Below are 257,500 nucleotides of genomic sequence, written 5' to 3' on the forward strand. Positions count from 1 at the left end.
ATCTTCTGAGAGCGCAAACTGTCCAGAGTGTAATGACACACACTGACCAGCAGAGGACAGTGAGACTCACATGACTCTACAGCAGAAGAGCAGATCTCAGGTCAAACTAAACTCAGACGTTCAGAACCACAGCTTCTGGGTGATCACAGCAGATCTGACTCTCTGCCGTTTCGCTTCAGGACACGTGAGGAACACGAGGATGTTCAGGAGCAAACACACATTCATTTGGAGAGACCGTGTGTCAGAAGAATAGTTGATGTGTGTGAATAATTTAAAAGGTCAAACCACCTGCAGACTGAAATCCTCTTCAGACCTCCAGAGTCTCATTTCACACGCAGAAAATGAGGAAATGGAGGAAGAAAGATGTGACTTCACCGTCAAATACTCAACATCTGATGTTCAGACACAGTGTTTGCACATTTATATTATATTATATTATATTATATTATATTATATTATATTATATTATATTATATTATATATCTTGGTAAATGCTGTAAAAGACTGTAGAATTAAACACAGGCTGCAAAAACAGAATGATGAAGAAAACAAGGTGAAGAGCTGCTGTGAGGCAAGCGAATGTGTGTGTGTGTGTGTGTGTGTGTGTGTGTGTGTGTGTGTGTGTGTGTCCCACTGCATTACACGCAGAATAAAAGTGCTGATCTCCTACAAAAGAGAGAGAAACAGTCATTCATCACTGATCCTGAAACAGCAGCGCCGAGTTATTAACTGAGAAACACAGACCTTGATAACCTGATTAACTGTTCAGAATCACTGAGGAAGATCATCATCATCATCATCACTGGGGTTCAGATCATAAAGATGAAGCGTGTCAGATCAATGTTTTCAGAATCACACTGGAAACGAACTGTGCCGCTGATAATGCTGTTAATTCAGCGCATAATTCAGAAAAACATGATGAAAGGAGCATAATTTGATCACTTACATCTACACTCTTTCACATTAAATGATATTTACTTACAGAAAGTGCATGTTAATCACTACAGGCAAATACAGCTGAGATTTGTGAATGAGCTGCAATATATAATGAGCCTCATTTACATAAAAGGAGGCGTGTCTGTGCTGGAAAGAATGACAGTTCCTTCATTTGAATATTCTCAGTGCTGCACAACATGAAGCTATTGAAGCTTGTCTGTGCGGTCTTCACTCAGTCAACAAAATTTCATTTTATAACAATTTTTTTTTATTATTTATTTTACTCTGTTTATTAATGTTTTTACTTTTTAGTTTTTAGTTTTTTGAGGATTTATCATATCTTTTAAATTTATATAAATACATTAAAAAATATTTTTAAAATAGGTTTTTATACAAAAACATCTTTTTATGTAAAATTCACTTTATAAAAGACCCACATCTGTAACTTTCATTCATGGGGATCACATGGATAATTTGACATGGTTTAGTGTGAGATTTTTGCCCATCTTTTGAAAAATGCAGTTTTAAAAGTAAAAAATGATCACTTTATCCAGCAGATGCTGCAGAGCTCCACTATTTGCTGTTTGACTGACTGAAAGACATCTTTACACAAGTAATTTCAGCTGATTCAGATCTAAATATTATCAAATCACAATTATGACAATTAAAATTACTTTTTGTCAAAGTTTAGTATTTTTTTTGTAATGAAAAAAAAAGAAAAGTTTTTCAATATTGTTACATTATGATGAGACCCGCTTAGAAAATGGACAAAACTTATATTTTTTCATTACAAAAAAAAATGCTAAACTTTGACAAAAAGTAGCTTTTATTGTCATAATTGTGATTTGATAATATTTAGATCTGAATCAGCTGAAAATACTTGTGTAAAGAGTCTTTCAGTCAGTCAAACAGCAAATAGTGGAGCTCTGCAGCATCTGCTGGATAAAGTGATCATTTTTTACTTTTAAAACTGCATTTTCCAAAAGATGGGCAAAAATCTCAAACTAAACCATGTCAAATTATCCATGTGATCCCCATGAAGTTACAAATTTGGGTCTTTTATAAAGTGAATTTGACATAAAAAGCTGTTTTTATATAAAAGCCTATTTTAAAAATATTTATTTATTTATTTATTTATATAAATTTAAAAAATATGATAAATCCTCCAAAAGCTGCACAAATATGAAGTAAAAACATTAATAAACAGAGTAAAATTACATTTGTTTTAAAAAACAATTATTTTGTTACAAAATTTCATGTTGTCTGGAGTCATCTATAAGGTGATTTCACTGTTGTCGTTACTGAACACACACACACACACACACACACACATAAGCTCATAACGTGACGCGTCTTTTTGTGGTTTTCAACAGTGGCCTCCGATTCAACTCCCAGAGGTCATGGGGTCAACACGCCTCTCACACACTGAACTCCCGTCACGGAGCGGGGTTTATTCTCCGGACTGAGTCATGGCATTCCCAGGATGTGTGTGTGTGTGTGTCAGAAAGAAATATTTTATAGTCAAAATTGTGGTTATAATTACAATTGAACTTGTTTCCTGTTTGAAGAATATTGCAGCATCAAAGTGTTTTTCCTGTTTATTACTCTATTAAAATCTGTGCTGCATAAAGTGTCACATCAATAACGGTGATTTCACACACACAGATTCCTTCTTTCACTGCCAACCCTAACGAGCAGCATCTCCTTGAACTGGGTCGTGACCTCTGAGAGGTCAAGGGTCATCCTTTGTCCCATCAGACACAGTGACTCTTACACTCCATCCTGAGAGAACACGCTTTATTACGCTCGAGTGAAGCATGCGGGACGTTTTTATAGGGCCGTCGCAGCTGAAATATCTCCCCGCGCAGCTTCTTTTAGCCAAATTTACAAGCCGGGAGATTGAAAACCCGTGCAGAGAGGAGGAGGGACGGAGCGGAAAACGAACGATTCCGCACGGCACCGCAGACGTGAAATATATAGATCCGAGAGCTGAGCGAACTCCACACATCACACGCGGCTGAATAACGGCAGTCGGAGGAAAATCAAGTGTCCCAACATTTTTATCTTGTCCTATTAAAGCGAACCCCCTCCTTCCCTTCTGCGGCACATAAAGCCGTCGTCCCGCGAGCTGATTTATCCACCCCGCCCAACTATCGCAACGCCTCCAATTAATTTTTTTGTTACCCGCGGTCTCTCCGGCCTGTAAATGTAATGAGACTGCAGAGGGAAACTGCTGAGCTCAGTTAATGCACACACACACACACACACACACACTAATAATAGAGAAGAAACAGAGCAGAGCTTCCAATGCAGAGACCAGAGTCACAGATTCATGATTCAGTACTGAACACACACACACACACACACACACACAAGAGTTTAACACAGAAAACACAGTTCGAATGACCTGTTTTTATTCTGTAGATAAACACAAAATGTTTAATGTGCTTCATGGAGAGATTTTGAGCCAGTTACACACACACACACACAAATACTGTACATATACACACGCATACACATCACACACACAAATATACTGTACATATACACACACACACACATCACACACACAAATATACTGTACATATACACACACACACACATCACACACACAAATATACTGTACATATACACACACACACACATCACACACACAAATATACTGTACATATACACACACACACACATCACACACACAAATATACTGTACATATACACACACACACACATCACACACACAAATATACTGTAAATATACACACACACACACACACACATCACACACACAAATATACTGTACATATACACACACACACACACACACATCACACACACAAATATACTGTACATATACACACACACACACACACATCACACACACAAATATACTGTACATATACACACACACACACACATCACACACACAAATATACTGTACATATACACACACACACACATCACACACACATATATACACGCACAAATAGAGGCTCATGACTGTCATGAAGAAACACGACACTATCGGTTTCTTTCGTCTCTGTGTTCATTAACCCCAAACGAGTACTGAGACTCGTTCGAGCGCAGCTGGATTTACTCGTTCATTTCCATGTTATTCATCACTGAAATCACATGCGGCGTATCGAAGCTCTCAGAGAAGCATTCGTAATAAATCCATTAAAAATATATAAATTAAAAATAAATCAATGCATCTTAGACACACACTCACAATAAGACGACACCGGAAACATTCAACATCAACTAAGTTTTAAACAGCCTCCCGTTGCCGCGGCGACAGCCTCCTGGTTGCTATGGCACCTGTCTGTGTGTGTCCTCACATCCTCTGTGAGGGCGAAGATCAAAGCTCAGCGGCTCTTTGAACGGGACACACATCATCATCATCATCATCATCATCATCATCATCATCTCTGTAATCAAGTGTAGAAACACCTTCAAAGGCTGACGGACTGACCAGAACCACTTTCTCTAAGAAATCAACCCGCTGTGCATGTTTAACATCACTGCATTATACTGTTTCACAGACACCATGTGCCATCTTTAATGAGGGACTCCCATTATACACTTTAAAAGGCAGATATATATTTTCATGTATAAAGATCTAATTAATTAATTAATTAATTAATTAATTAATATTATAAATGTGTGTGAAATATTATTTGGAAATTACTTTTTTTACTCACTACAGTACTGTACTGTTGGATTATTTATTTATTTAGATCAATTTATTCAATTCACTTTATTTTTATATATTTTTTTATTTTAATAAAACATTTATTAATTATAATAATTGTATATATTATTAGATATTTTATAAACATTTATATATTAATAATAATAATTTCATTTTATTAAAATCTTTAAATGTTACATTTATTAAAATAGTTTATTTATTTAGTTTAAATCTATATATTTATGTATTTATTCAAATCAAATCTTATTTATTTATATATATTTTTTATTTTAATCAAACTTAGTTTATTAATTTTATTGTATTATAGGCCTATATTTTTATTTATATTTTTTGTTATTGATATATAATGATCTAAAGGGGAAAACTATAAATATATACAATTATACTTTTTTTTAAATCGCATTTTATGTATTTTTTTTAAATCAAATGTATATGTATTTATTATTTATTTAAACAGTTAAAACATTTTATTATTTTATTACATTACATTATTTTATATATGTATACATTTACAATTTTATATATGCATATATTTATTATTTATTTAAATCATTTTATTTGTATGATCTTTAATTTATTAAATTTAAGTCTAATCATCTTATTTTATTATAGGCCTATATTTATTTTATTTATATATTTTCTATATATTTACTTTAATTTTTTGTTAAAGTAAATTGTATGTTTTATTACTTTAAATAATTATATACATTTATTTATTTATTTATTTATTTATTTATTTAAATCACATTTTATTATTTTTAATCAAGTTTATTTATTTATTTTATATATGTATATATTTATTAATTATTTAAATCAAATTGTAGTTATTTTTATGATTTTTATGTTAATCCAATTTAGTTAGTTAATTTTTTTAATTAATATTTTTTTTTTTTTAACACTAGTTTTCCCATGATTTTTTCATGATGCTCTCGGTGTTTAACAGTGGAAACCACATTTGTTATTGCTATGATCCGATGATCTGAAGAGGAGATGCTGTATAATAAATGATGTTCAAAGCTCATAAGAACTGAGCAGCTGTGTCTATTTCAATTAGAAATTCAATTAGCAGAAAAAACACCCGCATCAGTCACTCTCAACACGCCGTCACTGTGAAATACTCCTTCAACTCCAGTGATCAAATTAACACCACGATCATGATGGACGTCCCGTCAGTGAGTCCCTCAATCACACACTCGAGAGTCTCGCGTTCATAAACGCTCTCAGCTGACCGAACCACGAGAGATGAAAAACGCCAAGATGACCTGAAATCATTCCAATGTTCAAGTGCCGTGTAAAGGGAAGATGTGGAACGTCTTAAAGCAATGACAAATGATGCATTGAACACTTCAGTCCATCGAGCGGTTCAGCGGGTCAACGGAGCGACTGACCAATCAATTTAAATGCATTATAATATTTGCAGATTCCTTGTTACATCTGATTACATTAATGCATTAAACTTTCTAAAGGTATGATAAATATTATAATGTATGATAACTGTAATTACAATTGTTCATGAGATCATACGATGCATTAAAAGGTGAATAATTAATGCATTAAAAATATTTTTATAATGCATTTTATATATATTTATTTTTTAAGGAATATTACAATATTTTTAAGGAATATTACAATATTTCTTCCATGTTTTAATTTTAACAGTAAAACTTTGCCAAAAAATTTGTATTAAATCTTAAGTCCAGAAAAATTATAACTGATAACACAGAATTTCTGAAAGGATAAAACAAAGGATTAAAACTAAAAACAAAGGATAAAAATAAAATATATATTTTTTTTATGTATTTTTATTTTAAATAAAAAATAACAATAAATATAATATTTGTATTATTATTAAAAATATTTTTTGTTAAACTTAATACATTGTTGTCAAATAATTTCATAATTTCAATTAATTAGACATGATTTTTGATGACCAAAATTTAATATAACAATTAAAATAGAATCCAGAAAAATTAAAAGGGGGAAAAAATGGAATTTGGCAAAAAAAAAAAAAAAAAAAAAAAATCAAACAGATTTATAGTGCTCTTCCATCTACTTCAACAGCTCAGCATCACAGGAAGTCACAGTCAATAGAGGCACTTCCTGTCAAATAAACCGACACATGACGGATGGACAAACCCTGTCAGCTTCACAGGTGAGAACGACAACACATCATGAAGCCGTCCTTCATCTGAGTGAGCTGGTTCTGTGGGTTCGTCAGCGCAGGTTAATGAGACTCTTGATCGGGTCAGAGCAGGTTAATTACAGAAAGCTACACTGACAGACGGCCAAGCTGATATGCAGAGCAGAGAAAGACACCGCGCTCGCAATTACTGCACACGCCGAACCCGAGCACAGAAACAACATTTCCAGACGTGGCCGTTTGTGTGAGGACGCTTCATTCGCTCTGACAGACGCACCACAGATGTCTCCAGACGCTCATTTATTTGTCTTTATGGTTACAGGAGGCTGACATTTATCCATTTTTCATAAGCCGACTTCATCGTGCAACAAACAAATCAATTTCCCGGCAGTAGATTACAGAGCAAAGACAATATCAGCACACGGGACGTGCTTCGGCAGACCACAATTAACTGTGAAGAAGCTCTGAGAGACTCTGAGTGCGTCTATTTATGGTGACGGGCAGAACCCTCCAATCACAGCCACTCCACACACAACTTCTGACACCTGATTGGCCGATCTGTCGCATGCAACTAGTGGCATCTGAGATTTATCACTGAAAAACATCAGAATGCAGTATATCTGCAATGGAGACATTACAACATGCATATTTTACAAACCATAAACATGCAAATGATCAAGTTGAGATAGAGCGATTTATATTATATATTTTAAATAAATGCTGTTCTTTTGAACTTTCTATTAATCAAAGAATCTTGAAAAAAAACAAATGTTTTCAACTGATAATAATCAGAAATGTTTCTTGAGCAGCAAATCAGCATATTAGAATGATTTCTGAAGGATCATGTGACACTGAAGACTTAGATCATAGATCTAAAAGACCATTTACAGGCAATTTAACATAGAAAATGTGTTTTATAAAGCTTTTTAACAGTTAGAGGTTGAGCCAAAAACCTGGGACTAGTTCAACAAAGTTGATTTTTGAAATAATCTCCAATATTTAACGAATGATTCGATGGACAGTGGCGGTCATAGAAACAAAGTTGCTCAGGATGAGGAGTTCTACCATGTGACATGAATGTTGTGGCCTTGTGCGAAAAACCGCACGATACATGACCCTTTATGCACGTGAAAAACGCGAAGGCGCCTTCCGGTGACCGATTTCTTTCGAATTTCCCACAGGCCTCTAGGGCTGTGAGTCAAACAGGCCCAAGCGAGTTTCATTCCGTCGGCCAATGTTAACCTTGTCTGGTAGCTGCTCAAAATTCATTGTTATGACAGATTCAAAATTCAAACAGACATGTTTTTTGAGATACATCAATGTCCTCATAGACAATCATAGCACCTTGGACGAAGACCCTGCATGCCAATTTTCAAGTCATTTGGACTAACAGTGAAGTAGTTATAGCCTTTTTCATGTTTTTTCCCTGTTATAGCGCCACCAAGTGGCCAGTCACTGCATCCTTTTTCACACGACCACAGAATGAGCTCTTACACAGGTGTACCAAATGTGGTGAAAATATCTCATTCCGTTCACGAGTTATAGGCATTTTAGCTCCGCCCACTTCAAACATTTTGGCGTCCCTTAGAGACCGTGAATCGAAATTTCAACTTTTTTTTGATAACTATTGACAATCAGATTCTAGAGAATCTTGCTGAACTGGATTGATTTCGATCAGGTCAAAATCCTAGGACTAGTTCGCCAAAGTATGTTTTTCAAAAAAATCTGACGATATAAGACACTTCAGTCTAAAGGTTTAGGAGTTATGAGCGATTTCATACTTTTGACCGCTGTAGCGCCCCCGTCAGGCTGATCGGGGCGAGCCTTGGTGACGTTGTAGACGGTGTGAGTACTACCATCCCTCAAAGTTTCAAGTCTTTACGACTTACACTTTGGTCTGATCACTTTTAGGGGAGAATGCTGATCCTTGGAAAATTTAACAATTACAATAGAGTTTCAGCGCTTGAACCCCTAAAAAAATAACTTTCTATTGCATTGATTGTGTTTTAGGTTCTTGAGCATCAGTGGACACATACATTCAGTGTTGTGGGAAGGACAGACGGCTGTAATCGTGCGGGTCAGACACACACAGGGCGTCTTTGTGGCTCAGCGGCGGTTTCTGCCAGTATCTGGGGTTGAACAGAGGTTGTGGAGAACAAAATACAGGCAGCGAGGTTCAGATGAGACACTTGATCAAAGAAACGAGACACCTGACGCTCCAGAAACACAACCCTTGGACTTTCACCCGTAAACATCAGTAACACAAACCTCATCGATTCAAACAACCTCTTCTTTTCTCAAACTGGCCGATAGTTTTCAGTAATTCTGCTCTGTGTCTTAAGATCCTGAAACTTGGAAGCAACGGTTTGGAACTCAATGGAAGGCCTGATGGAGGCCAGCGCTCATGTGCGGATGGCTTGTTCACAGAAAGGATCGACAGCGCTCAGTTTGCGAACGGCGGCTCGTAAAGAGACCAGTAAACTTTTACACGCTTATATAATGAGATCCGTTAGGAGAGACCTGGAGGAAATCCAGAGATTTTCCCAATAAACCAGAGTGAAGGTTTCCATGCAGATGAACACACATCTGTTCAGTAGGGCTGGGACAGCATATTCATGCATCGCAATTCATGGATCGTTTCTGATATTTTTCAAATGCATCGCAAATCTGGTTTAGTTTAACAGCAGATGGCGCTCTAGTCTATTTTTTAACCGCATGCTCAAATGCTCACGAAGAAGAGCGCTCGTGCATTCAGCCGAGTCTGAGAATTTATTTGCACTTCAGAATGCTTTTATGACACGACATTAATGTAAACAGCACACTGCACACACCTTTTTGAACTTTATGAATGATTACTCTATTATTTTATAGAAGGTTGAAGTGGTGTGTGGATGGAATTGGAAGGAGCACACAGTGCCACCTGCTGTTGAAAACTAAGCTCAGAATCGCTTCGAGAGAGAATCGCGATACATACGTAAAATATCAGAATCGATCCAGAATAATTTCTCAATTCGCGATGCATTGATGTACTGTCCCAGTACTATTGCAAAATATACACTGAATACTGCACTCTAGTGGTCATCTGATCTACATGTTTTTCTGTTTGGCCGATAAATGTTGGAAGTGGGACTTTTATTTTGACCTCGCTGGGCTATCTAAGCTATAAATTCATGTTCAAATTATATTTTCATTTTTTAATGTATGTAAATATTATTATAATGCACATTTCAGCAAATGTAGTAGATCATCAGTGTATTTCACACATGTAGTAGTGAGACGAGTAACACCACCAGATGATAAATCACCAAGTTGTGTTGATCAACAGGAGATGATGTTCATGAAAACCATGTAGAAGCAGGAGAGACTGGCACATTTACATCACACTACTTCATTAAATCAAGCAGCAACGCCACACGTTCTGCTGAGATCTCACATAGAGGCTCTGATCCATCACTAACTCGCTCTATAAACCTTCACAAACTCTCAGAGTTTTTCCATCTTCACTCATAGTTTCTGAAATGAGAAACAGTCCTCTGATAACACAGCCAGATCTTTGGTGTTTTCCTACACCATTTCATTAGAATATTTTCCATCTTGGAATAATCACAGAATACTGCAGAACCGGAGCTCTGGAAAATACAGGCTTTCACCCAAAACAATGTACACAAATTTGTGATTTAAAATGCAATACAAAACAAAGCTGTGCTTGTTCATCTGTGCTCATTTTTGGGGGATGTATATTAATATGAATATAAAATAATGATTAATATAGTATTATTATTATTATTATTATTACTAAATAAAAATATTAAACAAGAAATACTACTATTGCAATAGTTCATTATCACAGTAAAATTGTTACAAAAATGTTTTTTAAATATACTACTATAAATTCTGCTAATAATAATAATAACAAAAAAATAATAGTTTACAGTACAACTGATTATGATGTGACTTTTGTAACTTTAGTTAGTGTGTAATGTTGCCGTTTGATCATAAACAACATCTGCAGAGTTACGACGCTCAAAGTTCAATGCAAAGGAGAGATTTTCTTTTACAGAAATCACTTTAAGGACTACAATGAGCTTCTTCCTGGGTTTGTGACATCACTAACCCTAAAATTTGCATAAACTCTGCCACCGAGAACACTCAACAAAGGGGGCGGGGCCATGTTGGGCTGCTTTAGAGAAGAGGAAGAGTTGTAGTAGTATTTCATTCGTCATTTTACGCCGGACTGCTTCACAAACGAGGGTCAATTCAACACAAAAGATGAACATGACGGCACATGCTAGTGGATGAGTTGAATCAACTCCACAGCAACTACATCAATTTATCCACTAACCATTCAGAAACGTCTAAAAGTTGTAACTTCTTCCTGAGTCTCTCCATCAGTGTCGACTCCGGTTTGAACAATGTAAGGCTGAACACTTTCCTCATTTTGTCTGCGTGAGATTCTCCAGCTTTGTTGTTGTTGAGCTGTTCAAGCTCCGCCCTCTTCTGGAAAGGGGGCGGGAGCAGCAGCTCATTTGCATTTAAAGGGACACACACGAAAACGGCGTGTTTTTGCTCACACCCAAAGATTTATTTATTAAAACACAGCCTTTGCCATTTGATAACTTGAGCTATATCAGGATTTTGATTAATAGCGCTGCACAAACACAATTCTACTTCAGGGTCTAAACCCCATGATTGTCTTTGAGTTGAGGTTATTTTTACCAAAGCATCTTGTCATTTCTTTCCCTCTCAGCCGCCCCGAGGATCTTCAACACGTCCACTTGACAACACAATCACAGTCTGAGGAACAAACGCATCCAAAAATCATCTGAAACTAATCAAAGCTCCAGGGAAACAGACTCAGGGTTTGTGCACTATAAGCGGAGCAGACGTGATGATGGAGGCGGAGGGTTTACATGTACATTCATCACCTGATGCATCGGAAGAACACAGGAACAGATGGCCTGGGTCCAGGTGGAGAGGAGGACGCTGGGTAATTTAATATCCCATTACACATGTCTGACACAAACTACAATCACAGAAGGTCCTGAACTGCGCAGAAACAGACACAGAGAGTCTTGAGTCTCTGTGATATTTACAAAACGTGTCTCATCACATAAATCTGTCAGTGTTTTTGTCTCGTTTTCCAGTACAAATACTGGATCTCAACATTCTAAAATCAGGACACATTTACTAGAGATGCATAAAAAGTCTTGTTTTCAGAAAATCTGATCAAAATTTGAGTGAGAACAAGAAAAATCGGTATCACTTTACAATAAGGTTTCATAATAAACCACTTTGAACAATGAACAATGTTTCTGCAGCATCTTAGCAGTTGTGGACTAATCGAATCTCAATACCGGCAGCACAACAAATGCAATTTGTATTTGTTAACATTAGTTAATGCACTGTGAGTTACCATAAACTGTATTTTTATTAACTAACATTCACAAAGGTGAATAAATACGGTAACAAATGTATTATTTATTTCATGTTAGTTCATATATTAACTAATGCTAACAAATGAGACCTTATTGTAAAGTGTTACCAGTTAAGTTGTTGTTTCTGACTCCACTAGCAGATGATCTGTTCTTGTTTTTAGCACAAACTCACTATATTTTGAACAATTTCTCAGAAAACACGACTTTTTATCTTCTGTCATTTTGTATCTCTAACAAATGTGTCTTGATTTAAGAATGTTTCGATGTTTATACTGGAAAACGAGACGAAAACACTGAGGAAGAACGTCACGTTTTGCAGTGCATGTAAATTACACTCTGAAAAATGCTGGGTTAAAAACAGTGATTGAGTTGTTTTAACCCAGTGGTTGGGTTAAATGTTTGCCCAACCTGCTGGGTAGTTTTATTTAACTCAACTATTGTTTAGAAATAACTGTATTGCTTGATTAAAATGAACCCAAAGTATGTTGGAAATTAAACAATAGTTGAGTTAAAACTACCCAGCAGGTCGGGTCAAACATTTAACCCATCCGCTGGGTCAAAACAACCCAGTCACTGGGTTTCTCCATTTTTAACCCAAATTTTTAACCCAGCATTTTTTAGAGCGTATGTTTATTAAAATCATCCGATTTTACTTCTTTAAAAAGATGCATTTCCAAGTGATATTCAATGAAAAAAGGTACACTCCAAAAAATGCTGGGTTAAAAATCAACCCAAGTTGGGTTAAGTATAGACAAACACAGCAATTGGGTTGTTTTAACACAGCGTTGGGTTAAAAGCTTATTTAACTCAATTATTGTTTAAAAATTACTATATGTCTGGATCAAAATGAACCCAAAACATTTATTAAAAAGCAATTTATTAAATGTTTTTCCTTTAATTATTATTCAATACATTTATGTTTAATAAATTATCATTATTAATATTAATAAACGTTTATTTCCAACATATTTTGGGTTCATTTTAAGTGAGAAATACAGTAACTTTTAAATAATAGTTGAGTTAAATAAAACTACCCAGCAGGTTAGGGAAACATTTAACCCAATCACTGGGTCAAAACAAGTAGTTAAATTCGCTGAGTTAAAACAACCCATCTGCTGGGTTAAAACAACCCATCTGCTAATTAAAACAACCCATCTGCTTGGTTAAAACAACCCAATTGCTGGGTCAAAACAACCCATTCGCTGAGTTAAAACAACCCATTCGCTGAGTTAAAACAACCCATCTGCTGGGTCAAAACAACCTAATTGCTGGGTCTAAACAACCCATTCGCTGAGTTAAAACAACCCATCTGCTGGGTTAAAACAACCCAATTGCTTGGTCAAAACAACCCATTCGCTGGGTCAAAACAACCCAATTGCTAGGTCAAAACAACCCATTCGCTGAGTCAAAACAACCCAATTACTGGGTCAAAACAACCCATTCGCTGAGATAAAAACAACCTAACTGCTGGGTCAAAACAACCCATTCGCTCAGTTAAAAACAACCCATCTGCTGGGTCAAAACAACCCAATTGCTGGGTCAAAACAACCCATTCGCTGAGTTAAAAACAACCTAACTGCTGGGTCAAAACAACCCATTCGCTGAGTTAAAACAACCCATCTGCTGGGTCAAAACAACCCAATTGCTGGGTTAAAACAACCCATTTGCCGAGTTAAAAACAACCTAACTGCTGGGTCAAAACAACCCAATTGCTGGGTCAAAACAACCCATTCACTGAGTCAAAACAACCCAATTGCTGAGTTTGTCCATTTTCAACCCAACCTGGGTTGTTTTTAACCCAACATTTTTAGAGTGTAGGATGTTGAAAAGTCGTTTCAGATGTTTGATGAAACATTTTTAACAAAGACAAACATTTCTGTGTTTGAATAACAAGCATTTGAATCATTAAAGCAAACTGAGAAAGTAAAAAGGCTCATGTTGATGTGAATGTCCTGATGACAAGTCAAGTTATAGTTACACATTAAAGTTACAGATTAACCATCACCGAGAGTAAACCTGAACAAACACCTGACACCGAGTAAACACACTGTGAGTCAAACCATTACTGTATTAGTGACACAACCAAACACGGAGCCTAACCAGTTAATATTTACCCAGAGAGACTATAAATCATTATCCAGAACACGTCTGACACTATTACAGCATAAAGATTCAATCCAAACCACTGCAGGACAAACTCTGCCAACGATTCATTATTCATGAGCATCTCTATTCCTTCAGCGTTCGGATAGTTAAAGCACTTCCTCCAGAGAGACACGCAAAAATAATGTGCAATTTAGGCCGACATCATTTCACAGAGGTCAGCGTGAAGCTCAGCTCAGTTCTTAGAGAAATCACAGGCTTTATGGAAAATTATTACATAAAAGATTCACTCAAGACTACAATCACAGCTCTTTCCCCACGCACATAAATATACAGCGGTCAGTGCTATTTTAAGACTCTTTGTGAGTGTGTGAGTGTGTGTATCTGGCACTGTTGTATAATAAATACAGCATTCATGGCAGTTTCTGGAATAATCTACATGATCAGGAATGGTCATAAATTCTGGATGAATCGGGGAGCTGCTCGGATCGTCACACACTTAACAAAAGCAACAAAAGCAGCGTTTGTGCATTCAGACATCTTCAGACTTTCGGCCCAAAGACGACGAGGCTCCGGAAGAGGAAGAGAATGAGGCGCTTTTATGCGACAGGAGACGCATTCGCACAGGCAAAGTGACATTTACAGTTTTTTCCAATTGCTAACACACAATTTTTCAAACTAGTCTGGTTTTATCAAAACACTTAACACAATTCACAAAACCACACACCCAAACTGCAAAATACCTCATATATCCTGCAAAATGAAGCACTGCAACCGAAACTACACAGAGCATTATCAAAATCAAACTTTTGCATGAAATGGCACACACTTCATTCATATTACCAGATTTTTGCCTAACCACCTACACACTGTTGGGCATAATGAAAAGCACCCCCATCTTTAGTATGCTTTGCCATAATACTAAAATATGTATCAGATTGTTCACATGCACAGAAATATTTGCAGATACACACACATGCTGTTGCAACATTTTTATTTTTTTTCCTTCACTACAGTAAACAAGTCAGTACAACATAAGCACAGCAGATATATTTACATGGGACTGAACAAAAATATTCTTACAAAAAAAGTAAACTGAAAAAGAAAATTTCTGAAAAAAAAAATATATTACAGTAAAAAAAAACAAACAAAAAAAAAAGGCAAGAAAAATAATTAGGCAGCATCTTGCCGCACAGCCGGGTCTGGCCACAACGCCTCGTCAACATCACAGGCAATATCTTCCCTTGCCAGACATCGAGGGAAGAAGCGCCTTGAGTGCCTTATCCATCCCTGAATTGCACCCAATCTCATCACATGCCTCTTCCATGGCCTGCACAAGAGGCATGCGCACAAAGGGCTGCCGGTCGTATACCTTCCACCGCCATGCCGAAAAGAATTCTTCTATGGGGTTCAGAAATGGTGAGTATGGTGGGAGGTATTGCACGAGAAATGTTGGGTGGTCAGCAAACCAGTTTTGGACTGGGGCTGCACGATGAAAGCTCACGTTGTCCCATACTACAACGTACCGGTTTCTTTGATGGTCTGCATCATTCATACGCTCTGGTGGTATGAGAATGTTGTGAAGTCTGTCCAGAAATGTGAGAATATGGGCTGTGTTGTATGGTCCAAGTTTGGCATGACGGTGGAGGACACCATGCATATTGGAGATGGCAGCGCACATTGTGATGTTCCCACCACGCTGGCCAGGAACATCTATAATGGCTCTGTGGCCAATGAGGTTTCTCCCTCTTCTTCTGGTCTTTGCTAGGTTGAACCCAGCCTCATCTATAAAGATGAACTCATGTGGGATTGCATGAGCATCCATTTCCAGTACTCCCTGAAAACAAAGAACAAAAATCACTCAATATGGTGTTATCCAGTACACTGGGAAACAATGTTGTGTGTAGTGTACTGCAGTCAATATAGTACTTACATCCACATATGCTCGTCTGAACTCTTTGTTTCTTTGAGAGTTTCTCTCAAACGGCACCTTATAAAGTTGTTTCATTCTGATTTGGTTTCGCTTGAGAATGGGAGCCAATGTGGACAGACTAACTCGTTGAATGTTGTTGAATAAGGTGTTGTCTTGGATGATGTGGCTTTGAATTTCTCGTAATCTGATTTCATTATTTTCCAAAACCAAGTTTACAATGGCAGCTTCCTGTACCCCGGTGAACATTTGGCCCCTTCCTCCACCATGGTGTCGTCTCTCAGTCCTTTAGAAAAAATAAAATAAAAATATATATAGGGCTTGGACAATGCAGCCTAAATATTTTCCCCCACAGTAGAGTACATTGTACAGGAAACTTGTACAGTTCATGAATGGCTGATGTCATACACTAAGTAAACAGGTGTCACCCAACTGATACACTATGACATGGGGTATACTACATGTGTACTACATGAAATTTTGGTTACATACCTGTTCTCCAGTCTAAAGGTCCGGATGACAGAGGCGACAGTAAAACGGCTCAAGTTTGGCTGCACTCTCTGTCCAGCCTCACGCATTGTCAACCCATGGTTGATGACATGATCTACTAAGGTTGCTCTGATTTCATTTGAAAGTGTTTGTCTTCTTTGGCCATGAACTCCTCTACCTGCTCTACCCCTACCTCTCACTCTTCCTCCCCCTCTTATTCTCAACCTCCCTCTTCCTCTTCCTCTTCCTCTCTCTGCAATGTCTTCCATTGTTGTTGTAAAAAAAAAGGTTCTCACCTGTGGTCTTTTCATAGTGCTTACATCCTGATTGAAGTGTTAACAATTAACCACTGAGGTGTTTGGCCAGGTGGCACATGTAATTGGCCAATTAGCTCATGTAGTGTCATTTTGAATGGCAGTGTTTTGAAATGGCAAACATGTGACTTTATGTCAGATTGTTGTGTCTTATGCAGAGAACTGTATTTAGTGAATTTAAAAAGTGCTATTTTGAAATGCAAAATGTGTGTAAAACAGAAAAGGTGTTTAGACTTTTGGAGACTTGAGAAGAAGTTTTGCTCTCTGTGTGTCAGTTTAAATAATTGTGCTGTGCATGTCATTTTAGTGTGTTAGCAATTGGAAAAAACTGTAAACAGTCAGGAGTCATTTGCCACACTGCAATTTAAAGCCATCACAAACACATATTCCTGCAGACCTTTGTAAATGTCAGGTGCCGTGATGCCGGATGGATGATGCTTCCCTGAAAACTTTGCCGAGCAAAATGAAGGAGTCTTTGCATATTCATGAGCGCCGCTGCATCTTTTCCCTGAATGCCGGATTTACGCGTCACTATCATTCCCTTCAAAACCTCTCGAAAAGATCATGATCGCATGTCAATCCTACTTAAAGAAAACAGAGTTGTGCAAAATTCAGAAATTAAAAATTGGCTTCATAAGTGTGAATTTGAACTGAATTTGCCACGTTGTGAAGTTGTGAACCAATGCAAAGTAATTCAACACAAAAGAAATCGCTTCTGTGATCCTCCAGCCTGGGACACAAAAGTGTATTTGGGTCAATGACGTGACGGGTCATTTTTTTTTGTCCAAAGGCATTAATATTAATAAAAAGCAAAGATATGACATCCAAAGAAGTACAACTAGATCTCTTTCATTGAATCCAAAAGGTTTTAATTATATTTTTCAACATATAAAGGCATTTTAAAGATTTTGAAGTGTCAAAAGGTCATTCGGTTTAACTGGACTCCAATACAGCCATTTCATTTGTGATTAAAATATCATAAAATGTAATAAATGTGTATTTTTTTTTGATTCTGGCATGATTTTATAACATCATATATCAACATAGTGCAAAATGATATTAAAATTATGTGTAGAAGTCGTTGCTTTGATATGAGAAAGAATGTCCGGAAAAATGAATTTCATTGATGTCATTCGGAGTAACCGATATAAAGGGACCATTATGGATCAAGTCATGTGGTCAATATCATGTGACAGGATGTGACATCATTCAGACACCTGCACAGGACCACATGGTCATGAAGCAAAGTAACTAACTCTCTCTGAACTATTTGATAAATTCATGTTTTCTCTTGATCATACGCATGTCCCGAAACATCAACCGCTATAAAACATGGAAAATGTTGTAAACTTGTACTAAATATAAAATGTTTGATTGTCCTTTTGCTAGCTAGATATCAGCCTGTTAGCATTGATTGAAAATATCGTCATTTGGTAAAATTAAAAGTGTCATTCGGTAAAACCGAAATTTTGGTTAAACTGATCTTGTAAAAAAAATGACAAAAGCAGTGTTAATTGATTATAAAAACCACAATCTCATGGATAACAAAAAACTTCAAAATTATTAATTACATATCCATTATGTTTTTTTACACCATCAAAAACCTTATTCGTCAATGACCCATTTACAGTATTAAATATAATTAAACACCACCATTCAAAAGTTTAGGGTCAGTAATGTTTTTGAAAGTCTCTTCTGCTCACAAAAGCTGAATTTATTTGATCAAAAATACAGCAAAAATTGTGAAATACTATTCTAATGTAAATCAGCTGTTTTCTATGTGAATATATAGTAAAGTGTAATTTATTCCTGTGATTTTCAGCATCATTACTCCAGTCTTCAGTGTCACATGATCCTTCAGAAATCATTTGCTGCTCAAGAAACATTTATGATTATTATCAGTGTTGAAAACAGCTGTGGAAACTGATACATTTTGTTTTTCAGGATTTTCTGATGAAAAGTTCAAAAGAACAGCATTTATTTGAAATAGAATCAAATTAAAAAACTATAAATGTCACTTTTGAAAAATTGAATGAATCAAACTTGATGAATAAAAGTATTCATTTCTTTCAAAAAAGTTATCTAAACGCCTCCAAACCTTTGAACTGTAGTGTATCGAATGAATAAATAATAAGGAATATATAAAGTAGGATTAATCACGATTAATCGCATACAAAATAAAAGTTTGAGTTTGCATAATATAGATATTACCATCATACTATGTTCAACAAATGATAGTATTACTATAGTGCATTCACAAAAAACAATGGTATTATCAGAGTACAAGTCAAAAAATTGGCCGCCCCATCACAGCTGCAGATCATCTCAGTGTGTGTGTGTGTGTGTGTGTCCACCCCTCCACTCTCTCTGCGTCTAACAGGCGTTTAATAACAATGGCGGACTGACTCTCAGCAGTAATGCTCCGTCTCTCTTTGCTTCCCTGCCGTGTGCAGATGGTTCATTGTCTTCAGTTTCCAAAAACATTCCCGATCCAACAGGACACAAAGTCCAGCTGCCCTGCCGTCCTCTCACATGACTCGCTCCTCTCTTGCTGCTAAGCGTCTGATATTTCGAGAATCGCTGTGTTCAAAATCACAAACTGTATAGCAGGAGCTACATTTGGTTTGAAACGTACTTTGTTGACATGAAAAAAGTATGAATGAAATCAAACTACTTGACTCACGTACTGTTCTTCGCCTACTATATAGCACAGAAGTATGTGTATTTGGATGCATGGCAGATTTCAATCAGGTTTGTTTCTACACAATATTTTTGTCGGTTACGATGCCAGATTATGCTATTCTGACTCCTAAATTCTTCAAGAAGCATGTTTTCTGTTCCAGTTCCAGGTGCGTTTGATGACTTAAAAAGTAAAGCTCCAGCACACCTCTCCGCACAGCAGAATCAGGTGGAGCTGTTCTCTCTCAGGTCCTGTTCGTTAATTCTCAACACTCATTACAAACTCATCTACTCCTCAACAATCACTTTATCTGTCATTTGCGGTTTGATCTGACTATATGCCGGAGTTAACGGAGGCGTTTCAACAGATACGGTTCAGCGGCCACGTCCTCGTTGTCGCAGCGAGGCGCTCTTATGTTCCCGCACAGGGAGTGAAGGGTCGCCATCTGTCCGTGTGTGTGTGTGTGTGTGACTCTCAGCTGAGATCCGAGCCAATCAGATCTCCTGGAATCGACAAACAAACTATCATTAAGAGCTTATAAAGCTGGAGAGAATATGTGAGACGGAGCTCGTAAACACCTGATAATTCCCCGAGAGGATCATCGCAGACTGTGAACACATTCAGTGTTGTTCGGACACAAATCCTTCAGGCCTCCGACTTCAGCTGTTCTGTGAGTTTTTGCAGGGAGATCGAAACAGAGAAACATTCAGATGGAGGAATCCAAACACACACACACACACACACACACACACGAAGGCCAGAAACATGCTGTTCATAAGCTTCATACTTAAAGGAATAGTCCACCCAAAAATAAAAATTTGCTGTATGCAAAGATATTCTGAAGAATTTTGGTAACCGCATAGGTGTACTATGCCTTTAAGCTCAAAACGTACTGTACACAAGTACATGAACACAAAAATTGGTACATGAACTCACATTTTGGAATGCAATAATGCATGAAATTGTCTTCAGAATGCAACAAAAGCAAAGTACCTTCCAAGAAAACCCGGCTCACTCGATGGCCATATTTCACTCATGCAAAACAAACATCTACTCGAATGGGGAAATACTGAAATCTCAAAAACAAGCGACAAGATGACCACTTAGCAATTGGGAAGACGGGATTTATTCCGCCATATTGCACATTGTAGTTTCTCTAATGGTCTTGGTAAATTTACAGTCTTTAACAAATTCACTTTTGTAGACATTAGTCATGCTAATGGCAAAAAGTGTCCCAATCACCCTGAATTCACCCTACTTACACATTTAGGCCAGAAAAATACTTGCTGTTACTTCTCAGAAAGATTTTCTTTAAACTGTTGTTTTGTCATGACAGAAGTACACTGCAAAAAAAAAAAAAAGTCTGGTTTTCCAGCACAAATATTAGGTATGCGCTGATATGAAAATTTTGGCCGATACTTATAATTGATAATTCTTTATATTTAAAATTCGATAACAGATATATTGTCGGATTATTCTAAATAAAAGCAAAAACAAAAGTCTTACCATTGAAATCCATGTCCTAAGCACACAATGTTCTCATTATAATATTTTGTAGCTTATATGACAGATTTGCACTGTACTTAACTGTATTTTCCTTTTTGAAGTGATTTTTTAATCATATTTCAAGCAATTAAAAACATCATGGTGGACAGTGCGCATCTGAAGGAAATAATCCATTATTTTTCAGCTTTAATATATCGGCCATATTCTTTTATTGTGCCGATAACGATAGTATTAAAAATGAACATACAGTATATCGGCCGATACGATATGGTGGCCGATATATCGTGTATATCTAAACATTCTTAAATAAAATTCATTGGGAAAACAAGATTATTTTTTTGACCCCATTCACAGACACTTTTTCTAGTTTTAAAGCAAAAACTTGCATAATTTTGATTTTTTCAGAAAACAAGACTTTCACTTCTTCAGTAAATCCCTCATGATTTAAGAATGTCTGTACTGGAAAACCAGACAAAAATACTGAGGAAGAACATCATTTTTTGCAACGCAGGAAACTGAAACTCTAGCCAATGCATGCTTTAGTTCCCCTTTAAACAACGGTTGAAATGCAATCCTAAAATGCATTCCGAGACCTTTTAAAATGCATAAACACACACACGAGCTAGAAGTGTTCACATGCTCTGTAGAGTATGTTTTGTATGTTATATATAAAGTGTATATTCCCTCCTGCCATTTACAGTGACTGAATGAGCAGATTCTGGTCAGTTGTTCATGCACAACCAGTCATAAAGTCATTTCCAGACCCTTCGCTCTCTCTGTTCCTCTGTGGTGGAATGAGCTTCTACTCTCTGAGAACTGATGAGACCATCACAACTATCAAGAAGCAGCTGAAGATATGAGCACTTAAAGGGTTAGTTCACCCAAAAATAAAATTACTCATCTTCATGTCGTTCCAAACGCAGCATGTTCGAGTTTCCGGAAGAGGTTTGTTCTCATGCATCAAGCAGATTCGGTTGAGCTTCTGTTTATGTAAGCTGATCAATGTTTATATGTGAGTAAAAGCCTAAATTAAAGCTGTTCATCATAAAAATTAAAATTAAAATTTGGACTAAACTGCTTAATTCATATGGATTCGTTTTATGATCTTTGATTATGAACTTTTTGAAACGTCAAAGTTGCAATTGCATAGACTGGTTATGGAGGGACAAAAAGCTCTCAGATGTAATATAAAAAAATCTTAATCTTAATGAACACAACATAATTAAATCATTAATTGCAATTACCTGACAATTAATCGTGAGCACAACGACAGGCCTAAACAAACATAAAGATCGTTACTAGAACTCCTATTTATATACATTAAGTTCTTTCTTTTCTTCTCAGCATTAATCTAGTTTATGCTTCAATCTTGCCATTGAATATTGTGACAAACTGCTCATGATGTTTCTCACTCGTAACTCACTTTGGATAAAAGCGTCTGCTAACTGAATAAATGCACTGCAGTGCTGATCTCAGATCAGGCCTCTGTTTGCGCTGATCGTCCTCAATTACAACACACGCAGGAACCCGTCCTGCAAAAGCACAGCTTTAACCTTGAGACTGATCTAAAGTCCTGAATAAAAGAGCAGACGCACCGACAGCCACACAAAAGCCTGAAGGATGAAATCATCGAACACACTTCTTCTTCTCCAGCTGTAGATATGAAGCATTTCCATTTCACTTAACACTGCTTTCATACAGAGATTTCTCCTTTACATGCCAGAGAGACTCTCTTTCTTTACGCCGGTATAAAAGGCTTTTGTCGTTTGCCTTTGAGACACCCTTGGAAGATTATGTGAATGCAGATTCTTGAGTCCATCATTAATAGGAGTTAAATTAGAGATGGATTATGTTTGAAGCTGTAATTGCGGTTGTACAGCAGAGCTGTTTTTAAAGAGGACACGATTCTGATCAAACTAATACAGAATATCTACAGCACAATCTGGATGGCGTTCGATTCCTGAGCGATGATGTTTAAGTTAAAGTTTATAATGCAGAAGTTTTTACTAGTATTGACAGGAGATGTGCATTCATTTATTATGAATTTATGTGACTTTCATGACATTTCCTCGTTTGTGATTACTCAAATTCAAAATTATTGCAAACGAGTCCTTTCTTCACTAGAACTGATTCATTTAAAAGAATCACTCCGAATGATTCACTCACAAATCAGACCGTTCCATTCCAACCTCTTCAGCCAATAACAGCCTTTTTTAGACTTTCTTGAAGAAGTTCACTTGTGTGTGTTTTTTTGTACTAGAATTCACTAGAAAACTAAGCATTTGAGCAGAACCCTTGAGATCAAAAATGTTTTTACATTCGTTCATTTAGCAGATGCTTTGATCCAAAGCGACTTACAAGTTTTAGCTGAAACACAGAATGACCTCAAATCTAATTCAGTGTGAAATTCATTTACGCTCCTTTAATTGTTCATGTTGTTCACACCTGTTCAGCCTTAAATTCCTCAACAAAAAAGCACAAACATCTGAAAACTGACATCTGATAATCAAATATCATTATAATTTCTAAATATTCACAGTATATGGTTAACCACTATCATCATCATCATCATCACTGTTAATGTTCACAATGTGATTCAACAAGAAGCCAAATACTGAACATCTGAATAGAAGTTATAATTGATAATTACCAGCAATACCATGATAATCTGATACTGTGGTGCTGAATTATCACCATTTTTATACAGGCCTATATAGGAAAAACATGGCATTATCATTACGCATAGCCTATTCAAAAAGAAAACTATGGTATTACTTTTTGCCACTTTTTTTTGTTAGTGACAATTGCAAAAATGAATCAAACATCCTTTACAGTAATATAGTATGAAAAAGCTACATTTCAGATGTGAATTAACATTAAACTTCTCAAATCTCCTTTATTATCCTCTCTCTATGCATCTATCTGCATGTGCATGTGTGTGTAATATGTGTGTGTGTATATATATATATATATATATATATATATAAGCACGTAAATCCAGATCAGAGCAGTGTGACTCGATCAATCGCGTTCAGACCCGTCCAGTCTCAGTCTCTCACCGTTAATGGCTGATGTCAGTCAGCTGCGGGTTCATGAGCTCATCTTCCTCCAGGATCTGCGTCCAGCTCACAAACCTTCAAACAGCGCCGAGAAACTTCATCATCATCGGGAGAAAAATCCAAACCGAACCGAACCGGTTCCGGTAACCGGACCGACCGCCGCGGATTCCGCGTGTATGTGCGCGCGCCACAGGAGGAGGAAACGCGCGAGTGTTTGTGTTCCGCTCTTCTTCTCCTGCTCTTCCTCACTCTCGCTTTCACCTCACACACACACACACACACACACACACTGTTCTTCATCAAGGCGGGGTCTCGAGTCGCCCAAACCAATGACATAACACGCCACCCACCTCTCTCTCACACACACACACACAACACACACACACACACACACACTTGGTAAAGATGTCATCAATACAGTTTAAGAAAAGCTGAAAACCGTGTAAACAGAGTAAAATATCACTATAGGCAAACTTATAAGACTTTGAATAGTTGTAATAATGTCAGCTGTTGTTCCAACGTGGAAAAATTATTTCTAAATCAACATTAACATTTTTATATATTTTTGAAACTGTATGAAATTGAAACAATGTTGTGATATCATTGTTGATTTGATTTGCAAAAACTGACCTGAGGACACAATTATACACGCACACACACACACACACACACATATACACACATACACACATATACACAAACTCACACACTAACACACTTATATACACACTCACACACACACTCTCTCTCACACACATATACACACACACACACACTTTCTCTCACACACATATACACACACACACACACACACACTTGTTTTTGTGAAATGTGGGGACATTCCATAGGCGTAATGGTTTTTATACTGTACAAACCGTATTTTCTATCCCCCTACACTACCCCTATCCCTAAACCTAACCCTCACAGGAAACTGTGCACACTTTTACTTTCTCACAAAAACTCATTCTGTGTGATTTATAAGCCTTTTGAAAAGTGGGGACATGCTGAATGTCCTCATATTTCACCTCTTTTTGTAATACCCATGTCATACCCATGTCATTATACACATTTGTGTCCTGATATTTCACAAAAACAAGTACATATATACTCACATACTAACACACACACACACACACCTATTCACAAACTCACATACTAACACACACACACACACACACACAGACTCACACTCTCTCTCTCTCACACACACACACATACACAAACCCACACACATATACACACATACACACACACAAACACACCTATTCACAAACTCACATACTAACACACACACACACACAGACTCACACTCTCTCTCTCACACACACACACATACACAAACTCACACATATATACACACATACACACACACAAACACACCTATTCACAAACTCACATACTAACACACACACACACACAGACTCACACTCTCTCTCTCACACACACACACATACACAAACCCACACACATATACACACATACACACACACAAACACACCTATACACAAACTCACACACTAACACACACACACACACAGACTCACACTCTCTCTCTCTCACACACACATACACAAACCCACACACATATACACACATACACACACACAAACACACATATATACACACTCACTCACATACTAACACATATATATACACACTCACACACACAAACACTCATACACACATACACAAACTCACACACTAACACATATATATACACACTCACACACACAAACACTCATACACACATACACAAACTCACACACTAACACATATATATACACACTCACATACACAAACTCACACACATATACATACATACACACACACAAACACATCTATTCACAAACTCACATACTAACACACATATATACACACTCACACACATATACACACATACACACATACACACACACACACAAACACACCTATACACACACAAACACACCTATACACAAACTCACATACTAACACACACACACACACAGACTCACACTCTCTCTCTCTCACACACACATACACAAACCCACACACATATACACACATACACACACACAAACACACATATATACACACTCACTCACATACTAACACATATATATACACACTCACACACACAAACACTCATACACACATACACAAACTCACACACTAACACATATATATACACACTCACACACACAAACACTCATACACACATACACAAACTCACACACATATACATACATACACACACACAAACACATCTATTCACAAACTCACATACTAACACACATATATACACACTCACACACATATACACACATACACACACACAAACACACCTATACACAAACTCACATACTAACACACATATATACACACACACACACACACAGACTCACACTCTCTCTCACACACACACACATACACAAACTCACACACATATACACACATACACACATCTATTCACAAACTCACATACTAACACACACACACACACACACACACACACAGACTCACACTCTCTCTCACACACACACACATACACAAACTCACACACATATACATACATACACACACACAAACACATCTATTCACAAACTCACATACTAACACACACACACAGACTCACACTCTCTCTCTCTCACACACACATACACAAACCCACACACATATACACACATACACACACACAAACACACCTATTCACAAACTCACATACTAACACACATATATACACACTCACACACATATACACACATACACACACACAAACACACCTATACACAAACTCACATACTAACACACATATATACACACACACACACACACAGACTCACACTCTCTCTCACACACACACACATACACAAACTCACACACATATACACACATACACACACACAAACACATCTATTCACAAACTCACATACTAACACACACACACACACACAGACTCACACTCTCTCTCACACACACACACATACACAAACCCACACACATATACACACATACACACACACAAACACACCTATACACAAACTCACATACTAACACACATATATACACACTCACACACATATACACACATACACACACAAACACACCTATACACAAACTCACATACTAACACACACACACAGACTCACACTCTCTCTCACAAACACACATATACACAAACTCACACACATATACACACATACACACATCTATTCACAAACTCACATACTAACACACACACACACACACACACACAGACTCACACTCTCTCTCACACACACACACATACACAAACCCACACACATATACACACATACACACACACAAACACACCTATACACAAACTCACATACTAACACACATATATACACACTCACACACATATACACACACACACACACACACACACACAAACACACATATACACAAACTCACACACTAACACATATATACACACACACTCACACTCTCTCTCACACACATATACACAAACTCACACACATATATACACACACACTCACACTCTCTCTCACACACATATACACAAACTCACACACATATATACACACACACTCACACTCTCTCTCACACACACATACACACACACAAACACACCTATACACAAACTCACATACTAACACACACACACAGACTCACACTCTCTCTCTCACAAACACACAAACACACCTATTCACAAACTCACATACTAACAAACACACACACACACAAACACTCATACACACATATACACAAACTCACACATTAACACACATGTACACACACACACTCACACTCTCTCTCACACACATACACACACACACATCTCATAAATGCCTCACAAATCACAGTTTGCATTGTCTGTATATTGTGTGCACTGTAAATGCATTTGTGTAAAAGTAATTAAGAATATATAGATAGACAGATACTGCATATATATATATAAAGATATAAAGATAAAAGATATAAAGCCCTTTTAGAGACTATAAAATCCCAGTGTATCCAGAATGAGTCTCTGTCCAACGATCTGATCACTCTCAGTATTATTTGTATAAACCACATTTCATTGTGTAATGATCACTTTAAGTGTGTCAGTCGAGTGCAGCGGGAGTATATATAATAAGCTCAAGTACAGTTGACATGAATTATTCACAGACGTCTTCTGTCATGTAAATTTTTAATGACGACAGCCGTCAGATTAATCCATATCTGTATTCCTCCGGGCATCTTAAAAACGGATCTCGTCTTCTCCTCATCGCTGGATAACACTGAATAAATATTGTTAAAGGGTTAAAGTTTTAAAGGGTAGATCTTCATATTTTCATATTCACCATGACCACCTCAGAAACAGCATATCCTGATGTTTCTCCATCTGATTAAACATTATTCTCAGGTTTGTGATTTAATCTAGAACCAGACTTCAGAATGAAGTTTAGCTGTGAGGAAACTCCACAAACTGCCTTTCTTGCTCTTTACTTTTGACTTGTTTTCTAGTTCAAATATCTAATCATTCATAAACTTTGGATCAGCATTCAAAACTATCAAACATTATCCTCATGACAGCTCCGCCCACATGCATCCATTCACACTGATGACATGAAGGCACTGCTCATTTGCATATTAATGAGAAGGAAGGGGAGGGGTTTTGGCAGCTATTGACCAAGACTAACAAATAGTGTCAAATTACTCTGAATAAATTCAGACAGAGAATGCCGTCTTTGCTGAAGATCATCTCAAGGATCAACATGAAGGAAAACAATAGTAATAAGTGACTCTTCTTCTTCTTCTTCTTCAGTCGGTGAGATCATGTCTCTGACAGACTGACGCCCCTCAGGAGGCTCGGCGGGAATCAATTCTGCTAATTATGTTTGTAATTTAGAGGCTAATGACACGCTCGTGAGCTGGAAGACTGCGTCTGTGAGACTCTTCATGTGGAGAGATGAAGTCAAACTCACGCTTTCATCTCTGAGCAATTATGGATGAAATGTGACTTTTCTGATGCAGAAATGAAAGAGTGAACATGAGTAAACAGGGCTAGTGTCATTAACTGAAACTGAAATTTAAGCCATATATTTATTTATTTATTTTGCATTGCTTGAAATAAAATAAATAAAGGCAACATTTCTCATTTTCATCTAGTTTCTAAAGTAAGTAACTTAATAAAATGTATATAGACATTTTAAAAAAGCGACAACTAATAAAAATGGCAAAACGCAACAAAATGATTAACCTAAAATTAAAAGTATAAAAATAATATAATAGTATATCAGTGAAACAAAATAACAGTAGTGCTTCTTTAAGAATCTTTGAAAAAATGTATCTTTTTTTAAAAATTTTCAAATGTATCACTTTTTTTCAAGACACTGATGAATAAAAAGAACTACATTTATTACAAAAAAAAATTGTAACAATCAATTCAATGCATTCTTTCTCAATAAAAATATACATTTCTCTGGTTTAGAACAAATGAATTTGAATTATTCTTGTAAACATGATCATTATTATCAGTATAATGAACAACAACAACATGGTAAACGAGGTGAATGTGATGATGAGTGTTTTTGTTCTGCTGTGTTTCAGTCATCATGTGTTTTAATCAATCAGTCGAGTGTTTCTGCAGATGTTAACGGCCTCGTCTCATTAACGCACTCTTCAGACACTGATAATTGTGTGTTTATGCTTTAATGTGTGTCCTGCGGGACGTTGGGAATGATGTGTGTGTGTGTTATTAAGAGCCTGAAAACACACACACTGTGGGGATTTGGTTAAATCGTGTCCTGCTTCAGGTCATCGTGGGAGTATTCTCTTCCCTCTCATTAATATGCAGATGAGCAGCTCTGACAGCAGCGTATCATGTCCTCAGTGAACGCTTGTGAGCGTTTCTTATCTGTGTTTAACCCTCGAATGTAAACAGTGTTTCATTAACGTGTCAGGCAGAATTACAGTGATGATATTAATACATGACTGAATGATCTCAACTGGTGCTGGTTCAGTAGTTAATTAAAAGTGTGTGTGTGTGTGTGTGTGTGTGTGTGTGTGTGTGTGTGTGTGTGTGTGTGTGTGTGTGTGTGTGTGAGAGAGAGAGAAAGAGAGCACCGTGTTTAACCACATTTTCTTATTTGTTTCTAAATAATAATTTAGACTTAAAGTGTTTCCCATCATGCTCTCTGTTTCATCATCAGAATATCATATTTAATCTCTAAAGAATTTGATCATCACTGAAGAACATTAATCCAGTGTTATTTTAATATCAGTGATATTATAATATTTTTTGTTAATATTTTGAATTAGTTTTTATTTCCATTTTTTCTGTTTTCATTTTAATTTTATTGAAAGTTTAAGTCATTTTGTTGTGTGTTTTTGACATTTGTATTAGTTTGTTTTGAGTTGAAGGCCGTTTGACTTAGTCTTTGCACCTTCACTTTATAATCACTGGATCGGTACTTCCGTGACCTTTCCAACATGATTACGTCATGCGTGGAGCATCACAGAGCAGTGCAAGACGAGCATTTGTGGTTAAAAAGTATATAATGTTTGTTTTTTTAGTAAATGGCTGATGGTTTCTCTAGATTAGACTCTTATTCCTCGTCTGGGATCATGTAGAGCTCTTTGAAGCTGCACTGAAACTGACATTTGGACCCGTTGAACCCCAGTGAAGTCCACTATATGGAGAAAAATCCTGGAATGTTTTCCTTCATTTCTTTCCCACTGAAGAAATAAAGACATGAACATCTTGGATGACATGAGGGAGAGTAAATTATCAGGACATTTGGATTTAGAAGTGAACTAATCCTTTAAAAACTTGATTTACACCACTTTAAACCAATACAGTTTTGATGTTTTATAACTCTGAGCTGCTTCAGTCAAACACTACGACCCAAAATATCATCTTTAAAAATAAAATCTAGTCTACAAATGTGTCTGAGTTCTGCTTCAGTGCCAATGAAATCTGAAGATCTGGAGAGTATCTTGGATCTTCACTGGGAGAAACGCAGTGAATTGGAGCTGCAGGAGAGGGCGAGAGAAGTCAAGCTGAGTTAATGTCAGCGCGTCCCTCAGGAGAACAACGGGTCACGAGAGAAAAACACCACGAGTGATACTGTAAATCCTGCTGAACAAGAAAACAAGACTTTAGCGCGCTTAGAAATATCACTCCAAAACAAAACAATAAACTCACTCTGCGACTTACAGTTTATAGGATCTAAAGAACAATTGTTTTTTATCAAGATGTTCAGTCGTACTTCCATTCATCTCAATGGCACTTTGCTCGTCTGTACGTGCAGAAATACAGTCTATTACAGAGTTTTAGAGCCACTCTGAGAGTTTGCATAAACAAATAATAAAGAAACACTGACAATAAAACATCTTAGTTCAGTACATTTAGGTTTTTGCAGCGATGCCATAAAAGAACCATTATTGGTTCCCCGAAGAACCTGCAAAAAATGCTGTTCTTACTTAGAGTTTTTGTCTTGTTTCTAGTCAAAATATCTTAAAGTTCTTAAATCAAGAAGCATTTTATTGACAAGCAAAAATTCTTTTCTTGTTTTAATGACAAACTCACTTAATTTTGACTTATTTTTCCTAAAAACAAGAAAATAAGAAGCATTTTCTTGACGAGTAAAAATTATTTTATTGTTTTCAGGAAAAATAAGTCAAAATTAAGTAAGTTTTTCCTGAAAACAAGCAAAATAATCTTATTTCAAACAAACAATAAGCTATATAATCTTGTCTTCAGTTTGGATTAAGATTATTTTGCTTGTTTTAATGACAAACTCACTTAATTTTGACTTATTTTTCCTAAAAACGAGAAAATAAGAAGCATTTTCTTGACAATTAAAAATTATGTTCTTGTTTTAATGACAAACTCACTTAATTTTGACTTATTTTTCCTAAAAACTAGAAAATAAGAAACCTTTTCTTGACAATTAAAAATTATGTTCTTGTTTTAATGACAAACTCACTTAATTTTGACTTATTTTTCCTAAAAACTAGAAAATAAGAAGCATTTTCTTGACAAGTACAAATTATTTTCTTGTTTTCAGGAAAAATAAGTCAAAATTAAGACAGTTCATTTTTCCTTAAAACATGAAAAATAATCTTATTTCAAACAAACAATAAACTATATAATCTTGTCTTCAGTTTGGATTAAGATTATTTTGCTTGTTTTAATGACAAACTCACTTAATTTTGACTTATTTTTCCTAAAAACAAGAAAAAAAATTTTACTTGTCAAGAATTTTTGGACTGGAAACAAGACAAAAATTCTAAGTAAGAACATCTTTTTTTTTTTTTTTTTTGTGCAGTTTAAAAACCTCCATTGAGTTTCTTCACAATATTCCTCATTTAAATAATTCATACGCAGAATAAAGGGGCGGGGCCTGGTTGAGTTAGTCAGTAGTGTGTTGAAACTGGCGGTTATGGTAAGGGGCGGGACGTTTCCCAAACACCAATCCCAACACACTGCTCCAGCCGACCAATCAGAGCACATTGTGCTTTTCAGAAGGAGATCTCGGAAAAACACTGAACATCTGACCTGAACTTCACAAAATGTCATCAGTTCAGGAGATATGACCAAACACGAATGAGCAGTTAAGAGTCATCCACTTGCGAAGACGAACTGATCAAAGCGCAGCGGTTTGAGGGTCATCTGCGCGTCTCGACACATTCACGTCTCTGTTTATCTCAGTCAGCAGGGAAATGACCCGTAACGATTGTGTCGGTCCTTTAGTGTGCGGCTGGTCTGCATGGGACAGATAACAAGGTCATGTGAGCAGACTCTAAAAAATAATGAAGGACCATAACAGCCGGGTGTAATGACATCATTATCGCCAACGTGGAATTACACACATTTGGGGAAAGAGGAATCGGGCTCATAATCATTTTCTTTCTGAGACTTTCTCCGAGCGGGACGCTGTAGTTCATCTTTATGAGGCGAGAGGAAATAGAGACATTGACATCACGCTTCACGGAGCAGAAACAGACACTCTCAAACTGCTCAGAACTCAGATACCGCCTGCGTTCAGAATAACATCTGCAGTGCACGTATGCTTATTTTCTACATGCATGGAAACCCAGATGATCTACTACATTTGCGTTTAATCGGTGTTATGCAAAATTGTTGCAAAAAAGGTTTTTCACAACACACAGAAATGCAAATTTACTGTAACGCAATTCAAAGAAATATTTCTTTATCTCTGTGAGGACTGTAACCTTTTTAGGTTTTAAGTGATAACTAGATGTCACTAAATGATGCAATTCACATCTTATAAACGCCAAGCGCAGCTTCAATCTCTCTGAATGGGAGAAACATCAAATTCTCCAAAGCTTTCAATTAAATTTCATATGTGAAATCTGACAACAACTGTCTCATAAATTTTGTTTATAAACTCTCGAATCATGACAAAAAACTGCATTTTTCAGGCTGGATCGAGCTAATGTGAAGACCTTACGCGCCAGAGAAACAAGCGCGCCGCCATCTTGATAATATTGTCTCTGAACTTCCGTTTTCGCTATGACATCGCTGTGAAAGAATAATTAGCTGGTGAAGTGGATTTACTTGTTGTAGGGGAGAGTGGGGTAAGATGAGCCATTTTTTACATATGTGGTCCTCAAGATAAGCAAAAATGAGGCAGAAGTACAATGAAAGTATTTAAAGCAATTTCAGCATGTTTCCTGTCATTTTAAATTATCAGAATACATTTATGACGAAGGGTTCTAAAAATATGGCTTCTCATAAAAAAGTGTTCCTCTGGCTCAATTTACCCCAGGTTAGGGGTAAGTTGAGCCGAGTCAGTAGGTGGGTGTAAACTGAATCTGAATCAAACCCATGTGAAATTTTAAAGATAATGTTCATATTTTAAAAACTAATTTAATAATCAAATTTCCTTTTACAAATATTCTTTGTAAACATTTTTTTTTATAAATATTTCTTTTTTTAAAGCTAAATTAAACAACATAAAACCAACCAAATGAAGTTGAAATTTCAGTATGTTTAATTGTTTGCATTTGTGAAATCCGCTTTGAATGCTGGGAAACACGGGCCTGCCGCGGATGAGAGGAGAGACAGAACGAGTCAGAGACACAGAGGAGGAACGAGATGCTTTCTGCCCCATTTTATGTGCGTTTGCCTGAGGGGTCATTCGCCACCCAGAGTCCTTCAACCTACTTTTACATCCCAGAATCTCTGAGTCTCCGTCCGGCAGCAGACAAACACACTGTTACTGCAAAAACTCTGCTGCTGTGAACATCTGCTTTGACATTTACATTCAGTTCTGTTCAGGGCATCAAACCAGCTCTGGGAAAAGTCCAGGAAAAAACAGAAAAAATCATTGTGCGCTGAACTCAAAGAACCTGAGGAAAACACATTGCTTCTGGGCTGCTGGGGTCGAAAGTGATGAACAGAATATAGGAACAATTAGAGCTATAATGGATTAATTCAGTCAAACATCAAAACACATCTCATTTACTGTCCATGTGATGATGTTATTCTGATCATATTTCGCCTCAAATCAGATTTGATATACAGTCACGTGTCTCATCGAGGTGAAACGTTCTGGAATATCATCATCATCATCATCATCATCATCATCAGTTCATGAGGTTCGTGCTCCGATCCACTGCCTGAATGCTCATTAGTTCTGGTGTGTGTGTGTGTGTGTGTGTGTGTGTGAGAGAGCAACATGTTGACAAGAAATTACTTCTCTGACGAAAATATTCATCAGTTATCACTGGAGAACAAGCTAATGAAAGCTTTCACAAAACAGAATAATTTCCAGTGTGTAGCTGTAGTGCTGACGTGTGTGTGTGTGTGTGTGTGTGTGTGTGTGTCCCATCAGCCCAAGCAACGCTGTAAACAATGTAATTCTACATAATGCTCGACAGTTTTTACTCAAACGTTTCCATAGCAACAGCTATTTCACAGTCATTTCTTTAATGAAAAGGTAATGTGAGACGTATTCCTCACATCATTACTGCTGTAAACACACACACACACACACACACACACACACACACACACACACACACAAACACATACAAACACACACACAGGTAAATTCAGTGTTCCATTCATAAAATGTCTGTACTAAACACAGTTTAAGTGAGTAGTATGCTAGTATGCACACTGCACAGTGTGTCTTTTAATATTAGTGTGTGTGCGTCGCCCTCTGCTGGTGTGTTTGACATCTTCAGAAATTTGTTTCTAACATTGTGAAGTTTCCATTTCTATTTCAGCAGCAATAAAGATATATATATATATATATATATATATATATATATATATATATATATATATATATATATATATATATATATATATATAGTATATATACTGGTTATTTAATGGGAGACATTTGCACACTAATGTAATGTAATTTGTCATTCCAAGAATGGAAATCCACTCAATTTTACACAATTATTTTAAAATCAATATCCAAAAATTATAACCAAAGCAAAACTCACTGGACAAAAGGTGTAATTTATTTAGCCAAACAATAATTCTATCTAAACATTAATTTGTATTTGTCGCCATTTTTATATTGAGCATGTTTTTTTTTTGTAATTAAATGTCTCATATCACACACTTCTATAGTTTTTTTTATATGAACCTAATTATAATGACTAGTACTGCAACAAACACATTTTCATTTTTAGAATGAAAGAAAAAGATGCTTAATTTATGTTTTATTGTAATGGAATTACATAATAAAACAGTTATAAAATACACAATAGGTTACTAACATGAACCGAATGAATGCAAATCCTTCCCAGCGAACACACAAAGTGCCAGTTATGTCACGTGCTATTGGTACTTTACTTTTATTTCATGACTTGCTAATTGACAACGTAACTATAACGTTGCATGCACGTGCAATTGAAAAGCGCGCGCAACGAGCACACGTGACAGGACAGTCACAGGAAAGTTCGGTTTTCTGAGGCGGGAGAGTTTTTATTTCGTAACAAACTACAAAAATTACGTTAGCATAATGACAGATATATTAGCCTGATCACATCTCATCTGACCACAGTTACTGAATTGGGACAACACCGGTTTTACTCAGGCACTCTGCCGACCCACTCAGAACCATCTCCCACCAGTTGAGAAATTCGGGTATGTGCCTAAACTGACTACTAAACTGAGTACGAACCAAAGACTGATTTCACTTCCGGTCCTTTTGTTACCAGAAGAGATCCACAATCTGTGCGAGAACTCATTCATACTTTAATTGAATTATCAATGATTCAAACAAGCATGATATCAGCTTTGGGGGCGAGGAACTGCGAACGCGAAGGGCAAGGAAGAAGGTATGATTCAACTTTGTATGTTATGAAGGATGAGGATCTCACTGTACAGTCGTTTTTATGTTTATTATACTTGTGAAATAAGTTTAACAGACTGCTAATCTCAACAAATTTGCTAACACTTTACAATAAGGTTCATTATTTAATTACATTAACATGAACTAATAATGAACTGCATTTCTACGGCATTTATTAATCCTTATTAATGTTAATTTAAACATTTACTAATACATTATTAAAATCAAGGGATGTTTGTTAACATTAGTTAATACACTGTGAAGTAACATGAACAGACTATGAACAGCTGTATTTTTATTAACTAACATTAACAAAGATTAACAAATACAGTAACAAATGTATTCGTTCATTTTAGTTCATGTTAGCGTTTATATCTGAATAATAAACTTTTGTATACTTCTGTGATAATTGGAATATTTGTAACAGAAATAATGATACTGTGTGTTTGAAAAGATTTTTGTTGCGTAACAGTCGGGATCATTAATATGTACGCCCCCAATATTTGCATATGCCAGCCCATGTTCAAGCATTAGACAAGGGCAGCCAGTATTAACGTCTGGATCTGTGCACAGCTGAATCATCAGACTAGGTAAGCAAGCAAGAACAATAGCGAAAAATGGCAGATGGAGCAATAATAACTGACATGATCCATGATATCATGATATTTTTAGTGATATTTGTAAATTGTCTTTCTAAATGTTTCGTTAGCATGTTGCTAATGTACTGTTAAATGTGGTTAAAGTTACCATCGTTTATTACTATATTCACGGAGACAAGACTGTCGTTATTTTCATTTTTAAACACTTGCAGTCTGTATAATTCATAAACACAACTTCATTCTTTATAAATCTCTCCAATAGTGTGTAATGTTAGCTTTAGCCACAGATCACCATCAAACTCATTCAGAATCAAATGTAAACATCCAAATAAACACTGTACTTACATGATCTGATCCATGCATACAGCATGCATGACGAACACTTTCCAACAAGATCCATTTAGACTTAAATTACATCTTTTAAAAAGACGTTTGTAACGAAATGTAGCGGTTATTAATCAATTTATGGATGAAATATGAATATAATAATTCATAAGGTTATGAATAAATTATGATTCATATATCGACCCAATGGGGAATTAAACATATATTGTGAATCAATTACAACGAATTATAATCAATTACATATATGATTAGTTCTGGTTTAATAATTATTTAGAGAAACTGCTCGTTTGTCCAGCAAACTAAGTCCCTCACAGAATATTATAAACGGAGTTATTCTCTGGCCATGAAAATAACTAAAGCATAAAGCGATCGAAAAAACGTTAAAGTGACTTGGGTTTTCCGCTGAAAGAACAAACAGAACAATCGAGCATGAATAACGTTTTAATATATGCAAACTACGAATACAGAGGTTATACATCTAAATATATATACAAGAAAATACACACCTATGTACAAGAATAGAATTAGAGAAGGAAAGAGAGAGAAGGCAAGTAGCAAACTCACAACCAGTCCTAAGCCAGCACGGAAATCAGTTTCATCATCTAAGATTGAGAAACGGCAGTATACTTGCATTGGTTGCGTGTGTCGAATTTCAGGTTAGCGCTGGTGCAGTTCGTTGGCTTCCTCCGTTCAGCGGGAAGGTTTGAACTGAGGACGAGAGTGAGTTTCGCTGGAAGATGGCGATCCCGAAGCTGAGCGCGATGACAGCGCGTGGTCACCGGAGGGGTCCGGGAAAAACGTGCACGAGATGCTCGTGAGACAATCGGGAGAGAACACACAAGAAATTGTGCGTCTTTGCTTTTATGACAGATAAGCCGACACACCTCCTTGAGGTGGGGTAGCCAATAACATGGGTGCAAAGTTGGCGGGAAAGCTTTTCCTTTGTTTGGCCTCACGACTTAATCTGCATGATTTATGACTCTCAGATCAGATCTCCAAATGGAGTGCATTCTTCACAGTATCATTAAACACATAGAAAAATGCATTTATCAGCGGTGTGACATATCTCAGTGAATAGCTCGTGTCCGGAGCTTTACGGAGAGACCAAACTCGATAGGTCAGAAAGGCATAGGAGAGAAGTTATGGTTTACAGACAAAATTATATCGTTAAAATGCACACTAGCACAAATACACTCATTTAAACACTAGGAAACATGCATAGGCCCTAAAAATATATGAAATATATATTTCAGCATAGTGGTAGTTTACAAATACAGTTCAAAATGTATGATTGTGTGTTTCTGTGTCTGTCTGTGTGTGTGTTTTTGTGTGTCCCTGTGTGTGTGGGGTGTTGGAATGTGGATCTGGTCAGTCTCTGGGGGGGTTTTACAACCCAGTCCAGCATGCTAGAAGCGTTCTGAACATTCCAAAGTTTATTGATTATCCTGATACGTGTGCATACGCTACACGTTCTACTGCACCTTTAAAGATTAATCATGCAACTTTGTGCACCTCTCTCTCTTGATTGATATCTGACGTGGTATATAAGTACCGTGACTCTCCAAGGGCTTTTCAGTGCATTCATTGCTATAATATTCATGAGGCAAGATGGATACATTCCCCGCACTTCGTACACCAAGAACCATTTTCGGAATCTAAACTGTGCAAAAAACACAACCAGTTCTGGATAACAACTGGTTCTTAGTTCCCAACCCTACTGGTCACCAATGCAGAAACATCTCCAGAATACCAGTTACAACTCAAGCATCTGATGAGAGAATAGCCCACCTTTACTACCCAGCGTATCACCTGAAAAACAACAATTCATCAAGAAATCAAGGTAATGTTGGACAAAATGATCATTAGGCTTTCTCCATGCACTGCACCTGTGGTCCTGGGAAGAAGGAAGTTGGTCTGCGATTTTGTGTTGGTTTTAGAGGTTTGAATTCAAAGACTTACTAGGACTGTTACCTCATGCCACAAATACATTAAATCCTTGAGTCTCTGCACAGAGCTGCTGTTTTCAGTGCCCTCAACCTCAAAAGCGGGTATTGGCAAGTTGAGGAGGAGTCAGAGAGTATCCCAAAAACTGATCATCAGGATTATATGAATTACTTTGTTTACCTTTTGGCCTCAAAAAAGCCGCAACCACATTCCAGCAACTGAAGGAGTTTGTGCTGCAAGACATGAGGGGTAAGAGTGGTTTTGTATACATCGGCGATGTTGTAGTTTACTCCAAGTCTGAGGAAGAACATCTAGCCCACCTAAGAGAAGTCTTCCAGTGTCTGAATTGAGCAGGTCTCACCCTAAAACACCAAAAGTGCAACCTGATGCAGAAATCTTTGAAGTTTTTATGGTATGTAATCTGACCCTGCTAAAGTTGAAGCTGTAGCCACATTTCCTGTCCCCAAGTCTCTGAAAGAAGTACAACGTTTCTCAGGTCTAGCAGGATGCTACCACAGATTCATCCCTCAATTTTCAGAGAAAGCTGCCTTGAAGTGGAAAGGAGCTACCTGGACATGGACGGAGGAATATCAGAGTTCTTTTGAGTTGATCAAACACAAATTAACCATTGCCTCAGTTTTAATCACTCAAGATTTGTCAAAGCCTTTTAGAGTCCAGACTGATGCTAGTGACATTGATTTGGGAGCAGTCCTGACCCAAAATATAGACTGTGTGGAACATGTCATTGCCTACTCCTCACATCTATTACAGGGAGCTGAGAAATGTTTTTTCTCAGTTTCGAGAGAAAGAGTGCTGCGTGGTGATATAACCATTCGAGACCTTATTTGGAAGGATGACCTTTTAAGGTGCTCTAACCTGGATATTTAACCATTCAAAACCATCCTCACGTCTGATTCGCCTGCAAGAGTTCGAGTTTGTGTATGCTTTTGTGAAGTCTATTGTTTGGGAAAGGTTACTTGTTTCAGTGTTTTGTGTGCTATGTTTGGTTTGTAAAAGAAAGTTAATGAGTTGTTTTCTTTTGTAGAGAATTTTATGTTACACACAAACTTACACTGCCTTGTGAAGTGCCGAACTTTGGAGTTTGTTTGGGTGCAGTATTGCAACTGCCCAAGGACTTTATTCAAAGAACTCCAGGCCTACATCAACATGGACATCTATTAGATTTCATCATTTCATCGATCCTACCATCAACAGATAAGACTGCTCATTCAATTGACTGTTTTTTTGCATTTGTTTATTCATGCATTCACGATCCAACCCTAAACACAATATCCAGTAAGGTATGTTGCGAAACTGATTTCCTCTCATTTTCCTGTAGCAGGACTTCAAATACACCTTAATTAAGACTGGTCTTGGATGCCAGATTAAACATGACCTACATTTGCAGTTTACAGCTGTCTTATCAAAAGACAATTTCTGTTTGCGATTTGGTCCGAAGTCCTTCTCTGTTCCAAAAAGGCCAATCACGTTACAAGTTTTTAAAGCTGCAGAGTGCAGTCCAATGGGAGTGCTTCTTTACCTGGAAAACCTTGCAGCTCTTCTTCCAGACCAGACAACAATCATTCAGTGAGGTTACTGTACTCTATCTCCACAAGTATGGATTCCTGTTTTCTGATCGCCGTGTTTGTCTTCGCTTTTAGTCTTTCCAGTGGAGAGAGAATGCTCAAGTTTGTCACTGTGGTGAGTATTATACTGCCAGAGACTAGTGTGTGCTGAGTAAATGTAGGCTACAGCTGGTTTGACAAAACTGTTCGTTTTAACTCAACTCTACACAATACAACAGGGAAACGGCACTCTGGAAGGCAAGCTTCAGTTTGAATGTCACGCCAAGCTTCTTTTGAGCATGCAGCCTCTCCACAGTAACGAGCAGCAGGTGTGAGCGATCACCTCTCTCTCTTCCGCACCTATTAGAGTGGCAGAGAACATGCAGAGAGACAGAGAGAAGAAGAAAAACACCAGCACACATCTAACAGAATATACACTACAAAATAACATCTACAGTACTTGCAGCTTTAACAGGAGAGTGAAACAAGGAGCAGAAAGTACAGGAGCACTATTTAAAAGACCTTTGGCAGCGTTAAAAGCAGACTTGCATTGAGAGGACCAAAAAAAATTCTTGGCAATGTAAAGTTGGTCAGTCACAGGAGTGACCACTGTAGCGAAATTCTTGCAGAAGCTCCGATACTATCTTGGCATTCCAAGAAAACGCTGCAACTCTGTCTTATTACGAGGTGGAGGAAAGTCCAAGATAGATGCTACCTTTGCTTCCACAGGTTTTACTTGACCCTGACCTACCTTTTTACCTAAATAGGTAACAACTGCTTCGGCAAAGTCACATTTAAGCAGGTTGAGGGTTAGTGAAGCTTTGGCTAATGCATTGAAAGCTTTATCAAGGCCACTTAGATGCTCTTCCTAAGTGTGAGAGTAAAATACTGCATCATCAAAGTTGGGGATTCCTGACAACACTCTTTGCATCAGCCTTTGGAATGTTGCCGGAGCATTGCACTTCCCTAAGGCCATAACGGAGTATTGCAAAAGGTTATCAGGTGTCACAAAGACAGGCACAGGCAGTTAATGGCATTTGCCAGTAACCTTTCAGTAGGTTAAGCTTCGTCACAAACTGTGTACTACAGATTTGGTCTACTCAATCGTCTATTCTGGGCAGAGGAAAGGAATCTGGCTTTGTCACGCTATTTACTTTACGATAGTCTGTGCAGAAACTAAAGTCTGTCAAATCTTGTTTAGGCACTAATAAACAAGGAGAACTCCAAGGAGCTCCTATGGCTAGGTGTGGAAAGATCATGCTTTTTTAGGCTGTTTGATCAGGCTCACATGGCGTCATGTTTGATCATAGAGGTTCTGCTGGGAACATCAGCTAGACATTTGGTGAGAAACTCTTTAACTCTTTCAAAACCTGAGCAAACAGCTTTGAGCTGAAGTTGGAGCCCTGGTCAGTCCATAGTCCAAACATCGAACAGAACAGAACTTGATGATCTCTTTGACTATGACATTAGCTTTCAGAGAATGCAATGGAACAGCTTTCAAGAGAATCGTCTGGCAGCCCACATCAGAGTTAAAATATACTGATGCCCTGATTTTGACTTGGGCAAGGGTCCAACACAACTCAAAATCAAGCATTCAAATGACTCACTCATCACTGGTATGGGATGAAGAGGAGCAGAGGGAACAGTCTGGTTAGGCTTACCTTAAATTTGACATTCATTGCAAGCTCGACAGTAAAATGTTCCTCAGTCCAGGCCAGAATAAGTACTTTAAGATGCGCTTATACATCTTAGTGATGCCAAGGTGACCAGACAAGGGGTGCTCAAGCGCCAGCTTCAGGACCAGAGGGCGGTAAGCAGAAGGCAGAACAAGTTCATTGTGACGAGCAGGGCGGGCGAGAGCCGTGAGGGAACGGCGCGAGGCCGGTGACGCGAGTGATAATGAGCGTCAACTGCGAGGCGTGCCGGCCTCGAGTCTCTCACGGAGGAGCTCCGGAGGCATAAAAAGAGGAGCGACATCAGTGAAGGACTAGAGAGGACCAGGCCTGGACTTTATTTTATGGTTTATTATGTTTGTGTGGCCGGCGGACATCCGCGAGGGTCTGCCGGCATTACTTTCGTTTGGTCTTTGTTTATTTTGAATTAAAGTTACGTTGAATGTTCGCTGGTTCCCGCCTCCTTCTTCCCATTTACGAACTGTGTTACATTCACTTGCAGTCGCCAACGTCTCATGAGTACGCCATGCTCCCAATAATAAGTAACTGGAACACCAGGGTTTTATGTAATGATTCTTTAACACAGCCTAGTTCAGTCCCACAAACTAATACATCCACACCACATATCCTTTTGGCCATCCTAGTTTTGCTCAAATGCTATGAAGTAAGCATCTCGAAATGGAGGTAACAGTTTGACAATCTTCGCTACATCAACGTTGAAATTAACTGTGTTATTCTGCACCGGAACACTTGCGAAAACAGGTAAGGAAGGTCTAGAACGTGGATTTGGCACATGCTTATGGCGTGCAGACTCTGCTTCTAGCTGTAAGCTTTACAGTTTGATATCTCACTGACCCTTCACTTCAACAGCACTTCAAAGAGTACATGACACACTGGATTTTCTGATCTAACCGCAGTTGCACTGTGTAGTTTAATCCTCCTGAACACACACATACATAAATCTCCATTACTCAGTCAAGTATTTGACTTCCTCTCTGTCAGCTCTATCGTCATGGCGACAGATCTCCACTCTATCCAACCGATCCCTACGAGGAGAATGGCTGGCCCCAGGGTTTTGGACAGCTCTCCCAGGTATGCAGACATGCACACACATACATTATTCTCTTTGTTTTAATCAGTTTCATCATATTTACTATTTACATGGCAGAATTTGCAAGCGGAAAAACTGAACGGTTCTCTAGTGAGGAAACGGATCTGCTCGTGCGCAAGGTTAAAGACCATCTATGAGTCAATCCTAGGGGTGTAACGATATATCAAAGTACGATATTTTGCGATGCAAAAATGTTACGATATGTATCGTAGAGTGATGGCGATACTTCTACGATATGATGGCAGTCTAATCTTATTGGTTGAGCTGCCGACGTGATCTACTCTGCAACATGGAGGTGGCAGTGAGAGAAGACGGGTTGTCACCGCATATTAAGGGTGTGTCTCAATCAGCTCTCTAGTTCAGTAAGTGTTTCGCACACACATCGAATCTTGCAAGCAGGTTTAAATGTTTCTCGCGTCAGTCTCTTGCTTGATCATGCAAATAAAGTCGTGGCTTTCTTTCACCGTAGTGCCACAGCAACAGCTGTGCTCACAAAAAAGCAAAAGATGCTTGCCATGCTTTGCTTTAGTCAGTTATTTCAAATGTAGCCACGCGGCAGGTGTGTTCATAATGGAAGCAACGTGGTCACGACGCGCATGCGGTGTGTTTTCCATGTGCATCGAGATGAAAAACTTTTCAGAATGTCGCAAGCGCACCGCAGGTCATGTGACAGGAACCAACCGATCAGCTATGGCCTTTCCGTAACACCGAAATCTCAGCCGAACAGCTGATCATAGCTGTACAGGGTGCTTTTTATATCTTATCTCCATAAATATATCTAGTAGTAAAGGTAATGCAAGGGCTAGAAATCAATTCATCCTTTGCTGAAACGTCCTACTCCTCTTGGAGAGCGCAGTTCATGGTTGCATAGCAAAGGCCGACGCCACGGGAGCACAAGCATTTTGGAAAGAAGGAGAAGCGGTGCGGCCGCACGTTTTTAGACGTGATATGTGAACGGTCCCTTAGGATTCTTAATTCTAAGTTCATGTTAAATTTAACTTTTTTTTCCAGACAGACCTATTCAGCTGTTAATTTGAATACAGAAGGTTTTTATTAAACCTTGAAATGTGATCTTGTATGTACAACAAGGAAAATTATGTTTTTTAAATAAATCTTATTTTTATTTTGTTCAAAATATCGTGATACGTATCATATTGTGAACTCCGTATCGAGATACGTACTGTATCATGACCTGAGCGTATCGTTACACCCTTAAGCCGAGTTCAGACAGCACGATTTTAACCCCGATTTTGGCTCGCCGACAGGTTTTGAGAAATCGCTGACAAATGCCCGAAATCACAAGCAAATCGGAGCTCGTTCACGCGAGTGACAATCACGCAGTGTAAATGAGCAAAGACACGATCTGAAAGATTCGCAGATGAGTCGCCGACGCCCGTGAGATATTTGGCATGCTAAAGCTGAGTTCAGACTGCACGATTTTCAAAGCAGTCGGGTCACTGTTCTTTTCACACTGCATGACTATCTTGGCCAGCATTCAGTCGCTGCTGTGTTCAAACTGCACAATGGATCGGCGACAGAAGGTTTCAAACTGCATGACTTTACAATAGGAAGAATCGCCGACAACTCTGTCTGGCACGCAAACTACATTTCACAACCAAACACATGTGAGATGTGACAAGTAAACAACGCAATATTATTATTATTATTATTAAAAACGGTAGCCGGCAAGAAGCTTGCAATATGAATTGCCAGTGCACTGATTTGCAGCGAGAAAAAGAAAAAAAGAATATGGGGGAGGAAATGGTTGGGGAGACTGTGTGATTGTGTGTTCTGCAATGAGAGTTGGAGGTAAATGCATAACTTTTCAATTTTCCAGGAGGGAAAGAAGCAGCAGTATGAACTTGGTCAGTTTTTAAAGAAACGCTACAGAGGATTCCTGAGTGAGAACTATAACCGGAAAGAGGTCACTCTCTCTTTAAATTTGTTTAAACATATTCAATAAATGGATACACAAAGTTGTCAGACCTGCATTTTTAAATGGCATATGCCATCTTTGTGTTGCAGATATACATCAGAAGCGTAGATCTTGACCGGACATTGATGAGTGCAGAAGCTAACCTGGCTGGCATGTTCCCACCTAACAGTTCTGAGGAGTTTATTCCTGGTTTGAAATGGCAGCCGATACCTGTTCACACTGTCCCAGAGGATAAAGATTTGGTAAGACATCACACTGAAGCTCTGTTCCCACTTTTTCTCTCCACAATATTGCAGCACACTGAAACTTGGCCATGGCCTCTCTTTAGTGTCGAGTTCATATTTGCACAGCAGCATCAGTAAATATCTCTAGATATATGAAATCTGTTTCCATGACCATTTTCTTTCCAGCTGCTCCATTTCCCGCTAAGAAACTGTCCACGTTACATACAGCTCATGAACGAGACTAAAAATTCAGACACTTTTCATAAAATGACTGTCACTTACAAGGTGAGTTCACTTTGCTTGTATGTTCACTGTCTTGTAATGTAAATGTGCAATGAAAAACGATGGTTACTGCAATCATGGTTATGTAATTGTGTTTTTGTGCAGGCATTTATAGAAATGGTGAGAAAAAAAACAGGAAAGAAGACAGTCTCTGTTGATTCTGTTTGGACTATCTATGACACGTTGTTCTGTGAGGTGAGTTTCACCTCTTCATGTGCACATTATTCATAACTTCATCTAGCATTAAGAGACTCTGCCAGTCAATCTTGCCTGCTAAGTATTTGAATGATATATTAAAGACCGTGTGTGTGCGCAACTAATGTCGTTTATCAACCTCATTACAGAGGTCAACATTAGATTTCTGAAAGTAAAAATCTGAATTTTCTCCATAGGAAAATACAATAACTTTATAAAGCTTCAAAGACTATGGAAGCTTGTTTCCACCGCTGAATAAAAAAAATAATAATTATCTCGCAATTCTCGAACTTTTTCTCAGAATTGCGTAATATAAAATTGCAATTGAGACAGTCAGAATTGTGTGATATAAAGTCGGAATTGCGAGTTACAAGTCGGAATTGCGAGTTACAAAGTCGGAATTGCGAGATATAAAGTTGGAATTGCGAGTTACAAGGTTGAAATTGCGAGATACGAAGTCGGAATTGCGAGATATAAAGTAGGAATTGCGAAATACAAAGTCGGAAATTGCGAGATACAAAGTTTGGAATTGCGAAATACAAAGTTGGAATTGCGAGATACAAAGTCGGAATTGCGAGATATAAAGTAGGAATTGCGAAATACAAAGTTGGAATTGCGAGATACAAAGTCGGAAATTGCGAGATACAAAGTCGGAATTGCGAGATATAAAGTAGGAATTGCGAAATACAAAGTTGGAATTGCGAGATACAAAGTTGGAATTGCGAGATACAAAGTCGGAAATTGCGAGATACAAAGTCGGAAATTGCGAGATACAAAGTCGGAAATTGCGAGATACAAAGTCGGAAATTGCGAGATACAAAGTCGGAATTGCGAGATACAAAGTCGGAATTGCGAGATACAAAGTCGGAATTGCGAGATACAAAGTCGGAATTGCGAGATACAAAGTCGGAATTGCGAGATACAAAGTCGGAAATTGCGAGATACAAAGTCGGAAATTGCGAGATACAAAGTCGGAAATTGCGAGATACAAAGTCGGAATTGCGAGATACAAAGTCGGAATTGCGAGATACAAAGTCGGAATTGCGAGATACAAAGTCGGAATTGCGAGATACAAAGTCGGAATTGCGAGATATAAAGTAGGAATTGCGAGATATAAAGTTGGAATTGTGAGTTTTCTGACTTTATAACATGCAATTGCAAGGTTGTATAAAAAAGTCAGAATTGTAAGATAAAAAGTCGCATTTGCCTCTTTTTTTTTATTTTTTATTTAGTGGCAGAAACAACCACATTATTTAATTTTTTCTCTAATCACGTTTAACAATGGAATTCCTGGTGAAAATCTACATTAACCATGATTCTTCAAAGAAATCTCTACCAACCAGAGAATCGTGACAACGAAATCACACCAAAAGAACTCTTTAGTGCCCACCCATCCCCATGAAACACCTTCCCTGCATCCCAGTGTACATACTATCCACCCTATCCGCCCTAAATAGTATTGAATATTATTAATGTCTCATACTATTTAGGATGGATAGTATGCATATCTTGACTCATGTTTCGTGATGTTGAGTTCTCTTTACACTTTACACAATTTTATTGCAGACTGATCTATAGATGCTCAGACAAACACCATGAATTGTGTGAGATCAGTTCTGTTACTCTCCTTCCCCAGTCAAAGCATGGGAAGGTGCTACCAGACTGGGTGACTCCAGATGTGATGGAAACGCTGAAGGTGCTGAATGACTTTTCTTACCAGATTATGTTTGGAGTCTATGAGAGAAAGAAGAAGAGCAGACTTCAGGGAGGTGAGAGCTCATGCCTGGTCAGAGCATCATATTTTTAATCAATCAATGTTGAACAGAGGGAGAAGCGGTGTGTTATTATAATGAAGGGACACATCAATGTAAAGAAATGTGCAATACCTTTCTTACGCTCTCATTCGCAGGCCTGCTGTTAGATCAGATCATTAAGAATATCTCATCTGCAAGAGCTTCACATAAAAATCAAACGAAGATGATAGTATACTCAGCTGTAAGTCACGTGTCGTGCTAAAACAGAAATGTGCTCTGTTGAGAGAAAGAAGTTCATGTAATGTTTTCTCATGTTTCCTTACTAGCATGACACAACAATTGTAGCTCTGCAGGAAGCGCTGGATGTCTTTAGTGGCCTGCAGCCACCGTATGCCTCGTGTCATCTGATTGAGCTTCACCAGGAAGAGAACGGGTAACATGACGTCTGTGTTTTACTAAACTGATGTTTCTTTGGACAACCAAAATATTCCTTTGCTCGTCTCTTTCAGGACGTTTTCAGTGGAGATGTTTTATCGCAATGACAGCGCTGTTGAGCCGTATGCTGTGTCTTTACCTAACTGTTCCCAGCGCTGCCCCCTAAAGGACTTTGTGGCTCTCACACGTGACGTCATACCACAAGACTGGAATAAAGAGTGTGAGATAAAGAAAGAAGCCACAGACAGTAGTAAAGGTAAACACAATCATGTACATTAATATATGTGTTTTATGTACACAGAAACAGTAATTTGTAAATATTTTAACTGCAGTTTGTAGTTCCATGCAACAAAAATAAACATAAAATAGGCAACCACTATATTGCTAATACAGATATATTTTCGATATGTTTTATTTTTACATTTTTAAATATTTCTATAAAAATTAAAAGTGCATGCATTTACCCAAAAATGTATTTAAGATTGTAAATGCTTTTGTAGGTTTAAACAAAATATTTTAAAGTTGAAAAATATGTTTCCATAATGCCGTTTACAACATATTTTTAGTAGGGATGCACCGATACCACTTTTTCCAGTCTGATACTTTTACTTTTAGTACTACTGAGTACCGATATCTGTATTTTCATTGATTTTTTTAATTTTTAAAAATATTGGGCAGAGAAACCAAAAGAATGTGAATCAAATTAGTTGGCTTAGCAAATAGATATTTGTGATTTTTTTTTTTAAGTGAACATAAACAGAGAGGGATGCCGCTGTGAAAATATCCGCAGATGATTTAAAGGCATAGTTGTGTACTCTACAAAGTTAGACAGACTAAATGTCACACGCATGAACTACAAAACATGCTGCTGTCCAGATTTTGCATGATGTAAACAAGCTTTTCAGAAAACTTTTGCACTTTGGCAAGAGAAACTCTGGCACTTGAGATAATGGGGTGTTTATCTGCACTTTATTCAGAAATTACAACAGGTGACAGAACATTGAACAACTTGCTAATTATTTGTGTAACTGATAATCATTCTCTTCTAGATGCTGTGAAGTGCATCACGTCCATCCGGCACATCTTTATGTCAACACTTGATGACTGTCTGAAAGGGAAGGACATCCACTTTAGTGTTTCTGCACACCCACTTTATTAAGAGTATGGGAGTACAAAAAATTACCTTCTCTAAAGAAGTGTCATTGTAATTTAGTTTAAAATTTTCTCTGTGATATATTCCTATTTTTAGAAAGTATTGTTTATTTCCCATCACCCCAGAAATGTATTTACACAAAAAGGGAAGATTGCGACACTGTAAACAATGTAATTCTGCATAATGCTCAGTTTTTACTCAAACATACTTTCTCACACACACACACACACACACACACACACACACACACACACACACACACACACAATGATTTTTATACCGTACAAACAGTACGGTGTAAAACCTACCCATCACAGAAAACATTCTGCATTTTTACATTTTTAATAAAACATTTAGTATGTTTTAAAGCTATTTTAAATATGAGGACTCATGAAATGAGTCAATCATTATTTGTTCATTCTTCTGAGATTGTCCCCATTGTAAAACCGAATGTTTAAAAATATAGGAAATTCATCATTTGATAGAAAACACTTATTTAAAAATAAAAAAGACAATAATTAGCACTTTAACCAGCAGGTGGCGGCAAAGTAGCATTTATTTGACCATATATCAGCCATTTCCTCTAATCATTTTTCACTTCGTTTTTGACTAAATATTAAACATTATAAAATAACTAGGTTTAAAAATAAATTTTGTCAATGTGAAGTATGAAAAACTCAGAAAATCTGATAAAAAACAATAACTTTTCTTGTGAATGAAGGACACAGAAAGCGAGCGCCGCTCTCTCTTTATAATCACAGCAGCTGTCAGTCAATGATTTCAGCACACTTGAGAACACACATTTGTTCAATTAATCTAACTGAAGTGCACAATAAATATTTAATTTTTGAAGCTTTTTTTCACAAAAAAGTGTGAAAACTGATGGTGGAATTGAATTTAGTCGAGGAGGAACATTGAGGAACGTCTTTATTTATTTATTTTTTATGTCGTCTTATGTTTGAATAACTAAATTAATGCTGTGCCTGACTATTTAAGTGAATATATTCTGATTATAAACTAAGTATTACACTACTGATGCTCAACACACCAGCACATGACTCTCACCGGAAGTTTTCCAGCTGGCTTATATTACTGCAGAAGTTCTAAAGAACGCTCCGTGCATATAGTCCATTCCCATGTCATTATACACATTTGTGTCCTCATAAATAATGAAAATCCCCGGTCTCCACGGTTACAGATCACTGCTGGAATATGCAATTATTTCCTAATTAGTTTCATATCTGTATTTTCTCTCAAGGGTTTTATTTGTTTTGATAAACCGAGAATCACAGCTGCAGATATAAATCAATGAACTAATTTCTAGAAATCAGTTAAGTCAAGTATTATTCAATTTCTTGACAGAACATCTGCAGAGAACGACAGATTGTCACATGTGTGTATAAAGTGTCATGTGTGATAATGTGTGTGTGAACATCAGCTCTAACCGAGTTTGACAGTTTCATTATTAGTGAAGAAATTAAACTAAAAGCCTGCAGACATTAGATATTAATATGAAGACTCATGTTGATTCCTCTCAACACACACTATATTTCATATTTCTGAACTCTAAATGTCAAAGATACAGTCTGAAATGACACACAACATAAAACATCCACACGTTTATTCTGAAAGAACATGTTCATAATAAATAACTTAAATAGGGAGTCATATTGCAGCAAACGGTGTAAATAAATACATGTTTTTGTCATCACATGACACACGGGTTGATGGACATTAATAAGCATCTGATTATAGAGGAACACAAATATTTAAATTATTTCAGTATTTTGTGCTCAACTGTATCATAACACACAGACACTGACAATGTTCTTCTACACGATGCTCTCAAATCTGCATCGGTTCATATTCAGATACGCTGTGCAGGAAACATGCCGTTCTGTCATTAATGATGCAAAAAGTCATAAATAAATAAATAATTTCTAAAATGAAAATACAAATAAAGCACTTGTTAACCTGCATGTGAACATGTGAATGTGTTGTGAAATTATTGGAATACAAACTTAAAATCTCAAGGGGATTGAAAGAAATATTACAGAAAAGTTTGGGAATCTCTGAAAAAAAAAATTCAAAATGATGACATGAAATCCAAATGATGATATAAAAGGTCATCATTATGAGAGAAAAAATCAAATTTATGACTTAAAAAGACTATCTATGACAGTCAAAACTGATTAAAAATGACTTTTTAATCTCAATTTTGGATTTTTATTCTCAATGTTTTACTATATCATGATTTTTTAATGTTTTTTGGCTTTATCTCATAATTTGGACTTTTTATGTTTTATTTATATCTCATAATTATAAATAAGTATGTCTTATGTCATAATTTCGACTTTTTCTCAATTTCAACTTATCTTAATTATGACCTAATTATGACTTAACTAACTTGGTATGTCATTATGACCTAATTGCATAATTTCGGCTTAACTTTTTATGTCAGAATTTTGACTAACTCATAATTTTGACTTTTTAATGTCATAATTATGAATTATTATGACTTATGTCATAATTTCAACTTTATCTCAATTCCTTATATCTTAATTATGACTTTTTATGTCATAACACTTTTCTCCTTCATAATTATAACTTAGTATGTCATAATTATGGCTTAGTGTCATAATTTTGACTTTATCTCAAATTTGATCTTATCTTAATTATGACTTTTTTTCCTCATAATTTCAACTTTTTATGTCATAATTATGACTTAGTATGTCAATCTTGACTATCTCATAATATCGACTTGTATGTCATAACTATGAATTTTTATCTCATAATTGACAGTGTGTCTTAATTATGTCATAATTTCAAGTTTATCTCAATTTCAACTTGGAATGTCTTAATTATGACTTTTTTTCCTCATAATTTTAACTTTTTATGCCATAATTATGGCTGTGTGTCATAATCTTGACGATCTCATAATATCGACTTGTATGTCATAAGTATGACTTTTTATCTCATAATTGACAGTGTGTCTTAATTATGTCATAATTTCAAATTTATCTCAATTTCAACTTGGTATGTCTTAATTATGACTTTTTTTTTCTCTTAGTATGTTATTATTTCAACATCATATGCATTGAGAATGTTCTTCCACAGAGATCAGCTCGAGCATGTGATCTGAAGGTTTGCGCGCGTCACCTGCGAGCGGTTCTCAGAGAGCTGCCGTGCACGTCACAGATGTCGAACCACTGCTCGTCCACGTTCCTGCGGGGCAGCAGGCCGTTCAGCGGCAGCGACGCCCTCCGTCTGCGATCTCTGCCGCTCACCACGCGCCAGTACCACGCGCCCTTCAGCAGGAACACCGTGTTGTGCGTGTACGAGAAGTACGCCGCGTCCAGGTTACCGACGGGGTGGTTTCCGGGGACAACGGCGGGAAACACCTCAGAGATATTTTGTGGGGAAGAGGAAGCCACGCGGTTCACGCGCACATCAAACCTGAACACCTGGAAGACAATATTATGCAATTACTATTGCTGATATAGTAATAATGGTGCTGTACTGGACTGACCAATCATCTTGTGTTGTCAAAACATTACCAGCTGTTACCTGTGAGCCTTTAAAAAAGTAGATATGTGCGTCTCTCCTGTCGTAGTATGCAGTGTCCACTGGTCCAGAGACTCCGGGAAAGCCTTCAGAGATCAGACGAGGATACGAGCGGCCGTCTGCGTCCTCAGAGAACACCTGATCATTCTCACTGTCGTAACGCCAGTACTGCACACCTGCAACAACAAGAGATCCGTGCAGATATCTGTGTGTAACCCCTCCTGCCTGCTCTAAGCGGGACTCGAACCCGGGTCCCCTACATATGCAAACTGCAAATATTACAAAAGTACACAGTTTACTGCTCACACATGAGAGTTGGATTTTAGAAACATGAGATGCAAATGAGCTTGTGCTATGTACAATGCATCGTTTTTTTTTTCTAAGATTATGTTTTAACGAAGAAGTAAATAAATACCTTTAAAGAAGTACACAGCGTCTGTTTTGCGGTTCCACACGTGAACGTAAGCGTCCACACCGCTGGAGGGCAGCCCGTGCCACCCCACCTGCACCGCCACCGGATCCCCGTAACGTGTTCTGTTGTTGCGGTTCTCGTACAGCCAGTACCAGCCGTCCCGCATGAAGTAGGTGTTAAAACGCACCACGACCTCACCGTACGGCGTCTGCTCCTTCCTGATCCAATCAAACACCGTACTGAAGCGACCTTTGCACACACCTGAGAGAGAGAACCCACGGAAAACAATTAGATGATTTTCCATTTATGCTGGAAGAAAACTCGATTTCTCATGAGAGCCACCTCCTGATGAAATTTACAGTTATTGAACCAAACTGAAGTGACTGAATAATGACACTGTAGTTTTCTGTATATATTGTAAAAAGCGCTACAGAAATAAAGCTGACTTGACAAACTCGGGTCAAGTATGACCGCAGCAGACGCAGCTCTCACCGTACAGGCTCTGAATGGACTTTCTGTCCATCCAGTCGATCTCGAAGCCTCCATCCTGAGGAAGGTAACTGGGCTGCATGATGGATCCGGGCCGGTAGATGTGAGGAAGCCCTAAAACATGACCGATCTCATGAACCGCAACCTGAAGGAAACACACGACATATCACAGTCAGAGATTCAGAGCACAACTGTCTGCTTCAGGGAATACAAAAAGGTGTTATGACAAAAAAGCTACTTTTACATTGGACAAAACTAAAGGTTTTCAGCATTCGAAACATCCTAATCATCAAAAATGTCTCTTGCGGCACCTCTTCTCTTCTCTGATGATGAGGGCGGGGCAACCCACAACCATCCAATCAATTCCCCACAGACAAAATCAAACCCCGCCCTACATTTGTTCTTGTTTGAGAAGCAGTGGCCGGGAACATTTTTATGAATTCCAACAATGCAATATTGTGAGAGCATGAACGTGAACGATGCTCAGGACAGTTGACGGGCCAGTGCTGCATAGTCACAAAAGCTTAAGCCTTGCCAATTTAAATATTTAAGCACAAAAAGCGTTCTTTAGAACTTCCGCAATATTATAAGTCAGCTGGAAAACTTCCGGTGAGAGTCATGTGCTGGTGTGTCGAGCATCAGTAGTGTCATGCTTAGTTTATAATCAGAATATAGTCACTTAAATAGTCAGGCATAGAATTAATTTAGTTATTCAAACGTAAGACGGCATAAAAAATAAATCGATAAAGATGTTCCTCAGTGTTCCTCCTCGACTAAATTCAATTCAACCATCAGTTTTCACACTTTTATGTGAAAAAAGCTTAATATAATATAAATATAATATAATATAACAAAAATTAAATATTTATTGTGCACTTTAGATTAGTTGAATAAAATGTGTTTTCTCAAGTGTGCTGAAATCATTGACTGACAGCTGCTGTGATTATAAAGAGAGAGCGGCGCTCGCTTTCTGTCCTTCATTCACAAGAAAAGTTATTGTTTTTCATCAGATTTTCTGAGTATTTCATACTTCACATTGACAAAATGTATTTTTAAACCTAGTTATTTTATAATGTTTAATATTTAGTCAAAAACGAAGTGAGGAAATGGCTGATATATGCGCAAATAAATGCTACTTTGCCGCCACCTGCTGGTTAAAGTGGTAATTATCGTCTTTTTTATTTTTAAATAAGTGTTTTCTATCAAATGTTGAATTTCCTACATTTTTAAACGTTCGGTTTTACAATGAGGACAATCTCAGAAGAATGAACAAGTAATGTTTGTGGTCGTCACATTAAAAATAACATTTGAAGTGTTGGAAAATAATGTGTGTGTGTCTAATTACAGATAACAGCGTTTTTAAACGGTCCCAATAACTTCGTCTTTATTGCAATCAATAAAACTGGATTATTGACAAATTAGGTAAATGTAATAACTGCATTAAAATATGAAAACAACATTAAAAAGTCAACTATTGATGGTTTTGTGTTGATGTACAGCGACTACAGAATGAACATCTAACAGTTCACCGGAAACGCCCGAGCTGGCTTAACCACAACCAGGAAGTAACCGTGCGTATAGTCCATTCGGTTCCCAGAAATCCACATTTCACAGAGCATGCGATGCTGAATTGAGCTCTTTTTCATGTCTTCTTGCACTTGAACAGACATATTCAGTCAAAATGATGTCAAGAATGCCTGTCTTGCAAGTTTACTTACTCGTATACATAGTCAGTTATGTCCAGTTGAGAAAGAAAACGCATGTGTATCAGTATATTGGATCAGTGCATTAACTCTTAAAGTGACAGCAGCCTAATAAACCTGCTGATCTTTTTTTGTTTTTAATGTTAATCAAACTACAAAAGAAGAAAAATCAATCCCTGCTCTAGACTGAATAACTTTTGTAACTTTAATAAGAATTAATCCATGGTAAAAATTTTCTTAAATCAGTGGCCATTTGCATTTTAGGCTCTGCTTTTGTAGTTTAGCGCACAGTCTCGCATTACCTTCAGAAGACTGATCCCGTTGCCCATGTTTGGGACAGTGAAATGTTCATCATCATCGAAATGAATGTCTCCGAGGAACCACGCGTGAGCAAACTCTCGGCCCGCGCCGTCAAACCGCTGAGAGCAGCCCAGATGTCGGCCTGTAGGGGGCAGGAGAGGCTTCCGTTAACAAATGAGAATCAACATTTTTTTGTTACCTATAAATGAACCTGCAGAAGTTCTTGACAGTCTTCAGAACCGACCTGTCCCAAAGCCCAGTCTGATGTCAATGTCTTCCAGAGGAGAGTGAACGTCCTCCACAAACTGCAGCGGAGACACTTCACTCCACATGCGGAAGGCCAGTCTGAAGATATACTTCTGCTCATCGATGGACAGCTGACTGCTGTAACCTTCCCCCATCAGACGCCACTTCAGAAGGCTCTTCGAGAAGGCCATGTGTCCCGTCCACTCGCTGGCGTCTCTTTTCCTTCTGCTCTTCAGAAGCACCGCCAGGTGGCGCTTCTTCCGCTCGTGAGGTTGAGTATTATCGGATATCTGCGTTTCAGTGGCATTCACAGCATCAGTGTGATTGTGTGTCGAGGTGCTGTTGGACTGTTCAGTAGAATCCAGTTCCTCATCCTGGTCCGGGACGCCACATCTGGGTTTATTCATGGCTGCTTTGGTGGCGTCGTCAAACACACCCGTGACGGGAAGACCAGACACCCGCTGGAAGTCCTTCAGCGCCGTGATGAACTGGAGATCAGCGCTGCTGGACCTGGATGTGGATCCGCCCTCCTGCAGGTCCAGAATGAGACTGACGTCCATCTCACCCGAAGCTTCTGCTGAGATCTGAGGATCGTCGCCGTCTCCTGCTTTAATGAACCCGTACTTCGACAGAAACCGCTGAAATAATACAGAAAGAGATCAATATGTTTGTCAAATACATCACTTACTCAATCAACTACAGACAGATAGATAGAACAAACGAACAAACAAATAAATCAACTATATAATGAACGATAGATAGAATAAGCGAACAAGTGAACGAACAAACAAACAAACAATATATAGAAAGAATGAACAATAGAGAAGGAACAAATGACGGATAGATAGATAGATAGATAGATAGATAGATAGATAGATATGGATAGAGATAGATAGATAGATAGATAGATAGATAGATAGATAGATAGATAGATAGATAGATAGATAGATAGATAGATAGATAGATAGATAGATAGATAGATAGATAGATAGATAGATAGATAGATGAACCTCTGCAGTGTCAGTGTCAGTGATGAGTTCAGCCTGATGGATGTCGCTCATGACATCTGAATGATCTCTGCTGTGGAAGATTTTCTCTGCACTGATGAAGATGAAGGTCCGGAGGATGAAGATCAGCCGGATCTCGACCAGCATCGTTAAAGTTCCGCTGCGCGTGTGTCCGGCACTGAGACTAATGAGCGCGCTTGAACTGGACACGCTTTATACTGTCGCGCGCGGAGTGGGCGTGTCTCTAAACTACCTCACGCGCTCGCGCCTCAGTGTGAAACAGCAGCGGATTATTTCACAGACACGCGACTCACACCTGAGCGCTCGCGTCACTCACCTGCGCTCATTTATAACACTCGTGTGCGTTACTTAAATAGTAAAACACTTCATTATGTTACATTTAAAACATAAATAAACGCTTTAAAATATAATTATGTAATTTAAATAAAATAATTATACATGTAATGCAATAAGCTATTTATAATTCTGCCATCAACATTGAGGACAATATGCACTTTAATATAATTATATTATTTAAAGAAAATTTAAATAATTATACATGTAAATTTCTGCCCGTCAACAATAATATGTAAAATAAATAAATAATAATAATAAATGTAACCTTTTTAATTTATTTAAACATTATTTGAGAATATACACAATTGATTTTGATACTGCATCTTCCATCAAAGTAATGCACATAAAAAAGTACTTTATTTTTTAGAGCACAAAAAAAATCTCACGCTGAAACTTGCATTCAACATAAAACATCAAGATCAGGAGATTCAGTGTAAATCACAAAATAAATGATAATGATTATTTTGATGCATGAAACATACAGCCACAAACATGATCTTCCTACAGATACAGACGTCTGTATATAAGAGATATTAAAAGTTCATTTAAATCATTATTTATATCTAAAATCTAGATATAATGGCTCGGCTCTGGCTGCCCTGAAGGACGGAGGGTCAGGGGTCAGGGGTCAGGGGTCAGGGCCCGTGTGATGGCAGCGGCGAGGTGTTTGGCCGTGGGTTTCTCAGCACAGCATGTGACCGTCAGTCCATGAGACTGCAGCGCGTCTGTCGTCGTGGGTCCAATCGCTGCAAACTGAAGAACACAGTTCTGATATATTCTCTGAAATCCTGAGTGTGTGTGTGTGTGTGTGTGTCGCACCTTTATCTGCTCCAGCTGAGATCCTGAGAGTCTTTTCACCAAGTCCAAACAGAACGTCACTCCTGACGGGCTGAAGAACGCAACACTAGCAGGGACGCCCTGAACACACACACACACACACACACACACACACACACACACACACACACACACACACACACACACACAGGTGGGTAACAACACTGTCATGAGGAAAAGTCTGATGTACGATATCTGACTCTCATGACACCTGTGCCCATTTTTTTTAATGATCTGCATTTTTTACATCATAAAACACTTCATTATATTAAATTTTTAAATATATTACATAAATAAATAAGCTGAATATGATTATATTATAAAAAAAAGTGAAAATACATATACTTGTAATTAAATATGCATAATTATAAATGCAATTAAAATATAATATTTTAGTTGATTTAGGACACTGGAATAAAATTACATTATTTAAATTAAATTAAAATAATTATAAATGCAATTAAAAAATTAAATATTTTAATTGATTCAGGGCACTGGAATAAAATTACATTATTTAAATAAAATTAACAATTATAAATGCAATTAAAATATTTTAATTGATTCAGGACACTGGAATAAAATTACATTAAGTAAAATTAAAATAATTATAAATACAAGTAAAAATATAATATTTAAATTGATTCAGGACACTGGAATAAAATTACATTATTTAAATAAAATTAAAATAATTATAAATACAATTAAAAATATAATATTTTAATTGATTTAGGGCACTGGAATAAAATTACATTATTTAAATAATATTAAAATAATTATAAATTCAATTTAAAATATAATATTTTAATTGATTTAGGGCACTGGAATAAAATTACATTATTTAAATAATATTAAAATAATTATAAATTCAATTTAAAATAAAATATTTTAATTGATTTAGGGCACTGGAATAACATTACATTATTTAAATAAAATTAACAATTATAAATGTAATTAAAAATATAATATTTTATGTAATTAAATATTTCAAAGGTAAAATCTCTGCCCATCAACACTGAGAATACACTGGAATATAATATCTCACCTGCTGAGTGAAATAATCCGTGATGTTCTTCTGCAGATCAGGATGTTCAGATGTTTGATAGACGGTCAGAGTCTCCAGAGGAACGCCTGACAGAGAAACACAGAGAAGAATACACTCTTTTTCACACACATTCACCTAAAGCTGTTAAATGTGCAAAATACTCCATAATCATAACAAACACATCAAGAAACATCATAATGCAAACAGAAAGCTTCCGCTTCTTTATGTAAAATATAATTAAATTTTTCCTCTTTGGGGTGACCACGACAAAATGCATAAGAAAACCAAAGATATCTATGAAACATTTTGCATTTTGTCACGTCTGTAAATGTTTTTAACTGTTTGAATAAATCATCTCACGGTTCTTTCTCAGTGCGGTGGGCAGAACTTCACGTTTGATGGAGCCGCAGGGAAAGAAGAGCGGCAGAATCTCTCGATTCTCTCCTGCGTTTAACAAAACTCAACATTAACAGACACTCACATATACAGCAAACCCTGAGATATCAGTGAGAGGATGTGTGTGAAAGTGTCGTACTCTGAAGGATGAGCAGAGAGAGCGAGTCTGCGGTTCCCGTCTCTTCACCCAGCGGACGCAGGCCCAGATCCTCAACTAAACATTTCAACACAACACAACTCACTGTATGAAAGTGTAGATCTGATATTGCATTTATGATTCTCATTGCATTATAGCCTGTTTTTAGGTCAACAGGCAAACAGAGAGGAAGGTCGTTGACGTCTGTCCGTGATGAAGCACAGCTGGAGCTCAGCGTGTCACAGGTGTGAGCAGATTTACTCAGGTGAGAGAAACAAAAGACCTCCTGCAGGACGCAGGTGTCCGACAAACACACTTCCTTCATTAACAGCCGGGTTTATAAAACACTAATCAGGGACGTGTGAATCCCGGCGACGTGTGGCGGGACACCTGCGGATGTGCTGCTCTACAGTAATGTTTGATCATTCTGATGTGTGTTCAGCTGAAGCGTTCATACCTAAAGATGCTGTCGCTTTTCCAACCACGTAAACTGACTTTGCATTCCATTTGTCTCTCACTGCCTCCCATTCTGCAGGAGGAAAGCATAAGATTCGTTACATTAGTTAACAAGAACAATCCTTCTACTCTTAGTTAGTGTTAATGTACATTTCTAAGATGACTGACAAGACCATGGCAGAGGATTTGTTGCACAACAGAGCCTGAAGCCTGATTTACACATTTTTTATTAAACATGGACCTTTATTTTCATTAAAATGGATTATTTTTGGTATTGTTGGCACGTTTTGTAAACGTAAGCAGCTAATTTAGACGTGCAAACTGAGTGGCGGTGTGGTGAGACGTACACGCTCGGCCATCTTCGGATGCGCAGCCGCATGGAAAGTTACAAAATTTGTTATATATAAAAAAAAAAAAAAAAAAACGGGTAGATTTGGCAATATGGCGGGTGTATGATGTATTTAACAATGTTATGATGAATATATAAAACATGTATAATAATATAAAGTATAACATTAGCAACACATTATTAGCTGTTTGATAACATAATTATCAAACATTAAGGCTAATCATAATAATTATCGTCATGTGTCTGAAGTTGTAAAAAACAATAATTTGTGCAGCGTTTATCTCAGTAAGTTGACCGAGTGGATCTCTGAGCTTGTGCAAGTGAGTGGAGGAGGGGCTAATTAGCATATTCATAGCCTCATGTATATTAAATGAGGCAAGGGTGTAGAGTTACACTCAAGCTATTTTACACAGGGAAAACTTTTAATATGTAATTATGGTGATCAAAGATGAGTTTTAAGGGATAAAGTTGTTGAGTACAGTTAATGCATTAACTAATTATAAAGTGTTACCAAGATAAATTAAGCATAAATGCAACACAGATCTTAAAAAAATATATATATATTTTTTTTTTAATTAAATTTAAATTTAATTATTTTTTTTAACCCTTGTGCAGTCTTCGTTTGGGAAGTTCACTCAGGGTCTTTGTAATTTTGTAGCAAGTTTTTAAAAAATACAAATGTAATTTGATGTTTATTAATGTTTTTACTCCACATTTGTGCAGTTTTTGGAGGATTTATCATAAAATTTTATAAATTTATATAAATAAATAAATAAAAAAATTTAAAAATAGGTTTTTGTACAAAAAAAGCTTTTTATGTAAAATTCACTTTATAAAGACCCACATTTGTAACTTTCATTCATGGGGATCACATGGATAATTTGACATGGTTTAGTGTGAGATTTTTGTCCATCTTTTGGAAAATGCAGTTTTAAAAGTAAAAAATGATCACTTTATCCAGCAGATGCTGCAGAGCTCCACTATTTGCTGTTTGACTGACTGAAAGACTCTTTACACAAGTATTTTCAGCTGATTCAGATCTAAATATTATCAAATCACAATTATGACAATAAAAGCTACTTTTTGTCAAAGTTTAGCATTTTTTATAATAAATTTTTCAATATTGTTACATTATGATGAGACCCCGCTTAGAAAATGGACAAAATTCATCCTCAAAATCAACATTATTGAAAAAAATAATTTAGTATTTTAGTACTTTATTTTTTTCAGTACAAAAAAAAATGCTAAACTTTGACACAAAGTAATTTTTATTGTCATAATTGTGATTTCATGATATTAAAGGGTTAGTTCACTCAAAAATGAAAATAATGTCATTTATTATGATGAGAATATTTTTGGTTCGCCAAAAAAAACAAAATAACGACTTATATAGTGATGGCCGATTTCAAAACACTGCTTCAGGAAGCTTCGGAGCGTTATGAATCAGCGTGTCGAATCATGATTCGGATCATGTGTCAAACCGCCAAACTGCTGAAATCACGTGACTTTGGCACTCTGAACTGCTGATTCGACACACTGATTCATAACGCTCCGAAGCTTCCTGAAGCAGTGTTTTGAAATCAGCCATCACTATATAAGTCGTTATTTTGTGTTTTTGCCGCACCAAAAATATTCTCGTGGCTTTATAATATTAATATTGAACCACTGAACTCACATGAACTGATTTAAATATGTTTTTTAGTACATTAATGGATCTTGAGAGAGGAAATGTCATTGCTCAGGCCTCACTGAGCCATCGGATTTCATCAAAAATATCTTAATTTGTGTTCTGAAGATCAATGAAGGTCTTATGGGTGTGAAACTACATGAGGGTGAGTAATAAATGACATTATTTTCATTATTGGGTGAACTAACCCTTTAAGATCTGAATCAGCTGAAAATACTTGTGTAAAGATGTCTTTCAGTCAGTCAAACAGCAAATAGTGGAGCTCTGCTGCCATCTACTGGATAAAGTGATCATTTTTTACTTTTAAAACGGCATTTTCCAAAAGATGGGCAAAAATCTCACACTAAACCATGTCAAATTATCCATGTGATCCCCATGAATGAAAGTTACAAATGTGGGTCTTTATAGTGAATTTGACATAAAAAGATGTTTTTGTATAAAAACCTATTTAAAAAAATATATTTAATTATATAAATTTAAAAGATAAATCCAAAAACTGCAATTTAAAAGATGATAAATCAAAAAACTGCACAGTAAAAATGTGGACTAAAAACATGTGGAGTAAAAACATTAATAGAGTAAAATTACATTTGTTTTTTTTAAAAACTATTATTTTGATACAATCCGATTTTTTTTATTTGTAGATCTAGAAAGTGTAACAAACTATACAGAGTTTCATGTCATTTGGACAAAGAGAAATTTTTTTTTTTTTTTTTGCAAATGTCATTTGGGGTCAAAAAGACCCTATAAGAGTTAAGTAACTTTCATTTCTATCATTTTCTTTCTTTCAACCTGATAAACTGTGATAAAAAGTGATGAAACTGTGAACTCTAGTTGCCAAGTTCTCAGTGAGCACTTACTAAACTCTCATTTCACATACTTTTACATTCATGCATTTGGCAGATGCTTCATCTAAAGCGACTTACGCTGCCTTCAAGATATATGTTTTATTTTATAATTCATGCATTCTCTGTGAATTGAACCCATGACCAAAAATAATGCATCAGAAAAACCACCTTAATGCTTGAGAATTATATAACTGAAGCGATATACCACCCCTCTTTTATATTTCTACACTAATAACTTCATAACTTGTAGTTGTTTAGTATAATTCTTGCACAAAGTTAGAATTATTAACCCACACAGAAGAGCTGCTCTTTTATGAATATATATATAATTATAATACACTATAATGGTGTGATCCGGACTCACTGTGTGTGTGAGAGTCTAAGCAGATCTTCACCGCCTCCACGGCTCTGGGACTGGTGAAGATCAGACCTCCAAACCTCTCGGGCTGAAAGAGCTGGTGTTTCACAAACACAATCATTTAATAAAACTACAGCAGCATAATTCAACATTATTCAACAGATCTCCAGACTCACCCTCTCTGAAAGATCATCTAGAGACACAAATCTGAAAGACAGAACCGGGATCAGAGCAGCTGTGTGTCCACATGAGGCCAGTTCCTGAAATAAACGCCAACATTACTAATGTGATAATGATTATTATTAATAATTATTAGACATAATGTGCTGTTACCTTAATATAAGGGTCTGCTTCATTTTCGCGGTCTCTTGGCTCTTTCAGAAGAAGCACTTTCATTGTTGCAAAACCACTTAAACAATGTTTCCACTGTTAATAATGTCTGAAGGAGTTTCTGACCTTTCAGTCAGCATTTCATACAACAACGCCCATCTTCATGCACAAGCTGTCAGACACTGATAACAAACAACAGACAAACGTCAGTCTTGAGCTTGTGTTTTCAGTGCATCATGAAACACACACAGCGAACTAATGACGCTATAATGATCAATGATTAATGAATAATGAATGGACTGTAGATTAACATTAGGTGGGAAATACATCATAACATACTTGCAGCCAGTGAGTTTAAGCAGCTGTCCGCATGTTTACTGTCATGTTTAAACTACAGCAGTGAAGCAGGATGCAATAAAACAGAACAGCGCGAGTTTTTCAAAATAAAAGTCTTCCTTAGACCCGTTTCACATTTCCGGGTTTCTCAGAAGCGGAAGTCGTCATAGTTGGGTAAACTTCATTACATACATGTTTTTGTGTTTCTAAATGCACAACAACAATAACAACAACAACAAAAGTAATTTTAATATGTTTTAACTCCACATTTGTGCATTTTTTGGAGAATTAATCATATTTTTTAAAAACGTATAAATAAATTAAAAATATTTTCAAAATAGGTTTTTATTCAAAAACAGCTTTTTATGTAAAATTCACTTTATAAAAGACCCACATTTGTAACTTTCATTCATGGGGATCACATGGATAATTTGACATGGTTTAGTGTGAGATTTTTGCCCATCTTTTGGAAAATGCAGTTTTAAAAGTAAAAAATGATCACTTTATCCAGTAGATGGCAGCAGAGCTCCACTATTTGCTGTTTGACTGACTGAAAGACATCTTTACACAAGTATTTTCAGCTGATTCAGATCTAAATATTATCAAATCACAATTATGACAATAACAGTGTTTTCACAATAAAAGTCTTCCTGAGACCCTTTTCTCATTTCCGGGTTTCTCAGAAGCAGAAGTCGTCATCATAGTTGGGTAAACTTTTGAGATATTTCATTAAATATATGTTTTTGTGTTTCCATTTGCACAAATAGCAAAAGAAAACAGTAGTGTTTTTAAAACTTTAAAAAAATAGGGGAAAAAATAGAAAGCGATTGATAACGGCAGTCAGAAGAGAGAAAGATGTTAATTTTACCATCACTCCCATCAGCGCTAACTAGTTTTTTTTGTGATTTGATGCAACGCTAATACTAATTATACATTTATACATTTTTTTAAAATGAAAACATAAACATTTTTGCAGGGTTTACGATATTGATGATCATTAAAACGCGTCATCAGTCTGTGAAAAGGGGCTATGAATAATAATAATAATAATAATAATAATAATTTACAAGGGATGCATGGAGTGATAATTTATGTTTTATTTATGTTTTTAATCAATTTTTTGAAGACATTTTATAACGAATTGTTTACATGATGTTTCTGGCATAAATGTTTTTGTTAGATACCATGCATAAATAAGTGATAGATATATATAAAGTATATATATAAAAAATTATGAATTATTTTCATATTTTTTTTTCAAACTTGAATGCATTAGATTCCATGCATAAATAAGTGATAGATACATGTAATATATATTTAAATAAATTCCACTACTTTATTTTATTTTGCAAATATGTGCACACCTGAAAGTCAGTAAATATATATATATATATATATATATATATATATATATATATATATATATATATATATATATATATATATATATATATATATATATATATAGGCCTATAATGCTGGAGTTTGTTGGTGTTTGTTGGCTTTCTTTGGGTCAGTGTGAATTGTCCTTTTATAGTCCGCTGACAAGCCGGGATTGCTTCCATTTAGTTTCAGTTGTTTAGCCAAAGACTATAGAATAACAAAAAGGGACTTTAAAGTCTTAAAGGGACTTTGGTTTAGCAGTCTGACAGAAACTGGAAACTGGCCTGGGTGCTCTTTAACCCCTTTCATGGTGTTAGAGGTTTTCTACTTAGTACAAAACTTTGATTTGGGGATACATATACATTTATTATAAATCTAGTTAAAATGTTAGACAAAAATAACCCTTCAGAGTAAGTGATTTTATCATACTAGTTTAATTTAAACATGCATCTAGACTTCCATTAGCTATATATTTTAATTTTATTATTAATTACATTTTTTCTAGGTCTACAAATATGGTCCATTTCTTTTCTAAAGAATATAAAACTTGGAAATCGTTCGTCTTATTAATAAATGCACCCGTCTACAGATCCTGATTGTGATTGGACGGGATCGCTGCTCTGACTCCTCCCACTCCCGCATATAATTATGAAGTTCCTCATGAGTGTTCGTGTCACTCAGCGATCCTCTCAGGTTTCCTTTTGAAAACACCTTCATCACTTCATCTCCTGAAGATTTGCACACTTAAGGATGAAGATGAACGATTCACTGCGCGCGTTTGACTTTGAGCGTCAGTTTGATGATCGAGTCGCGCTGGAATGGTTTCAGCAGAACTGGTGAGTCAATTGAGCCGAAATGAATCACTGATTCTTCTCGAATTCTGTTAACCCAGATGTGCATTCATACAAATTAAGAATATTATCATGCTAAAGCAGGTTAGAATAGAATAGGCTGGACTGATATATATACATATATACATATAATGTGATGTACAATACATAATAGCCTGTACTACTCAATATTAAATAATCAAGATGCTTAAAATGTGTATTGTTCAATATAATTATGTCATATATCTAACATGTATTCTACTTCAACCGTAATATTTCATATTATGTATGTTAGCAAAGGCAGTATAGTATGCTGGTTTTGTTTTACGGCCTCACTTTAATGAGCAGGAAGTGTCTAAAGTCATCAGAATGACCTTTGACCTTTCATCACAAATGTTACATTAACAAACACTAAATGATTCTTGTTCATTAATGTGTGTTGAGTTCAGACTACAGGTGATTTATAACTCTATACAGCGTGATTGATTGGTGGATGTCGGTGATAAGACCGGGTTCACGTGAAAAGATACGCTCACCTTTGACCTTTCGGCTGATTGTGACATCATCTTTTATTTGCAGGTTCAGATTAGGACAGGGACGTTGCTATGTGTGACAATCGGTCAGTGAGAAAGTCTAGAGAAATGCTGCGAAAAATGTAAAAATAAAATAAGATTAAAATAAATGTTTAAAAAGTGAAAATATGATAAGTGTGCATGGAAAAGTGTAGAGAAATGCTTTAAAATGTAAAAAATATAAACAAATAAAATATGATTAAGATAAATAAATAAATAAATAAAGTTGAAATATAGTAAGTATCTTTGGAAACGTCTAGAGAAATGCTTTAAAAATGTAAAAATTAAATAAAATAAACAAGTAAAAAAACAGTGGAAATATAATAAGTATCTGTAGAAAAGTCTAGAGAAATGCTGTGAAAAATGTAAAAATAAAATAAGAATAAAATAATTATGTTTAAAAAGTGAAAATAATATAATAAGTGTGCATGGAAAAGTCTAGAGAAATGCTTTAAAAATGTAAAAGAATATATAAACAAATAAAATATGATGACGATAAATTAAAAAAGTTGAAATATAATAAGTATCTTTGGAAAAGTCTAGAAAAATGCTTTACGAAAATGTAAAAATAAAAGCACATAATAATAAAAACAGAATGTGATTAAAATAAAACAATTAGTTAGTTATTAATCTAATGAATAGTTTAATTTAGAATAAAATTACATAAATAATCAAATATAAATAAATAAAAAATATTGATGCCTAACATTTTCTCTATTGCTAATCAAAATATCCACCTGCAGTGCATAACTAACATCTATATGTGAATCATTGGGTCTAAAAGTGAGGTATTATTGGCCTGAATGTCCTCTGTGTTTTAGGGGAACAGCGTTCGTTCTGTCTGGGACGTATGCGGTGCTTATATATCTTGGACGCAACTTTATGAAGCGCCGGGAGAAGTTGGACCTGCGGACGCCGCTCATGCTCTGGTCACTAACTCTGGCCGTGTTCAGGTGAGACTCCTGCAGTCTGAGAAAACACACCCAACCCTCAGAACATGTCAGAATGCACCGGCTCAGATGTTATCTCAGTGTGATCGTATCTGTCTTCTGGAAGCTCAGTTGAGAGTCTTCTTGTTGCACTGTAAAGATCAGTGATGAATGAATCCGCTGTAATCACAGCATCAGTTTAATCTTCACAGTAGTTGATTCTTCCTCATTGCTCTTGTTCTCTCAGTATAATGGGCGCGCTGCGGACGGGCTGGTACATGTTCAGTGTGGTGACGACACACGGCTTCCGGCAGTCTGTGTGTGACACTGCCTTCTACAGCGCCCCCGTCAGCAAGTTCTGGGCGTTTGCGTTCGCTCTGAGTAAAGCGCCTGAGCTCGGTAAGACAGGCTGTTAATCACATGCTATTAATACTGATTGCTGTGCTTTAAAGTGTAACTCATAACTCATCTCTTCTTGTTCTTCATTGGCCAATCTTTTCTTTAAGCATTATGAATTGTAAATAATCTTTGTTTTATTTACAACTTATAACATTTAACCCCTAAAATATTGTTCAGATTCAAAACAATTATGCACAGAATTTTTGATAAACTGTTTATTACTGTTTATTTCAGCTCCGAATATATGAAATTATATTTAGCATTAGAAAAATAAAGCCTATTAATATTTTTTTAATTGTGACTTTTTACATTTAACAATTATATGGAAGCTTGTTTCCGCCACTAAATAAAAAAATTAAAAAGGTAATTGCGACTTTTTTCTTGCAATTCTGACTTTGTATCGTGCAATTCTGAGAAAAGAGTCAGAATTGTGAGATATAAAGAGTCAGAATTAAGATATATAAAAAGTCAGAATTAAGATATATAAAAAGTCAGAATTATGAGATATAAAAAGTCAGAATTGCGAGATATAAAGTCAGAATTATGAGATATAAAAAGTCAGAATTGCGAGGTATAAAGTCAGAATTACGAGATATCAAAAGTCAGAATTGCGAGATATAAAGTCAGAATTGCGAGATATAAAAAGTCAGAATTGCGAGATATAAAGTCAGAATTACAAGATATAAAAAGTCAAAATTGCGAGATATAAAAGTCAGAATTGCAAGATATAAAGTCAGAATTACGAGATATAAAAAGTCAGAATTGCGAGATATAAAGTCAGAATTGCGAGATATAAAAAGTCAGAATTGCGAGATATAAAGTCAGAATTACAAGATATAAAAAGTCAAAATTGCGAGATATAAAAGTCAGAATTGCGAGGTATAAAGTCAGAATTACGAGATATAAAAAGTCAGAATTGCGTGAAGTAAAGTCAGAATAACGAGATATAAAAAGTCAGAATTGCGAGAAGTAAAGTCAGAATTATGAGATATAAAAAGTCAGAATTACGAGATATAAAAAGTCAGAATTGTGAGTTGTAAAGTCAGAATTGCGAGATATAAAAAGTCAGAATTGGGAGATATAAAGTCAAAATTGCGAGATATAAAGTCAGAATTGCAAGATATAAAGTCAGAATTACGAGATATAAAGTCAGAATTGGGAGATATAAAGTCAGAATTGCGTGATATAAAGTCAGAATTATGAGATATAAAAAGTCAGAATTGGGAGATATAAAGTCAGAATTGCGAGATATAAAGTCAGAATTGCAAGATATAAAGTCAGAATTACGAGATATAAAAAGTCAGAATTGTGAGTTGTAAAGTCAGAATTGTGAGTTGTAAAGTCAGAATTGCGAGATATAAAAAGTCAGAATTGGGAGATATAAAGTCAGAATTGCGAGATATAAAGTCAGAATTGCGAGATATAAAGTCAGAATTGCGAGATATAAAGTCAGAATTGCGAGATATAAAGTCAGAATTACGAGATATAAAGTCAGAATTGCGAGATATAAAGTCAGAATTGCGAGATATAAAGTCAGAATTACGAGATATAAAGTCAGAATTGCGAGATATAAAGTCAGAATTACGAGATATAAAAAGTCAGAATTGCGAGATATAAAAAGTCAGAGTTGCGAGGTATAAAGTCAGAATTACGAGATATAAAAAGTCAGAATTGCGAGATATAAAGTCAGAATTGCGAGATATAAAGTCAGAATTACGAGATATAAAAAGTCAGAATTGTGAGATATAAAAAGTCAGAATTGCGAGATATAAAAAGTCAGAATTGCAAGATATAAAGTCAGAATTACGATATATAAATAGTCAGAATTGCGAGATATAAAGTCACAGTTGCGAGGTATAAAGTCAGAATTGCGAGATATAAAAAGTCAGAATTGGGAGATATAAAGTCAGAATTGCGTGATATAAAGTCAGAATTATGAGATATAAAAAGTCAGAATTGCGAGATATAAAAAGTCAGAATTACGAAATATAAAAAGTCAGAATTGCGAGATATAAAAAGTCAGAATTACGAGATATAAAAAGTCAGAATTGTGAGATATAAAGTCAGAATTACGAGATATAAAAAGTCAGAATTGTGAGATATAAAGTCAGAATTACGAGATATAAAAAGTCAGAATTGCGAGATATAAAGTCAGAATTACAAGATATAAAAAGTCAGAATTGCGAGATATAAAAAGTCAGAGTTGCGAGGTATAAAGTCAGAATTACGAGATATAAAAAGTCAGAGTTGCGAGATATAAAGTCAGAATTGCGAGATATAAAGTCAGAATTACGAGATATAAAAAGTCAGAATTGCGAGATATAAAAAGTCAGAATTGCGAGATATAAAGTCAGAGTTGCGAGATATAAAGTCAGAATTGCGAGATATAAAAAGTCAGAATTGTGAGATATAAAGTCAGAATTACGAGATATAAAAAGTCAGAGTTGCGAGAAGTGAAGTCAGAATTGTGAGATATAAAAAGTCAGAATTACGAGATATAAAAAGTCAGAATTGCAAGATATAAAAAGTCAGAATTACGAGATATAAAAAGTCAGAGTTGCGAGAAGTGAAGTCAGAATTACGAGATATAAAAAGTCAGAATTGCGAGATATAAAGTCAGAATTACGAGATATAAAAAGTCAGAATTGCGAGACATAAAGTGAGAATTGCGAGATATAAAGTCAGAATTGTGAGATATAAAGTCAGAATTGTGAGATATAAAGTCAGAATCATGAGATATAAAGTCAGAATTGTGAGATATAAAGTCAGAATTGCGAGATATAAAGTCAGAATTGCGAGATATAAAGTCAGAATTGTGAGATATAAAGTCAGAATTGTGAGATATAAAGTCAGAATTGCAAGATATAAAGTCAGAATTGCCTGATATAAAGTCAGAATTGCGAGATATAAAGTCAAAATTGCGAGTTGTAAAGTCAGAATCGCGAGATATAAAGTCAGAATTAAGATATAAAGTCAGAATTGTGAGATATAAAGTCAGAATTGAGATATAAAGTCAGAATTGAGATATAAAGTCAGAATTGAGATATAAAGTCAGAATTGTGAGATATAAAGTCAGAATTGAGATATAAAGTCAGAATTGAGATATAAAGTCAGAATTGAGAGATATAAAGTCAAAATTGCGAGATATAAAGTCAGAATTGAGATATAAAGTCAGAATTGTGAGATATAAAGTCAGAATTGAGATATAAAGTCAGAATTGAGATATAAAGTCAGAATTGAGATATAAAGTCAGAATTGAGTTATAAAGTCAGAATTGTGAGATATAAAGTCAGAATTGAGATATAAAGTCAGAATTGAGATATAAAGTCAGAATTGCGAGATATAAAGTCAAAATTGCGAGATATAAAGTCAGAATTGAGATATAAAGTCAGAATTGTGAGATATAAAGTCAGAATTGAGATATAAAGTCAGAATTGAGATATAAAGTCAGAATTGAGATATAAAGTCAGAATTGTGAGATATAAAGTCAGAATTGAGATATAAAGTCAGAATTGCCTGATATAAAGTCAGAATTGCCTGATATAAAGTCAGAATTGCCTGATATAAAGTCAAAATTGTGAGTTGTAAAGTCAGAATCGCGAGATATAAAGTCAGAATTAAGATATAAAGTCAGAATTAAGATATAAAGTCAGAATTGTGAGATATAAAGTCAGAATTGAGATATAAAGTCAGAATTGAGATATAAAGTCAGAATTGTGAGATATAAAGTCAGAATTGAGATATAAAGTCAGAATTGAGATATAAAGTCAGAATTGAGATATAAAGTCAGAATTGAGATATAAAGTCAGAATTGAGATATAAAGTCAGAATTGCCTGATATAAAGTCAGAATTGAGATATAAAGTCAGAATTGTGAGATATAAAGTCAGAATTGAGATATAAAGTCAGAATTGAGATATAAAGTCAGAATTGAGATATAAAGTCAGAATTGAGATATAAAGTCAGAATTGCCTGATATAAAGTCAGAATTGAGATATAAAGTCAGAATTGTGAGATATAAAGTCAGAATTGAGATATAAAGTCAGAATTGAGATATAAAGTCAGAATTGAGATATAAAGTCAGAATTGAGATATAAAGTCAGAATTGTGAGATATAAAGTCAGAATTGAGATATAAAGTCAGAATTGAGATATAAAGTCAGAATTGTGAGATATAAAGTCAGAATTGAGATATAAAGTCAGAATTGAGATATAAAGTCAGAATTGAGATATAAAGTCAGAATTGTGAGATATAAAGTCAGAATTGAGATATAAAGTCAGAATTGAGATATAAAGTCAGAATTGTGAGATATAAAGTCAGAATTGTGAGATATAAAGTCAGAATTGAGATATAAAGTCAGAATTGAGATATAAAGTCAGAATTGAGATATAAAGTCAGAATTGCGAGATATAAAGTCAAAATTGCGAGTTGTAAAGTCAGAATCGCGAGATATAAAGTCAGAATTAAGATATAAAGTCAGAATTGTGAGATATAAAGTCAGAATTGAGATATAAAGTCAGAATTGAGATATAAAGTCAGAATTGAGATATAAAGTCAGAATTGTGAGATATAAAGTCAGAATTGTGAGATATAAAGTCAGAATTGAGATATAAAGTCAGAATTGTGAGATATAAAGTCAGAATTGAGTTATAAAGTCAGAATTGTGAGATATAAAGTCAGAATTGAGATATAAAGTCAGAATTGCGAGATATAAAGTCAAAATTGCGAGTTGTAAAGTCAGAATCGCGAGATATAAAGTCAGAATTAAGATATAAAGTCAGAATTGTGAGATATAAAGTCAGAATTGAGATATAAAGTCAGAATTGAGATATAAAGTCAGAATTGTGAGATATAAAGTCAGAATTGAGATATAAAGTCAGAATTGAGATATAAAGTCAGAATTGTGAGATATAAAGTCAGAATTGAGTTATAAAGTCAGAATTGTGAGATATAAAGTCAGAATTGAGATATAAAGTCAGAAGTGTGAGATATAAAGTCAGAATTGCGAGATATAAAGTCAGAATTGTGAGATATAAAGTCAGAATTGCAAGATATAAAGTCAGAATTGCCTGATATAAAGTCAGAATTGCGAGATATAAAGTCAAAATTGCGAGTTGTAAAGTCCGAATTGTGAGATATAAAGTCAGAATTGCGAGTTATAAAGTCAGAAATTCTCGCAATTGCAGGTTTTTATCATGCAATTCTGATTTTAGATCACACAATTCTAAGAAAAAAAGTTGCAGTTACCTTTTTTATTTTTTATTTCATGGCAGAAACAAGCTTCCATACAGTTAAGCACATCCATTATAAGTGCATTTCCAGGTAACAAAAATATGTTCTAAGAACGTTTTGCTAATGTTCCCATTAAGTTATGAAAACGCTACTTTTGAATGTTCTCTGTTTTTCAAATGAACCAGAGAACTCTGAACGTCCCATTAGCGTTACTGAAAGAACGTTTGTTCATAACTTTGAGAGAACCTTGCCAGAACGTTCCCTGTTAGATGTAACAACTATTCTTGCTTGTTCTTTACTGAAAATGATTTTACGTGATACGCATGTCAGGAATGCTCCTCGACTCTAATGTGTTTGTGTCGTTCAGGTGACACGCTGTTCATTGTCCTGCGTAAGCAGCGTCTGATCTTCCTGCACTGGTATCATCACATCACTGTCCTGCTCTACAGCTGGTACTCGTATAAAGACCACGTGGCCGGCGGCGGCTGGTTCATGACCATCAACTACATCGTCCACGCGTTCATGTACAGTTACTACACCGTTAGAGCGGCGGGCGCGCGCGTGCCGAAACCGTTCGCCATGCTGATCACGGCGATGCAGATCGCGCAGATGCTCGCGGGTTTGAGCGTGCTGGGGCTCGTCTACAGCTGGAAACACGACGTCCACTGCGTGTCCACCATGCACAACATCATCTACGGATCAGTGATGTACCTCAGCTACCTGCTGCTCTTCTCTGTTTTCTTCTATCAGTCTTACCTCAAAAGCCCTATGGACGAGAAGAGAGTGAAACGAGAGTGAGAAGAACTTCCACCCGGAATGCTTGGGTTTTCAAAGCATTCATAAAGAACATTTAAAAGCACTTACATGTTCAGAGACTAAAATATTAGGCTGAATCATCATATTTCACCTCAGAATATAAGAAATTATATAATAAAGCCCATTTTTGCATTGTGAGCTTTATTAATGCAAATTTTTTTATTGTTCTTAGTGTTTGGGAACGTTACTTTTAAAAAATAATGCATTACATTATTGCATTACTCCATAAAAAATAAACTAATTGTGGTACTTAGTTACTTTTTATGGAAAGTAATTACTTTTGCTTTGCACAGTAACTATATTTTGTTGTAAATTTAAAAGTAATGTTACATTACTAGTTACTTGAAAAAAGTAATCTGATTACTTGCGTTTCTTGTAATGCACCAAACACTGAAATGGGCTTCATTTTATTCATGCAAAATATAATTTTTATGTTTTTCTAATGATTTTTAGGGTGAAATGTGTCTGTTGAAATGTTCATCAATGGAAGTTAATGAGTTAAGTGTGTTAATGTTTACCAAACATTGATTTTGTCACAGTGAAACAAAGACACATTCTCCTCTGATGTCTGTAAGTGATGAGATGCAAAATCACATTTACAATGTGAACATGTCAAAATGTTATATTTCAGCACTTCAGAGTCCTAGACGTACTGTAAAGGACATGTTTAACAATCTAAAAGCGCTTTTGTGTGTCAGAAATATCTCTTTAAACAGGTTTGAGTGGCAGAACACAGAGTGTTTAATGTGCAGAAGGTTGTTGAGGCCATCAGACTGACGGTAAACTCGTCTTTCTGGTTAGTCAACAGAAGCGGTTTGAGTTCATCTGGTTGATGTATGCGGTTATTATCATAAGCAGTCTGTGCCTGATAGATGCAGTAATGCTGTAAAACCTGATGGTCATTCAGAGGAAAGTGTTTTGGACTGTAAATCTGTGACCCGGGACGGAGATTAAGTGTCTTCTCAACTAATGAAAATATGTTCTCATTTTGCTAATGTTCCCATTAAGTTTTAAAAAAGTTATTTCTAAATGTTTTAAAACATCCAGTTTTTTAAATGTTTTAAAATGTTTTCTTGTTTATGCAAATATTAAAGGAACATTCCATTTTATCATCTTCAAAACGTTATTAAAGACCAGATAACACTGAACTCTGAATGTTTGTTCATAACTTTGAGTGAACCTTGCCAGAACGTTTGCTGGGTTCATTCATTCTGTTTGTTCTTCTAGATCTTCTCAAACATTAGAAATATCGAATTAAACATCATTTGAATGTCTTTCTCTCACCCTTTATTTTTATATGAACTATTAACTCAATGTATTATTCATTTTAAAACATTAATTAGTCTATTAGAAAGTCTTTATACACATTCTTCAGCTTTCACATATTTTTTAAAAATGTTGCACATTTTTGTTACATTATTTCCTCATTGTTTCCATTTCTACACTTTATTATTTGATTGTAAGTGCTGTAATTATAGAGCTAACTACATAATCTGTATAGCTGTTTGTTCTGCTCTCCACAGCTGCATTTATTTAATCAAAAATACAGTAAAAAATGTGAAATATTTTTACAATTTAAAATATCTGTTTTCTATGTGAATATATAGTAAAGTGTAATTTATTCCTGTGATCAAAGCTGAATTTCAGCATCATTACTCCAGTCTTCAGTGTCACAAATCATTTTTCATTCAATCAGTTCGAAATAACAGCATTTCTTTGAAATACATTTTTTTTTATTATTATTATAAATGTCTTTATTGACATTTTTAATCAATTTAAATTGTGTCCTTGCTAAATAAATGTATTGGTTCTTTCAAAAATAAACAAAAACCTTATGAATGTTTCTTCCGCCCCCTGCTGGACTGACACTGTGGAACACCTGAAGAGAGCAGGAGATCAGAAGTAGGTGATTTTGTCCAGCTGCAGCTGCTGGTGTTTCTTTCAGATGTGGAGCCCGAGGCTGTTTGTGACATGAGAAGAGCTGAAGCTGAAGTCTGACTGTGAGATGATGATGATGATGATGAAGAGGAAGAGGAGGAGCATCAGATCAGGCCTCACATGTGTTTCTCTCCTCATGAACCAGACCACAAACTGACAGAAAACACTTCAGAAGTTCAGCTCCTGCTGTCATGAGTCGATCTTTCAGCAGTTCTGGGATGTTTTGAGCTGAATGAAGATGAGTGCTGATCGGTGTGGAGTTTGATTTGAAGAAATGATTCAGAGAAACTCCTGCAGGAGAGTGAAAATGTCTCTGTGGTTCCTGCTGCCCATCAGTCTGCCTGTGTTCACACTGCCTGGAATCTGGATCATGTGAGTCTTCTTTATTAATATCCTCAAATTACATCAACATTAAGAGTTTATATTAATCTGGAGATGTCAATAACACTCTGAATGCATTTCAGCTACATTTGATCATTTTAATCTAAGATTTACTTTTATAGCTGATCTTTTGGACGAGAGTGTTAATAATTCTCATGCAATTCTGTTGGTTAGAATTTTATTCTGCCTGTTATTTTAATTGTAAAAGTTTTGGTCAACTTTCAGTCTGTTGAGTTTGAAAAATATCCTATTGAATCTGTTGCAGTGTTATTTTAGTGTCTTTGACACCATTATTATAGTTTTTGTTAATATTTTGAATTAGATTTTATTTTTTATATTTTCTGTTTTCATTTTAATTTTAGGTTAGTCATTTTGTTTGGTGTTTTTGTAATCATTTTTCTTCTTTTTAAATATATCTGCTTAGTTTTATTAAGTTTTAGTCTGTGGTTTTGGTTTTAAACTAAATGAAAATTAGATTTTTATTTCAGTTAATGTCTATTTTATTTCAAGTAATTCATTTTTATATGGTTTTAGTTTTAGTTAACGATAATAACCCTGGTATATTGATAAAAAAAGTACATTTTTTGGTTTTAAAAAGTGTATGTATTACATGTTATTGAATATATTATAACATTAGTCTTGGCGTTTGTCCATTTATTCATTTTGTTGTTTATATAAACTAATTAAACATTGATATTGTGTTTCAGTTTGAAGTAGCATATGATCTTTTATTAATTATATGTAATTATGTACTCATAAATATGTTATTATATATATTAATTATATATATTATGGATGAGTGGCATTAAATGTCTTTTGTAAACAGTTTCAAAGCAATATTTAATAGTTATTAGGAATCATTTTTCCCAGTTGATCCCAAAACATTTTGTAAAAAGATGTTGGATTTCTGTTTCTGTCTTTACTCTTTTAACCCGTCGCTCTCTTTCACATCCACAGATATGCGATGGCACTTTCCAATCAGCACGTGTGTCCTGTGAATAACTGGTGAATATTGAATCCTCTCTGTGGCAAACACAGAATGATGTGATTGATTTATTCAGATATCAATAGAAACTCCTCATCAATAAACGAACGAGATAATATTATCCTGTCGCGTTTGATTAGATCACATTGATTATTATGAGGTTAAAGAGGCTGAATCAATGAGGGTCTGTGACGGATGAATCTGCTCTGGTTCACATTGATCAGTGTGTTAAATGTTTTTACTATCTCATATTCATTAGTGAGTAGGAAGGATTTTGTAGTGTTCAAAAACAAAACCACTGAATCTTATGAAAACCCATTTTTATGTATATTTAGTCTGTTTTGTTCAATAATATTGTTGTATTTAAACTATATTATGTTTGAAGTGAAATTAGCATACATTGTCACGGTATGTTGTGTGTGTGTGTGTGTGTGTGTGTGTGTGTGTGTAGGGTGTATAATTCAACCTGTGAGACGTCTTTGGTTCTTCAGAGCGGATCTGATCTGTGCTGCACGCTGGATAATATCCCACTCATCAGGTACCACAACATCACGTTTAATTTGAAGATAAGCAAAAAGTATTGCCAGACGTGTTAAAATCCTCATCATGTGTGTGTTTAGTAAATGTGGCGGCGTTCCTCCAGAGAGCTGCTGGTTCAGTCTGCTGTGCAGTGCTGCTTCATTCTTGGGTGAGAGATTCATTGATTCAATTCTGAACTATAAAACATCTCTTTCTCCTTCATGATTGACAGCAGCCAGCGAAACATTTAAGATAGTTCATTTAAGATTGTTTTATATTTTGCAGTGACTGTGATTGTTGCTTTGTATTTTGCAGTGATTGTTCTTTTTATGTTTTGCAGTGACTGTGAATATGTTTTGTGTTGCAGTGACTGTGATTGTTGTTTTTTGTTTTGACAGTGACTGTGATTGTTATGTTTTCCTGTGACTGTGATTTTTGTTTTGCATTTACTGTGATTGTTCTGTTTTGTGCGTTCCAGTGACTGTTATTATGATTTGTGTTGCAGTGACTGTGATTGTTGTTTTTTGTTTTTCAGTGACTGTGATCGTTTTGTTTGCAGTGACTGTGATTGTTTTGTTTCGCAGTGACAGTGATTGTTTTGTGTTTTGCAATGACTGCGATTGTTGTTTTGCAGTGACTGTTATTGTTTGGTTTTGGAGTGACTGTGATTATGCTTTGTGTTGCAGTGACTGTTATTGTTCTGTTTTTTGTTTTGCAGTGACTGTGATTGTTTGGTTTTGCAGTGACTGTGATTATGTTTTGTGTTGCAGTGACTGTGATTGTTTTTTTGTTTGACAGTGACTGTGATTGTTTGGTTTTGCAGTGACTGTGATTATGTTTTGTGTTGCAGTGACTGTGATAGTTATGTTTTTTATTTTGCAGTGACTGTGATTATGTTTTACAGTGACTGATTGTTTTGTGTTGCAGTGACTGTGATTGTTGTTTTGTTTGACAGTGACTGTGATTTATTTGTTTTGCAGTGACTGTGATTGTTTTGTTTTGCAGTGACTGTGATTGTTTTTTGTTTGACGGTGACTGTGATTGTTGTTTTGTGTTTTGCAGTGATTGTGTTTATGTTTTACAGTGACTGTGATTGTTTTGTTTTACAGTGACTGTGATTGTTTTGTTTTACAGTGACTGTGATTGTTTTTTTGTTTGACAGTGACTGTGATTGTTTTGTTTTACAGTGACTGATTGTTTTGTGTTGCAGTGACTGTGATTGTTTTTTTGTTTGACAGTGACTGTGATTGTTGTTTTTTTTGTTTTACAGTGACTGTGATTGTTTTGTGTTGCAGTGACTGTGATTGTTTTTTGTTTGACAGTGACTGTGATTGTTTTTTTGTTTGACAGTGACTGTGATTGTTTTGTTTTACAGTGACTGTGATTGTTTTGTGTTGCAGTGACTGTGATTGTTTTGTTTTACAGTGACTGTGATTGTTTTGTTTTACAGTGACTGTGATTGTTTTTTTGTTTGACAGTGACTGTGATTGTTTTGTTTTACAGTGACTGATTGTTTTGTGTTGCAGTGACTGTGATTGTTGTTGTTTTTTTTTGCAGTGACTGTGATTGTTGTTTTTTTGTTTTACAGTGACTGTGATTGTTTTGTTTTGCAGTGATTGTGATTGTTTTGTGTTGCAGTGACTGTGATTGTTTTTTTTTTTGTTTGACAGTGACTGATTGTTTTACAGTGACTGTGATTGTTTTTTTGTTTGACAGTGACTGTGATTGTTTTGTGTTGCAGTGACTGTGATTGTTTTGTTTTGCAGTGATTGTGATTGTTTTGTGTTGCAGTGACTGTGATTGTTTTTTTGTTTGACAGTGACTGTGATTGTTTTGTTTTACAGTGACTGTGATTGTTTTGTGTTGCAGTGACTGTGATTGTTTTTTTTGTTTGACAGTGACTGTGATTGTTTTGTTTTACAGTGACTGTGATTGTTTTGTGTTGCAGTGACTGTGATTGTTTTGTTTTGCAGTGACTGTGATTGTTTTTTTGTTTGACAGTGATTGTGATTGTTTTGTTTTACAGTGACTGATTGTTTTGTGTTGCAGTGACTGTGATTGTTGTTGTTTTTTTGCAGTGACTGTGATTGTTGTTTTTTTGTTTGAGAGTGACTGTGATTGTTTTGTTTTGCAGTGACTGTGATTGTTTTGTTTTGCAGTAACTATGATTGTTTTTTTGTTTGACAGTGATGGTGATTGTTTTTTTGTTTGACAGTGACTGTGATTGTTTTGTTTTACAGTGACTGTGATTGTTTTGTGTTGCAGTGACTGTGATTGTTTTTTTGTTTGACAGTGACTGTGATTGTTTTGTGTTGCAGTGACTGTGATTGTTTTTTTTGTTTGACAGTGACTGTGATTGTTTTGTTTTACAGTGACTGTGATTGTTTTGTTTTGCAGTGACTGTGATTGTTTTTTTGTTTGACAGTGATTGTGATTGTTTTGTTTTACAGTGACTGATTGTTTTGTGTTGCAGTGACTGTGATTGTTGTTGTTTTTTTGCAGTGACTGTGATTGTTGTTTTTTTGTTTGAGAGTGACTGATTGTTTTGTTTTGCCATGACTGTGATTGTTTTGTGTTGCAGTGACTGTGATTGTTTTTTTGTTTGACAGTGACTGTGATTTATTTGTTTTGCAGTGACTGTGATTGTTTTTTTGTTTGACAGTGACTGTGATTGTTTTGTTTTGCAGTGACTGTGATTGTTTTTTTGTTTGACAGTGACTGTGATTGTTTTTTTGTTTGACAGTGACTGTGATTGTTTTGTTTTGCAGTGACTGTGATTGTTGTTTTGTGTTTTGCAGTGATTGTGTTTATGTTTTACAGTGACTGATATTGTTTTGTTTTACAGTGACTGTGATTGTTTTGTGTTGCAGTGACTGTGATTGTTTTTTTGTTTGACAGTGACTGTGATTTATTTGTTTTGCAGTGACTGTGATTGTTTTTTTGTTTGACAGTGACTGTGATTGTTTTGTTTTGCAGTGACTGTGATTGTTTTTTGTTTGACAGTGACTGTGATTGTTTTGTTTTGCAGTGACTGTGATTGTTTTTTGTTTGACAGTGACTGTGATTGGTCTGTTGTGTGTTGCAGTGACTGTGATTGTTGTGTGTTGCAGTGACTGTGATTGGTCTGTTGTGTGTTGCAGTGACTGTGATTGTTGTTTTTTTGTTTGAGAGTGACTGTGATTGTTTTGTTTTGCAGTGACTGTGATTGTTGTTTTGTGTTTTGCAGTGATTGTGTTTATGTTTGACAGTGATGGTGATTGTTTTTTTGTTTGACAGTGACTGTGATTGTTTTGTTTTACAGTGACTGTGATTGTTTTGTGTTGCAGTGACTGTGATTGTTTTTTTGTTTGACAGTGACTGTGATTGTTTTGTGTTGCAGTGACTGTGATTGTTTTTTTTGTTTGACAGTGACTGTGATTGTTTTGTTTTACAGTGACTGTGATTGTTTTGTTTTGCAGTGACTGTGATTGTTTTTTTGTTTGACAGTGATTGTGATTGTTTTGTTTTACAGTGACTGATTGTTTTGTGTTGCAGTGACTGTGATTGTTGTTTTTTTGCAGTGACTGTGATTGTTGTTTTTTTGTTTGAGAGTGACTGTGATTGTTTTGTTTTGCAGTGACTGATTGTTTTGTGTTGCAGTGACTGTGATTGTTTTTTTGTTTGACAGTGACTGTGATTTATTTGTTTTACAGTGACTGATATTGTTTTGTTTTACAGTGACTGTGATTGTTTTGTGTTGCAGTGACTGTGATTGTTTTTTTGTTTGACAGTGACTGTGATTTATTTGTTTTGCAGTGACTGTGATTGTTTTTTTGTTTGACAGTGACTGTGATTGTTTTGTTTTGCAGTGACTGTGATTGTTTTTTTGTTTGACAGTGACTGTGATTGTTTTGTTTTACAGTGACTGTGATTGTTTTGTTTTACAGTGACTGTGATTGTTTTTTTGTTTGACAGTGACTGTGATTGTTTTGTTTTACAGTGACTGATTGTTTTGTGTTGCAGTGACTGTGATTGTTTTTTTGTTTGACAGTGACTGTGATTGTTTTGTTTTACAGTGACTGATTGTTTTGTGTTGCAGTGACTGTGATTGTTTTTTGTTTGACAGTGACTGTGATTGTTTTTTTGTTTGACAGTGACTGTGATTGTTTTGTTTTACAGTGACTGTGATTGTTTTGTGTTGCAGTGACTGTGATTGTTTTGTTTTACAGTGACTGTGATTGTTTTGTTTTACAGTGACTGTGATTGTTTTTTTGTTTGACAGTGACTGTGATTGTTTTGTTTTACAGTGACTGATTGTTTTGTGTTGCAGTGACTGTGATTGTTTTGTTTTGCAGTGACTGTGATTGTTTTTTTGTTTGACAGTGATTGTGATTGTTTTGTTTTACAGTGACTGATTGTTTTGTGTTGCAGTGACTGTGATTGTTGTTGTTTTTTTTGCAGTGACTGTGATTGTTGTTTTTTTGTTTTACAGTGACTGTGATTGTTTTGTTTTGCAGTGATTGTGATTGTTTTGTGTTGCAGTGACTGTGATTGTTTTTTTTTTTGTTTGACAGTGACTGATTGTTTTGCAGTGACTGTGATTGTTTTTTTGTTTGACAGTGACTGTGATTGTTTTGTGTTGCAGTGACTGTGATTGTTTTGTTTTGCAGTGATTGTGATTGTTTTGTGTTGCAGTGACTGTGATTGTTTTTTTGTTTGACAGTGACTGTGATTGTTTTGTTTTACAGTGACTGTGATTTTTTTTTGTTTGACAGTGACTGTGATTGTTTTGTTTGACAGTGACTGTGATTGTTTTGTTTTACAGTGACTGTGATTGTTTTGTGTTGCAGTGACTGTGATTGTAGTTTTTCTTTTTCAGTGACTGTGATTGTTGTTTTTTTGTTTGACAGTGATTGTGATTGTTTTGTTTTACAGTGACTGATTGTTTTGTGTTGCAGTGACTGTGATTGTTGTTGTTTTTTTGCAGTGACTGTGATTGTTGTTTTTTTGTTTGAGAGTGACTGTGATTGTTTTGTTTTGCAGTGACTGTGATTGTTTTGTTTTGCAGTAACTATGATTGTTTTTTTGTTTGACAGTGATGGTGATTGTTTTTTTGTTTGACAGTGACTGTGATTGTTTTGTTTTACAGTGACTGTGATTGTTTTGTGTTGCAGTGACTGTGATTGTTTTGTTTGACAGTGACTGTGATTGTTTTGTGTTGCAGTGACTGTGATTGTTTTTTTTGTTTGACAGTGACTGTGATTGTTTTGTTTTACAGTGACTGATTGTTTTGTGTTGCAGTGACTGTGATTGTTGTTGTTTTTTTGCAGTGACTGTGATTGTTGTTTTTTTGTTTGAGAGTGACTGATTGTTTTGTTTTGCAGTGACTGTGATTGTTTTGTGTTGCAGTGACTGTGATTGTTTTTTTGTTTGACAGTGACTGTGATTTATTTGTTTTGCAGTGACTGTGATTGTTTTTTTGTTTGACAGTGACTGTGATTGTTTTGTTTTGCAGTGACTGTGATTGTTTTTTTGTTTGACAGTGACTGTGATTGTTTTGTTTTGCAGTGACTGTGATTGTTTTTTGTTTGACAGTGACTGTGATTGTTGTTTTGTGTTTTGCAGTGATTGTGTTTATGTTTTACAGTGACTGATATTGTTTTGTTTTACAGTGACTGTGATTGTTTTGTGTTGCAGTGACTGTGATTGTTTTTTTGTTTGACAGTGACTGTGATTTATTTGTTTTGCAGTGACTGTGATTGTTTTTTTGTTTGACAGTGACTGTGATTGTTTTGTTTTGCAGTGACTGTGATTGTTTTTTTGTTTGACAGTGACTGTGATTGTTTTGTTTTGCAGTGACTGTGATTGTTTTTTGTTTGACAGTGACTGTGATTGTTGTTTTGTGTTTTGCAGTGATTGTGTTTATGTTTTACAGTGACTGTGATTGTTTTGTTTTGCAGTGACTGTGATTGTTTTTTTGTTTGACAGTGACTGTGATTGTTTTGTTTTGCAGTGACTGTGATTGTTGTTTTGTGTTTTGCAGTGATTGTGTTTATGTTTTACAGTGACTGATATTGTTTTGTTTTACAGTGACTGTGATTGTTTTGTGTTGCAGTGACTGTGATTGTTTTTTTTGTTTGACAGTGACTGTGATTGTTTTGTTTTACAGTGACTGTGATTGTTTTGTTTTGCAGTGACTGATTGTTTTGTGTTGCAGTGACTGTGATTGTTGTTGTTTTTTTGCAGTGACTGTGATTGTTGTTTTTTTGTTTGAGAGTGACTGTGATTGTTTTGTTTTGCAGTGACTGTGATTGTTTTGTTTTGCAGTAACTATGATTGTTTTTTTGTTTGACAGTGATGGTGATTGTTTTTTTGTTTGACAGTGACTGTGATTGTTTTGTTTTACAGTGACTGTGATTGTTTTGTGTTGCAGTGACTGTGATTGTTTTTTTGTTTGACAGTGACTGTGATTGTTTTGTGTTGCAGTGACTGTGATTGTTTTTTTTGTTTGACAGTGACTGTGATTGTTTTGTTTTACAGTGACTGTGATTGTTTTGTTTTGCAGTGACTGTGATTGTTTTTTTGTTTGACAGTGATTGTGATTGTTTTGTTTTACAGTGACTGATTGTTTTGTGTTGCAGTGACTGTGATTGTTGTTTTTTTGCAGTGACTGTGATTGTTGTTTTTTTGTTTGAGAGTGACTGTGATTGTTTTGTTTTGCAGTGACTGATTGTTTTGTGTTGCAGTGACTGTGATTGTTTTTTTGTTTGACAGTGACTGTGATTTATTTGTTTTACAGTGACTGATATTGTTTTGTTTTACAGTGACTGTGATTGTTTTGTGTTGCAGTGACTGTGATTGTTTTTTTGTTTGACAGTGACTGTGATTTATTTGTTTTGCAGTGACTGTGATTGTTTTTTTGTTTGACAGTGACTGTGATTGTTTTGTTTTGCAGTGACTGTGATTGTTTTTTTGTTTGACAGTGACTGTGATTGTTTTGTTTTGCAGTGACTGTGATTGTTTTTTGTTTGACAGTGACTGTGATTGTTGTTTTGTGTTTTGCAGTGATTGTGTTTATGTTTTACAGTGACTGTGATTGTTTTTTTGTTTGACAGTGACTGTGATTGTTTTTTTGTTTGACAGTGACTGTGATTGTTTTGTTTTGCAGTGACTGTGATTGTTTTTTTGTTTGACAGTGACTGTGATTGTTTTGTTTTGCAGTGACTGTGATTGTTTTTTGTTTGACAGTGACTGTGATTGTTGTTTTGTGTTTTGCAGTGATTGTGTTTATGTTTTACAGTGACTGTGATTGTTTTGTTTTGCAGTGACTGTGATTGTTTTTTTGTTTGACAGTGACTGTGATTGTTTTGTTTTGCAGTGACTGTGATTGTTGTTTTGTGTTTTGCAGTGACTGATTTTTATGTTTTCCAGTGACTGTGATAGATGTGTTTTGTGTTTTGCAGTGATTGTGTTTATGTTTTACAGTGACTGTGATTGTTTTGTTTTGCAGTGACTGTGATTGGTTTGCTGCGTTACGCTCAACTGATCCATAAGGAGAGCAACAATGTGTTAAACATCGAGGGTCTGTTTGCCGGATGGCTCTGTGCCGCAGGACTCATGATTGTTGGAAACTTCCAAGTAAGAAAACAAGGACAAATTGACTCTTTTTTTCAATATGATTCATTAAAGAGTATTACAATTCACAGTGTTTTCATCTACTCCTTCATATCTGAATTTCTCCATAAGCACCATGTAGGTTATTTTGTTATTTTACTCCACTACATTGATATATTTACAAGAGTCCAATATTTTGAAGTATACTTTAATGGATTGTGATGGTTTCAACTCCTTTTTTAATAGACTGATTCATATGAAACGATTTTTGTTTATTTTACTCTTTTCATATTTTGCCACATTTTAACATGTTTCTTGCCATGCAAACAAACAACCATAGATGCATTTACAGTACCTAGCAATAAACTACAAACTAACATCATTTGATAGAATGTTCTGGAACATCTGAAGTGCTGCTCATCGTCTGGGCGTCTCCTCCATATCTCTGCCTGCGCCTTTCAACTTTTATCGAAGCAAGAACAAACACACTTTGTTTTTCCTCATTCATTGAAACTTTTCATTCCTGCTGCTATAGTTTACTTGAATTAGCCCATAAATGTGTGTTTGTCTTTTCTTCAGCAGATATTATATAACATTATTATGATCAGATAAACATGGCTGACTGTGCAGGGTCTCTCATGTCTGCATCCGCCGATTGTGTGTTATTGCGAAATCAAAGGCTTTCCTCCTGCAACGATGGAGGTGTGTGCAAATGTGCTTCAATAAAGCAATGTTTTTCTCTGTGTTTTCTGCAGGTGGACCATGCTAAAGTCCTTCATTATGTGGGCGCGGGTCTGGCCTTCCCCGCCAGTCTGCTGTTTGTGTGTGTGCAGACGCTGCTGTCGTACCGCGCGGCCGAGACACGGAGAGACTTCCAGACGGCTCATCTGCGGCTCACGCTCACCTCACTGGCCTTCGCCACCCTCATACTCAGTATCCTTTACTGCAACAGAAAGAAAACTGTTCATAGCTTTTTCCTGTAGTCAAAGTGCTCATAAATCTAGCCATAAATGCTGTGCGGTTAATCCTTAACGTTCTGTCCTGCAGGCGGTGTGTTTTTCATTCAGGAGAGTTTCGTTCTTCAGCACGCCGCTGCCATACTGGAGTGGACGTTTGCGATCATCGTGCTGGTGTTTTACAGCTCGTTCTCGCACGAGTTCAGCTCCATCTCTTCAGAAACACTCGTGGCTCTGATGACGAGACGAGCCGGTTCTTCTTCTGAGGGACGGAAACTAGAGAAAGTCTAGACAAACGTCTGACGTGTGAACATTTGAGCAGTGATTATAGAGAGAAGATGAGACTTAATGTGCAACCTGGTGGAAAAATCTTTACATTACATTCTTAAAAATAAAGGCTCTTTAAAGTGGCATCGATGGTTCCATGAAGAATCTTTCCATTGCACAAAAGGTTCTTAATAGTGGAAACATTTTCTTTAGATTATTAAAATGTTCACTAAAAAGGTTCTTTTAAGAACTGATGATCACTGAAAGTGTTTTATGGTGAACTCAAGTTCAAGTGCCTAATAGCAAATTGTCTGAATGTTCAACAATAATGTTCTTGAATCATGTTTGTGGATCATATTCAGTTTCTCATGTTCTGCATTATGATGAACTTTATCTAAAGTATGTGTGCAGAAATGTTTGTTTGCATTGTATTGTCAACATATTTTCCACTTTTCTTTGGTAAGAATGTTCTGTAATATTTCACTAGTTTATCTTCATGTCCTCACAGAAAATATATCAGAATAATGACCTGCTATATCTTGACTGTGTTTTTATTATGGATCTGTATTTTATCAAAGACATTTATTTGCATAATTACTGTTCAATAAGTTTAGTAGAAACACTTTGTGAAAGCTTTCATAATGACGTATGGAAGCTTGTTTCTCACATTTATCTGACTTTTTTCCTCAGAATTGTGAATTTATTCCCAGTTTTTATGAATTGTGAGATATAAACTTGCAATTCTGAGGGGGAAAAAGATGTAATTACCTTTTTATTTTTTTCAACTTTCCATAATGCAGGATCATTGTTTGTTGCAAGCCTGAGGCGTTTCAGCCATAGATATATTTATGTAGATTTATCATTAGCAGTAAGCTGTCCACCATATTGGAAAGGTCAGAGCCGTTCAACTCATGTCAAAAAGATCGTATTTATGAGCTGAACGCAACCACAAAGTCGTAAATACCAGTGAGATGCTCAGGATTTTCTTTAAACCCCGATCTTTATGATTTGGGGGCGTGTCAGTAAGAAACAATATTTAGCAGTGACATTGTCAGGCTTTTTTATTTACAACAAAATAAGCTAATTCTCTGCACAAAACATATAGCATTGTAGTATAACAATATAATATGTAACGATAAAGTTTACAATGACTTCATAAATTAATTAAAAAAATCTGATGCACATACAGAAAAAATTTAACTGGCACCGCGTTCGTTCCGTAAGTAGAATAGGGAAGGCGTAGGACATACAGCATAAGCTTTTTGAAGAATGGTGGAAGCACGTGCAAGCGATCATTTGTGTTTATAGAGCATATACAGTTTAATTTTTTTTTGAAAATGACCAATTGTTTCTCTAGATAAGACTCTTATTCTTCATCTGGTATCGTTTAAAGCTCTTTGAAGCTGCACTGAAACTGTAACTTTGACCTTCAATCGTTTGGAGGCCAGTGAAGTCCACTATATGGAGAAAAATCCTGGAATGTTTTAATCAAAAACCTTCATTTCTTTTCCACTGAAGAAAGAAAGACATGGATATATTGGATGACATGGAGGTGAGTAAATTATCAGGAAAATTTTATTTAAAAGTTAACTAATCCTTTAAGAAGCATGTATGAATATCTATATCTGCAAAAGACTTAAGCAGATGATTTTGCTAAACTAATACAATACAACAAAAACATCAGCTAACATGACATAAAAAGCAAACATAGTAAAAACCTGTAAAATTGAGTTAATTCATATAAAAACTCAAACCAACACGTTCTGAAACACATGTGAGAGGTTATCATCACCTTTCTTCAGAAATTTAATTTCACAATCAGAAGCTGCTCAATGTTGTGGCATCATTGATTTTACTGTGAGTGACGTCACGCTGACCGTTCCAAGATGGCGGGCGCGCCGACGCGTCTGGAGCGGTTGAATGAGGAATCTACGTTTACACATATCTAGGGTTTCAATGCTGCGCCGTTACCATGGAGATTGTAAACAGAACCTAACACAAACCAACATGTCTACTCTTTAATATTATCGCTAAAACGCCATTTGACGACAGTTTGGATAGATAAATATAGCTGTTATCTCTCTCGCAGGTGGATCAGATGGACTCGCAGTATGTGAGCAGGACTCTGGGCCGCTGTCTCTCCGAAGGTCTCGCCGAGCTGATCGAACTCAGACCGCTGGATCCCATCGAGTTCCTGTCGCTCTGGATCCTCAAATACAAACACAACCAGGAGCTCAAACTGGAGGTCAAATACACTGTCTCTGTCTGCTGTAGTCTTCTGAAGACTGAATTCATTGACATGACATGAACATGAACTAATTATTAATGTAAATATACTTACTTAATGTAAGTTTAGGTAAAGTAGTTGAATGTCCATGAGCTACTGCATGGGGTCCATGGGTTTAATGATACCTAATGAACATCTTTGTAAGAACAGGTGGATGTTGTTGTTAGTTGGAGTTTTTGAGTGTAAATATCCCCACTAACAGAATCATAATCCATCACTGTATATTTTGTCAGAAAGCCGCTCATCAGAGACAGTTAGAGGAGGAGCAGCGGCGGCTCCATGAGGAGACACTCCATCAGAAGATCCTGCAGGAGGAGCAGAACCGGATCAGAGCCGCACATGAGCAGATCCAGGTGACACTGCAGGAGCAGAGAGAGATTGTGTCATTCACCCTTATAGGTTCTTCTTAGACCCCAAACGACGTTTGCTAAAATAAAAAAAAAATGTTCACTTTGTCCAAATGACATGAAACTTTGTACAGTTGTTACACTTTCTAGATCTACAAATAAAAAATAACTGGAGTGATATCTTGTTTTTATGTTAGTGTAGAAAAAAAGTCACACTCAGGGTCTTTGGGGTCTCCAGACAATAACATGAAATTCTGTAACAAAATAATTGTTTTTTAAAACAAATGTAATTTTACTCTGTTTATTAATGTTTTTACTCCATATTTGTGCAGTTTTTGGAGGATTTGTCATATATTTTAAATTTATATAAATAAATAAATATTTTTTTAACCAGGTTTTTATACAAAAACAGCTTTTTATGTCAAATTCACTTTATAAAAGACCCACATTTCTAACTTTCATTCATGGGGATCACATGGATAATTTGACATGGTTTAGTTTGAGATTTTTGCCCATCTTTTGGAAAATGCAGTTTTAAAAGTAAAAAATGATCACTTTATCCAGCAACATTAAAATGACTTTTTGTCAAAGTTTAGCATTTTTTGTACTGAAAACAAAAAAAGTTTATCAAAAATGTTGATTTTGAGGATTAATTTTGTCTATTTTTTAAGCGGGGTCTCATCATAATGTAACAATATTGAAAATTTTATTATAAAAAATGCTAAACTTTGACAAAAAGTAGCTTTTATTGTCATAATTGTGATTTGATAATATTTAGATCTGAATCAGCTGAAAATACTTGTGTAAAGATGTCTTTCAGTCAGTCAAACAGCAAATAGTGGAGCTCTGCAGCATCTGCTGGATAAAGTGATCATTTTTTACTTTTAAAACTGCATTTTCCAAAAGATGGGCAAAAATCTCAAACTAAACCATGTCAAATTATCCATGTGATCCCCATGAAGTTACAAATTTGGGTCTTTTATAAAGTGAATTTTACATAAAAAGCTGTTTTTGTATAAAAACCTACTCAACAAAATATTTATTTATTTATATAAATTTAAAAATATGATAAATTCTCCAAAAACTGCACAAATGTGGATTAAAACATTGAAACATTAATAAACAGAGTCAAATTACATTTGTTTAAAAAAAACAAAACAATTATTTTGTTGTCTGTGGTCTCTGGAGACTCTGAGTGTACTTCCCAAATGAAGACCGCACAAGTGTTCAGAGCAAATATTCTCTATAATCATTTGTTCTGTTGTTTTGACAGAGAGTTCCTGAATCAGCAGACGAGAGTAAACCTGCAGATCTGAACCAGAGAGAAGATGAGGTTTGTGTTTCTGCTTCACACTTTCACCTCTCTTTCTTCTGTCTAACATTTACACACACATTAACGCACACGTCATTAACTACTCTCCACCCGTAAGACCTTCGTTCATCTTTAGAACACAAAATAAGATATTTTTGATGAAATCCGAGAGGTTTATGACTCATCCATCTACGGCCACTTTCAATGTCCAGAAAGGTACTAAAGACATTGTTAAAACAGTCATGTGACTGCAGTGGATCAACCTTCATTTATACTTTTTGTGCACAAAAACAAAACAAAAATAATGACTTTATTCAACAATCTCTGTCATTATCTTACGCAGGTGACGCAGTGAAGCTTCAGTGTTTATGTCCGAATGCCGGTTCAGTATTGGCCAAAGCTGATCACGTGATCAGCATGACGCATGAGTGTGATGCTGACGCAGGAGCTGGCCAATAATGAGTCAATGTTCTGACGATGAACCTGGAAGCGCTGGACGTAAACAACATATGAGAATGACACAGAAGAGAAGAGATTGTTGAATAAAGTCATTATTTTTGTTTTGTTTTTGTGCACAAAAAGTATAAATTAAGGTTGATCCACTGCAGTCACATGACTGTTTTAACAATGTCTTTAGTACCTTTCTGGACCTTAAAAGTGTCATTAAATGGACTAGTCTTAGATTTCATCAAAAATATCTTAATTTGTGTTCTGAAGATGAATGAAGGTCTTACGGGTGTGGAACGACATGAGGGAGAATAATTAATGACAGAATTATCACTTTTGGCCGAATTAATCATTTAAGTTGTGTTTTTCTCTGCAGAGAGAGACTGCTGATCACACAGAGTCAGAAACAGTGCTGAATGATCAGGTGATTAATCACATGATGACACCCTCAATCAGGGAGGTTTACAAAACGAAAGCCGCTGCTCATCCGCTCTGTGTTTTTCCCCATCAGGAGGAGGAAACTAATGAAGATCAAACCTCTGAGATCCTGAACCCAGAGGAGCCGGAGGATCACAGCGACACACAGGTGCGCACGTGACAAATCATTCATTTACTCTTCACTGCAGTCCTCTAAATGAGCTGTGTTCATCTCTCAGAACGAGAGTAACGAAGCAGACGCTCCTTCTGAAGAGAACCAACCCGGAGCAGAGAAAACTGAAGATTCTGATCAGAGACCGATAAAGGTGAGATCAACCCACATTTATTTAGACATTCAGAACAAAAACATGAACAGCAAAACAGATAGATGGATGGATGGATGGATGGATGGATGGATAGATAGATAGATAGATAGAGGATGGATGGATAGATAGATAGATAGATAGATAGATGGATAGATAGAGAATGGATGGATGGATGGATAGATAGATAGATAGATAGATAGATAGATAGATAGATAGATAGATAGATAGATAGATAGATAGATAGATAGATAGATAGATAGAGGATGGATGGATAGAGGATGGATGGATGGATAGATAGATAGATAGATAGATAGATAGATAGATAGATAGATAGATAGATAGATAGATAGATAGATAGATAGAGGATGGATGGATAGAGGATGGATGGATGGATAGATAGATAGATAGATAGATAGATAGATAGATAGATAGATAGATAGATAGATAGATAGATAGATAGATAGATAGATAGATAGATAGATAGATAGATAGATAGATAGATAGATAGAGGATGGATAGATAGATAGATAGATAGATAGATAGATAGATAGATAGATAGATAGATAGATAGATAGATAGATAGATAGATAGATAGATAGATAGATAGATAGATAGAGGATGGATGGATAGAGGATGGATAGATAGATAGATAGATAGATAGATAGATAGATAGATAGAGGATGGATGGATGGATAGATAGATAGATAGATAGATAGATAGATAGATAGAGGATAGATAGATAGATAGATAGATAGATAGATAGATAGATAGATAGATAGATAGATAGATAGATAGAGGATGGATGGATAGGTAGATAGATAGATAGAGGATAGATAGATAGATAGATAGATAGATAGATAGATAGATAGATAGATAGATAGATAGATAGATAGATAGATAGATAGATAGATAGATAGATAGATAGATAGATAGATAGTGTTAGCGATTGCACTCGCGATCAGAGGCATAATAAGACCATGGCGACAGGAAATCCCAGTTGAGGTGTATTTATTGTGCAGACAGTGCAAATCCCACAGCGAGAGAAAAAAAAAACAAACAACAAAAAAAAAAATAAATAAATGTTGAGAAAAAAAATATTTACAAGTTCTTTGTGGGAATGTAGTCACAACAGCAGTTAGTAGTTTGAATAACAAACTTTCGTGAACAGAAGCTCCTATTGCTTTGATTCACTTCAACTGCACACAACCAACCTGACCCTCTAGATTCAGTTTCACTCTACTCAACATGTGCTACCTCTGGCAGCCATTTTGTAGTCTAGGCCACACCCTGGAGTGTACCATTCTACAGGTAAGTTGTACTTTCTTACATATGCACTTCTTATCCACTTATGCATATAAAACAACATCTATCTGTATTTAAATGACACTATAACACAATATAACAATTTAACAAATGATTTAACAAAGATAAACCTTGTTTTACAGGAATATTATAAACCCCCCTATGACATCATCCCAACATGGTTTCTCCCATTCAGAAGGCACATCCACCATGTTTAAATACTCTACTTTTAAAACAATACAGGTTTGATCACTGGTGTTTTACAAGCAGGTAAGTTATATTTGTTATACTGTGTAAGCCCATCTTAAATAAAAAATTAAAAATCAGACACGTGTATTGTGGTTATTCATGCTAACAATGATTGAGCAATGCTAATGCTAACACATTGTACATCCACTACACCTAACAAACAAATGCACATTGTACCCCCTCATATCTTAAACACATAAAACACTATACATTCAAAAACATTGCACAAGTCTGCATATGCATGATATCAGTGTCAATAAACAGACAATGTTAATGCTGCAACAATGTACGTGTGTGTTAGATATGGTGTATGTGCATAGTCCAAACATGATCACAGGGTTGCCCCGTGACAGATAGATAGATAGATAGATAGAGGATGGATAGATAGATAGATAGATAGATAGATAGATAGATAGATAGATAGATAGATAGATAGATAGATAGATAGATAGAGGATGGATGGATAGATAGATAGATAGAGGATGGATAGATAGATAGATAGATAGATAGATAGATAGATAGATAGATAGATAGATAGATAGATAGATAGATAGAGGATGGATGGATAGATAGATAGATAGATAGATAGATAGATAGATAGATAGATAGATAGATAGATAGATAGATAGATAGATAGATAGATAGATAGATAGATAGATAGATAGATAGATAGATAGATAGATAGATAGAGGATGGATGGATAGAGGATGGATGGATGGATAGATAGATAGATAGATAGATAGATAGAGGATAGATAGATAGATAGATAGATAGATAGATAGAGGATGGATGGATAGGTAGATAGATAGATAGAGGATGGATAGATAGATAGATAGATAGATAGATAGATAGAGGATGGATGGATAGATAGATAGATAGATAGATAGATAGATAGATAGATAGATAGATAGAGGATGGATAGATAGATAGATAGATAGATAGAGGATGGATGGATAGATAGATAGATAGATAGATAGATAGAGGATGGATAGATAGATAGATAGATAGATAGATAGATAGATAGAGGATGGATGGATAGGTAGATAGATAGATAGAGGATGGATAGATAGATAGATAGATAGATAGATAGATAGATAGAGGATGGATGGATAGATAGATAGATAGATAGATAGAGGATGGATAGATAGATAGATAGATAGATAGATAGATAGATAGATAGATAGATAGATAGATAGAGGATGGATGGATAGGTAGATAGATAGATAGAGGATGGATAGATAGATAGATAGATAGATAGATAGATAGATAGAGGATGGATGGATAGATAGATAGATAGATAGATAGAGGATTGATAGATAGATAGATAGATAGATAGATAGATAGAGGATGGATGGATAGATAGATAGATAGATAGATAGATAGATAGAGGATGGATAGATAGATAGATAGATAGATAGATAGATAGATAGATAGATAGATAGATAGATAGATAGAGGATGGATAGATAGATAGATAGATAGATAGATAGATAGATAGATAGATAGAGGATGGATGGATAGATAGATAGATAGATAGATAGATAGATAGATAGATAGATAGATAGATAGATAGATAGAGGATGGATAGATAGATAGATAGATAGATAGATAGATAGATAGATAGAGGATGGATGGATAGGTAGATAGATAGATAGAGGATGGATAGATAGATAGATAGATAGATAGATAGATAGATAGATAGATAGATAGATAGATAGAGGATGGATGGATAGATAGATAGATAGATAGATAGATAGAGGATGGATAGATAGATAGATAGATAGATAGATAGATAGATAGATAGATAGATAGATAGATAGATAGATAGATAGATAGATAGATAGTCTGTACAGTATGTACTCGTTTATTCATTTCTAGGACACGTTCTGCGTGTTTTTATGAACAATTCACTATACTCTTCTGTTTTTCACATGCGCTCTGAAGTTTCCCAAAGCTTCTCACATCAGTGTTTCGAAGCACATCAAAATAGGCTTCATTTTCTCTATGCACAGTATAATTTATGCATTTCTTTTGATTTGAGGTGAAATATTGAACACTTTTTAGTGAGATTCATGTTAATAGTTCATCTCATACACAACAAAGCTAACTCAAAGTGCCTTACTTAAAAGAGATTTAAAAAAAATAATCATAAAAGATTCTTTAGATATAAAAGTAACATGAAGAAAAGAGGACATAAATAAGATGTGTGTGTGTTTTGTGTGCAGGAGGAAGACGAGGAAGATGACGGAGCCGAAACCACAACATGACGTGTGTTTCATTATTAATCTCTGCTTTTGCTCGATTTAATCTCATGCATATTGATATTAAATTATATTTATGATAACTGAACTTTTCTGTCGTGTTTTACTTTCTAGAATGAGTGTGTTTGGTGCATCAGTCACAATACTGATTTAAAATCCATTTTTTAATAGATTTAATAACTCAAGTATGGTTTTCAGCCAAAGAAGACATGCCTCGGCAACACTCTCTTTTACAATCAACATGATAAGCTTTAATTTGCGTGAGAAATCAGAGCATGAAGAGTGAATGTTTTCGGGAACAGAGGTCAATCTCCTCCCAGATTACACAATGGCTGGATCCAGATCGGCATTCACAGCCGTTAAGCTCCGTCCAGACCTCGTGAGTCTCACACTGAGCTCAAACACACACCAGAGAAGCGTCTGGATTCAGTGTGAGTGATGGAGCTGCTGACCCGCACCGTGAGCTCTGTGGCTTCCAGCTTCATCGAGGCGTTGCGATCTTTCACTGAACTGTTTCTCACACAGCCTCTGTGTGCCACACTCTCTCATCTGGGTGAGACCGACCTCAAAACACTGGACGGAGGTGAGTGAGCGCTGAGAGTTCACACGTGAGCGATCAACATGATTCACATCTTTATGCACAATAATGATGCTTCTTTCAATATTTTATATCTAATGAATGACATTGAGTGACTGATTTGTGTGCATGAGAACAATTTAAAAGAAAAGAGTGAATGTTCAAAGATGAATAAATTGTCATTTGTTTTATTCCTTTTTCATTAGTTTTCAGCACAGATCTCACTATATTTAGATGCTCTGTCGTAACGGTCTCATGACTGATGTCCTGCTGAAACACTTTCTCTTGCTAAAGTCGTGTATGTGAGAGTTGAAATGTGAAATTTGTCCCGTGATCTGCAGATGATCGAGTGTTTAAGGCCAGAGAACTGTGGGAGAGTTCAGGAGCGATTGTCATGGCCGTGAGAAGACCTGGATGATTCCTGTGCAGAGAGGTTCACACACACACACACACACACACAGGATAGGGAGGGTTACTTTAAAAATGTATTCCGTTACAGTTACAAAAAAGTATTCAGTAACGTAATCCAAGTACCACAATATGAAAGTAATGTAATCTGATTACTTTTGGATTACTTTACGGTCACACGTATAAAAGAAAGGAAGAAAGAAATTACATTTTTAAATGTAATTTTAATGATTTCTTCTCAATTTCTGCATGTTTTTAAATTTTACACGTTCCATACTTTTGAATGGGTCTCAACAATAAAAATATTTGAAAAATCTGATAAATTATCTATTGCAATATTATTATCGTTGTTTAGAGTTTAAAAATAGAAAAGTGACATCAGATCATAACCATGTTGGGGAAAGTTACTTTTAAAAGCAATGCATTACAATATTGCATTACTCCCTAAAAAAGCAACTATTTGCGTTACTTCGTTACATTTTATGAAAAGTAATGCGTTACTACTTTTGCGTTACTTTTTTTCACCGAGGCTGGGCACCAAAAAGCGAAACGAATAAGCCTCAGGCTGAAGGAAATGCATATTTACTCCTGTACAGTAGAGACAAATCTTTCAGCTGTGTTGCCATTCTGAATTAAAGAAGAATAGGATACAGAAGAAGGAAGTTCTAAATCTAAAGTATTTTTTGCTTATTAGTATGGTTGAATTAGGTATATTGAAGGTCAGCAGCAAAGACATTGGTTAATAATTGAGTTTAAATACATAAAGTATATTTGTGTAATTTAATATAGTTAATTATTACAGGTTTGCAAAAAATTCTGAGATTGCATCTCACTGTTTTTATTCGTTTTGAGGAATACTGAATGTTTTCGTGCAAGAGAGATGAGTAAATGCATGTTCACAATAACCATCATGCTTACACGGCGCACACAACACCTCTCAACATGGGGACAACATGTCAGTTAATAAATGTGAAAAAGTAACTTTTGTTGTAAATTGAAAATACTTTACTAGTTACTTGAAAAAGTAATCTGATTACGTAACTCAAGTTACTTGTAATGCATTGCTTTTGGATTACTTCAAGGTCACATGTATAAAAGAAAGGAAGAAAGAAATTACATTTTTAAATGTAATTTTAATTATTTCTTCTCAATTTCTGCAAATTTTTACATTTAAAACGTTCCATACTTTTGAATGGGTCTCAAAAATAAAAATATTTTAAAAGTCTGATCAATTATCTATTGCAATATTATTATCGTTGTTGTTGTTGTTTAGAGTTTAAAAATATAAAAGTGACATCAGATCATAACCAAACTGACAAGCTGAGATCAAACATTTCTGTTTATTTTTGTTCTGCTTTAGTTTTAATCTTTAGCATTTTGGTTATTTTTTAAAACTATTAAAACTAAGCAATCATGTCTCATTTCCACAACTTGGGAATACACAGCCCTGAATATATATATATATACACACAATCTCTCACACATACACAATCACTTTTCATCTTGTAGACAAGGTGTATTCAAGTCTCTCGTGTGTGTGTGTGTGTGTGTGTGTGTGTGTGTGTGTGTGTGTGTGTGTGTGTGTGTGTGTGTGTGTGTGTGTGTGTGTGTGTGTGTGTGTGTGTGTGTGTGTGTGTGTGTGTGTGTGTGTGTGTGTGTGTGTGTGTGTGTGTGTGTGTGTGTGTGTGTGTGTTTGTGTGCGTGTGTTTGTGTGTGTGTGTCAGGAGGCGTCTGAGCTCTCCTCTCTGAAGCCTCAGTTGGATGACGGTGGAGTCGCTCTATACGCTGTGGTCAAAGAGAACATCGGCACAGAGATTCAGGACTTCAGACCCTACTTCAGCGGAGAGATATTCCTCGATGAGAAGGTGATTCAGATCCTCACATATGAACTGTCAAACAGATGCAGGAGTCGCTCGCACTGAATCCGTGTGTCTCGTGTGTTCAGAGAGGATTCTACGGGCCTCAGGAGCGCTGGATGGGCGTCTCGGGGATTCTGCGGGCCGGCGTCTGGACCAACGGCTGGAGGGCGTATCAGAACGGATACTGGGGTAACGTGCGGGGCGAGGGCTTCGTCTTGGGTGCGGTTTATGTCATCGGACCTCGTCAGCAGGTGCATGAACACAGCAAGATTTGGTTACACTTTATTTTAAGGTGTCTTTGTTAAGTACTGGGTAATATTAGGGATTAGGATTAGGATTAAGGTTAGGCTTGATTTTGGGTTATTTGCATGTAATTATGCATAATTTATAGTTATTACTATAGTAACTGCATGTAACATATCTAAGAGTGACACTGTAAAATAAAGTGTTACCCAAGTTTTTAATCCAGATTCACACCACAATCACATGCATTGGACAGTGAACATGGTGATAGAATGAACACACTGTAATATGCTTTGGATTAAAGTTTCTGCCTGATGCATGAATGCAAATATTGATTAATAATGCTTTTCTATATGGTTTTCCCACAGGGAATCCTGCTGGAGCACCGGGAGATGGAGTTCGGAGACAAAGTCAAGAAATCTGATGTGATTCAAGCTGTTAAACAGATAAAAACTGAATTAAAATAGTCACAAACTCAAGCTAACATGTAAACACTGTGTGTGTGTGTGTGTGTGTGTGTGTGTGTGTGTGTGTGGTTGATGACAGACTGACTCTAAACTCAGATGAAGGGTTTGTCTCGATGTTTCAAGCTCTACAAACACACACCTGTATCACCAACAATAAACACACACTGTAGTCTATCAAATGTGTGTCATTTTTACTTTTGAATGCATTACTGTATTTTGAGTTTATTTTCTCACTTTAGGGTCTTTAAAAGTAGTTTTTTTTATAAATAATACTTTATTAAATAAATAAATGCTAAATTAAAATAAATAATAAAAATATCTATAAATATAAATTATAAATAATGCGCTTTCACAAGATGCAATATGTCAAATTTGCCCCTATTTGGGTGTGAGCAAAAACACGCCGTTTTCGTGTGTGTCCCTTTAAATGCAAATGAGCTGCTGCTCCCCGCCCCATTTCCAGAAGAGGGCGGAGCTTTAACAGCTCAACAACAACAAAGCAGGAGAATCTCACGCAGCCAAAATCAGCCTTACATTGTTCAAACCGGAGTCGAAACTAATGGAGAAATTACTGTTACAACTTTTAGACGTTTCTGAATGTTTAGTGGATAAACTGATGTAGTCGCTGTGGAGTTGATTCATGCAATTTAGAGATTTTTAAAACTGTAAATGTGTTTAAACTATGTGAACTCTCTAAAACAACTTCTGTTTAAAACATCTCATCCATCATTTCTACATCTCAGGAGGATTTAATTTGGCAGGAGAACAGTTTGACAGGAATGTCAGATAAAGCTGAGGTCACGGTGTCATTCTGTTCTTTCCCCTGATTGGTTAATGCGTCTTTTATGCAGATTGTTCTGTTATATATAGTGTGAGAGTGAGACGAGCGCTGATGACCAGAACAACATCACACAGTAATCATCTGCAGACAGTAAGTAGAAATAAGTAGAATATATTTTTTCCAACTCTGTAGAATTGTGCGTGACTGAGAAATGATTCCTAATTCTCATAATAATCCAGCATTTTCAGTGTTGCTGTGTATAAAGAAGCATCAAAAAATGGCATTACAGGATTAAATGAATGTTTCTCCCTCTTTCTTCAGTGTTCCTGCCGGATCTGGAGGGTTTGTATGTGGTGGGATTGTGTGTTGTTGCAGCGTACGTTCTGTTGGCCAACACGGATCTCTTTCTGAACCACCCGGACCAGACGGATGTGGACGCGCTGGCCAGAGCAGATCTCAGATCCACCACCGGAGGTGAGACTCCACTACATGGATTGAATTATCATTGATATATAATTTCTTGTTTTTTTCCATTTGGATTTAGGGTAAGACATTTCTCAGTGAGCTTCACGCACACTTCCTCAGTGTTTCTGTCTTGTTTTCCAGCACAAATATCTAAACATTCTTAAATCAAGATACATTTAACTGGAGAAGACAAATGACTGAAGATATCAAGTGTTCTTTTCTGAAAAATGTATTGAAATTAAGGGACTTTGTTTAAAACAAGAAAAAATATTATTTTTCTGACCCCATTGACAGATGTTTGTTCTTGTTTTAAGCACAAACTTGTTGCATTTTGACACATTTTTCAGAAAACAAGAATTAATATCTTCAGTCATTTTGCTTTTTCATTATCTTGATTTAACCCTTTAACTTTCACCCCTAGGAGCCAATGAAAAATTATTATTGGACATATAAAAAATGACCTCAAAATGTATGTTTTTATCTAAAAGATATAAAACTCTACCGTATGGTTGAGAAGTCAGTTTATGGTAAATCTTATTTTACATTTGCAGTATTTTATGGGCTTTTCTGAATAATAAACATACCTGTAACATACATACAAAGACATAGGTTGTTTGTAGCTGTCAGCCAAACCAAAAAATTAGAAAAACTCGTAGTAAAAGTAAAGTAAAATGACTAAAAAAATAATTCATGGATGATAAATGGACTTCGATATTTTACAAAGCTTGAGGTATTCCTGTTGTGAAAACTGTTCTTGTTGTGTAAAATGCTTTAAATTGCCCTATTACCTAAATTTACTGAAATTGGCTGAATATTTTGAAACTGTTATGAATTAAAATTACTGCACTGCAAAAAATGCTGTTCTTACTTAATTTTTGTCTTATTTCTAGTCAAAATATCTTAAAGTTCTTAAATCAAGAAGCATTTTCTTGACAAGTAAAAAATATTTTCTTGTTTTCAGAAAAAATAAGTCAAAATTAAGTGAGTTTTTCCTTAAAACAAGCAAAATAATCTTATATCAAACCAAAAAGAAACTATATAATCTTGTTTTCAGTTTGAAATAAGATTGTTTTGCTTACCCCATTGGCAGATTATTTTGCTTGTTTTAAGGAAAAACTGACTTATTTTTCCTAAAAACAAGAAAATAATTTTTACTTGTCAAGAAAATGCTTCTTGATTTAAGAACTTTAAGATATTTTGACTAGAAAGACAAAAATTAAGTAAGAACAGCATTTTTTGCAGTGCAGTAATTTTAATTCATAACAGTTTCAAAATATTCAGCCAATTTCAGTAAATTTAGGTAATAGGGCAATTTAAAGCATTTTACACAACAAGAACAGTTTTCACAACAGGAATACCTCAAGCTTTGTAAAATATCGAAGTCCATTTATCATCCATGAATTATTTTTTTAGTCATTTTACTTTACTTTTACTACGAGTTTTTCTAATTTTTTGGTTTGGCTGACAGCTACAAACAACCTATGTCTTTGTATGTATGTAATACTCACTTTTCATTACCCGATCAGTTCCTTTCCACTATAAAATACTGCATAAATGTATGTGTGAGTAACATTATTGAAATTGTATTTTAAATTCCATTAATTGTTTTACTATGTCTGCTTGAGGGGGGAAAAAATCTGTTTTTAGTTGTTCATGCATCTGTAATTTGCTGTTCAGTTCAACAAATAGGCATTCACTGAGTTAGTGTGTGTGTGTGTGTGTGTGTGTGTGTGTGTGTGTGTGTGTGTGTGTGTGTGTGTGTGTGTGTGTGTTTTTCTCAGAAGACGAGGTGAACTTTAAGGCCGTCTCTCTATGGGAGCGGACGGGAGCCGTTATTATGGCTGTCAGACGGCCAGGATGATCTTTGTGCAGAGAGGTGCGTGTCTCATGTTATCATGTGAATAATGACACAGGACTTACAGTGTGTGTGTGTGTGTGTGTGTGTGTGTGTGTGTGTCAGGAGGCGTCTGAGCTCTCCTCTCTGAAGCCTCAGTTGGATGACGGTGGAGTCGCTCTATACGCTGTGGTCAAAGAGAACATCGGCACAGAGATTCAGGACTTCAGACCCTACTTCAGCGGAGAGATATTCCTCGATGAGAAGGTGATTCAGGCATAACTGAGCAATAGACATTTAGGAGTTTGTTGTCAGAATATATATATATATAGAGACGTTTACAGTTTCCTTCGACGTTCCAGATGTGTTTCTACGGTCCGAAGCGGAGGACGATGAGGGGTTTGGGAATCGCTCGGTTTGGAGTTTGGCGGAACATCCTGCGGGTGTGGAGGAAAGGTTACTATGGCAACAGGAAGGGGGAGGGCTTTGTATTAGGAGGCCTTTATGTGATTGGACCAGAGAATCAGGTGATTCACTCCATGCTTGATATTAAAATGCCACCTGATGACTAGTGAATGAGTATTAGTGTGTGTTCTCATGTGTTTGTGTTTTCAGGGAATTCTGCTGGAGCACCATGAGAAAGAGTTTGGAGATGAAGCCGATCTCTCTGCGGTCCGGAAGGCTGTCAGCAGGATTCAGAAAACAGAAGAGACACGAGAGAATTAGATTCATATCAAATGATCCACTTTATCATCTGTGAACGTTCAGAAATAACTAGAAATCAACTCCTGAAAGTGTGTGTGTGTGTGTGTGTGTGTGTGTGTTATCTGAAAGTGTCTATGTGACAGACTGATCCTAAACTCTAATGAGGGGACAGACTTGATGATTCACACTTCAGACCATCAACACACACACACACACACACACACACACACACAGCAGCACAATATATACACTACCAGTAAAAAGTTTGGAAACATTATTATTTTTAATGTTTTTGAACAAAGTCTCTTATAGTCATTAAGGCTGCATTTATTTCATAAATACAGAAAAAAAAAATATTATTGTGAAATATTATTACAATTTAAAATTATGGTTTTCTATTTTAATATACTTTAAAATATAATTTTAAAGTATATGTGTATAAAGTATATGTGTCACATGATCCTTCAGAAATCATTCTGATATGATGATTTATTATCAATGTTGGAAACAGTTGTGCTGCTTAATATTATTTTATAACCTGTGATACTTTTTCAGGATTCTTTGATGAATAAAAAGTAAAACAAATATCGGCATTTATTTTCATGAGTTCTGAAGGATCATGTGACACTGAAGACTGGCGTATTGATGCTGAAAATTCAGCTTTGATCACAGGAATAAATTATATTTTAAAGTATATTAAAGTAGAAAACCATTATTTTAAATTTTAATAATATTTCACAATATTAATGTTTTTTCTGTATTTATTATTAAATAAATGCAGCCTTAATGAGCAGAAGAGACTTCATTCAAAAACATTAAAAATAATAATAATAATATATATATATAATTCCTCTTTGTTAATGTAAAACAAATCAAATTACTGTTACTGTAAACAAACATTTGTAATGGTTTAAATAAAGAAATATGATTTTCTTTTTCCTCTTTATTTTCATTAAATCCTTTGTAGATCAAAAGTGTAGATCAAAGTCTGCATGCTTATGACATAAATCAAATAAAATACCGTGACAAATTATTTAGTAAAAGTAGAAGTATTTTTAAAGTAATCTCTTTAATGTAATGCCTAAAACAAAACAAAAAGAACTACACAAAATGACACGCTTCCATGTATATATAGAGGATCCGCCTCCGAGTGAAGATTGACAGGTGCGGAATCCAATAGAAATCTTACAACCTTTTCAATGCAGCCAATCACAGAGCGGGTCATGGCAGAGAACGCTTAACAGCCGCAGGCGTCAGAAATTGCGATGCTCGCGTCAGAATGGAAACAGGTACAACTTAAACAGGTAATTCATCTGTCGGTTAAAGTGTTAGTAAGTGTTGACTAGAGAGTTCGTGTTGTTTTATAACGGTATTTCATTCACCTGTGGCGTCTTTCACGCGCGATCTTTAATGATTAAAGCAACACGGCGCGTTTCTGCCGTTATTTAGAATAGAAATTAACGGAACAGCTTCTAATCGACTTTAACACATTAAACACTCTCTATATATCGACAAGTACTGACATATAAGTTGGTTAAAGTGGTTGTTTGTGCTAGTGTGCTGTCTGAGGCGCGGAATGACACCTGAGTGCGCGCGCGCGTGAGCGCGGGATTACGACAGGAGCTGCGTCGGAGAAGCGCGTTCATGGATCATACAAAAAGTGCCCAAATATAATTTACAACATCATCACAACATGATAAATTATCACTTCATAAAATTAATAAAGTAAAGAATTTATCTTGTTATAATCCACTTAAAACTACCATAAATACTATGATAATACTATAGTACAATACAATACTATTATAAATATGAATATAGTAAAGTAAACCTGTAAAAGGTATTTTATTGGGTATCATATTTGATACACCAAGCTTTTATGGCTCAAATAGTATGATATAGTGTGAATATGGAAGGAAAAAAAAACAACTAAGGCCCAAACTAAGTAAAAATGTATGCATTTTTGTGCAGATTCTGATATTTATATGGATAAAAAAAATCAATTCTCATTTGAAACACTTATGACTTTAATTATGCATAAGCATCAAATACTGTAGAAGCTGTAAACACAATCACTAATCAATATTTTTTTCATCTGGTACCAGCAGCGGTGAGAGTTTTGTTCATCACTGATGCGATTCAACATTTTGATGTTCTGACTTTATATCTCGCAATTCTGACTTTATATCTCTCAATTCTGACTTTATATCTCTCAAATCTGACTTTATATCTCTCAATTCTGACTTTATATCTCTCAATTCTGACTTTATATCTCACGATTCTGACTTTATATCTCACGATTCTGACTTTATATCAAGCAATTCTGACTTTATATCAAGCAATTCTGACTTTATATCAAGCAATTCTGACTTTATATCAAGCAATTCTGACTTTATATCTCTCAATTCTGACTTTATATCATGCAATTCTGACTTTATATCAAGCAATTCTGACTTTATATCTCGCAATTCTGACATTATATCTCGCAATTCTGACTTTATATCTCGCAATTATATGACTCGCAATTCTGACTTTATATCTCGCAATTCTGACTTTATATCTCGCAATTCTGACTTTATATCATGCAATTCTGACTTTATATCAAGCAATTCTGACTTTACATCAAGCAATTCTGACTTTATATCAAGCAATTCTGACTTTATATCTCGCAATTCTGACTTTATATCTCACAATTCTGACTTTATATCTCACGATTCTGACTTTATATCATGCAATTCTGACTTTATATCAAGCAATTCTGACTTTATATCAAGCAATTCTGACTTTATATCAAGCAATTCTGACTTTATATCAAGCAATTCTGACTTTATATCAAGCAATTCTGACTTTATATCTCACGATTCTGACTTTATATCTCACGATTCTGACTTTATATCATGCAATTCTGACTTTATATCTCGCAATTCTGACTTTATATCTCGCAATTCTGACATTATATCTCGCAATTCTGACTTTATATCTCGCAATTCTGACTTTATATCTCGCAATTATATGACTCGCAATTCTGACTTTATATCTCGCAATTCTGACTTTATATCTCGCAATTCTGACTTTATATCATGCAATTCTGACTTTATATCAAGCAATTCTGACTTTATATCAAGCAATTCTGACTTTACATCAAGCAATTCTGAATTTATATCTCGCAATTCTGACTTTATATCTCACGATTCTGACTTTATATCTCACGATTCTGACTTTATATCATGCAATTCTGACTTTATATCTCGCAATTCTGACTTTATATCATGCAATTCTGACTTTATATCAAGCAATTCTGACTTTATATCAAGCAATTCTGACTTTATATCAAGCAATTCTGACTTTACATCAAGCAATTCTGACTTTATATCTCGCAATTCTGACTTTATATCATGCAATTCTGACTTTATATCAAGCGATTCTGACTTTATATCTCGCAATTCTGACTTTATATCTCGCAATTATGACTCGCAATTATATGACTCGCAATTCTGACTTTATATCTCGCAATTCTGACTTTATATCATGCAATTCTGACTTTATATCAAGCGATTCTGACTTTATATCAAGCGATTCTGACTTTATATCAAGCAATTCTGATTTTATATCATGCAATTCTGACTTTATATCAAGCAATTCTGACTTTATATCAAGCAATTCTGACTTTATATCTCGCGATTCTGACTTTATATCAAGCGATTCTGACTTTATATCTCTCAATTCTGATTTTATATCATGCAATTCTGACTTTATATCAAGCAATTCTGACTTTATATCATGCAATTCTGACTTTATATCTCACAATTCTGACTTTATATCTCTCAATTCTGACTTTATATCTCTCAATTCTGACTTTATATCTCGCAATTCTGACATTATATCTCGCAATTCTGACTTTATATCGCAATTATATGACTCGCAATTCTGACTCGCAATTCTGACTTTATATCTCGCAATTCTGACTTTATATCTCGCAATTCTGACTTTATATCTCTCAATTCTGACTTTATATCTCACGATTCTGACTTTATATCTCGCAATTCTGACATTATATCTCGCAATTCTGACTTTATATCTCGCAATTCTGACTTTATATCGCAATTATATGACTCGCAATTATATGACTCGCAATTCTGACTCGCAATTCTGACTTTATATCTCGCAATTCTGACTTTATATCAAGCAATTCTGACTTTATATCTCGCAATTCTGACTTTATATCTCACGATTCTGACTTTATATCTCACGATTCTGACTTTATATCAAGCAATTCTGACTTCATATCAAGCAATTCTGACTTTATCTCGCAATTCTGACTTTATATCTCACGATTCTGACTTTATATCTCTCAATTCTGACTTTATATCTCTCAATTCTTACTTTATATCTCACGATTCTGACTTTATATCTCGCAATTCTGACTTTATATCTCGCAATTCTGACTTTATATCGCAATTATATGACTCGCAATTCTGACTCGCAATTCTGACTTTATATCTCACGATTCTGACTTTATATCTCACGATTCTGACTTTATATCATGCAATTCTGACTTTATATCAAGCAATTCTGACTTTATATCTCGCAATTCTGACATTATATCTCGCAATTCTGACTTTATATCGCAATTATATGACTCGCAATTCTGACTCGCAATTCTGACTTTATATCTCGCAATTCTGACTTTATATCTCGCAATTCTGACTTTATATCTCTCAATTCTGACTTTATATCTCACGATTCTGACTTTATATCTCGCAATTCTGACATTATATCTCGCAATTCTGACTTTATATCTCGCAATTCTGACTTTATATCGCAATTATATGACTCGCAATTCTGACTCGCAATTCTGACTTTATATCTCGCAATTCTGACTTTATATCTCGCAATTCTGACTTTATATCTCGCAATTCTGACTTTATATCGCAATTATATGACTCGCAATTCTGACTCGCAATTCTGACTTTATATCTCGCAATTCTGACTTTATATCTCGCAATTCTGACTTTATATCTCGCAATTCTGACTTTATATCAAGCAATTCTGACTTTATATCTCGCAATTCTGACTTTATATCTCACGATTCTGACTTTATATCAAGCAATTCTGACTTTATATCAAGCAATTCTGACTTTATATCAAGCAATTCTGACTTTATATCAAGCAATTCTGACTTTATCTCGCAATTCTGACTTTATATCTCTCAATTCTGACTTTATATCTCTCAATTCTTACTTTATATCTCGCAATTCTGACTTTATATCGCAATTATATGACTCGCAATTCTGACTCGCAATTCTGACTTTATATCTCGCAATTCTGACTTTATATCTCGCAATTCTGACTTTATATCTCACGATTCTGACTTTATATCATGCAATTCTGACTTTATATCAAGCAATTCTGACTTTATATCTCGCAATTCTGACATTATATCTCGCAATTCTGACTTTATATCTCGCAATTATATGACTCGCAATTCTGACTTTATATCTCGCAATTCTGACTTTATATCTTGCAATTCTGACTTTATATCATGCAATTCTGACTTTATATCAAGCAATTCTGACTTTATATCAAGCAATTCTGACTTTACATCAAGCAATTCTGACTTTATATCAAGCAATTCTGACTTTATATCTCGCGATTCTGACTTTATATCTCACGATTCTGACTTTATATCATGCAATTCTGACTTTATATCTCGCAATTCTGACTTTATATCATGCAATTCTGACTTTATATCAAGCAATTCTGACTTTACATCAAGCAATTCTGACTTTATATCTCGCAATTCTGACTTTATATCTCACGATTCTGACTTTATATCTCACGATTCTGACTTTATATCTCGCAATTCTGACTTTATATCTCACGATTCTGACTTTATATCTCGCAATTCTGACTTTATATCTCGCAATTATGACTCGCAATTATATGACTCGCAATTCTGACTTTATATCTCGCAATTCTGACTTTATATCATGCAATTCTGACTTTATATCAAGCAATTCTGACTTTATATCAAGCGATTCTGACTTTATATCAAGCAATTCTGACTTTATATCTCTCAATTCTGATTTTATATCTCACAATTCTGACTTTATATCACACAATTCTGACTTTATATCTTGCAATTCTGACTTTATATCAAGCAATTCTGACTTTATATCTCTCAATTCTGATTTTATATCATGCAATTCTGACTTTATATCTCACAATTCTGACTTTATATCTCAATTCTGACTTTATATCTCACGATTCTGATTTTATATCATGCAATTCTGACTTTATATCAAGCAATTCTGACTTTATATCTCGCAATTCTGACTTTATATCTCGCAATTCTGACTTTATATCTCGCAATTCTGACTTTATATCTCACGATTCTGACTTTATATCTCACGATTCTGACTTTATATCATGCAATTCTGACTTTATATCAAGCAATTCTGACTTTATATCAAGCAATTCTGACTTTATATCAAGCAATTCTGACTTTATATCTCGCAATTCTGACTTTATATCATGCAATTCTGACTTTATATCAAGCAATTCTGACTTTATATCTCGCAATTCTGACTTTATATCGAGCAATTCTGACTTTATATCGAGCAATTCTGACTTTATATCTCGCAATTATATGACTCGCAATTCTGACTTTATATCTCGCAATTCTGACTTTATATCTCGCAATTCTGACTTTATATCATGCAATTCTGACTTTATATCAAGCAATTCTGACTTTATATCAAGCAATTCTGACTTTATATCAAGCAATTCTGACTTTACATCAAGCAATTCTGACTTTATATCAAGCAATTCTGACTTTACATCAAGCAATTCTGACTTTATATCTCGCAATTCTGACTTTATATCTCGCAATTCTGACTTTATATCTCACGATTCTGACTTTATATCTCGCGATTCTGACTTTATATCTCACGATTCTGACTTTATATCTCGCAATTCTGACTTTATATCTCGCAATTCTGACTTTATATCTCGCAATTCTGACTTTATATCTCGCAATTCTGACTTTATATCTCACGATTCTGACTTTATATCTCGCGATTCTGACTTTATATCTCACGATTCTGACTTTATATCTCGCAATTCTGACTTTATATCTCGCAATTCTGACTTTATATCATGCAATTCTGACTTTATATCAAGCAATTCTGACTTTATATCAAGCGATTCTGACTTTATATCAAGCAATTCTGACTTTATATCTCTCAATTCTGATTTTATATCTCACAATTCTGACTTTATATCACACAATTCTGACTTTATATCTCGCAATTCTGACTTTATATCAAGCAATTCTGACTTTATATCTCTCAATTCTGATTTTATATCATGCAATTCTGACTTTATATCAAGCAATTCTGACTTTATATCAAGCAATTTTGACTTTATATCAAGCAATTCTGACTTTATATCTCGCGATTCTGACTTTATATCTCTCAATTCTGATTTTATATCATGCAATTCTGACTTTATATCATGCAATTCTGACTTTATATCATGCAATTCTGACTTTATATCAAGCAATTCTGACTTTATATCAAGCAATTCTGACTTTACATCAAGCAATTCTGACTTTATATCATGCAATTCTGACTTTATATCATGCAATTCTGACTTTATATCATGCAATTCTGACTTTATATCATGCAATTCTGACTTTATATCAAGCAATTCTGACTTTATATCAAGCAATTCTGACTTTATATCAAGCAATTCTGACTTTATATCATGCAATTCTGACTTTATATCAAGCAATTCTGACTTTATCATGCAATTCTGACTGTATATCTCGCAATTCTGACTTTATATCATGCAATTCTGACTTTATATCAAGCAATTCTGACTTTATATCAAGCAATTCTGACTTTATATCAAGCAATTCTTACTTTATATCATGCAATTCTGACTTTATATCAAGCAATTCTGACTTTATATCTCGCAATTCTGACTATATATCAAGCAGTTCTGACTTTATATCAAGCGATTCTGACTTTATATCTCGCAATTCTGACTTTATATCACAATTCTGTCTTTATAATGCAATTCTGTTTTATAAAGACCGTTGGATGTGTCTGTTTTGTGACGCAGTGATCTGAGAGATCTCGGGCATTCTGGGACGAGTTTACGGCCTCCGACAGGACTGAGACTCACAGATGGAGGGTGAGACGGGTGAAGCAGATGAAGTGAATGAAGCCAGAGCGTGTGAGCAGCGAGAGCTGAACGCTGGTGTGTCTGTCTGCAGGTGAGATGGTGAGGTTGACGGTCATCAGGGGGGATGATGGTCAGCTGGGCTTCAGCGTGCGAGGAGGATCTGAACACGGACTCAGTGTCTTCATCAGCAAAGTGCAGAAAAACAGTGCTGCAGGTGAGAGGCTCTGTGTATTCATGTGTTTCCATGATGAAAGAGTTACTTAACACTCTGGTCCTCTTCGTTTAGGGGTCACACTTGTCTCCTTCTCGGTCAAAAGTGACCGAAGCCTTGAAATTCTGACTATATATCTCATAATCCTGACTTTATATCTCACTATATAAAGAGCTGGCGGGTCTGTGTGTTGGTGATAAGTTAGTTGAGGTGAACGGCGTGAGTCTGGAGAACGTCAGCATGAGCAGCGCTGTGAAGGTGTTGTCGGGTCACGCTCGCCTCCGATTGGTCGTCCAGCGTGTGGGCCGCGTGCCTGGTGTTCGCTACACTAATGAGAAAACCACATGGTGAGTGTCACCAACCCAATCAAGCGGTTTGGGGTTTATATCTGTGATGCTCAGCGTGTGTGTTTGCGTGTTTAGGGTGGATCTGATCCATCGGCGGATGGTGGTTGAGGAATCGGACGCTCCAGTCTCGGTGTACAGCTCAGACGGAGCATTGTGTCGAACGGTTCACCTGCATCTCTCGCACAACCAGCCCTGCCTGGGACTCAACATCCGTGGAGGACGAGAATACAGCCTGGGCATCTATGTATCAAAGTCAGTACACACACAAACTATAGTGAGAGAGTAACATAAAGAATGCTGCATGCTGGGACTTTATATGCGCTGCTGCATGTAGTGGAACGTTACTGTTTGTAATTTTCATGGAAAAACTAATCAAGCTCTGATACAATGTGAAATGTGCTGGGGGGTTTTCTTCTGTGTTTTAATGTCAAAGTGTCTGATTGGCTGTTTACAGGCTGGATCCTGGCGGTCTGGCAGAACAGGGCGGAGTTAAGATGGGGGATCAGATCCTGTCAGCCAATGGCGTGAGCTTTGAGAACATCAACCATTACAGAGCAGTAGAAGTGCTGAAGAGCCAACCTCATGTCATACTGACTATTAAAGTGAGTGAAACACACACACACACACAGAGCAGATGGCTGATGTGGCTCTCTGGTTTCTGTGTGTCAGGCTGTGCATTATTCACTCTGTTCCTGGATCAGGTATTCCTGCAAACTCATACACACTTAATGTCCATATAAACATGACAACATTCATGACCAGGAACCAGATAAATGGTTTGGGAGAAAATAAGTCATACTGTTCTCTGTTAACAGTTATGTTTAAGCCAGTAACTAGAAACCCCAGAAACTGGGGTTTGTGAAGCTAATAATTAATTAAATCATAAAATGTAAATTAACCACAAAAACAGTCAAAATATAACGCTTACTAAAAGCAAATGTTTTATATATGATGCATATTTTGATATATATTGATATATTTTATTTGTTTTACCTGAATGTGAAGTCATGTAACTGACTTTTTTCTCAGAATTTAGAGTTTATATCTCACAATTCTTACTTTATAATAATTCTGACTTGCGAGTTCTAAAGTTCTAAAGAAATGCGAGTTCTAAAGTCAGAATTAAAAGTCAGAAATGCGAGTTCTAAATTTCTAAAGAAATGCGAGTTCTAAATTTCTAAAGAAATGCGAGTTCTAAAGAATTGCTAGTTCTAATGTCAGAAATGTGAGTTCTAAAGTTCTGAAGAAATGCGAGTTCTAAAGTTTTGAAGAAATGCGAGTTCTAAAGTCAGAATTAAAAGTCAGAAATGCGAGTTCTAAAGTTCTAAAGAAATGCAAGTTCTAATGTCAGAAATGCGAATTCTAAAGTTCTGAAGAAATGCGAGTTCTAAAGTTTTGAAGAAATGCGAGTTCTAAAGTCAGAATTAAAAGTCAGAAATGCGAGTTCTAAAGTTCTAAAGAAATGCAAGTTCTAATGTCAGAAATGTGAGTTCTAAAGTTCTGAAGAAATGCGAGTTCTAAAGTTTTGAAGAAATGCGAGTTCTAAAGGCAGAATTAAAAGTCAGAAATGCGAGTTCTAAAGTTCTAAAGAAATGCAAGTTCTAATGTCAGAAATGTGAGTTCCAAAGTTCTGAAGAAATGCGAGTTCTAAAGTTCTGAAGAAATGCGAGTTCTAAAGTTCTGAAGAAATGTGAGTTCTAAAGTTGAAGAAATGCGAGTTCTAAAGTCAGAATTGTGAGTTTTGAAGAAATGCGAGTTCTAAAGTTTTGAAGAAATGCGAGTTCTAAAGTTCTGAAGAAATGCGAGTTCTAAATTCAGAATTGTGAGTTCTAAAGAAATGCGAGTTCTAAAGTCAGAATTGTGAGTTTTGAAGAAATGCGAGTTCTAAAGTTCTGAAGAAATGCGAGTTCTAAAGTTCTGAAGAAATGCGAGTTCTAAAGTCAGAATTGTGAGTTCTAAAGAAATGCGAGTTCTAAAGTTTTGAAGAAATGCGAGTTCTAAAGTCAGAATTGTGAGTTTTGAAGAAATGCGAGTTCTAAAGTTCTGAAGAAATGCGAGTTCTAAAGTTCTGAAGAAATGCGAGTTCTAAAGTTTTGAAGAAATGCGAGTTCTAAAGTTTTGAAGAAATGCGAGTTCTAAAGTCAGAATTGTGAGTTCTGAAGAAATGCGAGTTCTAAAGTCAGAATTGTGAGTTTTGAAGAAATGCGAGTTCTAAAGTTCTGAAGAAATGCGAGTTCTAAAGTTCTGAAGAAATGCGAGTTCTAAAGTTCTGAAGAAATGCGAGTTCTAAAGTCAGAATTAAAAGTCAGAAATGCGAGTTCTTAAGTTCTAAAGAAATGCAAGTTCTAATGTCAGAAATGTGAGTTCTAAAGTTTTGAAGAAATGCGAGTTCTAAAGTCCTGAAGAAATGCGAGTTCTAAAGTTTTGAAGAAATGCGAGTTCTAAAGTCAGAATTAAAAGTCAGAAATGCGAGTTCTTAAGTTCTAAAGAAATGCAAGTTCTAATGCCAGAAATGTGAGTTCTAAAGTTTTGAAGAAATGCGAGTTCTAAAGTCCTGAAGAAATGCGAGTTCTAAAGTTTTGAAGAAATGCGAGTTCTAAAGTCAGAATTAAAAGTCAGAAATGCGAGTTCTAAAGTTCTAAAGAAATGCAAGTTCTAATGTCAGAAATGTGAGTTCTAAAGTTCTGAAGAAATGCGAGTTCTAAAGTTTTGAAGAAATGCGAGTTCTAAAGTTCTGAAGAAATGCGAGTTCTAAAGTTCTGAAGAAATGCGAGTTCTAAAGAATTGCGAGTTCTAAAATTCTGAAGAAATGCGAGTTCTAAAATTTTAAAGAAATGCGAGTTCTAAAGTTCTAAAGAAATGCGAGTTCTAAAGTCAGAAATTTGAGTTCCAAAGTCAAAATTGCGAGTTATAAATTCAGAAATGCATGATATAAACAATATAAATTGCGATTCTGATTTTTTTTTTCTCAGAATCTGGAGTTTATATCTCACAATTGTTACTTTATAACTCACAATTGCGAGATATAAAGTCAGTTTTTTTTCCTCAGAGTTGGACTTTATAATTTGCAATTTCGAGTTTATACCTCTCAATTGTGAGAAGAAAAGTCGCAATTACCTTTTTTTTTTTTTTTTTTTATTTAGTGGCGGAAACGAGCTTCCATAATTTCCAGTGGTAATTACCAGCTTTGATATAAATGTGGTTTCTTTGTTCACATACAGGAAGCCGGCAGATATCCCGCCTACAAAGAAATGGTGACAGAGTTCAGCTGGATGAATAAATGTAAGTTTCTTTTTTTAGTGTTCACTCAACAATAATGTGCTAATCTCTTAGCACACTAACCTTTGACCTCTGTTAGCGGGCAACGGAACCGTCTGTTCATCCTCACGGGGGTCTGAGTCTCACTCATCCACCTCCTCGCTGTCCTCCGGTACGCCCCTCGGCTCATTGAGCGGCCTCTCCCAAGCTACTCTGCCTGTTAGCTTGCCCTTAGGAGCCGAAATGTGCGACGTCTGCGGCTCCACTGAGGCCCAGTTTCATCCAGATTCCACTGATAATGAGGGTCATTCAGAGCAGCTGCGGACGGTGAGCCGAGGACCCACAGAACTGCTGCAGGACTCCGTGATCCGGAGCGATGGAGAGGATGACGGGAGAGAGTCAGGAGGGAACAGAAGAGAAGGCCGGAAAACATCTCTGCTCATGGCTCTCAGCCGACCGAGTCCTCCGATACGCCGAACACAAAGTCACGTGACTGTGTCAGGTAGGGTTGAGTGGTTTAAAGAGATCATACACGGTCATATTTTGCTCTACCATGGCAAATACATTTCTGAGGTTATCATATTCTGTATTTTGATAATGTTCATATTAAGGTTTATTTCTGTTTTTGTCACAGAAGAAGAAAAGAAACAGAAGAGAAAACAGACGGAAAGAGAAGAAGAGGGAAGCAGTCGGCTACAGCGCTCCAAAACTTTCTTCGGCCTTTTCCGAAAGAGAGATTCCTCAAGATCACGCTCCAGATCTCCCTCCCACTCAGAGTGCCATCTGGGTAATATTGTTATACTTTTTAGAGTATCACATCGTTAAGCTCAGAGCGTACTTGATTTCGAACGCATATGCTTTCCATGTATACTTAAACTTAAGGATTTAAACTGGCTTTACTCTCAAGAAAAGACAAGCATTTCACACATAGGCCGTCCGTACTTCTCGCCATCAAAAGGCAGCAGGTGCATAAATACACTTGGTGCATATTTTGATTTTCTCAGATACATCACGGTAAGTTGGCGTAAGGTCTCTCTCTAACACACACACACACTATAATATGCTGTTATACTCCATATAACTCCATATAAAAGCCAGAAACTAAGCTATTTTTTGCACAGGCATATCTAAAGGGTTAATGGTGCCACCTGGTGATCAATAGTAAAAATTACAAATTTTACCTCTTCCCAACAGGGAAAACCATCAACAGTCAGAATGCATGATTATATGGTGACAAGGCTTTGCAATCAAAAAATGTCATTATAATGGAAGTCAATGGGGCAAAAACAGCCACGAACAGTAAATGAGGGAGAATAAATTAAAATCTGATGCTGCACAAAAACTAACAATGCATCAAAGCCAATGTTGTTACTAATCTTTGACATGCCCAAGACTGTGATAAAAGGTAAAAAAAATATCCAGTCCGCAATCACTCTTTAGTTTTTTCCCCCCAATTCAGTGACATCATTTATGAACTTAGCAATTTAAGAGTAAAAATCCTGGATTTTTTAAAAGCATTTAGTAGTTTTGATCAGGACTGAGGTTGAATATTTTTTTTTTTTGCATAACTCTATTATCTATTCGATTTTTACAGCAGTTTAATTTAGTGGATGTTTTTATCCCAAACATAACGAAAGGGTAATAAATTTGCCCACAGTGTATTTTTGAGGTTTTGCATTTTCCCAAAATATGTATCAAAATAAGATTTGTCACCAAAAATTATTCCATTTGCTGAAACACAGAAAGTTGTGGCCAAATTAAGACTCAAAAACATTAAAAAAATATCTTTGTTTAAGCTAGAGTTGCATCTCCTAATCACCTCACAAGCGCTCAATGTTTCCACAGGCAGGTCTAATGGTGATTTATCTGAGTGGGACGCTCTGAATCAGGTGCGAGAAATGGCTGTCAGATTGCTAGAGGATGAAGATGTGGTCATACTCATGGGAATCTGTCAGAAGGTAAGAGAGATTCAGATGATCTCACATAATTAAAAGGTTTCTTTGTCCGGAGACCAAACTCATTTGCTGTTCTGACAGTATTTGCAAGAACGAGGGCTTCAGACGCTCATCCAGCCGCTTCTGGCCATCCTGAACACGCCAGAGAAGCTGCTGCTGCTCCGAGAGATCAGGTGAGAGCGTGTGCAAACCAGACGCCCGTAAGAAGATGGATAAACAAACAAAAGCAGCCAAATAGCAGAGCGTTACTGATGTTGTGTAATCAATTTTTGATCTGATGATCTTGCTATACAGAAGTTCCTATAGTTTTGTGTCTGTCTTCTCTCAGAACACTCGTGTCCTCCAGTGATCTTCCGCTCTTCAACAGCACGGTGTCTCCGTTTGAAGAGGAAGCTTATGATATTCTGAAAAGTCGCTCACGTAAATCTTCACGTATTAATGCACATAGTTCATAGTTGCTTGCAGACCCCTTCAGTACATTCTTCTCGTGTGTTTAATTTAGGCAGAAGTTCTCCTCAGGCAGGACACGCCCCCAGACGCCACCTCATCACACCTGCACCAGGTCAGCATCATTTTTTCTTGTATATCCATCTATAATTTCATCTACTGTACCGGCACTTGACCAAACTTCAAGTTAAATTTATTTTAACAATACGCATAATTTTAAAGCAGCTTTACAGGAAGTCACACTGATAGGGCGATATGATGATATCACTGAGACAAGATCAGCCTATATTGTGTTGTCATTCCTAGACTTGTTGTGCAGTATTCATCAACACACATTATTCCCAATAATAATTTGAAAGTGTATCTTTCTCTGCCTCAGATGTGCATGGTGGATTTCAGCTGCACGTTTCAAAAGACAAGGAGAGACACAATCAGCTTCTAGAAGGTCTCGAGCAGCTCCGTTTGTCCTCCTATCAAGACCAGAACGAGTCACTGCACATGTCCAGAGCCTTCAGCCCATTACTGGATGTTCCTGTGGACACTTACACTCATTCAGACTCATTATCGTCCTCCAGGGCGCTCCTTCCCAACTGGCTGCTGGCGGAGAATGTGCGTTCAGACTCTTCCCAGACATCAGACAACGGTTTCGCCCGTTCAGATGACACATGTGTTCATTCACAAAGAGGAAGAGCTCCTGTCAAGAATGGGCTTTCGAAGAGTAAATCAGACGGAGCGGATGTGCTGTTTACTGTAGTGGACGTTCCTCGCCACAAGAGGCCGCTGCTCTCACAGGTCTTTGGTTCCCTTAAGAAGTGCCATAGTTCAACAGTGACGCCCACAGGACAGTCTGTGCAACCGCAGCTGCATGAGACGCCTACAAATGAGCCAGAGTTTGAGCTCACTACAGTCCACATCAGCAAAACCAAGCAGTCTCTGGGTATTCAGTTTTCTTTTCATATCTTTTCAAAGCGAAGCAAGTTTTTTTGTTGTTGTTTTTGTGCACATCATTATTTTTGTCTCAATCTCTTTTTTTTTTTTTTTTTTCAAAGAATTTAATAAAGTAAGTTTTTGTTTGTTTTTATTTTATTACATAATTTGTACATAAACACCACTGGTTGAGAACCACTGTCTTAAATTCACAGCAGGAAATAAATAAATAAATAAAAATTAAATAAATTACAATAAATGAAATTGACTAAATTTTGAAACTAAAACTTTAGTGGACTTTCCAGGAAAACAAACAAACAAAAACAGGTATGGCAGAGGATTAGGGTTAAGTAATAATAAAATAAAACCATCTCGAGATTAAAGTAATTATAATTGCAAGATTAAACTAGTTCAATTTTGAGAAAAAAAGTCTAAATGTCGAGAATAAACTCATTCAATTTTGAGAACAAAGTCATTGTGTTTTGAGAAAAACACGTTAAATTTCAAGAAAAAAGTCTAAATAAAATGTTGACAATAAATATTAAATTTTGAGAATAAAATAATTGTTTCGAGAGAAAAATTTGTTAAATTTTGATTAAAATAATCAAAATGTCGAGAATAAATACGCATTCGATCGGTGTTTATTCAACATTTTATTTTAACTTTTTAATCAAAGTTTAACAAGTTTTTTCTCAAAAAACAATGACTTTATTCTCAACTTATTTAGCTTATTTTCGACATTTTGACTTTTTTCATGAAATTTAAGTTTTTTTTTTAACGACTTTATTCTCAAAATTTAATGAGCTTATTCTCGACATTTTGACTTGTTTTTCTCAAAATTTAACGAGTTTTTCCTTAACACAATGACTTTCTCAAAATTTCATTTTATTCTCAACATTTTATTTTGACTTTTTTTTTCTCAATTTAAAGAAATTTTTCTCAAAACAACTTTATTCTCAAGATGTAATGTTTATATTCTCAACATTTTATTTAGACTTTTTAATCGAAGTTTAACAAGTTTTCTCATAAAAAAATGACTTTATTCTCAACTTAATTAGCTTATTGTCCTCGAAATTTTACGTTTTTTACTTAACACAATGACTTTATTCTCAAAATTTCATGATTTTATTCGCAACATTGTATTTTGACTTTTCTCAATTTAACGAATTTTTTCTCAAAACAACAACTTTATTCTCAAAATGTAATGTTTATCTCAACATTTTATTTTGACTTTTTTCTCGAAATTTAACGAGTTTAATCTCACGTTGTAGTGACTTTAATCTCGATAGTTTATTTTTTTTAATTGCTTGGCCCCAATCCTCTTCCATAATTCGGTCACCCCATTAAAGCTGGCATGACATTTCTATTTGTTTTCTAAATGCATGTTGTTGATTTTCTTGTGAACGATTGAAACATGCAATGCTTAAGGTGTTTTTTTTTATTTGACCTAGTAATTTTTAATTAAAATGTCACGACTGGATCTTTCAATTACAACTATAAATCTAATTAACAACCAATGGCTAGGACGACGCAAGCAAGCAGCTTCACTCAGATGTACATCAGAAAATATGGAAACGCTGCTTTCATTTTGTGTGTAGTCTAATCTTTCATTCCTCAGTGGGTAATTTATGATGTAAATGAAGTGCAGGTAATTATGTCCAGTGATATGTGTGTGTGTTGTGATCAGGGATCAGTATATCCGGAGGATCAGAGTCCAGGGTTCAGCCCATGGTGAAGATCGAGAGGATTTTCCCAGGAGGAGCTGCATCTACTAATGATGCTCTGCGGGTAACAGACGACGAAGCCCTGTTGGTCAATGGCAGCACGTGTGATTAGCTCATGCTGAGTCTGTGTGTCTGTTCTCTGTGTCTCAGGCTGGTTTTGAGCTTGTGTCGGTGGATGGCGTCTCTCTGCAGGCTGTGACCCATCAGGATGCTGTGGAGATCATACGGCAGGCCTTCAGTAACAAGAACATCAACCCAATGGAGCTTGTGGTCAAAGTTCCCAGAGAGCCCAGAGTCTCATGACCAAACACGACGCCTTACCGTATGTATTTCATGACATTTGACCAAATCATCATTCAAGAATGAAGAACAAACACTAACTGTGAATCTCATAAGCGTGGCGACGTGTGAGATTCACCCTCTTTGATTAGAAGACTGTTAAAGTTGCGATTTCATTATTTGTTTCTTTTAAAATCAAACTTGCCCTGAAAATAGCCATAGATGCAGTTAAAGTGGCTAAAGATTAACTCAGGATAAACTACCATTCACATTAACTTGAACTTAAAGAGTTTGAGGAAATTATCCTTAAAACATACTTCATGAACGGCCACAATCCAGTGACATTCTGCAGAATCATGTCGGGAAAATAAAGTGACATCATCCGAGTCTGTCTCTATGATCACAGACAAACGCTCAAAAAATATATATTCAGAAATCAATCCAACATAATGTAAAGACATTCTAATAAATCCTGGTTTATTTGCTCTGGTAACACAAAGATCAGTATTTTCAAGAACATAAATATTGAATCAAATACCAGTATTACAGTTGATTCATTGCAGGTGTTTAATTACAAACAACATTAAATATACAGCACGAAAAATATACAATGTATTGGCTTCATACAAATACTGTTAATTAAAAAAATTATAATACCACCACAATCACCCACAAGATAGAGCAGTTTAACGCACGCCAGCAATGCTTTGGTCTATTCACAGTGGCTACGCATCTATAAATGTGTGCACAATGAGGTTATTCAATATTATGTGACTGTATGTGAATCTAAAGTGTGCAGTAATGCTTTTATTTTGGTACAAATATAACAGTCTGTTGCTTTTATCAAAGAAGAGATCTTATTCCTCACTTTAGTATTGAATAGTGCCACGTTCACCTCATGTCAGAATTACCGTAAGAGATGCTTGTGACTCTGAAATTAGTTATAAATCAATGTTTATGGATGTATGTGTAGCTGTGTTGTTGTTAAATGCTAAATACTTTATAAATACATTAAACTATTGAAGAAAGAAAGCCATTTTGTGAGGCGGCTTGAGCTTCAACTCTTGAGTTCCCAGCTTTATAATTATGAGTTTCAGAGCACGAGTAGTTTTTACTAATCAGACACTCAATAACGATAATTCTGACACGACCTGATCGCAGTATAACTGTGCTTTAGGAATCGAGACACTGAGCAGAAGTGGATTTTCTCATGTTAATGAAGGGGAAAGCCACGAGTAGTTTGGTATATTGCATAAATGCTGAATGGAAACGGCAAGATAGGAAAACATGCGCTTAAACTACAATGGAAATGCATTTACTGGATAAACTCCTGGATGCGCAATGAAAAAAGTCATGTGACTTTTCCTCAACAGAGGATGTGATTGGATAACTGGACTAACAAACCAATCGCATCACAGCAAATGTTAAAGTTTTGGTTTTCTTTATGGAAATGGTGCTTTATTTCCAATTTTTTCGCACAAGTTTAATTTCGACTTTGCATTGAAACATAGATAATGACACAAGTGCACTTCTGTGAGTTTACAAACATACTGTACGGAAGCTTGTTTCTGCCAGTAAATACAAAATAAAAAAGGTAATAGCGACTTTCTATCTCACAGTTCTGACTTTTTTTCTCGCAACTGCGAATTATAAAGTCAGAATTGCATGTTATAAAGTCAAAATAGCAAGATATAGTCGCAATTCTCACTTTTTTTACTCGCAATTCTGACTTTTTTTTCGCGCAATTCTGACTTTCTTGCAATTGCGAAATATTAAGCGAGAATTGTGTGATAAAGTCAGAATTGCATGTTATAAAGTCAAAATAGCAAGATATAGTCGCAATTCTGGCTTTTTTTTCTCGCAAATGCAAAATATAAACTTGCAATTCTGACTTTAAAACTTGCAATTCTGACTTTCTCACAACTGCGAATTATAAAGTGAGAATTGTGATAAAATCAGAATTGCGTTATAAAGTCAAAATAGCAAGATAGTCACAATTCTGACTTTCTCGCAATTGCGAGATATAAACTCGCAAATCTGACTTTTTTTCTCACAACTGCGAATTATAAAGTGAGAATTGTGTGATACAGTCAGAATTGCGTGTTATAGTCAAAATAGCAAGATAGTCGCAATTCAAACTTTTTCTTGCAATTGCGAAATATAAACTAGCAATTCTGACAAAAAATTTGCAATTCTGACTTTATATCTTGTTGTTCTGAGAAAAAAATTCAGAATTGTGGGATATAAACTCGCAATTGCGTCTTATAAAGTCAGAATTGTGAGATATAAACTCAATTCTGACTCACAATTCTGAATTGTGAGAGAAATAAAAAAAAATAAAAAAATCGCAATTACCTTTTATATTATTTCATGGCAGAAACAAGCTTCCATACATACTGTGTGCCACATGTGCCTAAAAATAATTGACACAGAGTCAATTAAATGTAGTTGCACCAATTATTAGGCCACATAAATTATGTAACAAACTGTAACAAACAAGCTATGCTGTGCACAGTTTTTTGCATTTTATGCAGAGCACATTTGTGAAATGAGTGCGGCAGTAGACGAATACCTAGTTTTAGAGTGACAATGTTCCTCAAACCATGTGTTGAAGATGATTTCAGATCTCGGTTGCAGCGATGTCGTCGAAGGTGACTTCATTTCCGCTGCTCTCGTCGTCCTGATCTCTGGACTCCAGCTCGAGGCTGAGTTCGCGGAGCGATCGCTCCAGATCGCGGTTTCTTTTGTACATCTGCACGTAGTTCTGCTGTAACTGTTTCTGGTATCGAATCACTTTCTCTTTCTCCTCTTCCCAGCTCTTTCTCTCGCTCTCGAACGCAGCGGCCCGATCGGACGAATGCTGGCGTTCGTAAGCGAGCTCCGCCTTCAGCCTGTCCATCTGCTGCTTGGAGCCTTTCAGCTCCTCGCTTTCGTTGGCCAGCCGCTGATCCTCTGCGGAGGCCTCGCTCAGAGCCTCCCGCAGGCGAGACGACTCCTCTTCCAGGCGGCTCATTTTCTCTCTGAGCAGCTCGCTTTCGCTCTTGCGCCTCTGCAGTTCGTTCTCGCAGACCTCGAGCTCCAGGGTTCGTGTGCGCGAGGCCGTGTGCGCCTCCTGCAGCTGACTCTGGCACGTCTGCAGCTCGGCACGAACCTCCCTCAGCTGCCCGCGCAGCGTCACCAACTCACCAACACGCTGCGCCAGATCGGCCTGAAGGTCCTTCAGCTGCTGCTTCAGCAAGGAAATCTCACCAGACTTCTGGCACACCTGAAGGGTACAGCAGCATGAGACAAAATTCAGGTCAATAAATCTCATAAAACATCTTAAATAGTATAACAAACTATCATTTTAAAGAGGACCTATAATGCCCCTTTTCACAAGATAAAGTCTCTGGCGTCTCCAGAATGTGTCTGTGAAGTTTCAGCTCAAAATCCCCCACAGATCATTTATTATAGCTTGTCAAATTTGCCTCTATTTTGGTGTGAGCAAAAACACGCCATTTTTGTGTGTCCCTTTATATGCAAATGAGCTGCTGCTCCCGCCTCCTTTCCAGAAGAGGGCGGAGCTTTAACAGCTCAACAACAACAAAGCTGGAGAATCTCACGCAGACAAAATGAGGAAAGTGTTCAGCCTTACATTGTTCAAACCGGAGTCGACACTGATGGAGAGACTCAGGAAGAAGTTACAACTTTTAGACGTTTCTGAATGGTTAGTGGATAAATTGATGTAGTTGCTGTGGAGTTGATTCAACTCATCCACTAGCATGTGCCGTCATGTTCATCTTTTGTGTTGAATTAACCCTCGTTTGTGAAGCAGTCGGGCGTAAAATGACGGCATGACAACAACATTCGACGACTCACCTCCCATTTGGTCTCCTCCAGTCTGGGGCCCAGCTGGGTGTGCTCTCGTTCGAAGGAGGCGCAGCGCTCCTCGAGCCTCTGTCGCTCCTGCAGGAGCTGCGTCATGTCCTCCTGCAGCTTCTTCTTCTCCTGCTGCAGCTGAAACACCTGGAGCTGCAGCAACTGCTGCTCTCGCTGCGCTTTTTGAGACGCCTTCTGCATTTTAGCTGCACAGGTCTGTCTGAACTCCTCCATCTCCAGCTCTGTGCGCTTCTGTCTCTCCTCGTACACCTGCATGAACACACACACAAGCATATAATCTGTTAAGAAATTAGTGTTCAATTTGAGTGTGTATGTTTAAGGCCCATTAACACCAAAAATTATAACAATGCTATCATCCGTTTGTGTGGATGCTAATATAAAGTGCAGACTGCAGTTTTGTCATGTGTCGCTTTAAATGCTGGAGCGCTTTAAATCAGGGTGGATTCTGATTGGCTGTAAATGTTTTTATTGTTCATCAACTGAAAAAAATCACTCTGAAAGTGATTCCAATTATATGATTCCTCTGTGTTGTTATCGTTATAGTTGTGTTGTGTACTCTGTATTCTCTTAAAGTTGGAACCACAATTTTCATTCCCTCAATTTACTAAATAGTGCGCATGATTTACTGATTCATTCCCTCAATTTATAAATTGTGCGCATGATTTACTGATTAATTCCCTCAATCTACTAAATAGTGTGCATGATTTACTGATTCGTTCCCTCAATTTACTAAATAGTGTGCATGATTTACTGATTCGTTCCCTCAATTTACTAAATAGTGCGCATGATTTACTGATTCATTCCCTCAATTTATAAATTGTGCGCATGATTTACTGATTCATTCCCTCAATTTATAAATTGTGCGCATGATTTACTGATTCATTCCCTCAATTTATAAATTGTGCGCATGATTTACTGATTAATTCCCTCAATCTACTAAATAGTGTGCATGATTTACTGATTCATTCCCTCAATTTACTAAATTGTGCGCATGATTTACTGATTCATTCCCTCAATTTATAAATTGTGCGCATGATTTACTGATTAATTCCCTCAATCTACTAAATAGTGTGCATGATTTACTGATTCGTTCCCTCAATTTACTAAATAGTGCGCATGATTTACTGATTCATTCCCTCAATTTATAAATTGTGCGCATGATTTACTGATTAATTCCCTCGATCTACTAAATAGTGTGCATGATTTACTGATTCGTTCCCTCAATTTACTAAATAGTGTGCATGATTTACTGATTCGTTCCCTCAATTTACTAAATAGTGCGCATGATTTACTGATTCATTCCCTCAATTTATAAATTGTGCGCATGATTTACTGATTAATTCCCTCAATTTACTAAATAGTGTGCATGATTTACTGATTCGTTCCCTCCATTTACTAAATAGTGTGCATGATTTACTGATTCGTTCCTTCGATTTACTAAATAGTGTGCATGATTTACTGATTCATTCCCTCGATTTACTAAATAGTGCGCACGATTTACTGATTCGTTCCCTCAATTTACTAAATAGTGCACGATTTACTGATTCGTTCTCTCAATTTATAAATCGTGTGCATGATTTACTGATTCATTCCCTCGATTTACTAAATAGTGCGCATGATTTACTGATTCGTTCTCTCAATTTATAAATCGTGTGCATGATTTACTGATTCATTCCCTCGATTTACTAAATAGTGCGCACGATTTACTGATTCGTTCTCTCAATTTATAAATCGTGTGCATGATTTACTGATTCATTCCCTCGATTTACTAAATAGTGCGCATGATTTACTGATTCGTTCTCTCAATTTATAAATCGTGTGCATGATTTACTGATTCATTCCCTCGATTTACTAAATAGTGCACATGATTTACTGATTCGTTCTCTCAATTTATAAATCGTGTGCACGATTTACTGATTCATTTCCTCGATTTACTAAATAGTGAGCACCATTTACTAATCTGTTCCCTCGATTTCTAAATTGTGCGCATGATTTTTCAAATTGAGGGAATTAATTAGCCTACTTTTTTTTTTTTTTCCTGAATGTCATAGGAGGGGCTAAGTAATGTATACATTGCCTTCATGGTAAACTAATTAATTTCCTGACGGCTGAGATTCAATTTCATGAAATGGTCCTAAAAGAGATAATCTCCTGGTTTCCTACCATCATCACTCTCAGTAGAGATGAAATCGCACACACCTGACAGATCGCCGCTTCGTTCTCATCCAGGTTTTCCCTGAGCTGCTGAAGCTCCTGGTCTCTCTCCCTCAGTTTCTCCTCCAGGTCTCTCACGATGGCCTCGTAGGCCTCGATGGGTGGAGGCGACGGTCTGCCGGAGCCCATGTCTGACAACAGCTGACAGCGGCCGCCCAGAGAACCCGTGCTCTTACTGGAAGAGGAGCGTCCGCTGTCTGAGTTCGAGTGTCCGTGATGTTTAGTCACCTCGCTTTGGTTATACACGGGGCCGTTGTACGCCGGGAGGTTTGTTAAGGAGTTGCGTGCCGTGTCCGTCATGGTAAAAGACTGGCTGAACAAACCGTTGCGAGCGCCGCTGTAAGAACTGCGTCGCTCCATCGTTACGGGCGTGATGTCTTCATCTTCTGGAGAAAATAAGCTTAGGTTTCCTTGGCTTCCTGAGAGACCGGCGCCGAGCCGCGGAGACAAGTACTGCACGGCGTTCCGGTTCTTGGGAATGACAGGTTTGAAGGCTGTGGGTCTGATTATGGCCTGCTGAATGTTCTGGGAGAAAACAGAATGAGAAATCATGAGAAACCTCAGCGTATAACTTGTAATAAGTGATAAAAATACGTGTGTCTCAGCTTTTAGTGACGTGATGGATCTACTGGATGATTCTCAATTTTTGACAAGTATCATGTGCCTAGATCAACTTTGTCCTGGAACAATATTACTAGCAGCCAGTCAGATTTTTGGTATAACAGCAGGCCTTGATAAGGTTAGGCCTCAGGCCTTGAGTGCCAATCTTAAACTTCATGGCTTGGATTTTAGGATACACCAATATTTAAAATTTGTCCAATATCAATAGGCTAACAATTTTCATTTGACTGATTACTAGTAAATGGGTGACATTGAATTTCTTTACTATTTTGTCTTAATTTAAAAATAAAGCACTAAAAATGTTAATTAAAAGGTATATAGGAAATAAAAAAAATAAAGTAAGCAATAAAAAGTAATTTAAAAATGTAGCCAGCACAATACAGTACAAATAACACTGATATTCATTTTGAGATTCACTAAAGATTACATTTAACACTGTTATTAAATTAAAATGTTGTCATTTAAATATAATAATTTTATAATATTGCCCAAAGTACAGATTTATTTAAAATTAAAAATATATATTTTGGGATTTATTATGATAGGACAGTTAAAGATTACATTTTAAGTGTTATTAAATTATTTAGGGCAGCTGAGGACAGACAGGTAGTGACAGGAGAGTATAGAGGGGAACAGGATCATTTTATTAATCCCTAATCCTGTACTCACCCTTTCTAACTGTCCAGACACAGGAACCAGTTTCGGAGGCCCATCCACACCAGCCATTCCCACATCCAAATGATTATCATTCCAGTCCCTTATCAAGTCCTCATGGGAATATGAACGTGTCCCGAAGCCTTTCGCTCTGCCAACGATGCCCCTTCTCTTGCTGGACGGAGTTCGACTTCCAGCCTGAATGTCCTGCGAGGTGTCGGACAGCAGTCGTCCGGAGCCCAGCGTGCCCTTGCGGAAGTTAGTACTGACCTCTATGTTGGCTCGGTCGGGATAAGTTATGTGGGTCGGCTTCATGCTGCTGACGGCACCCATCGCTCCCATTAGAGGAGGTGAGTTCGGATGGAGGCGAGGGTCCAGGCCTGGTCCTGGATGGTCAATGGACACGGGGAGAGACTGGACCAGCGCCATCGCTGATGACACGGGAGCTCAGAAAACCTGCACATAGATGAGACACAAGTTATTGGGTGGAGGTGGAGCGTATCGGCTGGTTTACTTCCCTATGTGATCTTGACTGGTCAGTGTGGTCAATATAACAGTCCTGCTGGTCTTCAGGGTTCATCATGAGCACTAACTCACTTGCGCTCAGCATATGGGATTAATCTAGATTAGATTAAAGAATCCCAGTTTGATCTGCCTCAACAGTTTAAAACAATACGAGCGCTAAAGCTGATTAAATCTGTCCTAACCGTTAATAACATCTGTCAAGAAGAAACAGCGGGTTGTACTTCTGTATTTCAGAATGGCAGAATGACTTTTCAAACTGGTTAAACAAGTTTCAAACACTTCATACAAAGCTAGATGGGAAGATCCATCCCAAACTCATTAGTTGAGTCTGACCAGGTTGGGCCGATTATGATTCCTTTGGTGGAGCACAAATTACACATTTAACCTTTAACCAATAAGACGTTGGCAGAGGTGGAGCAAGTTGAAAAGATCATGAAGACAAACATTTGTTATCATAATATGAATTATTATGAATCATTCACAAACATGACTCATTAAATGGGTCAATCTAAGTCTGGAATTACTGCCGTCTCCTCCCACATTTAAAAATGTGTCTTACTTCGTCACTTACAGCCGCTTCCACATGAACTTCAAGCATCAAATTCAAGGCTTTGATCTTCAGAACATTCTTACAGCCGTTTGTTCTTTCACAACGAGGCACAAAGTCACTTTCCAGACCCTTCACCGCCTCTGATCCTCTGTGGTGGAATGAGATTCAAACCTCCACATGATCAGCTGAGACCATTACAATTAACCATAACCATAAACAAAAACACAAAAAGGTTAATTTCCCTTCTGTTTGTGTACTAATCTAGTTTATACAACAGTTTGATTGGCTGAGAGCCGTGCGATATCCCCCAGTATCAGCACTGGAACCGTTTCTCCGTTTATATCACTGCTCGCGGTGACTGTCATGGCTACTGTTGTTATTTCACAATGTAGTTTTAAGAGGTTTTTGGGCAAGAACCTAGTTATTTAGACCTCAAATATGTGACTCATATATAAACATAGCGACTATTTTACAATTTGTTTTTACGCTTTCGCAGATGCGATCTCCAGGTCGTTCAGCGCTCATGTACCCACAGAGAATAGCTTCATCTCAGCCAGTCCTTCATTTGCCACTGGCTCTTATGTAGATACTGATTAAATGAGATATAATTAATTTGGGGTATATCAAACGGTCAATCATTGGTCTTATTAATCTATTACTTGTTCCAGAGCAAATCGATTTGGGTTAAGAGGAAAAGTAAGTTTCATACTCCTATATTTAGGCTATATTTAACTTCAATCCTGTATTAGAGTGCTACTTTTGTACATTTGACTGAATTGTTTGCTTGTGTTTCTTATTAATTTGATTGTATTCAACATTTGCTTGCATTTGTCTTTTATAATGGCTATTGTTGTTAATTTAAATATTGTTGTTCAATAAATATTATTTCATATAAATAATATGCCGTATTTGGTATTGAGAAAGGGTCTGTCAATAGTATCAGTCAAAGTTACATTATTATACCATTAGATGGCGTAATAATGTAACTTTAAAAGTGAGTCAGAACAAGGAAGTTGTTTTAGCACTGTAGGAAATCCCCTTAACTTTTAAAAGGACAAAGATATCGCTAAACTGATTTTTTCTAATGGATATAATATGGACATTGATCTGAAGAATGAATGCTATATCAGATGCAGGTAATACACTAGTACCATGATACTCTACAAAATACAATAAGCTTCAGTGAAGCGACTCGTTCCTTCGTTACTATTTTTAAAATGACGTTTTAGAATTAGTAAAGGAGGCTTGGGCTCGACTGTGAAACTTGAGATTTGAAGTAGTTCTGCACAAAAGAGGGTTTTCAAAGACACTCCATTGTTGTTCTTATTTATTTACACAGTCATGCCGTCGAACTGTTGTACTATATCAGCACGCTGTGAATGATTACCTACGGCCAAATCACAGCCGTGCTGATATACAACCTCGTGTGATATTGCTAATTTATTCTTCAGTCTTGCCATTGTGCACTATGAATAATTGCTTGTGTTGTACAACATTTGTAAGTGACTTTGCATAAATGAATAAATGTAAATATAATGAACAACTGACTGCCTGAAGTGGTTCATGTTTCATGAGCTGAACTGAAGTCAGTGTTTGAGTCATCATGCATGACCAAATGCACCATAGGATCACTGATACCGATCTCTTCCTGAATGACATTAAATACACGTCTCGGTCTCACAGAGCTACGCTGATCATCTTCAGCATACAGCACACGGCTTACAAGTAAACATTACGGTGTCATGTTCAGAGTTCTGTGACACTAAACCTCTGTGTGGAGCAGGAAACGCAACAAAACAGCGTGACTTGAGTGAAAAAGCCTTTCAGCATTTATTTCATAGCTCTATACTCTCCGGTTCAGACGGAACTGGATATTGCAGTTAATAATTTGAGACGCAAGTCAGTTGAGTGAAGAAAAAAATAAAGGTCTTGAAACGAAAGTTGAACGTATTTTAACCTGAGCGCCACATTTTGAGAACGCTGCGTCATGCAACGGTCAAACGCGTCCATCTAGTGCGTGTTTACATTGAAAAACAATGGAAAAATAGTGCAGTGGAATGGAAAAATCACCCCTTACTCTTCTACTATGACTCATTTGAACCCGATTCATTTCTCCTGAGGAATATTAGGAGAAGAAAAGTCAATACTTTGTTTAGTCTCCGAGCCATGAGAGTCTCTTTAGGGAGAAAATGGTTTTAAGATTGAAGTCAAACATTGTTTCAACACACACACGGTTCTCTGTTGGTCACATACCTGATGTTAAATCCTGCATGTCGTCCAATTCTGTGACACTGATACTGATGAAGCCGTGTGTCCGTCAGTCCGCTTCACTTTCTCTAGCTGAAGTACTTCAGTCTCCCTCTGTCTCTCTGTGTGTGTGTGTGTCCCTGAGGGAAACTCATTTCTCCGCTGCACGTGTGAAATGTTCTCAAACCCCTTCAAGCGCTCACGCTCTTTCTCTCTGTCTCTCCCTCCCTCTCCGTCCTTCAGTTTCTTAGTTCTTGTCTTCGTTACATCAGTACTCATGGTGGGTTATGGGAATATTCCACGATTAAGCAATACTGACAACGCTACAGAGCGATTAAACACAACAACGTGACTCACGCTCATAGTTTCATCTCTTTTAGGCCACATACACACTACAAAGTTTCAATGGTTCTCACCTATGACATAAAACAAAGAAAATAAGCTTGCAAAAAAAAAAAAAGAAATTAAGGTGTTTCTTATTTTAAGACCTGGAATGTCAGGGAAATTAATCAAATCCTAAAACACCATTGGTATTTTTATAATGAATATATATTTTTCTATGTATGCCAAGATCTAAAATATTTTATGGGGTAGTAAAAATATATTTTAAAAGAGGTTTAAGTGTGAAAATGTTCACTATCCTGTTTAAAAAGAAACTTAACAATCAGTAATATTATTGATTTGATTGCACTGACACAAAATAAACTGAATTGAGCTGAAAAATGACACTATCCAACAGTTATTGAACTGAACCGAATCAACACTGAACTGAATTTATCTGAATAACGAACTATTGTCTTCTGTAGAGCTTCTTTACAGATTCATTTTGCAACATTGACACTGTTATTTTCCTGTTTTATTACTGTGAAGCTGATTTGAAACAGTCTGTAAAATAAAGTAAAATGATGTGACTAAATTAGGGATGCACCGATATGAAAATTTTGGCCGATAACCGATAATTGTTTATATTTGAAAGCTGATAACCGATATATTGGCTGATTAACCTAAACACAAATTTTAATATCATTTTTGAGAGCCTGATTACAAAAACATGTCCCAAACATGCAATTATAATGTTATCATTATGCAAAAGTGAAATGAAGGTTGCATTAGCATTAAAACTACAAACACCTCCAGATGTGGATCGGATCACAATGTTTTGGGCCTCGTCTGCACCCGTATTTAATGCTGAGACGGATGTTAATAGCAGGCGTAAACTGGAAGTTGCCTGATTCAGTTTTTAGAAGAGCTAATTTTGCATCCTTGTAAAGTATTCTGGGCCGGCCCCGATCCACAGATCTGTGCGATTAAACCTCAGGCGCATCACAAATAGATCTCAGCGTGGAAAATCTTTATACTCTGATTCACACACAGATCATTTGAGTTCATCACAGTCTAGACGTGAATGCATCGTATTTTGAAACACATCAGGCGAACCCAAAACCAGCTAATCACGACCAATTAGTTGATTTTGCGTTCAGATCAGTATGAGCGATGCTAACTGTAAACACACAGAGAGCGACAGTGACAAATGAAGCCGTAAATGCAAACACACATTAAATACATTATTACACTTCCAGAGGAAAGTTTTGAATGAGTGTGCTGTGCTGGTGTATATATAGGCTAGTGTAAGTAGGCTACAGCGTGCCGTGTGTGTCTCTCTCAGGTCCTGTAAATGGGTCACGCTGGACAGAGTTAAACTGGTTCTACAGGCAGAGCGAAGCGACCAGAACAGAACGAGACAAGAAAATATATTCAGGATCAGCGCCAAAACACACACACCTTTAGTCAACGTTCATCCACACACATCTCCGTCTGTTTTTTCATCATTCATGTGATGCTCAAGAAAAAGACACCATAATGGCTCAAACTCAAGAGTTTTAATAATCGTTCTAATTCTATGAGAATAGTAAATCCATACAACAACTGCACTGATAATGACACGGAGGAATGATATCACTGGGATCACTTTCAGAGCGATAAAGGTCGAGCAGATTCTGACTTTAAAGCTCGAGCATTTAAAGCAACAGATGACAAAACTGTAGCACGCACTTATGATAAATGAAATGTTATCATGCGCTGGTGTGGACGCTAAAATCGTTATCTTTCTTGGTCTGAACGGGCCTATTTTCATTTTTAAAAAGACAGCATTTTACTACAAAATTCAAAATCTGATGAGGCCACTTTTATGATTTTTGGATGAACCGTTTAGAAGTTATATGCAAAAATAGCCATTTTTCGTTTCTCCGGACCAGTAGGTGGCGCTGCCGAAGCGCAGCATGTAACCTCAGGTCATTCTTGTGATGACATAGACCAGGTCTGGTCTGAATACGATAAAGCGTTGAGAAGATACAGCCGTACATCTATTTTCGCAAGTGCTACGTAAAATTCGCTTGTGCGTTTTCCAAAAACTGCTTGACAAATCAACTTAAATTCCATTACTTTTTGTCGACATGGTCTGAAGATGATCTGGTTAAATTTTCATGAAAATCGGAGTAACGGCCTAGGAGGAATTAGAAAATGTTTTTTTTGTTGTTTTTTTTTCCGGAAAATTCAAAATGGCAGAAAAATTTTCATAATGGAAATTGACGTCATAGGGTGCAATCGAATTGTCTTGAGCCAAGAAATTTAGAGGGAAAAAAAAGCTCTTACAGTTCAAAAGTTATTAGCATAAATGTGAGTGCAGCTGGTGGCGCTAGACGGATTGAGTTTGGTGTGGTAAATAATTATGTTTCTACTCCAATTCATTGCTGAAATCGAAACATTTAAATGCAATTGTTTTTATTGATGAAGACAACAATAAAAAATAAAATGATAATCAAGTTTATGGTCATTGAATGGCTTTTCTGAGGTAAATGTGAAGTTACATTCTCAAGCTGTCTTTCCACGTTTGAATCACAGATTACAGGAGACGTGATTTGTTCTGAATGTTGAATTCCTTCTGATGTTCATGCATGTTTATTTGGTGCTGTAAGTAGTAGTAAAGAGGAAGAGATGATCAGTTCAGTCCTCCAAAACTGTTACGGCCGAAATCGAAACCGCAAATTTTGGTACACCACTAATGAAAGAATGCATGGGTTTAATTGCATGAAGGGAAAAATTGCATGAACTAAAAACAATGTATAATTGAATGCAATGCAAGTTGATTTGGATAAAAGCATTTGCAAAATGGGAAAAAGAAAAATTTTAATTACATTTTCTGTTTTAAATCCAGAACAGGTGAATCCGAATTGATATCTGCAGCCCTGCTCTGAATCTTCAACCTGCGATCATGATTCACGGCCCAGTTTGTGTGGATGTGTTTCTGTGCCGGGACACAGAGATCCGGACAGCTGCGGGTCGCTCCCGGTGCCCGGCTGTGCCAAGCTTTTCACTGGGAACATCGGCAACAACAGACCTACTTTAGATGACCAAAAAAAACAGAAATCACTGACATTTAACCCACGAAAGCAGCAGAAGAGAATCCTGAAAAGATCATATATTTGCTGAACCTCTCCTTAAGTGTACGACTGATAAAATAACGGCAAACAGATTTAAAAAGAAACAAGTAAATAATCACAGAAACATCATGTTCATCTCTAATTCGATGTAAAGGATGACTGTAGAAAGCACATCAGTCACAGCCAGGACTTTTGTTTTTAAAACTCAATCTCCAACAATCTCAATCATAACAGAGACCTTTAACTCACACAGAAGCTCTAATGACGGCTCTATAAATAGAGAGAGTATTAATAGCGTTTACAGAGAACTATGGGTTATGGGAAGCCACACCTGATTTGTGTGCAGTTCAGATATAATCCATTTATATTAATAGATTACAGAACAAACTCGATGAAAGAGTCTCGCAGCAACCTTTCACGAACATGACTGAAAATGAAGCCTATTTTAGGACCATTAAGATCTTTATTTATTTATTTATCTGATGTTTTTTAGATTTGGTGGTAAAATGAAAATGCCACTGGACCCCAAATTTTCTCACACAAAATATTTTTATTATGCTTTTTGTCTCAAACACACGCGCTCGCATTCTTCCCTGAGAAACCTTGAGACCCTCCCAGAGGGCTGATGACAAAAACATCAACAAGTGGCTGCACAGGAAATGAGGTCATCAAACTTCACTTTGAGCATGTGTGTGTGTGAGAGAGAGTTTGTTTACAGACTGGAGGAACAGCGGATGTGGGTTTGACCATCATGAGCTTCACTGTAAACAAGAGCTCAAACACTGCGGCTGAGTTCAGTGATGAAAATAAAGCCTATGGTGTTCATTGGCTGAACCGCATCTGCTTTGCCCCGCCCTCAAACACTGCAGTTGTATTCGAGACTGGAAGAGTTTGGTTCGTGGTTCGAGAAGACGCTGTTTTCTGCTGAGATTTATACGGTAAAACTGATGCCTGTTTGTATCACAAGTGCTGAGATTCAGATATGATAATGAGCATTTGGTTTCCAACCAATCACAATAGGCTGAAACCAATCAGAGCAGAGCAGCTCTCAGAGAGGCGGGGTTTAGAGAGGCAGAATCTTTGAATTAAGCTTTTCAGACACTGCGAGAAAAGAGCTGATTCTGCAGTGGATATTATGAGAGAATTAAACTGTTTTTGACCTTGGATGAATGTAAATCAATTGTAGGAGACTTTAAAATAGCATAATAGGGGCACTTTAACTAAAATCTCTAAGCCTAAACAAGCATCGCACTTAACGACTCATGAGTAAGTGTGCTAGAATTTCCTGAGCAATAAGGAAATGGTCTCAAATTTGCTCAGGGATGTTGATCTGTTAAGTCAGGACTTTAAGCGCTTACACACAAACACAAGAGCGACAGGTAAAGCCAGAATTCCTCAGGTGCGTCAGCGCAGAGATTTCACATCACAAAGACTCTTACAAACACCGTTTAGAGCCTGAATTCCCCTCACACGGCCAAATTTAAATAAATAATTGAACATGTTCACATATAAATGTTTGTATTACTGATGGCTCAGTGTTTGGAAATGATAACAGGATTTACTGACTCTCAAACTGTTCTGTTCATACAAAACCTCACAGCAGCAGACCAAATAAAGTCAAGTATCTTTTCTATTTCCGTGACAGCCATGAGTATCGCCCTGTAACCCTTCCCTAAACGAATCCAACTGAGGTGCAAATTCATTAGTCAGATCTTTATAGTCACCGGACTAGTTCCATTCAAACAGCATGCAAAAAACACAGTTCAGTTATAAAATGCAGAACGTAAGAACCGTTGTGCGAATGTGGCCTACGGTCCAAACACTCTTCGTTTAAGGGTCTTAAATGAGACAGAAGGTCACACCCAGATCGCTCGGATTAGGAGAGAGAGCGATTATGGCAGAGCGGTTTTCCGTATTCAACTCCTCACCCGGCAATCGGATAAATACAGAAGCGCTACAATAAACAACCAGTAATTAACACAGAGACCTTTATCCAGCAATGCCACTATCAGACATCTGTTGCTCACGAATGAAGCCGCCGATGCAAATTGAATGTATCAATGAATATGAAACGTCTGCAATCAAAGGACTTTGTCTAATCAAACAGACTTCATTAAAGAATGATTCGCCCCAGTGAAACGCAGCTGATTTGAGGTCACTGGGTCACTAGAGGGATCCAGATACATGCAGTAAATGTTTGACTGAACCATATTTTGGCACGTCGACCTTTTAAACTCGCGTGTATGTGCAGATGTATTTGTGCAATATCGCTGATGTTTGGTCAAAAGAATAATTCCCGCTGGTTCATCTACTATTTTTATTTATATATAGTAGGCAGCACAATATTCATTCATGTGTAATGTAGGTTTTCATTCAGAATTCTACTGTTACACAATTGTTTTTAATGCAGGATAATGGCTTGAACTAAAGCACATTAACACAGTAGTTCAGTCTTTACAAGATTTAAAATGCATCATTAAAGGGTTAGTTCACCCAAAAAATTCTGTCATTTATTACTCACCCTCATGTTGTTCCACACCTGTAAGACTTTCAATCATCTTCAGAACACAATTGAAGGTATTTTTAATGAAATCAGAGAGATTTCCCTTCCTCCATTGACAGCTACACAACTACCACTTTGACACTTCAAAAAGTTCATAAAGAGATCGTAAAACTAATCCATATGGATTGAGCGGTTAAGTCCAAATTTTCTGAAGAGACTCGATTGCTTTAAATGATGAACAGATTGAATTTAGGCTTTTATTTACATATAAACATTGATCAGCGAACATAAACAAAAGCTCAACCAAACCTGCTTGACGTGTGAGAACAAACCTCTTGCTGAAGCTCAAACGTGCTGCGTAACACGAGAACGAACCTCATTGGTTCTTGCAGAAACTCAAACGTGCTGCGTAACACGAGAACGAACCTCATTGGTTCTTGCAGAAACTCAAACGTGCTGCGTAACACGAGAACGAACCTCATTGGTTCTTGCAGAAACTCAAACGTGCTGCGTAACACGAGAACGAACCTCATTGGTTCTTGCAGAAACTCAAACGTGCTGCGTAACACGAGAACGAACCTCATTGGTTCTTGCAGAAACTCAAACGTGCTGCGTAACACGAGAACGAAACTCATTGGTTCTTGCTGAAGCTCAAACGTGCTGCGTAACACCAGAATGAACCTCATTGGTTCTTGAAGAAACTCAAACGTGCTGCGTATCACGAGAACGAACCTCATTGGTTCTTGAAGAAACTCAAACGTGCTGCGTAACACGAGAACGAACCTCATTGGTTCTTGCAGAAACTCAAACGTGCTGCGTATCACGAGAACGAACCTCATTGGTTCTTGCAGAAACTCAAACGTGCTGCGTAACACGAGAACGAACCTCATTGGTTCTTGCAGAAGCTCAAACGTGCTGCGTAACACGAGAACGAACCTCATTGGTTCTTGCAGAAACTCAAACGTGCTGCGTAACACGAGAACGAACCTCATTGGTTCTTGCAGAAGCTCAAACGTGCTGCGTAACACGAGAACGAACCTCATTGGTTCTTGCAGAAACTCAAACGTGCTGCGTAACACGAGAATGAACCTCATTGGTTCTTGCAGAAACTCAAACGTGCTGCGTATCACGAGAACGAACCTCATTGGTTCTTGCAGAAACTCAAACGTGCTGCGTAACACGAGAACGAACCTCATTGGTTCTTGCAGAAGCTCAAACGTGCTGCGTAACACGAGAACGAACCTCATTGGTTCTTGCAGAAACTCAAACGTGCTGCGTAACACGAGAACGAACCTCATTGGTTCTTGCAGAAACTCAAACGTGCTGCGTAACACGAGAACGAAACTCATTGGTTCTTGCTGAAGCTCAAACGTGCTGCGTAACACGAGAACGAACCTCATTGGTTCTTGCAGAAACTCAAACGTGCTGCGTAACACGAGAACGAAACTCATTGGTTCTTGCTGAAGCTCAAACGTGCTGCGTAACACCAGAATGAACCTCATTGGTTCTTGCAGAAACTCAAACGTGCTGCGTAACACGAGAACGAACTTCATTGGTTCTTGCTGAAGCTCAAACGTGCTGCGTAACACGAGAACGAACCTCATTGGTTCTTGCAGAAACTCAAACGTGCTGCGTAACACGAGAATGAACCTCATTGGTTCTTGCAGAAACTCAAACGTGCTGCGTAACACGAGAACGAACCTCATTGGTTCTTGCAGAAACTCAAACGTGCTGCGTAACACGAGAATGAACCTTATTGGTTCTTGCAGAAGCTCAAACGTGCTGCGTAACACGAGAACGAACCTCATTGGTTCTTGCAGAAACTCAAACGTGCTGCGTAACACGAGAACGAAACTCATTGGTTCTTGCTGAAGCTCAAACGTGCTGCGTAACACCAGAATGAACCTCATTGGTTCTTGAAGAAACTCAAACGTGCTGCGTATCACGAGAATGAACTTCATTGGTTCTTGCTGAAGCTCAAACGTGCTGCGTATCACGAGAACGAACCTCATTGGTTCTTGAAGAAACTCAAACGTGCTGCGTAACACGAGAACGAACCTCATTGGTTCTTGCAGAAACTCAAACGTGCTGCGTAACACGAGAACGAACCTCATTGGTTCTTGCTGAAGCTCAAACGTGCTGCGTAACACCAGAATGAACCTCATTGGTTCTTGCAGAAACTCAAACGTGCTGCGTAACACGAGAACGAACCTCATTGGTTCTTGCAGAAACTCAAACGTGCTGCGTAACACGAGAACGAACCTCATTGGTTCTTGCAGAAACTCAAACGTGCTGCGTAACACGAGAACGAAACTCATTGGTTCTTGCTGAAGCTCAAACGTGCTGCGTAACACCAGAATGAACCTCATTGGTTCTTCAAGAAACTCAAACGTGCTGCGTATCACGAGAATGAACTTCATTGGTTCTTGCTGAAGCTCAAACGTGCTGCGTATCACGAGAATGAACCTCATTGGTTCTTGCTGAAGCTCAAATGTGCTGCGTATCACGAGAATGAACCTCATTGGCTCTTGCTTTTTATTAAATACTACAGTATTGATTTATCAGTGCACATTGTTTTAAATTCATGTTCCTCATAATCTTAAAATAACTTACCCTCCCTCTTGCAGCGACATCTCTTCTCTGGTGACGCATTTACTGGCGCGAGGGCGGGGCAACCTGTCACTCACATGAGATCCACCAATAGCAAACCACAACCATCCAATCAATTGGTGTGTCAAGGTTTAAAATCCCCTGATCTATCGATTTGATCGATTGACCAAAAGAACATCAGGGGTTAAACGAAACCCTTCATCTTACAGCTGATGTCATCAGTGACTAGTTAAATGCTAAACTAATGAAGAAGGAAGTTTGTGCTGTTTATTGTAAACAGTCACAGAAATGACATGAAAAGACCTTTAAACCTCTCTTGATAATGACTGAACTGATAAACAATGAAACAAATGATAACATTTAAAGTTATTTCCTCGCCAAATATCCTCTCTGCATCATAAACCAAAGAAGCCTAAAGTCAAACATTCACGCTTTCAAAACAACCTGAGGAGGAAAAACCTGCTTCAATGTCAACAAGAGACGCTGTCACAGTTCATAACTTATCTCATCTGTATAAAACATGATAATTAAATATATCGTTCTGTATCTAGAATCGCTGTACTCACCATACTGTAGCGCACACAGGGTTTGTTACTGTCCAGGTTTAATATCCTTCACTTTCTGCGCTTGTTCAGCTGGGGCTGAAGTTCCCGATGCGCGTCCCCGAGCGCGTCCTCATCACGCCCCTCCCCCATCATTCACTAACTCTCTACTGTCCGAGCGTTACAGTAATACTATGACGAAGTGTTTAATATTAATTACACAGTGTGCCGCGCGGCTTCACTGATTGGCTAAAAACCTGACGCTGGTGGGCGGGCGCTACTCAGATCGCGAATAAGGAATCTCTGTAGAAGGGGGTTTGGCACAATGAATATTAATGACTGGACGTTCCATGACGTTTATCAAAACGTCAGCGCGAACTAATTAATATTCATAAGCTGTTTCTTCGCTATAGTAGTGTGTGCAAAGAGGAATTTACTCTTTTTTTGTCATTTACACACGCAAGTTTGCAACCAAGTTCCTGATATTTCTATTCATGTTCCTGTAAAATGCTATGAGTGTATACAATATCAATATATAATGCTAATATCATGTGCATATATATTACATTGTTAATACCTAAAACAAAATAAAGCCTGCACCACTTGCTACATTTTATTTATTTATTTGTTTGTTGCTTTTTTAAGGATTTTAATAGTTGGAATGAGGATTCAGAATTTCAAGATTTTCCCAGGCCTTTTCCCTTGAATGTAAATCTTTTTTCAAGGTTTCCCACGGTCATAGAAAACCTGGGAAAAGATTTACATTTAAGCCATTTAGCAGGCGCTCTGATCAAGAGGGACGTACAGAAAGTTTTGCTTTCTTCCATTGATAATTGCTGTTGAATCATACAATCTAAAAATGCTGGGTTAAAAACAACCCAAGTTGGGTTGAAAATGGACAAACCCAGTGACTGGCTTGTTTTGACCCACTGGTTGGGTTAAATGTTTGCCCAACTTGCTGGGTAGTTTTATTGAACTCAACTATTGTTTAAAAATGACTATATGTCTGGATTAAAATGAACCCAAAATAGGTTGTAAATTAAAAATCAGACACATAACTACTAGAGGCAACAATAATAATCAAAAGGTGAACATTTATTAATAAGCTATTTAATAAATGTCTATTGTTTAATTATTATTCATTAAACATATTAATAAATGTTCATTTCCAACATTTTTGGGTTCATTTTAAGCAAGAAATACAGTATTTTTTAAACACTAGTTGAGTTAAATAAAATCATTTAACCCAATCACTGCATACTCAACCCATCTTGGGTTGTTTTTAACCCAGCCTTTTTAGAGTGTATAAAAAGCAATGAGAAAAGTACATCATTCAACCCTACATGAACGTCTCTTACATCTGATCTATCACAGGAAATGAGTGTCTGGGATATTTATGACCTGAGCGTTTCAGACACTCAAAAAACTGGTCTAACAGGAACTTGATGAGAATCTGATGAGCAGGAGATTCCAGGCATGCCTGGTCTTCTATAAGCCTCCATCACGCATGCCAGGGTTTTCTGGTTCTTGGAGCAGACCTCTGTGAGAAACTGGGCCAGGAAGGTCTTGCACATTTACAAACCATCTGCTTTTCCCCTGTGCATCAGCATGTTCGAGAGCTGATGACCTGAAAGGCTCTAATTCTGCTGTACACAAGTTCAGCTCTGTCTTGAGTTTCAGTCCTGTGGTTGGTAAACAGTGCGGGTCGACAGACTGAGAGATCAGACAATGGAATGCTCAGGAATGCCCTGACGTGGGCAACCAGAGCTATTGTTCATTGTTGTTCCCACCACAATTAGTCTCCCACAGTTCCAACGGACATCAGATATGTGTGTGCATTGGGAATAGAGGTATATATGGATACATATGAGACCCTGGACCACAAAAACACCAGTCATAAGGGTATGAGATTTATACATCATCTGAAATAATGAATAAATTGATGTATGGTTTGTTTGGAAAATCTGGAATCTGAGGGTGCAAAAAAAAATTTAAATATTGAGAAAATCGCCTTTAAAGTTGTCCAAACGAAGTCCTTAGCAATGCATTTCTACTCACAAAAATACATTTTTGATATATTTAGGGTATTAATGCCACTTGATATTTAATTAATATCCTATTGATTTTTGGCATAAAAGAAAAATTGATAATTTTGACCCATGCAATGTATTGTTGGTTATTGCTACAAATATACCCATGACTTATGACTGGTTTTGTAGTCCAGGGTCACATATATGACATTGTTGTATGTTGTCTTTGATGCTTGTTTATGTGTTTCTTGGTAAGTCGAGTGTTAGTCCAAGGGGAATTTTTGAAAAAAATAAAAACAAAAAAAATCCTCATGCATCCAAAGGCATCTGAATGTGACCCAGTTTTAAATGTGAAAAGGCTCAATGAGCACATTTTTCTTTCCTTTCTTGTAAAGTGTACTCCAACAGTCTTTAAAAAACTTAAGTTTTGTTAGTATTTGTAGTAGCAGATTTGTTAGACTCACCTTGATTTGCATTTAAGAAATGTTAAAAAATTATTTTCATGATTTATCACATTTTTTCTTCTGTCAAATCAACTCAAATAATTAATGTAGCTCAGAACAGATAACATAATATTTTGAGTTTCTGTTGATTAAACCAGTCTCCTTCATTAATTTCAATGAACTCTAAATTTGAAGGCAACCAGGTAACTTACTTTTTTAAGTTAAACCAACATTTTTTTTTTTTTTACAGTGCATGAAATATTAACGTGAATTAATTTGTCTTGCCATTTAAACAGCAATGCAAGTCTAACATCTGTGAAACTGCACTGTAGACCACGTCTGCCTTCTTCACATTCCGTCTACATCAGGTTTCAGCTGATTGCACTGAAGTTTTGCTCAGAATTGCCTCCAGATTTGACCACAGATGTCTATGTAGTGAACTGCAGCTCTGCTTGGGAAACAATGAGAACAATGTCAGATGGTAGAAAAAGATTCTGTTTTTATTCTTGAGTGCTTGAGGCCCAGTCTGGGGAGATGATGATCATGATGATGATGAACCTCCATCTGTACAGGTTTAATCAGGTTAATTAAGGTAAGTGACTTTCTTTGAGTTTTCCAACATTGCTGACCTTTAAAGAAACCCATCAGAGGAAAACTGTCACTCGTCTATCTGATGTGGAACATTGTGTCCCACTGGCCTCTGGAAGAACACTCACTCAGCAGCATCTGTCCTAGAACATGTCATGATCAAATATGAACACACTGCCAAAAGTGTCTGTCAAATGCATAAAAGTGAATAAAAACATGATTATTCTCTGATATTTACAAGGTTTTCACCTGCTAACAATAAACATGTTCTAAGAACGTTTTGTTAACGTTCCCATTGAGTTATAAAAACGTTATTTCTGAATCTACTCTCAACATTTACAATGATACATTTTAAAAACTTTATGCGGATGTTAAGGAAACATTCCATTGTAGCATTCTTCAAACAATGTTACAATGTTCTCTGAACGTTCTGGAACAAGTTGTAACATTTAAAAATGTTACACAAACTGAAACCTTTCTTCATCATTTCTTATTTCGTCATGGGTTTGGAGGGATTGATTGAGTAAATGTTACATTTTGAGTGAACTTTTACAGTCCTTTTGAAAATTAGCTGTTCAGTAACACGGTGGATATTATTTTTAATCTGTACTGTCATCTAGTGGTCACCATTAAAACTCATCTGTGCATTTGTGTTTTTAATCATATATACTATATATATTTTAATTTGTTAACATGTAGTGTAGCCAGTCAGTGTCACAGTTATTGTTAATAATAATAATAATAATAATAATAATCTTTGTGTTTTCTTTTATATGTTTTTTTCTATTATTATTGAACGCCACAAGAACAATGTTTAACATATGGTAGAATTATTATTATTATTGAATAGTTTTTCAGTGTTTGTTCGTTAGCTTGTTATAATGAGTTTATTGGTGTGGAAATGACGTGGATTTTCTGTTGTTGCGTCATCGGCGGAGACGCGCAGCGCGCCCCGTGAGAGCGAGCGCTCAGTGATGGATCAGATCAGCGCAGCGGGCGTCGCTTATAATCAGGATTTAACGCACAAGGTAATAATTATTCATCAATCAATAAACCGACAAACCGCTGAATGTTTGGTTCTTGATATTGACATTTCTGACAGATGTTTGACAAAATGAGAGTATGTGTTGATGTGGTGTTCATTCATGCGCATTCTGTTTGTGATATTCATTTCACGTACTGTATGTGATGCTGAGATTTGTCTAGATGTTTGTTCATTTATTAATAATTTCAGGTATAATGCAACACACTGTGGATAAATTATTTTCCACTGTCAGTCGCACAGAGATTCTTACAATCTTGAAAGAGTCAGATCTCATTTGATAATAACTGTAATAATAGTGTCTTCTCTGTGGTGATCATGTGATTATAGTGTGTTATTATATATCTAATGGTGGTGATTACAGTGTTATTATAGTGTGTTATGTGTTGATCATTACAGTGTGTTATGTGATGATGGTTATGATGATTGCAGAAGCCTATTTCATTGTACATGATGATCTGAATATAGTTTGTTATGATTTGTGATTGTGGTAATTTATAGTGTGTTATGTATGTGATGATATTTCAATGTTTTATGATATGTGATGATAGTGATTATTGTGTTATGATGTATTATGATTTAGGTGTTTTATGGTATGTGATTATGGTGATTATAGTGTTATGATATATGAAGATAATTATTATTGCAGTATATTATGGTATGTGATGAATGATGATGTGATTATAGTGTTATGTTATGATGGTAATTATACTGTATTTTGAAATGTGATGATGGTGATTATGGTATATGATGATTTCAGTGTTTTGATATGTGATTATGATGATTATTGTGTTATGTAATGATGGTGATTATAGTTTATATGATAATGGTGATTATAGAGTTTTATGATATGTGATGATGGTGATTGAAGTGTATAATATTTAGTGTATTTAGTGCTACAGTAGTTTATGTAGAACACACACACACACACACACACACACACAGAGGCTGTGTGTGTTTTAGCCTTGGGTCTCTGGATGGGTTTTTTATTCTCTGTTATTCTTCAGTGACTGTTACATAACAGAATAAAACTGACACAAGTCTTCTCACTAAATGAAGACACACAGTCACCGTGGACTCACATGTTTTGTTCATCCTTCCTTTTGAATCCCAACAATCAGTCTTCCACAAGAGAAGGTTTTGATCCGACACTCGCAGTAAAACATATCTTAAAATATGTGAATAAAATTTAATTCAGCCGTGTTCCTGATGAGTTCCAAAGCATCTGTGTTTCTTCTGCCTGATTACTTCCTGTTGGGGTTGAGCATTATGTCAGACTCTGTTGTTATGGCAACAGCACACCTCCATCAGCACCAGCACTTATCTGTGACTTCACATAGCGATGGACGTTTCAACGGGGGCAGCAGACTGATTCATAAAACAGTCAAGACAGTTCTTTAAAAACATTCTAAATGTTCTAGTAATGTCGTATTCTGAGTGTCTCTTCATCTGAGACAGTGATGATTGTATGATTTCTGTGTGTTTTCATTTAAATCTGCAATATCATGAAACTACACTGTTCAATAATGTTTTGTTCATCTGTCAGTGATTATGATGATTATTGTGTTATATGATGATGGTAATTATACTGTTTTATGATACGTGATGATGGTGATTATAATGTTATGATATATGATGATTTCAGTGTTTTATGATATGTGATGATGGTGATTATAATGTTATGATATATGATGATTTCAGTGTTTTATGATATGTGATGATGGTGATTATAATGTTATGATATATGATGATTTCAGTGTTTTATGACGTGATGATGGTGATTATAATGTTATGATATATGATGATTTCAGTGTTTTATGATTTGTGATGATGGTAATTATAATGTTATGATATATGATGATTTCAGTGTTTTATGAAATGTGATGATGGTGATTATGATGTGATGATACATGATGATTTCAGTGTTTTATGAGATGTGATTATGGTGATTATAATGTTATGATATATGATGATTTCAGTGTTTAATGAAATGTGATGATGGTGATTATGATGTTATGATATATGATGATTTCAGTGTTTTATGATTTGTGATTATGATGGTGATTATAGTGTGATGATATATGATGATTTCAGTGTTTTATGATTTGTGATGATGGTGATTATAATGTTATGATATATGACTTTAGTGTTTTATGACGTGATGATGGTGATTATAATGTTATGATATATGATGATTTCAGTGTTTTATGATATGTGATTATGGTAATTATAATGTTATGATATATGATGATTTTTGTGTTTTATGATTTGTGATGATGGTGATTACAATGTTATGATATATGATGATTTCAGTGTTTTATGATATGTGATGATGGTGATTATGATGTTATGATATATGATGATTTCTGTGTTTTATGAAATGTTTGTGATGATGGTGATTATAATGTTATGATATATGATGATTTCTGTGTTTTATGAAATGTGATTATGGTGATTATAATGTTATGATATATGATGATTTTTGTGTTTTATGATTTGTGATGATGGTGATTATGATGTTATGATATATGATGATTTCTGTGTTTTATGAAATGTTTGTGATTATGGTGATTATAATGTTATGATATATGATGATTTCAGTGTTTTATGAGATGTGATTATGATGGTGATTATAGTGTGATGATATATGATGATTTCAGTGTTTAATGAAATGTGATGATGGTGATTATAATGTTATGATATATGATGATTTCAGTGTTTTATGATTTGTGATTATGATGGTGATTATAGTGTGATGATATATGATGATTTCAGTGTTTAATGAAATGTGATGATGGTGATTATGATGTTATGATATATGATGATTTCAGTGTTTTATGATTTGTGATTATGATGGTGATTATAGTGTGATGATATATGATGATTTCAGTGTTTTATGATTTGTGATGATGGTGATTATAATGTTATGATATATGATTTTAGTGTTTTATGACGTGATGATGGTGATTATAATGTTATGATATATGATTTTAGTGTTTTATGACGTGATGATGGTGATTATAATGTTATGATATATGATGATTTCTGTGTTTTATGAAATGTGATTATGGTGATTATAATGTTATGATATATGATGATTTTTGTGTTTTATGATTTGTGATGATGGTGATTACAATGTTATGATATATGATGATTTCAGTGTTTTATGATATGTGATGATGGTGATTATGATGTTATGATATATGATGATTTCTGTATTTTATGAAATGTTTGTGATGATGGTGATTATAATGTTATGATATATGATGATTTCTGTGTTTTATGAAATGTGATTATGGTGATTATAATGTTATGATATATGATGATTTTTGTGTTTTATGATTTGTGATGATGGTGATTATGATGTTATGATATATGATGATTTCTGTGTTTTATGAAATGTTTGTGATTATGGTGATTATAATGTTATAATATATGATGATTTCAGTGTTTTATGACGTGATGATGGTGATTATGATGTTATGATATATGATGATTTCTGTGTTTTATGAAATGTTTGTGATTATGGTGATTATAATGTTATGATATATGATGATTTCAGTGTTTTATGAGATGTGATTATGGTGATTATAATGTTATGATATATGATGATTTCAGTGTTTTATGATATGTGACGATGGTGATTATGATGTTATGATATATGATGATTTCTGTGTTTTATGAAATGTTTGTGATTATGGTGATTATAATGTTATGATATATGATGATTTCAGTGTTTTATGACGTGATGATGGTGATTATAATGTTATGATATATGATGATTTCAGTGTTTTATGAGATGTGATGATGGTGATTATAATGTTATGATATATGATGATTTCAGTGTTTTATGATATGTGACGATGGTGATTATGATGTTATGATATATGATGATTTCTGTGTTTTATGAAATGTTTGTGATTATGGTGATTATAATGTTATGATATATGATGATTTCAGTGTTTTATGAGATGTGATTATGGTGATTATGATGTTATGATATATGATGATTTCTGTGTTTTATGAAATGTTTGTGATTATGGTGATTATAATGTTATGATATATGATGATTTCAGTGTTTTATGATATGTGACGATGGTGATTATGATGTTATGATATATGATGATTTCTGTGTTTTATGAAATGTTTGTGATTATGGTGATTATAATGTTATGATATATGATGATTTCAGTGTTTTATGAGATGTGATTATGGTGATTATGATGTTATGATATATGATGATTTCTGTGTTTTATGAAATGTTTGTGATTATGGTGATTATAATGTTATGATATATGATGATTTCAGTGTTTTATGATATGTGACGATGGTGATTATGATGTTATGATATATGATGATTTCTGTGTTTTATGAAATGTTTGTGATTATGGTGATTATAATGTTATGATATATGATGATTTCAGTGTTTTATGACGTGATGATGGTGATTATAATGTTATGATATATGATGATTTCAGTGTTTTATGAGATGTGATTATGGTGATTATAATGTTATGATATATGATGATTTCAGTGTTTTATGACGTGATGATGGTGATTATAATGTTATGATATATGATGATTTCAGTGTTTTATGATATGTGATTATGGTAATTATAATGTTATGATATATGATGATTTTTGTGTTTTATGATTTGTGATGATGGTGATTATAATGTTATGATATATGATGATTTCAGTGTTTTATGATATGTGATTATGGTAATTATAATGTTATGATATATGATGATTTTTGTGTTTTATGATTTGTGATGATGGTGATTACAATGTTATGATATATGATGATTTCAGTGTTTTATGGTAGGTGGGTTAGGTTTTGTGCATGATTTCTATATATTTCTTTTCACCTTCTGTGGGTCTAAAAGTTTGAGACAGCATTGAAAAGTTGGGATTTTTTCCATTTAAATATAGAAATAAACTTTTATGATTTTGAAAAACAACACGCATGTAAAATCGCACTCTCTTCTCCTCTCGTAGACCATCCTGGTGGGAGACAGTGGAGTGGGAAAGACTTCTCTACTGGTTCAGTTTGATCAAGGGAAATTCATCCCTGGATCTTTTTCTGCCACAGTGGGAATCGGATTTACGGTAATTGACCACATTAATCAATCGTATCATATCAATAATGAACTTTAAACAGGATTGTAGATGTTATGATCCACAATCACTGCTTTTCTCTGGTCAGAACAAAGTTCTTACAGTGGACGAGCTGAAGGTGAAATTACAGGTGAGTGACGCTGACACACCTTCATGAGAATCATAAAGCAAACTGATCGTTATAGCAGTTGGTGTTTCTGTCTCAGATCTGGGACACGGCAGGACAGGAGAGATTTCGCAGCGTCACACATGCATATTACAGAGACGCTCAGGGTGAGAAATCACGACTCTCTCATGTATTGTAGGATACTGTATTCATACTGTATTCAATGATCATTGTATTATTGATCTCTCAGCGCTTCTCCTGCTCTATGACATCACCAGCAAATCATCCTTTGACAACACAAGGGTACGAACTCTTCAGCAGGCAACACACTTCATTTCAAGCATGATTTGTACATATTCTATGCACAAATAAATTATAATAATATTGAGGTTTACAGTCAGCTGAATGTTAAGCACATTTTTGTTGAAATAAAATCTAACAGAGAAATACTTCTTCTGATTGGTTGGATATTTTGTTGTAGGCGTGGCTTACTGAGATTCATGAATATGCTCAGGACGATGTGGTCATCATGTTGCTTGGAAACAAGGTAAGAGGACTTTGAGATTGGAGCACACATTGTATAAATCATAACTGTAACTGTACGTGTGTCTCCTCAGTCGGACATGTCCAGCTCCAGAGTGATCCGACGTGAGGACGGAGAGAAGCTCGCCAGAGTGAGTCGAATCATTCATCCTGCTCCATCTGTTCCAGTGTTTCATCTCTGATCATGCTCACACGGTCATGGAAAACATGGAGAAAAAAATGTTTATTTATTACGTTTTTTTCTTTCGTAATTATGCTCTACTGGTAAATATTCAATATATATTTACAAATTTTAGCGCTTCATTCACATTTAAACCCTTTAAACATGGTTTTGGCAGGAGTATGGAGTCATTTTCCTGGAGACCAGCGCCAAGACCGGACTCAACGTCGACGAGGCCTTTATGACTGTGGCAAAGTGAGTTTATTCCGGCATTCTTGCAGAATCTGAATACTGAAAGAAAATGTATTACATTCATTAAAGTTAAACAAATATGAAACGCTGCAGGATGTGTGTAATTCTTCATCCGTCCTCTACAGGGAGCTGGTGAGACACTCGGTCCAGCTGCCCGTCGAGCCCAGATTTCACCTTCATGACGTGATGGAGCCGGAGAGAGAGACGACAGGCTGCTGCGGGTTCAACTAGAACACAGAGAAAACAGAGCCAAGATCTTCACCGTACTGAAGTGGGCAGAAAGACCACCAGATGGTGCTGAAGAGCACGGTGAACTTTCAAAGATTGTGTCTGAAAAACGAACTGTACTGGAGCTTGATTTATTTTTTTCATATATCCATGATGTTGTACAAAGACCCATTAAAGACACAGTCTGTGTCCGAAAGTAGTTTGTCATATTATGCTCTTTTTCAAAGTACAAGAACAGGTTTTCCTGCTTGAATGTTGATTATTCTCCTCATATTCTCCATTGTTGCAGCTCCTCTCTTCCCAGTCTGTCAGTAACGCTCTGTTTACTTCCTGTCTCTATGAAGCCCCTCCTTCTGAAAAGCACAATGTGCTCTGATTGGTCGGCTGGAGCAGTGTGTTGTGATTGGTGTTTGGGAAATGTCCCGCCCCTTACCATAACCGCCAGTTTCAACACACTACTGACTAACTCAACCAGGCCCCGCCCCTTTATTCTGCGCATTAATGATTTAAATGAGGAATATTAAATGAGGAATAGATCAATCTAGTGTTTAATATCCATATATCGTCAGTGAGCGTTTCTCTGTGCCTGTTTACATGATGCTGAAGAACAGCAGGTGTTTGTTTCTTCTTTAACACCTTCCTGGATTTTCTTATGCTGCATTTGAATATCAGGATATTATGCACAAATTAAATATTGCCAATCTCTGAGCATCCATGAGAGAAAATATGCATTTTTCCTGCTTTGCTGTACAATGATTGAATTAAGCAGAATTTTTGTTTGCATTGAATTGATATTATTAATTAATAACAAAGTTCTACATATTTAAGAGAATATGCATTTGTGCCTGTTTGTGATGATGTGTTATATCAAAAACAGATTTTATTATGAAATGATGAAACACTATTTTGTATTGCATCTGTTTTGCTGAAATCGAAACACTTTGCACAATTTTGTGTCAAATGTCCTCAGGTCTTTTCCTGTGTTTTGACAATGTGAGATGCTTTATAAAAGACCGGTTGTGTAAATCTGTTCCTCACGGATGTGTTTTGTTATAAAAGAATGTTTTATAAATTCTGTTTGATTGTGTTTCATTCAAGCCATCATGTGACAGACTGTTCTATGCAAAGAATACTGGCATACTGAAGCAAAATTCAAGTAACAAATACAAACTTTTACGGAAAAAAATGAAAAATAAAAAGCAGATTATTTTAACATCTATATTGATCTTTGGAGATTAAAAAAATCAACACATTGATTTCTAAGACTTAAAAGCAGAAGGACATGATTTTCTGAAGAACTGAAGACAAGATTATCGTTATCTTTGGCTGTAAAATCCTTTTTAAATCTAATTCCATCCAGAAAATTAATTAATATTTTCCATTTTCCCTGACACACGTCCTATACATTTGAATGGAAAATAAATAATTAAAAAATGTTATTAATTTAATATACTTTTGGATGTGCAGCGCTTGCTTTCACCACTTGGTGTCGCCAAAGTCATATTTCAAAGGTCATTCACAATAATGTTTCTAATTCAGTTGAGTTATCTGTGATAAATAACTGCCTTCAGTTCAGGTGTAAAAATAAATAAATAAATAATTAAATTGCATGAATAATTTTCTAGCTAATTCTCTAAATGGTTATTAGATTATCCAGGTGTGTGTGTGTGTGTGTGTGTGTGTGTGTGTGGTAGCGCAGGTGTGTGGTCTCATTCCTCGATCCCTCAGTCTGTTTCTGCGCATGCGGCGTCTGGCCGCTAGATGGCGCTGCTCGTTTACACATCCGCACTGCACATAAAAGAAGGAATATGGTCCATTTATTTTGTACAGATAAAATATTACAAATAACATAAATGAGTCTTATATTTATCAAATAGGGATATAGTTGCCTCAGTATCAGTTGTTTTTGTTTTGTTTTGTTTCAAACATCTGCGTAAAAACCTTTTAAAAGGTTAGTTCACCCCAAAATAAAAATAATGTAATTTATTACTCACCCTTATGTCGTTCCACACCCATAAGACCTTCGTTCATCTTCTGAACACAAATTAAGATCTTTTTGATGAAATCCGAGAAGTAGGCTATATGACTCGTCCAATGAAAGCAACGAAATCACCACTTTCAAGATCCAGAAAGGTACTAAAGACATCATTAAAACAGTCATGAAGAAAGGTACTAAAGACATCGTTAAAAGTCATGTCACTGCAGTGGTTCAATCTTAATGTTATGAAGAGACGAGAATACTTTTTTGTGCAAAAACAAAAAAAACAAAAAAACCACTTCATTCAACAACCTCTTCTCTTCTGTGTCATTCTCATATGTTGTTTATGTCCAGCGCTTCCAGGTTCTACGTCAGAACGCCGACTCATTATTGGCCGGCTCCTGTGTCAGCGTCACACTCATGCGTCGTGCTGATCACGTGATCAGCTTTGCCCAATACTGGGCAGGCATTCGGACATAAACATGGAAGCTTCACTGTGTTACTGCGTCACCTGCGTAAGATAATGACACAGAAGAGATTGTTGAATAAAGTCGTTATTTTTGTTTTGTTTTTGCGCACAAAAACTATTCTCGTCTTTAGTACCTTTCTGGACCTTTAAAGTAATAAACCTCTCCGATTTCATCAAAAATATCTTAATTTGTGTTCTGAAGATGAACGAAGGTCTTACGGGTGAGTAATTAATGTCAGAAATTTCATTTTTGGGTGAACTAACCCTTTAAATTAGAATAAATCTGATGAGTTTTGCTCTCACAAAAAACACAGAGGTAACTGTTGAACTATTATATTTAATCAATATTATAACTATTAACTATTATATTTAATCAAAATAATCAATTTCATCGATATTTTAATGCAAGTCAGTTAGTGCAAGTGTCGTGTTTTTATTATTTATAGCCTACAATATACGTTAATCAAAATAAAGGTTGTATACACTTTACATTCTTCGCTTTTTTAATTTTACTTTTGATTTGATTATTATTAAGTCATATTTTTGTGAGGAACTGACTTTTCATCCCTCCCCAATCTAACAGCCTTATAAAATGTTAGCAGGAAATGTAGATGAGTTGAAAACGCGCGCGCGCACCTCTCTCTCTCTCTCTCTCTCTCTGTCTTTACCTTTTGATTTCCATCATTTACTTCCAGTCAGCGCTTGATTCGGCGTCATTTCTCCGCATGTGGATCAGAGCTGCGGTGATTCTCCGTTCGGACTGGAGTAACTTTCTTCATCTTCATCATCATCATCATCATCATAAGTGACATTTAGTTTCACCGATGGAGGAAAAAACACAAGTCGTCAAAGATTCTCCGTTTTCTATCAAGAACCTGCTGAACAAACCCGACAAACCCAGAGCTCACACGAGTCTCTCCCTCTCCAGAGTTCCGGATCTCAGTTTCCTGCGGTTCGGATCCTGGTGCTGCCCGACCGGAGTCACCGGACACCCGAACACACCCGCGGGTGAGAGTGAGATTAGTTGTGATTAAAAGGAGTTTTACTGCTCAAACTAATTTAATTATTTATTTATTTTTCTTTGGCATCGAACATTTAACATCCATAGAAACTTTCCAAAGTTCTGTATAGTGGAAACATGCTCTTTAGATAATAAAATCTTCTTCAAAACCAGTAATAAGAAGACAAAATGCGAACCAAAAATGCGAAAAACGCCTTAATTTTTTAAGAGTGTATTATTGGTTATTAAAAAATGCTGGGTTAAAAACAACCCAAGTTGGGTTGAAAATGTACAAACCCAGCGACTGGGTTGGTGTTAACCCAGTGGTTGGGTTAAATGTTTGACCCAACCTGCTGGGTAGTTTTATTTAACTCAAATATTGTTTAAAAATGACTGTATTGCTTGTTTAAAATGAACCCAAAATATGTTGGAAATTAAAAATCAGACTCATAATTACTAGAGGCAATTATAATAATCAAAACATTTTGATAAATGTTTAACTATTAATTAAACTTATTAATAGCCTAAATGGTCGTTTATTAAACATATTAATAGGCTAAATGTTAATTCCCAACATTTGGGTTTATTTCAAACAAGCAATACAGTAATTTTTAAACACTAGTTGAGCTAAATAAAACTACCCGGCAGGTTGGTCAAACATTTAACCCAACAGCTGGGTTGTTTTTAACCCAGCATTTTTAAAGTGTAGATTCACGTTGAACTGTATTTTAATGTTTAATATTTGTATGTTTGTTTCAGATCGAATCCGAGGCTCGACAGAAGCGCTGAAATCAGAAGCGGAGGATCCGGATCCCAAAGACGAGGATGATGATGTTCTTCTGGAGGAAAGTGACTCGGACGAGCAGAAGACGGAGGAAAGCTCTCAGAAGAAACTTTGCCGCAAGAAAAAGACCCGCACCGTGTTTTCCCGCGCACAGGTGTTCCAGCTCGAGTCCACCTTCGACATGAAGCGCTACCTGAGCAGCTCGGAACGCGCGGGACTCGCCGCGTCGCTCCGCCTGACCGAGACGCAGGTGAAGATCTGGTTCCAGAACCGGCGGAATAAGTGGAAGCGGCAGATCGCCGCCGAACTGGAGGCCGCGAACCTCAGTCACGCGCAGAGGATCGTGCGCGTGCCTATCCTGTACCACGAGCACGCGGAGAGCGCGCGCGCCGCGGGGCTGACCTTCACGCACGCACTTTACTACCCGCATTCCCTGATCAGACCCGTGTGAGGACCAGAGAGACTCAACCTCAAACTAACTCACCTGTCGGAAGAGTGACACACCTGCGCAAACACCTGGAGGGGAGTTCTCGAGCAGGACTGGAAAGATGAAGTTAATACGTATTTTTTGTATATAAGGCTGTTATTATTTTTCCATAAACAGTGTGTTGTCAGCCGCAGAGGAAAAAAATTGTTTCATCATTTCAAGGGGAAAACAACGTTTTTGTTTTCCAGTGTATTTTTAATCACGTTGTAACATTTAAAAGAGGACTTGCAGATTTAATTTCAGGATTTCCAGACTGATATCAATTGTTATTGACTGTATTTGTCATGCACTAGTAAATATTTTATTGTCTGAAAACGTCAGAAATGAATTATGAATCGTTGTGTTTAATTGCTCAATGAGCTTGTCTGGGGATTTTAGAGGATTTCCCACAGTTTTTATATGATCATAAATAAATGTTCATCAATGAATGTGTTTAGATGAAGTCAGGCTTAATAAAGCGCTTCTGTTGTCATTATAAACTCAGTTATTTTTGTCGTGAAGCAGCATCATTATTGTTCTTTATTTACCTTTAGATGAAAACAACAATCATCAGTCTGTGTTTTTATGACATATAGCTTAGGCTATTTTACACGGAAATTAACCTTTAAAAATGCAAAAAATTGAATTTCAGTCATTAGCTCAGATCACGTTTATTAAAATATATATTGCTGGCGCCAAAACAATATGTTTTAAACAGAATTTATGCATTATAAAAACAACCGCAAATTATTCACTCTTAAAAATAAAGATTTCAACGCTTGGTTTTTCGTAGATGCGCCCTTTCTGGTTCCTTTAAATAGCCTAACGTTCAGTAATTCTTAAAAGAACCATTTTTTCTTCTCAGAATCTTTTGTGTAACGGAAAGATTCAATGGATGTTAAAGGTTCTTCACTGAACCATCGATGCCAATAAATAACCTTTATTTTTGTGTCTAGCAAATTATATGATCAACGTTTTCCAACATTATGGCGCGTAAATTATTATATAATGTTATAGGCTAATATATCTTCAGTGCACAATGTTACATTTGTTTATATTTTCGTGGAAATTCGTGAATAGGAAATATTCTCAAGCTAAAATATACAATTAAGCACACAATAAGAGTCTAATTATTCCCTTGATAGCCTAATATGCAATAATATCACGAAGCAGCTGCAAAAACGCGTGTTTTACATCTTTAAAAGATAGGCTAGGCCTATATTAATGAAAACTATTTTAGTTGTGTTTGGACAAAAGCGAGCGCAGAGGAGATGAAGATAAAATTGAAGAGGCGGAAAGATCCACTGAAAAACGCGGATGAGGAAGAGAATTTTCCCGCGCTTCCTGAATTTCGCTCTAAATTTCGATTTTTGAGGTAAATTTCTGTGTTATGATAGTCTAATATATTTTAATGTTTGTTTACATTTTTTTCAAAGCACATATTTGTGATTGCAGACACAATTTAAACATTTAATCTTTAAGAAAATAAATGTTTCTCTGTTATGCTGACATCAGATTTCCACTCACCCGAACAACAAAATCTGGAACTTATTATTGTTAAATAAAGTCAATCATCAAGAAACTACAGCAGTTGATAGGCCTAATACTATAATCAGGTACATGAAGCACATGAAAAAATAAATATTTCTTAATAAAAAGAATAGAGCATACGCCTTTATTTGATTTATTTGAATAGGCCTATAATCCTCAGTAATGTTGAAGCTGCAAATTATGTCATCATTTTAATACATGATATATATAACGTTAAAATGCTAAGAATCCTCATTTTGTACTTTAAATTTAACACATTTTTTTAATTAACATGGTTTACATGATACTGGCCTTGATCATATTTGTAAAGAAATTAAAAGAAAAGAAAAAGTGTGAAATAACATACAAGCCTCGATTCAACAAGCGGAAATACGCAACATCTCGCGGTATTTTGCTCTTTCGTGTTTCCGGAAGTTCATCCTTGCAACCAATCATTACTAGAGAACATTAGAGGGAGTTTTGAAACGAACCAATGAATGCAGAGCTCTGTTGTGAACTCATCCAATCAGAGCAGAGCGCCGATGAGCGGCAGAACAGGAGCAGATCAGAGCAGCGCGGTGAGAATTAACGGACATTCTGCTTATTTTACCACACATATCCGATAATATAAACAACTAACTGTATTTCAGAGAGTTTTAATCACATTTCACTGCGGGAGTTTAAGTTCTGAATAAACACTGACGGTTACAGTCAGTCTTTATCGACTGCGCAGTGCTTCATTCACGCGAAATCTGACGGAGTTTAAATATAAACAGTCTTTAGAATGTGTAATGAAAACTTACTTGAGTTTCGTTATTATTACTTTCAGTCTTAGTTTGAGTTTTTAAAACAAAGTCACTGACATTTTAAGACATTTTAATGCGAGTCGCTTTCATTTACAAACACGCGTTTTAGTCTTAAAGGGACAGTTCACCCAAAAAATTAAAATTCTGTCATCATTTACTCTCCCTCACGTTATTCTAAACCTGTATAACGTTACATTTCTTTGTTCCGCTGAATACATTTGTAAGAATGTTTGTAACCAAGCAGATCTCGGCCCCCATTGACTAACACAGTTAGTGTTAGTGTTAGACTAACACTGTGGCAGTCAATGGGGGCCGAGATCTGCTTGGTTACAAACATGCTTCCAAATATCTTCAGCAAAACAAAACAAATGTAGTAGCGATGATAAGCGTCTTAAAACAGTCAGTAATGTGTTCAGATGACCGGAGCCAACGAGTTCAAGCTGACCCAGGGGCCGGACGACAGCGTCTCCGCCGTCAAGTTCAGCCCGGCCTCGGCTCAGTTCCTGCTGGTGTCGTCGTGGGACTGTACGGTCCGTCTGTACGATGTCAGCGCAAACAGCATGAGGATGAAGTATCAGCATCTGGCGCCGGTGCTGGACTGCGCTTTCTACGTGAGTGCGACGGAAATGCTGGAGAATCACGTCTGCGCTTGTCTTCGTGCTTTAACTCTTTGTTTGCTGCTGTTTCCACAGGATCCGACTCACGCGTGGAGCGGCGGTCTGGACAACCAGCTGAAGACTCATGATCTCAACACGGATCAGGGTGAGTTTAAAGGGTTAATTCAGCCTAAAGTTTAATTTCTGTCATTAATTACTCACCCTCATGACGTTCCACACCCGTAAGACCTTCGTCCAGTTTCAGCACACAAATTAAGATATTTTTGATGAAATCCAAGAGGTTTATGACTCGTCCATTTGACACTTTCAAGTCCAGAAAGGTACTAAAGACATCGTCATGTGACTGCAGTGGTTCAACCTTAATGTTATGAAGAGACGTCAATACTTTTTGTGTGCAAAAACATAACAAAAATAACGACTTTATTCAACTTCTGTGTCATTCTCATACGTTGTTTACGTCCAGCGCTTCCAGGTTCATCGTCAGAACGCCGACTCATTATTGGCCGGCTCCTGCGTCAGCATCACACGCATGCTTCATGCTGATCAGGTGATCAGCTTTGGCCAATACCGAGCCGGCATTTGGACATAAACACGGAAGCCTTTACTGCGTCACCTGCGTAACGTCATGACCGTGATAAAAGGTGTCTTTTCCATGTAATCTGAGTTTTTGTTCTAACTAGCCGCGAGTCCGCGACATGCAACGATTCTATTTTAGAAACGGTTTCTATTTCTTTGTGACGAATGCAACACAAAGTATGGCAATGATAATCTCAGGTACTGTTTATGTGCTTTATTTAATGTTAAAAGCATCTAATGTGAGTTTGAATATCATTTTGTGTCTTATAGCCGAACTGAAAGCAACAATGAACAATTCACCTCAGATCTTCAAAATAAATAAAAGGAAACAAGAACATTGTGAACAGACAAGTGTATTCTATGACAAAGATAAATGTTAAAATGGTATAATATTCATGAATTTGATTACGTACTTATCAATTTCGTTGTGAGTGCCGGGAGCTTTCGGAGAGATGCACTCTTCTGATTGGCTGTGATTTTTGATTAACTTTATCGCGTCGTGTCTGGTGTGAACAGACAAATGAAGAGTTTGGTTCCAAAACGCTATAAATCCATTTTGATTAATTTGAGTAAAAATGTGTTTTCTTTACCAAGAAAAAACACTATTTTCGGTTTCAAACTTTCACATAGCATCTTTTGGTTATAAAAACATCTAGATTTTGATTGTCAAAGCTTTATTATAAAAACTGATTATTTTCCCCCCAAAATGCAATAAATCCATGACACGTTTTTTTTTTTTCAAAATGCAATTAATCCATCAATATAAAAATTATTTTTCATATTGAAAATACACAACAAAGTAAGTTGATTCACATATATGACAGAGTCTAAACTTTGTCAATACGAATCTTATATTCAGACATTTTACTAAAAATATATTCAGTTGTCGCTCCCAAAATTACTTTCTATTTGTGATTACCGATTAAAAAGTATCTGGCGCCCCCGCACGGTTAAATAAACACATTTGCCGAGTACATTGGTATTAAAAACAGCTTTTAAAAACTGTCCATGTTTATGTAGATGTTTATGTTTCTATGTTTGAGAAAACATGACATTGCATGATATTGCATTTTGCGTAAAATTAATAAATGACTTCAATACCGACCAGATACAATACTAATTTTGGCAGAAACTTTTTTTTTTAAATGGCATTTATCATGTTTTGGAACCAAACTCTTCATATCGTTTGTCATTGGAATCTTATCGCATCGCATCTATATAGGAAGAGAAGAGATTGTTGAACAAAGTTATTTTTGTTTTGTTTTTGCACACAAAAAGTATTCTCGTTGATTCATAAAATAAAGTACATGACTGTTTTAACATCTTAAGTACCATAAAGTTATAAATGCGTATATTTTTCTTACAAAAACCAAACGGTTTGCTTCAGAAGGTCTTTATTAACCCTCTGGAGTCGTATGAATTACTTATGATGGATTGATGCACTTTTGGGCTTCAAAATCTCACCCCCCATTATAAAGCTTGGAAGAGCCAGGATATTTTTTAGTATAACTCCGATTGTGTTAGTCCGAATGAAGATAGTCATATGCACTTAGGATGGCTTGAGGGCGAGTAAATCATGGGATAGTTTTCATTTTTGAGTGAACTAATCAAAGGATCATGGTTGTTGTGTGTAACTGCTCTTCCTCAGACACAATCGTCGGGACTCACGACGCTCCTATTCGATGTGTGGAATACTGTCCGGAGGTGAACGTCATGGTCACGGGCAGCTGGGATATGTCCGTGCGGCTGTGGGATCCCAGAACGCCCTGCAACGCCGGGACCTTCACGCAGCCGGAGAAGGTAGTGAGGAGTCGTGAGGGAGTCATGTGGTTCTGTCGGGTGAGCGGCGTCTGACACGGTGACTGGCTGTGTTTCAGGTCTACACGCTGTCGGTGGCCGGAGACCGGCTAATCGTGGGGACGGCGGGGCGGCGCGTGCTCGTGTGGGATTTGAGGAACATGGGATACGTGCAGCAGAGACGAGAATCCAGCCTGAAATACCAGACGCGCTGCATACGAGCGTTCCCCAACAAACAGGTGAAACGAAGACCGGCGGCTGTGAAATAATGTGTGTGTCGCTCATGATCTAACGATCTGTTTTATATAATTGAGTCTAAATTAGTGATCGACCGATATTGATTTTTTATAACCGATACCGATTATTTGCATGTTTATGTACCCGATAACCGATATGCAGAACCGATATTTATTTACTGTTATACTTCTGTTTTTGACAATTATTACAACACAAATGAGCTGAACAAACCATTTTATTTATAACAATCACTCCCTCCTTGCATACAAAAAAAAAAAAAAAAACTTTACTGAATAATATTAGCTGGAATATATAACATTGTCAGGAAAGTAACAAACAAAACAGCATACATCATTGCATTTTCCAACTAGTGTTATTAATTATTATGTTTTGTCGGTCTAGATCATGAAATGCTTTCTGACAAAGTGCTGTAACTTATCTATGCATTTACACAAAACTATAAATTGGGCTACTCAACCGCGATCGCGTGTGGAGATAATAAATAATTTCCACAGAGCTGCATTTATTTAGATTTGTATTAACTAAATAATGGTTATGTAGTAAATCAAATGATTATATAATCTAATAAAGTTAAACAGCACTTGCCAGTTGGCATTTTATGATCTAAATTTAATCTAACGTTAAATCATGAAATGCCAACTGACAAAGTGCTGTTTGACTATAACTTAATCAACCGCGATCGCGCATAGAGATAATAAATAATTAATTTCCACAAAGCGGTAGGCTATATTTATGTGTATTAGCGAAATAATTATGTAGTAAATGATAATATAATCAGTCTCAAAACGGCCACAAGATGGTGCCGTAAATCGGCGAATCCGATATTACAAAACCGATACCCAATTATGGAAAAATGCTTAAATATCGGGAAAAATATCGGTAAACCGATACATTGGTCGATCACTAGTCTAAATGTGACAGATTGATTCATGACGGTCAATTCTCATAAAATTTTATACTTCATGGCTGTTATTCCAAGGAAATGCACTGTAAAAAAAAAATTTCTAAGTTGTAAATTTAACAAGGAATAATAATCCTTTTACATTTTACGCAATACGTTTTACAAGAAAATACTATTTCAGTTTTTGAAATTTCACATTTGATTCAGTGTTACTATTTGTGAAATTTACTATCAATTAATGAGTGAAAATCTTTTCTACACGAAATCTGTTTAACGCGAGCGCTCTGTTAAACTGGCGTCTGTTTGTGTTTCAGGGTTACGTGTTGAGCTCCATCGAGGGCCGAGTCGCGGTCGAGTATCTGGACCCCAGTCTGGAGGTGCAGAAGAAGAAATACGCCTTCAAGTGCCACAGACTGAAGGAGAACGGCATCGAGCAGGTGTATCCGGTCAACGCCATCTCCTTCCATAGCGTCCACAACACGTTTGCCACCGGTACCGACCGCACACTCACACTCCTGCACTTTATCATTACATGAAGAATGGCTTTCTTATTGAGAAACACTTAATTTGAAGCTTTTATCAAATTAGATAATATTTGTATTCAATTCTGGAGGTTCATCTGACCTATGAATGATGGGAAACCTGTTTGAAAACAATCATTATATTGTGTTGCAGAGGCAAAACCATATTCACACACAGACCACATGGAAATTAAAGGGTTAGTTCACCCAAAATTAAAAATATGCCATTAATTACTCACCCTCATGTCGTTCCACACCCGTAAGACCTTCGTTAATCTTCAGAACACAAATTAAGATATTTTTGATGAAATCCGATGGCTCAGTGAGGCCTGAGCAATGACATTTCCTCTCTCAAGATCCATTAATGTACTAAAAACATATTTAAATCAGTTCATGTGAGTACAGTGGTTCAATATTAATATTATAAAGCCACCAGAATATTTTTGGTGCGCCAAAAAAACAAAATAATGACTTATTTAGTGATGGTCGATTTCAAAACACTGCTTCAGGAAGCTTCGGAGCGTTATGAATCAGCTGTTCGGAGCGCCAAAGTCACGTGATTTCAGCAGTTTGACACGCAATCTGAATCATGATTCGAGTCAAAAGATTCATAACGCTCCGAAGCTTCCTGAAGCAGTGTTTTGAAATCGACCATCACTAAATAAGTCATTATTTTGTTTTTTTGGCGCACCAAAAATATTCTGGTGGCTTTATAATATTAATATTGAACCACTGTACTCACATGAACTGATTTTAAATATGTTTTTAGTACATTAATGGATCTTGAGAGAGGAAATGTCATTGCTCAGGCTTCACTGAGCCATCAGATTTCATCAAAAATATCTTAATTTGTGTTCTGAAGATGAATGAAGGTCTTACGGGTGTGGAATGACATGAGGGCGAGTAATTAATGACATTATTTTCATTTTTGGGTGAACTAACCCTTTAATACTTTGATCAGTTTATTTATTTCATCACTGGAGCGTTCAAAATGCATTGGTGAACACAAAAACAGAAATGAGTTAGATATTCTAGAAGTCACAATATTGTAATATTCTTATGTTGTAATTAGTGTTGTCACGATACCAAAATTTTGACTTCGATACGATACCCAACTTCAGTATCACGATACCGATACTTAAACGATACTATGGCAAAAACTTAAAACAGTAGGAAAAGTAAATAAATAACATATGACAGAACTTCTTTCTTCACCAGTGTGCAGCTGAAAATTCTGGATTTGAGCTTCATTGCCATGAAGTTACAGAGTTAGATTTAATATAATTTTTAAAGTTTATTATTTTCATGCTCAAGAAAATTGTAAATTATGTGCTATTATGCTTTTTTCCTGTTTTTTTTTTTTTTTTTTTTATACATGTAAGCAGGGCTTGATATTAACTTTTTTCACTCACCAGCCACTGTGGCTAGTGGTTTTCCAAAGTTACTAGCCACTCAGCATTTTCACTGGCCACAATTTTGATGTTGGTAAATTACATTTTATATGATATGATTTATATGATTATATTAAATTTCTTTGAGTCATTTTACTTGATTTAGAAGATTTAAAACCCTTTCAAACTTTTAAATGCAGACTGACCACTCAAATCAAGATTACATTGTATATCAGCTGGTATAGGTGGGAAAGAGGTGGACAATATCAGCATGAGCTAGTATGAGAACAAGTTATTTGTGTTAGGCTATATAAAAGAACAAAGAAGCAAATTACAAAAACAATAGTAAATTAAAAATAATCTTTTTTCAGATACACTAGGTTTATTTAACATATAGCCTGCATTTATTTATCATCTTTTGTTGTTTGATTAACATTAATGACAGACAGGTAGGCCTATTTAATTGAGCTGCTGAATGCATGGACATAACTGACAACTATCCAGTTATCACCCACCTGTTTACGTCCACTTAAGCCATAACCGACTGTATTCACGCGAGATACTCCACACGATGGACATTTAGACATCTGTGTGCACATGTATTTGACTATTCAGGCGCGAGGAGAACTGATCGCGCGAGCGACAGAGAGAGAGAGCGCACGCTAGAGAGCGCTTCTGTTGTGTGTCATTTAGCGCAATTCCGCCTATCCCTCCTTCACTAACTGCATGTAAATAACGAATTGTGTGATTGGAATTAGAGCTATAATGTAATTAGAGCAATGTTATTAAAGCATAAATTGGTTTAATATAACTGTATATTCCCTTCACATATTTGTTTTTTGTTTTTTTTCAATTAATTTTATTTTAGCAACCAGATATCACTTATTAGAATCAATAATACACCTCTTTGCGGATGTCTGCTTGCATGAGTAATATAAATAACACTTATTTAATTTTTGAGAGCATAAACATAATGCTGGCATCACATTCACTAACCTGTCGCTCTTTAAATTCTTTGTACAAATCGGGATGTTTGTCGGCAAGATGCTTTTGAGTCCCTTCGCTTGCGTTATTTTGTAACATATTTTGCAGACGGGCTTCGTGGTGTCCGTGGGCTTGCCCTGGCTGTCGCAATGTAAGCAAAATAATGCCATATTTTGCTTTGTGCATCTGCTTTCTCAAGAATTTGTGGACGGTCTGCAAGAGCACCTGTATTTGCAGCCATACCTCTCGTTTGGTCACCATAAAAGCCGTTGCGCAGTTGGGAGGAATAAACACGCACTCAATGTGCCTTAGAAGCAGCGCGCTGCACGCACACTGCCCCCTGCTGTCGCACATTGGGAAATACAGCTGGTACTCAAAGTACCGGTACTAATAAAATGAAGAACCGTACCGTTTCTAAAAGCAGGGTATCGCGATACCTTTCTAGTACCGGTATATCGTGCAACACTAGTTGTAATCATTATGAGCAAGAGTTGCAATTGCAAAACATTTATTGTGTCTGCGTAACTGAGTACATGATGTTATATCTGTGTATGGATAGTGAACAGAATGTAAAATAAACACTTTCCCAATTTTCATTGGGGGGGGGGGGGGAAGGTCAAACAAAGACGAATTCTGAGTTTGTGTTTGTGCACAGGCGGTTCCGATGGCTTCGTGAACATTTGGGATCCGTTCAACAAGAAGCGTTTGTGTCAATTCCACCGTTACCCGACCAGCATCGCGTCTCTGGCGTTCAGTATCGACGGATCTCTGCTGGCCATCGCCTCCTCGTACATGCAGGAGCAGGGAGACATCTCTCACCCCGCCGACGCCGTCTACATCCGCCAGGTCACAGACGCAGAGACCAAACCCAAGTGAGTCTGACCTTTGATCCTTTCAAATATATCTTATAAACCAGTTGAAGTCTGGGGCACTCTTTCCACCTGTGAATATTGTTTGGAAACTACAGAGTAGATGAGGTAGATGTCAATGGACACAAACATTCAGCAGTGCCTGTTTCTCTAGTAATGTCATCAGAAAGAGGTTTAGCAGAAGCTCCGATTGAATTTCCTGCCGTGATCGATACGAGCGTCTGACTCCAGCCGTGTGTGTGACAGATGCGCTGTACATGTGCAGCTCTTTCAGATTACAGATATATATTGATCAAGCGGTTATTTCTTTTAAAAACTCTTTGTTCATCAGTGTTTGATTGACAGGTGAGCTGGTATTTCTGTCCAACACTGAATGTTTCGGTGCGCTTGTGATGGGACGAGAGACTGATGTGATGTTTGTGCTCTTGTGTTCACAGATCCACGTGAGTCCTGCAGAGACTCAAACTCGTTACTCTTACTGCTGCCACCCGTTTGAACACAACACCTTCCATCATATCTGTCTGTCTTTTTATTCTGTCTTTGTGTTTAATTAAATAAATGTTTATATTTCTAATTGTATGTGTTCTGCCCTTCCGTGTCTGTATTTTTATGTTTTAAGAAACAGTAAAACTTTCTTTTATTCACTCTGTGTCAGGGTCATTTTTCATGATAGAAGTTTGGAGTCCGTGTCATGTTTTTGGTGCTAAACGTGCATTAAACCAGCCGTGTTCTTATTCAGATTACAGCTGTGAGTGCTATGTTGTCGGAAAGAATAGGAATCATGGAGGACAGCTGGTTTATTCTTGCCTATTTCTTGAGGAAATATTAAAGCTAAAATGTACTAAAGATGTTACATGTTATTCAAAATTAAATGTTTCTTGTGTTGACGACAATATAAACATTCACCACACTACCTAGATACGATTCTGGAGTTTTGGTCAAATACATGCTATTATCGCTGTTTATAAAACAGTTAATAAGCTTTTAAATGGTTATTCATATAGGAAACTGAATTTCCAACTAGGAAACTTGTGTTTATGATAATTCCAATAGTAGAGTAGAATACTAATCACAGCAGCAACTGCTCTCCTCTCTGCCATTTTTAAAGTTTACAGCACTCACAAGTCAGAAACTCTGGTATCAAAGTACGACTTTGAGAGGCCATTCATTTCCAGTTTCTCCATCTACAGTCGGAAACTCCAACTAGGACAAATTTGGAAACTCAGTCTAGGAGACTTGTATTTACAATAATTCCGATAGTATGTGAAAGCAGCATCAATGTGTACAAAACATACAATATGCAATACTTTATTGACAAGATAAGGCGATGTGTCTGTTGTAAATCTAACAAAGAATAACAATCACAGCAGCAATCATTCTCCCCACCGCCATGTTTAAAATTTATGGCATGCCCAACTTAGAGATAATTTTGATGTCAGAGTTTTCTGAGTTTCCCAGTAGAAAATATGACAATTTTCAACTAGTAATTTCTGACTGGGATACTCCCAACTAGGAATCTTTGACTAGGAAACTCGTATTTACAATCATTCTGATAGCACATGAGGCAGCATCACTGTGTATAAAACATACAATATGCTTCAAATGATTATTCATTTATGTAAACATGCAGTACTTTAATGACAAGACACGGTGATGAAGCTGTTGTGGAAAAACTAATAAAGAATACCAGTCACAGCAGCAGTCATTCTCCCCACTGCCTTGTTTAAAGTTTATTGTATGCCCATCTCTGAACCTCTGGCATCAAAATGATCTCATGAGATTCCAAGTATTAAATATGACTTGAGAGGGCATGTCCAATTTCCGACTAGGAATTTCTGACTAGGACACTCCAACTAGGAAATTCAGACTTGGAATTTCCAACTAGCAATTTCCGACTAGGAATTTCCAACCAGAACACTCCAACTAAGAAACTTAGACCATGAAACTCAGACTGGTAAAGAATACCAGTCACAGCAGCAATCATTCTCCCCACCGCCATGTTTAAAGTTTATGGCATGCCCAACTCAGCCAACTATCTCTGATTTTCCAGTAGCAAATACTGGGAGAGGGCTTTCATGTCCAATTTCAAACTAGGAAACTCCGACTAGGAATTTCTGACTATTAATTTCCGACTAGGACACTCCAAGTAGGAAACTCAGACTAGAAATTTCCAACTAGAAAAATTGGAAACTTGTATTTATAATAATTCTGATAGCATATGAAGGCAGCATCACTGTATAAATCATACAACATGTTCCAAATGATTATTCATATATGTAAATATGCAGTACTTTAATGACAAGGTGATGTAGTTGTTGTGAAAAACTAATGAAGAATTCCAATCACAGCAGCAATCATTCTCCCTATCGCTATGTTTAAAATTATCTCATGAGATTCCCAGTATTAAATACAACTTGAGATGGCATGTCCAATTTCATGTCCAATTTCCAACAAGGAAATTCCGACTAGGAATTTCCAACTAGGAAACTCCGACTAGTAATTTCCAACTAGGATTTACTGACTAGGAATTTCTGATTAGGACACTCCAACTAGGAATTTTCAACTAGGAAACTCAGACTTGGAATTTTCAACTAGGAATTTCTGACTAGGAATTTCCGAGCAGAACACTCCAACTAGGATACTTAAACCAGGAAAATCAGACTGGTAAAGAATTCCAGTCACAGCAGCAATCATTCTCCCCACCACCATGTTTAAAGTTTATGGCATGCCCAACTCAGCCAACTATCTCTGATTTTTCCAGTAGTAAATACTGGGAGAGGGCGTTCATGTCAATTTCCAACTAGGAAACTCCGACTAGGAATTTCCAACTAGGATTTACTGACTAGGAATTTCTGACTAGGACACTCCAACTAGGAATCTCAGACTAGGAATTTTCAACTAGGAAACTCAAACTAGGAATTTCCAACTAGGAATTTCCGACCAGAACACTCCAACTAGGATACTTAGACCAGGAAACTCAGACTGGTAAAGAATTCCAGTCACAGCAGCAATCATTCTCCCCACCGCTATGTTTAAAGTTTATGGCATGCCCAACTCAGCCAACTATCTCTGATTTTTCCAGTAGTAAATACTGGGAGAGGGCTTTCATGTCCAATTTCAAACTAGGAAACTCCGACTAGGAATTTCTGACTATTAATTTCCGACTAGGACACTCCAAGTAGGAAACTCAGACTAGAAATTTCCAACTAGAAAAATTGGAAACTTGTATTTATAATAATTCTGATAGCATATGAAGGCAGCATCACTGTGTATAAAACATACAACATGTTTCAAATGATTATTCATATATGTAAATATGCAGTACTTTAATGACAAGGTGATGTAGTTGTTGTGAAAAACTAAAGAATTCCAATCACAGCAGCAATCATTCTCCCTATCGCTATGTTTAAAATTATCTCATGAGATTCCCAGTATTAAATACAACTTGAGAGGGCATGTCCAATTTCATGTCCAATTTCCAACTAGGAAACTCCGACTAGTAATTTCCAACTAGGATTTACTGACTAGGAATTTCTGATTAGGACACTCCAACTAGGAATTTTCAACTAGGAAACTCAGACTTGGAATTTCCAACTAGGAATTTTTGACTAGGAATTTCAGAGCAGAACACTCCAACTAGGATACTTACACCAGGAAAATCAGACTGGTAAAGAATTCCAGTCACAGCAGCAATCATTCTCCCTATCGCTATGTTTAAAATTATCTCATGAGATTCCCAGTATTAAATACAACTTGAGAGGGCATGTCCAATTTCATGTCCAATTTCCAACTAGGAAACTCCGACTAGTAATTTCCAACTAGGATTTACTGACTAGGAATTTCTGATTAGGACACTCCAACTAGGAATTTTCAACTAGGAAACTCAGACTTGGAATTTCCAACTAGGAATTTTTGACTAGGAATTTCAGAGCAGAACACTCCAACTAGGATACTTACACCAGGAAAATCAGACTGGTAAAGAATTCCAGTCACAGCAGCAATCATTCTCCCTATCGCTATGTTTAAAATTATCTCATGAGATTCCCAGTATTAAATACAACTTGAGAGGGCATGTCCAATTTCATGTCCAATTTCCAACTAGGACATTCCGACTAGGAATTTCCAACTAGGAAACTCCGACTAGTAATTTCCAACTAGGATTTACTGACTAGGAATTTCTGATTAGGACACTCCAACTAGGAATTTTCAACTAGGAAACTCAGACTTGGAATTTCCAACTAGGAATTTTTGACTAGGAATTTCCGAGCAGAACACTGCAACTAGGATACTTAGACCAGGACAATCAGACTTGTAAAGAATTCCAGTCACAGCAGCAATCATTCTCCCCACCGCTATGTTTAAAGTTTATGGCATGCCCAACTCAGCCAACTATCTCTGATTTTTTCAGTAGTAAATACTGGGAGAGGGCGTTCATGTCCAATTTCCAACTAGGAAACGTGTATTCACAATAATTCTGATAGCATGTGAGGACAGCTTTAATTCTTTAAATTGTGACAGTTTAATGAATTCGTAAATATTAGAAGCATGAAAACCAATCAAATCCACAGACAGAAACGCTTTTGTTTGTTAACTGAGTGGACGGGCAGATTGTTCTTGTGTACAGGTGCTTGACACACACACACACACACACACACACACACACACCCATTCCAGAGATTGTGTAGAACATGCAATTATTGCATTAAAAAGCTTTGCTTCTGTCTAATGGCTTTGGCTGCTGCTTCAATATCCTAAACATTATTTGTGCGTTTGTTAAATGATGTTACTAATTCCTCTAATTAACAGTAATGACTCCATCGCTCTCATTATTATGACTTGAGCTTCATATAAAATGGCGTTGATTTTAGAGATAATTACCCTCATCTGCACTGACGGCACTAAATTGCGCCATTTCCTGTCATCTTTGAGTTTGCTAAATTGGAAAATTGACTTCCTTGTCCGGCTGCTGCAGTGCCGAGGCGAATCTCCTAATGAATGTCTCGATCCTGCTCCAATACCGGCTCACAGTGAAGCGGGTCAGAGATCGAGTCACATCAGCGCCAACATCGTGCACTAAACATGGCGTCTCCAAGGGGGAGGTTCAGAGAAAGGCAGTGTACGAAATATGTAAAATACTAATTAAACAAATACATTTAAAATAATAAATTGAGTAGAATAAATGTAATAAGCGCTCATGGATAGTTTAGCTGAACTAATGTGCCACTTCGTTTGAGTGTCGAGTTCCTCCGTTCCTGCAGGCGAAACTGAAACCAGGCCACAAATATCAGTTACAGACAATCAGACTTTTAATTCCTCGATAATTTGACAAACAGCTCCTCACACAGATCAGATATTACTGTGCCATATTTAACTGATGTAAGTGTTTGTTGCCCTTTCATGAGTCTGTCCTCACACTCAGTCCTGAATCCTCTCATGTGCCGCACCTTTAAAACACAGGAAACCGTAATCGGTGTCTGTTTATTATATCCTGGTGTGAAGCACTTCAGGTCAAGATCTCACAGAAGCTTTCGGGACATCAGGAACAAACGTTTCACTTGCTTTGTATGATCAGAAAGAGTCTGCTATGATCTCATGCTTCTAAAGTAACATGTGAACCCTCGGAGCGTTTCTCACGACACACGAGCACGCCATCGACACGCACGACCCACATACACGCCTCGACCTCGAGACCAGAAGCCGCTGAGATATTGTTGGTTTTAGGCTCAGATTGAACACTCAACAGCAATGGTACGCTTTATTGCTTCGTTTGAAGACGATCCCAGGGCAAAAACAGTGGATGTGAAAGTGAGAAAAGCATTCAAACGTTCCTGAATTATTACCTCCAGTCAAAACACAAACGGGCTGCTGGTTGGTCGTTGTGTTTTGAGACGGATTTCACCTACGAGATTAAATCTAATGATCTTTTCATGCAATAAAGATGTTCGCAGCTCAAAACTCAAAGCACATCAACATCAGTCATCATGTGACCCACATTAACTGGATTCATCTGTGGGGTCAAATTTGAAGGTGATGAAATGATTGACAGTATGATTTGGTCACGTGACATGAGCTTTTAGCAGCATCCGGATCAATAGCGACGCCCAATCAGACCTGAATGAAAACTCATGGGTCATTATTGTCATTTATGAACTCGATGGAGCTTCAGATGTTGCTGGTGATTCTGTGAAAGAGCCGTGTGAAGCGTATGATTGGTCGAGCGCTTATGTGTCGTTTTGTCTTATTGATCCAAATACTTATTTATTTGACTAATGTGTTTCAGCCTGTTAACTCAGTGGTTGATTCTCGTCCCTGTGGCTGCACATCCTGATGTTTAGATTCCGGAACTGTGTTTAGACCTGCTGATGTTCATTTATTGATCATTATACAATATTCCCACAGGCACATTTTGATGACATCATATGAAACGGGACAGTGAGTGATGAACCTGCTACTGTTTCTTTTCTGTTCAAGTCAAGTCAAATTTATTTATATAGCGCTTTTATTAATTGTTTCAAAGCAGCTTTACATATTAGAAGCACAGAAAAAAGGGAAATGGTTAAAAATAAGCTGTACAACCAAGCGTGGTAATATGTAACATATACATTAAGCCAATGTCGGCTGACTCCCAGGGGTGGAAAAAAACCCCTAGGAGAAAAACCCAGCGTGCTAGCACTGGGAAAAAAGTCCTAGGAGGGAAAAAAACCCTTGGAAAATATATATAATATATGTAAATGGATATGGAGATCAAAATCTGAATTATACATTTTTATTATAGAGATTAAAAATAGATTATATATAAATATATGTAAGCGGATACGGGGATTAAAAATCTGAATTATAGATGCAGCCAGAATTGGATCTTTAGGCCCATTGTCTCCTGGGCTACGTTGTAGTCAGGTCCAGACACAGGTTCTCCATCTGACCTGGATACGGCCTGGATCCAGCACCCGGCAAACCTCAGGATAAGCAGAGAGACTGATATTAGCGTAGATGCCATTCTTATTCTGATGTACAGGTATATCTAGTGTTATAGGAAATGTTCTCGGTTCCGGCCGACCTAATTATTGCAGCGTAACAATCCTTTAACGGATTTGAAAAATGTTAATGTATTGATAATGTGTTATGTGTATGCAAGAGCAAAGAGATGTGTTTTAGTCTAGATTTAAACTGACAGAGTGTGTCTGCTTCCCGAACAATGCTAGGAAGATTGTTCCAGAGTTTAGGTGCTAAATAGGAAAAGGATCTGCCGCCTTCAGTTGATTTTGATATTCGGGGTATTATCAACTGGCCTAAATTCTGAGATCGCAATAAACGTGAAGGACTATAATGCATTAAGAGCTCACTTAGGTACTGGGGAGCTAAACCATTTAGAGCTTTATAAGTAAGTAGCAAGATTTTAAAATCTATACGATGTTTAATAGGGAGCCAATGTAATGTTGACAGAACTGGGCTAATATGGTCATACTTTCTGGTTCTAGTAAGAACTCTAGCTGCCGCATTTTGGACCAACTGTAGTTTGTTTAAAAGCCGAGCAGAACAACCACCCAGTAGAGCGTTACAATAATCTAGTCTTGAGGTCATGAATGCATGAACCAACTGTTCCGCATTTGTCATTGAGAGCATATGTCGTAATTTAGATATATTTTTTAGATGGAAGAAGGCGGTTTTACAGATACTAGAAACATGACTTTCAAATGAAAGATTGGTATCGAGTGATTTATAGTAATTCCCTGTGATCCTAAAAAGACAATACATGCTCTGAATCCTGGACTAATTTACACACCAACTGACGATTGTCAAAGCAATACATAAAAACAGTGACAAAACAATGATTGTCTTGAGCTGAATGACAAAAAGTAGATGAACACATGCCTGTATGAGCAAGTAAATCTCAAATTAGACTCTTTTATCAACAGCTACAAAATGACCCACAACTGCGGGTGCAGTGATCATGCAGCGATTGTCGTTGTGGTTGTTCCAGTGATCGTTGCAGTTATCATAACAGGGATCGTGCTGTGATCATGCAGTGATTAAAATTGTCACAGTGATCATACAATGATTATCTCAATGAACATGCAATGAAAATCAAAGTGATCTGTGCAGCGATGGGAAATGCATCTAAAACCACCCATTTTCTTTTTTTAGTCTAATGAAACATCAGAGTGAAGAAAAGACTAAATGGATGAAATTCTGCAGATCTAGAAATCCTCACAACAGCTCTTATATTAGCAAGCCGCTTCTATGAGACCATATTAAAATCATTTACATCTGTCTGCTCCTTATGTTGAGAGTCTCGTCACACAGGATCAGGCATTGAACTCTGACCCCTGACCCCAGTGACCAGCTGAAAGTGACCGAGAGCAGGTGAGGGTCAGACACCTGGGGTCAGCACAGGGGTCACTCATAATGGAAGAACTCGGACATCAGACAGACAAATGAACCATACGAGTTTAGTCCATAATGAATGAAGAATGACAAGACGATAGAAATATCTGACCTGTTCATATGAACAGAAACCGATCCAGTTGGTTTACCTGGATGTGTTCAGTCTCAGGTGAAACGTCCCGCTCTGAGTCTCCTTCACCCTGACAGGTCACTGAGTGTCCATGAATTCAATGTCCATCTGCCATCAGCTCACACACACACACACACTTACACTTCAGTTCTGAAAAACAGCATCAGCGGATCAAGTGTACCTCAAGAAATGTAACATTTTGTTTCGTTACACAGAAACATCTTTGTCTTTCCCAAAAAAAGATACATTTATTTGAGACAGAAATTTGTATTTTATTGCATTATAGCCATTAAAATAGCATGAAATATCAATTATTCTAAATTAAGTGACAAAACAGAGATTAGAAAAATATTTATGAAGCTTCAACAGATCAAAATATCCTCACCACCTGAATATTCTCACAAACGAGGCCAGAAGGGGTTCATAGAAAAGAGTTTGATAGAAAAGTTCAACATTTCTGAGCAATGGGCAAAACTAAAATCTATAACTAAAACTATAGCTTTATACCTTAAACATCAGATACACCATATGCATATATATATATATATCACTGCTGATTCTTGAGATGGGACAAAACATGTCTTACACACAAAAGCTCTCTTTATGTTAAAAATTAATAAATTCATCGAAATAAAAATACTTAAAAAGTTACATCTAAAGGAAATCTGGATACTCAGGACTGGATACTACATGATTCATTGCTTTTATTTTTAAATAATTTTGTTAGTATTATTTAAATACATGCTCTATATTTGGAAAATACATGTAATTTAGCCTATCCTCAGCATGAGGTCACAATGTAAAATTGCCAAACAGTGTGTTTAAAAATGCAACAAATTCAAAAATATACATTTAAATTGAAAGGCAGAGATCTTTAATATATCAAACAATACAAAAAGTAAGACTTGAATTATATTTTCCATAAAAAATGGCTATCAAAGTTGTGTTCTCACTTTCCGTCAACTCCTTCAGGATTTTCTTTCTTATTAATTCTGAATAAATCAGTATGGTCATCTTTAACGCTGAGGAGCACTTACTATTTCCTGCTCATTGTGTAATCCCAGTGTAATAGTTTCTGTAAATAGTTGTGGGATAAATCGTGGCATTTTTGATATGTTTATTAAGGCAACTATAACTGAAGAAAGAAAACAAAATTGCTCGACAGTACAATGTGGTTAAGATGGAAAAAAATTAAATTTTGTCAACTCCGTCAGACGTCAACTCCATCAGGTTTTATGTCTGATGGTTGACAAGTGCTGTCAAAAAGTCTATATAATGTGATTTTATGGTTGTTTTGTTTTTGTTTTGTTTCATGATTCTATTTACTTGTATTGTATATTTGGCCCCAGCTGGACCTTTGTCAACACCGTCAGTTTTTGTCAACACCATCAGTATGTCAACATCGTCAGTATATGTCAAGTCTGTCATTATGTGTCATCTCCATCAGTATTTGTCAACACCGCCAGTTTTTGTCAACACCATCAGTATTTGTCAACTCCATCATTGTATCATCTCCATCAGTATTTGTCAACATCATCAGTGTGTCAACACCATCAATATTTGTCAACTCCGCCAGTTTTTGTCAACACCGTGAGTATTTGTCAACACCATCAGTGTCAACTCCATCATTGTATCATCTCGATCAGTATTTGTCAACACCGTCAGTATTTGTCAACACCGTCACTGTGTCAACTCCATCAGTATGTGTCATCTCCATCAGTACGTGTCAACACCGTCAGTTTTTGTCAACACCATCAGTGTGTCAACACCATCAATATTTGTCAACTCCGCCAGTTTTTGTCAACACCATCAGTATTTGTCAACACCATCAGTGTCAACTCCATCATTGTATCATCTCCATCAGTATTTGTCAACATCAGTATATGTCAAGTCCGTCATTATGTCAACACCGTCAGTATTTGTCAACTCCGTCACTGTCAACTCCATCAGTACGTGTCAACACCGCCAGTTTTTGTCAACTCCATCAGTATTTGTCAACACCATCAGTGTCAACTCCATCATTGTATCATCTCCATCAGTATTTGTCAACACCGTCAGTATTTGTCAACTCCGTCACTGTCAACTCCATCAGTATGTGTCATCTCCATCAGTACGTGTCAACACCGTCAGTATTTGTCAACACCATCAGTGTGTCAACACCATCAGTGTGTCAACACCGTCAGTATTTGTCAACACCGTCAATATTTTTCAACACCATCAGTGTCAGCTCTGTCATTATGTGTCAACACCATCAGTGTGTCAACTCCGTCAGTATTTGTCAACACCATCAGTGTATCAACTCCATCAGTGTCAACACCGTCAATATTTTTCAACACCATCAGTGTCAGCTCTGTCATTATGTGTCAACACCATCAGTATTTGTTAAAACCGTCAGTATTTGTCAACACCATCAGTGTATCAACTCCATCAGTGTCAACACCGTCAATATTTGTCAACACCATCAGTGTCAGCTCCGTCATTATGTGTCAACACCATCAGTGTGTCAACTCCATCAGTGTCAACACCGTCAATATTTGTCAACACCATCAGTGTCAGCTCCGTCATTATGTGTCAACACCATCAGTATTTGTTAAAACCGTCAATATTTGTCAACACCATCAGTGTCAGCTCCGTCATTATGTGTCAACACCATCAGTATTTGTTAAAACCGTCAATATTTGTCAACACCATCAGTGTCAGCTCCGTCAGTATTTGTCAACACCGTCAGTATTTGTCAACACCGTCAGTATTTGTCAACACCGTCAGTATGTCAACACCATCAGTGTCATCTCCGTCAGTATTTGTCAACTCCGTCATTATGTGTCAACACCATCAGTGTGTCAACTCCGTCAGTATGTCAACACCGTCAATATTTGTCAACACCATCAGTGTCAGCTCCGTCATTATGTGTCAACACCATCAGTATTTGTCAACACCGTCAGTATTTATCAACACCATCAGTGTGTCATCTCCGTCAGTATTTGTCAACTCCGTCATTGTGTCAACTCCGTCAGTATGTCATCTCCATCAGTACGTGTCAACACCGCCATTTTTTGTCAACTCCGTCAGCTTTTAACAATGTCATGTGAAGGTTTTTGTTAATTTTGAAAGAAATGTCTTCTTTTATTCAATTCATTTTGCTAAAATATTAAAACATCAACTGAACTACATGATATCATGTCTGATTTAGCTAAGAACATTGGTTATATATGTTTAATATTAAAAAAGAGGAATTAAGGACTTTAGGAACTGGATTGTTCATAATAACCCTAATCCAAGAAAATTTTTTAGAGAATTATTATTTTTTTTCACTTTGCTCCTTTACTGAACACCATTATTACATAATTGAAGACTTTATACTGTTGTTCAGATCAAATTAAAATATCATGCTTTTTAATGCGTCTGACGGAGTTGACAAGTTTAAGTTCCGAAGTGAATAAATGTACATTCCTGTTCCCTTACATGGTTCAATAGCTGAGATCTTTATCTACAAATATCAGATTAAAAATAATATATTATTAAATAATAAAAACTAATTTCTAAAACATGTTTTGTCCCTCATCTCAAGAATCAGTGATATATATGAATATATATGTAACACTGATGTACTGAACACACCAAAAGATCCTTCCCTCATTAAAAACAAATACAGCTCCTCTGAAATGTTTATAATTTTGTTCATTAGTCGTGCCAGCAGGGAAGACGATCAGCGGCTGGAGTTGCAGAAGCGGAGCAGATTTCAGAACAAGTTTCTGCGGATCAGAAAAGAGCTTCAGATGCTCAGTGTGATGGAGCGGATGCTGCCGGCCGGGATCTTGGCGTCTGTAGTTTCTCCTCGGATGCGGAAGATCACGCGTGTGCTGGAGGGGATTGTTGCCGTGGCGATCAGCGGTTTCCCCAGCCATCCCTGAGCTCCTCGCTTGTACATGGAGACGGTCACCTGCACAGAAACAAACCTTCAAACAGGCTTTCATAACGTCACACTGATCATTGACCCTTGAGGGTCGCTCAGGTCACGACCCTGACTGTGACCTCTGTGGACACGAGTGACCTTCGCCTGGTTCAATCTGTCGCGTGTCGGCTGACCGTGTGCACTAAACAAACGCACCAAATTGAAATGATTCTCATGAAAACTGTGAAGAAAATGAATTCAACAGAAAACTGGATCTTCCTTCACGCGGAGCGTCACATAATGTAGCGAAAACACTTGAGCAAAGACGTGGACGGGTTTGAAAAGCAGATCTGTGGGATTACGCTCGCATGTGTCCCGCCGTCATGAACGCGCTCGTCTCCGTGTGTCCACACAATGGCCGTTTAATGAGATTCACACATTGACAGATAATAGACGCGTCGGATTCAAAGGAGTATTTCCAGCCTCACAGTCGCTGCGCCGGATTAAAATCATTCTCTTTTCATGGCTTGATTTTCTTTCATTCTGGCTGCACACAATTTTTCAATTATGTTTTTTCTAGCCGTCTATTCTTTCATCTGAGGGGAAGTAAATTGGCGAGGGGTTCGTTAATGGAGGCAGAGATCAGCGTTCACATCCACCTTCACACGACACACGATTGTTAAAGCTCTTAACATGACTACATCAAAAACACACACGGAGAAGAGAGACAGAGACAGGAGATCCACAAGTTTGTGTGAATCTGAAATACAGCGTGTCATTCTATCAGACTTGTATTTTTACATGAAGGCTTCACAAATCCCTCTCTCATAATCAGACATAACAAACCAATAATATGACCTGACAATGACCTCTGACCCCCGGAGGGACGCTCCTTCACTGTCAGCGACGTGTCGAGACTCATCAGAGAATCAAGAGTCGTCTTCATCAATCAAACTCAGTCTGAACCTTCATGCCAGAATTCTGCAACACGAGCGTCTCTGATTTCACCTGAGCTGAAGAACACGCAAGCGCTTCGATCATGAGGGGATTTCCAGCGTTACACCTGACAACAACAATCTGAACCTGAATGTGCCTCATATTTGATGAAGTTTGCATCATTGATTCTGTTATTTTACTATTGAAACGCTACAGAAATAAAGCTGACTTAACTTCGATGGTTCCATGAAGAACCTTCAACATCCATGGAAACTTTCCATTGCATAAAAGAAAAAATGTTTCTTTTAAGAACTGATCACTTTGAGGAACCAGAACCTGTTCTACATGAAGCTCCATCAGACACAGAGAAACAGACCGTCCGCTCGTTCATGCAGTCGCGAGCGCTTCGACTCTACATCTGAATGAGTCTCTTCATGCCTGATTGAATTTGACCCTCACAAACATTCCTAATGGCATTAGACGAGCCGCACACACACGACTGCTGCAGTATAACTCCATTTAGCAGCCAAATCGGGTTTAAAGACCTTATTGATGCCCGGTATTATTAAGTGTGATTATCAAAACAACAGACAATGGGCCAAAGTGTCCACTAACTGGTTTATCTGCAAACACAACAGATGGAGAAGCTCCGATTTTATAGTCCAGAATGAGGAACTGCAGATAAAGACCATTTCAGATAAATATCGAAGTTCTGATAAAAACCTGGCTAATCGCATTTTACAATAAATGAAGGATTAAAGGATAGTGACAGATTTTATTGGCAATTAGGAAGTTCATTAAAGTGCCTCATTTCAAGCAGAAACACATTTGCTTAACTCGTCTGCCATTGGTCAAACCCACCGGTAGCCCCGCCCCCTAACCAAGAGCTGTTTAAAAAGCATCTTTTTCTGGTTCTGACAAAACAACATTCAGTCAAGCAGCACATCAGTGGCAAATATGTAATTATAGTGCATTTGATGATTTAACCCTTTAGTGCTGATTGATTTTAGACTGAAAAAACTGTAAAGTTTTGAAATTTAAAAAATTAATTGGAATGGTATGAAACTCAATGACTTTTATGGCAAAAAAAATAAATAATAAAAATCATGAACTTGTTTCGAAAAAGCGAGTCACACTTGTGTTGTTTGCGGACCGCCATTGGAAATGACTAGGAAACAGGAGAAAATATGAATATACAGAGATTTTTTTTGTCTACAAATCAGCCACAATGTATGAACTGGTGGTACAAAACACAAACAAACACTCACTTACACACACAACTGAACTGGTAACAATATGGCAAAATTGAGCCAGAAGACTGAAATCAGGTTGATATATCTCTGAAAAAGCATTCCTGTTCATTTTTGTTACATTTTTGTTGAAATTTGATGTTATGTGTTACAAAATGTCCTCGTCTGTGTTCAGATTTGACTGAATTAATGCAAAAAACGACACTTCAAATCAACATTTCAAACAAAAAAGATCTAAACCTTTACAAAACGTAGTCTTTAAGAACGTCTAAATATATATCCAAATCCACAACTTAATAAAAAATAAGTATTTGTGACTAAAAATCACTAGGTATACGTATAAAAATCACACGAGCTATACAGGCATCTAGTGGTTACACCATGACATTACAGATGTTATTCTTTTTTCACTCCCACCAGATGGCGCTAATCTGCCTTCAAAAATTGGATTTATATATATATATATATAGGCATTGTCTCTATTTTAATTTTAATATTTCAAAATACAAAATAAAGAAGAAAAAATATTATTGAACAAAAATATATTACATTTATTTTACTGAAAATAAAAAAATTGACATTTTAGGTGTGACTGCGAACAACACAAGTGTGACCCCCAAATGAACAATACCAGAGGGTTAAAAATCTCAAAAATGGCCTTAAATTAAACAGGACTCACAAGTGGTTAAAACTGGTGTCCTCAGATAAACATAAGAGATCATAAACCTGTCGACATCGAATCGGGACTCAAACGTTTCCCCACCACCACCACCATCATCATCATCCTCCACCTGCGGCGCATTAAATCAGAACGCTCCTCCATCTACATAATGAAGTGAACTCAAGCTCAACTCGAGCAAAACACCTTTCAGTTCCTTCAGCGAATGCAAACCGATCAGACGAGGCTAATGAAACCAAATGAAAAGCGTAAATAGCAATTAACTGAACACACAGATCATCCGAGCGTCCGGTTCTGAACGACCGCCGCCATTACAATCAAGTGCAGCCGCTTCAATTTGCAAGTTAACCAACAAAACTTACACAATTGGTCAGTTGGCGGATGATACAGCGTGTGTGACGAAAGAGTGAAAAGACATAATCATCCTCCTTCAGACAATATATTCAAAATATGCATAACATAACCTGACCTTGATTATACAAGAATGGATAGTGATTATCTTCACATTCACACTAGTGTGGAATCTGTTATGTAAATCCTCATCTTGATTTTATGAAGTGTGTCTGAAGGGCTGTTGAAGCAGGAACATTCACAGCTTTATTGGCTGAAGGGTTTGTGAGGAGCCGCATGTTTCACTCCGCTTCAAACGACTCGTTAGGCTGAAGAGATAATTATACGAGCTCTGAAACACGGCGATCAGAGTTTGAGTTTAGAACACGCCCGCTTCATATAAACCAGATTCATTTCATTTCACATACGACAAAAACATCAACGCTTTTTATGGCCAAAATAGATTTCAGCGCAGCTTATTTTTCAAGCTAAAAATTTATTTCATTTTATTTATTATTTTATTTTATATCCAATCCTTAAAATACATTTCAGATAAAGGCAAAACGTGTGCATTTATATATATATATATATATATATATATATATATATATATATATATATATATATATATATATATATATATATATATATATATATATATATTGAACAATATCAATATATTAAGAAAGAAAATATATTTTTACAAAATAAAAGAAAAAAAATGTAAATAAAAATAGGAAATCTATCAAAAAAGATTTATGCAACATATTTTATACTTCCACGTTAACAATATATTTATTTTAAAATATATTTCAGAAAAATGCAGTAGTGGCCAAAAGTGACATCCTGACATCTTCACTCTTTATTCAAATATTAATATAAATGTGTTAAAGATTTTGTAGTCACAGTTGTGTTTGGAGTCGATTGTTTTATTTGTGATAATAATGCAATGAAACATGAAATAATTTTTCCCAGACAATCATAAAAATAAATTTTGAACGCATGCAAAAACAAGAGAGAACCAATGAAAGATTAATAACTGATTATGTTGTAGTCAATGCTCTTTTTCCTGTCAGCTATGCATTTTTTGCATAGTAAACTCAAACCTGAATGTGTAAATATGTAAAATTTTAATTATTTTCTCATGTTTTGAAGTTTTAGGGTCATTAAAAACAAACATCCCTTCCGGACGTCACTTTTAGACACGACTCTGTCTAAAAATGTATATATTTTGCTGTATGGGTTTGTGAAGAAGAGTTTGTTTGAAGAAAAGCAAAATTGCAAAAAGCATTCAAATCAGACTCTTTGAGTCACTCACATGTCAAAACGTTTGAAAAGCAAGTAAGTAGTTGAATAAAGCGGTGTGAGTGTTATTGGTTGAGGGTTGATGATTTGTTTCCCTCTGGTATCTGCGGTCACAGCGCTTCCATTAACTCCACAAACGCCAATTACACTCTCAGCTCCGTCTCCGGCCGAGCCGCTCATTAACCCCGCGCAGTTAATTGAATAAAGAGATAACTGCATGTAAATGCTGCGGCTAGAAGAGGCTTTCAGTCGCGCTCAGGACTCGAGATGAATTCAGAAGTAAAATCAGACTGAAACACCACGAACAGAGACAGCAGCGCAGGAACGATATCAGTCGAGACACGAGAGGAAAAATAATCAACAGATGAGACTCGCAGGGGTCAAAGGTCACACGGGGTCAAGAACAGCATCACGGTGAATTACAAAAGCTTTTCTGACAGTTACTTGACTAAAGCACTCCCGATATAATCTATGAAGTATAATCGTTCTCAGGATGTTCTCTCAACGTTATAAAACAAATGTTCTTCTGGTAACATTAATTGAACGTTCATTCAAAGTTATCTGATTCAGTTTAGACTAACATTTTTTTGAATGTTACAACTTGTTTCAGAAAACATTCAAAAGTAACATTCTCATGATGTTTAAAGAATGAGAAATTGGAATGTTCTGCAACAATGAGCAATTAAAGGCATATTAAAATGATTTTAGGGGAAATGACTGAAATCATAAACAGTCACTAGTAAAGATTTAATGGTTTATCACTTTCAAACAATAGGTGGCGCTGTGACTACATTGATGTGGCGTGGTCAGACGTGAGGTGACAATGACACATGCAAAGTTTGGTGTCAATATGCCAAAGCATTGCAGAAATAAAACCTTAAAAGTTGTTTTGGCACCATGCCTCAAATTTGTTGCTGTGGTATAAGAAAACAATCAACACGAAATCCATACATTTTTGTTGGCACAGTCTGAAAATGATCCGATTTGGTTTTTGCTGAAAATCAGACTAATGGTCTAGGAGGAGTTCGACAGAAAATCAAAATGCCGGACAGGAAGTTGACGCCCAAAATGGCCGAAATAGGAAAATTGGATGTAATTCAACTCTGCATGATGCCCCGAATCTAACAATCTAACTGGTCTTCGAACCATTAGGTGGCCCTGTGCCAAAACCCAGCATGTAACCTCAGGTCATGCTTGTGATGACATCTACCAATTTTGGTCTGAATACGAAAAAGCGTTGAGGAGATACAGCCTTATGTCTATTTTCGCAAACGCCATGCAGAGTTTGTTTGCAAGTTTTTTGAAAATTGTTTGACCAATGGACTATACGCACGGTTACTTCCTGGTTGTGGTTAAGCCAGCTCGGGCGTTTCCGGTGAACTGTTAGATGTTCATTCTGTAGTCGCTGTACATCGACACAAAACCATCAATGATTGACTTTTTAATATTGTATTCATATTTTAATGCAGTTATCACATTTACCTAATTTGTCAATAATCCAGTTTTATTGATTGCAATAAAGACGAAGCTAAAACACAGTGTCTGTAATTACACACACGCACATTTTTTTTCAGCATTTCAAATGTTATTTTTAATGTGACGACCACAAACATTATTTGTTGATTCTTCTGAGATTGTCCTCATTGTAAAACCGAACGTTTCAAAATGTAGGAAATTCAACATTTGATAGAAAACACTTATTTAAAAATAAAAAAGACAATAATTAGCACTTTAACCAGCAGGTGGCGGCAAAGTAGCATTTATTTGCGCATGTATCAGCCATTTCCTCTAATCGTTTTTCACTTCATTTTTGACTAAATATTAAACATTATAAAATAACTAGGTTTAAAAATACATTTTATCAATGTGAAGTATGAAATACTCAGAAAATCTGATGAAAAACAATAACTTTTCTTGTGAATGAATGACAGAAAGCGAGCGCCGCTCTCTCTTTATAATCACAGCAGCTGTCAGTCAATGATTTCAGCACACTTGAGAACACACATTTTATTCAATTAATCTAAAGTGCACAATAAATATTTAATTTTTGAAGCTTTTTTTCACATAAAAGTGTGAAAACTGATGGTCGAATTTAATTTAGTCGAGGAGGAACACTGAGGAACATCTTTATTTATTTATTTTGTTTGCTGTCTTACATTTGAATAACTAAATTAATGCTGTGCCTGACTATTTAAGTGAATATATTCTGATTATAAACTAAGTATTACACTACTGATGCTCGACACACCAGCACATGACTCTCACCGGAAGTTTTCCAGCTGACTTATAATATTATGGAAGTTCTAAAGAACGCTCTGTGCATATAGTCCATTGACTTGAATTCTTTTGTCAGCATGGTCTGAAGATGATATAATTAAATTTTTGTGAAAATCAGGCCTAGGAGAAGTTCAAAAAAGTAGGTTTCTAACCCTTATGGTTCAAACGTTATTAGCATAAACAAGAGTGCAACTTTGGACAGGTGGTGGCGCTAGAGGCATTGATTTAGAGACTTCAAATTCGGTGTGGATAATGTTGGGACTGATGTCTATCAGTGTGCCAAATTTCATAAGTTTGCTGCAAGCGGTTCTATGGGCTCCCATAGACTTCCAGAGCGGAAATGGAAGAATAATAAGAAGAACGGCAACTATTACAATATAACTTAAAGATTTTATAACTTAAATGTGGAACATTAACAAATCGTTATTAGAACATAATTTTGTTCGCTGGGCTGTTGAGATCAGATGAGAACAGAACTGAAACTGAACTGATCTGAATACTGACACTGGCATGGCATCGACTCCATCAGTGAATATTAGATATTCCCGCTCTTGGTCGCCGGTAACTGACGGCGTCTGATGAAATGACTCTTGTACAGTAAGGTCACGACCTCTGAGACTCCAGCGGTCAGCTGTCAGGGTGTTTAACAGCTCTGTCTTTTCAAGACTATTTGAAAATCATTTCCTCACTTATTAGTAATGTAACACCAGACGAACAGCAGCCCTCCGGCGCTTAAACCGAGTTCACAGCAAACCTGAGACCAGCAGCGATGAAGATGCTTTTGTTCAGCGGCGGCTTTTAATGCAGAAACACCACGAGAGGCCTGAAGACAATCTCACACACTTCTACATTAACCCTCACCAACACTCGAACTGCTTCACAATAAATGTAGGTCTGCTTGTGTGGTTTCCAGGTCTCTGTGGGATTTTCTTTTAATGCCGTTTCATGTTCCAGCAGGAGAAAACAGACTTAATATCTTCAGTCATTTTCATTTATCTTGATTTAAGAATGTTTGGATAACAAGATGGAAACATTGAGGAAGAACATCATGTTTTGTGTCTGATCGCTCAGTAAAGCTCGAGGTGTTTGTTCAGTGACAAACACATATAATCATGTGAGATGTTGGAGATCTGCAGCGGTTATTGTGGATTATTGTGGATCCGGTGGAGCAGAGCTGCGTCTCATCCACTGACTCTTATCTGATGCTTTAAACCGATAAGAGAAACATGTCATATTAGCAGCGAGTCTCTGCTGAATCAACACAAGCCTCACATCATTTACTGCAGCGCCACCTACTGCTGACACACGAGAACACAGTCTGAAAACATCTGAGAGACAAACCATACACAAACCATAGCTTCAAGTCTCCATGAAATCAAAACTGACAATTCTGTGAGTGTGTGTGTGTGTGTGTGTGTGAGAGAGAGAGTGTGTGTGTGTGTGTGGACAGGGCTGGGTAGGTTACTTTTAAAATGTATTTCACTACAGATTACAAAATATATGCTTTAAAAGTCATTTTTAATGTATTTCGTTAGATTAAGTTTTGTATCTAAATACTTTGGAATACTAATAAGTTGTAACACACAAAAAAAGTTTTTCTCAGAATTGCATGATATGAAGTTGCAATTGCAAGTTATAAAGTCATAATTCTGAGATTTAAACTCGCAACTTCCCAGAAAAAAAGTCTGAATTGCAAGTTTTTAATCATGCCATTCTGACTTTATAACTTGCATTTACGAGTTTCTATCTGAGAAAAAAGTTCTGAAATGTAAGATGCAAACTTGCAATTGCAAGGAAAAAAGTTGCAATACCATTTTTTACATTTACAAGAGACTCACAAACAACGATCGCAAAACATGAAAACAGTCGTGGATCATCAGGTAATGACAGGACAGTTCAGATTCAAGGGTATGGACATTTGTGAATGGGGAAATTTTTAGAAATTTCATCTGGAATATGGAATATATGTAAGCATATGTATTTTATGTGAAATAGCTCATTCAGGACAGTACTAAATAAAAATAACATGCCATTTTTATGATCGCTCTTATTTGGTTAAAATGATTCAAATGTTGCATATTCTGCAAGAGGAATGAAACTCATGAGCAGAAATGGAGCTGATGCTTCTGCAGACTGTCAGAGTCGGAGAATCTCCAATTGATTTTTACATTAATTACCGTCACACTTTACATTAATGTTTAAATTCAATTCAAAGTATCACTTTGGTAATCTCAAATACTTTTCAAATGTTACTGTAATTTGATTACCAACCATTTAAAATGCAACTGTAAATTTTGTATTTTAAATACGTAACTAAGTTACATGTATTTCGAGAGTGTGTGTCACCTGTGGTGTGTGTCCCAGCAGACTCCACAGTGTGTCAGTGATCAGACTTCCTGCTCTGTTGAATTCCAGCAGGTCAGTTTCCTGTCGGTTGATGGCCAGATGTTGGCAGCTCTGGAAATCACCGCTGAGCTCCTGACCGCCGGACATCTGCAGCAGATCCCACGTGCCCATCAGCTCCAGCTGCTCACGCAGCGCACGCATCTGCCCGTACGACAGGTGACCTGCACCGACACAACAACAAAATAATAATGAATTCAGAAAAACAATGACACTTCCTTTTGCTTCCTAATCTAGTTGTCTAATAAACCCTGCAGTGTATAATACAATTATTCTTTGGGCTTGCCTGACCTGAGATCCAGGACGGGGTGAAGGCGTCCGACAGCCATGACGTGTATCCCTCCCGGAGCGAGCGCAGGAACGTCTGGACGTCGGCGCCGGACACCAGCTGCTCCGTCTGCAGCAGCTCGTCACTGAGCACACAGTCCGGAGAGAGCAGGAGGATTCTGGGAATGAAGAGAGACGGACGGACGTTCATCCCGCAGCGCTTCATGTGACTGCAGAGGTTGCTGGTTTTCACCTGCACACAAACAAACATCTGCACTGAAGCTCTGAAGAACCTCTCGCGAACTCTGAGAGGAAACGAATGCTGAATCTGACCGTGATGGCCTGAAGCGCGTCGGGCAGCTGATCGACGGAGACGCTGCTGAAGGTCTGCTGCTGCGCTCTGACGCGAGTCTCGATCTGGGCCGAAACAGAACCGCTCCACGTCTTCAGATCGATACAAAACACGCCGTGACCTGGAGCGACACACACTGATCTGTGATGGTGTCTTACAGGTGTTTCTGACAGTACTGAAGCTCCTCTGACGCACCTGTGAGCAGCAGCAGGTTGATCTCGTCTCGGTCGGTCTGAAACTGGTTTGGGACACGCAGGTTATAAAACATGTCCTGCTGTCTCAGACCGCTGACCGTCCTGTGTGAAGATATCAGCATAATAACACACAATATTAACACACCGGACAGACCAGGAGACTCCCTCTGCACTCATCTAAAGTTAACCTGGCAAAACACGGAGGCTAATGTGACATTCTTAGAAAGCATTGCTTAACATTCTGCAGGGAAAAGGGCGGAGCCTGACTGCTGTGATTGACATGACACTTTAAACGCCTTCATCTGAAGTACAGAGAGACACTTTGCTAGCACACATTTCTAGTGATTCTACAGTTAATTCTCATGTTGTATTTTCAGAAAGTTTTGGAATATTTTTCCTCTCCCCATATTTGTCACTATTGAAACATAATAATAAACAATTTAATAAGAAGGGTTACACTGACCTATTAAGATTTTGTGATCTACCTTGTAAATATATTTTTTTGCCATTTTTTAAAAAGGTAAATCAATTAGAATTACAATTTTAACAATATTTCAAGTGTAATTTATGAGATTTGTTATGTTTTGAATCCAATCTTTCTTTATGTAAAAGGAATAAAGTTTATCAAACTGATTTCAAAGTGAAGGATTCATTAGTTTGAACCAAACACTATAATAACATCTTAGTTGATCATTCAATATACTTTATTTTTGACAAAACACCCCATGTTTTGGTCGTGACTGCACATTTTTGGTAGTGACAGTAATGTGTTGGTAGTGACCACACATTTCGGTAATGACAATTATATACTTTTGAGCCGCTCAAAGATGCTAATCAGCACATGGCTAGCTAGCACAGTTCTGAACAGCTGTACACACACAAATACTAAATTTTATTGAATACCCCCAAAAACAATGATGTTGTTTCGGTTGTGACTGTTTCGGTAATGACAATTTATATACTTTTGAGCCGCTCAAAGATGCTAATCAGCACATGGCTAGCTAGCACAGTTCTGAACAGCTGTACACACACAAATACTAAATTTTATTGAATACCCCCACAAAACAATGATGTTGTTTCGGTCGTGACTGTTTCGGTAATGACAATTATATACTTTTGAGCCGCTCAAAGATGCTAATCAGCACATGGCTAGCTAGCACAGTTCTGAACAGCTGTACACACACAAATACAAAATTTTATCGAATACCCCCACAAAACAATGATGTTGTTTCGGTTGTGACTGTTTCGGTAATGACAATTTATATACTTTTGAGCCGCTCAAAGATGCTAATCAGCACATGGCTAGCTATCACAGTTCTGAACAGCTGTACACACACAAATACTAAATTTTATTGAATACCCCCAAAAACAATGATGTTGTTTCGGTTGTGACTGTTTCGGTAATGACAATTTATATACTTTTGAGCCGCTCAAAGATGCTAATCAGCACATGGCTAGCTAGCACAGTTCTGAACAGCTGTACACACACAAATACTAAATTTTATTGAATACCCCCACAAAACAATGATGTTGTTTCGGTCGTGACTGTTTCGGTAATGACAATTATATACTTTTGAGCCGCTCAAAGGTGCTAATCAAAGACATGGCTAGCTAAAGACAGTTCTGAACAGCTGTACACACACAAAGACTAAATTTTAGGGAATACCCCCCAAAACAATGAGGGTGTTTCGGTCGTGACTGTTTCGGTAATGACAATTATATACTGGACGCTCAAAGATGCTAATCAGCCTGGCTGAGCTAGCACAGTTCTGAACAGCTGTACACACACAAATACTAAATTATATTGAATACCCACAAAAACAATGATTTTTTTTCGTTATTGACTGTTATGGTAGTGACAATTTATATACTTTTGAGCCGCTCAAAGATGCTAATCAGCACATGGCTAGCTATCACAGTTCTGAACAGCTGTACACACACAAATACAAAATTTTATCGAATACCCCCAAAAAACGATGATGTTGTTTCGGTTGTGACTGTTTCGGTAATGACAATTTATATACTTTTGAGCCGCTCAAAGATGCTAATCAGCACATGGCTAGCTATCACAGTTCTGAACAGCTGTACACACACAAATACAAAATTTTATCGAATACCCCCAAAAAACGATGATGTTGTTTCGGTTGTGACTGTTTCGGTAATGACAATTTATATACTTTTGAGCCGCTCAAAGATGCTAATCAGCACATGGCTAGCTAGCACAGTTCTGAACAGCTGTACACGCATAAATACTACATTTTATCGAATAACCCCCAAAAAACAATGACGTTATTTCGGTCGTGACTGTTTCGGTAATGACAATTTATATACTTTTGAGCCACTCAAAGATGCTAATCAACAAATGGCTAGCTAGCACAGTTCTGAACAGCTGTACACACACAAATACTAAATTTTATGGGATAACAACCAAAAAAGTTTGCTTAATTGCAGAAAAAAAAAGGTGTTTGGTAGTGATGTTCCTTGAAGTTCCACACAGATTTTCAGACTTCTGAACACATTTAACTCAGAATGATGGACTCTATCTACTGTGAAAGAGAGGCTATGAGAGGGAGGGACACAGGAATATTTCCCGATCAAAAATGTAGAAGTGTGTTAAAATCAGTCTCCGACAATAGACTAAAACAGTTTGGGTAGTGACATGAAAATGCAGGATACATTTTTTTACATAAAGTTTCATGATTTAAAAATAAAATAAGTTCACTTTAAAAAAATAGAAGGATCTTAGTAAACATCTAAAATTTGAATACTTAAATGCTTTTTAAATGTGCTTTTTTGGTTGGGGGACAGCAGGCTCAAAAGTATGTAAAATTGTCACTACTGAAACAGTCACAACCGAAACGTGGTGAAGTTCCGTTTGTGACATTATTGTTTTTTAGGTGCTATTTGATCAAATTTAGTGTTTGTGTACTGTTCAAAACTGTGCTAGATAACCATGTGCTGATTCGCATCTTTGAGCGGCTCAAAAGTATTTAAAATTGTCAAAACCGAAACAGTCACAACCGAAACATGTCATCATTGTCTTGGTAGTAACAAAAGGGAACATAATCATTTATTTGGGGGGGGGGGATAAAATTTTAGTACAATTATGCAAATCATTAGTATTTTAATATGTTTTAGTATGTGAGTTAAAATCCTGTCATGTGATGTGGTCACTACCAACACATTACTGTCATTACCGAAAATGTGCAGTCACAATCGAAACATGGGGTGTTTTGTCAAAAATTAAATATATTGAATTATCAGTGTTTGGTTCAATGTATATATGAATCCTTCACTTTGAAATCAGTATGATGAACTTTATGACTTTTACAAAGAAAGATTGGATTCAAAATACAACAAATCTCATAAATTACACTTGAAATATTGTTAAAATTGTAATTGTTATTGATTTACCTGTGAAATATTTTTTTAAAAATAGCAAAAAATATATATTTACAAGGTAGATGTAAACAAAATCTTAATATCTCAATGTAACCCTTCTTATGAAATTATTTATTACTGTGTTTCGGTAGTGACAAATTTTTGGGAGAGGAACAATATTCCAAAACTTTCTGAAAATACAATATCAAAATTAACGTACTCGGTTACTAACGTAACCTCGGTTCCCTGAGATACGGAACGAGTACTGCGTATGGGGAAAGGTCTCCCTTTTTCCCCGCTGCTGAAGCCTTTTTCAATAACGCAGTGTAACTGCACCGTCATTGGTTCACTCATAGACAAGTTGTTGAACCAATGGCGGCGCGGCATAGCTGCGCGGCCTATGGCGACAAAGCGCGCGAATATTCCCGCCGAAATGGGCGGGGTATAGGGCTATATAAGCAGGCGTTTCGCCATAGGATTTCAGTGTCAATCGGCAAGTGACGCAGTACTCGTTCCGTATCTCAGGGAACCGAGGTTACGTTAGTAACCGAGTACGTTCCCTTTCGATACTTCACTCGTACTGCGTATGGGGAACGAATTCAACCACGCCGTGCCACGGCTGGGAACGATATAGCTTGCATTTGGCCACCCAGAGGGGGGCAAAAAGGACAAGCGGAGGCAAAGCCCAACCGAACCCATGGTTACACTGAAGGAAGATACTTCCCTATGGTGGCGTGAAGCGGGACCTGTTGGAAGCCGCTAATCACACCGACAGGACCCGAGCTTGTAAGGTCGGGACATCGAGGTGATAGAACCTGACAAAGGTGGACGGCGAAGACCAGCCGGCCGCCTCACAGATGTCTTGGATGGAAACTCCGTTGGACCAAGCCCACGAGGAAGCCATTCCTCTAGTGGAGTGGGCCCTGACTCCTATGGGGCAATTAGTGCCCAGTGAGGAGTAGCACAGGTTAATAGCATCCACTATCCAACGGGAAATGCGTTGTTTCGAGACCGGAGACCCTTTGGTGCGGCCGCCAAAACAAACAAAGAGCTGATCCGACAGTCTGAAAGACAGTGATCGGTCTATGTAGGTCCTCAATGCCCTGACTGGGCAGAGTAGCTGCAGCTCTGGTTCGTCCGCCGAGGAGGAAGAGCAGAGAGCGAGATGACCTGAGCTCTAAACGGAGTTGAGAGCACTTTAGGGACGTAGCCATGCCTAGGTTTCAGAACGACCTTAGAGTCACCAGGCCCGAATTCGAGGCATGCAGGGTTCACAGAGAGGGCCTGCAAATCGCCAACACGCTTTACCGATGCTAGTGCTAGTAGCAGAGCGGTTTTTAGTGTTAGGGGCCTGAGGTCGGCTGAACCCATTGGTTCAAATGGGGCTCCTTTCAAGGCCCTGAGGACCAACGAGAGGTCCCAGGAGGGAATAGTGAGAGGGCGAGGAGGATTCAAACGCCTAGCACCTCTCAAAAACGGATCACGAGCCCGTTTCGTCCCACCGATTGGCCAGCAATAGGAGCGTGGAACGCTGCAATGGCTGCTACGTAAACCTTAAGCGTGGAAGGGGAGCGCCCCATTTCCAAGCGTTCTTGGAGGAAAGACAGTATGGAAGATACGTCACTCTCCACAGGGTCTATGTTGCGTGTTGAACACCAATCAACAAAGACTGACCACTTCTGGTCGTAGAGGCGCCTCGTAGATGGGGCTCTAGCCTGAGAAATGGTATTTAGGACGTCCTCGGGGAGGCCTAGTCGGCTCCCATCGAGGGACCAGAGGTGCAGAGCCCAGAGCTGCGGCTGTGGGTGCCAGATTGTTCTGTTTGCCTGAGAGAGGAGGTCCCGTCTCAGGGGAATCGGCCACGGGGCTCTTAGAGAGAGCCTGAATAGCTCTGAGGACCAAACCTGGTTCCTCCAGAGCGGGGCCACCAGAAGGACTCTGTGCTGGTCTTCTCTGATACGCCTGATGACCTGGGGGATCAGTGCGATCGGAGGGAAAGCATAAAGGAGCGTGCTGGGCCATGTGTGGGCCAGAGCATCTACTTCCTTCGAGAAAAATGTTGGGCAATGAGAGTTGTCTTCTGAGGCGAAGAGGTCTACCTCTGCCTTCCCGAAGAACTCCCAGATCGTGAGGACCACTTGGGGGTGGAGCATCCACTCGTCGGAGGGGATGTTGCTCCGTGACAACATGTCCGCACCCAGATTGTTCCTGCCAGGAACATGAGTCGCTCTGAGCGACTGAAGCCTCGGAAGAGCCCTATTCCAGCAGTCGTTTCGCCAGAGCGCATAAGCGGCTGGACGAAAGACCGCCTTGGTGGTTCAGGTATGACACCACCGTCATACTGTCTGACCGAACTAGAACATGACGTCCCGTCAAGTAAGCCTGAAAGAACTGAAGGGCTTTCATCACTGCTAGCATCTCTAGACAGTTGATGTGTAGATGGCTTTCCTCGTGGCTCCACGAGCCGAAGGCCGGTCTGCCCTCGCACACAGCGCCCCAGCCCAAGTTGGAGGCGTCTGTTGAGAGCACCGTCCTCCGTGAGACCGCCTGTAAGGGGACTCCGCGTTGGAACCATACTGGATCCATCCAAGGTTTCAGGGCTAGAAGACAGGCCCGATTGACCTTGAGACATAGGCGGCCGTGCCGCCATGCGCTGGGAGGAACCCGGAACTTCAACCAGTACTGAAGAGGCCGCATCCGAAGAAGGCCTAGCTGCAGCACCGGGGAGGCGGAAGCCATCAGCCCTAGCAGCCTCTGGAAAAACTTCAGAGGGAGATAGGCTTTGTTCGTGACAGATGCCGTGAGCTGCTGAATTGCCAGGGCGCGCTCTGGCGAGACTACTGCCGTCATACGGACCGAGTCGAAAACTGCTCCCAGAAACGAAATTCGTTGAGTGGGGCATAGCGAGCTCTTGGCTAAGTTGACCCTGAGACCCAGGCATTGTAGATGGCTGAGGAGCACGGATCTGTGGCGTTCCAGCTCGTCTCGCGAACGGGCTAAGATGAGCCAGTCGTCGAGGTAATTCAGAACCCGGATTCCCATCTGTCTCAGAGGGGAAAGCGCCGCGTCCATGCACTTGGTGAAAGTGCGGGGAGCCAGAGACAGCCCGAAGGGCAGGACCGTATATTGGTATGCCACCCCTTCGTATGCGAATCTCAAGAATCGTCTGTGACGGGGGGCTATCTGGATGTGAAAATACGCATCCTTCAGGTCCAGCGAGCAGAACCAGTCCTCGGGGCAAATGTGCGCGAGGATCTGCTTCAGCGTCAGCATTTTGAACTTCCGTCTCATGAGGGAGTGATTCAAAAGCCTGAGGTCTAGGATGGGTCTGAGACCGCCATCCTTTTTGGGGACCAGAAAGTAGCGGCTGTAAAAGCCTGTCTCGCTCTCTGACGGAGGAACCATTTCCACAGCTCCTTTTTCCAGCAACGACATGACTTCGGCCCGGAGGACATGAGCGTCGTCCGGATTGACCGATGTTTGAAGCACCCCGGCGAAGCGGGGGGCCGTCGTGCAAACTGGAGCGAGTAGCCCTGGTTTACGATCCCCATGACCCATTCTGACACATCGGGGATGGCCTGCCAGGCCTCGGCCCGAGTGGCTAGGGGTTGAATAATGTTGGGTGACAGACCGCCGTTGAGAGGGTCGTACACCGCGAGGGGTGGAAGAGGAAATTTGCTCTTTTTGTGATGAGGTAAAATTTGTCCGCCGTGAAAACGGCGTTTGGAGTGGGCGCAACAGGTGTGGGCCCAGCTGTCACTTGGAGTATGTTTCCCACGCCCGGAAATAAACGAGGCGGGAGGGGAAATTACCCGTGGGAGCTTTTGGGGTGGTCCGGTCGTAACGGGACGGTCCCCCATCCTCTTCCTGTCCGACGAATCAGGACGACTTCGGAGGCACCGGGTCCAGCACAATCCTGGGCCGGGGTCCCTGGCGCTCGGGAAGGGGAGGGGCGCTTCGCAGGGCGCGAGCGCTGGCGATGCTCCTGGGGCGGCGCTGCCTGTGTTGCAGGTGGGGCTGGTTTGTTCTGCTGAGCCGGCGCAGTCCTGGGGCGGCTAGACGCAGAAGCGGAGCTGGAGCGCTTAGGCAAGAAATGCCTCATAGCCTGAGACGATTTCTGCGCGGCAGTAAAGCGCTCAGTGAAGCCATCCACTGCAGGCCCGAAGAGACCAGAAGGCGAGACCGGGGCGTCTAAGAAGGCCGTCTTGTCTAGGTCTTTGATCTCCGTTAGGTTGAGCCACAGGTGGCGCTCCAACACGACCAGGCTGGCCATGGAACGACCGATGGCCTGGGCCGTAGCCTTCGTAGCTCGCAGGGCAAGATCCGTGGCGCTGCGGAGATCTTTGAAGGCTGGCGCGTCGATTCCAGACTCATCCAGAGAGCGGAGGAGTTTGGCCTGGAATGCTTGAAATATGGCCATGGTGTGGAGCGCAGAGGCAGCTTGGCCCGCCGAGGTGTAAGCCCGTCCAGCCAGAGTAGAGGTGGTCCGACAGGGCTTGGAAGGAAGGGCCCTCTTCGTCTTCCAACCCACAGCCGCGGGAGGACAGAGGTGAGCAGCCACCGCTTCATCTAGGGGTGGCAAGCGCTCGTATCCCTTCTCCTCGGCGCCGTCGACGGCGGTGAGGGCGGAGCGGTGCGTAGTGTGGAGGCGGGCAGAGTAAGGAGCGCGCCACGACTTCGTCAGCTCTTCGTGGACCTCAGGAAAGAAGGGCGCTGAACGCTGGCGAGGTGCTTGGCGGCGGCCTGGCAGAAACCATTCGTCCAGGCGGCTGCGAGACGGCTCCTCTGGAGGGGCCCACTCGAGGTCCAGCTCTTCAACGGCTCTAGACAGGATGCGGAAGAGCTCGGCATCCATGCCCTGGCCATGCTCGATGGGTTCCAAGGGAGGCGGTGGAGCGGGGTCTTCCGGCTCGCCAGCCCATCCTTCCGCTTCGGAAGCCGCAAGAGACATGGAGTCGTCTTGTTCGTCGTCTGTTCCCCCGAATGAGACGAGGTCACTCGCTTCTGCGGAGGGACGCTGCTCAGGGCGAGAGAACAGAACTGGAGAGAGTTCCCTGGGAGGAGAGGGCGAGGCACGCGGGGCTGGGCCGGCGTGAGCTCGCTCAACTCCTGGCGCTGAGTCGCTCTACCCCGCTGTCTTTTCCTCGCCGGACCGCGGGAGGAAGGAGACGGGAGGGCGCGAGCGGCGAGATCGCCCTCAGTGAAGAAGGCGACCCGCGAGCGCAGGGAAGCGAGACTCATACACTCGCAGTGCGGGCATGAGTCTCCAGCGAGCGCGCCGTCTGCGTGGGGCTTGCCCAGGCAAGCGACACACTCGCTGTGTCCATCGTCGTCGTGCAGGGGGGCCCTGCAAGTACCACATGAGTGGCGGGGCATCGTGAGACGCCGCTGCCGTGAAAACGGCAATTGGGTGGCTCTTTTGAGCGGCGAGGGCCGCGGAAGCTCTTAAAGCGGTGAAAACCGCTGGAAATCGCTCTTTTAGAGCGGCGTTTAAGCCGCGGATGAAGCTCTCAGGCGGCGCGCCGGATGGCGGCAGGGGACGCACAGGAAGCGGGAAGCGGGAGGCGGCGGCTCGGCGACGGCGCTAGAAGCTGCAGTCCGCGAGGGCGCCGGCGCTTTCTTCCACCGGCGAGTCCAGGCGAGTCCGCTGCGGGAGCCTCTTCAGACGGCGGCGAGAGCAGAAGGCGGCGAGCTTCTTCGGCTTCAGGCGGAGATCAGCGAAGAGAAGTAGATGTCGTCGCTGAAGGAGAAAACACTGAAATCCTATGGCGAAACGCCTGCTTATATAGCCCTATACCCCGCCCATTTCGGCGGGAATATTCGCGCGCTTTGTCGCCATAGGCCGCGCAGCTATGCCGCGCCGCCATTGGTTCAACAACTTGTCTATGAGTGAACCAATGACGGTGCAGTTACACTGCGTTATTGAAAAAGGCTTCAGCAGCGGGGAAAAAGGGAGACCTTTCCCCATACGCAGTACGAGTGAAGTATCGAAAGGGAACTGCACAATCACTAGAAATGTGTACCTTGGATATTACACAATTTGCATACATACAAAATTCGAGGATATATAAAAGATAATTTATATATCCTCACCGTACATGCTGTAGAAACTCATATGAAGCGGTTTGAGTCCGCTTCTGTCCGGTCGGCTGAGAAACGCTGATGTTACCAGGTCTCTTGGGCCCCGAGGGAACTAAGAACTGAACCATCTGGAACATCTCTCAGTCTAATATCTGAAAGTGACAATATATTAATCAGAAAATACTAATCAAACACTCCAAGACACTTAAATGAGCTATAATAAACACGTCATGAGACAAACATCTGGAGAAACACGACAGCTGACCTTCAGCACAGATCAGCCTGAAGCAACACTCAAGATGGTCAGCCAGGAGTTTACTTGTTAGTTAGTGGGTTAGTTAGTTAGTTAGTTAGTTAGTTAAGGTTAGTAACATGCAGAGCTGCTGTCTTACTGACCGTGTGCTGGTTACTGTCACTGATTCTGATGAAGAACTCAATATGAAGAACATGTGATCAGCGCTGAAACTCAATCCACGAACAGTTTCACAATCAGTCCCACTGCTTCAGTCTGTCCGTCTGTAAACAAGAAGCACGTGGAGCGCCTGATGACGTCACGCCGTCAGTCACACAACCAGATTTTTGCTTTTTAAAACTATATAATGGCATTGATAATAGTGTCTCAAATCAGCTCAAACACAAACAGCCTTTCATAATGTGATGTTTCCGAATTTTCGTTCATCACATAAAATGAATGTTTCTCCAGACTTTTGTTCGTTCAGGCATAAAAAGGAGGATATTAGTTTGGAGATGAAGAATGTTTAATTTCGGCGTAAATACACACAAAGCGGTCCGCGCCGGCGATAAGCATCAGAAGCGACACAAACGGGCTCAAACAGACTCGCACCGACAGCTGATGCTCAAAACGGAGCGAATGAACTCAATAAAGAGCAATAAAGCGTTTCAGTGACCTGCACTTCAGCGGCAGATCTCGCGATAACAGCCGCCACCGCAATAAAGCCGCAACAAAGGGCTGAAAGAAAATACAGATGAAAGTGAAGCCAAAGCAATATCAGCAGAATTCCCACACAAAGCCTCCCTACAGGATTTAATATTGCTGCAATCAGTGAACAGAGTCAATTATTATGATTCCTTTATGTTCCGCTATCAGAGAGAAACGAAACTGAGAGACGGAGAATATGATGATTCTGATGATGATAAACGAACTTTACACACAATAAACAGCGAATCGTGTCAGAACAACACTGACAAATGATTTAGATATTCTCTCTTTCTAATTATTACATGCATTGTCCTGAATTATCACTAATTAAGGGTAATTTTAGAACAATTTTAATGATGTCTGTATTGTTCTTCTTCGGATGAGGACGATATTCTGCCATAATCATATAGTTCAAGACAGAAATAATATTTTACACAATCCATAATGTTTATTGTTGCATTACTGTTCATAAGATACTTTTTTTTCCATCAAGGATTAAATTGATAAAAAGTGACATTAAAGATATTTATATTTCAAATAAATGCTGTTCTTTCTATTCACTTTCTGAAAAAATAAAATGTATCATGGTTTGCAAAAAAAAAAATAATAATAAGCTTAATAATCATACATGTTTCTTGAGCATCAAATCATCATATTAGAATGATTTCTGAAGGATCATGTGACACTGAAGACTGGAGTAAAGATGCTGAAAATTCAGCATTGATCACAGGAATAAATTACATTTTACTATATATTCACATAGAAAACAGCTGATTTACATTGTAATAATATTTTGTGATTTTTACTGTGTTTTTTATCAAATAAATTCAGCTTTGATCAAAGGAATAAATTAAATTTTACTATATATTCACACAGAAAACAGCTTATTTACATTGGAATAATATTTCACAATTTTTACTGTATTTTTGATCAAATAAATCCAGCTTTGATCACAGGAATAAATTACATTTTTACTATATATTTTAAATTGTAAAAAATATTTTGTGATTTTTACTGTATTTTTAATCAAATAAATTCAGCTTTGATCAATGGAATAAATTAAATTTTACTATATATTCACACAGAAAACAGCTTATTTACATTGGAATAATATTTCACAATTTTTACTGTATTTTTGATCAAATAAATCCAGCTTTGATCACAGGAATAAATTACATTTTTACTATATATTTTAAATTGTAAAAAAATATTTTGTGATTTTTACTGTATTTTTAATCAAATAAATTCAGCTTTGATCAAAGGAATAAATTAAATTTTACTATATATTCACACAGAAAACAGCTGATTTACATTGGAATAATATTTCACAATTTTTACAGTATTTTTGATCAAATAAATCCAGCTTTGATCACAGGAATAAATTACACTTTACTATATATTCAATTGAAATATTTCACAGTTTTTACAGTATTTTTGATCAAATAAATCCAGCTTTGATCACAGGAATAAATTACACTTTACTATATATTCAATTGAAAACAGCCTTTTTAAATTGTAAAAATATTTTGTGATTTTTACTGTATTTCTAATCAAATAAATTCAGCTTTGATCAAAGGAATAAATTACGTTTTACTATATATTAAATTGAAAAGAGCTGTTTTAAATTGTAAAAATATTTTGTGATTTTTACTGTATTTTTAATCAAATAAATTCAGATTTGATCAAAGGAATAAATTACATTTTACTATATATTCACAAAGAAAACAGCTGATTTACATTGGAATAATATTTCACATTTTTTAAAGTATTTTTGATCAAATAAATTCAGCTTTGATCACAGTAATAAGTTACAATTTACTATATATTCACATAGAAAACAGCTGTTTTACATTATGATAATATTTCACTATTTTGACTGTATTTTTTATCAAAATTGGTGAGCAGAAGAGACTAAAAATCTTACTGAATCTGAAAACATTATTCAATAATAAACAGTCATTTGCTAAGTTTGAACTAATTGTTATATACTTGTACTAGCATATTGTATATGACAATTTAGTTCAAACTTTACCTGTGGAGGGCAGTGATACACTAAGAAGTGTCTACACTGAGAAGAAGAGAGCTAGTTCAAGATGAGCATTTATGGTTAAAATGTATTTTTTTTTTTTTTTTTTTAGTAAATGGCCGATGGTTTCGCTAGATAAGACTCTTGTTTCTCGTCTGGTATCATTTAAAGCTCTTTGAAGCTGCACAGAAACTGTAATTTTGACCTTGAACCGTCTGGAGGCCATTGAAGTCCACTATATGGAGAAAAATCCTGGAATGTTTTCATCAAAAACCTTCATTGCTTTTCGACTGAAGAAAGAAAGACATGAACATCTTGGATGACATGGGGGTGAGTAAATTATCAGGAAAATTTAATTTGAAAGTGAACTAATCATTTAAATATGCTAGTGTAAGTATATAACAATTAGTTCAAGCTTAGCAAATGACTGTTTATTATTGAATAATGTGTTCAGATTCAGTAAGATTTTTTTACCATGTTCCTGGTAACCTTGAATCAGCATCTCTTCTCCTCCTTCTTGCAGCATCTCTTCTCTGATGACGAGGGCGGGGCAACCTGTCACTCACATGAGATCCACCAATAGCAAACCACAACCATCCAATCAATTTCACACAGTCAAAATCAAGCCCCGCCCTACATTTGTTCTTGTTTGCGAAGCAGTTTCACTCAAATATACGCAACTTCCCTTTCATGACAACTTCAAGGCTTCACCAGTGTTCACTTCTCTGGGTCAAGGGGCAAAGGAGAACAATCTAGAAACATTCTGTGAGTGTGTGTTTGTACAGCAAAATCATGAATGATCTCAGGTGTGTTTCAGAGAGAGAGACGCACAGACCGGACACAGACAAAGCCGCAATTGTGCTCGTCACCAAACAATGACATATTTCTGTTTCCCTCTAAATTCCTCCACATCATTTGTCTGTCATGTGTCCGAGTCGCTCCCTCCATTACTCTGACAGCGCTCTTATTAGAAGAAAGCCGAGCCAGAGCTCCATGAATTTAGCCACTGTTCCGAGACGTCTCTCAGTAATTAATTTGATAAATGTATTAATTATGAATCGGGTCCGCAGCGCAATCAGATGGTCAGGCGTCCAGCTCGGCCGGCGTTCTGATAAGTCGCTCTTTGTTGCGGCCGCTCGGGTTTCATCGGCTCTTATCGCTGCTGCTCCGATCAGCCGCTCGTTTCCTGTGTTGTAATTAAACGGAGGGTTTCTGATCGCGAGCGTCTCGTTTAGTGTTTAAGAGCCTGATCTGCAGGAACCTGCAACATCTGTTGATCGACAGTAGCCTCAGAACGCTTCGTCACTTTCTCGACTAAATAGAAAATCAGACAGCCACCATTTCACCTGAGTGTGATTTTATGGTTTTATTTTTTATATTTTTGTTTTATATTGTACACTCTAAAAATACTGGGTTAAAACAACACAAGTTGGGTTAAAAATGGACAAACTCAGCAGTTGGGTTAAATGTTTTATGCTGGGTAGTTTTATTTCTTTAAAAAAAAAATACTATATGGCTGGCATAAAATTAAAAATCAGGCACATAATTACTAGACGCAACAATAATAATCAAGAGGTGAACATGATAAGCAATTTAGTAAATTTAATTATTATTTGTTAAACTTATTACACAGTAAAAAAAAAAAAAAAAAAAAAAAAAACGTTGGGTTATTTTTTTAATCCAACCATTGGATTATTTTCCAAAAATGTTGGGTAATAATTTCTAGTAATAACCCGGCTGTTGGGTTAAAAACGGTTCCCGCTGCAAAGATTCAAATTTCAAATTTTAACGGTCCAGTGACAGTCAACAGGAAGGAGCTGCTGTAGCCTGATTATGAAAGGTAAGTCATATCATTTTTTATTTATTTGTATATTTTTTATATAGTTTCCTTTAGTCAGTTAATGCTCACAGTAAAGTGAGATCAGATGGAAATGAATCCTAGCTATCCCAGTTAGCTCGCTAGCAGTAATAGAGTAATTCATTAAAACATTATACTTGCGAAACCGTTTAGAGATGTAGCTACTACCTGACTATGGTGATAGGCCTAGTCTGAAATCACTCTATCATTATGCCCGTTTTAATGAATGTTAATTTCCAACCTATTTTGGGTTCATTTTAAGCGAGAATAGTCATTTTTAAACAATAGTTGAGTTAAATAAAACCACAAGTCCCTTTAAGACAAGTCATTTCACTCAGCGGCCATCTTTGAAACGCCTCTCGGGCATTCAAGTTCAGCTCCTATCTTTGAATGGGGAAACATCAAATTCTTCAAAGCTGTTCACCAAGCTTTAGATTAAATTTCATATTTGAAGTCAAGTCAAATTTATTTATATAGCGCTTTTACAATTGGTAATTGTTTCAAAGCAGCTTTACATATTAGAAGCACAGAAAAAAAGGGAAGTGGTTAAAACTGTACAAACAAGCGTGGTAATATGTAACATATACAAGATGGTGCTACATTAAGCCAATGTCGGCTGACTTCCAGGGGTGGAAAAAACCCCCTAGGAGAAAAACCCAGCGTGCTAGCACTGGGAAAAAAGTCCTAGGAGGGAAAAACCCCTTGGAAGATATATATATGTAAATGTATATGGAGATCAACATCTGAATTGTACATTTTTATTATAGAGATTAAAAATCGATAAATATATGTAAGCGGATACGGGGATTCAAGTAACCAATGAAATCTGACAACAACTGTCTCATAAATTTTGTTTCCAAACGCTCGAATCATGACAAAAAAACGTTATTATTCAGGCTGGATCATGCTAATGCGCAGTCCTAAATGCACGTCTCTTCAGCTTAATTTCGGAGGCGCGCGTCTGACTGAAACCGGAGCTTCTAACGGCCGCTGCAGTGACGCAATTACTTTACCAGTCGGCGATTGGCTCTTATTTAGAAGGCGGGACTTTCTCACATTAAAAACAATACGCGCGAGTGACGCGTCTTGTGTTATTCTATAGTTTTTGATAAAACTACCCATCTGGTTGGGCAAACATTTAACCCAATCGCTGGGTTTGTCCATTTTCAACCCAGCCTTATTTTTAAGAGTATATTACAATTTTAATATCTTTTTTATTTATAAATTATTGCATAGCTCTCTCTATAAAGTTGTATCTATCTATCTATCTATCTATCTATCTATCTATCTATCTATCTATCTATCTATATATATATAGGCTTATATCTTTTTTATAGAGCTGTGTAATAATTTTCAGTTTTCAGTAATACAGTGCGATAACCCAGATAACAAAACGTTCTGGCAAGGTTCTCTCAAAGTTATGATCAAACATTCTTCCAGTAAGTATGTTAATAGAACGTTTGTTCAAAGTTATCTGGTCTTTAATAATATTTTCAAAACTTTAGAACAAAAATGTTATTTATACATCATTCATGGAATGTTTTTCTGCAACTTTTAATTTTGATGTTTGTCAAACATTTTTTAAATGTTACCGCTTGTTCAGAGGACATTCCAAAATAACGTTTTCATAACTTTTACATGACAACGATGTACTAAAAATGGAAAAGTTTTTCCTTTGCATTTTTCACGTACAGAGGACACCATTGTCAAAACGATCCCTGTTCACGTCTCTGCAAAAATGACTAAAACGGCTGTATTCTGCTGTCAGGCCAGTAGTTGGCGACATCACTTTATAAAGAAACACTACGCATGATGTCACGGTTGGCGTTTTCACAAGCTTGCATTTTTGTAATTTACATGGAGACGATAACAGTATCATTTTCAAAAACGTGCACTTTAAAACCCATTTTCAAAAGTTTGCGTTTTCATGCCCCCAAAATGCCGATGTTGTAAAAGAACGGCCCAAACGCATAACATTTTTATGTGATTTAATTGAAAACAATATTGTGTAAACGGCCCCTTAAATTGGAACATTAGCAAAACACTCTTAGAAATGATTTTGTTGGTTGGGAATACAGAGATGAACGCTATGAGCTAAACTAGCAACAGAAGCAGAACTTCTCTCGCCCGTGATGATGATGATGATGATGAAGATCAGAGGAAACATTTACTGATTACTTTCAGCTTCAAACCGCTGCTGCTGCTCAGCGGAAACTCAAGCTTTTGTGCGTCTCAATCATTTAATGCAAACGAAAATATTCCGACAGTTCTGATGAAATCTAATCACATGATCCCAAAACAAACCTTCACATATGATGGTGTGTGACCCTTACAGACGCTCTGTGTGGTGATGAGGTCTGCCTCACCTGTGAACAGGTGGAATCCGCACCGGACCGGAGTGACGACAGCTCAGATCCGGACTGAAGCTCCAGCAGATCATCAATCCACAGCTCATCATTAGCAGACGAGCACACCGAGACTCTTTCATGTCAGAGCTCTAGATCTCAAACTACACACAGACCGCTTTACATCATCATCATCATCATCAGGTGGGTTCAAATCTTTGTTTTCTCCTGTTTTGGTGAGAAATCATGAAGTCATGATCAAGGCCTCCACCTGCTGGACTGATGGATATTAGTCAGAAACACTCCTCAACTTGCTTGGAATGCATTGAAATTTAGGCTAAATAAAACTAATTCAATTATTTATTAGATTATGCTTTCTAATGAACGGGTAATGAATCTGAACTAACATAATAGATGACTTTTTTTTTTAAAAAAGAACAAAACCTCAATCATTTCAACATCAAAAAGTCACAATTGTGAAAAATCAACCAAGAATTACCTTTAGTAGGAGAAACCAAGCTGCAAAAATGCTGCAGATCATCAAGAGCTCATTCTGGAGGATGATGAGCAAACAATACATAAAAAACAAAAAGTACAGGCCAAACTGAAACAATGATTTAGTCAGCATGACCTCCATGTTTCCACATCAAAGACTGTGAAAAAAAGTACAAATTGAGCAGCAGGTGGCGCTAAAGGACCCAAGATGAAGACACTGCATAGACTTGTATTATTTTTATACACAGTTATAATTGAGTCATTCCACGAAACCGGTTCGATTTGGATTTACACATTTTTAGATTTTTTTACCAAATTGTATTACTTTTCTGAACACCCCACAACATTAATGACATATTTAACTTCCAGAAAAACATATTTTCCCATCTCAGGCATCAAATCCCTCATTATTTTAAGTTATGGACACTATGGGAGCTCTCTGAATATTATTCTAAAATGTTTTTGTGATAAATCAACATTTGCCTATTAATCAGATGACCCTCACACTAATTCAGTAATTGCAAATATAAAAGTTACATAAAATCTCACACTTTTGCTACTAAAGCCTGAAATGGACACTTTTTGTGACAGAAACCTCATCATTTTTTATCAAAGGCTTCAGAATTTGAACTAAAATCAGTTTTCTTATGATTGCTCTGAACATTTCAGACAGAGTTCAACTTAATTCAAATTACTTTTTTTTATAAACTTAAAATAATAATAATAATAATAATAATAGAAATGTAGGTGTGACGGGGTTGAGATTTTTTGCCCAAATTGGCCACTGCTCTAAATCTAGTGAATAAACGGAGAGCGCATGACATGCATGATATTAAGAAATCATGAATAATGTTGAAATTACAAAGATAATTTTCACAAGTAATAGTTTTCTATCTTTAATTGATGTAACGAGTCGTTAAGCTCGACAAACACAATTTCACAACATAATTTAGTTATAATTATTAAAGAAGGTGGTAACTCGCTCACAGTGTTGTTCAGAAGACTTCTATGACGTCACTTCCTGTTAATGATGTCACATAAGTATCAGTTCATCATGGTTTGTGTAACGGGGTTGAGGGGTTACTGAGGTACGGAACTAAATCATGTGATTTTAATGAATAATCATGAATTTACTTAGAAAAAAAACATTAACAGCAAAAAAGCACACATGGATATTTATGGGAATGGCAAATGCACTTTTTTCTCATTTTATTATTCATATCCCAAGTACACTTTCATAGAAGTAAAGTGTACTTGGGATATGAATAATTGGAATATGTTAGGATTTCACAATATTGATTATTGTGTTTGGATATTAATGTTTTGAGTTGTTTCTTGATGAATGCAGAAAGAACAAAGTTTTTGTTGTTCTGAGTGTGTGAACGCAGTCATGGGTGAAAATTGGGATTTTGGGAGATTTTTTCAGGTTTAGCTCACTTCAAATTTGTCTCCAAAATATGGTTAAGTAGATACAAACACACACTCACACATGCACACTCATGCACACTCATGCACACACACACACACACACACACACACACATACACACTCACTGATTGAAGCACAGATATATTAGGATCAGTTCTCTGAAGCTTTATTGCTGTTGTATGTATGAATATTCTCAATACATTCTCAGAAATGACACGGAAATTCTCAACAAAACATTTGAAATATGATAATACTGATGATGTTGTGAAGATGTTACAGCATGTAAACAGACGCTGATATGAGGCAGAAGAGCTTTGCTTACAGTTAAGGAGATGGACTGACATTTAAATCAGTTCATCCAGTCGAACCTGTGACCTGCTTTACATTCACTCTGTTCAACAGATGATCTCGTGTGGGGAAGATCATGAAATTCAAATTAATTGATTATTGTGAGTCTATAAGCTTGTAATGAACGTCACTGTCTGAACAGATGCTCTATAATGACATTAGACTCAATAAAAATAAAGCAGAGAAGAGCTGGAGTCACTTGTTATTGAATGAAGAAACTATTAGAGAAGCTGGAGGAATGAATCTGCTTCAGCAGAAATATATTAAAGCCATAAACATCAATAAAAAGAAGATGATCCATTATATAAAATACTCTCTTGATAAACAGCTCCTGTACACAATACAGGTGATTATTAGTGACGCCGCAGTCGCTTCCGTCCACACACAGTCTCTCACACACACACACACTCGTACACACACACTCACACTCCTCTATGTGTCCAGTAGGCGGCGCTGTCTCAGTCGCTCCCGCATGCTGATTGGCTGCTTGTTGAATTTCTGCATGATTTCTTTGATGCGCGACAGGTTGGAGCGTCCGAGCACAAAGTCGCACCTGCTGGCGCCGATGTCGTATCCCACCGCACACACCTTGCTGCTGACGCTGAAGCCCTCGGCGCGGACCGTCACGCGGTATTCACCGGGATTCAGCAGACGCCAGTAATCGCCGTCAGACGCTGGGAGAAACATGTTCACTGATTACAGAATGTAAATGTGACTCAGATTCACTGAACTTCAGCCACTGCAAAAAAATGCTGTTCTTACTTAGACTTTTTGTCTTGTTTCTAGTCAAAATATCTTAAAGTTCTAAAATCAAGAAGCATTTTCTTGACAAGTAAAAATTATTTTCTTGTTTTCAGGAAAAATAAGTCAAAATTAAACTATATAATCTTGTTTTTTTTTTTTTTTTGAAATAAGATTATTTTCACTTAATTTTTACTTATTTTTCCTAAAAACAATAAAATAAGAAGAAATTTCTTGACAAGTAAAAATTATTTTCTTGTTTTCAGCAAGTCAAAATTAAGTGAGTTTTTCCTTAAAACAAGCAAAATAATCTGCCAATGGGGTAAGCAAAATAATCTTATTTCAAACCAAAAATAAGGTATATAATCTTGTTTTCAGTTTGAAATAAGATTATTTTGCTGTTTTAAGGAAAAACTCACTTAATTTTGACCTATTTTTCCTAAAAACAAGAAAATAAGAAGCATTTTCTTGACAAGTAAAAATTATTTTCTTGTTTTCAAGAAAAACTCACTAAATTTTGACTTATTTTTCCTAAAAACAAGAAAACAAGAAGCATTTTCTTGACAAATAAAATTATTTTCTTGTTTTCAGCAAAATAAGTCAAAATTAAGTGAGTTTTTCCTGAAAACAAGAAAATAATTCTTACTTGTCAAGAAAATGCTTCTAATTTTCTTGTTTTCACCAAGCTTGTTTTAAGGAAAAACTCACTTAATTTTGACTTATTTTTCCTGAAAACAAGAAAATAATTTTTACTTGTCAAGAAAATGCTTATTTTATTCTTTTTAGGAAAAATCAGTCAAAATTAAGTGAGTTTTTCCTTAAAACAAGAAAATAATTTTTACTTGTCAAGAAAATGTTTCTTATTTTCTTGTTTTTAGGAAAAATAAGTCAAAATTAAGTGAATATATAATATAATAATATATATAATCTTGTTTTCAGTTTGAAATAAGATTATTTTTTCTGGTTTTAAGGAAAAACTCAATTCATTTTGACTTATTTTTCCTGAAAACAAGAAAATAATTTCTACTTGTCTAGAAAATGCTTTTTGATCTAAGAATTTTTAGATATTTGGACTGGAAACAAGATAAAAATTCTAAGTAAGAACAGCATTTTTTGCAGCGAGTCGACTGGAATCATTAACGTGGGCGGTGTGTGTCACGTGTTTTACCTGTGCGAATGTCGTGATTGATTCCGTCCACAGAGACGATGGCATTAGCGATTCCTTTCCCCTGAACGTCTCTGATCACACCTTTGATCCCACGATGCACCTGTTCAAACCCATCAACACAATATTGAGTGTGTGTTTGTGTGTGTAAGTGTGTGTGAGTGTGTATGATCACCTGTTCCATGAAGACAAGCAGAGACTCTCGGTTATTCTCCCACTCCTCCGGTAGTTCGCTCTCATGCGGGTATTTATCGCAGCCCACGTACATGGACAGCTCGAAACAGTTGGTGTGCAGGTAACTGAAGTCATTCATACCTGTTAACGTACAACAACCCGGTTAACAACTAACCGATCCTCACAATCAGAAATCAGGCGTCCTGATGATCTCACTTCCTGCAGCCGTGTGCCACGACGCCCCGTTGATGGTTCCGTCCTCCTTGGCAAAGTCGTCAGTGTGGCAGACCCTGCGGCTGACGTCGGTCATGAGGCGGTGCGTGGAAGCGTACGAGAACGCCAGCCAGCGGAACACGTGATCGTCGGCGGTGGGCGTCAGCTGCCGGAGCGCCGTCACTGAGCGCGTGCGGTCGAACGGAAAGGTCACCACCAGCTCGCCGCCCTGCAGGTTCCCTCCCAACACGAACGGGATCTTCTCCATCCACGACACCAGAGCGCGTGTCTCCACGGCCACCTGGGGTCAGAGGTCAGAGTGATTTAGAGAAACTCAGTATCAGTTTTTATGATGTACAAAATTATCCACACCTGATTTTGATTGCATTTTTTTGCCACTTACTATCAAAATTTTGACATTTGACCATTATCATTTAGTCAACAACCTGTTTCTGATTTTCCTACGGTGTTTTCGTCTCAATCAGACTAACCGTTTCTAAGATATTTGCGAATGCTGTTTAAATGCTAAATCACAACGTTGTACAAACCATAAGGCAAAACCTAGCATGTTTGGTATCGTTGGACTTGGCAAGGATTCAGGAATCCAAGGAGATGACTCCCGTGAAAATAAGTCAACTATGTCCAAAGTTATAAGCCTGTAAATGATGTTTTTTCACCACTAGGTGGCGCTGGTCCTAATCTTCTCAGACTCCTTCTGGGGATCGTGCTGATGATCCATACTGAGTTTCGTAATAATACATTAATGCGTTAAAAAATGCAGCTTTTTACTACAAAATTAAAAACGGCCGATATAGGAAAATTGCATATCATTCAACTTGGCAAATTCTCAAATCTATCGAGACCACTTTTTTGATTTTTGAACAAAATGTTCAAAAGTTAAAAGCAAAAATATAAATTTTTCGTATCTCCGGACCAGTAGGTGGCACTGTGCCCAAACGCAGCATGTAAACTCAGGTCGTGCTTGTGATGACATGCACCAAGTTTGGCCAGAATACGATAAAGCGTTGAGGAGATACAGCCGTACGTCTAATTTTGCAAGCGCTACGTAAAATTCGTTCGCACGTTTTTCAAAAACGGTTTGACAAATCAACTTGACTTCCATAAAATTTTGTTGCCATGGTCTGAAGATGATCTGGTTCGAAACTTCTCAGACTGCTTCAGGGCATCGTGCCGATGACCCATACCGAGTTTCGTAATGATATGTTCATGGGTTAATAAAATACCGCATTTTACTATGAAATTCAAAATGGCTGATATTATATCAAATTGGATATCATTTGACTTGGCATGGCGCCCCAAATCAAACGAGACCACTTTTATGAGTTTTGGTAAAACCATTCAGAAGTTATAAGCAAAAATAGCCATTTTTCATATCTCAGGACCAGTAGGTGGCGCTGCGCCGAAACGCAGCATGTAAAAATGAAAGGAAGAAGAATTTTGTTTCTAGCCCTTACGGTTCAAAAGTTATTAGCATAAACATTAGTGCAACTTTTGAACAGTTGGTGGCGCTAGAGGGATTGAGTTAGAGACACTGTGTGTGAGGGACGTACGGTGGCGTTCTCGGAGCGGTACCAGTCCGGAATAGGCACGTGATGGTTGTGGAATTTGCGCGGTACCCAATTCCGAGCCTCTGCTTCCCAGAGAACAGCATTGAGATCAGGGAAGTTGTGATGGATGTCGAGGCCGTCGTGACTCCAGCGGCCCAGAGACCATCCGCTGAGCTCCGAGCCCTGAAACATGACAGAGAGACACACTTTCATTCAGCAGGGTGTCTTATAATCATGAGCAGGAGTGGCCGCAGACGTACCGCTGTGAAGGCCTTCTCGTAGCCGTCGGGGTTGATGGAGGGCAGCAGGTGGATGCGCGTCTCGTCCACCAGGTGGCGTATGCGCGGGTTTCCGCTCAGATACTCCTGACACATGAACTGCATGAGCAGCAGAAGCAGCTCGCGGCCCAGAACCTCGTTACCGTGGGAACCGGCCGTGTAGCGGAACTCGGGCTCACCTGCGAACACACACACACACATCCAGCGTCACACACACCTGCGCCAGCGCGCTCAAGAGTCCAGTCTTACCGAGCTCGTGCTCTCCGGGGTTGTCCGAGATCTCGATGGCGTACAGCTTCTGTCCGTTGTAGCTTTTGCCGATGTTGTAGATGCGTGTGATGTTCGGACACATGTCATTCACCACCTTCATCAGCTGAACACAAACACAACGGAAGATAATGAAGAATGTTTAATTAAATGATAATGTGAACTGCTCTCAGCATTAAATTTAAGTGTCATAATCCTCACACGGTACCTGTCTCATCTCTTTATAACTGTGGTGTCTGAAGTCCAGGTTGTCTGTTGTCGTCACTTCATTTCTTCTCCGGTAATAATTGTTTGGATCTGTAATGAGCATTAAAAATAAATGAGAAAGCTTAAACTCTTTGATCTGCAGGTCTGTTGTGATGATCGTCTGGATTCACAAACGTTTTTTTGTGAGCTAAACTATCTTCTTAAAGTCCTCCTGAGATTTTAAGTTAATATTTTAGTAATTTTTTAATGCATTTGAAAGTTTGTGTTTCTCTGATGTCAGTTAATGGTCACGCAGGTAAACAAATAAAATACTTCACCTTTATTTGGATTGTTTTTATATTAAAATTATTTATTTGACATTTTTACAATTTAATTTTTATTAGGTGCTATATACTTTTTATGATTTAATGATTTTTTAAATAAATTTTTTTATTAAAATAAATTTTTACATTACTTATTTTAATTTTACATTTTATGATTAAATTCATTTTTTATAAAGTAATACATTTTGGTTTCTTTTTATTTTTAAGTGATTTTAATTTTACATTTTATAATTTAATAAAGTTTTATTGATTTATATATTGTTTTTTTAATAAATTCCTTCAATTTTACATTTTCACGATTTAATACATTTATATTAAGTGTTATATTTTGATTTGTTTTATTTGAAAATTGTTAATTTATTTTAAATTAGAATTTATTGTAATTTGGCATTTAATTTAATTTAATGAATTTATATTAAGTGTTGTATTATGAATTGTTATATTTTTAAATTATTCATTTATTGTAATTTTACATTTTTACGATTTAATACATTTTTGTAAGTGTTTAATTTTGACTTTTTTTAATGATTTAATTATTGTTTTGCATCATCCCCGTAGGCTGAAAGCACTGCAGGTGTGTGTGTGTGTTCTTCAATTGGTGTGTGTGGGTGTGTCCGTCACCTGGCATCGGGCAGCCCAGGATCTCTACACGCATACAGATGCCGCCACTGGGGAACCAGGATCGAGGGTTAATGCGGATGTAACGAGCCACTATGGGTTTCGGGAAAGTGTTGAGGACGGGAATCTCCTTCTCTCGATTCCCAATGAAAATCTACTGATGCGAGCAGAAACACTGGGTTACAGCTGTGTGTGAACGAACTGATGGCTTGTGAAGGACATGTTTGGTGTCTCACCAGATCTCTGGAGCCATTCTTCAGCGTCACCCAGCTGTGAGAATCATTACTGAGCAGAACTTTATATGAGCTCACCCAATCACTCCTGCAACACACACACACACACACACACACACACACAAGCATCAGCCTCCATCCTGACATTTCTGTATGTGCATGTGGCAGACTTTTCATTGCATTCAAGGCATACACTGGATCAGTTCATGCATTCCCTGCGAATCGAACCCATGACCTTGGTGTTGCAAGCACGACATTTACTGTTTGACCAATTTACATTTATGCATTTTGTAGATGCTTCAAACCCTTGCTTTATATTCAAGATGTTCAGTTCATGCAGTTTAGTTCATGCATTCCCTGGGAATCGAACCTATGACCTTGGCGTTGTGTACTCACGACCAGAGTGAGCTCCGTCCCTGAGTGACGACCCCAGTGAATTTCATGAGTCTGCGCGCGTCCACCTCAAACCACTGCAGCGGGTCGTTTCGTCCTGCACACCAGCCACCGTCATACAGGTCGTCCTCTAACAGACCACCCTACACACACATGAAACTACATCAACACAATTAACTCATGCTGCTGCTCTTACTGTCAGTGATTCATCAGTGACCCTGTTCTCAACAAACTTCATCTTTGATCAGAATGTAAAAACATCTGGACATTTATTCATTCAGTAGATGCTTTTATTCAAAGTGACACAAACACACAGTGATTCATCCTCAGAAACACAAGATCGAGAGCTGCTCAGATGAGAACAAATGCCTGAGAGACAATGAGACAGCAGAGAGCGAGCAGTAAGATAACAGAGAGACAGCAGTGAGACAGAATCGAGCCAGCAGTGAGATAATAATAGAGACAATGGTAAGACAGCAGCGAAACAGCAGTGAGTGCAGTGGTAAGATAGCAATGAAACAGCAGTAAGTGCAGTAAGAGCAGAGAAACAGCAGTGAGGCAGCAGAGAGACCGCTTTGAGTCAGTAAGACAGCAGTGAGAGTAGTGAGACAATGTTGAGACCAGGTAGAAAGTAGAGAGATAGTAGTGAGTGTAGTGAGAGCAGAGAAACAGCATTTAGACAGCAGTGAGTGCAGTGAGAGCAGAGAAATGGCAGTGAGACAGCAAAGAGACAGCAGTGAGAGCAGAGAAACAGCAGTGAGAGCACTGGGACAGCAGAGAGACCGCAATGAGAACAGAGAAACGGCAGTGTGTCCAGTGAGAAAGCAGAGAAACAGCAGTGAGTGCACTGGGACAGCATTGAGACGGAAGTGAGACAGCAGTGAGAGCATTGGGACAGCATTGGAATGGAAGTGAGACAGCAGTGAGAGCAGAGAAACGGCAGTGAGTCCAGTGAGAGAGCAGTGAGACAGCAGTGAGAAAGCAGTGAGAGCAGAGAAACAGTAGTGAGAGCATTGGGACAGCATTGAGACGGAAGTGAAACAGCAGTGAGAGCATTGGGACAGCATTGAGACAGAAGTAAGACAGCAGTGAGAGCATTGGGACAGCATTGAGACGGAAGTGAGACAGCAGTGAGAGCATTGGGACAGCATTGAGATGGAAGTGAGACAGCAGTGAGAGCAGAGAAACGGCAGTGAGAGCATTGGGACAGCATTGAGACAGAAGTGAAACAGTAGTGAGAGCATTGGGACAGCAGTGAGAGCAGAGAAACAGCAGTGAGAGCATTGGGACAGCATTGAGACAGAAGTGAAACAGTAGTGAGAGCATTGGGACAGCATCGAGACAGAAGTGAAACAGTAGTGAGAGCATTGGGACAGCATTGAGACAGAAGTGAAACAGTAGTGAGAGCATTGGGACAGCATTGAGACAGAAGTGAGACAGCAGTGAGAGCATTGGAACAGCATTGAGACAGAAGTGAAACAGTAGTGAGAGCATTGGGACAGCATTGAGACAGAAGTGAAACAGCAGTGAGAGCATTGGGACAGCATTGAGACAGAAGTGAGACAGCAGTGAGAGCAGAGAAACGGCAGTGAGTCCAGTGAGAGAGCAGTGAGACAGCAGTGAGAAAGCAGTGAGAGAAGAGAAACAGTAGTGAGAGCATTGGGAGAGCATTAAGACAGAAGTGAAACAGCAGTGAGACAGCAGTGAGAGCATTGGGACAGCATTGAGATGGAAGTGAGACAGCAGTGAGAGCATTGGGACAGCATTGAGACGGAAGTGAGACAGCAGTGAGAGCATTGGGACAGCATTGAGATGGAAGTGAGACAGCAGTGAGAGCAGAGAAACGGCAGTGAGTCCAGTGAGAGAGCAGTGAGACAGCAGTGAGAAAGCAGTGAGAGCAGAGAAACAGTAGTGAGAGCATTGGGACAGCATTAAGACGGAAGTGAAACAGCAGTGAGAGCATTGGGACAGCATTGAGACAGAAGTGAGACAGCAGTGAGAGCATTGGGACAGCATTGAGACAGAAGTGAAACAGCAGTGAGAGCATTGGGACAGCATTGAGACAGAAGTGAAACAGCAGTGAGAGCATTGGGACAGCATTGAGACAGAAGTGAGACAGCAGTGAGAGCATTGGGACAGCATTGAGACGGAAGTGAGACAGCAGTGAGAGCATTGGGACAGCATTGAGACAGAAGTGAGACAGCAGTGAGACAGCAGTGAGAGCATTGGGACAGCATTGAGACAGAAGTGAGACAGTAGTGAGAGCATTGGGACAGCATTGAGACAGAAGTGAGACAGCAGTGAGAGCATTGGGACAGCATTGAGACAGAAGTGAAACAGTAGTGAGAGCATTGGGACAGCATTGAGACAGAAGTGAGAGCATTGGGACAGCATTGAGACAGAAGTGAAACAGCAGTGAGAGCATTGGGACAGCATTGAGACAGAAGTGAAACAGTAGTGAGAGCATTGGGACAGCATTGAGACAGAAGTGAGAGCATTGGGACAGCATTGAGATGGAAGTGAGAGCAGAGAAACAGTAGTGAGAGCATTGGGACAGCATTGAGACAGAAGTGAAACAGCAGTGAGAGCATTGGGACAGCATTGAGATGGAAGTGAGACAGCAGTGAGAGCAGAGAAAAAGTAGTGAGAGCACTGGGACAGCATTGAGATGGAAGTGAGACAGCAGTGAGAGCATTGGGACAGCATTGAGACAGAAGTGAAACAGCATTGAGACAGAAGTGAGACAGCAGTGAGAGCATTGGGACAGCATTAAGACGGAAGTGAAACAGCAGTGAGAGCATTGGGACAGCATTGAGACAGAAGTGAAACAGCAGTGAGAGCATTGGGACAGCATTGAGACAGAAGTGAGACAGCAGTGAGAGCATTGGGACAGCATTGAGACAGAAGTGAGACAGCAGTGAGAGCATTGGGACAGCATTGAGACAGAAGTGAGACAGCAGTGAGAGCATTGGGACAGCATTGAGACAGAAGTGAGACAGCAGTGAGAGCGTTGGGACAGCATTGAGACAGAAGTGAAACAGTAGTGAGAGCATTGGGACAGCATTGAGACAGAAGTGAGAGCATTGGGACAGCATTGAGACAGAAGTGAAACAGCAGTGAGAGCATTGGGACAGCATTGAGACAGAAGTGAAACAGCAGTGAGAGCATTGGGACAGCATTGAGACAGAAGTGAGACAGCAGTGAGAGCATTGGGACAGCATTGAGACGGAAGTGAGGCAGCAGTGAGAGCATTGGGACAGCATTGAGATGGAAGTGAGACAGCAGTGAGAGCAGAGAAACGGCAGTGAGTCCAGTGAGAGAGCAGTGAGACAGCAGTGAGAAAGCAGTGAGAGCAGAGAAACAGTAGTGAGAGCATTGGGACAGCATTGAGACAGAAGTGAAACAGCAGTGAGAGCATTGGGACAGCATTGAGACGGAAGTGAGACAGCAGTGAGAGCATTGGGACAGCATTGAGACAGAAGTGAGAGCATTGGGACAGCATTGAGACAGAAGTGAAACAGCAGTGAGAGCATTGGGACAGCATTGAGACAGAAGTGAGACAGCAGTGAGAGCATTGGGACAGCATTGAGACGGAAGTGAGACAGCAGTGAGAGCATTGGGACAGCATTGAGACAGAAGTGAGAGCATTGGGACAGCATTGAGACAGAAGTGAGAGCATTGGGACAGCATTGAGACAGAAGTGAGACAGCAGTGAGAGCATTGGGACAGCATTGAGACAGAAGTGAGAGCATTGGGACAGCATTGAGACAGAAGTGAGACAGCAGTGAGAGCATTGGGACAGCATTGAGACGGAAGTGAGACAGCAGTGAGAGCATTGGGACAGCATTGAGACAGAAGTGAGACAGCAGTGAGAGCAGAGAAACGGCAGTGAGTCCAGTGAGAGAGCAGTGAGACAGCAGTGAGAAAGCAGTGAGAGCAGAGAAACAGTAGTGAGAGCATTGGGACAGCATTGAGACAGAAGTGAAACAGCAGTGAGACAGCAGTGAGAGCATTGGGACAGCATTGAGATGGAAGTGAGACAGCAGTGAGAGCATTGGGACAGCATTGAGACGGAAGTGAGACAGCAGTGAGAGCATTGGGACAGCATTGAGATGGAAGTGAGACAGCAGTGAGAGCAGAGAAACGGCAGTGAGTCCAGTGAGAGAGCAGTGAGACAGCAGTGAGAAAGCAGTGAGAGCAGAGAAACAGTAGTGAGAGCATTGGGACAGCATTGAGACAGAAGTGAAACAGCAGTGAGAGCATTGGGACAGCATTGAGACAGAAGTGAAACAGCATTGAGAGCATTGGGACAGCATTAAGACGGAAGTGAAACAGCAGTGAGAGCATTGGGACAGCATTGAGACGGAAGTGAGACAGCAGTGAGAGCATTGGGACAGCATTGAGACGGAAGTGAGACAGCAGTGAGAGCATTGGGACAGCATTGAGACGGAAGTGAGACAGCAGTGAGAGCATTGGGACAGCATTGAGACAGAAGTGAGACAGCAGTGAGAGCATTGGGACAGCATTGAGACGGAAGTGAGACAGCAGTGAGAGCATTGGGACAGCATTGAGACGGAAGTGAGACAGCAGTGAGAGCATTGGGACAGCATTGAGACGGAAGTGAGACAGCAGTGAGAGCATTGAGACGGAAGTGAGACAGCAGTGAGAGCATTGGGACAGCATTGAGACGGAAGTGAGACAGCAGTGAGAGCAGAGAAACGGCAGTGAGTCCAGTGAGAGAGCAGTGAGACAGCAGTGAGAAAGCAGTGAGAGCAAATAAACAGTAGTGAGAGCATTGGGACAGCATTGAGACGAAAGTGAGACAGCAGTGAGAGCAGAGAAACGGCAGAGAGACAGCAGTGAGTTCAGTGAGAGAACAGTGAGAGCACTGAGACAGCAATGAGAACAGAGAAACGGTAGTGAGTCCAGTGAGACAGCAGTGAGACAGCAAAGACACAGTAGTGAGACAGCAGAGAAACAGCAATGAGACAGCAGTGAGAGCAGAGAAACAGTAGTGAGAGCATTGGGACAGCCGTGAGACAGCAGCAGGAGGAAATGTGAGATGCATTAATAGAAGATTCTGACGCACAGACAGAAACATGAGACTCAACCCGCTCACAGCACAACTAGACACATATGAGGATTTACTCATTCTGTATGGCTTTATTCCTTCAGTGGAACATGCTGCTCTTTTCAACACAATGAATGTGAATGAAGGGAAGAGGGAAGTTATTCTGATTTTATGTCAAATTTAAAATCATGTGAGAGTGTGAAACAGATCAGAAACTCATTCGCTTCACGTTCGTTTTTATTGGTTAGAGTTGTGAATGAAGGCACTTTGTAAAGTGTTTAAGGATCCTTCAAGGTCGTGCGGGTCAGAATGAATCTTGGTAATGATCTTCTGGACTCGAGCGCAGCTGCGTAATGCTTTCTGTGACTCACAGCGGATTTCAGCAGAAACTGGGTCAATTTCATACGGCTGTCGCTCTGAAGTCTGTTTCCAGCTGATCATTCCTGCTTTCGTTTGTCGTTCTGTTTTCATCGAGCGCAGCGGAAAACAAAGAGCAAATTCTGTGCAAAGTGGATCCAGATGAGGCAAAGATTGAGCAGAACGGATCTGAGATCTGAGTAACAACAGATGAAGAGCAGAAACACTGGCAACATTTCATAGAGACACACACACACCTGGATGTTCAGTCGGCCCCTGTGCGGCCCCAGACCGTAGTGTCTCATGGTGGACGCGTGGAGCTGAAAGTCATCGATCTTCAGTGTCTCCAGACCCAGCGGAGGACAATCTGTGGGGAATGAGAAGAGCAGACTGAAAGTCATGAGAGGGATCTGAGCTCTACCCTACTTTAAACAGTCAATAATGCTGAAGCGTGTCATCATTTGCATGTTCAGCTAGTTAGTGCGCTGCAAAAAATGATTTTCTCACTTAGTATTTTTCTTTTACTTTCCAGTAAAAAAAAAAAATCAAAACTTTCTTAAATCAATACACATTGGTCTGACGATACTATCAGACTGACTGTCCAATGACACAAATTTGAGGCGGGACTATCTGACTGACTGACTGATTACATGGATTTGGGGCGGGACTATCAGATCGACTGACCAATGACATGGATTTGAGGCGGGAATATCTGACTGACCAATTACATGAATTTGGGGTGGGACTATCAGACTGACTGACCAATGACATGAATTTGGGGTGGGTCTATCTGACTGACCAATTACATGAATTTGGGGCGGGACTATCTGACTGACTGACCAATGAAATTAATTTGGGGCGGGAATATCTGACTGACCAATTACATGGATTTGGGGCGGGACTATCAGACCGACTGACCAATGACATGAATTTGGGGCGGGACTATCTGACTGACTGACCAATGAAATTAATTTGGGGCGGGAATATCTGACTGACCAATTACATGGATTTGGGGCGGGACTATCAGACCGACTGACCAATGACATGAATTTGGGGCGGGACTATCAGACCGACTGACCAATGACATGAATTTGGGGCGGGGCTATCTGACTGACTGACCAATGAAATTAATTTGGGGCGGGAATATCTGACTGACCAATTACATGGATTTGGGGCGGGACTATCAGACCGACTGACCAATGATATGGATTTGGGGCGGGACTATCAGACCGACTGACCAATGAAATTAATTTGGGGCGGAAATATCAGATTGACCAATGACATGGATTTGGGGCAGGAATATCAGACTGACCAATGACATGGATTTGGGGCGGGAATACCAGACTGACTGACCAATGAAATGAATTTGAGGCGGGACTATCAGACCGACTGACCAATGATATGAATTTGGGGCAGGAATATCAGACTGACCAATTACATGAATTTGGGGCGGGACTGTCAGACTGACTGACCCCACTGATTCAATATCTAATTTAGCAATCTTTCTAATATTTACATACACCTGTAACTGTAATAAAACGATTTGCACAGATGAAGCTCTGCGGATGCACAGCTGAGCTCCTCTCATTATGACATCTATCACATCTGCAGCTCTAAAGACTCTCAGGAGATCGATGTGAATCAGCTCTAATTCTGCTTTTGGCCTGAAACAAACACAGCCGTTACTGTTCCGCAACCGCAATCATGAGGGAAACGTGCAGGTCACTCATTTATATGTCCAAAGAGCCTTTCCAACAGGACACACACATACGGACAATAGCATTAGTGTCTCTTCAGATTTTCAGTTTAGATCTTCTATTATTGTTCTAATAATATATTGAGAGAGTGCCTGTCATATTATGAAGATGTGATGTCTCTAATTAAACTCTGACCCTCCTCTACATTAGGTGAACCGATCTGCTTATCTTATCTTACTTTACCGTCCCAATGTCAAATCATATTTGACACCCAGATGACCTCACACAAACCATGTTCGTTTGCTGTTCAACTCACCGTCTTTGTCAGCGGTGAACGAACCGTCACTGACGCCGCCGGCTGCTTTCACTGCTTTCTTGTTCTTCTCACTCTTTTTGTTTCCACTTTTCACGGCTGATGAGACACAAACAGCAGAAGGTTGAACTGCATCTGTGGTTCATACATCAGGCCCATGAGATGAAGAGAAGAAGTGCTGAATGATGAAAGCTGGTGTGTTTGGTGGCCTATAAACTTTAGCTGCGGCGCCAAGCTTCAGAGCCAATGTGTTGAGCAGAAGAGCAGCTGAAGGCTTTCATCGTGTGCCTGAGAGGTCATGTCAGGATAAACCTACATCCCACATGGAAACACTCGGATTTTTCAAGCGCTGCCAGCGTTCAGATGTGCCACGGAATCATCGACACGGAGAGACTAACATGATCACAGCATGATCAGAAACCTCATGACACACGTCTAGAGTTCCTCAAACTGATCAATCATTACTTGCATTGTCTACATTTTCATGGGGGGCAATTTCATATAATGCCCCTTTTACAAGATGCAATATAAGTCCCTAGAATGCGTCTGTGAAGTTTCAGCTCAAAATCCCCCACAGATCATTTATTATAGCTTGTCAAATTTGCCCCTATTTGGGTGTGAGCAAAAACACGCCGTTTTTGTGTGTGTCCCTTTAAATGCAAATTAGCTGCTGCTCCCGCCCCTTTTCCAGAAGAGGGCGGAGCTTTAACAGCTCAACAACAACAAAGCTGGAGAATCTCACGCAGACAAAATGAGGAAAGTGTTCAGCCTTACATTGTTCAAACCGGAGTCGACACTGATGGAGAGACTCAGGAAGAAGTTACAACTTTTAGACGTTTCTGAATGGTTAGTGGATAAATTGATGTAGTTGCTGTGGAGTTGATTCAACTCATCCACTAGCATGTGCCGTCATGTTCATCTTTTGTGTTGAATTGACCCTCGTTTGTGAAGCAGTCTAGCGTAAAATGACGAATGAAATACTACAACAACTCTTCCTCTTCTCTAAAGCAGCCCAACATGGCCACACCCCCTTTGTTGTGTGTTCTTGGGGGCGGGGTTTATGTAAATGTTGGGGTTTGTGATGTCACTAACCCCTGAAGAAGCTTGTTGTAGTCCTTAAAAAGCAATTTCTGTAAAAGATAATATCTCCTTTGCATTGAACTTTGAGCGTCGTAACTTTGCAGATGTTGTTTATGATCAAACAGCAACATTACACACTAACTAAAGTTAAAAACCATTTAAAATCATAATCAAGGACCCCTTTTTTAAGACTTGCAGAAATCCTTTTTTTTTCCCCCCAGAGTTTTGCACTGACAGCAGGAAAAAATGATGTCAAATGCATGTAATAAAGTTAAATTTAATGGTGTGTGGTTACGAGAGCAAAATAAATAGACTAATTTAAAGCTTTAAAACCAAGGAGAAAACACTTTGCATGTTTTCTGCTGTTGATGAGGACGATCAGATGTGTCTGGTTGAAGATTAATCAGCATCTGGTGTCAGGAACAAGCATCATTCCCTGCCTCTGCAAAACTTTATGAATGTTTCACACAGTCAAAGCTCCAGCAAAGCACTCCATTCATGATTCACTGAAAGCCAATAATGTTTGACGGTTGAACCAGTGCCTGACAGATCCTGAAACACAAGCTCGTCCAGCCACACAGCTTCAGTTCGGTGTGTTAATGTGCTGTGAACCGCCAGATCAACGGCTGTAATGAGGGAGAAACGTTCTGAAGAGTGTTTAATATCCTGAATAAACACATCAGGCTTAATGAAGGAACTCTATGACATCTAACATGTTTACATGCAGTGAATCAGCCTGATCCAGTTACGTGTGTTTACATTACCTGATGCCGAATCGGATCCGCCGGCTGCTTTGGAAGCAGCTGATGTTGATCTGCTCTCCTTCCCGATTCCTCGTCCGGGTGTCTGAAGGCCGTCGGTCGCTCGGTCCTCCGAGACGCGCTGGTAATGTTCCCGACTCAGAAGCTCTTGCATGTAATAATCCTCATCAGATGAATATCCATAACACACATCCAGCATGAGACCCACAAGGCCGAGCAGCAGGAGAGTCTGAAGCCACATTATTTGATCCAATCGGCTCCCGGACCGATGAACTGGCAGGTAAAACTTCTGCTGTCTGGAATCACTCAAGAGAGAGAGACAGCAGAAGAACAGACAGACAGACGGTGATGTTTTGGCTCTGGTTCCAGGTGTTTTGTTCTAGAGCATAAAGCAGGAGCTGCAGTGTGAGAGACAGATCATCTGATCCAGAGCTGATTGATGTCTCACTCTTCTGTCTCACTGTGACTCCTCCCACTGGGCGGAGCTTCCTTGACCTCATTACCATCCCACAACCAAACGAGAGAGAACTGAGAAGAATTCATACTGATGGATGCAAACACACACACACGCTCTCAGAGCGTCACTAATGCACTAATGTGTTAATCACATCCAGGTCCGGGCAGGTTTGAGTATCTGAACGTGTGTGTGTGTGTGTGTCAGAGCTTATTTCATCACGAGTGTTACTGCACACACACACACACACACACTTCTTATACTGATTCTTATAGCCGTACTGACTAGAAAGCAGGTTTACGGTAAAATGAAGGTCTGTAATGAGCGTCTGCTGTGAAGCTTCACTGACGCTGATCCGTTCAGACGCGATTCATTATGAGCTTCACTTCCTCACATCTGAAACTCACAATAACAAACCAAACGAATGATTGTGTAACAATCCATAACACTTCACAATATGGTTATAGTTAACATGAACTAACAATGAACAATACTTGAAAAGCATTTATTAATCCTAGTTAAGGAGGTCCTTGATTATGATTTTTTAACTTTAGTTAGTGTGTAATGTTGCATCTGCAAAGTTACGGCGCTCAAAGTTCAATGCAAAGAGAGATATTTTCTTTTTAAGGACTACAACAAATGGCTGGTAGGAACTACATAATTTACATAAAATTTACATAAACTCCGCCCCTGAGAACACACAACAAAGGGGGCGGGGCCATGTTGGGCTGCTTTAGAGAAGAGTTGTCGTAGTATTTGCCGTCATTTTACGCCAAACGAACGCTGGATTTACACAAAAGATGAACATGACGGCACTTGCTAGTGGATGAGTTGAATCAACTCCACAGCAACTACATCAATTTATCCACTAACCATTCAGAAACGTCTAAAAGTTGTAACTTCTTCCTGAGTCTCTCCATCAGTGTCGGTTTGAACAATGTAAGGCTGAACACCGTCGTCATTTTGGCTGCGTGAGATTCTCCAGCTTTGTTGTTGTTGAGCTGTTAAAGCTCCGCCCTCTTCTGGAAAGGGGGCGGGAGCAGCAGCTCATTTGCATTTAAAGGGACACACACGAAAACAGCGTGTTTTTGCTCACACCCAAATAGGGGCAAATTTGACAAGCTATAATAAATGATCTGTGGGGGATTTTGAGCTGAAACGGATTTCTGCATTTATATCAAAGTCGTGAATGCAGGTTTTGTCGATATGGAGCGGTTGCTGCGGTCACACAATGTTAATTTCAGAGATCTGCTCACCTCAGTGTTTGTGCAAATTAAAGCGTGTTTTCACTGGATTGGTGGGATGAATCTGAGACGCCAGCAGCACTTCCTGAAATCATCACACATTCTTCAGACCAAACCCTGAAGCTGCAGGAACCGCATGAACCGTCTCGGGGAAACATCTGTCTGTACAAACCACTACAGATGATATCAGACTTTTAATCAGCTACTTAATATTTCATCCCCTTAAATGACCCGGAGACTTTGACGAGCGTCCAAAATCAACCCTGATTTCTTGCAGAACGATCTTCAGATGCATCTCGGTGCTAAACCATCATTCACCATGTCAGGATCAGGAGACACGAGCGCTCCGAAGGTGTCTGTAAGCCACCAACAATCCACCGCAAAGCCCTACGAAAACACAACAAACACACTGGAACAAAGAAACGCAACTTAAATGAAGTGTTTGAAGCACTCAGAAGATTTCTAAATGATAAACCTCATCACTGAAGCTGCGAGACGTCAGTCATTCAGCACACTGAATCATGGCTTTCTGCAGGAGAGACGGACATGGCAAGAACATTGTTAACTGTGAGTTATATATCTGGCCTGATGATTCAGAGTAACACGAAGCAGATGATCAATATGTGTCCAGCTGAACGTCCGCCAACATCCACACATGTTGATATTAGACAGACGCTGGCACGTCTGCGCAGTCGGTTCCATCTTCCTGTCAGAAGCACGAGTGACTTCATGAAACGGAGAAATCTGAAACATGGAACCAGCAGATCCGCAGCAAACCAGCTTTTTCTTGGTTATGTGAACATTAAGGGAATGTTTTTTTACTCTCTTTTATGATTTTGCAAATATGAGAAAGCTACTTTTGGATGTTCTCTGAATGTTCTGAAGTGGTAACAACTGAAATGTTACAGAAAAAGGCTATTTTGTGCATGTTATTAAAGAGCAGATAACCTTCCCTTAACGTTATTAGAACGTTTGTTCATATCTTTGAAAGAACCTTGCCAGAACGTTCCCTGTGAGCTGGAATAATCGCAGAAGTTAATAAGACCCGCTGTGGTGAAAATCAAGTTGTTTATATGTCTGTGTGGTGTTTTTAATATGCTTTAAGTCAAACCATGTGCAACTTCATAAGCCAACACCATTGCTGAGTATTTTCCCCTTAAAACTGCAGTGAACCAAAGATAGTTGCATAAAAATCACTGGCATTTCTTACATCACAAACTACATTGTAACCAATCACGTCAAGGTGTGATCGCCAACAAGTGGATCTCTGAACTGGTGCGAGTGAGTGGAGGCGGGGTTAATTTGCATATTCATAGAACCATGTATACTAAATGAGGCAAGGGTGCCCTCCGCTGCCCTCCAAAAGTTTGGAAACGCCCTAGAAAAGTGACAATATTGACATGAATCCTTTATAATTTGTGATAATTTTGCACTGATAAGGGACAACACAAACTACGAAAACATATTTTATTATATAAACAGTTTATAAAATAGAAAAAAAGATATCCAGCATTAGCAGCTATCTGACCTAAACCGGGTTCTGATTGGTTCATTGTATTCTAAACTTAATTGTCAATCAAATGTTGAAGCTAATAAGGTGTGCTGACCCAAAAATCTTTCACAAACCTGAGCCAAGATTAAACCAGTAACCAGCATCACAGTTGGCAAAGGGGCGTGTCTGACTTTGACATGAATATATTGCCATTATTATGTAATCAAAATGAAAATTATTATTGCTGGTCTTCAATGATAATGTCAAGTTACTTTAACGTATTTGCACCAAAAAAAGATAAGGATTTATGCTGATATTGTCAAAATTCAAAACATTAAAGCTATTTTAAGGCAAAATGTTTAAAAAAATGTTTAAATATGTCACTTTGGTGATCAAGAGGGGCTTTAAGAGCCAGAAGTCAGTTGCATAAAAAGTTAGATTTATGACTTGTTTAATATAAGAACAAAAAGGAAGACTGATTATCCTTTGGTTGGTCTGACTATTTTTTTAAGTAATGGCTGTGCTTATGCAACTGGCTCCCGAGCATCTGTTTCCATGACAACACTACAATAACAAAAACTTACTGGAAACAGTCGGAAACATCCACTGGAAGGATATCAATACAGGAACGTTTTTTGCTTCCCAGAACAATCTGAGAATGCTGTACAAAGAAAATGTAAACCTAAAAAGCAAGGTTTTCATTTGGTTCCCAACATATAATAACCACAAGGAAACCAAATTCTAACGGACACGCACTGTAAATCAAAATCGGACCCAAACCCACGTTTTCTGCAATAACAGAGCGTCTCTGTCTAGCCAAGATAATAAAACACAGATCTAGTTTGTTACCCAGAGGCCTCTGTGTTTGTGATCCTAAGCTTCCTGAGCTGCTGCAATCATCAAACAGCAAATTTATGATTCTTCATAAAAGTACAGGAGCCGTTCTCATGATCCGGGACTTTCCCTGGAGTTTCCCACAGGAAGAGCTCACGGCATGAGGATGATCTGACAGCGTCGCTCTCGTCAAATATACAGTATATGACTGCGTGAGCTGCTTACCAGAACCAAACTCACTGCCGCCATCTAGAGGGCTGCGGAGGGATTGTCAGTGTGTGGTTGCTAGGGTGTTCAGGGTGGTTGCTAAGGTGGATTGTTTCAAAAAGTGAATCTGAATCTGGTCTTGAGGCCGGTCAGTGATTGCAAACAGTATTATATAGTGCCGTTATTCTTGTTTTTGTGAGGGTCAGTTGTTTTTGCTAATGTTGTGTGTTCAACAATCAGTCAGACCGAAGAAAGCATGTTCGTAAGCCAGTGACTGCACCGTATCCGCACAATGAAGTGATCGCAAACTGATTTTTGGATTTACAACACAAGTTTTAGTCACTATGGAGATGTTTTGTACGGAGCCCCGCAGAAAAAAAAAATTAAATCATGCGCACGATTTAGTAATTCATTCCTTTGATTTACTAAAACATGTGCATGATTTACTATTTAATTCCTTCGATTTATAAATCATGCGCATGATTTATATATCGAGGGAACGAAATAGTAAATCGTGCGCACGATTTAGCCTACTATTTTTTTCCTGCATGGTCATGTCTGGGGCGCCTTATAGGGGAGAGTGGGGTAAGATGAGCCAGTGGGTAAGTTGACCCACCCCTTGTATCTTGGCAACGCTACCATTTTATTATCATGTGACCATATATTTTCACATATATAGAACCACCCATCATTTCTGCCAGACTGTGAAAAGGAGAAGCACATGGGAGGAGCGGAAGTCGCTTATTTACTTTAAAAACACGGCGTCACATCGCGTGTCAGTAATTGAACGTTATCATCACATGATTCTTAATTCAAAAGATGGCAGGTAGTTAGATAAAAAAAAACAAATCAAGCTGAAATCAAAATTGATAGTTGTTGTTTTTTATGGAATATTGCAGTGTTTATTCTAAATAATTTATCGGTGCACATCATCGTTGTTTTAAATTCATGTTCCTAGTAATCTTGAATCAGAATAACTTCTCCTTCCTCTTCTCTGATGACAAGGCGGGGCAACCTGTCACTCACATGAGATCCACCAATAGCAAACCACAACCATCGAATCAAAATCAAGCCCCACCCTACATTTGTTCTTGTTTGAGAAGCAGTTTCACTCGGATATACGGCACAATAGAGAAGAAAAGATGAGCGTGAATTCTTTTTCATGCCGACTGTGAAACTGCACACTGAACTGGATCAATCTGACCAGCAGATGTCAGCGATTCAAACACTTAAAGAGAGTTTTTTTCTGTGTGGTTTAAAAATACTTCAACATTTACAAAAAATCCCTTCATGATCCAGTGAACAAACTCATCTGACAGGCGATCTGCGTGTGAACGGCAGCGACTCTACCACATGAAGGATTCGTCCTGCAGCACCGCAGACAGTTTCTGGTTGAAAGGAGCGTAAAACTGCCGGAGCAGCTCTCGTGTCACCGGCTTCATCGGCCCCAGTTTCCTGTCCGACTGATGCCTGGTGTTTGACGCGGGACGTCTGCAGATGAGTCTCTCTGTCTGTTTAGACACCGGACCTGCAAACAGACACACGACACAATCAGTCTCATCCCAAAATGATTCTGTGTGGTTTATATGTTCTCTTTGCTGTGAGCTGCGTCTCATGAAGATGATGATGAACATCTGCTGCCCCCTTCTGCTCGCAGCAGGTCAGTGTTTATGAGATGATGATGGACAGGCGGCTGCAGGACTGACCTAACTGCAGGAAGTGGAAGACTCTGTTCATGCTGTGCGTCAGGTTTGCAGCGTGATCCTCCAGACGCAAAACTAAGAGCTGATCACGGCTGAACACTGACAACCAGTCCAGAATAAACACCACATACAGGCCCACCTGCAGCCGCACCTACACACACACACACACACACACACACAGGTAAATAACTATTAAATATTTAACTATGTAAGGTCTCTCTGAGGTCAGAGGTCGGCATACTCACACTCATGGCGTAATACAGCGTGCTGCTGTACACACACGCTCTCAGACCGGCGTCCCGCAGACAGGCGTCGAACAGACGCAGAGACTCGCAGACCTTCTGATGGAAATCCAGCGCTGATTTATTAGACGTGCCGAAGTACAAATAGTCTGAATAGAGTCTGAAGAACAACAGCAGAAGAGTTTGAGTGTGTGTGAAGCATCAGATGACATCATCAAACACGCTACACGAGCGTCACGTGACCCGGAACTGAAACCTGCATTCTTGTGTCCTGTCAGTGGTCACTTTATGAGATATTCACGAGCAAAAATGCTTGTTTTAATAATTTTCTTGAGTTTTTGACATTTAAAAATAAATAAATTAATTAAGTGTTTTAGTCAAATTAAACGAAACAAAAATGAGGTGAGTATTGAAGCTTGTTTCTGCCATGGAATAAAAAATAAAAAAGGTAATTGCGACTTTTTATCTCACAATTATGAGTGTTCTCTCAGATTTATGATAAATAATCTTGCAATTGGTTGTCATAGTCCAAATTGCAAGATATAAACATGCAATAATGAAGAAAAAGATAAAAAGTTGCAATTACCTTTTTTTTTTTTATTCATTTTTATTTTATTGACAGAAACAAGTTTCTACAAAAATATTGCTTTGTTTATTTTATTTTATTTTATTTCATTTTATTTAATTTCATTTGCTTTTATTTATTTAATTTTATTTTATTTTCATTTCATTTCATTTTTTGTTTGTTTACTGTATTTCATTTGATTTCCATTTTATTTTATTTCATTGCATTTTATTTCATTTCCTTTTATTTCATTTTATTGTTTTTACTGTATTTAATTTAATTTCATTTTCATTTTATTATTTCGTGTATTTATTAATTTAATTTAATTTAGTTTAATTTCATTTCCTGTTATTCATTTAATTTAATTGTATTTTGTTGTATTTCGTTTGATTTTATTTAGATTTTATTTTATTTTCATTTAATTTTATTATTTAATTTTATTTAATTTTATTTTTATTTCATTTCATTTTATCTTATTGTATTGTATTTCATTGTATTTAATTTAATTTAATTTATTTTCATTTTATTTCAGTTAATTTTATTTCATTTCATTTGCTTTTATTTATTTCATTTTATTTTCATTTCATATTTTTGTTTTTTATTGTATATCATTTGATTTTCATTTGATTTGATTTAATTTCATTTCCTTTTATTTATTTCATTTTAATTCAATTTGATTTTATTGTATTTAATTTCATTTTGATTTAACTTGATTTTATTTCATTTAGTTTAATTTTATTTATTTAATTTTATTTATTTTGAGATTATTTTATTTTAATTTCATTTTTGTCACGGCTACACAATCTGCACCTTCTGACACGAACACTTACGCCACGCCCACTCGTTCACAATCACCTGAATACTGAACACCTGTGCATCATCACCAGAGCCACATATAAGCACGCCAGTCCCATTCACTCATTGTCTGGTCTTGCACCGATCCCTACACGTCACTCGACCTCGTCTTACCTGAACATTGTACCTACTGTTGTCTTCATCGTCTTCACCTCCAGTCCTGAGTCCTCCGTCATCATCTGTGTCACCATCGTCATCTGCCAAGGAAAGTTATCATTGTTATACCTATTGTCAGTTCTACGTGTCAAGATTCCCTACCTGTGTCATCACCTGTGTCTGAAACCTCTGTTAATAAACACTGTTACACTTACCTCATCTGTGTCCTCGTCTGTGTCTGACAGAAGACCAGACCTGATGCAGAGCTCTTCAGACACAGGCGGGGACCGCACCGCGGATCCCTTCCTGGCACTGGTCAACGCTGTACGGTCCTCACTCCTTCAAAATACCACAACCACTGCACCGTCATCATCAACACCTACTCCACCGCTCACTTCTTCAGCTGCCCCTGCGAGTCCCATGGCCAAACCAGCGACATACAGTGGCGCGGCGGAGGATTGCAGCGGTTCCTACTACAATGCTCTCTTTACATGGAAGCCAATACTCATCTATTCACCACCGAAAGAAGCCGGGTGGCATTCATCATCAATCTACTATCAGGTAAAGCCCTGCAATGGGCCCAATCATTATGGGAAGCTAATTCTGCGATCCTTGGTTCCGTTTCTTCTTCGTGGCCAAGAAGGACGGAGGCTTGCGGCCTTGTATTGACTATTGCCATCTCAATTCACAGACAGTTAAGTTCAGCTATCCCCTTCCTCTGGTCCCTGCTGCCCTGGAACAACTTCGTGGAGCCACCATATTCTCAAAACTGGACTTGGACCTGATTCGCATACGGAAGGGGGACGAGTGGAAGACAGCGTTCATCACCCCGTCCGGGCACTACGAATATCAGGTGATGCCGTATGGGCTGTCCAATAGTCCGTCTGTGTTCCAGAATTATATGAATGAAGTTTTCTGAGATTGTATACATTGTATACATCGACGACATCCTCATCTACTCTCATCGTTATGAAGACCATGTGAACTATGTCAAACTCGTCCTCCAGAAGCTCCGTGAACATCAACTCTACCTTAAACTGGAAAAATGCGAATTCCACACCTCCTCAGTCCAGTTCCTGGGTTATGTCATCGATCCCAATGGTGTGAAGATGGACCAGGGGAAGGTGGAAGCCATCACTCACTGGAAGCAACCCAACACCATCAAGGAGCTTCAGAGGTTCCTGGGCTTTGCTAATTTCTACCGCCGTTTCATAAACAACTACAGCATGCTCAGTTCACCACTCACCTCTCTTCTCCGTAACCGGCCCAAGTCTCTGTCCTGGAACCCCACGGCCACGAACGCCTTCCATCAGTTGAAACTCGCCTTCCAGTCCGCTCCAATCCTGGTCCATCCTGACCCAAACCGCCAGTTCATCGTTGAGGTGGATGCCTCTTCCACCGGGGTTGGAGCGGTACTGTCCCAGCGGCAGGGGGATCCTCCACGACTCCATCCATGTGCCTTCTATTCCAAGAAGCTATCCCCGGCGGAGCAGAATTACGACATTGGCAATCGTGAGCTCCTGGCGATTAAGCTAGCCCTGGAGGAGTGGCGACATTGGCTGGAGGGAGCGAAACGTTTGAAGTCATCACTGACCACCGCAACCTTGAATATCTACGAGACGCAAAAAGACTCAACCATCGCCAAGCCCGATGGGCTTTATTCTTCACCAGATTCAACTTCAAAGTTACCTACCGTCCAGGAGATCAGAACAACCGTGCGGATGCTCTATCGCATCTTCACCAGGCAGATCCCGATCCTGAAACTCCAGAACCTATCCTCCCTCCAGCCATGATTGTAAGCCCTATCCAATGGACCATCAACCAACAGATCCAACAAGAGAACCTTCTCCAACCTGCTCCGCCGGGAGGTCCAGAGGGTAGATTGTACGTTCCACCTCATCACCGAATCACCCTCTTGGACTTGGCTCACTCATCTCCGGGCTCTGGACACCCAGGCAGGAGAAGGACCCTCTCGCTCCTTCAACAACGTTATTGGTGGCCATCCATGCCTCAGGACATCTCCCGGTACATCAGGGGCTGCTCAGTCTGTGCCATCGCGGATACCCCTAGGAGATTGCCTGAAGGAAAGCTTGTGCCTCTGCCCATCCCAGAATGACCCTGGACCCACATTGGAATAGACTTTATGACAGATCTGCCTTCCTCTCAAGGATTCACCTGTATACTCGTTGTGGTGGATAGATTCTCGAAATCCTGTAAGCTCATTCCTCTCAAAGGACTACCAACGGCCTTCGAAACGGCAGAGGCACTCTTTCACAACGTCTTCCGCCACTTCGGTTTACCGGAAGACATCGTTTCTGACCGTGGACCACAGTTCATCTCCCGGGTCTGGACCGCATTCTTCCGCCTCCTATGGGTATCCGTCAGCCTCTCGTCAGGATACCACCCTCAGACCAACGGCCAGACTGAGCGGAAAATCCAGGAAATCGGGAGGTTCCTGAGGGTCTACTGTCACCGTAACCAGGACTGTTGGAGCCAGTATCTGCCCTGGACCAAATACGCCCAGAATTCCCTCCAGCAGTCCACCACAGGGCTCACCCCGTTCCAGTGTGTGTTAGGATACCAACCTCCCTTGTTTCCATGGTCGGGTGAGCCCTCAGAGATCCCAGCGGTAGATCACTGGTTCCGACAGAGCGAGAGGGTCTGGGAATCAGCTCACGTGCACCTCCAGCAGGCAGTCCGGAGGCACAAGGAGCAAGCTGACGCCCGCCGACGACCCACTCCTCAATATCAACCAGGACAACAAATTTGGCTCTCCACTCGGGACATCCGCCTACGGCTGCCTTGCCGTAAGCTGAGTCCCCGGTACATCGGACCATTCACCATCGAGAGGCAGCTGAAGTGACCTACCGTCTCCAACTCCCAGCACAGTACCGCATCTCCCCATCCTTCCATGTTCCTCTTCTCAAACCCTTCACTGACCCTTTGTCTTCCACAGAACCTGGTGATGATGCCGTACCTCCTCCTCCTGCCATCGATGAAGACACCAACATCTACCGGGTGAGAGCTATCCTTGACTCGCGGCGACGTGGGTCCTAACTGGAGTACCTAGTGGACTGGGAGAACTACGGCCCAGAGGAGCGATGCTGGGTAAACCGCCAGGATATCCTTGACCCCAGTCTACTTACCGAATTCCACCATGAACATCCCGACCGTCCCGCTCCTCGAGGCCGTGGTAGACCCTGTCGCCGCCGTCGTTCCCAGCCGTCAGGAGCCGCCCGTGGAGGAGGGGGTACTGTCACGGCTACACAATCTGCACCTTCTGACACGAACACTTACGCCACGCCCACTCGTTCACAATCACCTGAATACTGAACACCTGTGCATCATCACCAGAGCCACATATAAGCACGCCAGTCCCATTCACTCATTGTCTAGTGTTGCACCGATCCCTACTCGTCACTCGACCTCGTCTTACCTGAACATTGTACCTACTGTTGTCTTCATCGTCTTCGCCTCCAGTCCTGAGTCCTCCGTCATCATCTGTGTCACCATCGTCATCTGCCAAGGAAAGTTATCATTGTTATACCTATTGTCAGTTCTACGTGTCAAGATTCCCTACCTGTGTCATCACCTGTGTCTGAAACCTCTGTTAATAAACACTGTTGCACTTTACCTCATCTGTGTCCTTGTCTGTGTCTGACAATTTTATTGTATTTCATTTAATTTAATTAATTTTATTTTCATTTATTTCATTTTATTTTATTGTATTTTATTTTTATTTTATTATTTTATTATTTTATTTAATTTCATTTTATTTATTTCATTTTATTTTTTTACAGTTGTAGTTTTAGTTCGTGATCTGGTGTGACCTCTGACCTCTCCACAGGGTCTCTGAGGATGGCGATGAGTCGTGCGTCCGGCTGCACCGCGTGAATGAAGTCCTGGACGAGTGACGGAGGCTCCGCCTCTCTGCTGATGTCATGGAGGTAGAGCCAGGCTAAGTTGTCCCACATAGTGGAAGCGCTGGCCTCACCTGTCAGTCGCACACACACACACACACACACACACACACACACACACACACACACACACACACACACACACACACACACACACACACACACACACACACACATTGTTTTTACAGGAAACAGAATGTTATTAAAGCGTCACTTTGTAACACATTCTAGGAACACTCGAGCACACAGATCACCTGACCTCATGTGGAAATGAAAATAAACACACAGATCTGAGAACGTACCAGTGATGATGCTGCTGCTGCTGGAGGAGTTTCCCAGAAGTCTGTGCTGTATCCGCTGGGCCACCGAATCGAACAGGTCCAGGTAATGGTCCAGCGGGAAGTGGGTGAGAGGAGGATCACCGGGACGAATGATTCCTGCAAATCACAGGATCCAGATCAAGCTTCTACAAACGACAGGTGCTTCTGTGTCAGTCACGTGACTTTGCAGCTCATCCGCAATATTTATGAGCATCAGCGGAACGAACACAGAAACACATGAACAGAGACACAGAGAAATCCCTGAACATTTACTGTATATGGAGTTGAATTGTGGATAAAATCTACATAAATGTGTGTGAATTAATTTGAGTGTAAAACGTTTTCTGGATCTGCTATGAATCAAATCCAGTGATTCAGTGTTTTTTATTGCTTATTTTTTATTATTCAAGTCATGTGACTGAAACAGATAAATATAGCTGATTATATCTAGACAGGAAACAGCTTGAAATGCAGTCAAATAAGTAAAAAGCTGAACCATGCAGATTTCATTCTGTGCAGGTGAAACACCTGATCCCAGCAAACGTTCTCAGAATGTTCTCTCAAAGTTATGAACAAATGTTCTTCCAGTAACGTTAATAGAGCCTTTATTCAGATATCTGGTCTTTAATATCTTCTAGTTTTAGAATGTTTAGAGAAGATTAAACTTAAACTAGATGCATCTGAATGAGTCTCTGAAGGAGAAACACTATAATTATCTTAACGAAAGAACAGTCTACATCACGTGTGTTATTCTAATGACTGTACATCATCACACGTGTTTATCTGACCCTGATGAATCGGTTCACATTCTCACGAATCAAACTGTGATCGGAGATTCATAATGAAGTGTGTTTTAGTTCCCAGCAGACGCTTCTGACAAGAACAAACAAACCAGAACTGCTTGTTTTTATTGTTTTTAATCTATTTCTGCTTTGTCAAGCTGCTTCTTCCAGAACATTTTCTTTGTAATGAGAGTGCAGATGAAAGCAGCTTCCCTTTGAGGACATTTAAGCATCAGGAATCTCACGTACCGAACCTCTTCCGGCTCCACCAGTGCGGTTCCTTGGGCAGCGTGAGATGAACGTCGGGATGGAGCCTCAAGCGCTCGTACAGGTCCGTCGTGCCACACTTGGGCTGACCGATAATGTAGAAGTAGGGAAGGCATCGCAGGCGCTGGAGTTTCCCATCGTGCTGAATTAACTGTTTTTTGAACGTGGCGCTCAGGCGCTCGAAGGCAATTCGCATTTTACTGGACAAGCGGCCGAACAGGTTGGATCCGTATGGATCTGCGCTCATGTTTCCACGCAGCTCCTCATACCAGCAGGGGTTCTTAACATCCGGTAAAAAGTGCCGCGGAATCACAGAGAACATCTGAAAGAGGCAGAGAGTTCAACAGTCTGGTTCATTTGAATCTCTAAATCTCATAAATGTGCACTGGAGGTTCTGTATTGGCATCAATGGTTCCATGAAGAACCTTTAACATTTCCATTGCACAAAAGGTGCTTTAAATGATATAGATTCAGATGTCAATATGTACTCTATGAATTTCTCACGTGCGGGTCAAAGTCGAGCAGCTCGCTGACGGCAGGAACTCGTCTGGCTCTGAACGTCACTTTAGTTCCGATGCTGCGCACCAAGTCTGTGAGGGTGCTTTCACTGAGGTCCTCCAGCAGAGTCTTCCTCTCTCCCGACAGCAAGTAAGAGGCCATAATGAAGAACATGAGGAGGATGAAGCCACAGAATTTAGCAAGGTTGGCATGTGATGGAAGTCTCTGCTGGGCATCATGAGGAACCTTCAACACAGCAAACAGAGTCGAGACCAGAGAAAACAATCACTGAAGAGCAGCTTCAGATCAGCATCATTATCAGTGATGAAGCTCATTTACTGTGAACGGATCCGCTCTGAGACGCCAATCCGGAGCTGCTCGTGTGAACACTTTGCCGTGTGTTAAGCGCATTAAGCTATATTGTTTTCTTTTCGATTGAGAGAATGCTTCGCCTAAGCAATGACACAAAACACAATGTTACTGATCTTTTAGGATTATTATAAAACTGTGATGGGACTGATTTAAACTATGACAGGTCATCATAAAATCAGAAATAGACATTTGATATAGAGTGCAAGGACAATTGACCATATGCACGGAACATTCTTAAGAACATCCGCAATAATATAAGCCAGCTGAAAAACGTCTGGTGAAATGTCACTTGTGGATGTGTCTGCGTGGTCATTGGTGTAATACTTAGTTTATAATCAGAATATAGACATTTAAATAGTCAGGCCTAGCGTTCATTTAGTTATTCAAACATTAAAAAGACGCGTCTCAGTGTTCTTCCTCAGCAAAATTCAATTTGACCATCAGTTTTCACACTTTCGTGTGGGAAAAAAAGCGTCAACATTGTAAATTAAAGATTTATTGTGCACTTTAGTTAGATTAATGGAATAAAATGTGAGTAAAGTGTGATCTTGTGCTGCACTGACTGACAGCTGCTGTGATCATAAGTGATAATACACTTTCTGTAATTCATTCGCAAGAAAAGTTATTGTTTTCCATGAGATTTTGTGAGTACTTCATATTTCACCTTGACAAAATGTATTTTTAAACATATTGATTTTATAATGTTTAATATTTATTCAAAAGTGAAAAAACTATTACAGGAAAATAATGTTCCTCTGCTGCCATCTGATGGTTATAATGGTAATTAATGTCTTTTATTTTAAAAACAAAAGTGTTTAAAAACTTCAAATGTTCGGTTTTACAAATGGAGACAATCTCAGAAGGATGAAGTAATGTTATGTTTTTGGTCATCACATTAAAAATAAAATCTGAAGTGCTGGAAAAATGTTGCGTGTCTAATTACAGAAACTGCGTTTCTTATACCAACATTCACAGTAGCTTCAAGTCTTTATTGCAATCACCAAAACTGGTTTATTGGCAAATTCTTAGGTGTTTCCATGGTTTCTACAAAATAAAACCGGAAACTGAGGGTATCTCAAGTATGATGTCATTGATAGGCGACGCACGGACACGGTTTGTGTCCTGGTTAAAATTACTTATTTCACTGGATTTAAACATTCTTGGAAACATCTGGTATAATGTAAGTACACAAGTCAAAAAAATATATAACACTGTTCTAGTGGTTTTTGGATATTTTAATCCCAAAATCTTACATATTGTGCCTTTATTAATGTCTAACATTTTTTGTTGAAAAGCAATATTCCTATAATGTTTGACACATGAAATGTTCCCTTAATGAATGCATAACCAAGAAAAAAAAGTTTTTACAAAAAAATAATTTAAAAAAATGGATGATTTGAAAATTTAGTCAACATTCAGAAATAATGTTTTCATGAGAACATTAGCAAAACGTTCTTAGAACATATTCTTGTTGATCTACTCAAAAACCCTCATGAATCAGTTTCTCCAAACAGCTTATTCGGGCGTGTGGGAGAATATTGTTGGTCTAGCGCTCATATTCAACAGTCATCTGTTGGCTTCTGTTACCTTCAGCTGCAGAGATCCAGACGTGAACTTCCTGTGGCTCATGGCAGAATCAGATCAACACCAACAATCCTGAGAAGCACAGAGATCGACACTGGTATCAGTGGAATCAGAATAAATAAATGTGCACAGCAAAGCATTTGACAGAACACAATCCACATTATACTAATTATTAAACAGATTCTACAATAAACGCTCACCTTCACCATCAAGATGTCAGAAATAAGTCCTGTATGAGTCCATCACTACAAACACAGATGAAACTTCACAGAAACACACCGACCGAAAGAAAAGAAAGAACAATCTGTTCTGAAGTTTAAACACACTTAAACTTCCTCTGTTACACTGTCTCTGTGAAGAGGGTTGAACACACACACACACTCTCTCACACACATTTTTTCTGTGGGGAAATGATTGGATGGTTGTGGTTTGCTATTGGTGGATCTCATGTGAGTGACAGGTTGCCCCGCCCTCATCATCAGAGAAGAGATGAAGCTGCAAGAGGGAGGAGAAGATATTCTGATTCAAGATTACCAGGAACATGAATTTAAAACAAAAATGATGTGCACCGATCAATCATTTAGAATAAACACTGGAATATTCCATAAAAAAACAAGAATTGTCAGTTTTGATTTCACAGGTACTTTAAAGTCTAAAAATCTAACACAGCACTCAGCAGATTAAACGTGTGTCTCAAATGACGGCTAAAGTCACGTTTGCCAAAACATTTTCATGGCGCTGCTGCTGGACTCAACAGAGAGAAGTGATGCTCGGCTGCTTCTGCATGTGTTATTAATGACGCTACGAACCGCAGACACAAACTATCAACCAGCCAACCTTAAAATACCAACCCTGACTCCACTGATATCACTGCAAGTGTTTTAGTCTGTAAAAGATGCTTTATGAAGAAATAAAGCGTTAATGACAATGTCTGATTGCTACAGCTGCTGCTTTGTATGGAATATTGCACTGAATGATTTATCATCATTGTTTTAAATTCATGTTCCAGGTAATCTTGAATCAGAATATCATCTCTTCTCTGATGATGAGGGCGGGGCAACCTGTCACTCACATGAGATCCACCAATAGCAAACCACAACCATCTAATCAATTCCCCACAGACAAAATCAAGCCCCGCCCTACATTTGTTCTTGTTTGAGAAGCAGTTTCACTCTGATATACGACACAAAATGGGAGAAAAGATTAGCGCAACTTTCATGATGAGTCAGATCTTATCTTCTGTATTGTGATCTAAGTCCAGTTGAAAGAGGACTTGGTTCTGTTCATATGTTGTTGATTGGATGTTGAGATGTGGGCGTGGCACTCAAAAATGGAGGCGGATCTAAATGCGAGCATACAGTGGATTGTCAGAAAGGGGCGGAGTTTAAGACCAGCATTCGCCACAGTCTGTGCAGGTCAAAAAAAATGTTAAAAATTAATTTATCTTCTTTACAAATTTTATTGGCGAATAGGGTTTTTAAAAGTGTAAAAAAATTTAAAAAAAACAATGGAGATTTTATTAAGTGTTACAATGAGATTATGTGTTTTTTTATAATCAAATAACACTGCTTTTGTCATTTTTTACCAGATGGACAAAATTTGTCACCAAAAAAGTCGAATGACGATATTTTCAAACAATGCTAACAGGCTGATATCTAGCTAGCCAGTTAAGAAAATTAAACATTTTATATTTAGTACATGTTTTTAAAATATTACAACATTTTCCATGTTTTATAGCGGTTGTATCGAATGACCTGATGTTTCGGGACATGCGTATGAACAAGAGAAAACATGAATTATTCAAATATTTAAGAGAGAGTTAGTTACTTTGCTTCACAACCATGTGATCCTGTGCAGGTGTCTGAATGATGTCACATCCTGTCACATGACTTGATCCAAAATAGTTCCTTTATATTGTTACTCCGAATGACATCAATGAAATTAATTTTTCCGGACAATGTTTCTCATAACAAAGCAACAACTTCTACACATAATTTTAACACCATTTTGCACTATGTTGATATATGATGTTATAAAATCATGCCAGAATAAAAAAAATATATACATTTATTACATTTTAATATATTTTATTCACAAATGTAATGGCTGTATTGGACAGTTAAACCGAATGACCTTTTGACACTTCAAAATCTTTAAAAAACCTTTATATGTAGCAAAATATCATTAAAACCTTTTGGATTCAATAAAAGAGATCAAGTTGTACTACTTTACATACTTTGGATGTCATATCTTTGTTTTTTATTATTATTAAGGCCTTTGGACAAAAAAAAAATCCTGTCACATCATTGACCCATCCACAAATGTAAGTTCACCGACAACTAACCAATCTTTAAGAAATGCTTTAGGCAGAGATGTAAAGTAAATATTATATTTATGTGGAGCGAAACTGGTTGGCCAGCAAACAGAAGTGTGTGTGTGTGCATGTGTGTGTGTTCAAGGACCTGAAGAGGCGGACAGCTTTCACCTGCCAGTCCTTGAAAAGGATCTTGGATCATGGGAAAACTATCTTATTCCATATTGTTTCTTTTAGAAACAATACCTGCTTGACTAGTTTCGGCTACTTCCTATAGCCTTCTTCAGACGAAGACTACAGGAAGTAGCCGAAACAAGTCAAGCAGGTAAACAAAAAATGTTCCTGTCTATCTAAAAGAAACAATATAGTACTTAACGTAAAGAAGACAGTATGAATCTACTTGAAAGGATCTTATGCCAATCAAGAAGATTAGAATACACTCTAATAAATTCTGGGTTAAAAAGTTGGGTTGAAAATGGACAAACCCAGCTTATGGGTTAAATGTTTGATCAACCTGCTGGATAGTTTTATTTAACTCAACTATTGTTTAAAAATGACTATTTCTCGCATAAAATTTTCTCACCAAACTGTAGGCATTTTTAATGTTTATAATTTAGGCCAAACTCTACTTACTTTACCTAACCTGAGAATAATAAATAATAATTTTAAATGTGTTAAGATCAATGTACACACTGCAAAACACATTTTCTTAATTTTTTTCTGTCATTAGCAAATAATTAACTAATTTGTTTTCTCTGTATTCTGTTGACTGTGTTGTTAAATTTGGTGTATTATACACTAATGGTTTATTATAAACTTGTATTTTTTGCATTAATAAAAAAGAAATTAAATATATGCATAGATGAAGTGATCACAGTAAAATAAATAACATGCATTTAGAAAATCGATAGTGATAATTCACATTTCATGCTGACTTCATCATGCATTTCTCTTAATCTTTTCACTACAGTGTTTGTCACACATTATTTCACATAAAGTTAAAATAACAAGTCAGGTCTCTGACTGGATTCACAAGAACAAACACACACTTTTCTTCATCATGTCTTCTTCATGTCATTCTGACTCCTGATCGGATCAGTTAAACTCATATCACTCTGTGACACAAATGAACATATAACTGATGCATTACATGTTTCACATAAACTTCCGGCGCAGAAGTCACATCAACTCTCATATCAACCACTCAATCAATCAATAGATCTCACCGTCATAATCAGCGGATTCCTGAAGAAACTTTCCTCATAACGCCGAATTCACGCGCTTCATCAACTCAGCTGTGCGCGTTCACGTGCCCCGCGTGCACATTGGTCAACTCCCAGAAGGGGAGGAGCCACATCTCGCCTGTCAATCATGACAACCTAATCCAGATTTACGCATCAATAACACAACATTCAATAATAATCACAACAATTATTTATAAATCATATTATGTCAGTAAAACTCCTTCAAACCAAACAATACAATGTAATAATCTTACCATGAACTGCATGGGCACAACAGTTATGAACATGACAGACTGAATATGGGGAATATAGAGTGTCCAGATTGTGTTCACACTGCATTCATGCATCATTCATACTATATAGAACAGTCTTTTTAACAGTACTTTCACATGCGATTTGAGACGCCGCCATTTACTGTGCTGGAGATTCTTCCAGACTCTTTCTGTGGCAGAACTATGAGAATAAATGATTGACTTTCATAATGTTTATTGGTGTTGTCACTGCACTGATTGAATTCTTTTTATGGAAACATTTCGTTCAATAAAGCAGCTAAAGATGTAATATCAGTCTCTGGTGTCTCCAGAATGTGTCTGTGAAGTTTCAGCTCCAAATACCCCACAGATCATTTATTATAGCATGTTTTAAATGCCCATTTTTAAGTGGAAGGAAAAACATGCTGTTTTCGTGTATGTGTCTTTAAATGCAAATGAGCTGCTGCTTCATTAAGCTTCGGAGCGTTATGAATCAGCGTGTCGAATCAGCTGTTCGGAATGCCAAAGTCACGTGATTTCAGCAGTTTGACACGCGATCCGAATCATGATTCGACACAAAAGATTCATAACGCTCCGAAGCTTCCTGAAGCAGTGTTTTGAAATCGGCCATCAATATATAAGTCGTTATTTTGATTTTTTGGCGCTCCAAAAATATTCTTGTGGCTTTATAATATTAATATTGAACCACTGTACTCACATGAACTGATTTAAATATGTTTTTAGTACATTAATGGATCTTGAGAGAGGAAATGTCATTGCTCTGGCCTAACTGGATTTCATCAAAAATATCTTAATTGTGTTCTGAAGATTAACAAAGGTCTTACGGGTGTGGAACGACATGAGGGTGAGTAATTAATGACAGAAATGTAATTTTTTGGTGAACTAACCCTTTAACATGAATCAAACAACAAAGGAAAAACTGCTCTTGACTGAATAACTTTAGTTGCTTTAATAAGAATATATTTCTCACGTGAATGCTGCTGTTAGATGCTCTGGTGAGGAGATCAACATGGCAGACGGTGTACAGCTCACTCAGGGGAGGAGCTAAGCGAATAGGGCGGAGTCTGTCAGCAGTCATGGGCGGGGCTTGTTACGGAAGAGTAGGGGTAATCTGGAGAGACTATGATTAATGGGGATTATAATAAAAGGAGTGGGTGGATTTTTTTTAACCATTATAAGATGTTTGTTTACACACATCTGTGTTCAAACACCGTATCAAAGTGAATTTTGCATTATAGGTCCCCTATAAACATAAAAATAGAGAAATAAATAAATATGTATATAAATATGTATAAACACATGAAAGAAAAAAAATACATGTAATAAACAAGGAATTTTCTGACTATTTATTTGTTTATCTCTGTTATTTATTGGTGTGTGTCGTCCAGTTAAACTACAGTTTGAAGATGTTTATTATGTTGTTTTCATCTGAATTCATCTTATTCTGTTTCTGTAATCACAGCAGATTCTCAGGATTGAAACGGAATCACACCAACATGATCCAGAATGTTCCAGCACTTCCGAAGGAAACCCACAGAAATGCCTTATTACTTCCTCTAGTCAATCACATGATTTCCTGTTCTGAGACAAACATCCTGTAGATTTGTCCTGTATGTTTGTAGGTCAGAGAGACACACAGAATTAAGTATTACAATATATGATCATTTTATATATGTAAATATATATATATATATATATATATATATATATATATATATATATATATATATAAAAATATAGGAATAAACCTGTACCACTGTCTGTTTTCCTTCATAAATCATAATTATTGCACCACAGTACTTCATAAATAATAAACAGATGCTTGGCATATGCTAATTCAGCCACTCCTCTCCTCTGCATATCAGTGTTTACAGCGCCATCAGCTGGACAACACAAACATCACATGATCTGCACAGGAGAAACTCTTCTGTCACCAGCTGTTCAATAATCAGTCTAATAATTGTATCTGTAATGGTTTTTATTTATTTAGAACAAACACAAAGTCTTTCAGCAGACGGAAAATTTATTTAAGAACGGAAATAAAACATCATCTGATCACATTCACTCATTAAACGTTCATTAAATGTTCTACAACAAACACACACTCAGACTCGAACACAATCCTCACGTCTCTGAATGATTATATCATTAGTTTTTAAACATTAACGACTGCCGTTAAAGTGCATGATTCTCTCATCACACGGAGAAAAACTCATTTTTATTCAAGTACTTTCTAAAAACACTTCAAATGAGTGAATAAACAGCAGCGATTAATAATGTGACCTTCATTCGTCTTCATCTGAAGCGTCTGCCTTCAGAAATGACCCATGTTACTTCATCAGAATTAAAACAGACCGTCGTCTGTTTGAGTCAAGTCAAGTCAAGTCAAATTTATTTATATAGCGCTTTTACAATTGGTAATTGTTCAAAGCAGCTTTACATATTAGAAGCACAGAAAAAGGGAAGTGGTTAAAAATAAGCTGTACAACCAAGCGTGGTAATATGTAACATATACAAGATGGTGCTACATTAAGCCAATGTCGGCTGACTCCCAGGGGTGGAAAAAAAACCCTAGGAGAAAAACCCAGCGTACTAGCACTGGGAAAAAAGTCCTAGGAGGGAAAAAACCCCTTGGAAAATATATATAATATATGTAAATGGATATGGAGATCAAAATCTGAATTATACATTTTTATTATAGAGATTAAAAATAGATTATATATAAATATATGTAAGCGGATACGGGGATTAAAAATCTGAATTATAGATGCAGCCAGAACTGGATCTTTAGGCCCATTGTCTCCTGGGCTACGTTGTAGTCAGGTCCAGACGCAGGTTCTCCATCTGACCTGGATACGGCCTGGATCCAGCACCCGGCAAACCTCAGGATAAGCAGAGAGACTGATATTAGCGTAGATGCCATTCTTATTCTGATGTACAGGTATATCTAGTGTTATAGGAAATGTTCTCGGTTCCGGCCGACCTAATTATTGCAGCGTAACAATCCTTTAACGGATTTGAAAAATGTTAATGTATTGATAATGTGTTATGTGTATGCAAGAGCAAAGAGATGTGTTTTTAGTCTAGATTTAAACTGACAGAGTGTGTCTGCTTCCCGAACAATGCTAGGAAGATTGTTCCAGAGTTTAGGTGCTAAATAGGAAAAGGATCTGCCGCCTTCAGTTGATTTTGATATTCTGGGTATTATCAACTGGCCTAAATTCTGAGATCGCAATAAACGTGAAGGACTATAATGCATTAAGAGCTCACTTAGGTACTGGGGAGCTAAACCATTTAGAGCTTTATAAGTAAGTAGCAAGATTTTAAAATCTATACGATGTTTAATAGGGAGCCAATGTAATGTTGACAGAACTGGGCTAATATGGTCATACTTTCTGGTTCTAGTAAGAACTCTAGCTGCTGCATTTTGGACCAACTGTAGTTTGTTTAAAAGCCGAGCAGAACAACTACCCAGTAGAGCGTTACAATAATCTAGTCTTGAGGTCATGAATGCATGAACCAACTGTTCCGCATTTGTCATTGAGAGCATATGTCGTAATTTAGATATATTTTTTAGATGGAAGAAGGCGGTTTTACAGATACTAGAAACATGACTTTCAAATAAAAGATTGGTATTGTAGCAAATTAGCTCAAAATAAATATGAATAATTAATCATAACTAGTTATAATTAATTATTAATATTTTAATCAGTCAATAAAATTAACTTAATGTAATAAAATTAATATTACAATCAATTAACCTGTTGTTCAATGAACACACAGTGTTAATTGTTTATTAACTAAGAAATGTTCATTTCCAGGTTATGGGAAATAACAATCTTATTCTACTAAAAGCCTGTAGTCAGGACCGACATGAATAGGGACTCCAGTACATGAGCGCAAAACACAGACAACCTTACGTGTGACATGAACAAGACTTTATTAACTAGACTAAACACTTAAACTACTCTAACATTCACACACATACATGCATACAGTTTACCAAGAGAGAGAGAGAAAGCAGAGTACAGGAAGCAAGAAGTTACAGCAATGTTGGACATTCAGCAGATCAACAGCCTTGAGCAAACCATCAGTTTAGTTTTAACAGGCCCTTCTTTAAAAGGGGTAAGGATACTCAATGTATCCGATAATGAGACTAAGTTTGATACTTGCATGTCTCTCCAAGTTGAATTAAAACTGTCCTGATGCAATTTGTGGAGGCTCCCGTTGAATCTTTGCTGATATTTTCTTGACGAAAGAGAACCGGCTGGATTCAGAGGATCTTTGGTGAATGGAAGGTCTAGGCCGAGGCCTGGCACAAGCTTGGGGTTCCTTAGAAGCTTCTAGCTTCTTAAAGCATCATCTTGACGTCAGCATTCATCAGTAAAAGAGAAGAAGAGGAGGAAGAGCAGGAAGAGAGAGGTTTTATCTTGTGATCCATGAATATAAGGGGTGGAGACATCACACCCTCTTAAGGTGTCTGAGCCAATAAGGAGTTCCCCCCTCGGAGGGAAGTTTTACGAGTCTTTGTTCTGTAGCAAGATATTAGCATAAGACACTGGATTGGATGTTTGAGAGAAGAACCCTCTAGATTCTTATAATACTAATGTGTCACAGAGTTAGTAACATGTAACATAAATTACCAAATAGGAAATGAAAGTTGGAGTCCGTAGATACCAAGCATGCTGCCAATGTGATCTCAGTTAACTATACATTTGCAACTATGGAACATTAATACCAAAATAGTTCAAAAGAGAGAATTAATACATAGAATAAAGCCTATAAAAGGAAAGTCATGAGATGGGAAACTTGGATACATGTTTATACATTTCCCAAGTGGTTATATAGAGAATACGTAGGATTAAGAGAGTTTATTTGTCCTTCTCAGGAAGGATGAGTCACTAGTCTCTACAGCATTCTTATGGATCATAAAAGTACCATATAACTGTAACAGGACACCTAGTTGTGCCTGTGTGCTAGCTACACTTGGGATGTTGGTTGCAGTTTTAGGGGGATGAGTTCAGAGAACTTTGATAGTGAGAGTGAGTTTATGGGTAATTCATTAAATACCATGAATAATTGTGTGGCTGATTGGTCCAGACGCTACATCCCCCCCTTTCGATCGTTGTTGTTCTTTCTATGGACAACAGCGAACGACGTTGAAGGTGTAGAGAGATCAGACACACCACTGGCACACAAGGCTGGAAGGCTGTGATGGGCTCTGGTTGTATGTGTCTCTTGGAGTGGTGGTCGTTCCATTGCGGTTGATGTAGACAGTAGACAAGCTCAGGTCTCTGAGCTGGTGTTGTGTGAGTGGTCAGAAGCTTCTACTTCTGAGTACTCCTCAGGTAAGAACTGTTCAAGGAGCTATCTTACTAGCGTTAGAAGCTCCTGCAGGTCCGATGCAGGCGTGTCCAGTCGTCCTTGGGCTGCCTGCTGTTGGAGATCCTGCTGTGTCTGCAGGGAGAGGATGCTCCCATCCCTGGCTTCTCCCTGTGGTAGGTCTGGTACCTGGGTCTGTCTGAATTAATCCTCCTCCTTCTGCAGCTGCAGAGGATTTCAGGAAAATGGCTGATAAGGTGTCAAGCAGAAGGCTTTGGCCTCCCCCTCTGTACCTCTGTGCTTGGCTGGGGGAGGTTCTTCTGCTGACTCCATGCGGTGAAGTGAGACGTTTCTCCTGCAATGGTTCTGTTTGCTGCAGGTAAGAGAGTCTCAGTTCTCTTTTCTTCTGTGTCTCTATTTTGTCAGGGTCCTTGCGTCTGTCCCAAGCCTCCATCTCTAGCTGGTCTATGTGGCTTTTAGCATGCATCAGCTCCTTGTGAGTCTCTGTGATCTGGAGTTTGAGGTTGTTCACCTCCTGTTTCAAAACAGCGAGGATGTGGGCCAGGAAGAAGTTGACTTCAGTCAGATCATTGTGATCACACCTCTGGTTTGAGTCGTCTGCCTTTACTTCTCTTCCATCTTTGTCCAGTTGCTTTTGGCTCTGGTGCCGTAATTGCTCAGCAGCACTGGTTAGGAGGGTGTTCCTCACGACACATAGCCAGTCCTTTTGGTCTGCCATCTGGGCAGTTAGGCTGAGCATCTGCAACATTTAGGCACGCTTGTGGTGAGAGTAAGGGCAAGAGACTACTGCAAGATCAAACAGAATTTAGGGCTAAAGGCACAGTGAGCAGCCAGGTGTATAAAATACAGCTAGCTTTAATAAATGACTTAAGATGGTTCTTGTGGTCAGATTATTTCTTAGTATTTCTTACTGATGGCTCACAACAGGCTTGACCTCCGAACAAATGGAAAAGAGAAAGAGAGAGGAAGAGGAGAGCTTTCCTATTAGATTGTGCTTATTAGTGGTGCTCAAAATTATGCCATAGCAATCATTCGGATTCCTTTGTAACTGGCTCATAAAATTGAAGCAACTGTTGTAAATAAACAAAATCAAGAAGAAGAGTATGTCTAGTTGCTTGTGGTTATATTGGGAAATTAAACCACACAAGACTAAACAGGAAAATGTAAATAAATCACATAGATGAAAGAAATACTAGTAAAAACAAATAGCTGACTGCTATTATAATTAAGATCAATAAAATATTTAAAGAAGTGATTAAAACAGCAGAATGACCTGGTATTGGGAATAGTCAATAGCACTAGTGATTAACAATTAGATTAGCTTTGGAAATCACTCTATAGTTGGTCACAGCTGCAGCGTGTTCAGGACCACACCATGTGTGTGTCCCTCCCAGAAGTTTAGTCAACGTGTTATTGAAATATCTCAATAAATCCTAGAATTCTTCTTTAGTTAAACACTTTACATGTAATTAAATTTAGATTTAATCACCCTAGTAACTGCAGATTTAGCTGAACAGTGTTCAGGGAGAAATGCACCTAAGTGCAGGTGAAATTAGCTGAGAAGAATTAAAGGTAAGGAAAGAAAGAAATCAGAAAACCAGGAATGTGGTTAAGGGAAATTGGTTTAGATCAGTTCACACTGCATACACACAAGCTATAGTTAAAGGCTTCACGTAAATGATGCTAACCACTAACTGTAGAAGCTATTAGTTAGCTTAGCCTGAGGTGCAGGGCTGCTAGGTGAGGTTAGCTTAGCCACCTAGCCTGGTTTGTTTACAATATGGCATCACAGGGTGATGAGTTAGCACTTCCTGTGACAAGTCGTTGTCATGGGAACCAATGCACATTTGGGCAATTCAAACAGTTTATAGAGACTGTCTGCTCATTTCAAACAAGTTACGTATAGAGTTAAAATGTGACGCTTATACTTTCAGATTTTCAAAAACTTGATATTACATTCAGTAAAATGCAAATATGTTTTGGCATTTGCAAATTTTTACTCATGTAAACTCTTCTCTCTACTTTAAACAACGTCTTGTACTTGTTTAAAGGGTAATTACACAGTTTGCTGTAAGTCAAAGCTTGTTTAAGCATATATAGTTAAGTCCGTCTTGTGCATGAATACTGATATTCCTTTCAGCGAGTGAAACACAGTTTTGGTCAAAAGATAGCTATGCTTGTAGGTGCAGGCAAAGTTTAGATGAATGACATCAATCTTAACTATAACAGGGGAGCATTACCCAAATCTACATTTATATAACACTGTACTGAGATTCATTCATCAGAAACAGGTTAAGCAATACTGCAATTGGTATTTCTCCAACCAAAGCAGAATAATCAATTCTGGTACAGTTTACATGCCGCTGAGCTGAGATTCCTTCGTCAACACAGGCTTACGCTCTAATACTGAGATTAGGATTTCTTCGCTAAAATCAGATTAACTTTACACTGATACCATTTGAACATATGCTAAAATGTGTCAAGAGTAGACTCTTTCAGTTACAGTAGAGATGTCAATTCAAGCCATCACTTTATCAGCATCTAACAAGCCAGCAATTAGTGACCAAAATGCGCATCGTCTGACATATTCTGACTGGAATTATCAAATGCACACTTTTAAATTGACAGTGGTTTAAGCTCATAATCTTTGTTTATTCATGCCCGCATTCTCCACCATTTGTAGCAAATTAGCTCAAAATAAATATGAATAATTAATCATAACTAGTTATAATTAATTATTAATATTTTAATCAGTCAATAAAATTAACTTAATGTAATAAAATTAATATTACAATCAATTAACCTGTTGTTCAATGAACACACAGTGTTAATTGTTTATTAACTAAGAAATGTTCATTTCCAGGTTATGGGAAATAACAATCTTATTCTACTAAAAGCCTGTAGTCAGGACCGACATGAATAGGGACTCCAGTACATGAGCGCAAAACACAGACAACCTTACGTGTGACATGAACAAGACTTTATTAACTAGACTAAACACTTAAACTACTCTAACATTCACACACATACATGCATACAGTTTACCAAGAGAGAGAGAGAAAGCAGAGTACAGGAAGCAAGAAGTTACAGCAATGTTGGACATTCAGCAGATCAACAGCCTTGAGCAAACCATCAGTTTAGTTTTAACAGGCCCTTCTTTAAAAGGGGTAAGGATACTCAATGTATCCGATAATGAGACTAAGTTTGATACTTGCATGTCTCTCCAAGTTGAATTAAAACTGTCCTGATGCAATTTGTGGAGGCTCCCGTTGAATCTTTGCTGATATTTTCTTGACGAAAGAGAACCGGCTGGATTCAGAGGATCTTTGGTGAATGGAAGGTCTAGGCCGAGGCCTGGCACAAGCTTGGGGTTCCTTAGAAGCTTCTAGCTTCTTAAAGCATCATCTTGACGTCAGCATTCATCAGTAAAAGAGAAGAAGAGGAGGAAGAGCAGGAAGAGAGAGGTTTTATCTTGTGATCCATGAATATAAGGGGTGGAGACATCACACCCTCTTAAGGTGTCTGAGCCAATAAGGAGTTCCCCCTCGGAGGGAAGTTTTACGAGTCTTTGTTCTGTAGCAAGATATTAGCATAAGACACTGGATTGGATGTTTGAGAGAAGAACCCTCTAGATTCTTATAATACTAATGTGTCACAGAGTTAGTAACATGTAACATAAATTACCAAATAGGAAATGAAAGTTGGAGTCCGTAGATACCAAGCATGCTGCCAATGTGATCTCAGTTAACTATACATTTGCAACTATGGAACATTAATACCAAAATAGTTCAAAAGAGAGAATTAATACATAGAATAAAGCCTATAAAAGGAAAGTCATGAGATGGGAAACTTGGATACATGTTTATACATTTCCCAAGTGGTTATATAGAGAATACGTAGGATTAAGAGAGTTTATTTGTCCTTCTCAGGAAGGATGAGTCACTAGTCTCTACAGCATTCTTATGGATCATAAAAGTACCATATAACTGTAACAGGACACCTAGTTGTGCCTGTGTGCTAGCTACACTTGGGATGTTGGTTGCAGTTTTAGGGGGATGAGTTCAGAGAACTTTGATAGTGAGAGTGAGTTTATGGGTAATTCATTAAATACCATGAATAATTGTGTGGCTGATTGGTCCAGACGCTACAGTATCAAAGAGCACACCCAGGTTCCTAACTGAGGACGAAGATTTAATGGAGCACCCGTCAAGTGTTAGAGAGTATTCAAGGTTTTTTCGTGAGGAAGTTTTTGGTCCAAAGATTAGGAAATCAGTTTTTTCTGAATTTAATAATAAGACATTTCTTGTCATCCAGTTTTTAATGTCAGCTATGCATTCTGTTAGTTTTGTGAATTTGTAGGTTTCGTCAGGGCGCGAGGAAATATAGAGCTGAGTATCTGAAAACTAACACCATGCTTCCTAATTATCTCTCCTAAGGGCAGCATGTACAGAGTGAAAAGCAACGGTCCTAGTACTGAGCCTTGTGGTACCCCATATTTAACCTGTGATCGATACGACATCTCTTCATTAACTACTACAGACTTATAACGGTCAGATAAGTACGATTTGAACCATGCCAAAGCAATTCCACTAATGCCAATATAGTTTTCAAGTCTTTTTAGAAGAATGTTGTGATCGATAGTGTCAAAAGCAGCACTGAGATCTAATAACACTAATAGAGAAATACAGCCACGATCGGATGATAGGAGTAGATCGTTTGTAACTCTAACGAGAGCAGTCTCAGTACTATGGTATGGTCTAAATCCTGACTGGAAATCCTCACAGATTCCATTTCTTTCTAAAAAGGAGCACAGTTGTGTTGAAACTGCCTTTTCTAGTATCTTTGACAGAAAAGGTAGATTCGAGATTGGCCTGTAATTTACTAAATCTCTCGGATCTAGTTGAGGTTTTTTAATAAGAGGTTTAATAATAGCCTGCTTAAAGGTTTTTGGCACGTGTCCTAGTGTTAAAGATGAATTAATTATATCAAGAAGTGGACCTACGACCTCTGGAAGCATTTCTTTCAGTAGTTTAGTCGGCATTGGGTCTAACATACATGTCGTTGATTTTGATGATTTGATAAGTTTAGATAATTCTTCTTCTCCTATAGCGGCGAATGATTCTAGTTTTACCTTTACGTTTGAGGAGAAACGGTTATTGAAGAGTCTCATTTTCAGTTGAGAATGAAAACTGAGTTGAAAGTGAAACTCTGAAAGTCCACGAGAGAGAGCTGGAGTTTGACCTGAATGGCTGTAACAGCTAAAACATGAAATCAGGCTAAAATTAGACAGAATTACGACTCAGATGATGATGGAGTGGATTTAAAACGACATGACGGTCCTGCTGATGATGTCCACGCACTCTCTGACCTCATCTTCTTTTATAATGAGGGGCGGAGCAAGTCTGATGATGTCACCATGCGTGGGCTTTGCCAGGAGGCCGTTGTCACGGAGCCGAAGACACACACGCCAGGCGTCGTAATCTGAGAGAGATCAAAGGATTAGAAGATTCACACACACACACTCACAGACGCACACTCACACACGCACACTCACAGACGCACACTCACACACGCACACTCACACACTCACACTCACACACGCACACTCACACACGCACACTCACACACGCACACTCACACACGCACACTCACACTCACAGACGCACACTCACACACGCACACTCACACACGCACACTCACACACGCACACTCACACTCACAGACGCACACTCACACACGCACACTCACACACGCACACTCACACTCACACACGCACACTCACACACTCACACTCACAGACGCACACTCACAGACGCACACTCACACACGCACACTCACACACGCACACTCACACACGCACACTCACACACGCACACTCACACACGCACACTCACACTCACAGACGCACACTCACACACGCACACTCACACACGCACACTCACACACGCACACTCACACTCACAGACGCACACTCACACACTCACACTCACAGACGCACACTCACACACGCACACTCACAGACGCACACTCACACACTCACACTCACACACGCACACTCACACACGCACACTCACACATGCACACTCACACTCACAGACGCACACTCACACACGCACACTCACAGACGCACACTCACACACTCACACTCACAGACAAACACTCACACACGCACACTCACACACTCACCGACGCACACTCACAGACGCACACTCACACACGCACACTCACACACGCACACTCACACACGCACACTCACACACGCACACTCACACACTCACACTCACAGACGCACACTCACACACGCACACTCACACACTCACCGACGCACACTCACAGACGCACACTCACACACTCACACACTCACACGCACACTCACACACGCACACTCACACTCACAGACGCACACTCACACTCACACACTCACTCACAGACGCACACTCACACACGCACACTCACACACTCACAGACGCACACTCACACACGCACACTCACACACGCACACTCACACACTCACACACGCACACTCACAGACGCACACTCACAGACGCACCGACGCACACTCACAGACGCACACTCACACACGCACACTCACACACGCACACTCACACACTCACCGACGCACACTCACAGACGCACCGACGCACACTCACAGACGCACCGACGCACACTCACACACGCACACTCACACACGCACACTCACACACTCATCGACGCACACTCACACACGCACACTCACAGACGCACACTCACACACGCACACTCACACACGCACACTCACACACGCACACTCACACACTCACACACGCACACGCACACTCACAGACGCACACTCACACACGCACACTCACACACGCACACTCACACTCACAGACGCACACTCACACACGCACACTCACAGACGCACACTCACACACGCACACTCACACACGCACACTCACACTCACACACGCACACTCACACACGCACACTCACAGACGCACAATCACACACGCACACTCACACACTCACCGACGCACACTCACAGTCACAGACGCACACTCACACACGCACACTCACAGACGCACACTCACACACGTACACACGCACACTCACAGACGCACAATCACACACGCACACTCACACACTCACCGACGCACACTCACAGTCACAGACGCACACTCACACACGCACACTCACAGACGCACACTCACACACTCACACACGCACACTCACAGTCACAGACGCACACTCACACACGCACACTCACAGACGCACACTCACACACTCACACACGCACACTCACAGTCACACACGCACACTCACACACGCACACTCACACACGCACACTCACAGACGCACACTCACACACGCACACTCACACTCACAGACGCACACCACACACTCACCGACGCACACTCACCGACGCACACTCACACACGCACACTCACACACTCACAGACGCACACTCACACACGCACTCACACACGCACACTCACCGACGCACACTCACAGACGCACACTCACACACGCACACTCACAGACGCACACTCACACACGCACACTCACAGACGCACACTCACACTCACACACGCACACTCACAGACGCACACTCACACACTCACCGACGCACACTCACCGACGCACACTCACACGCGCACACTCACACACGCACACTCACACTCACACACGCACACTCACACACGCACACTCACGCACACTCACACACGCACACTCACACTCACACACGCACACTCACACACGCACACTCACAGACGCACACTCACACACGCACACTCACAGACGCACACTCACACACGCACACTCATAGACGCACACTCACAGACGCACACTCACACACGCACACTCACAGACGCACACTCACACACGCACACTCACAGACGCACACTCACACACGCACACTCACACACTCACCGACGCACACTCACACTCACACACGCACACTCACACACGCACACTCACAGACGCACACTCACACACGCACACACGCACAGTCACAGACGCACACTCACACACGCACACTCACACACGCACACTCACACACGCACACTCACACTCACAGACGCACACTCACACACTCACAGACGCACACTCACACACGCACACTCACACACGCACACTCACACTCAGAGACGCACACTCACACACGCACTCACAGACGCACACTCACACACGCACACTCACAGACGCACACTCACACACGCACACTCACAGACGCACACTCACCGACGCACACTCACACACGCACACTCACACTCACCGACGCACACTCACAGACGCACACTCACACACGCACACTCACACACGCACACTCACACACTCACCGACGCACACTCACAGACGCACCGACGCACACTCACAGACGCACCCAGACGCACACTCACACACGCACACTCACACACGCACACTCACACACTCACCGACGCACACTCACAGACGCACCGACGCACACTCACAGACGCACCGACGCACACTCACAGACGCACACTCACACACGCACACTCACACACGCACACTCACACACTCACCGACGCACACTCACAGACGCACACTCACACACGCACACTCACACACGCACACTCACACACGCACACTCACACACGCACACTCACACACTCACCGACGCACACTCACAGACGCACACGCACACACGCACACTCACAGACGCACACTCACACACGCACACGCACACTCACACTCACAGACGCACACTCACACACGCACACTCACAGACGCACACTCACACACGCACTCACAGACGCACAATCACACACGCACACTCACAGACGCACACTCACACACGCACACTCACACACGCACACTCACAGACGCACACTCACACACGCACACTCACACACGCACACTCACACTCACAGACGCACACTCACACACGCACTCACAGACGCACACTCACACACGCACACTCACAGACGCACACTAACACACGCACACTCACAGACGCACACTCACCAACGCACACTCACACTCACACACGCACACTCACACTCACAGACGCACACTCACACACGCACTCACAGACGCACACTCACACACGCACACTCACACACACACACTCACACTCACAGACGCACACTCACACACGCACACTCACAGACGCACACTCACCAACGCACACTCACACTCACACACGCACACTCACACTCACAGACGCACACTCACACACGCACTCACAGACGCACACTCACACACGCACACTCACACACACACACTCACACTCACAGACGCACACTCACACACGCACACTCACACACACACACTCACACTCACAGACGCACACTCACACACGCACACTCACACTCACAGACGCACACTCACACACGCACTCACAGACGCACACTCACACACGCACACTCACAGACGCACACTCACACACGCACACTCACAGACGCACACTCACCAACGCACACTCACACTCACACACGCACACTCACACTCACAGACGCACACTCACACACGCACTCACAGACGCACACTCACACACGCACACTCACAGACGCACACTCACACACTCACCGACGCACACGCACACTCACACACTCACCGACGCACACTCACACTCACAGACGCACACTCACACACGCACTCACACACGCACACTCACCGACGCACACTCACAGACGCACACTCACACACGCACACTCAAAGACACACACGCACACACGCACACTCACAGACGCACACTCACACACGCACACTCACACACGCACACTCACAGACGCACACTCACACACGCACACTCACAGACGCACACTCACACACGCACACTCACACACGCACACTCACAG

General features: G+C 38.0%; 16 protein-coding genes and 1 pseudogene across 29 annotated transcripts in view; 10 read left to right on the forward strand and 7 right to left on the reverse strand.

Moving 5' to 3' along the window:
* The window catches only part of ctbp2l (C-terminal binding protein 2, like), a 49,661-nt gene extending 25,076 nt beyond the window's left edge, over positions 1-24,585 (reverse strand). For 2 of the 3 annotated variants that reach the window (XM_067369936.1, XM_067369939.1), the window contains exon 1: positions 24,302-24,585. The gene's annotated coding sequence lies outside the window, so the exon portion shown is untranslated. Of the gene's footprint in view, positions 1-20,314; positions 20,405-24,301 lie in introns of all 3 variants that reach the window. The other variant, XM_067369937.1, reaches the window with a different exon arrangement.
* A 16,354-nt stretch (positions 24,586-40,939) lies between these two features.
* LOC137007421 (lysosomal acid phosphatase-like) lies at positions 40,940-52,031 on the forward strand. Its single transcript, XM_067368864.1, has 11 exons — positions 40,940-41,183; positions 43,723-43,812; positions 45,669-45,755; positions 45,857-46,009; positions 46,178-46,276; positions 46,379-46,468; positions 48,105-48,237; positions 48,378-48,463; positions 48,549-48,655; positions 48,732-48,913; positions 49,707-52,031. Exons 1-11 carry the CDS (start codon positions 41,100-41,102, stop codon positions 49,814-49,816), a joined length of 1,221 nt encoding a protein of 406 aa, XP_067224965.1. The 5' UTR covers positions 40,940-41,099; the 3' UTR covers positions 49,817-52,031.
* Positions 52,032-52,225: 194 nt separating this feature from the next.
* Positions 52,226-58,024, reverse strand: mmp21 (matrix metallopeptidase 21). The gene is made up of 7 exons (XM_067368863.1): positions 57,535-58,024; positions 56,523-57,162; positions 56,281-56,420; positions 54,279-54,420; positions 53,790-54,047; positions 53,378-53,550; positions 52,226-53,274 (listed from the first exon to the last, which is right to left on the reverse strand). Exons 1-7 carry the CDS (start codon positions 57,676-57,678, stop codon positions 52,966-52,968), a joined length of 1,806 nt encoding a protein of 601 aa, XP_067224964.1. The 5' UTR covers positions 57,679-58,024; the 3' UTR covers positions 52,226-52,965.
* A 178-nt stretch (positions 58,025-58,202) lies between these two features.
* uros (uroporphyrinogen III synthase) lies at positions 58,203-64,760 on the reverse strand. Its single transcript, XM_067368866.1, has 10 exons — positions 64,667-64,760; positions 64,331-64,509; positions 64,174-64,257; positions 64,004-64,094; positions 60,757-60,828; positions 60,303-60,377; positions 60,128-60,211; positions 59,768-59,853; positions 58,708-58,806; positions 58,203-58,641 (listed from the first exon to the last, which is right to left on the reverse strand). Exons 2-10 carry the CDS (start codon positions 64,391-64,393, stop codon positions 58,510-58,512), a joined length of 786 nt encoding a protein of 261 aa, XP_067224967.1. The 5' UTR covers positions 64,394-64,509; positions 64,667-64,760; the 3' UTR covers positions 58,203-58,509.
* Positions 60,416-75,956, forward strand: zgc:92749 (Elongation of very long chain fatty acids protein 6-like). The gene is made up of 5 exons (XM_067368865.1): positions 60,416-60,564; positions 66,636-66,882; positions 68,270-68,401; positions 68,625-68,776; positions 74,375-75,956. Exons 2-5 carry the CDS (start codon positions 66,797-66,799, stop codon positions 74,803-74,805), a joined length of 801 nt encoding a protein of 266 aa, XP_067224966.1. The 5' UTR covers positions 60,416-60,564; positions 66,636-66,796; the 3' UTR covers positions 74,806-75,956.
* Positions 75,957-77,068: 1,112 nt separating this feature from the next.
* Positions 77,069-87,486, forward strand: zgc:86738 (Transmembrane protein 150A-like). The gene is made up of 7 exons (XM_067369922.1): positions 77,069-77,133; positions 78,100-78,147; positions 78,579-78,665; positions 78,748-78,815; positions 86,136-86,263; positions 86,995-87,172; positions 87,287-87,486. Exons 1-7 carry the CDS (start codon positions 77,069-77,071, stop codon positions 87,484-87,486), a joined length of 774 nt encoding a protein of 257 aa, XP_067226023.1.
* A 1,978-nt stretch (positions 87,487-89,464) lies between these two features.
* dydc2 (DPY30 domain containing 2) lies at positions 89,465-96,497 on the forward strand. The gene is made up of 7 exons (XM_067370242.1): positions 89,465-89,707; positions 89,983-90,102; positions 91,370-91,429; positions 92,232-92,279; positions 92,367-92,441; positions 92,512-92,598; positions 96,374-96,497. The coding sequence occupies exons 1-7, from the start codon at positions 89,561-89,563 to the stop codon at positions 96,413-96,415; spliced, it is 579 nt and encodes a 192-aa protein (XP_067226343.1). The 5' UTR covers positions 89,465-89,560; the 3' UTR covers positions 96,416-96,497.
* Positions 96,498-96,785: 288 nt separating this feature from the next.
* Positions 96,786-100,066, forward strand: selenou1b (selenoprotein U1b). The gene is made up of 5 exons (XM_067370315.1): positions 96,786-96,992; positions 97,328-97,419; positions 99,119-99,259; positions 99,340-99,504; positions 99,865-100,066. Exons 1-5 carry the CDS (start codon positions 96,848-96,850, stop codon positions 99,961-99,963), a joined length of 642 nt encoding a protein of 213 aa, XP_067226416.1. The 5' UTR covers positions 96,786-96,847; the 3' UTR covers positions 99,964-100,066.
* Positions 100,067-100,270: 204 nt separating this feature from the next.
* LOC137008339 (peroxiredoxin-like 2A) lies at positions 100,271-103,987 on the forward strand (annotated as a pseudogene).
* lzts2b (leucine zipper, putative tumor suppressor 2b) lies at positions 103,517-141,322 on the reverse strand. 6 transcript variants are annotated; one of them, XM_067370310.1, is made up of 6 exons: positions 140,896-141,322; positions 128,470-128,910; positions 127,165-127,704; positions 124,945-125,214; positions 123,659-124,351; positions 103,517-103,725 (listed from the first exon to the last, which is right to left on the reverse strand). In XM_067370310.1, the coding sequence occupies exons 2-5, from the start codon at positions 128,881-128,883 to the stop codon at positions 123,707-123,709; spliced, it is 1,869 nt and encodes a 622-aa protein (XP_067226411.1). In that variant the 5' UTR covers positions 128,884-128,910; positions 140,896-141,322; the 3' UTR covers positions 103,517-103,725; positions 123,659-123,706. The 6 variants fall into 6 exon arrangements, with proteins under 6 accessions (XP_067226411.1, XP_067226413.1, XP_067226410.1 ...); XM_067370312.1 differs by lacking the exon at positions 103,517-103,725 and adding an exon at positions 121,000-121,018; XM_067370309.1 differs by lacking the exons at positions 103,517-103,725; positions 140,896-141,322 and adding exons at positions 131,783-134,834; positions 134,971-135,100 and having other exon boundaries at positions 121,554-124,351.
* pdzd7b (PDZ domain containing 7b) lies at positions 104,966-135,121 on the forward strand. Of its 2 annotated transcripts, none has more exons than XM_067370306.1 (17): positions 104,966-105,052; positions 111,876-111,947; positions 112,030-112,152; positions 112,322-112,496; positions 112,572-112,748; positions 112,951-113,098; positions 115,718-115,778; positions 115,855-116,256; positions 116,389-116,541; positions 117,600-117,712; positions 117,791-117,882; positions 118,038-118,129; positions 118,212-118,271; positions 118,536-119,093; positions 120,771-120,871; positions 120,958-121,129; positions 134,991-135,121. In XM_067370306.1, the coding sequence occupies exons 2-16, from the start codon at positions 111,941-111,943 to the stop codon at positions 121,108-121,110; spliced, it is 2,415 nt and encodes an 804-aa protein (XP_067226407.1). In that variant the 5' UTR covers positions 104,966-105,052; positions 111,876-111,940; the 3' UTR covers positions 121,111-121,129; positions 134,991-135,121. The 2 variants fall into 2 exon arrangements, with proteins under 2 accessions (XP_067226407.1, XP_067226408.1); XM_067370307.1 differs by having other exon boundaries at positions 118,038-118,120.
* Positions 141,323-144,814: 3,492 nt separating the features above from the next.
* Positions 144,815-152,415, forward strand: LOC137007635 (ras-related protein Rab-37). The gene is made up of 9 exons (XM_067369222.1): positions 144,815-144,960; positions 149,973-150,083; positions 150,181-150,222; positions 150,299-150,365; positions 150,449-150,501; positions 150,680-150,745; positions 150,816-150,872; positions 151,080-151,156; positions 151,279-152,415. Exons 1-9 carry the CDS (start codon positions 144,907-144,909, stop codon positions 151,382-151,384), a joined length of 633 nt encoding a protein of 210 aa, XP_067225323.1. The 5' UTR covers positions 144,815-144,906; the 3' UTR covers positions 151,385-152,415.
* A 2,237-nt stretch (positions 152,416-154,652) lies between these two features.
* Positions 154,653-156,063, forward strand: hmx3b (H6 family homeobox 3b). Its single transcript, XM_067370256.1, has 2 exons — positions 154,653-154,836; positions 155,588-156,063. Exons 1-2 carry the CDS (start codon positions 154,653-154,655, stop codon positions 156,061-156,063), a joined length of 660 nt encoding a protein of 219 aa, XP_067226357.1.
* Positions 156,064-158,127: 2,064 nt separating this feature from the next.
* On the forward strand, positions 158,128-166,943 carry bub3 (BUB3 mitotic checkpoint protein). 2 transcript variants are annotated; one of them, XM_067369548.1, is made up of 8 exons: positions 158,128-158,186; positions 158,831-159,025; positions 159,107-159,176; positions 161,256-161,407; positions 161,485-161,643; positions 162,878-163,055; positions 166,115-166,331; positions 166,766-166,943. In XM_067369548.1, the coding sequence occupies exons 1-8, from the start codon at positions 158,151-158,153 to the stop codon at positions 166,773-166,775; spliced, it is 1,017 nt and encodes a 338-aa protein (XP_067225649.1). In that variant the 5' UTR covers positions 158,128-158,150; the 3' UTR covers positions 166,776-166,943. The 2 variants fall into 2 exon arrangements, with proteins under 2 accessions (XP_067225649.1, XP_067225650.1); XM_067369549.1 differs by lacking the exon at positions 166,766-166,943 and having other exon boundaries at positions 166,115-166,335.
* A 10,068-nt stretch (positions 166,944-177,011) lies between these two features.
* si:zfos-911d5.4 (uncharacterized) lies at positions 177,012-199,019 on the reverse strand. 2 transcript variants are annotated; one of them, XM_067369277.1, is made up of 7 exons: positions 198,587-199,019; positions 198,203-198,342; positions 188,730-188,830; positions 188,516-188,655; positions 188,207-188,435; positions 187,859-188,079; positions 177,012-178,783 (listed from the first exon to the last, which is right to left on the reverse strand). In XM_067369277.1, exons 2-7 carry the CDS (start codon positions 198,325-198,327, stop codon positions 178,616-178,618), a joined length of 984 nt encoding a protein of 327 aa, XP_067225378.1. In that variant the 5' UTR covers positions 198,328-198,342; positions 198,587-199,019; the 3' UTR covers positions 177,012-178,615. The 2 variants fall into 2 exon arrangements, with proteins under 2 accessions (XP_067225378.1, XP_067225377.1); XM_067369276.1 differs by having other exon boundaries at positions 198,456-198,598.
* An 8,485-nt stretch (positions 199,020-207,504) lies between these two features.
* On the reverse strand, positions 207,505-225,379 carry cpxm2 (carboxypeptidase X (M14 family), member 2). Of its 2 annotated transcripts, XM_067369164.1 has the most exons (15): positions 225,263-225,379; positions 224,800-225,174; positions 221,252-221,347; positions 219,496-219,605; positions 213,814-213,953; positions 213,421-213,505; positions 213,188-213,338; positions 212,245-212,333; positions 212,019-212,142; positions 211,752-211,948; positions 211,495-211,674; positions 209,927-210,224; positions 209,712-209,851; positions 209,540-209,639; positions 207,505-208,304 (listed from the first exon to the last, which is right to left on the reverse strand). In XM_067369164.1, exons 4-15 carry the CDS (start codon positions 219,541-219,543, stop codon positions 208,063-208,065), a joined length of 1,794 nt encoding a protein of 597 aa, XP_067225265.1. In that variant the 5' UTR covers positions 219,544-219,605; positions 221,252-221,347; positions 224,800-225,174; positions 225,263-225,379; the 3' UTR covers positions 207,505-208,062. The 2 variants fall into 2 exon arrangements, with proteins under 2 accessions (XP_067225265.1, XP_067225264.1); XM_067369163.1 differs by lacking the exons at positions 221,252-221,347; positions 224,800-225,174; positions 225,263-225,379 and having other exon boundaries at positions 219,496-219,735.
* Positions 225,380-228,064: 2,685 nt separating this feature from the next.
* Positions 228,065-242,123, reverse strand: LOC137008059 (carbohydrate sulfotransferase 15-like). 3 transcript variants are annotated; one of them, XM_067369850.1, is made up of 9 exons: positions 242,065-242,123; positions 238,528-238,596; positions 236,575-236,814; positions 236,053-236,392; positions 235,004-235,138; positions 234,619-234,775; positions 229,269-229,425; positions 229,027-229,174; positions 228,065-228,848 (listed from the first exon to the last, which is right to left on the reverse strand). In XM_067369850.1, exons 2-9 carry the CDS (start codon positions 238,567-238,569, stop codon positions 228,667-228,669), a joined length of 1,401 nt encoding a protein of 466 aa, XP_067225951.1. In that variant the 5' UTR covers positions 238,570-238,596; positions 242,065-242,123; the 3' UTR covers positions 228,065-228,666. The 3 variants fall into 3 exon arrangements, with proteins under 3 accessions (XP_067225951.1, XP_067225953.1, XP_067225954.1); XM_067369852.1 differs by lacking the exon at positions 242,065-242,123 and adding an exon at positions 238,725-238,798; XM_067369853.1 differs by having other exon boundaries at positions 228,804-228,848; positions 229,032-229,174.
* Positions 242,124-257,500: the final 15,377 nt, after the last annotated feature.

This window comes from Chanodichthys erythropterus, chromosome 19, assembly GCF_024489055.1.
Source record: "Chanodichthys erythropterus isolate Z2021 chromosome 19, ASM2448905v1, whole genome shotgun sequence".
Lineage (NCBI taxonomy): Eukaryota > Metazoa > Chordata > Actinopteri > Cypriniformes > Xenocyprididae > Chanodichthys > Chanodichthys erythropterus.

Bases quoted from the DNA above. Each gene is read 5' to 3' on its own strand.
- LOC137007421 (XM_067368864.1), top strand. From the start codon at position 41,100: ATGGATTCCTGTTTTCTGATCGCCGTGTTTGTCTTCGCTTTTAGTCTT. The intron at 46,010-46,177 runs GTAAGACATCAC...TTTTCTTTCCAG, and splicing joins TCCCAGAGGATAAAGATTTG to CTGCTCCATTTCCCGCTAAG. The intron at 48,656-48,731 runs GTAACATGACGT...CGTCTCTTTCAG, and splicing joins CTTCACCAGGAAGAGAACGG to GACGTTTTCAGTGGAGATGT.
- mmp21 (XM_067368863.1), bottom strand. From the start codon at position 57,678: ATGCTGGTCGAGATCCGGCTGATCTTCATCCTCCGGACCTTCATCTTC. The intron at 56,421-56,522 runs GTCGGTTCTGAA...TGCCCCCTACAG, and splicing joins CAGACTGGGCTTTGGGACAG to GCCGACATCTGGGCTGCTCT. The intron at 53,275-53,377 runs GTAACAGCTGGT...ATTGTCTTCCAG, and splicing joins ACTTTTTTAAAGGCTCACAG to GTGTTCAGGTTTGATGTGCG.
- uros (XM_067368866.1), bottom strand. From the start codon at position 64,393: ATGAAAGTGCTTCTTCTGAAAGAGCCAAGAGACCGCGAAAATGAAGCA. The intron at 64,095-64,173 runs GTGAGTCTGGAG...GTGAAACACCAG, and splicing joins TAGATGATCTTTCAGAGAGG to CTCTTTCAGCCCGAGAGGTT. The intron at 58,807-59,767 runs GTGAGATATTAT...GTGTGTGTTCAG, and splicing joins CGGATTATTTCACTCAGCAG to GGCGTCCCTGCTAGTGTTGC.
- zgc:92749 (XM_067368865.1), top strand. From the start codon at position 66,797: ATGAAGATGAACGATTCACTGCGCGCGTTTGACTTTGAGCGTCAGTTT. The intron at 66,883-68,269 runs GTGAGTCAATTG...TCTGTGTTTTAG, and splicing joins GAATGGTTTCAGCAGAACTG to GGGAACAGCGTTCGTTCTGT. The intron at 68,777-74,374 runs GTAAGACAGGCT...TGTGTCGTTCAG, and splicing joins GAGTAAAGCGCCTGAGCTCG to GTGACACGCTGTTCATTGTC.
- zgc:86738 (XM_067369922.1), top strand. From the start codon at position 77,069: ATGTCTCTGTGGTTCCTGCTGCCCATCAGTCTGCCTGTGTTCACACTG. The intron at 78,816-86,135 runs GTGAGAGATTCA...TTTGTTTTGCAG, and splicing joins CAGTGCTGCTTCATTCTTGG to TGACTGTGATTGGTTTGCTG. The intron at 87,173-87,286 runs GTATCCTTTACT...TCTGTCCTGCAG, and splicing joins CTTCGCCACCCTCATACTCA to GCGGTGTGTTTTTCATTCAG.
- dydc2 (XM_067370242.1), top strand. From the start codon at position 89,561: ATGGACTCGCAGTATGTGAGCAGGACTCTGGGCCGCTGTCTCTCCGAA. The intron at 89,708-89,982 runs GTCAAATACACT...ATATTTTGTCAG, and splicing joins ACCAGGAGCTCAAACTGGAG to AAAGCCGCTCATCAGAGACA. The intron at 91,430-92,231 runs GTTTGTGTTTCT...TTTTCTCTGCAG, and splicing joins TGAACCAGAGAGAAGATGAG to AGAGAGACTGCTGATCACAC.
- pdzd7b (XM_067370306.1), top strand. The intron at 117,883-118,037 runs GTGAGAGCGTGT...GTCTTCTCTCAG, and splicing joins CTGCTGCTCCGAGAGATCAG to AACACTCGTGTCCTCCAGTG. The intron at 118,130-118,211 runs GTAAATCTTCAC...TGTTTAATTTAG, and splicing joins TATTCTGAAAAGTCGCTCAC to GCAGAAGTTCTCCTCAGGCA.
- lzts2b (XM_067370310.1), bottom strand. From the start codon at position 128,883: ATGGCGCTGGTCCAGTCTCTCCCCGTGTCCATTGACCATCCAGGACCA. The intron at 125,215-127,164 runs GTGTGTGCGATT...GTGTTCATGCAG, and splicing joins ACGAAGCGGCGATCTGTCAG to GTGTACGAGGAGAGACAGAA. The intron at 124,352-124,944 runs GTGAGTCGTCGA...TGTACCCTTCAG, and splicing joins TGGAGGAGACCAAATGGGAG to GTGTGCCAGAAGTCTGGTGA.
- LOC137007635 (XM_067369222.1), top strand. From the start codon at position 144,907: ATGGATCAGATCAGCGCAGCGGGCGTCGCTTATAATCAGGATTTAACG. The intron at 144,961-149,972 runs GTAATAATTATT...CTCCTCTCGTAG, and splicing joins ATCAGGATTTAACGCACAAG to ACCATCCTGGTGGGAGACAG. The intron at 150,502-150,679 runs GTACGAACTCTT...ATTTTGTTGTAG, and splicing joins CATCCTTTGACAACACAAGG to GCGTGGCTTACTGAGATTCA.
- hmx3b (XM_067370256.1), top strand. From the start codon at position 154,653: ATGGAGGAAAAAACACAAGTCGTCAAAGATTCTCCGTTTTCTATCAAG. The intron at 154,837-155,587 runs GTGAGAGTGAGA...TGTTTGTTTCAG, and splicing joins ACACCCGAACACACCCGCGG to ATCGAATCCGAGGCTCGACA.
- bub3 (XM_067369548.1), top strand. From the start codon at position 158,151: ATGAGCGGCAGAACAGGAGCAGATCAGAGCAGCGCG. The intron at 161,408-161,484 runs GTAGTGAGGAGT...GCTGTGTTTCAG, and splicing joins CCTTCACGCAGCCGGAGAAG to GTCTACACGCTGTCGGTGGC. The intron at 161,644-162,877 runs GTGAAACGAAGA...TTTGTGTTTCAG, and splicing joins GAGCGTTCCCCAACAAACAG to GGTTACGTGTTGAGCTCCAT.
- si:zfos-911d5.4 (XM_067369277.1), bottom strand. From the start codon at position 198,327: ATGTTCCAGATGGTTCAGTTCTTAGTTCCCTCGGGGCCCAAGAGACCT. The intron at 188,080-188,206 runs GTCAGGCAAGCC...GTGTCGGTGCAG, and splicing joins CACCCCGTCCTGGATCTCAG to GTCACCTGTCGTACGGGCAG. The intron at 178,784-187,858 runs GTGACACACACT...GTTTCTGTGCAG, and splicing joins TGCTGGGACACACACCACAG to GTGACCGTCTCCATGTACAA.
- cpxm2 (XM_067369163.1), bottom strand. From the start codon at position 219,639: ATGACTTTCAGTCTGCTCTTCTCATTCCCCACAGATTGTCCTCCGCTG. The intron at 212,334-213,187 runs GTGACGGACACA...TGCTCATTACAG, and splicing joins CCTGGGCTGCCCGATGCCAG to ATCCAAACAATTATTACCGG. The intron at 209,852-209,926 runs GTGAGATCATCA...GTACGTTAACAG, and splicing joins GTGGCACACGGCTGCAGGAA to GTATGAATGACTTCAGTTAC.
- LOC137008059 (XM_067369850.1), bottom strand. From the start codon at position 238,569: ATGAGCCACAGGAAGTTCACGTCTGGATCTCTGCAGCTGAAG. The intron at 236,393-236,574 runs GTGAGAAATTCA...TGCCTCTTTCAG, and splicing joins TGCTCGACTTTGACCCGCAC to ATGTTCTCTGTGATTCCGCG. The intron at 234,776-235,003 runs GTACGTTCTCAG...TGCGACTGACAG, and splicing joins CAGCAGCAGCATCATCACTG to GTGAGGCCAGCGCTTCCACT.